The 288,358-nt window shown below is 38.8% G+C and overlaps 1 protein-coding gene across 1 annotated transcript; it reads left to right on the plus strand.

Annotated features, from left to right (window-relative positions):
* The first annotated feature begins 38,276 nt into the window (after nt 1-38,276).
* On the plus strand, nt 38,277-168,209 carry LOC149186257 (serine carboxypeptidase-like 51). Its single transcript, XM_089409278.1, has 17 exons — nt 38,277-38,355; nt 40,192-40,382; nt 40,846-41,027; nt 81,521-81,600; nt 81,754-81,839; nt 82,317-82,424; nt 82,663-82,681; nt 82,829-83,050; nt 99,873-99,916; nt 100,026-100,093; nt 100,289-100,394; nt 139,687-139,901; nt 164,961-165,030; nt 167,435-167,485; nt 167,594-167,646; nt 167,773-167,905; nt 168,061-168,209. The coding sequence occupies exons 1-17, from the start codon at nt 38,277-38,279 to the stop codon at nt 168,133-168,135; spliced, it is 1,782 nt and encodes a 593-aa protein (XP_089265404.1). The 3' UTR covers nt 168,136-168,209.
* Nucleotides 168,210-288,358: the final 120,149 nt, after the last annotated feature.

A 288,358-nucleotide genomic window follows, 5' to 3' on the forward strand; every position in this document is an offset into this window, starting at 1 on the left:
TTATAGAGATCATCACCAGTGATAGGATGATCGCCTTTTGTGGGCACATGTGACATTTTTGTTTTTTGTACTTATCATTTTTGCCGATCATAAGGTGTTTTTTCAACCTATGATCGAAGACGATGTATTTTTTGACACACTCCTATATATATATATATCACTCTTACCGGCTTATCTTGTAAATCATGTTATGGAATGGTTTTAAATTTACATGTATGATTATTGCAAATGTTTATTTAACATTCGAGAAGCAATTGCATCTGCTAATGTATTTAAAGACCTTGGAATATACTGATATTCAATGTAATCAAACTCACGTTCCAAGAGACGCACTCTAAAAAACAATCTTAATAACACTGGATTTCTAATGGCATACACTCTATTAAGTTGTAACACAACGAGTTCAGAATCCAACCTCACTATCAAACTCCGAATCCCAAATGAAATAGATTCAGACAATAATTCAATCACTGCACTGTACTCTGCAATGTTGTTTGTTGTTTGACCGAGGCTTACCCCATGCATAGAAACTAACTCGTAAGAGGGCGAATAGATAACCCAAGCTGCGGAAGAGATGTTCCGTGTATTACGACAAGCACCATCAGTGAATCCAATGTATGTTTGGAGAGGCATCGACATCTGCAATATCAAGAGTAAAACCAAGATAAGCAGGAATAATGACGAAAAAAAAAAAAACACTCTCTAAACTAAGCACACTTTTTACACTAAAACACACTAGCTAGAAAGAAAAAACTATCCTAACTAAAAATCTCCATACCCATTCTTTTAAGCATAGTACCTCTTCAAGTAAAAGCCATTTCTGGGTTTACCCAAAGAGTCCCCATCAAAGTCTACCAATTCATAGGCCCCTTTTGCTAGCTTTCGCTTAACAATATAGGGACCATGCCACATAGGAACGAATTTCCCAGTGCCTAATTTATCATTAGCTTGATCATACAATAACACTAGGTCTCCTTCCAAAAAATTTCGAGGGGTCACATTCCGATCATACTGAGCTTTCATACGTTTTGCGTGAGTCTCGATCGCCAATGCAGCATCACGTCGATTCTCATCTAATTGAGCTAAGTATAACAAACGCTTTTCTTCTTTGGAAGTAGCTGGAAGTAACTCGATGGCCATTTTCAGTGACGGGATTTCGCACTCAATGGGTAACACAGCTTCCAAACCATAGACTAGTTGGAAAGGAGTGAACCCTGTTGATGTTTTTACTGAAGTTCGGTACGCCCAAAGTGCTGAAAATAGCATGTTGTGCCAATTCGACCGATGAATCCCAATGATTCGTCGGATCATGATAACTAAAACTTTGTTGATGGACTCAACCAGACCATTTGCTTGTGGATAATAAGGAGTTGAACTATCGTGACATAAACCAAGCTGGCCTGTAAGTTTGGTCATCATAACATTTCGAAAATGACACCCATGATCAGTGATTATCGCTTGTGGGACACCAAACCTAGAAATTATATGATTGAACACGAAAATTGCAGCTGTCTTGCCGTCTGCCTCGAATGTAGGCATCGCCTCGGCCCACTTAGTAAAATAATCTACCGCAAGGATGATATACGCATGCCCCCGGCCGAGTGAGGGTTACATGTAATAAAATCGATACCCCATTTGGCAAAAGGACCAACGGCAATTATAGGGTGGAGAGGAGCAGGTGGAGCGCACATCTTACGATAAAAAATCTGGCAGTTGTGGCATTTTCGGACCGCCGTAATACAATCTTTAAATAAAGATGGCCAGAAGTAGCCAGCGCGCAATATCTTTTGGGCTGTGGCATACCCAGACATATGACCGCCACATGCTCCAGAGTGACAGTCATTTAGAACCCTTTCAGCCTCTTCGTGAGTTAAGCAACGTCGAAAAATGGAATCCGCCCCACGGCGATAAAGAGTATCTCCAATAATTTTGAATTGTTGGGACTGAAAGCGAATTTTCCGACGTTCCGACTTTGAAATTTCTGACCGAAAGGATTGGGTCTGGAGATAGACGATGATATCTCCATACCACGGATCTAAAGTGCTGATTAGAAACAAAGATTCGTTCGCAATGGGCTCCTCTGCCGCAGTTTCTGTGTCAGCACGCGGGAAGTCACACATTAATTCTGCAAAAACTAAAGATTTCTTAGACTTAGATTTCTCAAACTCCAAGTCGAACTTCTGCAGGATAACGATCCATTTAGAGTACTTGCCCCCTAGCAATTGTTTGGTCAAAATGTAGATCATAGGGTTGCAATCCAAAATTACCGTAGTTTTACGTAGTAAAATGTAGTGACGAAAACGTTGGACAGCTTGAATGGCTGCCAATGCCAATTTCTCCACATGTAAGTATTTTAGCTCAGTTGGATTTAATGTTCGACTAAGGTAATATATCACATGTTCCGTTCCGAATTCATCTTCCTGAACTAAGACCATTCCAATGATGGAATGGGAGGCGGCGAGATACAAAAAGTAATCCTGGTTGTAGTTTGGAGGATGCAACAACGGTGCATGGGTCAACGCGTGTTTGAGTGCATCAAAAGATTTCTGAGCTATCTCATCCCAAGAGAATTGAGTGTTCTTTTTCAACAACCGTGTAAAACCCTTTGTAACCTCGGCGTAGTTAGGAATGAATTGTCGTAAAAAGTTTGCTTTCCCCTGCAAACTTTGGAGTTGGCAAAGACTCGAAGGAGGAGGCAAATTGATGATAGCTTCGACCTTCGAGGGATCAACGCGAATGCCGGCTTTTGAAACTACAAATCCCAGCAATCGACCCGTTTCTATACAGAAGACACATTTGTGTGGGTTCAACTGAATACGATAATGCCTACACCTCATAAAGATTGCTCGTAAATGGACGAGGTGATCAGCTCGATGTAATGAATGAGCAGGCAAGTCATCGAGATAGGGTTGCACAATGTGATTGATGTCATGAAACGCATAAGACATCGCCCTCTGAAAAGTTGCTCCAGCATTCTTAAGCCCAAAAGGTAATTTGCAATAAGCAAATGTCCCCCATGGACAAATGAAAGCCGTTTTTGGTTGATCGGCAGGTAGAATGTTGATTTGATTGTATCCGGAAAAACCGTCCATAAAGGAAAATATTTCGCTGCCGGCACAATCATTAATGATTTGATCGATATAGGGAGTTGGGTAATTGTCCTTTGGAAAGGCTCGATTAATGTCCCTATAATCGATGCATATTCTTATTGTTCCCTGTTTTTTGTTAACCGGAACAATATTCGATACCCAATCCGTTAACGGGATCGGATAAATGAAACCTGCTTTCAACAGTTTCTCAACTTCTACTTTAATTGCAACAGCTTTTCGTAGGTGAATCTGACGCAAACGTTGCCGGACGAGTTTAGCGCCCGGGTAAGTCTTGATCTCATGAACAACAATCGCGGGATCAATTTCTGGCATTTCCTCATAGGACCAGGCAAACACGTCGCTGAATTCTTGAAATAGGACCTTATATAATTGAATTTCGTCATCTGTACACGAGGCGCCTATATGAATGTTCTCCAACAATTTCGGGCTTAACCGAAATGTCAATGGGAATAGTTCGAGAGATGTTTCCCAAATTTAACTTTGAATCAGGATGTTTCATTGGATTCTGAGGTTCCTTGACATATTCAGTCGTAAAGGTTGATGAGAAATCATTTTCAAAACGATAATCCTCAGGTAAAAACGAAGATCTGTGATGGAGATCTCCCCATGGTAAATCATCTACACATAGGATTTCACGAATTTGCTCATCAGAGTGAACAAGTTCAGAAAACGTAGTTAAATCCGAGGTTGATGTGAAAAGAGATTCCTCGCGGACCACATTCATTAAGACATTTTTCGGTTGAACACGGGTCGGCAAAAGACTGCACGGCTTCATAGGCAATTTCATATGGACTCAAAGGCATGGAATTACCAAATGAGTCTATTTCAGATTCAGAAGGAACAATCCAAGGATCGTCATAAAAAATAGTGTCTGATGTAATCATATGAATGGTTGCAAATGAAGATGATGCGTTGATTGGAAGAAAAGGAAAAGTTCCCAGTAAACCGGCATCTTTAACTAATCCTACTCCAACATCCTTATATGGGATAGTCGTTTTACCGACATGCTGAATACTCTCCGAAGAGGCTGGGTCGGATGAAAAGTAAGCCAGCTGATCTATTGTTACGATCTTTCCATTATGTGGAAACTTTATTACTCGGAAGACCGATGAAACGACCGCTGTCATAGCGTAAGACCAACTTCGACCCAATAGAAGGTTGTAATCTAGAGGGGCATCAACCACCTCCACATCTAGATTAATGATTTTTCCTTCAACCCCTATAGGCAAATCCTGTAGAATGCCAAAAGGATGAAACCCATGGCCATCAAAGGCCTTAAGAATTGTCGGGGATTGATTTAGTGAAGGAGAACCAAGCGATCTCCAACACTGTATCGACATAATACATGTTGAGGCTCCCTCATCAATTACAGTCCAATGAATAGGCCTGTTTTTGACTATCACTGGGATCTGGAAAGCCATTTGATGAGGCAACCGTGGTGTACTATTTTCTAGATCGAAAATTATTAGGTTCGGGTCCTTAACATCAACAGCTCCTATAGCTGACAAAAGTAATTTACGTTGTGCTGGGCATGATTGCAGCACTTCCAAAGCCGACATTGCCGAGGGTGAAACAGCTAAATCCTCAACAATGTTATAATTCTGGGCCGCTCTCGCACGTGGATTGAAAGCAGACTTTCGAAGTATACCCTTGGCGGGCGGTTTGATTACTAAGTCTGGGTTAGGTTTCTCGATCTGTAGTGGATCGGAACCGGGAGCTGAGGTTGATGGGTTAGAATGAGAAGATTCTGCTTCTTTGCCATCAACAGGACTCTTACTACCATAATCTTGCGATCGAGTCGCAATCCTTACATGGGACATCATCAATATGGGTTCTTCAGTGGCACTCGAGGAAGAACCTATCATCTTACTGTCTTGACTTGGAAATGGATCCTTCAAGACAACAGGAGTTTGGGAACCTTTGACGATCTTCGCAACCTCTGCTCGATGAGGGCAGTCTCTTGTAAAATGTTCTTCGTCACAAATGAGACATGGATAACGAGGTTTGCGCTTTTCATCATTGGATTCCACCTTTTCAGGTTTCTCCTTTGAACTTTTGTCCGTTTTATTCTTCTTCTTTCCTTTCTTCTTCCCACCGGATTTTGATTTAGCTGTAGATGACTCTACAACGTGAATATCGGCAGAAACTTCTGCAGAAGAATCTCCTGTCGGGGAATCAGGCAAGGTTATGATAGGAGAAGAATTCTTGGAAGACTTCTTCTTACTTTTAGTGTTAACCGTACCAATCATACCGTCAGCGGCATGAGATCCCGAAGGAGTTGCAGTGATTTGATTTGACTTGGGAAGATCGGGGATCTTTTCGTGTAACGTACCTGACTGAGTATAGACCAAGTCAAGGTACTGTGCTTGAGCAATCACTTGCTCCTCAGTAACAACTCCGGCTTTAGCAACATCTTCAATGATCCTTGGCAACAAATATTTTACAAACCACTCAACCAAGATTTGATCCGGAATAAATACCTTCACTAAACGTCGTCGACGTCTCCACTCATGAATATGATCTGAAATGTACGTGGATGTCGATTGTTTTAGCGAAGTTAACAATTCCGTGCCATTGTCATATCGGACTGGCAACTGGAAATGAGTTAAAAACGAGGTAGCTAACTGACTAAAATTATAAAAAGTGCCTCGCAGTAACTCAATGTACCACTTGGCCGCGAGACCAATTAGAGTGCGCTGGAAAAGTCTAAGACGGATCGAATCATCTGTGATGGAGTTAGATGCACACCAGAGGTGGTAAGTCATCACATGGTTCGACGGGTCCTCTCCAGATTTACCTTCGAAGTTGGGAATGTCACTGGGCAACTTATTCGGCATTGGCGGCCAAAACGGAAGATAATTAATCGGATTGTTCGTTAGGCGCGACAAGTCAGGTAAGTCCAAAGTTGCGATGAACGGTAACTGCCGATTAGGATCCCTAAAACTCTGGGTCATGAGACCAGCCCCAGGAGGAGGATATCCAGGATAACTAGGAATAGGAATCGCATTAGGGATTTTGTATCCTCCCAGAAAACCAGGATTAACCGGACCGTACTGGGGTTGTTGAGGTTGTTGATAGGTGTACCCAGGATACGGTTGATACTGATAAACTGGCTGCTGGACAGCAGGACCGAATTGGTACTATCCCTGGTACGGTTGATAGGTGAATTGTGGTTGACTTGTAACAACCGTACTTAAACCAGGTTGTCCTACAGGTATCTGAACCGTAGTTTGAATCGTGGATCCAGACGGTGGTAAAGATGTCTGAAGAGTAGATACAGGAACAGTAGAAACCGGAGCTGTCGATACTCCAGAAGTAGGTGGGGTAGATTGAATAGATGTTGCGGCAGTTGCAGCAGTCGTTTGAGATGGAGTACGAGGCGCAGAAGGCCCAGACTGAGAAACTACCGAAGGTACAGAAGTTTGAATGTTATCCTGGACTGGTTGCTGGGGTGAACCAGAAACTAAGGGTTGTCCAGTTTGAGATGACAACTGTACACTTGGCTGCAACACCTGTTGAGTTTGCGATGGATCCCACATTATGTTCATTCCGGGGTACTGACCCATAACAGGTTGAGAATATTGAGGACCATAACCAGGTTGAGGGTAGGATTGATAATTGAAAGGTACATTTCCCGTTCCTTGAACATAAGATTGACCTTGGGGTGGTTGGAAACCTTGATTCAAATACTGACCTTGGGGTAGATACCCCTGAGGCACGTACTGATACTGGGGTTGACCTTGAGGTATAAATTGATACTGGGGTTGACCTTGGGGTACATATTGAGTTTAGGGTTGACCTTGAGGAACGTATTGTACCGTCGGTACGCATTGTCCTTGAGGTTTCCCCCCACATGCAAATTGTGTACCTTGAGGTTGCCCCCCAGGCGTTAATTGAGGCTGCCCCCCAGGCGGTAACTGGCCACCTTGAGGTTGAGAAATGGGAATAGAACCTGACATCATAAGAATGTCTTCTACGCTCAACGGCTTTGCACCATTGTTTCCAGTGAATAACCCTTGTTCAATGGGTTGAGGAGATGCTCCCGAAAAAGTACCAGAAAGTGACTGATACCCAGAGGGAACAGAAGGACCGCCGTACAAAAAAGATTCAGGTGATTGAGTAAACATGGACGACTGACCTGACATATTTACAGGAGTATAAAAACCTCTAGGATGATAAGGAGCATGAGGTGGTGAAAAACTTAACACTGGGTTTTCCAAATAATTAGTCAAAGAAAGATACCAAGTAGTACTTCTAGGTGGACTGTAAAAAATTGATTCACGCTCCCTTAGATCAATAACAGGTTGATTTTCAGGGATAGGGATGCCTACTTCTTCTTCCGGCGCAAGTTCTTCAATAGCAATCAAACCAGAAGGAAGATTTTCAGTGATTACTCTTTCTACCCTAGGTGAATTAGGACCACTAGAAGTTGGAGAGACAAACCCCAATGTTGGAGTAACAGGTTCAGATATCTCAGGTTCTTCACCTATATCACTAGTAGATGAAAAACTACCAGCAAGTTCGGAAACCGAAATAGATTCAGGATTATAGCCTGTTACTAGAGTTTGGTAATCAGGATGTACAACCAACGAAGACTCTCCTTCTTCAGGTGACCCAAATTTACTGCCACTAGGAGTTATGAGGACTTTCAAGCCTTCAAAATGGCTTGGGACTTCTTCAGGAGGTTGGCCCCGAAGTCTACGGGACTTCCTCAGTAAATCAGCCACGGCTACAAACTCAGGAGACTGGCCCCGAAGTCTGCGGGACTGTCTTGGTAATTCAGCCACAGTTAAAAACTTTTAACTACTTCACACGCAAACAAAGTAAAATCTCAATGAAAACCACCTAAAGCCTCTAAAGAACCAAATAAATTTGAATCACACGCCTAAAGAATCTAGAGATCAAACACACACAAACAGTAACTTTCCGGACCGAAAACACTAGTTGGTGATGAAATCCAACGTCGCAGAATCCAGTACAGAAATGGCGGTTGGAAAAGTTACCCCGACAACCTGATTAATGAATAGACTGGACCAAGTTCCTCCACTTAACCGTCTCGAGTGAAGTGAACCCCCCAGAAAATCTAAGTGAGTCTAGCCGACGTTTGCTCCAGGTACAGTGGGATCTTCCCACCACTGTCACCTTAGGAAGAATCCTAAAGAATATGGTCACTAAGGCTACCAACTGAGACAAATACACCTGGGGGAAGAGTCTACGATCCGATACGCACGCAAGGGCAGAGTAGCAAGCTCAATCCCCTTGAAGGCTCCTTCACATAATCCAAGGTTTACCGACAAGTGACCCCAGGCTCCTCGACAATGGTTAATCTGAGGTTTACCGTTTTTAATACGTGAATATCTGGCGTCGTTCCCAATGAGGAAGGATTGATTCCCACACTGGTTCGGACACGATCTCGTGCTTCTCCTTTAAGAGGAGCTTTCCCAGAGCATAAATGCAACAATTGGATTTCTTCCTACCACAAGATACAGCTACTTGTTTGTTTTCACTGTCTTGGAGAGTTAATTACTCTCCTACTCCAAGACACTAGCATAAGCTAAGTTGGTGTATCAGAGCCCTAGAAATAAAATGTTACTAGGTGAATTTTACTTTAAGCGTTAATTTTAGTGGTTGTTGTTTAAGTCAAGAGGTGGCGGAGATGAAACTCGTGGTGTAAAGACTCGACTCGAAATCACTAAAAAGATGCACCTAAGATGATTTAAACAATCTTTTCTCTTCGATGAACTTCTAAACTAAGAAATAGTTTGAGAATGCAAATACTTTGTAAACACAAATCTTCCTCAATTAAACAAATTAAAAGAAGAGCTTTCCCTTTCCAAAGCACTCAAAAACGAGACAACTATCTATTTCACACAAATTTCCCTTTTCTTTTCAAAGCACTCAATCACTACAAAAACAAACTTTTCCAAAAGAGATTTTTTTTATATATTTTGTAAATAAAAAACTCAAAACTAATGAAAATGACTAACTTTGAGAGCTACAAACTATAAAAAACTACTTGAAGTCAAAGCCTACTAAAAGTCTTTTTGAGGATGTTTTACTTAGCTAAATGTGAGCTAAGGACTAATTTATGCAGAATCACAATTAGTCAAAAAACAACCAATCTTTCGTTTTCTTTTTTTAAAAATGAAAATTCCAAACTTTCAACTACAAGCTTTTCAAAATTTTGAAATGAGAAAACTCAAAGCGGATTCCTCAACAAGGGGAGATTTCATAAATGGTCAGACTCATAAGAAGATTGGTAGACACCAAGGTAATCTGAGGTCCCTACGGCTTCTAAGCTCAGAGCCACTACACAACCAAAAACGAAAAACAAACCCAACAAGCAAAATTCCTAGGAATTCCACCTAAAACCCTAATGCTAATGAAATCAAACCAAGGAAAGTTTTTGACAGGGAACAAGCAGGTCTGGGCAATGGCTAAAACCTACAAACAAATTCTAAACTGATAAAAAAGAGAAAAATTTAAAATTTTTCAAATTTTTGACAGGGTACGCAGGCAACCTGTTTACACAGGTGCGTCTACGCTCTGTGCACAAAGAAAAAGTGCGTACTAGTACGCACTGTGCTTAACTCAGAGGGTGCGTACCTCTCCCAAAATTATGAAAAATGAAAACTAACTCAGAATTAATTAAATTCAGCCAATCCCACAATCATCAAGTCAAAAACAGAAACAGAAAATACAGTTTCTCAGGTCAAAGTATAGACAAAGAAAACAATCAAGTCCCCAGTATGGTCGCCATTTTGTCGCACGGAATGAGTCGATCTTGCGGACAAGATAGACCTTCCTAGAATCTAAAGAAGACCTAATGACAAGCAAACCAACCAGACACTATCTTTCTCTAAATATGTTTCAATAAACAATTAGCAAACAAGTGTTTTTAGGGCCTACCTTTGGTCCAACGCAAGCTTGTGGATGCCCTCGCTCCTTTGATCCAAATGAGCTCCTTTTCGCGAATCTGCAAACACAAACAAGGCAAACACATTAAATAGCACCTGAAAAACCAATTGCATAAAACATATTTAACATGAAAGTCAAGGAGTCCATGAAACAAATAACATAAGATACTTGTTGAGAAAAATGAGTTTGATTGTATTAATTCAAAATAAGAAGAACCTTACAACCTTTGCCTTGACGCTGTACAAGCTCCTTTGAGGGTCCAACAAGATGTCTCCTCTACTTTGACAAGTTTCACTCACTCTCCAATGGAACCAAGAGGTATGTGATCTCTCCTCTCAAGCTCAACCAAAGAGTCTCAATTTCACCAACATTTACCCTCAAAATGTTCAGCTTCTAACCTCTCTAGTCCTCACCCCAATGCCTATATTTATAGTGCAATGGAGGGAAGTTACTAGGTCCTCCTTCAAAGGGATAAATCCCTCCTTCAAAGGGATAGCTCCTTTAGTCAAGGGATTAGCTCCTTCTCTTTTGGGATCATGAACCACCTCAGAGCGAACAATCCACGTCAAAATTCCTTCTAGAAAACTCTAGAATTAACCCAAAGTGAGTTTTTTAGGATAAAATTTGCGCCTTTTGACTTTCACAGGGGTCCACACCTACACCGTTAGGAACAGAGCGGGTAGGTACGCAGCTTTTATACACAGAAAGTGCGGGACCGCAGGTGACCATGAGAGAAAGTGCGGAACCAGAGTTACATTGATTTTTAATGTCTTTCTCCCACTTCTAAAGCTTGATTTGAAGAGCTGAGGTCTTAGACTTGCTTAGGAGGATAGTACAAGTGATGATAGACCCATACTGACTGTAAATAATCATGGTGACGATATTTTAGTGTAACAGATAGCTTTGCTTCCCAAAATGATTTCCAAGGATTTGATTCCTCTCTTGAAAATAAATAGAAATTACAGAACAATGAAAAGAAAAGGAAAATGGAAAGATGATGGAGGAAGTATCCCTCTATTGTTCTTGTGAAGGCCCCTGATCAGGCCATGTCTCTGTCATGATGTGCCTTTCCTATTGTTCGGCCGGTTCCTGTCGCTTTCGCCTTAACTGCCTGACTTCTCCACTCTCGGGAGTTGGTAGCGATCAACTGTATTTGCATGTCATAGAGCAGAAGCAGATTTTTTCTAGGCAGTCCTTTACATTTATGATTGAGTGGAGCTCCACGATGAGGCGTTAAGTCTTCCTGAGTCCACGTATAGATTTACCACTGCACCATGCCTTCATTCAATGTCTCATTTGCCGGCCCATCCACCTTCAAAACCTTGTACTATATAATTGGGGCGCTGCTGTATCAAAACTTTTATGCTAAGAGGCGTTACAGAACAACGAGTCTCGATCTCGTTTGACCCCTTTTTCTTTAACCCCTTTCTGCCTTTCTTCTCATATGACCAGAGGCTATGATTTGGGGCTCAACCTTTATATCGAAGCTCCTATCTCGGCATATCGCAATCGGGGTTTCTATTAAGGATTTTTACATTGGAGCAGCAACATGTTTGCGACCTCCAATTGCGATAGCCCTTTAGTGCTCAGCCATTGGTTCCTCGACCCTTTATGTGATCGCGGGCTAGCCCCCTATCGAAGCCCCTTTCTCGGCGGATCACAATCGGGGTTTTAACCTTGATGTAATAACACGCCTTGACCTACAAACACCGATTTGTGATCTCCGATGTGACGTCATCCTCTGCCATGTGTCACCTCATGAGTGGTGACATGTGTCACATGGATATGCCCTCTTTGGGCCCTTGAAAATTCCAGATCTACATGCCACACATTCTCCGTACTGCCACATCATGATGATGTCAGACGCCATGTGGATTTATCGGGACCAATAATATTTTATCATGTGGACCCCCAGGAGGAGAGATAAAAGGCTGCCTGCACTTGGTTTGCGTTGAATTTCTTTGTTAATCAAAATCAGTTGCTCCTGGTGCTTTAACACTATATCGGAACTTTTAATTTCACAACGTTTCAAATGTGGTCATGTCCAGAAGCGTCGATTGCTGATATTCCATGACCTCCGATATTGCGAGACTTTCGATTTGCAATCGCTGATATCTCTTGACTGTTGGGACCTCTAATATGCCATGTTGCCTGATCCTCTGATTTGCGATTTACGATATGCTCCTGTATGTTGGGCCTCTATCATTTGCGATCACCGATATGCAGGATCACTGAAACCCCTGATCTGCGATTTGTGATATACTCCGGATCTCCGATCTCCAATAATTTTTTATCGTTGATCGTTGGTTTTCTCTTCCCTCCCCTTCTGCTACTTTCAGAAAACTCTGATTGCAATTTGCGATGAGCCAGGACCTTCAATATGCTGGGACCTTATCCTTGGTCGTTTTCTCTTTGTTTTCTAGCTTTTAAAGGGAAACTTCCATCTGCTCTAACTTCTGATCCATAAGTCGATTTTTGGACTTCCACATACCGTTGGAAAGATTATTCAAAAAACTATTCAATGGAGAGGGTCTGATTTAGCTTTGAGAGCTTTTGTGGCTTGGAATATGGCTTCAAAATTCACTGCCATTTTGCACTTCGAGCAACTGAAAACACATTTAACAGAGTGATAACATTGGCTCCAAATGGGGGCAGTGCCTTGCTAGCAAGGTGTTGAGAACCCGCAGACCAGTAGCCTTCACCATTGGGCATGGAGTTAAAAATATAATGAACTTAAATAACCAGAAAATCTCCATCAAAATTTATTCGCGGAGAGTCCTTTCCTCATCAAACTGAAATGTAGAAAAATAAATTCTACCAACTAGAAAGTAAATGCTCAGCTAGTGAGCTTATTTATATACAACTCCTACCTACGTACAGGGCTCAATTCACCTAAGTGAGTTCAACCCTCCAATGGAGCCAGGCTAGCATTTGGGTGTTGGACCTAATGCCTCCATGTTGCTGAAATTTAAAAATTAAACTAAGCATGCACCATGAAAAATCTTCAAACAAAAAACTTGATGCATACTCCAAAAACAACCTTTGATGTTGACCAAAGAATGTGCTCATGTAATCAGCTACAGGGTCATAGGACCGACAAGAATAATTTGCAGCTGCCTTATTTCCATGAAAATTTTGTTGACTGATATCTTCTTGGTCAGGGCAGCCGCAAATATTGTTCAACTCCTCAGCCTTAGATTTTTCAAGAAAAGCTTGTTGCTGATCTTTTGCTACCCATTTGTCAATGGGCCAACCCTCTTGGAAATCTGCAATAGAATCTTCAGTTTCTGAACTGTAAGAGTCATAGACTAGAGGGCCTAATGAGAATTCCCGACAGGGACCTTTCTGCAATAAGTAATCATAGACACTGCTTGGTCCTTCAACTTCGGGCTCTTCTTGAAAAATTTGTTGTTGGGAGCCTTCTCCCCACTTGTTGGTAAACAACTCCCTTTGAACCTTTGTGGTCATCTCATCCTCCTCTAAATAATATGAATCATAAGTTGGAGGAGGTTCTTGAACTTGTTCTCCAGGCGAAGGTTGGGAATTGTGGCCTGGAGCCTCTTCTTTCTGTGCATCTTCCCATGACTGGGACTGTTGTAGTTCAATGTCGCTCGACTTCCCATCGAAGTCATACTCATCATAAGAAGGAGAATCATCAAATTCGGCTAAATAATATCTTTGAGGGTTTATTTGCAGCTTGATGATGTTTCCTTCTTTGCTTTCTTGACCACTGGGCAATGCTTCCTAATGTGAGTAGATATCTTCTTGGAATGGAGTCTCACAAACATCTTCAGCAGGGTCATTACCCTCAAGGATATTTTCAACATTAAAATGTGTGCAACAATCTTCAAACAGAGCATTTAGTGGATATAATATTTTGCAATAATGATGGAATGCCATATGAAAACATTTTAAGGAGGATATGCTGCCACGAGGTATTGTTCTATACCAAACTCTAAAATCTTCTTCTAAAGAGTACATGAACAATTTCATTTGTGCATCTTCAAAAATAATACCTTGTTGCTCCATGCATTCATAAAAGTCTTTGAGGTGCTGGTCAGGCCTTCTATCTGTGTTCCCACTGAATCTAGACAAATAGGTATTCCATTCATGAAATGAAGGGACATGATTGGGATAACCAACAATAGATTAAAAATCCTGTGGGGAAAATTGGCTGGCCAGGAATGCAGGAATGGCCATTTTGAAAACCCCCTAGGTGAGTGATCTCAGTTTCAAAGGAAGGGGAAGTTTTCGACTGCTTTAGCATTAGAGTATGAGGCTGCTTGAAAGCTAGGATGATCAAATGGAGATATGGACAGTGGATTCGCCAGGATGTTTACCATAAAACTGAAACAGTGGAGTCTCCAAGGTGATATATCTTTAACCCATGATTGCCTTGCCCACCTAACAGAGGGAATGTAAAAATTTGTCGTACCCAACGAAAAATATTCTAATTCGTTCCTCGGAAATGGCGCCAAAAAGATGTTGTCGCTTTTAATGGCACCTATAGCACAAGTGCTTCGGGAGACATAAAAATCTTCCTAGAGACGGCCTCTAGGTTGACTGTAGACGAGTGCCTAGGACATCATAGATAGAGTAGTGCATGGAAGATTATCAATGGGGGCTTTCGGTTGCACTCCAATTGTCACGAAGTTTTTAAAAAATATAATAAAGGGGGGCTTGGTTCAATTAGGCCTTGATGAAGGTAAAATCAAGAAAGACATGGATCCGAATGTTCAGGGGGTAAATTACGCCAACCTCAAAGAGAAATGCCTTGTTCTGGTGGCCAACACACAACAACGCACAACTTAATATTGGTGTTGTAGTAAAATGAAGGGGAGGAAAGAAAGGAGGGAATTTGATGCATAGGGATGTAAAAAAACATAATCATAAGCAATAATGTTCTTGCATAAATATGGAAGAGGGAGGAGGTGGAATGATGGAAACAGTGAAGAGCTAATGAAGGTTTCATGCCAGATAGATCATGGGTACCTTTATCGCCAAACAACATGAGTAAATCTGGGCTCACACGAGTACTGCAGGTTAATCAAATAACATAAGTAAATCTGTCTTGTACACAGGTACTGCAAGTTACAGACTAACATAAGTAACTCTATCATAAACATGGGGACTGTTCACTTATTTAACAGCCTAGATAAATCCATGAATCAGAGAGAAACCGACTGCTTCATTACATTATTTCAGAGAAAGAAAAACATACATGAAGTGATAAAAAAAAGAGGAAACATATTGCACATTGCTCTGATAGGAATCAACATAATAGTTTCATTAATCCTCGAGTCCCAATCCCCAGTCCATTACATTAAGCATGTATATCTCTCTAGTCCCTCATGAACAAGCCATTAGAACCAAAATTGAACCAAAGAATTTGGACCATTGCGGGTGCAAAATTCCTGAATTTGTATTAAGTGTTTCTCCCCCCTATTTATATAGAGAAGGGGGGGCTTTGAATCAACATTTATAAAATATCTCAACAAAGGGCTAGTTGTCCGATTGGCTAGCTTCCTCGGCATGCGATAGCTCTGTTGCCCAAAATTATTTCCAAGGATTTGATTCCTTTCTTGAAAATAAACAGAAATTACAGAATAATGAAAAGGAAAGGAAAATAGAAAGATGTTGGTGGAAGTATCCCTCTGTTGTTCCTGTGAAGGCCCTTGATCAGGCAACGTCTCTGTCATGATGTGTCTTTCCTGTTGCTCGTCTAGTTCCTGTCTATTTCGCCTTAACTGCTCGACTTCTCCACTCCCTTGAGTTGGTAGCGATCAACTGTATTTGCATGTCATAGAGCAGAAGCAGAGCTTGTTCGGGAAATCATTTACATTTATGACTGAGTGGAGCTCCATGCTGACGCGTTAAGTCTTCTTGAGTCCACATACATATTTACCACTACACCATGCCTTCATTCAATGTCTTAGCTTCTGATCCATCCACCTTCAAAACCTTGTACCATACTATCGGGGCATTGTTGTATCAAAACTTTTACGCTAAGAGGTATTACAGAACAATGAGTCCCGATCTACTTTGGCCCCCTTTGGTTTAGCCTCTTTCTGCCTTTCTTCTTATATGACCGGATGTTATGACCTAGGGCTCAACCTTTATGTCAAAGCTCCTTTCTCATTGGATCGCAATCAGGGTTTTTAGTCTGGACTTTTACATTGGAGCTGCAACATGTTTGCGACCTCCAATTGCGATATCCCTTTAGCGCTCAGCCCTTTATGTGATCGCGGGCCAACCCCCTATTGGAGCCCCTTTCTCAGTGGATCGCAATCGGGGTTTTAACTTTGATGTAATAACATGCCTCGACCTGCAAACCCAGATTTCCAATCTTTGATGTGAAGTCATCCTCTGCCATGTGTCACCTCCTAAGTGGTGACACATGTCACCTCCTGAGTGGTGACACGTGTTACCTAGATATGCCCTCTTTGGGCCCTTGAAAATTCCAGATCTGCGTACCACTTTTCCTCCATACTACGATATCGTGATGACATCAGACACCACGTGCCTTTGTCGGGCCCAATAGTATTCTGCCACGTGGCTCCCTCGGAGGAGAGAGAAAAGGCTTGCTTGCACTTGGTTTTGCATTGAATTTCTTTGTTAATCGAAATCAGCTCCTCCCTGCGCTTTAACACTATATCAGAACTTTTCATTTCGTAGCTTTTCAAACGCAGTCATTTCGGCGATATTCCATGGCCTACGATATTGCAGGACTTTCGATTTGCAATCGTCGATATCTATTGACTGTTGGGACCTCCGATATGTCATGTTTCCTGATCCTCCGATTTGCAATCTGCGATATGCTCCCGTACCTTGGGCCTCTGTCATTTGCGATCGCCGATATGCTGGATCGCTGGAGCCCTCGATCTGTGATTTGCGATATGCTCTTGGACCTCCTATCTCCGATAATCGTTGATCGCTGGTTTTCTTTTCCTTCCCCTGCTGTTGCTTTCAAAAAACTCTGATTGCTATTTGCGATGAGTCGAGACCTTCAATATGTCGGGACCTTACCTTTGATCGTTTTCTCTTTATTTTCTAGCTTTTAAAGGGAAACTTCAATCTGCTCTAACTTTTGATCTAAAAGACCATTTTTGGACTTCCACATAGCATTGGAAAGCATATTCGGAGCATTATCCAATGGAGAGGGTCTGATTTAGCTTTGAGAGTTTTTGTGGCTTGAAAGATGGATTCAAACTTCACTGCTCTTTTGCACTTCGGGCAACTAAAAAACACATTTAGTAGTGAGTGACAACACTAGGCTTGGGGATGAACTTGATCTTTGTATTAATCCTTTAGGGAAAAGGATATGTTGTTATCTTTAGAGGGGCTAAGGTGTCGTTAAAGCACAAGGATTGGAGGTCACTTATAGAAGTTGGGGTTAGGAGGGGCAGGTTGTATAAAGTGCATATGGACACACTAAAGGCACTAGTTAGCAATAGAATTCCAAGAGACCAAGGTCAGTTGTGGCATAGGATGATGGGCCATATTCATCATCGAGCAATGAGATTTCTTTGTGAGATAGTGACATGTATTCTGGAGGTGAACACAAAGCATGATGACATTTGCAGAGGATGTGTATTCGGGAAGTTTGTGAAAGCATATTTTCCAAGGAGTGAAAACAGATCCCACGGGATACTTGACTTTGTGCATTCAGATATATGTGGGATGATATCAACGAAATCTCTAGAGGGTGTGAGTATTTTTCAACTTCTATCCATGATTTCTCTAGAAAGACCTAGATCTATTTCTTGAAGACCAAGGTTGAGGTCTTCAATCACTTTTAGGAGTTTAAGGCTTTGGTGGAGAATGTGACATGAAAAAATATATGGACACTTTGGTTAGATAACAGACATGAGTACACTATCAAAGAATTCTAAGAGTTCTGTACTAGGGCAAGTGTCAAGAGAGAGTGGACGGTTCCTTACAACCCACAACAAAATGGGGTTGTTGAGAGAAAGAATAAGTATTTTTCGGAGGCAGAGAGAGCGATGTTGTATGACCAAGACCTCCCATACTATATATGGGAAGAGGCATGCAATACCCATTTATATTCTAAACAAGGTTCCACATAAAGCACCTAGAAATATGACACTCGAGGAGGCATTCACTGGGAAGAAGCTAGATGTCGATCATTTCAGGATATTTGGTTGCCTAACGTACTGCCACATTCTAGGAGAGACACATTGGAAATTAGATTAGACTACAGAGTGAGGTTACTTCGTTGGCTACAACGAAACCTCGAAGGCATACAAGATATTCATCTGAGGAGCCAAGAGGATTATAGTTAGGTGGGATTTCAATTTCGTGAAGGACAAGGTGTATAGAAAGTCCAAAGAATTGCCAACAATTGAAGATCAGAGTGAGCAGCCAGCAGAAGCTCCTAGAGTTGAGTAGTAGAATCAAGGACAGAAATAGAGCACGAGTACAATGACTAGTACAAGCACGAGTTCAGGTGCAAGTGGTCCTGAGGCTTTGCAGAACATGGAGCAGTAGATGCAACAGATCAGGGAGATACAACAAGAGGATATGGAGGTGGATATTTCTAACTCCACTATTGGCAAGAGGAACTGGGAGGTTTAGCGGGCACTCATGGGTATTCAATAGTTTGTGGGGACTCCTAGGATAGGCATGAGACAATAGAGACAACCAAAGCGATACACCGACTACATAGCATTGGTCAATCAGTTGGTGGATAGCAAGCCTTCCAGCTATCAAGTGGTCGCACAGGAGCAGGTGTGGCGAGATGTGACGATTGAGGAGTACTACTCAATCATGTAGAACAACGTATTGGAGGTTGTACTAATACTGATAGATAGGGCAGTGGTTGGATCACGTTGTATCTACAAGATCAAGCATAGTGCAGATGATAGCATCGAGAAATACAAATCTAGGTTCTTGACTAAGGGGTTTTCTTAGAAGGAGGGAATGGATTACGAGGAGACATTTTCTCCTATGGCCAAGTGTACTTCTATACGAGCCATGATCTCATTAGCAATGTTGAAAATAGCAACAAGAAATGCTAAATATAAAAGTGCTAAATTTAGTACTGCTATAAATAGCATTTCGGGATACCTTCCTATTTTAGTTAGTCCCTGAACTAAAATATAGAAGTAAAAATTCAAATTTGATCTTAGCAACTGTTTGTAAAATAATTAATTAATTCACCATGAGTTAATTAGTTGTAGAAAATCAAACATGAAGTCTATGTGGGGACATGCAACAGTTTCTCCATTGATTGAGGAATTTATCCATCAGTTAAAGAGATAAGGATGAGTTGTAACTAGTTGGCTCAGTTAGCTGAGCCAAGTCCAGTTAGATTAATTCAAACAGTTTGTTGAATTAATTGTGAGTTCAGTTAGTTAATGCATGCATGCATGTAACTGCTGCACTTCAGATAACTGAATATTCTCTCATAAATAACTCATGCATGTCAGTTCAGACAGAGACCCAATTGAGATCAGATGGAGGGATAGTGTACTATCAGTTGTAGGAATATTCCATTGTGAATATCTCTTGCAAGTAGAAGGAATTCTTTCCTTGAGGATTGCGCAGTTACTTCTTTAGTTTTATGAGTGTGATGAGGCCAATTCACACATGTGGAGTCACTGGACCCCAAGAAAAACTGCGCAAGGAAATAGGAGGCTTGGAGGGCCAAGGAAATGCATATCTTGTGTCTACTCAGTCTATGAGCTATATTGTTTGATTGCCGAGAGAGCAGGATAGCTTGAGAGCTGATTATTTTTGTAACTTGAACATATTTCCACTTGTATGATAATACAGAGATTGGTGTTTAGGCTGAGGCTTTCCCCGGGTTATTTCTTTTGTGTTATGTGTGATTGATTTCTCATTCTCAATTATATGTGTTCTCATTGATCTTGTTCAATTCAATTAAGCTTCCGCAAAGTTTGTTGTAGAAGTAGATCTTGTATTTTGCTTTAGTATATTGCATAATCTGCTGATCTACAGTGGGAATTTCTACATGGTATCAGAGCAAAGGTGATCAAAGTGAAGAACAGTATACAAGAAGGGAGAAGTTCGAAGTTTTAGGTTCTTGAATATAGAAATTGAGTTCTTATCACATCCCTATTTCACTAATGGTGTTCAATGGTTTAAGACTCGAATATGCTCTTGATGGTAGTTCGAATTATATAGCCTAGAAGGATCGCATGGTAGTAGTATTAGAGGATAACGGTCTAAAGGACTTCATTAGTGAAGAAGTCCCCAAGCCGACTGATGCTACTGAATTGGCAGAATGGAAGAAATGTGTGGCTAGAGCAAGGAGAATCCTTCTGGAGGGAGTTCAAGACCACATAGTCTCGAGTCTCCATAGGAAGGAGACACCGTTTTTGATGTGGAAAACATTAAAAGACCTATATCAGAATAGCAACGATCAAAGGAAGTTGGTGCTGAAAGACAAGCTTCTGAAAATCAAGTGTGAAAAGGGTGACACGATCTCTACATATTTGAACAAGCTCACCACTTGCAGGGATGAGCTTGGAAGTTTAGGGATCACGACCACTGATGATGACATGGTGAGTCTTGCACTCCTCGGTCTTCCTAAGAGCTAGCATAGCTACCAAGACTCGGTTAATGGAAGAGAAAAATTTCCAAATTGGGAACGACTTTGGTCAGATCTGATGCAAGAGGAGATAAGAAAAAGTACCAGAGTTGGATCCTCATCGAAGCAAGATGATGAAGAAAATCTAGCCTTAGCGAGTAAGGCAAGGAAAGGGAAAGGGAAGGCATCCCATCCCAAATCCGATTCTTCCCATGGCGGGAAGAAGTTTGACAAATCGAAAGTGCGATGCTTTCATTATCATGAAGTGGGCCATTATGCTACAAATTGTCCACAGAAGAAATCCAAGAAAGGATCCTTGAAGGGATCTGATGGTGAGGCACTGGCCTCACAATTTGAGTTGGATTTCTCTCTTATCGCATGCATGGTTTCATCCATGGTGGGATATGTGTGGTGCCTAGACAGTGGAGTTTCATTCCACATGTCAGGTGACAAGAATCTTTTCAGTACCTTGGAGGAGAAGGATCTCCAGATGCGGATCGAGATGGGCGATGATGGAAAGTACCGTGTTTCAGGTGAAGGTACGGTTGTGTTTCAGAGGGAGCATGGAGCTCCCCTCACCCTGACTGATGTAAAGTATGTACCAGGTTTGAAGAAGAATCTTATGTCTGTCATTATGCTAGAAGATAAAGGCTAAGATGTAGTCTTTAGTAAAGGAAAGGTATTCCTGAGGCATATTAGTACTGGATAGACAAAGCGAATTGGGATTAGAGTAAAGAATCTGTACAAGCTAGAGGTAGACAATTGTGCTGCATTGAGTTCCAAAGCTGAGATGGTGCAGAGCCAAGATGTTGGCGAGCTATGGCATAGAAGACTGGGCCACTTGCACCATGGAGCCCTGAAGATCATGCAACAAATTTCTACCGGATTACCCAGGGGAAAACTGGAGCAGACGAATACGTGCAAAGGTTGTACCTTCGGTAAGTATGCGAAATCTTCCTTTCCGGATCGGGACAGTAGAGCTGGAGAAATCCTGGAGCGAGTTCACTCAGATATTTGTGGACCATTCTCTACAGCTTCCACTGCTAAACAAAGGTACTATGTTATTTTTATTGATGATTTTTCTCGTAGATGCTAGATCTACTTTATGCAAAAGAAGGATCAAACCTTCTTGAAGTTTTGTGAGTTTAAAGCCTTGGCAGAGAGAATTTGGAAAGAAAATAAAAGCCTTGCATAGCGACAATGGTGGAGAGTATGTCTCCCAACAGTTTAAAGACTTCTGCGCTGCAGAAGGAATTAAACGGGAGTTGACGACACCCCATAACCCATGAAAACAGAAGGGGTGGCCTAAAGGAAGAACAGATTGATTGTGGGAGCAGCTCGAGTGATGTTGCATGACCAAAGCCTACCACTGCATTTGTGGGTTGAGGCATGCAATACAATAGTATACTTGCAGAATAGAAGCCCGCATCGTATACTGGGAATGAAGACACCTATGGAGGCCTTTTCTGGGAAGCGACTAGATGTGAGTCACTTCTGAATCTTTGGATCATCAGTTTACTGTCATGTGACCAAAGATGCTCGGAAGAAGCTGGATCCAACAACTGAGTTGGGAATACTTGTGGGGTACACGGATACACCCCACAACTATCGGGTGTACCTGCCTACCAGTCAGAGGACAGTGGTACACAGGGATCTGAAGTTCGATGAGCAGAAAGCCATGCGATTATCACTTGAGAGGGAGCTCAAGTTGCATGTAGAGGAGGAACTTTCAGTTCCTAAGGAGGAGGAGCCTCAGATTGATGTGGAGCAACCACATGTAGAGGATCTAGGAGTGGAGACATCCACTCATGCTGAGATTTCAACAGATGGGTGGAAACGCTCAAGGGAAGCTGACAGGTTGATGCTAGATGCTAGGGGAGTCTTAGCTTCTTTTCATGGGGTTCCCAAATTTTTTACCCTGAGGATCAGAGGCACAATGAAGGGGCAATGTGTCTCAATTTTGGTAGACGGTGGGGCGACCCACAATTTCATTGATGTGCAGATGGTTCAGAGGTGGGGTATCACTATAGAGGAGTTTGAGGGGTTTTCAATCCTACCATCACGGGCTCCCTGCCCACAAAAGGAGCATGACAGGAGCCCCCCACCACAATGAGAAACCCAAGGGCATGGGTAGTTAGATGAGAAGAACAGGAGAGACCTACAGAGGAGGAAGATATGCTTCACTTGTCGGGAGCCTTGAGCACTAGGCCATAGATGCACAGCGGGCAAGGCCCATTACATTGAGGTCTTCTCTAATAGCGACCGGGAGGATGATGTGGAATTGGAGATAGGCGGGGCTAAAAGTGAGACTCATGTAGAGAGGGGACCACCACCACCTGGGGGAGCACCTTTTGCACCCTCTAGGGGAGTCTTAGCTTCTTTGCATGGGGTTCCCAAATTTTTTACCCTAAGGATCAGAGGCACAATGAAGGGGCAATGTGTCTCAATTTTGGTAGACGGTGGGACGATCCACAATTTCATTGATGTGCAGATGGTTCAGAGGTGGGGTATCACTATAGAGGAGTTTGAGGGGTTTTCAGTCCTAGTGTCAGACCATGAAGTGTACCCGATATGTCCCCGCTTTGACAATGACCATGGGGAACTACTCAGTGACAGATCATTTCTTCATGATGGATGTACTAAACACCAATGTAGTGATGGGTTTCCAATGGCTCTACTCCCTTGGGCGAGTTACTATGGATTGGAGGAAGTTAGAGATGGAGTTCAACGGGACAAATGGAAATTTGGTTGTTCTTCAGGGTATGCATTCATATCCTTTACGAACAGTTTCAACACACAAGATGGAGGATGACTTGAGGCATGGGGACATAGCATGGTTGGTGGAGTTGAGGATTTTAGAGGCTTGGGGACAATCCAAGCCACCACACCCTAACATATAGGCCATCTTGGATAGGTACCCGGTAGTGTTTGGAGACATATCACCAGGGAAACCACTTGATAGAGGATTTGAGCATAGATTGAGCTAGAGTCGGGGGTACGGGTGATTATTACCACTCCTTATAAACATCCCAAGGCCTACAGGGATGAGATTGAGTGAGTCATTCAGAAGTTTCTAGAACTTGGTAACATTAATCCTAGCTCTAGCCCCTTCGCTTCATGAGTTGTTTTGGTGAAAAAGAAGGATGGGACGTTACACACGTGCATAGATTACTGAGCACTCAACAAGAAGAACCTGAAGAATCGGTACACCATTCCAAGCATTGATGACTTGATGGATGATCTAAAAGGAGCCAATTACTTCTCTAAGATGGACTTGCATTCTGGGTACCACCAGATCAAAGTGAGGGACCAGGACATCCCCAAGACGACCTTCAGATGGCAATATGGACATTTTGAGTTCATGGATATGCCCTTCGAGCTGACCAATGCACCTGCCACCTTCCAGTCCTGCATGAACCATGTGTTCTATGATAAGTTATGGAAGTTTGTATTGGTATTCTTCGATGACCTCCTGATTTACAGTAGGACCAGGGAGGAACACCTATAACACTTGGAGGTGGTGTTACACATTTTAGAGGAGAAACATTTCTACGCCAAACTATCCAAGTGCAAGTTTGGGTTGACAAAGATGCTCTATTTGGGGCATATTATTGGGGAGGTTGGAGTGAGGGTGCATGAGGAGAAGATCAAGGCCATTCGAGATTGGGCAGTGCCTTAGAATGCGAATGAGTTGAGGGGCTCCATGGGAATATGCACCTATGACAGGAAGTTCGTGATGGGCTTCTCATAGTTGGCATCTCCCCTAACAGATCTAACCAAGAAGGGGGTTGTTGCATGGGTAGATAGATAACAGTCAGCATTGGAGCGCCTCAAGGAGGTGATGAGAAGTTGTCCAATATTAGCACTCTCGGATTTCACTCAGCCCTTCACCTTGGATTTGTTGAAGAATCTAAGGCAATTAGGTGTAGTGTGATTCTTCTTAACTTGATAAAAATTTGTGAAGCACTTTTACAATTATCTTAGCTTTATATTCTTCATATTATTAGTGTGTGCGTTTCATCAAACTTCTACCAAAAACATAAAGACAAGAACACAGATGTTGGCTCTTTGCTAGGGCCAAAAACTCTCTCTCTTAGAGAGGAAAACCCTTTGGTAAGTTTCTCTTATTGAAGCTTCTTATGATCACTGCCAAACCCTCGACCCCTGACTAGGATGTCCTGCAAGCACAAGTCAAGTATTTCCTCTTTTTTGCACTATGTTCCCCGACACATGAACTTCCTTCTTTCGACACTTTTCTCCCCAACACTTTGTCCTTTTTCTTTACTACTTTGTCTAAAAATAGACCTCAACTATGTTAGCTTGTTGATGTGATATTCTTTTTCCTTCCTTCAATATGTTCTTCACTTAAGGAGACACCCTTCTCTTGATCCAACAGAACTCTTCTTGAATTCTAGGCGTATGACTGTACAACTACCCTTGTTTTTCCACATGTGATACATACCCTAGAGAATAGGGTTTCTTTCCTTCAATAGAGAGATAAGCTTCTCCACTTTACTTGGGAGGCCTTGTAGGCCTAGTTTCAAGCCCAAACAACACTAGTTCATGGACTTTTTGTCCCTGTTGTCATACTTGCAGACTTAACCACCTTTTATTCGCATGTGTGACTATTTCTAGCCCTACAAACAATCCTCTTCACTTCAATTTTCTCCTCCTTCCTTCGCTTCACTAGGAGACCTCTTCTTCGTCCTTCATTGCCCTTTCTCTTGCCTCTTTTCTTCACAGATTTCAGAGCTTCTTGGTTGACATTGTAATGGAGTGGACAACCTCCATAAGTAGACAATTGTCCCTCCTTTTAGGCTGACTTGAAGACTGTTTGCAGGCCGACTTGTTATGCTTACTTCGAATGGCTTCTTTGGTGGTGTCACATGCTTGGAGGAGACTCTTTAATGGTGCCTTTGATTTGGAGGAGACTTAACTTTGCTTGGAGGAGTGTTCTTTGACTTCTATACAAACATATACATGGTGCAACATGCCCTTAAGGTCTTCAACATTTTGTTTTGACAATTTGACTCACCTATAGCACTTTAACTTGTGCTAGACCTATTTCAATGAGTAAGAAACTCATTGACATATATTATCAAAATAATATTTATTTTCTTGAATAGATACAAATATCAAAAGTACATTTATGAAGACCAAACCTAGTTACATTTCCTTCAACACTCCCTCTTAACTAGGGAGGTATTCATACAACATTATAAGGTGTTTGGCTATTTGTAATCTTGAAGTATTCACATAAGAGAAACATGATTGGAAATCCATTTGTTATAGCATCATAATAACAAACATTGTTTCCACATCAAGGCCTTGAGTGGCAACTCTATCTCTCAATAGATCAGAGCACAATGTTGGTGAGACCAATGACTTATAGACACCTTATTCATTGTCTCTCAAGGTACATACCCACCCGGGTGTTCACTAAGTATGACCTTCTAGGAATATTCTTGTCTTGGGTTCCCAGCCCTCAAAGAATATCAGTCCTCTTGCCTATTCTTGTCTTGGATGCCCTACACATCCTCAAAGAGTATCGGATTCCACATGATTACCCAATCCTCCCATTCTTTCTTCCCAAGTGAAGACAAGAATGTTATGTCTATCACTTCCTCTCAATTGAGGAAGACATGCCCAAGTATCCTCTGACTAGGTACTTGTCCAAGTTCCTTTGTAATTGGGAACTTGTTATAACTCCCTCTTAGCTAGGGACTTGTAGATTCATCAAAAACTTCTTCTTTGTGGGTCCTTCAACTACTTGATCTTCTTCTTTCCTTCGATTTCATGAAGTCTTGGTTCGAACTTCCTTTTGGTAGGGCACCATCCATCGATCATTTTCCTTCCTGGTTTGTCATGTCATTGCTTCCTTTGTGGAAAGTGGTCTTCTTGTCATATATCATGATATCTTTTCATCTAGCTACTCCTTTGTCATCTTGTCCATGCTTCAGAATACTCTTCTCATGGATGCTTTGGTGAACTTGCTTGTTCTCATGCTTTGATCTAGTAGTTCTTCATGACTTCATCCTAATATTTCTTCAACATTAAATGGTACTTTTACTAGATTACTTATTCATCATGACATCTTCGTAGAGTAGAATCAGTGATATGCACCTTTCATATCTCCAAGGTCTTCATAGGTGTCAAGGGTCCTTTGATCTTTTTCTTCCTTTGTCAGAGTTGTTATGCCTTCTTTTGGGAGATATCTTCAAACTATCTTTGTCAGATAGTGATTCTTTGTGATCATGGTGTTCTTCACATGCTCGATGTCTTTCTTCATTTGCTTCTTCTTGGATAGATAGGTCGACCACCTCTTGCTCCTTGTGAGAGCACTTCTTCATTGCTTGCTTCTAGTACTAGTTAGCATTTCTTCCTTACTAGCTACTTGGTCAGCAATCTTATACTCCTTATGTGAGTATTTCCTTTTGTTGACCTTCATTGCATTGTAGTACATGCCTTCGAGCATGTCATTGGTGAAAGAGATTCTTTCATACTTGATCATGTCATAGAACTATTCCCATGACTCAATAATATACATATAATAACATGACTAAACTTTGATGCATACATACCTCATCTTGATTCTCCTTTGATCATCTTAGCTTCATTTGGTTGTCCTTGGTGTGGCCCTTCTTGCTTCATCTTAGCTTGCATGCATATCATCCTTTTCTTGAATCCCATGAATGGGATTCCCAATGAGACATTTTCCTTTGTCTATGAATCTTCTTTTCAAGATTCCATTATAGGATCTTTAAGACCCTTACTTTGCAAATGTTTCTTTCCTTTTGATGATGGAGGTCTTCTAAGATTCTTAATCATGATCAATTTTCTTTCATTGTGGATGAGGTCCTATTCTAGGTATGGTCCTTCTACATGAATATCTTGAGCTATATCTACCATGCTCCTATATTCTAGAAGATATTTCTAACCATGCATTTAGTTTTATTTATAAATGTTCCTTTTATTTCTACATGAATATCTTGAGCTATATCTACCATGCTCCTATATTCTAGAAGATATTTCTAACCATGCATTTAGTTTTATTTATAAATGTTCCTACTACATGAGTATTTCGAACTCTATGTACATCATGCTTCTAGAAGATGTTTCTAGCCATGCAATTTTATTTTATTCCTACATTCGCATATCCTACTCAAAACTTTGAAATAAGACACTAAGTAAAGAGTTTGATTTAGTCATAGTAGAGATCCGGAGGATCTTCCTTCTTTTGCTTCTTTTCTTCTTCTTTTATTTCTTGAGTCATATGAGCTTCTTCCCTTTTTTCTCTTATTGTTGTTTTCCTTCTTAAGTTTAGGACAATTCCTCTTGTAGTGTCCATATTCTTGACATCCATAACATTGGATTTTGGACATATCTTTGTTGTTTGTTCTTTGTGGACCAAATTTGCCAAATTTTACCTTTCTCTTGGCCATGGTATCAAATGCTCGCTCCTTTGATCCCACATCTTCCTTGGCTTTGAGTCTGGTTTCCTCTGTCTTGCATAAAGACCACATTTCACTTAGTGTGGTAGCTTCCTTCTTGGCATATATGCTTGATGTGAAGTTACCTCAGTCCTCTGGTGGAGCAATGAGTACTACAGTTGTCATTTCTTTGTCAGACATGACTTCCCCTAGCTCTTGAATTTGGTCCCTCATCTCATATATTTTCATGAAGTAGGGAGCTATTCCTTCCATTGTTATCTTCATCTTGTACAATTCATTCCTTAGAGATATCACATCTCCGACTGTGGATACTGAGAATGGCTTTACTAGCTTATCATAAATTTATTTTGATGTCTCAAATTTGGAGACATAAGGAATGAGAGAGTCCTTCATAGATTCTATTAAAATCCTTTGAGCTCTTGATCCAGGTCCGGGTGTGAAGAAGGACCTTTCCAAGACCTTTTACTTTCGTCATGTGTTAAAATTGCTTTTTAAAATAACATTAACGAATACATCTGCATGCGGAAAATAAGAGGAACATAACAATAATTAGCACATGAGAACAAAATTCGTTGATAACGGAGTTCGTCCACGAGGGACTACGTCTCCGGCCCCCGGTGTCAAGATGGTGTAGGCCGCTGCATTATGTGTTGTCAATAAAGATGATGTACACAGAGATGATGTCTCGATCATACAAGGAAGAATGCCCTCACACAGGAGTGGCTCTAAGAGATTTTCCATAGCTAGAATTCTCAATCAAAAGACTCCTATCAGTATGACACAAAAACAAGCATGGTGTGCATCCCGTCAACATGGCACAAAAGGGATGTCAAAGAAAAACCCATGCATGATGACAACAAGAGTATCCCAACAACATACAACAAGGGATCTCAAAGCATAACATAAAGACTTATGACACAAAGTACATCACATCGAAAGATTTTGCATCAAATCAAGCAAGGAATCATGACAACATGTAATAAACAAGATCCTTCAACAACATCAATCATGGATCTGTACAACATAATTTAGAAATAAGAAGTACATGAACACATCATATACCTCACCACCAAGGGCCATCTGAAGCAAAGGTTGTCAAAGTGCTGAAGCTTGTTGAAACATCGATCTCACATCATCGATCACAAGAAGAAGACTGTTCGCACATGAAGATGGACATCTGCACTGGCACTTAGAAAAGTGACTGAAAGAAGAAATGAGAGAAAGACAAATCTGAATACACCATCAGATTTGTGGCGTTGAGTAGTGTTGAAACGACTATCCAAAATCCAAATTCTGAGAATTTGAAAATTCAGAGCTCAAATAATCTTTTAGATTCCCTCGGGATTCCTCAAAGATTCTGTTTAAGGGATGAGCTGAAAATCCGCTGCTTAGATGTCAAATCTGATTTCACCATTAGGACCCTGTGAAAAACCATCAAAAACAAGTATAAACTCGACCATATTTTGACAAAGTGAAATTTTACCTCCTTGGGAAAATTTCATGGCTCATGGTTTTGCTCCCTGTTTTCCCTGAAATCATGGTTCTGCGTTCATTCTGGAAATTATTGGAAGATGCAACCTCTGATGAAGAAACGAACATCATCATTGTGTTTGTGGCAACAAGAGGTGTAAAAACCATATAAAACCTGTCAAATTCTGACACAGTGAAAATTTTGCCCTCCTGCAAAATTCATGGTCCCTGCATTAAATAATTATTACACTGCCTCGATTTGCGTGCCCGCTCCTGTCTCGAAATCCATGCAATCCTCCTCCTCCTGCTCTGAATAAAAGACTGAGTTTATATAATATCACTGGTGGAGTTACCAAAAAGTTGGTTTGGGTGGATTAGTAAAAGCATTAAAATAGTGTGGAGGAGTTTAGGAGGTCAAATCCTTCCCCTCCACAATTATCCTTTTACAATTTTATACCCAACCAATATACATAAATAATATATGTCATTTTAAAAACCCAACCAAAAAATGTTTTTTTGGGTAGTGGGCCCGCACCCATCCCCTCATACCATACGACATACGGATTAAATTCCATATTTTGCGGTGGTCAATGGTTAATATCTTCCACCATATACGTTGGGGTGTGGATTGGTTGGGTCCGTGCCCCAAGGGCCGGTCCACCCTCCACCAACATATGCGTTGGCTTTAGCTTTTGACTTTGGTTTTTCTTTTGTAATATATTTTATGCACCCAAATTTATAACATTATATTAATGTTTTGGTTATAAATATAATTTTTTGGATTTATGATTTTTATATAGTTATTTTAATAACTATAAAACAAGATTTTGTTATATAGTTATTTAACCAAAAAGGATTTTTGTTCTCTTGTGCAGGTTTAGAAGGCCACTGGAGGGATGCCAAGTGTCAATCTATCATGTGGGTCCCACGTGCTGACTAGGATGCCATGTGGTGCACTATGGGCCTCATTTTTCTACTACCATACCAATCTTTGAAGAGCTCTATCTTTTGCATATGAGCTCAGATTGACGAACCGTTCACGCCACCGCGATCAGGAAGACGAGCCCTCTTAACCGATGCCAACAACTTTTCCTTTCTACCATTTTGAATTTCGAGCCTTATCCATCCCCTTGGTGTCTTGAGATCCACCTGGATCAATCCTCCCCACTGAGGAGCTTTTGGTCCTCCAAAAGCATGAACAATAATCTGCATCTCTATCTGTACCCTGTCTGCATCACAAGTGTTCTGAAAAGGTCTTGCTTCCATCTCCTTCACCTTTGTTCTTCAGAGCCTTAAGCGACGAACCGACACCTGCTACTTCTGCAACCTATAGTACATTGCTTGCAAATGACATGCTTGAATGACATGACCAACCTAAAGACCCAAACGTCCCATACTCGCCACGAGTTTATAACACATACTCGGTGGTCAAGTTTACAACAAGATGGATGTAATACTCAAGATGTGACAACAAGGCTAACTCATCATGGTTGCTTCAAAAAGTGATGGAAAACACATCATCACTGCAACACATGATTTACATACATTAGGCCAAACACTATTGTTTCGACAAGTGATGGAGACATAACATCACTTTCAGAGTTTTAACATGAAATTCAAAATACGACTCAAAACATGACCAGACATCATTGTTGTTGACCCAGTGATGGAAACCACATCATCACTTTTACACTTTAAAATGCAACAAATGATTTATAAAAGAATGACCATGAAATGACAACATGTCTAGAAACCATTTTTCACTGATCAATGTGAATGGGTCACCTCCTTGAGGTGGTTTTGCTTGTCGAACAATTGTTCTTCCGATGTTTTGTCTTTAAGGCACTGCTCTAGATGGAGCCTCCAACAAGTGGCTCTTTGATGGCCATTTCTGTCGCAATGACTGCAATAGGTTTTCTTCCTCCATACCTGCTTAGCTTGTTTCTTTTCATGCTGTTGAGAGGGTCTTTCACGCCTCATGAGTGCTGCCATTATTTTCCAACACTTGGAAAAGGTATGGCTAGGTAAACCACAAAAAGTGCATGTTTTTCGATGCCTTTGTCTTCGTTCATTATTAACAACATGATCATAATCAAAATGAATATTCGAAGATCGAAAATAATTATACCTTCTTTTACTGTTTCTGATGTCAGCATGGCAATGAGAGCTTGCCTCAGCTCTCTCGCTGCAATGGGCACTGCCATGTGATGATGGGGACACTTTCCCATCATTCTCTTTCCTCGACGAAGTCTCGGACAATACTGACACCTTTGAGCAGTCTCCTTTAGAGTATTTCGATCCTGCAAATTGATGCTTATGCACAACCTCCAAAGGTTGAGTGATGCCTTGGTTATTAGCACTAAGTTATTTCTCCTCATGCCTTGTCTTTGTAAGGAGCCTCATATTTGTCCCTATAATCAGGATCTCCAAATCTCCAACAGACATCATACTATCAGAAGATGAAATCGAAAGGAAATCAACATCTTTTACCTTCTCTTTCGATTTGGAAAGAACTGATGAGGGCTTCTCATCATCCGTTGTTGGTGGTTCGCTAACAGTCTCAGCGCATTCCCCAACTTCTTTCTCGACATACCCAAGTCCTGCCTGACAGGGTAATTCCTTTACTTTGATGGGGTTGACAATGCCTTGGCCGTTAATGCCCATGCCTTTTCCTTCATATCCCATTCTCTTTAGCAGTTTGGACCCAATTCCTGTGGTATGATTTTCAAACTTAGCGAAATCATCATCAGGAGATATACATGAAGATGGAGAGCTACTTTTTACCTCACATGGGTCACGCTGCAGCTTTTCCAAGGCCTCGACCTTTGCTTGCAGCTGTAGTAGTAAACTTTATTTTTCCTCTTTCTCTTCATGTAGGTGCATCTTCAAATCATCGTTCTCCATTTGAAGATTATGTTTGTTTTGCTTCAGTTCTTCCATGGCCTTCTCTGTGGCTTGCAACTGACGTTGCAATCGCTCCTTTCCCTTTGTCTCTTTCTGTAGAGTTTCATACACGATTTCCACTCTCTTGGAAATGTTGACCATGGTCTTGTACATTGCTCTTTCATTTTCTGTCGCTACAGGTCCCATTGTTCACACTGCAATTCACATACACGTAAAGACCGCTCTGATACCACTTGATCCAGGTCTGGGTGTGAAGAAGGACCTTTCCAAGACCTTTTACTTTTGTGATGTGTTAAAATTACTTTTTAAAAGAAAATAACGAATACATCTACATGCGGAAAAGAAGAGGAACATAACAATCATCAGCACATGAGAACAAAAGTCGTTGATAACGGAGTTCGTCCAGGAGGGACTATGTTTCCGAACCCCGATGTCAAGATGGTGTAGGCAGCTGCATTATGTGTTGTCAATAAAGATGATCTACATAGAGATGATGTCTCGATCATACAAGGAATAATTCCCTCACGCAAGAGTGGCTCCAAGAGATGTTCCATAGCTAGAACTCTCAATCAAAAGACTCCTATCAGTGTGACACAAAAACAAGCATGGTGCGCATCCTACCAACATGGCACAAAAGGGATGTCAAAGCAAAACCCATGCATGACGACAACAAGAGTATCCCAACAACATACAACAAGGGATTTCAAAGCATAACATAAAGACTTATGACACAAAGTACATCACATAAAAAGATTCTGCATCAAATTAAGCAAGGAATCATGACAACATGTAATAAACAAGATCCTTCAACAACATCAATCATGGATCTGTACAGCATAATGCAAAAAGAAGAAGTACATGAACACATCATATACCTCACCACCAAGGGCCATCTGAAGCAAAGGCTATCAAAGTGTTGAAGCTTGCTGAAACATCGATCTTACATCATCGATCACAAGAAGAAGATTGTTCGCACATGAAGATGGACATCTGCACTGGCACTTAGAAAAGTGACTGAAAGAAGAAATGAGAGAGACAAATCTAAATACACAATCAGATTTGTGGCATTGAGTAGTGCTGAAACGACTATCTAAAATCCGAATTTTGAGAATTTGAAAATTCGGAGCTCAAAGAATCTTTTAGATTCCCTCAAGTTTCCTCAAAGATTTTGTTTTAGGGATGAGCTGAAAATCCGCTGCTCAAATGTCAAATTTGATTTCACCATTAGGATCCCTATGAAAAACTATGAAAAACAAGTATAAACTCGACCATATTCTGACAAAGTGAAATTTTACCTCCTTGGGAAAATTTCATGGCTCATGGTTCTGCGCCCTGTTTTTTCTCATGGTTCCACGTGCATTCTGGAAATGACTGGAAGACGCAGACCTCTGATGAAGAAATGAACAACACCATTGTGTTCGTGGCGATGAGAAGTGTAAAAACCATATAAAACTTGTCAAATTATGACACAGTGAAAATTTTGCCCTTCTGCAAATTCATGGTTCCTACATTAAAAAATTATTAAACTGCGTCGATTTGCATGCCCTCTTCTGTCTCGAAATCCGTGCAGTCCTCCTCCTCCTGCTTTAAGTAAAACACTAAGTTTATATAATATTCCTGGTGGAGTTACCAAAACCCTGATTTGTGTGGATTAGTAAAAACATTAAAATAGTGTGGAGGAGTTTAAGAAGTCAAATCCTTCCCCTCCACAATTATCCTTTTATAGTTTTACCCAACCAATATACATAAATAATATATGTCATTTTAAAAACCCAACCAAAAAATGTTTTGTTGCGTAGGGGGCGGCCCGCACCCATCCCCTCATACCATACGACATACGCATTAAATTCCATATTTTGCGGTGGTCAACGGTGATCTTTCACTGGTTCATCAGGAGTTGGCTACCAGAGAAATACGAAGAGACACAGAGAAAGAGCAAGCTCGTGACAGGAGCCCCTGCTAGAAATTGGTATCAGAGCCAGTAACGTCTGGTTCTAAAGGTTGGTACTCAGATCTATATTGTTTTAAGTAAGAATGGAGCCATTCAGAAAGTCTGTTTCATTTCGAGAGCTTGAAGAAGATGATTCCCATCCAGAAGAAAATCCTCTTAAAGAAATGTTTGAAAATAGTTCAAGTAGAACCTTAAACTCTGCTGAACTTACTTATGAGGAATTTCAGCCTTCTGCAAGATGGGCTTTACCAGATATAACACCCTCTGAAGTCTATATTGATTTAGCTCCTTTCCATTTAATTGTTGCATCTAGAATTAGCATTAAAGAGTCTGTTAGTCAAGTCCAAGAGAACTCTGAGAGTATTCAGACAATACCACTGCTAAATCCTCAGGCCTTACAAGCAGAAGCAAAAAGGTTAAAGACAAATTATCTGCATCTTGGATGCATTCGGGTTGGAATCAATCCTTTGGTCCATAAAGGATTAAAAACATTTGTGCTTGCTACTGTTAGAGATCTAACGCACAACAGATATACAGATTCTATAATCGGTGGGATTGTAGCCCCTTTGTCTGATGGCCCTGTATACTTTGATTGTTTCCCAAACTTTTCCATATATGTGTTTGATGAAACCATTAAAGATATCTTACAGCTGCAAATCCATACTACGGGTTTTGATATGAAGAGAAAGAGGAACAATATAGCCATCCAGACCAAAGCCTGTTTCAGACATACCGACACTTTATGGCCAGCAATCCGTCATACTCCCAGTCGAGATTCCAAATCAAGTGTGGTAGTCAAAACTGACCCAAAGAACCAAAATATTGAACATATATTGATAAAATGGGAAGATCTGCAATTCCCTGAACATTGGGTTGTAAATTACTCCAGGCCACAAATTCCCCGAAATATCACTTCTGCCAACATAACTGAAAATGCTTCCAATGCAGTCATATCCTTTCCTCGCAGGTCAACTATTGATCGGAGAAGAATCGACGCTGCTTGTAAAGCATCCAAATACTACAGAGATCCTTCCACTGTCGATACCGCCTGTTCATCATCATCCTTTTCTTCTTGTAAACATCCACAACTTTTAGAATTAGCTCAGCTTGTTAATTTTTCTTCTTTAGAAGTAAAATGTCCAGATTGTACAAATGTCGTAAATCTGCTGACCCTAGCCGAACAGAATGTTCATCTGCACCATAATCCTCGCACTGGTGTTGCTCCTCCATCCACTTCTATCAGCTCATGCCTGAATCCTAAATGTTCTGATATTCCTTTCCCACATGAGCCTGAGCCCGATTCAGATCATGTTCTCATGATCCATTCAATAGAAGAAGAAGACCCTAGGCTTACTCAAATGATTTGCTTAATGAGACCAGCAAAGCCAAGGTATGGGTTGGGGAAACTTGAGCAATCAGAACTGATTCCAGAATGCAGATTCAAATAGATTCCTTCTGACTTTAAAAAGCCTGTAGTCATGGAAATGCATAAGTTTTTTGCACTTATGGATGGATGCTTAAAATCACAAATCAGTTCTAAATGGATGAAAGAAATGTTGAATTGGGATTTGTATACAAATCCCCAAGCAGATGAATTTGACCAAGGATATACCCCAGATCAGAAAAGAAAGTTAGCAACAGACTGGAAACATTATATGGAAGTAAATAATGTTTGGATATCTTTCTACTCATGGAAAGATAAAATTGCTCCTATAAATGTTTTAACTGGTGCTACTTCTAGCAGTATGACTGATAAGCATGGATGGAATGCAATTGATGGATCCACAGTTGAAACCCCTACTACTTTTCCCCCATATAAAGGAATCATCTTGGGAGAAAAAACAAATGCAGCCAAAGCCATTCCCCTGGTTCAAAAAGATGATAATGCCTTAGGAATTGATGGTAGAATTCAAAAGGCTAGTGAACAGTTAAATTGGACCAATACTGCTCTAAAGGGTCTAGAAATGAATGTGGCTAAAGCAGAAGATGTAAAGAAGCAAGTAGATATTGTACAGTCTTCACTTAATAGTGTAAATTCTTGTTTGAATAATTTACAGTTTGACTCCAGCATGACTTGTTCTTACACCAAGGAATCATTGAATAAGATTGAAGAAATAGGAGAAAACTTAGTTGGACATATTGATGTAACTAAGACACTCCTTACTGGCTTAAATGAGAAATTTGAAAGGATGCAGGTCACAAAAGTTGAGAAGCCAGTTCCAAATTCTTTCTTGGTGAAAAGGAATATAAAGATTGAGAATCCAATAAGAAATGTACAGAAATTCCCTCTGTTGTTCCCCAAAGAAACCACCCCAAAGATTGATGAGTCTGAACACATCAGTATTGCTTCCTTATTTAGGGAACCAGAAACTGAAGAACAAAAGTCTCAGGAAACACAAATCCTCCCAATCTATGAGCCTCTTGAACATAGATTTTCCAGATATTCTGCTCCTGACATTGAAGGGAAGGGAAAATTGCCTGAAGCTCACACTTTCTTCCTTGATTCCCACAGAGAGTGGAACATAGAAAACATGAGCATTGGCCAAATTCGCCAGATGATTGATTTAATGTATACTGAATATAAACTCATGTGTCTTAGAGGAAAATCAGAGGTAGATGCTTGCAGAACCATCATCCAATGTTTTACAGGTACTCTTCTCAGATGGTGGGAAACTGAATCTTCTCCTAAACTTATTGAAACCATGGAAGCAGAAGTTCTCAAGGATGAAAAAGGAGATGTTATTCATAATCCTGATGGTACTGTAATAAGCAATATGATTGGTGCGCTAACATCAATGATTTTAGAACATTGGTGTGGATGTGAAACAGAAATTGCCAACAAACATGAGGTCATTTTGATGAACCTCAAATGTCATAAGATGTCTCAATTTGATGACTTCCATAGAGATTGGATGCAGCGAATCTATGAGGTGAAAGATTCCAAAAATCTGCTCTGGAAGCAGGTATATCTAGCTGCTCTACCCTCTAGATTTGTTGACTATATTAGATTGCAAGAAATTTTCCAGTTGCCTTTTGAGTCTTATACATGGGGAGAAATTTATTCCCTTATTACAAAGACACTGGTAAGTCTTTGTACCAGCTCGAAGGTAAAAAAGTCTTTGGAAAAACTGTCCAGACTACCAGATAGAAAGTCCATTTGCAGCAAATATGGACTGACAATAGATGACCCATTGGTCAAAAAGAGAAAGTCTAGGAAAAGGGCCAAAAGAGAATTCAAAGAGACTTTCTACAAAAATAGAAGGGATTATCCAAAAAATAAAAGGATGTATTCTAGAAGGGATAAAAGCCATAAAAAGAAGGTCCACTATAAATATATCCCAAAAACCCATTATTATACTCCTTCTGACATCCATTTGCATACATCCAAGCAAGAAAAATGGAACAAAATTACTTGCTGGTTGTGTGGCCAGACTGGGCATACAGCTTCAAGATGTCCCCAAGGGGAAGAATCAAAGCTTAATAAGGGAAAAAAGACAGCTGTTTATGCTCAAAAGGCTAAACAGGTTAAGAAAGAGCATTCAGGCCCAAGCTTTTGCCTGAGATGTAAATCAAAGACCCATGCCACAGAAAGGTGCCCAAATCTTATTATCAAAGACTCAGCCCAGCAGCACCAACTAGAGGAATCGTCTCTTGATTCTTTTAGCACTTCAGAAGAAGAATTTCAAGTTAATATGGGCCAGTATACTGATTCTGAATCATCTGAATGTTCTTGCTCTAATTCGGAAGAATGTGCATGTCATATATTTTATGAAGATGACTCTGAATTTTTGTACAGTTCCAGCGAAGAGGAAGAAAGAACAAAGCCCCCTAAAGAAAAAGTCCTAATGGCATCTGCTGAAGAAGAGGCAGAAATGAAGATTTTATCACATATTAGGACAATGGAAGATGGAGCCATGAAGAACCGCCTGATAGAAGCATTCACAGATCAGCTTAAATCAAAAGCTTCAAAAGAATCAGGTAAGAAACCTTTGTTTGTTGATGCATCCTATGAAAGGAACACTAAGTCCTTCCAAATGCACCACCAGAAACCAGGGAAAGTAAGATCCCTGACTTTGGGAGAAGTGAGTGGTGAAATTCACCAACTCAAAGCGGAGATTTCTGCAATCAAAGCTCAAATTGTAGAAATTAAGAAAGGCAAGGAGATCCAAGAAGAAAAAGAAGAAGAATCCTGGAACACAACAGCCCATAGCCAAGAAATTCAAGTTGCTGAAGGAAGGTCAGACCCAAATTTTGGTTTTCAAGATATGAGATTGTTTACCATCACATATCAACAACATCATGTCAAGGTAAAAATCTGTATCCAAGGCCAGATATTTTCCATGACTGCATTATTAGATTCTGGTGCAGATATTAATATTCTTAACATCAGAAATGTTCCAGCGAAATATTGGGTCTCTGCTGAAAGAGAAGTTGTAGGCCTAGGAAATAAGAAACTCAAATATGAAATTCCTAGAGCTTCACTATGTTTTGATACCCACTGTGTATACATGAAGTTTGCCATAGCAGACATCCCTGTTGATTGTATATTAGGGAATGTCTTTTTAGCTGCAGTAGAACCTCATGGCTCAGCCAGGTTGAAAGGAAGTAGAGCTGGTTATTTTATTTCTGTACCCACATCTAAAGGTAGAAGAAAAAGAATTGAGCTTCCTTATGTTTCAACTCCAAGAGTTTCTACAATGGTTCAAGCCATGCAGAAATTAGACAAAGCAGAATCTTTGCTATCAGATCTTAAAGATCTAAAAAGCACATTGAGAGTAGAAGAACAGCTGAAACTACCCCAAATCAAAAGAAGAATCCAAGAACTGAAAGAAAAATTGGAAGAAAAATGTTGTTCAGAAGAGCCAAATGCTTTTTGGCACAGAAAACAACATACCATTAAGTTGCCCTATAAAGAAGGATATACAGGAAAGCCCTGTAAAAGCAGAGCAATCCCTATGAGCCAAGAATACAGAGAACTATGCCAAAAAGAAATTCAGCAATTGCTCAACAGGGGATTGATCAGAGAATCCACTAGCCCCTGGAATTGCTATGGATTCTATGTAAACAAAAGAGCTGAACAAATTAGAGGTATCCCTAGACTTGTGATAAATTACAAGCCTCTAAATTCAGTTTTGGCCGATGATACTTATCCCATTCCACATAAAGGAGATTTGATCAGGAGAATTGCAGGAGCCAAAATATTTTCAAAATTTGATTTAAAAGCAGGATTTTGGCAAGTTGCCATTGATGAGGAAGATAAGTTCAAAACTGCTTTTAGTATTCCTGCAGGGCACTATGAATGGAATGTCATGCCATTTGGTCTTAAAAATGCTCCTTCAAAGTTTCAAAAGGTCATGGATGATATTTTTAAGCCATATTTTGATTGGCTACTTGTATATATTGATGATGTTTTAATTTTTTCCAAAAATATTGATGATCACTTCAAACATGTAAATATTTTCATGAAGTTGGTCAAGAAAAATGGGCTTGTGCTTAGCAAAAAGAAAATAGAAGTATTTCAGACTTCTATAAAGTTCTTAGGCCACCAGATTTCTAATGGACAAATCTCTCTGCAACAACATGCCATTGACTTTGCAGACAAATTTCCAGATGTCTTAAAAGACAAGACACAACTGCAAAGGTTCCTTGGCTGCCTAAATTATGTAAGCAGCTTTTATCAAGACTGTGCTAGTGACAAAAAAGTGCTCAATAAGCGGCTTGGCAAAAATCCCCCTCAATGGTCAAATTCCCATACCAGAGCAGTGCAAGAAATCAAAGCAAAAGTAAAGTCTTTGCCTATACTATATATAGCAGATGATGAGGCATTCAAGATAGTTGAATCCAACGCCAGTGACATAGGCTGGGGAGGGATTCTAAAACAAAAAGTTGACAAAGAAGAACAAGTAGTACAGTTTGCTTCAGGAGTATGGAACCCAGCAGAACATAATTACTCTGTTATTGAAAGAGAAGTGAAAGCTGCATGGAATTGCATCAGCAAGTTTGCAGTATATCTAATAAACAAACCTTTTCTTCTCAGAACAGATGCGTCAGCAATGAAGAAAGTCCTATCCAAGGACATCAAGAAACCAGAAGAAGCAAAGTTTGCCAGATGGCAGGCGCTCTTTGCAAATTTTGATTTTTCCATTGAGCACATCAAAGGAAAGGACAATTGTCTTCCTGACTTTCTCAGCAGGGAATACCTTGAACAAAACACAGCACATATCATGATGATTATTACTGAGTGGGACCAGCACCAAAAACAAGAGGTCTTGAGAACTATTCCAGATAATCAAGACTGGGATACATATAGAGACAACTGGAGACCCACATGGCAATTAAGGAACACAAAAGTCCTTGATGCCAACTTACAGCCTCACACTGATCTCCAGCACTATGTACCGGAAAGAAAAGTGTACCCAAAAGGTAGAAAATGGATCCATGATATGATGTATGACAAAGCAAAAGCAGATGCTGGAACCGCAAGGCGGGCCCTGGAAACGAATTTTCATGACATTGGAGGTATCTGGCACCATGGAGGCCGTGACACAGGAATCTATGAAAGCTATTATTGCATCTACCGAACCAGAGATTTGTGGATCAACCACCCTCAAGTCCAACCATGTGCTCGATGGCCCAGAAATGATCCCAAGGTAATGTTCCCCGACACAGTTTATGATTTTTCAGATTATAAAAAGCTGTGGTGGGACTTCATGAATGTGGATGACAGAGAAGAAACCCATTACACAAAGTTGAAATTCAGCACAATGGCAGCATCCCAGAAAAATCTACAATGTGAATGGTTTCAGAACTGGTGGACAGATTACGGTGTCAGCAGAACAGCCATGGACCCAGTATATCATGAAAGATACGAAAGAAAATACTGTCATAGATGCTTTGAGTACAACATTGGGGAATGTTTTCATCGCATATACAGCACAGTCAAAGAAATGACCGTTCAAGAGTGGGATCCTTTTCACATGACAAATTATTCCCTCCAGGAATATATGAGAGAGCACTTAGAATGGTATGTCTTAACCAAAGTCCAGCATCAAATCATACTGGGCAAACCCATGATAGTCCGGAGGATTTATACAAAGGCATGTGATGATCTACTTTATAAAAGAAACAGATTCCCTGATCTGACTGTATTTTGATCACGTACCAGTCACAAGGGCTTAATTGTGACCAGAGTTCCCGTGGGCTTTACTGTTTAAAAGCCTCCACAGTGTAAATATTCTCATCTAGTCTTTTCCCGTGGGCTTTTTGTACAAAAGTATCCACTGTGTAGATAGCCATAATGTCTGATTTGTTTTAAGTACATGAATCTACTTTACAGACTATATCTCATGCGTTACCCGAAAGCAATTATTCGGTCTGTTTTATGGACCCGAATATTTGTGCGGAAGTCGCTCTGATAAAGACTGAAAAGTAATGATTCTTTAAGCTTTAAGTCATTTCTGTCCGACCAACAGTAATGGTTGTCCCCCCTTCTCATCCTATATAAGAAGGGTAAGGTTCATTTGTTGGGCATCGACATTTTGAGAGTTTTTGTGTGTGTTTGAGTCGAGTGTTCTCCTGCTCTGCATCTGCGGACATCTAGTCTGATCTGCTTGCAACACGAGAAATCACTCAAAGTCCTTAGTTGGTTTGAGAAGCCTGCGTATCAGTGTGCTCGGCACTGATAAGAACCTAAAGTGGCCGAACCATTAGAAGAGTCAAATGTTTGGGTGTTAAGTCTGATTCTGAGACAGAGCCTATACCTCGCCAGAAGCCTCCGGTAGTAACTTGCTCAATTTTGAGCTGTGAAAAGTCCGGTAAATGCGAGATTAGTCTATCTCTGTATAGAATCCATTTCTATAAAAGCTCTGTGAGCATCCTGTAAGAATTTTTCTCCATTCTGAAATAAAATGAGTATGCCATTCTGTTATTGAGTACCTCTGTGCATTTATAAGTTCGCTGTGGTAGAAGTTTTCTCTGTGCTTTCATCCCAAGTTCGCAGGAAGTTCGCCAAAAGATCGAAGGGACACCAAGGCCATTTGAAGGCGTGGATGTCGTTGTTGAGGTCGTCAGAGTGTGAAAGATCCAAGTAGGTTCATCACTGGTTCATCAGGAGTTGGCTACCAGAGAAATACGAAGAGACACAGAGAAAGAGCAAGCTCGTGACAGGAGCCCCTGCTAGAAATTGGTATCAGAGCCAGTAACGTCTGGTTCTAAAGGTTGGTACTCAGATCTATATTGTTTTAAGTAAGAATGGAGCCATTCAGAAAGTCTGTTTCATTTTGCGGTGGTCAACGGTTAATATCTTCCACCATATACGTTGAGGTGTGGATTGGTTGGGTCCGTGCCCCAAGGGCCGGCCCACCATCCACCAACATAGCGTTGGTTTTACCTTTTGACTTTGTTATTATTTTTTAATATATTTTATGCACCTAAATTTATAACCATATATTAATGTTTTGATTATAAATATAATTTTTTGGATTTATGATTTTTATATAGTTATTGACGTTGGTTTTTTTTAATATATTTTATGCACCCAAATTTATAACCATATATTAATATTTTGGTTATAAATATAATTTTTTGGATTTATGATTTTTATATAGTTATTGACTTTGGTTTTTTCTTTTAATATATTTTATGCACCCAAATTTATAACCATATATTAATGTTTTGGTTATAAATATAATTTTTTGGATTTATGATTTTTATATAGTTATTGACTTTGGTTTTTTTTTAATATATTTTATGTACCCAAATTTATAACCATATATTAATGTTTTGGTTATAAATATAATTTTTTGGATTTATGATTTTTATATAGTTATTATAATAACTATAAAATAAGATTTTGTTATATAGTTATTTAACCAAAAAGGAATTTTGTTCTCTTGTGCAGGTTTAGAAGGCCATTGGAGGGATGCCAAGTGTCAAGCTGTCATGTGGGTCTTACGCACTGACTGGAATGCCATGTGGTGCACTGTGGGCCCCATCTTTCTCTTGCCATACCAATCTTTGAAGAGCTCTATCTTTTGCATACAAGCTCAGATTAACAAACCGTTCATGCCACTGCGATCAGGAAGACAAGCCCTCTTAACCGATGCCAACAACTTTTCCTTTCTGCCATTTTGAATTTCGAGCCTTATCCATCCCCTTGGTGTCTTGAGATCCACCAGTATCAGCTCTTGTCTCATCCTTTTTGTACTTGGCTAAGGCTTGGGTTTGTTCCTTAGTAGGGATAGTGATATTCCCTTTGACATGTTCTGGAAATTCATTCTCTCTGAGAAGTAAATCAATCCTCTTCTTCCATGCAAGAAATTTATTGGTACCTACCAATTTGTTGCTTTCCTTGCAAAAAGACATTGATGTATATTCAGAATGAGACATATACTTACTTGATAGATCTTTAGATGTAGTGGATTTGCTTTCTCCTTGAAGATTTGATGGCTTGCCTTCCTAGGATCTTGATGTTCTTCAAGTTGCCTTCTCCAAGTGGACTTGACTTGATGATGAGATTTGCTTGATGACTTGTAGATGATGTAGGTCCCTCTTTGATCTTCTCTTCTTTGTACTGCCTTTATGTAAGACTCTTCTTCTTGCTTTGTAGTCTTCCTTGATGAATCATAGATGGTATACCTTCTTGTACTCAAAGTGATTGAGACTTCTTGGCTTCATGCTTCAGCTTTGTAGATGTCCTTCCTTGATGAGTCACCTTATGAGTGTTCTTGAGATGCCATTTCCTTTATGTGTCACCCTAGCTATTATAGCATGTTGAAGAATTTAGGGAAATTAGGTGCAATGTGATTCTTCTTGACTTGATAAAGATTTGTGAAGCACTTTTACAATTATCTTAGCTTGATCTTCTTATTATTATTAGTGTGTGTGTTTCATCACACTGCTACCAAAAACATAAAGACAAGAACATAGATGTTGGCTCTCTGCTAGGACCAAAACCTCTCTTTCTTAGAGAGGAAAACCCTTCAGTAATTTTCTCTTATTAAAGCTTCTTATTGATCACTTCCAAACCCTAGACCCTTGAGTAGGATTTCCTCTAAGCACAAGTCAATTCTTTCCTCTTTTCTACACTATTTTCCCCGACACATGAACTTCCTCCTTGCGACACTTTTCTCTACAGGAGTTTGTCCTTTTCCTTCACTGCTTTGTCTAGAGATAGACCTCGGCTATGCTAACTTCTTGATGAGATATTTTTCTTCCTTCCTTCAAGACGTTCTTCACTTAAGAAGACACCCTTCTCTTGATCCAACGAATCTCTTCTTGAAGTCTAGGTGTATGACTATACAATTGCCCTAGTTTTCCCACGTGTGATACATACCCTAGAGAATTAGGGTTTCTTTCCTTTGTTAGAGAGATAGGCTTCTTCACTTTACTTGGGAGGACTTGTAGGCCTAGTTTCAAGCCCAAACAACACTATTTCATGGAATTTTTGTCCCTGTTTTCATACCCGTAGACTTGACCACCTTTTCTTCGCACATGTGACTTTTTCTATCCCTAGAAACAATCCTCTTCACTTTAGTTTTTCTCCTCCTTCCTTCACTGCACTAGGAGACCTCTTCTTCATCCTTCGTTACCCTTTCAGAGCTACTTGGTTAACGTTGTAATGGAGTGGACAACCTCTATAAGTAGAGGATTGCCCCTCCTTTTAGGCTGACCTGAATACTGTTTGCAGGCCAACTTGTTATGCTTACTTCAGATGGCTTCTTTGGTGGTGTCACATGCTTGGAAGAGACTCTTTGATGGTGCGTTTGATTTGGAGGAGACTTGACTTTGCTTGGAGGAGTAATCTTTGACTTCTATACAAGCATATACATGGTGCAACACACCCTTAAGGTCTTCAACATTTTCTTTTGACAATTTGACTCACCTATAACACTTTAACTTGTGCTAGACCTATTTCAATGAGCAAGAAACTCATTGACATATACTATAAAAATAATATTTATTTTCTTGAATAAATACAGATATCAAAATTAAAATTATGAAGACCAAACCTAGTTACATTTCCTTCAACAGGAGTGTAATGCACCAGGTGAGGGAGTTGGTGCAGTATTATCACAGGATCGCCATCCCATTGCTTTTGAGAGCCAGAAATTCCTTCCACATGAGAGGTCATATTCTATTTATGACAAGGAGATGTTGGCCATTATGCATGCATTGGCCAAATTCTAAGAGTATCTAGTGGGAAACATATTTAGAGTGAAGACTGACCACAATAGTCTTCACCATTTTATAGTGTAGCAGGGCCTCAATGATAGGTAGCAGAGGTGGTTCAGCAAGGTGCATGCCTACAATTTTGATATTGAGGATGTCAAGGGAAAACTCAATGTGGTAGAAGATGCATTATCCAGCAGGCTTGTGACACTTTCACTCATGAGCATCTGTCATGATTGGAAGGTACAACTGTTGGTGGAGTACTCCAAAGATTGGCGGGAGTGTGATACTTTGGAGGGTACACATGTTGATAGCGTTACAGGGTGACGGATGATATCATATACTACAAATGACACATATTCTTGGTGAAGGGTTCATAGTTTAGGGAGAGGATTCTCCATGCATCCCATGACTCTCCATTGTCGGGACACCGGGGGTTCTGGAAGAGGGTCAACAAATGATTAGAGGGATACCTACGAAACTATGTGACCAGACAACAGAGATCGTGGATCTGGTGGTTGCATTTGGGCAAGTATTGCTACAACACCACCCACCACATGTCCATTGGTATGTCACCTTTTTGCACTTTGTATGGTTATGATGCTTTGTCTTTTGCTGACCCTTTTTTTGGAGATAATCAGGCCCCAAAGGCCAAAGATTGGATCTAAGAGAGCCAAGAAGTCCTCAAGGCTCTCAAAGACAACCTGTTGACAACCCATAATGAGCAGAAAGTGTATGCAGGCAAGCACAAGATTGAGAGGTAGTTTGAGGAGGGGGACTTAGTCTTCCTACGGCTACAACCATATAGACATTCCACGCTAAAACAGAAGGGGGCCGAGAAGCTACAACCCCACTTTTATGGACCATATCAGGTGATTAAGAGAGTTGGAGAGGTGGCCTATGAGTTGGAGCTTCCACCAGGAAGCAAGATCCATAATGTCTTTCATGTCTCATGCCTCAAAAAGGTATTGGGATAGTAGGTGATAACAACTACAGAGTTAACTCCACTAGATGATGAGGGGCATCTTATTTTAGAGCCGGAGGCCATTTTGGAGACTAGAGAAAGGAAGTTGAGGAGCAGAACCATCAGGGAGTGTTTGGTACGCTGGAGAAATTTATCGAATGAGGACGCCACTTGGGAGGGTGAGCACATACTTCAACATCCAACATTCCATTTTCTTGGGGACACACAACATTTGGGAGGGAAGGACTGTAATGTCCCTTTTTAGAATAATTTCCATGAATTTACTTTCACAATTTTGGCAATTATGGGACCCACGAAATTTTGGGCCAAGACTTAGGAGATGGAGGCCGATTTTTTTTCTTTTCTTGTGTGAGATGTGGGGGCCACACCCACTTGAAGTACACATTCCTTAGATGGAAATTCAATTTGCTAAGGTAGGAGGTCGAAATTCTTGATGGAGGGGCCAACATGGGAAGGCAACTCAAAAAATTATAAATAGAAGGGGCCTAGTAGCTATTACAGTATTGTTCAATCTAATTTCTCTCTTGTTGCTCGAGTTTCTTAGTCGGATCACAATGTTCTTCCGTGCAAAGCTTTCCAAGGGGAGAGCTCACCCTTCTTTCGATGGACCACAAGTGCCACCTTAGGAAGGTAAAATCATTCCATTTTGGAGGAGGATTTGTGGAGCTTAGGGTGCATCGTACAACAATTCATTCAGCCAATTTTGAGCTCCTAGAGGACACAATAGGGGATATCGTACCACTTATTTCAGCGATCTTCCAGGTGGAATTTTCCATGAGAAATTTTTCTTAGCAAGTCCAGGGGAAGTCCAAGGTGGGTGAGGAGTTTTGGGGCCAGAGATTGTTGCATTAAGGCAAGACAAATTCTTCTTACCCAGGGCCAGTGTAGGAGCTAATTTCTAGGCGCATGTGGGAGGTTGAGCAGAGGAGTTTGGGAGCTGGGTTGTGCTAGGAGTTTGAGGAAATCATTTGAGGAGTAGAATTCAACATTTTTGCGGTGATTGGAGATATGCTTCAGTAAATTTCCAGGCATGTCGTATTTTCGAGCTAGTTGGAGGAGGATGTGGTATTTGGGGTCAATTTTCGGAGGTCAGAACTAGACCAAACCCTTTCTGGGTTTTGGTGGGTTTATTGAGAGGAGCCTGAGGCTAATTTTGCAAAATTTTCTGAGCACCGGAAGTGGGTCTTTCAACAATTATTTTCCAACAGACAGTGCAGTTCCTCTTGGGCAACGCAGGGCATTTTCGTGGCAACTCATTGTAGCATTTGGGCATTGTATTCTCCAACATGGGTCTTGTCTATCTTGCCATTGAGGCAAGCCTAGGTGCACTCCTTCCATAACCATTGTACTATTTCACCAAATATATAATAAAATGGCTTAGTTGGATGGTTTTTTTTTGTGATCACATGGGTGTTTACTTATATTTATGAATTTTGTGTATGTGTGTCAGCTATTGCTTTGTTTATCACTGTCTTTCCTAATTAGGAACATTAAATTTATGTACCAACAGATCCACAACAGTTGGCTACTTATAAAAAGAAGAATGACAAAACAAAGAGGATGATCCTTGATGGAGTCAAGGAGCATATTGTTCCACATATCGCAAAGAAAGGAAAAACGAAGGAGATGTTGGATGCCATTGTAAAACTGTACCAGTATCCTTTAGAAAACAAGAAGATGATTCTCAAAGAAAGGTTGAGGACCATCAAGAAATAGAAAGGAGAAGATGTGACTTCCTACCTCGCCAGAGTTTGACTTGTTAGAGATGAGTTAGCTACAGTTGGAGACAAACCTAGTGACGATGAGCTAGTGCATATAGCAATCAATGGGTTTTCAAAGGAATGGAGTATGTTCGTCCAAGTGATTTATGGGTGAGACAAAATTGTAGATTGGGATTTCCTGTGGAGTGAATTCACTTAGGAGGAGTTAAGGCTCAACTTGGTCAATCACACTAGTAACAATGGCAAGGCACCAAAGGTTGAGAGGAAGCAGGAGAATGTTTCCTTAACAGGGAAAGGAAAGGTGAAGAAGGGGTCTAGCAAGGGACTAAGCTCAAAAGGGGAGAAGAAGAAGAAGGACCTATCAAAGTTCAAGTACTATATTTGTCATGAATTCGACCACTATGTCAGTGATTTCCTATAGACGAAGAAGAAGTGAAAGAAGAAAGTAGCAACTTCAGCAGATGCAGATGAGCTCTCCAGCAAAATAGAATAAGAATTCACATTAATAGCTTGCCTTTCTAACTCGACTTCATAGGGTGTCTGGTATATAGACAGTGGAACGTCATACCACATGACAAGAGTTAGAGAGTACTTCTCTAGTTACAAGGGGAAGGACATCAAGCTCCAAATTTAGATGGGCAACAAGTGCAAGTGCAACCTAGTTGCAAGAGGGATAGTTCTATTTTAGAGGGAGAATGGAAAGAAAATACCTATCCATGAAATGTTGCATGTTATAGGTGTTGTCGCTTTTAATGGCACTCGTAGCACAAGTAATTTGATAGACATAGAAAGCTTCCTAGAGACAGCCTCTGGGTTGATTGTAGACCAGTGCCTAGGAAATCTTAGGTAGAAGAGTGCATGGAAGATTATCAATGGGGGCTTTCAATTGCACTCCAATTGTCACAAGTTTTTAAAAAAGATAATAAAAGGGGGGCTTGGTTCAATTAGGTCTTCATGAAGGTAAACTCAAGTCAAGACATGAATTCGAATGTTAAAGGGGTAAATCAGGCCAACCTCAAAGAGAAATTCCTTGTTCTGGAGGCCGACACACAACAACGCACAACTTAATATTGGTGTTGTAGTAAAGAGAAGAGGAGGAAAGAAAGGAGGGAATTCGATGCATAGGGTTGTAAACAAACGGAATCCTAAGGAACAATGTTCCAATAGAAACATGGAAGAGGGAGGAGGTGGAATGATGGAAACAGTGGAGCGCTAATGAAGGTTTCATGCTAGATAGATCATGGGTACCTTTATCGCCAAATAGCATGAGTAAATCTGGGCTCACACATGTACTGCAGGTTAATCGAATAACATGAGTAAATATATCTTGTACACAGGTATTGCACGTTACAGACTAACAAAAGTAACTCTGTTTTAAACACGGGGACTATTCACTTATTTAATAGCCTAGATAAATCCATGAATCAGAGGAAAATCGACTGCTTCATTACACTATTTTAGAGAACGAAAAACATACATGAAGTAATAAACAAAAGAGGAAACATACTGCATATTTATCTGATAGGAATCAACATAATAGTTTCATTAATTCTCAAGTACCAATCCCCATTCCATTACATTCAGCATGTATATCACTCTAGTCCTTCATGAACAAGCCATTAGAACCAAAATGGAACCAAATAATTTGGACCACTGCGGGTGCAGAATTCCGGAACCTGTATTAAGTGTTTCTCCCCCTTATTTATACAGAGAAGGGGGGGCTTTGAATCAAAATTTACAAAATATCTCAGCTAAGGGCCAACTGTCTGATTGACTAGCTTCCTCGGCCTGCGATAGCTTTGCTTCCCAAAATGATTTCCAAGGATTTGATTCCTTTCTTGAAAATAAATAGAAATTACAGAATAATGAAAAGAAAAGGAAAATGGAAAGATGATGGAGGAAGTATCCCTCTGTTGTTCTTGTGAAGGCCCCTGATCAGGCCATGTCTCTGTCATGATGTGCCTTTCCTATTGTTCGGTCGGTTCCTGTCGATTTCGCCTTAACTGCCTGACTTCTCCACTCTCGGGAGTTGGTAGCGATCAACTGTATTTGCATGTCATAGAGCAGAAGCAGAATTTTTCCAGGTAGTCCTTTACATTTATGATTGAGTGGAGCTCCACGCTGAGGCGTTAAGTCTTCCTGAGTCCACGTATCGATTTACCACTGCACCATGCCTTCATTCAATGTCTCATTTGCCGGCCCATCCACCTTCAAAACCTTGTACTATACTATCAGGGCACCGCTGTATCCAAACTTTTACGCTAAGAGGCATTACAGAACAACGAGTCTCGATCTCGTTTGGCCCCTTTTTGTTTAGCCCCTTTCTGCCTTTCTTCTCATATGACAAAAGGCTATGATTTGGGGCTCAACCTTTATATCGAAGCTCCTATCTCGGCATATCGCAATCGGGGTTTCTATTCAGTTTTTTTACATTGTAGCAGCAACATGTTTGCGACCTCCAATTGCGATAGCCCTTTAGTGCTTGGCCCTTGGTTCCTCGACCCTTTATGTGATCGCGGGCCAGCCCCCTATCGAAGCCCCTTTCTCGGCGGATCACAATCGGGGTTTTAACCTTGATGTAATAACACGCCTCGACCTGCAAACACCAATTTGTGATCTCCGATGTGATGTCATCCTCTGCCACGTGTCACCTCATGAGTGGTGACATGTGTCACGTGGATATGCCCTCTTTGGGCTCTTGAAAATTCCAGATATGCATGCCACACGTTCTCCATACTGCCACATCATGATGATGTCAGACGCCATGTGGATTTATCATGACCAATAATATTTTGTCATGTGGACCCCCGGGAGGAGAGATAAAAGGCTTGCCTGCACTTGGTTTGCATTGAATTTTTTTGTTAATCAAAATTAGTTGCTCCTGGTGCTTTAACACTATATCGGAACTTTTAATTTCACAACGTTTCAAACGCGGTCATGTCCAGAAGTGTCGATTGCCGATATTCCATGACCTCCGATATTGCGAGACTTCCTATTTGCAATCGCTGATATCTCTTGACTGTTAGGACCTCTGATATGCCATGTTGCTTGATCCTCCGATTTGCGATCTGCGATATGCTCCCGTACATTGGGCCTCTATCATTTGTGATCACTGATATGCAGGATCGCTGAAACCCCTGATCTGCGATTTGTGATATACTCTTGGATCTCCGATCTCCAATAATTTTTTATCGTTGATCGTTGGTTTTCTCTTCCCTCCCCTTCTGCTACTTTCAGAAAACTCTGATTGCAATTTGCGATGAGCCAGGACCTTCAATATGCTGGGACCTTATCCTTGGTCGTTTTCTCTTTGTTTTCTAGCTTTTAAAGGGAAACTTCGATCTGCTCTAACTTCTGATCCATAAGTCCATTTTTGGACTTCCACATACCGTTGGAAAGATTATTCAAAAAAATATCCAATGGAGAGGGTCTGATTTAGCTTTGAGAGCTTTTGTGGCTTGGGATATGGCTTCAAACTTCACTGCCATTTTGCACTTCGGGCAACTGAAAACAAATTTAACAGAGTGACAACATTGGCTCCAACTGGGGACAGTGCCTTGCTAGCAAGGTGTTGAGAACCTGCAGACCAGTAGCCTTCACCATTGGGCATGGAGTTAAAAATATAATGAACTTATATAACCAGAAAATCTCCATGAAACTTTATTCGCAGAGAGTCCTTTCCTCATCAAACTGAAATGTAGAAAAATAAATTCTACCAACTAGAAAGTAAATGCTCAGCTAGTGAGCTTATTTATATACAACTCCTACCTACGTACAGGGATCAATTCACCTAAGTGAGTTCAACCCTCCAATGGAGCCAGGCTAGCATTTGGGTGTTGGACCTAATGCCTCCCTGTTGCTGAAATTTAAAAATTAAACTAAGCATGCACCATGAAAAATCTTCAAACAAAAAACTTGATGCATACTCCAAAAACAACCTTTGATGTTGACCAAAGAATGTGCTCATGTAATTAGCTAGAGTGTCATAGGACCGATAAGAATAATTTGCAATTGCCTTATTTCCATGAAAATTTTGTTGACTGATATCTTCTTGGTCAGGGCAGCCGCAAATATTGTTCAACTCCTCAGCCTTAGATTTTTCAAGAAAAGCTTGTTTCTGATCTTTTGCTACCCATTTGTCAATGGGCCAACCCTCTTGGAAATCTGCAATAAATTCTTTATTTTGTGAATTGTAAGAGTCATAGACTGGAGGGTCTAATGAGAATTCCCGACAGGGACCTTTCTGCAATAAGTAATCATAAACACTGCTTGGTCCTTCAACTTCGGGCTCTTCTTGAAAAATTTGTTGTTGGGATCCTTCTCCCCACTTGTTGGTAAACAACTCCCTTTGAACCTCTGCGGTCATCTCATCCTCCTCTAAATAATATGAATCATAAGTTGGAGGAGGTTCTTGAACTTGTTCTCCAGGCGAAGGTTGGGAATTGTGGCCTGGAGCCTCTTCTTTTACGCATATTCCCATGACTGGGACTGTTGTAGTTCAACGTCGCTCGACATCCCATCGAAGTCATACTCATCATAAGAAGGAGAATCATCAAATTCGGCTGAATAATATATTTGAGGGTTTATTTGCAGCTTGATGATGTTTCCTTCTTTGCTTTCTTGACCACTAGGCAATGCTCCTAATGTGAGTAGATATCTTCTTGGATGGAGTCTCACAAACATCTTCATCGGGGTCATTACCCTTAAGGATATTTTCAGCATTAAAATGTGTGCAACAATCTTCAAACAGAGCATTTAGTGGATATAATGTTTTGCAATAATGATGGAATGACATATGAAAACATTTTAAGGCGGATATGCTGCCACGAGGCATTGTTCTATACCAAAATCTAAAATCTTCTTCTAAAGAGTACATGAACAATTTCATTTGAGCATCTTCAAAAATAATACCTTGTTGCTCCATGCATTCATAAAAGTCTTTGAGGTTCTGGTCAGGCCTTCTATCTGTGTTCCCACTGAATCTAGACAAATAGGTATTTCATTCATGAAATGAAGGGACATGATTGGGATAACCAACAATAGATTAAAAATCCAGTGGGGAAAACTGGTTGGCCAGGAATGCAGGAATGGCCATTTTGAAAACCCCCTAGGTGAGTGATCTTAGTTTCAAAGGCAGGGGAAGTTTTCGACTGCTTTAGCATCAGAGTATGAGGCTGCTTGAAAGCTAGGATGATAAAATGGAGATATGGACAGTGGATTCGCCAGGCTGTTTACCATAAAACTGAAACTGTGGAGTTGCGAAGGTGATATATCTTTAACCCACGATTGCCTTGCCCACCTAACAAAGGGAATGTAAAAATTTGTCATACCCAACGAAAAATATTCTAATTCATTCCCCGGAAACGGCGCCAGAAAGATGTTGTCACTTTTAATGGCACCTATAGCACAAGTGCTTCGGGGCTTTCGGTTGCACTCCAATTGTCACGAAGTTTTTAAAAAATATAATAAAGGGGGGCTTGGTTCAATTAGGCCTTGATGAAGGTAAAATCAAGCAAGACATGGATCCGAATGTTCAGGGGGTAAATTACGCCAACCTCAAAGAGAAATGCCTTGTTCTGGTGGCCAACACACAACAACACACAACTTAATATTGGTGTTGTAGTAAAATGAAAGGGAGGAAAGAAAGGAGGGAATTTGATGCATAGGGATGTAAAAAAACAGAATCATAAGCAATAATGTTCTTGCATAAATATGGAAGAGGGAGGAGGTGGAATGATGGAAATAGTGGAGAGCTAATGAAGATTTCATGCCAGATAGATCATGGATACCGTTATCGCCAAACAACATGAGTAAATCTGGGCTCACACAAGTACTGCAGGTTAATCGAATAACATAAGTAAATCTGTCTTGTACACAGGTGCTGCAAGTTACAGACTAACATAAGTAACTCTTTCATAAACACAGGGACTGTTCACTTATTTAACAGCCTAGATAAATCCATGAATCAGAGAGAAACTGACTGCTTCATTACATTATTTCAGAGAAAGAAAAACATACATGAAGTGATAAAAAAAAGAGGAAACATATTGCACATTTCTCTGATAGGAATCAACATAATAGTTTTATTAATCCTCGAGTCCCAATCCCCAGTCCATTACATTAAGCATGTATATCTCTCTAGTCCCTCATGAACAAGCCATTAGAACCAAAATTGAACCAAAGAATTTGGACCACTGCATGTGCAAAATTCCTGAATTTGTATTAAGTGTTTCTCCCCCCTATTTATATAGAGAAGGGGGGGCTTTGAATCAACATTTATAAAATATCTCAGCGAAGGGCTAGTTGTCCGATTGGCTAGCTTCCTCGGCCTGCGATAGCTATGCTGCCTAAAATTATTTCCAAGGATTTGATTCCTTTCTTAAAAATAAACAGAAATTACAGAATAATGAAAAGGAAAGGAAAACAGAAAGATGTTGGAGGAAGTATCCCTCTGTTGTTCCTGTGAAGGCCCTTGATCAGGCCACGTCTCTGTCATGATGTGTCTTTCCTGTTGCTCGTCTATTTCCTATCTCTTTCGCCTTAACTGCTCGACTTCTCCACTCTCTTGAGTTGGTAGCGATCAACTGTATTTGCATGTCATAGAGCAGAAGAAGAGTTTGTTCGGGCAGTCATTTACATTTATGATTGAGTGCAGCTCCACGCTGAGGCGTTAAGTCTTCCTGAGTCAAAACCTTGTACCATACTATCGGGGCATCGCTGTATCAAAACTTTTACGCTAAGAGGTATTACAGAACAATGAGTCCCGATCTACTTTGGCCCCCTTTGGTTTAGCCTCCTTTTTCCTTTCTTCTTATATGACCGGATGTTATGACCTAGGGCTCAACCTTTATGTCAAAGCTCCTTTCTCGTTGGATCGCAATCAGGGTTTTTAGTATGGACTTTTACATTGGAGCTGCAACATGTTTGCGACCTCCAATTGCGATATCCCTTTAGCGCTCAGCCCTTTATGTGATCGCGGGTCAACCCCCTATTGGAGCCCCTTTCTCGGCGGATTGCAATCGGGGTTTTAACTTTGATGTAATAACATGCCTCGACCTGCAAACCCCGATTTCCAATCTTCGATGTGAAGTCATCCTCTACCATGTGTCACCTCCTAAGTGGTGACACATGTCACCTCCTGAGTGGTGACACATGTCACCTCCTGAGTGGTGACACGTGTTACCCAGATATGCCCTCTTTGGGCCCTTGAAAATTCCAGATCTGCGTACCACTTTTCCTCCATACTACGACATCATGATGACATCAGACACCACGTGCCTTTGTCGGGACCAATAGTATTCTGCCACGTGGCCCCTGGGAGGAGAGAGAAAAGGCTTGCTTGCACTTGGTTTTGCATTGAATTTCTTTGTTAATCAAAATCGGCTCCTCCCAGCGCTTTAACACTATATCAAAACTTTTCATTTCGTAGCTTTTCAAACACAGTCATTTCCAGAAGCGTCAATCGTCGATATTCCATGACCTACGATATTGCAGGACTTTCGATTTGCAATCGTCGATATCTATTGACTGTTGGGACCTCTGATATGTCATATTGCCTGATCCTCCGATTTTCAATCTGCAATATGCTCCTGTACCTTGGGCCTCTGTCATTTGCGATCGCTGATATGCTGGATCGCTGGAGCCCCCGATCTGTGATTTGCAATATGCTCTCAGACCTCCGATCTCCGATAATCGTTGATCGCTAGTTTTCTTTTCCTTCCACTGCTGCTGCTTTCAAAAAACTCCGATTGCAATTTGCAATGAGTCGAGACCTTCAATATGTCGGGACCTTACCTTTGATCGTTTTCTCTTTATTTTCTAGCTTTTAAAGGGAAACTTCAATCTGCTCTAACTTTTGATCTAAAAGACCATTTTTGGACTTCCACATAGCATTAGAAAGCATATTCTGAGCATTATCCAATGGAGAGGGTCTGATTTAGCTTTGAGAGTTTTTGTGGCTTGAAAGATGGATTCAAACTTCACTGCTCTTTTGCACTTCAGGTAACCAAAAACACATTTAGTAGTGAGTGACAACACTAGGCTTGGGGATGAACTTGATATTTGTATTAATCCTTTAGGGAAAAGGATATGATGTTATCTTTAGAGGGGCTAAGGTGTTGTTAAAGCACAAGGATTGGAGGTCACTTATAGAAGTTGGGGTTAGGAGGGGCAGGTTGTACAAACTGCAGATGGACACTCTAAAGGCACTAGTTAGCAATAGAATTCCAAGAGACCAAGGTCAGTTGTGGCATAGGATGATGGGCCATATTCATCATGGAGCAATGAGATTTCTTTGTGAGATAGTGACATGTATTCTGGAGGTGAACACAAAGCATGATGACATTTGGAGAGGATGTGTATTCGGGAAGTTTGTGAAAGCATATTTTCCAAGGAGTGAAAACAGATCCCACAGGATACTTGACTTTGTGCATTCAGATATATGTGGGATGGTATCAACGAAATCTCTAGAGGGTGTGAGTATTTTTCAACTTCTATCCATGATTTCTCCAGAAATACCTAGATCTATTTCTTGAAGACCAAGGTTGAGGTCTTCAATCACTTTTAGGAGTTTAAGGCTTTGGTGGAGAATGCGACATGAAAAAATATATGGACACTTTGGTTAGATAACAGACATGAGTACACTATCAAAGAATTCTAAGAGTTTTGTACTAGGGCAAGTGTCAAGAGAGAGTGGACGGTTCCTTACAACCCACAACAAAATGGGGTTGTTGAGAGAAAGAATAAGTATATTTCGGAGGCAGAGAGAGCGATGTTGTATGACCAAGACCTCCCATACTATATACGGGAAGAGGCGTGCAATACCCATTTATATTCTAAACAAGGTTCCACATAGAGCACCTGGAAATGTGACACTCGAGGAGGCATTCACTGGGAAGAAGCTAGATGTCAGTCATTTCAGGATATTTGGTTGCCTAACGTACTGCCACATTCTAGGAGAGACACATGGGAAATTAGATTAGACTACAGAGTGAGGTTACTTCGTTGGCTACAACGAAACCTCGAAGGCATACAAGATATTCATCTGAGGAGCCAAGAGGATTACAGTTAGGTGGGATGTCAAGTTCATGGAGGACAAGGTGTATAGAAAGTCCAAAGAATTGCCAATAGTTGAAGATCAGAGTGAGCAGCTAGCAGAAGCTCCAGAGTTGAGTAGTAGAATCAAGGACAGAAACAGAGCACGAGTACGATGACTAGTACAAGCACGAGTTTAGGTGCAAGTGGTCCTGAGGCTTTGCAGAACATAGAGCAATAGATGCAACAGATCAGGGAGATACAACAGGAGGATATGGAGGTGGATATTTCTAACTCCACTATTGGCAAGAGGATCTGGGAGGTTTAGCGGGCACGCATGGGTATTCAATAGTTTGTGGGGACTCCTAGGATAGGCAGGAGACAATAGAGACAACCAAAGTGATACACCGACTACATAGCATTGGTCAATCAGTTGGTAGATAGCGAGCCTTCTAGCTATCAAGTGGTCGCACATGAGCAGGTGTGGTGAGATGTGATGATTGAGGAGTACTACTCAATCATGTAGAACAACGTATTGGAGGCTGTACTAATACTGATAGATAGGGCGGTGGTTGGATCACGTTGTATCTACAAGATCAAGCATAGTGCAGATGATAGCATCGAGAAATACAAATCTAGGTTCTTGACTAAGGGGTTTTCTTAGGAGGGAATGGATTACGAGGAGACATTTTCTCCTATGGCCAAGTGTACTTCTATACGAGCCATGATCTCATTAGCAATGTTGAAAATAGCAACAAGAAATGCTAAATATAAAAGTGCTAAATTTAGTACTGCTATAAATAGCATTTCGGGATACATTCCTATTTTAGTTAGTCCCTGAACTAAAATATAGAAGTAAAAATTCAAATTTGATCTTAGCAACTGTCTGTAAAATAATTAATTAATTCACCATGAGTTAATTAGTTGTAGAAAATCAAACATGAAGTCTATGTGGGGACATGTAACAATTTCTCCATTGATTGAGGAATTTATCCATCAGTTAGAGAGATAAGGATGAGTTGTAACTAGTTGGCTCAGTTAACTGAGCCAAGTCTAGTTAGATTAATTCAAACAGTTTGTTGAATTAATTGTGAGTTCAGTTAGTTAATGCATGCATGCATGTAACTGTTGCACTTCAGATAATTGAATATTCTCTCATAAATAACTCATGCATGTCAGTTCAGACAGAGACCCAGTTGAGATCAGATGGAGGGATAGTGTACTATCAGTTGCAGGAATATTCCATTGTGAATATCTCTTGCAAGCAGAAGGAATTCTTTCCTTGAGGATTGCACAGTTACTTCTTCAGTTTTATGAGTGCGATGAGGCCAATTCACACATGTGGCATCACTGGACCCCAAGAAAAACTGCGCAAGGAAATAGGAGACTTGGAGGGCCGAGGAAAGGCATATCTTGTGTCTACTCAGTCTGTGAGCTATATTGTTTGATTGCCAAGAGAGCACGATAGCTTGAGAGATGATTATTTTTGTAACTTGAACATATTTCCACTTGTATGATAATACAAAGATTGGGGTTTTAGGCTGAGGCTTTCCCCGGGTTATTTCTTTTGTGTTATGTGTGATTGATTTCTCATTCTCAGTTATATGTGTTCTCATTGATCTTGCTCAATTAAATTAAGCTTCTGCAAAGTTTGTTGTAGAAGTAGATCTTGTATTTTGCTTTAGTATATTGCATAATCTATTGATCTATAGTGGGAATTTCTACATGGTATCAGAGTAAAGGTGATCAAAGTGAAGAACAATATACAAGAAAGGAGAAGTTTGAAGTTTTAGGTTCCTGAATATAGAAATCGAGTTCTTATCACATCCCTATTTCACTAATGGTGTTCAACGGTTTAAGACTTGAATATGCTCTTGATGGCAGTTCAAATTATATAGCCTGGAAGGATCGCATGGTAGTAGTATTAGAGGATAACGGTCTAAAGGACTTCATTAGTCAAGAAGTCCCCAAGCCGACTGATGTTACTGAACTGGTAGAATGGAAGAAATGTGTGGCTAGAGCAAGGAGAATCCTTCTGGAGGGAGTTCAAGACCACATAGTCTCGAGTCTCCATGGGAAGGAGACACCGTTTTTGATGTGGAAAACATTAAAAAACCTATATCAGAATAGCAACAATCAGAGGAAGTTGGTGCTGAAAGACAAGCTTCTGAAAATCAAATGTGAAAAGGGTGACACGATCTCTACATATCTGAACAAGCTCACCACCTGCAGGGATGAGCTTGGAAGTGTAGGGATCACGACTGCTGATGATGACATGGTGAGTCTTGCATTCCTCGGTCTTCCTAAGAGCTAGCATAGCTACCAAGAGTCGGTTAATGGAAGAGAAAAATTTCCAAATTGGGAACGACTTTGGTCAGATCTGATGCAAGAGGAGATAAGAAAAAGTACCAGAGATGGATCCTCATCGAAGCAAGATGATGAAGAAAATCTAGCCTTAGTGAGTAAGGCGAGGAAAGGGAAAGGGAAGGCGTCCCATCCCAAATCCGGCTCTTCCCATGGCAGGAAGAAGTTTGACAAATCGAAAGTGCGATGCTTTCATTATCATGAAGTGGGCCATTATGCTACAAATTGTCCACAGAAGAAATCCAAGAAAGGATCCTCGAAGGGATCTGATGGTGAGGCACTGGCCTCACAATTTGAGTTGGATTTCTCTCTTATCGCATGCATGGTTTCATCCATGGTGGGATATGTATGGTACCTAGACAGTGGAGTTTCATTCCACATGTCAGGTGACAAGAATCTTTTTAGTACCTTGGAAGAGAAGGATCTCCAGATGCGGATCGAGATGGGCGATGATGGAAAGTACCATGTTTCAGGTGAAGGTACGATTGTGTTTCAGAGGGAGCATGGAGCTCCTCTCACCCTGACTGATGTAAAGTATGTACCAGGTCTGAAGAAGAATCTTATGTCTGTCATTATGCTAGAAGATAAAGGCTATGATGTAGTCTTTAGTAAAGGAAAGGTATTCCTGAGGCATATTGGTACTGGATAGACAAAGCGAATTGGGATTCGAGTAAAGAATCTCTACAAGCTAGAGGTAGACAACTGTGTTGCATTGAGTTCCAAAGCTGAGATGGTGCAGAGCCAAGATGTTGGCGAGCTATGGCATAGAAGACTGGGCCACTTGCACCATGGAGCCCTGAAGATCATGCAACAAATTTCTACCGGATTACCCAAGGGAAAACTGGAGTAGACGAATACGTGCAAAGGTTGTACCTTCGGTAAGTATACGAAATCTTCCTTTCCGGATCGAGACAGTAGAGCTGGAGCAATCCTGGAGCGAGTTCACTCAGATGTTTGTGGACCATTCTCTACAGCCTCCACCGCTAAACAAAGGTACTATGTTATTTTTATTGATGATTTTTCTCATAGATGTTGGATCTACTTTATGCAAAAGAAGGATCAAATCTTCTTGAGGTTTTGTGTGTTTAAATTCTTGGCAGAGAAAGAATTTGGAAAGAAAATAAAAGCCTTGCGTAGCAACCATGGTGGGGAGTATGTCTCCCAACAGTTTAAAGACTTCTGCGCTGCAGAAGGAATTAAACGGGAGTTGACGACACCCCATAACCCATGAAAACAGAAGGGGGTGTCCAAAAGGAAGAACAGATTGATTGTGGGAGCAGCTCGAGTGATGTTGCATGAACAAAGCCTACCACTGCATTTGTGGGTTGAGGCATGCAATACAACAGTATACTTGCAGAATAGAAGCCCGCATTGTATACTGGGAATGAAGACACTTGTGGAGGCCTTTTCTGGGAAGCGACCAGATGTGAGTGACTTCTGAATCTTTGGATCATCAGTGTACTGTCATGTGACCAAAGATGCCCGGAAGAAGCTGGATCCAACAACTGAGTTGGGAATACTTGTAATGACCCGTCTAAATTAAAGTTCTAAAACTTCATATTTAAAATAAATATGAATTAAACCTTATAAATTTAAAACTTTATAAAATATATGAATTAAACTTTATAAAGTTAAAACTTTATAAAATATATAGAATTAAACTTTATAATAAATATAAATTTAAAACTTTATAAAATATATAGAATTTAAACTTCATAAAAGTTAATTTTATAATAAAAATAGACCTAACCTTCATAATGAAAATAATAATTCAGACCTTATATAAAAGACGCATATATCGCATGGCTATGTAACAAATGCTTGTATACCATATAGCTGAGGTGAATAAATAGCAGTGAGTCGGAAAATGCATGTGGAGGCGTGGCGGAAGGAGGAAGAGCGGTGGCCGCAAGGGGAGGGCGGCCACCGCCAAGCCCGCAAATTATAAAACCGCAGGGCTGAGCCAGGCAGAGGGGGGGGAGATGGAACAGTGAAACCAGAGGAGGAATTCAGTGTGAGAGATTTGTTATTAGAAGAACTTGAATCCGTCTGAGGTTCTGGGCACGGGGGACAGTGGGCTTCTGTGAGAAGCTTGCTGGATTGAGCAGCCAGCCTCTGCTCAATCAGGCTGGGTGGAATTGGTCTCCTGGTAATTGGAGCTCAACATCAGCGGTATCGACAACTCCACGGGATCAGCTAGCAGTTCAGGGTATCGACAACTCCACGGGATCAGCTAGCAGTTCAGGTAAGTGCAAATTATATTTTCATGCTTCCTGTTTTCCAGTTTATGGGCATTACAATACTTGTGGGGTACACAGATACACCCCACAACTATCGGGTGTACCTGCCTACCAGTCAGAGGATAGTGGTACACAGGGATCTGAAGTTCGATGAGCAGAAAGCCATGCGATTATCACTTGAGAGGGAGCTCAAGTTGCATGCAGAGGAGGAACTTTCAGTTCCTAAGGAGGAGGAGCCTCAGATTGATGTGGAGCAGCCGCATGTAGAGGATCCGGGAGTGGAGACATCCACTCATGCTAAGACTTCCAGAGATGGGTGGAAACGCTCAAGGGAAGCTGACAGGTTGATGCTAGATGCGTGGGAGAATGTGGGACATCCATCTTCTCAGCGCAGACAGAGGAGGTCGCCTGAGCGGTACACTGGGTACATGGCCCTGGTTGGGGAGTGTGTGGATACCGAACCTTCTTCATTCAAGGAGGCAGTGCAACAACCAATCTGGGTTGATGCAATGGTAGAGGAGTACGACTGTACCATTCGGAACACTATGTGGGATGTTGTCCCAAGACCTCAGGGTAAGTCAGTGGTGAGTTCTTGATGGCTTTACAAGGTAAAGTAGGCAACTGATGGCAGTGTTGAGAAACATAAGGCAAGGTTTGTTGCTCGGGGTTTCTCACAGGTCGAGCGGATCAACTACGATGAGACTTTTGCTCCCGTAGCAAGGTACTCATAGATTAGATCATTGTTGGCACTATCAGCTCAGATGGGGTGGAAGATCCACCAGATGGATGTGAAGACTGCATTACTCAATGGGAAGATTGAGGAGGAGGTATACATTGAGCAGCCAGAAGGTTTCGAGACCTTCGATCGTGAGTTGCATGTGTGCAGACTCAAGAGGGCTTTGTGTGGGCTGAAGCAAGCACCCCATGCTTGGTACACCAGGATCGACAATTATTTCACTGGGTTGGGCTTCACCAAGAGTGAAGTTGATGCGAACCTTTACCACATCATGGTAGAAGGTAAACCATTGATCATCGTTCTTTATGTCGATGATTTGATTTGGACAGGTGATGATCAGCTGATACAGTCTTGCAAGGAGGACCTTGCAAGAGAGTTCGAAATGAAAGACATGGGTCTTATGCACTACTTTCTAGGCATGGAGGTGTGGTAGAAAGATGGTGAAGTATTTGTGTCTCAAGGCAAGTATGCCAATGAGATACTCAGGCGCTTTCACATGGAGAAGTACAAGCCCATGCAGACTCCTCTAGCTGGGAACTAGAGGAAGGAGGATGCTACTTCAGGTGAGGTAGTAGTTGCTATTGTTTATCAGTAGCTGGTGGGTTCACTTATGTATCTGGTGAACACACGACCCGACTTATGCTTTGTGATGAACCAACTGAGTCAAGCTATGGTTCAGCCTACCAAGCTATTTTGGAAGGCAGCGAAGCATGTGCTGAGATACCTCAGAGGCACATCTCAGTTCAGATTGTGGTACAGATGGACAGAGGGAGTGAAGCTTCAAGGCTTCACAGATGCGGATTGCATAGGGATTCCATCAGACCGGAAGAGAACTTCTGGAGGAATCTTCAACCTTGGTTCAGCTGCAGTTTCCTGGTATAACAGGAAACAGAGGTCAGTTGCACTTAGCTCAGCAGAGGCTGAATACATGGATGCTAGTCAGGCTGCATGTGAGGCCATTTGGATGTGGAAGATTCTAGTGGGATTGTTTGGTCAGAGGATGGATCCAACCGTGATCTACTATGATAATCAGAGTTGTATCAAACTCTCTGAGAATCCAGTTTTTCATGACAGGTCCAAGCACATTGATATCCAATATCACCATCTTCGAGACTGTGTGGTCAAGAGGATCATGTTGTTGCTGTATGTTTCGATCGAGGAATAGGATGCAGATATTTTGACTAAGGCATTGTCAAAATGCAAGTTCGAGTTCCACAGAGACAGGATTGGGGTTATTGATAATCCCTTTCTTGTTGAGAGGGAGTGTTGAAAATAGCAACAAGAAATGCTAAATATAGAAGTGCTAAATTTAGTACTGCTATAAATATCATTTTGGGATACCTTCCTATTTTAGTTAGTCCCTGAACTAAAATAGAGAAGTAAAAATTCGAATTTGATCTTAGCATCTATTTGTAAAATAATTAATTAATTCACCATGAGTTAATTAGTTGTAGAAAATCAAACATGAAGTCTATGTGGGGACATGCAACAGTTTCTCCATTGATTGAGGAATTTATCCATCAGTTAAAGAGATAAGGATGAGTTGTAATTAGTTGGCTCAGTTAACTGAGTCAAGTCCAGTTAGATTAATTCAAACAGTTTATTGAATTAATTGTGAGTTCAGTTAGTTAATGCATGCATGCATGTAACTGCTGCACTTCAGATAACTGAATATTCTCTCATAAATAACTCATGCATGTCAGTTCAGACAGAGACCCAGTTGAGATCAAATGGAGGGACAATGTACTATCAGTTGCAGGAATATTCCATTGTGAATATCTCTTGCATGCATAAGGAATTCTTTCCTTGAGGATTGCGCAATTACTTCTTCAGTTTTTGTGAGTGTGATGAGGCCAATTCACACATGTGGCATCACTAGACCCCAAGAAAAATTGCGCAAGGAAATAGGAGGCTTGGAGGGCTGAGGAAAGGCATATCTTGTGTCTACTCAGTGTGTGAGTTGTATTGTTTGATTGCAGAGAGAACAGGATAGCTTGAGAGCTGATTATTTTTGTAACTTGAACATATTTCCACTTGTATGATAATACAAATATTGGGGTTTTAGGCTGAGGCTTTCCCCAGGTTATTTCTTTTGTGTTATGTGTGATTGATTTCTCATTCTCAGTTATATGTGTTCTCATTGATCTTGCTCAATTCGATTAAGTTTCCGCAAAGTTTGTTGTAGAAGTAGATCTTGTATTTTGCTTTAGTATATTGCATAATCTGTTGATATATACAGTGGGAATTTCTACAAGCAACACATATCGGATGGTGGATCCATCAAATAGATGTCAAGATGGAGTTCCTGGATGGTGAATTGGAGTAGGAGGTGTAAATTGAACAATTAGAGGGCTTTGTGGCACACAATAGAGAGACACACGTTTGCATATTGAAGAGAACCTTGTACGGGCTCAAGCATGCTCCTAAGGTGTGGTATGAGTGCATCGATAGATACTTGCAGGGCACGGGATTTGTGAAGAGTGAGGTAGATTCAAACCTCTACTACTTGGTGGTTGGGGGAGATGTTCTCCTTCTTGTCCTATATGTGGATGACTTGTACTTAATAGGTTCACTGGGGCTCATCAAGGAATGCAAGGGGGATCTTGCAGCTGAGTTTGAGATGAAGGATTTGGGGCTCATGCACTATTTTCTAGGCATGGAAGTATGTCAAACTGATTCAGGTGGATCTTGTCAATTGAACTGTAATTGAGTCTAGGCATATTGCAAACCAAGATGGTTATGTCTAGTCATGTTTTAAGACTAGGATGGTCATGTCCAAGAAAATTCCAATGTAGATGGATAACAGTTGATCCTGAAAAGCATAAAAATGAAGTATCTCGGACCATCATCGTTATAGAGCTCGTTGAGAAGAATCCAACAGTGCAAACAACACGCAAAATGGAGTTCATATGAAGAAGATACGAGCAGTGAAAGTTTTTGGGGCTGAGTACAAAGGAGGTCAAAGTGAGTGCCAAAAAGGTAACGTGTCACTATACAGATGGGACACGTGGCAACTTATAGTGAAGACACGTCACATTTGTATGTTTACTTGGTAGATCCATACAAAGACATGTTAAACAATGATGTCAGCAAGGGTCGACATGGACCAGTTGGAAGACGACACATGGCATGATGACGCCAACAGGTGCCCATTTGGCAGGTGATGTAGCAGATGATGACATCAGAATGTCGATATGGCAATATGATTTATGACATCAACGAGGTGACATGGCAACATGAGAAGCCGACCCGTGTCACTTAGTTTTGTACTTTTGGGGTCAAGTTGGACTAGTCACATTTTGCCACATGGTAGCCTGTATGGTGTTGTGTCAATTGACGTGGCGTTGACATGACAGGTACCGCTGGTGGTATGAAAGATGATGGAGTAGTGATGTCAGCAAGTTGACTGGACTGGGTTGACCAATTAGCGAAGGACACGTGGCAATACGACAAGCATAGTTGGCAGTGACATCAGCAGGGTGACTGGGCTATACGGATGGCACGTGGACCAATCAACATTCGACATTTGGCTTTGACAGATGGTGACAAGTGGCAGCGTTTTCTTTGTTGTCTTCGGGCCAGTCTGGTGATGCCACGTGGCCTAATGAGAGGGCGATATGTCAAAATTTTGTTGGAGCTCCACAGGGGTCGAACTCTTGACCTGCTGCCTACGAGTTTTGCAACTTACCACCAAGCCACTGATGGTTCTTGTAAAACAGAGGGTGGAGACGTTATTTAAATTTTATTGCACCAATATTTGGGCGAAGGATATGACGGGAGCCTATCATATTTGGTGGCTCTACCATATCCATGAGATAACTGGTGAACCGGTTAAACATAACAATGGTGGTGGTGATATAACATGATTTGAGGCTGTAGTTATGTTAATCGTTGGCCAAATTAAATGCCATGGGATATGTTACCTCCAAAAATTACATTGCATGTGCATTGAACAGTGGCATGTGGCAAGGCGTGGCATGGCTAGGCCGGCCCAACTGCCATACCACATCGATCCAAAATGGCCTACGGGCCATATATTTAATGTAATTCATTGTTTATGTGTGGTGTGGGTTGGAGGGTATGTTGACTCCGCCACTAAATCATTTTTTAAATTTTTATCCAATATATCATATAACACTACCCACGAAATATCACAACGAACAACACCAAATGTGGATCAAACCCAAGACCTGGGGCTATATAAGCCAAGCACCCAACCATTGGGCTATAGATCATTTTTGTTGAATTGTTTGCATAGTGAAGCCTTTTGTACTGCGGAAAAAGGGTATTTTTGGCTTTTTAACGCCAAATGGAAGCCTTTTTTTAGCACTTCAAGAGCCTAGATAAGGGTTTTGAGGCATTCCGGACGCAGTGGTAGCATTAGTTCCTTATTTAGCGTAGCTTGTTTTTCAGTATATTCTCAGTGTGGTTTTGAGAAAGACGATGACAACACTTCTTTTGGAAGCAGTGAAATTTATGCTTTTGATCTCAGAATGAGTACGAGGACCTGTTGCCACGTTCAATGAGAGAGTCCTTTTTGTTTTGCCGTCATATTTTCTTTGTAAAAAGGAGTCAAATTGTGAGTGAGAGTTATATGAATGAGAACATTTCTTGAAGGGAAATAGTGCCACTCTAGCATTAGATTTACTATATGAGACAAAGGATTTTATGCACTCATTTTGAAGCCGAGATCAATAAAGCAGCCTAGCCATTGGAGTAGGCCTCAGAGACGTGGCCTAAGAGGGGTGAAATCCATTATCACAGGGTTGTTTGTTTTCATTTTTTTCATTTTGAGTTTCAGATATTTTTGTTTCATCTTTAAGTTCTTTTGGAACTTAATTATGCACATTTGAAGACCCAAATTTTATACTTGCAAAATATCTAGCGATGAATCAATCCATTTTCATATCAAATTTTGGTATCAGAGCCTGCATTGCTAAAGTATTGCAGGAGCTGGAAGACTTTAACCAGCAGTATCGATAAGAGAATGTTGAATTGCGACGAATGGTACGGGCATTGCAAGAAGATAAACAGAGATTGCAAGCAAGGATCCAAGCCATGTAGGAAATTCGAAATAGGGGAAGTCCCTCAGACATAAGTCCATCGATTGTTGAAGATAATGAAGTTTACCCATTTCATCAGTAGTCGAATGAAGAAATTTCTTATCCATCTGCTAATCCGAAAGAAGATCAATCAATGGAAGAAGCAATTGGAACTTTTTCCTCACCATCTGAGGATCTCTCTTATGTACCAACATCCCAGAAGATTGATTCAAGAATGGAGAAAGAAGATGCTTCAAGTGATCATGAGTTTGGAGCATTCAAAAAACATACCAAAGGAATTGGTATTAAGTTAATGAGAAAAATGGGGTATCAACAAGGTCAAGGCCTCGGAAAGCATGTCCAAGGTAGACTTTAGCCAATATCAGTCCAGGAGAGACCCCAATATGAAGGATTGGGATTTGATCAACCAATGCGCAAATATTGTGGAAAGAAAGGTCACACAATAGATTGTTGCTGGTCATTGCATCCTAAACAAATTTTAAAGAAGATGCAATATCGTAAAGGCAAGCAGACAAGACATTCTAGCAGTGACTCGAAAGGTGAATCATCTTCTTATCAACATTTGGTCATGGAGGTCATAAATATGACATATCCATGCACTTTCTACGGAAGTAATACCCATTGTGTAGTTGAATATTGGAAGCAGAAAATCTATAGTAAAAAGGTCCATGCAACAAGGAGTATTTCACGAAAGGGTGATGCAACATTGTGAGTGAAGAAAAGTACAGGCAAGGCTTTAGTGCAGTAAGTACCGTTGGAGAAAGACTCAACACAGTCAAGACGAAGCTCGGGGAGATCAAGCAAGAAGACAACCATGATAGAATCAGGACAGAGAGTTTGTTCATAGTGTAAACTGAAAGGACATTCAAAGATTACATGTCTGATGTCACCATGAGAATTGACAATAGAAAAATCGGGATGGGAGGAAGCAAAAAAATTTGAGAAGGAAGATTGTAAGTCTTCATCAGCCAAAGACGAATTGCTTTCTTGGAATTGGGCAAATTTCATGCCTTATGTCTGATTGTCATCAAGTCTATAATAAAGTGATTTGTCAGATGGAAATCACATCAGTAAGTCTAGTTGAGTTTGTAATAGAGTCTAGATTGTTAAAGTATCTAGTGATTGAAGTAATAAGTCTGTTGATGTAATAAAATTTTGGCGGAACAATTTTTTGTTTTAGTAGAGAGGCACGATTCAGGTGAATCTTGTCAATTGAACTGCAATTGAGTCTAGTCATATTGTAAACCAAGATGGTTATGTCTAGTCACGTTTTAAGACCAAGAAGGTCATGTCAAGGAAAATTCCAACGCTAAATGGATAACAATTGACCCCAAAAAGAATAAAAATGAAGTATCTCATATCGTCATGTAACCAGCATCAAGTTGTAGAGCTCGTTGAGATGAATCAAATGACGAAATGACGTGCAAAATAGACTCTATATGAAGAAGATATGAGTCGTCAAAGTTTTTGGGACCAAGTGAAAAGGAGGTCAAAGTGGGTCCCACAAAGGTGACGTGACACTATACGGACGAGACACATGGCAGCTTTTGGTGAAGATACATGAAAGTCATACGATGAATTGGCAGATCCGTACAATGACGTGTCAGACGATGATGTCAGCAAGGGCCGATGTGGAGCAGTTAGAAGAAAACACGTGGCATGATGGCATCAACAAGTGCCCATTTGGTAGGTGATGTGGCAGATGATGAATTCAACATGTCGATATGGCAATATGATTGATGACATCAGTGAGGTGATGTGGCATCATAAGAGGCTGACACGTGTCACTCAGTTTTGGACTTTTGGCATCGAGTTGGACCAATCACATTTTTACATTTGGCAGTATTTACAGTGATGTGGCAATTCATATGATGCTTTGTCAGTTGATGTGGCAGGTACAACTAGTGGTACGATGGATGACAGAGCAGTGACGTCAACAACTTGATTGGACCAGGTTGACTAATCAACGAAGGACACGTGGTAGTACGACAGACACAGTTGGCATTGATGTTAGCAGGGTGACTGGGTTGTATGAATGCTATGAGGACCAATCGACATCCAACATTTGTTTGATTGGACCAGGTTGACTAATCAACGAAGGACACATGGTAGTATGACAGACACAGTTGGCATTGATGTCAGCAGGGTGACTGGGTTGTATGAATGACATGTGGACCAATCGACATCCAACATTTGGCTTTCACAGATGGTGACAAGTGGAAACTTTTTATTAGTTATCTTCGGTCCAATCTAGTGATGCCATGTGGTCCAACCAATGGGCAACACGTGGCTCAATTTGTATTTGCCATGCGACCTTGTTTATTCGTTCAAAATGTTGTTAGAGCTCTGCGGGGGTCAAACTCATGACCTATCACCTATGAGTTCTACGGCTTACCACTAAGCCACCGATGGTTCTTGTAAAGCTAAGGGTAAAGGCACTATTTAAAGTTTATTGCACGAATATTTGTGGGAAGGATATGACGGAGCCCACCATATCTGGTGGCTCTGCCATATCACAAGGTAATTAGCGAAGCAGTTAAACATAGCGGTGGTGGTGGCGATATAAGATGGTTTATGGCCACAATTATGTTAACCGTTGGAAAAATTAAATTCCACAAGATATGTTACCTCCGCCAACAATTATGTTGCATGTGTGTTGAACGGTGGCGTGTGGCAAGGTGTGGCACCACTGGGCCGACCGATCTGCGATACCATATTGATCCAAAACGGCCTACATGCCATATATTTAATGTAATTCGTTGTTTATGTGCGGTGTGGTGTGGCGGGTCCATTGACTCCGCCATCAAATATTTTTTTTTAATTTTATCTAATATACCGTATCACACTGCCCACGAAATATCATAATGAACAACATCAAATGTGGATCGAACCCCAAACTTAGGGCTATATAAGCCAAGCGCCCAACCATTGGGCTACAAAGAATTTTTGTTGAATGGTTTGCATAGTCAAGCCTTTTGTATTACAGACATGGTATTTTTGGCTTTTTGAGGCCAAATGGAAGCTTTTTGAGCACTTCAAGAGACAAGGTTTTTGAGGGATTCCGGATGTAGTGGAAGAATCAGTGCTTTCATTGGAGCAACCTATTTTTTAGTCTATTCTTAGTTTGGTTTTGAGAAATACAATGACGACACTTCTTTTGGAAGCAGTCAAATTTATGCTTTTGATCTCGGAATGAGTACAAGGACTTATTGCCACATTCAATGAGATAGTCCTTTTTGTTTTGGCGCCTTATTTTCTTTGTAAAAAGGAGTCAAATTATGAGAGAGATTTCTCCGAAGGAGAATGTTTCTTGAAGTGAAATAATTCCACTCCAACATAAGATTTACTCTATGAGACAAAATTTTATGTACTCATTTTGTAGCCGAGTTTAACAAAGCGGCCTAGCCATTGGAGCAAGGCCCGAAGACGTAGCCCAAAAGAGGTGAACTTCGTTATCACATGGTTGTTTCTTTTCATTTTTGTCATTTTGAGTTTCAAATATTTTTGTTTCATGTTTAAGTTCTTTTGAAACTTAATTATGCGCATTTGAAGACCCAAATTTTATACTTACAAAATATCTAGCAACAAATCGATCCATTTTCAGATCACAAATGGATGGCGATATTTTCCTTGGTCAAGGGAAATACTGCATTGAGATCCTGAGGAGATTCTACATGGAGGATTGCAAAGCCATGTCTACTCCCATGATCACCAATTGGAGGAAAATAAATGCATCCAGAGAGAAGGATGTGGACCCCACCTTGTACAGATAGTTGATAGGATCTCTCATGTATCTAGTCAAAACCAGGCCAGACATATCCTATGCAGTAAACTCTCTCAGTCAGTTCACGATGGAGCCAAAGGGGTGCATTAAACGATGACAAAACATGTGTTGAGGTATTTGCGTTGCACAGTCGACTATGGGATCATATATGCTCAAGGTGATGGTGTCATATTGGTAGGCTATACTAATGCAAAATGCACTGGAAACATAGTGGATTGGAAAAGCACTTCAAGGTGTTGCTTCGACATCAGATTAGGAGTTGTTTCTTGGTATACCATGAAACAGAATTTTGTGGCACTTAGTTTTGTAGAGACAGAGTACATAACAATGAGCATGGATACATGCGAGACCATATGACTTCGTAAGTTGCTAGTAGCCTTGTTTGTTCAGAGGATAGAGACGACAATGATACACTGCAACAATCAGAGTTGCATCAGATTGTTAGAGAATCTGGTGTTTCACAATAGATCCAAGCATATGGACATCAGATACCACTTCATCAGGGATTGTGTTCAAGGCAATATCGTCCAACTATATATACCTACAGATGAGAAGGTAGTAGATATATTGACGAAGGCTGTAGGGAAGGCGAGCTTCATCTTCTTTAGAGACAAGTTGGTTATGCAGAACACCTTCCTCGCTAAGAGGGAGTGTTAGTTTGTGTAGCTCAAACGGGTGTTCTAATCTCAGATTGTATTTATGAGGCTAAGAAAGACATTTTCTCCAATACCCAAAAAAAGTTTCGCAAGAAAAATCCTTGATTAGATTTAATTAATTAGTTAGTTAATTTTTCTAAGTTTAACTTAGGGAAATAGCTTAATTAATCAGTATTAATTGGGGTAAATAAGTTTTCCTCTAGAGGCTTCCACATAAGTCACTTAACGGGGTCAAGATGATCTTATCCATCGATTGAGACAAAGAAGATCATGGTTGTCGATTGGTCAACGAGAGATTATAAGAGGAAATTGATGGGCACTTGGAGAACACATCGAGACATAAAGTTGCAGTGATAGAAAGGGTGAAAATTCAATGCAGGGACATCAGAAGAGAGAGATCAACAGTGGTTGGAGACGAGATTACCAGAGAGACTCTTCACATTGATTTCCAAGGAGAGTTGGCGATTTGTTTTTCTATAGAGGGAGGTTGATTTTCTAGTGGTGCAAGTTTCTCCGGGAAGGGTTGTGAGTTACCCTAGAAAGTAGTGTGAATTTCTCAGAGAGGGAGAAATTATGGATCAAGGAAAAATTGCAGAAGGGATTGATTTTCCAGCTAAAGACATATTTTCCAGTGGAGGCCGAGTTGATTTTTCCAGCTAGTGTGAGTTGCTAGGAGGGTCGAGTTTATATGTCAGGTCGCACTTGTGAGCCAGATCGAGCTCTAGAGGGAGGTCAAATTTGATTTGGAGGGACGAATTGCTTCCAGGAGGTCAAGGTGACTTGTAGAAGTGATCAAAATAATTTTCCAGAGGTTTTCTAAATTACGACAAAGGATTTTGTAATTTTGTCCCTCACAAATTCGTTGAAGATTAATAAAATAACTCATTTGTAGAACTAGTTTCCCCACATTGGGGTTTTTCCAAGGACATTCGTCCAAAAATATTAGTGTCCATCATTTGTGTGTGTGTGCATAATTTTCTCAGTTGTTGTAGTTAATTATTTTTCTGTGAAATTGCAGTAGTGTTTTATTTAGTATTTGCTGCAAGTATTTTGCATAAGGCAAAAAATCTATATAGATAGGAGAATAATAACCTGTAACTTCAATAGAATTAAAATTTCACACTTGCATGCCCACTTTGGAGGTTTTTGTGAACAAGTTTGAAGATTGCATGGAGAAGAAATGTGATTGAAGGGCCTTTGGAAGTTGGACACTATAGAAATAGTCCCCTTATACCCATTCTTTTATGGACCAACCTAGGTCCATCTTAACATCTTTCAAGCGCCAAGAGAGATCAAATCTCTAGAGGTGCAAACCTCTTTTCTAAGTGCAAAACTTGAAGAAAGGTTTGCACCTCGAGAGATTTGATCCCTCGCGGAGGTTGATAGATCCAGAATTAAGATGGATCTAGGCTTGTTTAATTATTAATTTTATTTTTTCCATTTAATTTTTATTTCTATGTAATTTTGTTAAGTCAAAATGTTTTAATTAATATTTTATTATATATATATATATATATATTATGTAATTTGATTGGGTCAAAATATTTAGATAACATAATATAACAGGACATTACAACATCTCTTCCATACTGGGATGGAGAGTGTCTCTGCCCAAAAAATGTAATAAAATTAAATTAAAAAAAAATGCATATTTACAAAATATTTTGATTGTAAAATGAGAGGTGGCTTTTCACCATGTGGTATTGATGAGCCATGGTATGGTATGATTAATAGCATCCATGGTAAAGTGGGGTGAATATCCATGGTTAAAAATCTTGTTATATTGTAAGTATTATTTTGATTGTGAAATAAGAGATGGTTTTTGGGCATGTGGTATTGATGAGCCATCATATTGGCCCATGGTATGGTATGGTTAATAATATCCATGGTAAAGTGGGGGTGAATATCCATGGTTAAAAATATTGTTATATTTTAAGTATTAAGTTTTTATGTGCTTATTAATGAAATTTAAATATGGTTACAAAATTATTATTTTAATTCATATGGTAAAATGGATCTTAATTTATAGCTACTATTTATATCTGATATATTTTAATGTGATAGAGGTGTAGATATATCTCAAAAGTAATTATAATTTTTTTATTTTTAGATTTAATTGAAAGAATGTTATAAAATTAAATTCAAATAAACTATTTATAAAATATTTTGATTGCGAAATGAGAGATGGTTTATGGGCATATTTTATTAATGAGTCATGGTATTGTAACAAAGTCTCTTTACAAATTAATAATATCTATGGCAAACATATCGTTATATTGTAAGTTTATTGTAAGTATTAAAGTTTTTCCAAAGAAAAAAATCGAACTTTTTATTACCAGGATAAAAAGTTACAAGTATATGCCGCAGCATTCATTTTGCTCTATAATTTGGAGATCATAGAGCTCGCTGGAAGAGGAAACTAAGCCTCGTCCAGCTAGACATGTAGGGAAAACCACTGAACAGATACACGGCCTCCTCCTATGAGGAATGCTCGGACCAGTGCCCGTCCAGTTGGAGTGCTTAAAAAATAAATTAAACAAGAAATATGAGGAAAGACCGCAGCGATTACAAGAAGGAGAATTGAGCGAAATCATGACTTTCTCCCCTTTTTCTTCTCAACTTTTTGCCATTCTCCTTGGGATGGAATTATGGGAACAAGTTGAAGAGGATTATCTTCGTCGGGTCGAGGATTTTCCTTGTCTGAATCAGAGACTTATGGAGAGTGCTGCCTTCCATTGATTTCTAATGAATTTGTGTTCTTTCCCGATTGTGATTCCATAGGTTCTTGTGGGGCTGTCCTCTGAGTTTATGTTTGGTTTCTTTCATCCTGGACTGGTTCTTCCTCCTCATTATCTTCCTCCTCGTCTGATTCTGTATAAGAGAATTTCCATCCTTTTTGATGGTTACCTGTTTTCTTCTTCCTGCGGCTATTCTATTTGTATTCTGGACATGCATTTTGCAAATGTCCAGTTTGCTGACATATTCTGCACCTGAAAGCTGTATTTTCATAATCTAATGACTACAACCAGCTACAGTCTTTATATTTCAGTTTAATGTTTCCAGGTAATCCTTTAGTGAGGTCTACTTCCACACATATGCGTGCAAAAGTAAATATTTTTTCTTCAATTCTTTGTGTGTTCATTTTGATAAATTTGCCTATAGAGTTGCCTATACATGCAAGTATATTTTGGTCCCAGAAATGGATGGGAAGATTATGAAGGCATACCCATATAGGCATCCGAGATACAACATAAGTGTCGTCAAAATCCAGGAACCATGGAGTAGTAAAGAGGCTCGAAGAGCCCCAAAACCACGGTCCTTGCTGAAGCACAAACTCTTTGATTTCTGGCGACTAAAATTTTAATATGAAAAATTCTTTTTAACAGAGGTGGATCTCACAGTCCAAAGACCAATTTGTGAATATCCAATGAAACAGATCCAAGGGTTTGGGCCAAAACCCGTTAAATCAGCAAATGATGGCTTGCTTTTCATAGCTGTCACATACCTTCTCTGCTTCTGCTATATCGATTGTTAGTTCTGGTATTTGCTGTAGTTGTTCCAATATGTATGGACTTGGTTATGTTCCGGCCTACTTTGGGACTGTCGTAGGAGCTTTCCCACTTTGTAAAATATGCTTGTAGGACGTTCCTTCACTTCTATATTGCTAGTGCTGAGCTAGGTTGTGATTCGATTTGGATCCACTGCCTCCTTTTGTTGTTTTGCTGGTTGCTGCACCCCCTCGCAGTCTCATATTGAGAATGATAGTCGATCCTGGCTTGATGTTGTAATCCTTCAAGGTTCTATGATCCTGTAGCGATCTGCCCCTTGTTACTAGATTTTGCTCGCCTACCGGATAGCTAATCTGGTTAGCTATGTTATTTTTCAGATCTATTGCCCTATATGTGTCATGCGTCCAAATCAAGATTGTATTTCCCATGGGCGTTCTAACAAGGATTTGAAATCGATTGGGTTCTGTCCCGTCAGGGAGGTCTGTGTTGAATGCCAGGGTGGATCTCATCACAGCTACCCATCTATGCTTGTTGTTATATGCGCAGTAGCCCGGGTTGTGGGAACTTAACGCATCCCTGTTCCAGCAGCATTCCCCACCCTGAAGATCCAGGACCTTTGGATCTTGGCATCTCTTTCGATTATTGGCCAGATTGATTAGATCCAGGCCGGATCTGCAATGTTTGAGCCTGTCCATTGTAGGAGAGAGCAGATCTGCACCATGCAGCCCCCCTTCGTTGACTTCAACAACAGATCCAATGAGAAGGCCTGCAGGTCCAAACCCTGCCGCGTCCAGGGTTCCCTTCCTTCTTTCCCCCTTGCCGTTGCTTCGTGCAACCAGCTTCTCTACGCGTTTCTGGGAGTGTCTCGTCCTGGCCCCTTTTGCAGTTGGCATATGCGCTGCGTTATCATTGATTTTCCCCTGATTTGGTACCCCCCTTCCACCGTGGCCGAGATATACCGCAGATATTGCCTCATGCGAGATCGAGGTATTGTCCTGTGCATCGTGGTTCTGTTCCTGCTTCCCTGAGATGACCTTCTCGACTTCTTACAGGTTGTGGCGGAGGGTTGCAGGGGTGGCCATGGGAGCAGCGTCTCGATTCCTCTTTTTTATGACTATCAACTTCAACATTTAACGTTATGAAAACAAAGTTACATATTTTAAATCCAACTGTAAATGATAAGAGAGCTAAACTTCTCTGAAGATTCACACGCTGAACTTTACTCTTAAGTATTAAAGTTTTGATGTGCTTATTAATTAAATTTAAATATGGTTCCAGAATCATTATTTTATTTTATAAGGTAAAATGGAAACTTATTATTGCTAGTTATAAGTTATATATTTTAATGTTATATATATATATATATATTATGATTTTATTTTATCTAAAAAATTAATCATAATTGTATTAATAAAAACAAAATTACAATGCAACAAATTAAATTTTATTATTTTTATTACTTTTACCTTTTTACGGACACTACATATCCCCCATACTGGGCTCTATATTAATTCCATATTACTTTTAACCAACATGCAAATGTTTACCAATCCTTTATGTATTATAAATTGGATGTATTAATATAAATTAAAATATTAAGCCGACATGTGAAAATGTTTACAAACTTTCTTACATTACACTTGCATATCACTAATATACTAGGTTGTTGTAGAGCGCCTGTTGGCTCAATAAGAGTCACTTTTGTGACTTATTCCCCTAATTTTGGTACATGTGGCATAAATGCCCTTAACTTGTATTATATTAGATTATTTAATTGTTGAAGAGGGCCTCTTGCCCCTCCTTAAGCTAGAGTGGGCTATTTTAGTCTGGGAAATTCAGTTTTATTTAAAAGGAAGTCGAGCACGTCCTTACAGAGGTGCACTTTGTCTAATTTTTTCATGGTGGGATTTGGAGGAGAAATCTCTTAACAAGTATGAAATTTGTGAAAGTTTCTCTTGATTCTTTAGTTTTGCTATGGAGGAATAAGTAGAGTGATCTTTTGGAGGATTTGGTTGATATGGATGGTTCTCTTTGTTGATGTATTTTGGTATGATGAGAAGGCTTTGTTGATGTGGATAGACTTCTTTTCATGGATGATTATTGATGAACTTTGATGATATGAACTATTAAATGTGAGTTATCTTCTTTCAATATTGTCCTTTGTTGATGGAAAAAGGTTATCAATATTCACCATAGTTTTTCTAGTATTTTTATATCTTTATTCACCTTAGGCAAGATTTTCATCAAGTTCTTTTGAGATGACCTTGGTTAAGTCACTCCTTCATTTGTCTTTGAAAATTGCAAGCAACCTAGCCTAAGCCTCTAGGGTCCACTGATTAGTCTTCCCAAGTCCTTGAAGCTAAATTTGCTCCAAGCCTCTTTGAACCTCTCATCAACTCTTTTTTAGATGACCTTGGTTAAGTTTTCTCCCTTATCCCATCTTTGAAGATTGAAGGATGCTAGAGTTGGAGGTCTAAGGGACATGTTTGTCTCCCTTGGTTCCTTGGACCAACATCCATCTCCATTTATCTCTAATTGTATTGCACCTTAACTCCATATACCTCCCACAAAAATATAAGGCCATTCTAAGACATTGATCTTCTATCCTCCATCACCCTTTTTTCTTGTAAAATCATATAAACCATATTGTTAGGGTTTTACTCTCTTGGTGATTCCTAGGTTGCATGAGTTTGGGGATCTTTTCCTTTGAATTCAAGCCTTGATATTACCCTAAATCCCTAGCAACCATATCCACCCTAAACCCTAGTTATCATATCTATTAGTTGGTGGAAGTGCAAGTAAAATCCTTAGGGGGCTCTTAACTTCACTTGATTGTGCCATTTAATTCCTAATGTCTACTAGGAAGAATCCCCCCTTGAGTTGGAGGATAGTTAGACAAAAGGGAGAAGAGGGTTGGTGAGGTGAAAACGACCCCCTTTGAGGTGTAACGGAGCTCACACTTGAAATTTTGGACTTTATCTTGGGAAGTGCAAGAATTTGGTGTAACAAACCCCTATACTTAAAGTGTCATGGGTGTTTTGATTTTAAGTGTTGTGGATTCAGAGGTTACACAATGTGTGGTCAGTGCATGTGATTTATTAGCTCTAGGTTTTTGCCTACCTAGTAATTTATCAGGGCCTTCTTATCGAGGCTCAACTATTGATCATGGCCTTCTTACTAAGGATCAACTATATAAAAGTGGCCTATTTTCCATCAGTTGAAAACAATGAAGCATTATTTATGGGATAGTACATTTGTTGAGGCCAGTAGGGATAATGTTCGCTTAAAACATGGGACTATTCTTTAGGTAAGATTGCATGGGTATGTAATTTTGTTTGGTGACTCCAAATCCTTACTCGACATTTCAATTAATGGCATTTGACACTATTTATGAATTACATATGCATTTTTCCTTTGGAAAATTCGATGCAAACATGTTTTTTTGAAAATACAATTAATTCTTTGTTTTGATTTGTCACATGTGAAGAAAGGATGTACATATAGACTTCTAGAATAAGCATTTTTACTTATCAAAAATTCCAAATGGTTAGTCTTGTTTATATACTTACTCTATATATATATATATATATAACTCACTTTAAAGAAAAAGGAAATAAATATTATTGAATATATATATATATATTGTATAATAAATATTTGAAAGAAATAAAAAAATGATATTATATTTTAAATATTTTTAAAATAATAATATAATATTAATATTGTAAAAATATAAATGACAATAAATTAAAAAGAAGAGAATGGATGGATTAAACTTTATTTCTATTATCAATGAAATGTATAAAGTGATAATAGGAATGTAATAAAAACAATTTAAAAAAAGGGAGATGATAAAAAGAATATTATTAAGTTTGGAAAAATAAAATTTTATGATAAAAATTAATAAATTAAGAAAGGAAGGAAAATATTTAAAAATATCAAAAATATTAAAACTGAGTTTTGTGTTAACTCTGTATTAGTTTCTTTTAAAAAAAAACTATATTGAGAATTCAATTTTTGTTATTTTTTATTATTATTTAAATTTATTTATTTGTAAGATGGGTGGTTGAGGTTTTATTATAAGTTGTTTAATAACTTTCATTTCTATTAGTTACTAATTTTTTGTTTTAGTTTAATTTCATTTTTATTTAACTTATTTTTCTTTCTTTTCTTTTTTTCTCTTATTTCCATTTTCCTCAATTTAAAATGACTTATTACTATATTAAAAACATATTTTGATAAATCTATATATATATATATATATATATATATATATAAAATAAAGCATACATATATGGATATAAGTGTATATATATTAATATAAATAATATTAATTAATCATATTTCTTAATTTTTTGTGATAGCATTTAACAATAAAATATTTTATTGGTTGTTTTATTTTTGTGATGAACTATTTATGTTTTTATCATTTTTTAATTTAATTAAGCTATATTTACATTAACGAAGGTACTAGTTATTATGTAACCTTTATTTTTATAATTAACCTAATTAAATTTATTTTTATGTTATATTTTTTAAAATAATTAAAATTAAAAAAATCTATAATCATATCTAAAATCAAAATCTTTAAATTATTTTTCAATTTATAAAATTTCTTAACAACCAAATTATAGGAAAAAAATATTTTAAAAAAATAATAATAACATAACTACCGAATAAAAAATAACTAAATTAATAAATAATTATAATTATAATTATTATATTGAAATTGAAACTCTCATATAATTAGAAAAATATATATTGATGAAAAAATAGAATAACAAATAACTAATGTTTTGCTTATACTTCATAATCCAAAATTTCACACATCTCAAATGCCTTGCAATGTTGTATTTAATCTAAAGCCTTGAGATATTTGCACTTCAACAATGGCATGAAAATCAAGGATCTCGATAATTTTTAACGTTCACTGAGTTAGTGTGAAACTCAAAGATTTGTGATTGGCGTTGATTCACTTGATCGTGACAATCTCCTGCACATGAAGATTGGACTATTTATGACCCACTGTAATCGAACACAGAATTACACTTGATTGACAGTATTGTTTGCATAGGTGGATGACTTCAAGAGTTACAATACCAAAGAGGAGTTGGATATTAATATCATCTGTTAAATGACAGTTAACTGTAACATAAGTGGTATAAGTGGGACTATTTGTAAATCGATTTCAAATACCAAAACTCTAAAGGTCCGAGGTCCGATTCAGTAATTAACAACCTCAAAATTGGCCAAAGTGTGAATTAGTAATTAACAACATCAAAACTCAAAGTCTAAGTTAGTAATTAACAACATGAAAACTCCATAGATCCAAGTTAATAATTAACAACCTCAAAACTCCAGGGATCCAACCTCACTGATAGTTTTTATATCAATATAAATAATAAAAAAATTTACTGATGTAGTTTTTTGTTTTTTTTTCTAAAATTCATATTTGTTCCCATGTGATGGATTATGGATATCCTTTGAATCCGAATCTGTCTATCACTAGAGCCCCGCACTCGATCTACTCCCAGTAACTTCATAAATAGAAATCAACCGGATTTCTAGACACATAATTATGGCAAAATCACGTATGTTCATGGATTTTGCCTTTAAAGACGCTCTACAAGTCATATACAGCAAACACAACGACAGCTAACCTCATTGTTTGGTTACAGAACAGTGAGTCATATAGTCGGAATTGATATATAAAATGGTGGACTGCATGAGGCTCGGTACGAAATGAATTTTTGATTCAGAAAGATTAAAAAGGGAATCTGTGAACAACTTCAAAGACCATCAGTAATATAAGGCATAATCAGACATGGTTGGCTGGAATAGAACTGCATGGTTTTTTGTCATAGTTGTGTTGTTTTCCATCAGATATTCAGCCTTTGCAAAAGATAGCAGAAGTGGAACATCAGATGGATCCGAAGAATGGGGTTATATTGAAGTCAGGCCAAGTAAATACATATATTAATTATTTCCTGTATTGTCAATGATGTGATGACAGAATATATTTTCTCTTTTTGTTTTTTCTAATAATAAGATCATTTATGAGAAGTTTGGCCCAAAACTGAAATTTTGTTTCAAATTGTTACGTATATATTCTGCAGAGGCCCACATTTTTTGGTGGCTTTACCGCAGTCCAGGACGTAGAACAGATTCATGGCCCCTTATTCTATGGTTGCAGGGCGGACCGGTAATGTTATTATGAGATCTCTATGTTTGTTTGCTTGCTTTTTGATGTCCTCTAAGATGCTCTTGGTCTATAAGGCCTCTTCTCTTAGAATTTGCAAGTAAACTTAATAAGAATGTTGTTTTCTGGTCATCACTGCATAAAAGATATTTCACTTAGTGAACTCTTCACTGATTATCAGATCACAAGGCAGTAGAATCAAAGCAATGTTGCTGTCTCTGATTAATAAGGATGTTTTTTTAACGATCTCTTTTTTGTATGTGAACATCTCAGTTGTGAAATTTCCTAGTTGATTCTGGTTTTTGTGGGAGAAATATCTTAGAGAGAAATAAGATTGCAAATGTCTTTTGTATTTATTTCTAATGGATTCATTTGCTATTATCTATATTCTAAATATCAGTATAAAAGTAGAGAACCATGTCTTGTGAATAAGCTCTGCACTCGTCTAGATTCTAAAATGAAGATTTGTACGTTTTGCAGGGGGCTTCAGGTGTTGGTATTGGAAATTTTGAGGAAATTGGACCACTGGACACAGACTTGAGACCTCGGAATTCAACTTGGTTGCAGAAAGCACATCTCTTATTTGTGGTAATTTTATACATTTCATAATTGGTCATGCAGTAGGAAAACCATGGAGCCTAAATGAGTAGCGTAGAATTGGAGAGAAGGCTCTTCGTATGCGTGACAGCATTTTATTTTCCATTAGCCTAAATAATCTAATGATTGTCAATTTGGGCATTGTATATTTAAACCTTCAGCTACTGAAAACTCATTCCCCTCTGCTGCTGTGATTTTTGCATACAATGATAAATACAATGGTGTGCAGGACAGCCCTGTTGGTACAGGTATTAGAAGCTTGCTCAATGGTTTAATTCACCTTCCAATTTCAAAAGCAATTGAGAAAACTACATAAATATAAGAATGAAATACAAGCATTGGAACTATGTGATTCATTTAATCTTGATGGTCAATTGCTACCTCCTTTTCTGCAGGTTTTAGCTATGTAGAAAATCGCAGATTGGCAGTTACATCAGACGGAGAAGCAGCAAAAGACTTGTTAACTTTTCTGAAAAGATTTTTGGAGACAAATAGGGATGTACAAAACAACCCTCTTTTCATTGTTGGTGAATCATATGGCGGAAAGCACGCAACCATTCTAGGACTTTATTTGAGCAAGGCAATCTCTTCCGGTTCTATTAAACTTAATTTTGGAGGTACATCTATATCCATATCCATTTTTTTAATGATAATAATAACAACAATTTAATCTAATTTTAAGGTAACTGTCTAGCTAGATGTCAAATAATTTTTTTAACCAAAAATTAGGTGGAGCTTAATACTTACAATCCATTAGCAGTAACTTGTGACTTGGAAAGGGGCCAAGACATCGTACAGAGTGGGAATGCCTACCCCTCGAGCCATATTGCATTGGGTTTATGTTAATTTATCAACATGTACAGATTCTACCCACATTTGGTTTTGAATCTGTGACCTTTCTTACGAGGAGCACATGCTCTTGAGTCTTAACCATTAGGCCCACTCAAGCTGTACAAGCTAGATGCCAAATATCGATGCATAAGATCACCATTGTTTGTGGAAAATAAACCCTTCCGTGCAGGTATTTTACTACTTGGTTTATAGAGATGTACATACCTTGTCCCCTCCAGATTTGAACATATAACCTTCAAGGATGAAACACATACACATCCCCTCCAGATTTGAAACTATAACCTCCAAGGATGAAACACGTGCTCCTTATAAAGATGAGGATCAAAGGAAGAACACTGCCACAATAATCCCTTCTGCCAATATGTGATCTGTAGATAAAAATTATTAACCAGTCGTTTTTTTCTCAATGTTCATTGCTTCTATCAACTGTATGAGTACATTTGAAAATCATCTATTTGTTTAATCTTTCATTCAGTATTCGTAGGCATATTTTAGTTAAAAATTACTCGGTCTATCTTATGTGAAACAACTCCTCTTCCTCTGTCGCTAAGCAGAATACCAAATTCTGACCAACATCAGTACTCATTTTTTCCTAGACAATCCATAATTAGCAGGTGTTTTCTTTATACAGATTACATCCACATACTACAATCTTCAAAAACTATTGGAATTATGGCTTATTTTACTTTATGTCTTAGACTTCATATTGCATTAAGGCTGCGTGTGTGTAGCTTCAAAATACAAATGTAATCTGCTAGCTGAATCTTATTTATTGCATGTTTGTTCACCAACCTTAAGCACATTACGGGAACAAGTAATGGATAAAGTTGCTTGGACCAATTTTATCTCTCTTCATTCTCAGTAGGTGATGTGATGCACCAGCAGCTGTGAGGTTCCTTGCCTTCTTCTGAGGATGAACTTGCTTCCTCTGCAAGCTTCAATATTTTGCAACACAGATTTATTCACTATGTCAAGAAGTAGATTCATAGAACCAGCAAAATTATAGCAATCGAAGGCAGAGGCAACAGAAAAATCTAATATTCTATGAGATATTAGATACTGATTCATAATTCTAAGGAAAACTACAAAAATAAACCCCAGTAATTGTCAACACACTCCATACTCTTCCCTTATTAATATTATACATCCTTCAACATATCATGGAACTATTTTTTATGCCAAAAGAATAACTCTCAATCCCTTTAAATAAGAACCTAATCCATACATCATTATGGATATCCTTAACTGTAACATATTATCATCATTACCTAAACTTTCCTTACATCTTTTATATATATATAGATATACCAAAAACATATCCTTAATAATAGCTAAACTTCACGCACTTGCATCAAGTAGTGGAAATCCTATAACCTAAGCTTATCCAATTGCCTTACTGGAAAATATTCAGTTTTGGTTACATTGTTGTGATTGACTTTGGCTATCCAATTGCCTTGCTGGAACATATTCAGTTTCGGTTAAATTGTTGTGATTAACTTAGGCTTGGCCTTTAGAAGACAAGGATGTCCGGATGTTCATTTGCACCAGCCTAGCTTCCCTACTATTTCTATTCAGCTTCATTGAAGTTGTTGACAGTTTATATTGTTTTATCATTTACATTAAATTTATAATATGTTAACGCCAATGGCAATTTCTTAAATGGGACCAAATGAGATTCTTAGGTAACGAAAAATATTTACTTAGGAGTAGGTTCAAAAGTGTCCATTCTTACAAGCCCTTAAAACATTTACGTAAAGGATTTTCGTGCGTAGATCAGAAACTGAAGCATTGTGCTATTTGCAGTCCAGTGTTTCATTAATTACTTTTCCACACAACCGTTTCATGTTCACTTGTCTTTGATTATTGCTTGTTGGTTACAAATCCTTTAAATCTATTGTAGATATCCCTTTGCTTTTTCTCAACCGTTCTTATCAAATTTAAACCAAGGCATCCTATCTCACTCTATCTATCTTCATATTTATCTATAATTATATATAGATGCTCTTATGATCCATATTATTATGGGCAGGTCAGAAGTGCTCAATGGATTCGAGTCAAACAGTTAATCAGTTAATGTGCTAATCTTCTATGTGGTTAATTACTCGCAATGATTGACTTCAAAGAGAACAATCTATATAACTAAGCATCCATACACACATACTGAAAACTCCATGAAATACACAAAACATTTCAACAAGAGAACCCTCTTAGGGGAAAAATCCAGATCTTATTTATGGGTTGCAGGACATATGGCAACATTTACAATTTTATCACCCTTCCTATGAGCCTATCATCTATCTCTATCATTGATTGCATGCAAAGAACCAAAAACTCCAATTTGACTGAACTATTTGCTTAATTCTCCACGCAATCTAGCACACTCTTCCCTATTAGGGACTAACTTGTCTAATGCTAGCATATACCCATTTTGTACCTTTGTGTCTGTATGTGGTTTTCTCTTAACCCCACCCCCCAGTGCAAGTTTGATCAACCATGATGGAGAGTAGTATTTTGGCGTAAGGACATATGCCAAGGCATGGAGTGGAACATCAAGATTATCCCACCTTTTGACCACATGTTTGTGAATATGATCATACAAGACGAGATCTTTCGATTGAACAATATCTTTGATTTTCCCTAGCATGATATCCATTTTCTCATACACCTCCCCAATCACCGATGCATTTGTATTTTCAAAACAAATCATGTTATAAATGGGCTTGATGAACTGCAAAACATTATTCACACTTGCCCAAAACTGACCATCAAGAATGGTGGCCTCGACCTCTTGAAAATCTTCCCTGTCAGATGCGGTTGCAACCTTGTCGTTTAATACCTACCATGGTTCACTTGATACCATGCCAGCCAATGACTCTCTTACCTTCAAAAGGTGTCTGCAAGTGAGGTAATAAATAGCAAATCTAGTCTTTCCAATCTTCAATAGCTCCAACTTTGAGTGACTGCAGAAAAGGCCATGGGCATTGCTATGATTGGTAATAAATCTTATCATTTACTTGCCTTTCTTGTACAATGAACCAATCCATTTGTATTAAGGTTCCTTTATCTTAATAATGTCATGCATTGAAAGGTTCATTGTGTGAACCAACCACCCAGACCACAATATGTTGGGGTATTTATCCTTAATGATTGCTCCCGTTGTCTTACAATTAGAAGCATTATCAGTATTGACTTGGATGACATTGTATGGCCAAATACTTTCAATTGTTTGAATTAATGGTTCTACAATGTTGATGTTGGTCTTGAACTTATCTAAGTAGTCATGAGATGAAAGGAAAACTACACCAACAACAAACACACCAAGAAAACTTATCAATGGCTTGCCTTTTACATTTGTCCAACCATCAAATACAATGGATACACCATGTTTATTCCCAGCATTTATGAATTTACCCAAAGAATTTTTTATTTTAGCTTTTTCCTTATCAAGTCCCACGGCTCTAGCTTTGTCATACCCAGGGCTCTTGTATCCTTTAGGGTCATCATTGATGGCAGAAACCATTTCATGCCAATAAGGTGAGCGAAGAACATTGAATGGTATACCACATGAAAGGAGAAACCGGAAAATTTTTGCATCCATGTCATCCCTACAACGTTGATCAAGCAATTCTAATATTTTTCTATGCCATAAAGGGATGTTTGTGCTTGTGACTGCGAATCCACTACCATGGGTGGATGTTGATGGAGTTCTTGTTCTATGTGTGCTACTGGTGTCATGTTCACCCTTTGATCTTTTTTATTTGTATTGTGGTTCCTCCTTTTCCCTTGTATATTTGGCTCTTTGTTGTGTTGGCACATTTGCACAAGTTTTGATTCCTAATTGCTTATTTCCATCCCATGGCAGTTTTCCACATAGATGCCTTTTGAGATGGGTATATGAACATGTTTAAGTAGATTTACAATGAGGGCATACAAATTTAGTGGTTCCACCCCCTTTCCCTCCTCCAAGCCTTGTAACATATTTCCACGAGGGTTTATGGTCTACCCTTTTATTCTTTCCATCATCTTCACTCCCATTATCCTCCTCCTCCTCTTCCTCTTGGTACTCCTCCTCCTCTTCTCCAGGGTATCCTAATCCACCATTACCCACTTCTTCACCATCTTCATCACTTCTTTTGTTTCCCAACACCGTCATCATAGCAAAAAACTGGAACCAACAAGATAAGGCTAAGCCATATACCCATCATGTTTGTTGAAGCTTGAGATTATTCCCTACAATACAATGAGGGAGGGAATGGGAAAGAGTAGGAGAAGAGAATAAGAACATCTAGATTCTAGATTTATTCAACATATGAGAAACAAAAATGTTACATGGAAAAAAAAATGGGATTAGACCCTACCTCTTTGGCTCTCCAATGGTGGTGGCAGCCTTGAATCTCCCAAACTCTCACAAATGTTGAAAAGTAGCGAGTGAAGGTCTTCTTGACTTGTGCCTTAGTCAAGAAGGACCTCGAGTTGATCTTCTTTAACATGCATGTGTCCCTAAAAATTAGGATAAGTTCCTAAAAATCAAGATGAGTTCATGAAGCAGTTTGACTTATGCGCTGGAGTGGAAGGCTTAGTTTGTTGTCTTCTAGTGCGACTTATAATTGGGAAAAAAACAAGTGAAAAGTCTCAAGTTCTAAATTTAGACTAGATGAGTTACATGAGTTAGTTAATTCATCAATCACACGTTCCATTTCTAGAAATAAAACTTGCCATATTTAACCTATTCGATTTGCTTATAAGGAGGACGAAGGCACTCACTGTATCATTATTATTGAGCACGAGTTTGTGTGAGATCGAACTTGTGAGAAGAAGAGCGTATTCAAGAGAAGCTTGTGCAAAGATTGGTAGTGGACATTTTCCTTGGGATTTGCACTAGAATTAAGGGATTAATTCCTAAATAATAGGAGCAGCTTATGTGCAAGGATTTAGGAGGAAATCAAGGAGCAGGATTAGGGTTCTTGCAAGTGTTTCAAGTTTAGGACAAGCAGAGAGAGAACAATATTTTTTTTTTATTGGAACAGTTGTATTGTAAGATATCTATTGCTCAAATTTCTATCAATAAAATTCTCAAACAAACAGAGGGTTTTCCTAGTTGAGTTCCCTATAAAAATATTGTGTTTTCTATTGTGTGACTGTGTTTATTTCTGTTATGATTTCATGCAACTAAAGTAGAGAAAATTTTCATTCAAGCAGAGAAAAATTTTCATGGAATTTCTACATGGTATTAGAGCAGTGAACAAAATAAATACTAGCACTAAGGAGATCAGTTTTGTTGGAGAAAAAAGATTCGAATTGTGAAGAGTAGTTTCTTGGACAGGGAGAATGGTGTACCAAGGACTGAGAGTTGATCATTGATTAGAGAGGGGGCATCAAGATTCATCTCTTGGAAAGGGAGGATCACAATAGTGTTGGAAGATAATGGGGTGGGAGAATTTATCCAGCAGGCAATAACACCACCTCAAGATCCCCAACAATTTTCCCAAAATAATAAGAATGACATCAAGGCAAGGAGGATTATTCTAGAAGGGGTCAAAGGTCATATAGTTTCCCACATCCATGAGAAGAAGACAACATATGAGATGTTCCAAGCCATCTTAAAATTATATCAGAGTACCAACGATGTCAGGAAGCTTTCTCTTAAGGAGAAGCTAAGGAGTACCCAGATGAAACAAGGAGAGCTCATCGCCACATATCTTATGAAGTTCACTTCGGTTTGAGATGAGATAGGTCGCGTGGGTGTCACTGTATCTGATCATGACCTTGTGAATTTTGCCTTACTTGGACTTCAGAAGTCTTGGCAAGGCTTCCAGGATGTTGTAAGTGGGAGAGAGAACTTTCCTAGTTGGGAGAGGTTATGGATTGACTGCATACGAGAAGAGATTTGAAGAGGAACCAGAGAAGGGAGATCAGTTAAGACAGATGATGAGGAGAATTTTTCTCTTGCTGGTAAAGCCAAGGGTAAGAAAGGAAAAGGGAAGGGGCGAGTCTAGTCAGAAGGGCGACAAGAAGGATCTGAGCAAGTTCAAGTGCTTCAATTGCCATGAGTTTGGGCACTATGCTACTTAGTGTACAAAGAAAAATAAGGGATTTGGTAAGGATCTTGTTGTTGCATTAATTGAGGTAGATGGGTTTGCTTCTCAGTTTGAGAAAGACTTCTCATTGGGAGCTTATTTCCATATGACCAGGAACAAGGAGTATTTTAGCCAACTAGAGGAGAAGGACATGCAAGTTCATATCGAGCTTGGAGTTAATGGAAAGTATGAAACCAAGGGAGTTGGTACTGTTAGCTTTGAGAGGGAGTCTAGGAACTCTCTCCATCTCAGAGATGTTCTCTATGTTCTAGGGTTGAAGAAGAACCTGGTTTTAGTAGCAACCCTTGAGGATAAGGGATATGATGTCATCTTCAGCAGAGGTAAGGCGTACCTCAAGCACCTAGCTTCTGGATCAATGAAGCAAATAGGTGTGAGGATGAGGAACCTGTACAAGTTGCAGGTTGACACTTGCGTAGCCTTGAGCAGCAAGGCAAGTGATGAACATAGTAGAGATATTGGAGAACTTTGGCACATGTGCATGGGACACTTGCATCATGGGGCGCTAAAGATTCTTCAACAGATATCCACAGGATTACCAACATGCAATTTTGACAAGAATGGAGTGTGCAACCGATGTTTGCCAAGACTTCTTTTCAAGGTCGAGACAACAGAGCCAAAGGTATTTTGGAGTTAGTGCATTTAGATGTGTGTGGACCCTTCTCTTCTTCATCTCTTATGAGACACATGTATTATGTTACTTTCATTGATGATTATTCTCGTAAAACTTGGATATTCTTTATGAAGAAGAAAGATGAGGTTTTAACCAAGTTCTTGGAGTTTAAGGCCTTGGTAGAAAACCAGACAGGGAAGAAGATCAAGTAAGTGAGAAGTGACAATGGGGGAGAATATGTCTCCAATGCCTTCAAGGAGTTGTGTGCGAAAGGGGGCATTATGAGGGAGTTGATTGCTCTCCATAACCCTTGTAGGGTGACTTAATTGTATGTTAAATCCCTGTCATTTAATTTGTCAACCCGGGGGTTTTGTAAACTTAGAAGCAAACCAAAATATATGGGACCTCAGATGAGACTGTTGTAGGAGGTTTGTTTAGAATGGAAATAAAGAATGGAAATGCATATTACAACTAGAATCAAAGAAAATTGAATTAAACTTATCTATGAACAACTATAAGAAGAAAATATAAAATAACTGGAAAGCAAGTAAACTATGATAATTTAGAAAGCAAGTAGTTTAATGACAATCTAGGAAATGAAATCACACTTGCATGAAAGTAAAAACACACTTGCAGGAAAGGAAATAACAAAAATAAAACTATGTTACAGTTGTATGCAGATTGTGGTTGATGGGGATCCTTCCATTCCTCAATGAGCACACATGAACAACTACCACCTCTTAAGAATCACACAACACTCATAACTCATAATTGAAAGAAAATGATATTATTCATGCTGAATGATAAATCTAATGCTAATGAATAACTAACAACTGTTAGCTTCCTTTGAAGGATGCTCCTCCTATTTATACATGAATTAGGGATATCTACTCAATAAATGTAGATCCCTTAAATATCTACTAGATCCATACTTGTCTCAACTTATCCCTAAATACTAGATACAAATCCCATGACTCATAAAGATCTCCATGATATTTCTCCTTGGAATATGGTCCACCTCTTGAGTTGAAATTCGAATTTGATCTTGGGAGGCCACATAACAATGCCTTGGAAGCTTCCAAATGACCTACACATGTCACCAAACTCATTCCACCTTTAGGTATAAGCAAATACATGTTATTTTTCTAACTTTTAATCATAAATTCACTTTAAATACTTGAAATTAATAACTTTGGAAAATACAAATATGAACCCATATGGTAATGGAAATGTAAGGTTATGTGATGACAAGGTGATGAAATGAGGCAATAAAATGAGAATGGAGGTGAATGTGTATGACATTTTGAAGATATTTTGGAGGCCCAACATACCCCCCAACTGGAGTTATTGCATGTCCTCATGCAATCTATTGCATTGATTTACTTTAATCATGATTTGATCTTTTGAATTGTCTTGCTTTTATATGAACTTTGGCTGATGTTAATTCTTCTTTCAACTTTGCATAATCATTTGATAACTTTGTTCCTTTTGCAAAGTGTCCTTTTGAAAAATGTTTGATTGCAACATATTACTTTGGTTGGTTCTTGTGTGGCAACCAACTTTTATTAGTATTGGTTCTCATGTAACAATACTTGTGTTATTTTTGTGTTGCATCAAAAGACTTTGAAAAAATTTAATCAGCCATTCATTCTATGATCATCATTTGCAAAACATGTAACGTTTTGAATCATAATGCAATAGTAGTTGTTTGGAAAAGTATGTTGGTTAGGATGACATGTGTATAAAGGACATATATGACATATGAAAGGTGATAATGGAATATGAATGTGATATATATCGCGAAATGTGAATATGAGGTATGAACATGAATTCCCCCTCCAACTAGAGATATGACAATGTGAAAAAGGAAGTGAGGAACTTTCCAAAGTTACAATTTTTAGCATTTTAAGGAATTGCATGACTAAAAATTAGAAAACCACATACCTTCACTTACCCTCAATGTACATGAGTTGTGGATGCTGAAGAGTGTGGCTGCTGATGCTGTCGGATCATGGAGTATGTAAACAAAGGAATTTGGATCTACTTCTATGTTCTCTTTGTTGATGACAAGGTTTGAATCTTTATTGTTGTTATGACAAATTGATCTGCTGCAAACTGCTGAAATGATGTAGTCTTCAATCGTTACAAAACCGATAGTACAATTCTAGTCATGCGAATAAATGTGTCGATGTCGAGCATGAAGAGAAGTCATTGGATTACCGACCATTGATGAATGTCGTTAACCAATGCGAGGCAAATCACCATTAATGTCAATGAGTGCCAAGGTACCTAAGTACATCTTGTGAAGGGCGAATAGATGAGCTGATGTCGAGCCACTTGCAAGATCCAACAATTAAGGGACATTGGTGTATTCCCATGATTGCCGGCGAGAGAGCCTATCATTAACACATACAAGCCTCAAGGTTCTACTAAGGACTCTAGCCTTGAACCTAGATAATGTGTTGATGTCGATAGGCCAAGACTTGTTAGAAGGGAGGCCTTAAGGAATCCTCCATCATCTAACGCGAGCATGAAACAATGATTTTGAAGGACTATGAATGAAAAAGTTTTGCAGTGGATCAAGGTTTATTTGAAAAATGGAAAGAAAATGTAATGAATCAGCTTTGTAGAGGAGCTAAATGTTTTATTGTTGGGTTACAGGTTAGTGAAAGAGAGGCAGGAAAGTATAATGACTGTGAAGGAAAATGAATAGTGGATCAAGGTTTTATTTGAAAACATGAAAAGGAAAATGGAATGAAAATTTATTGGTTGAAGAAGTGGGCATGCAATGAAGGTTTAATTTACTGAAAAAGGAGGAATGCAATGGTGAGACTAGCATCTGAAAGCTTTCAAGTGATGAATCTGATCTGACATCATGTGCTCATGCATTGATGTTTCATCTTTGTTGCTGCTTTGATCATTTTCTTGTGAAAGAAATGTGGTCTCTGAGAGGCTTTTCAATGATGTGATGGATATGATGAAATTCTCCCCCTTGGCTTACCCAAAAGCATGTCCTCATGCTTGAAGTCTGATCTTTGATGTTGCTCTGAGGATGTATTTATGAAATGTGGTCTTTAAAAGACACTGTTTGCTTGTGGTCATCTGTTTATCTTCCTGGAACCTGCAAAAACTTAGTACTTTTTCTGCAATGAAATGTAAGTTTATCATAAGAGAGAGGTGATCAATCTCTCTATTTATGACATTTACACAAAAAAACTGAGAATTGATACTAATAGAACAAATCCACGAAGGAAAACCAAAAGAATTTTTACCTGTCTCGAAATTAGTGCCTCAAGTTACCTATTGTGTCTTTTCAGCAATTTCTTCATTCTTTACTGTTTCAAACTCTGATGATAGCTTTCTCATTGTGTAGATCTCGTCGAGATATTTCCAACGATGCTTGAATTGTCAAAATCCGATGTCGTATGAGAAAGTTAGGTTGATTTGAAATTTGGGTGAAACAATGAAAATTGTCATGGTATTTTTCAGTGACAGGATTGTTATTCAGCTGCAGAATTGCGCAGTTTCTGTAGCTAAAATCAAATTTATTAAATCAAGTGCTCTCATAGTTCCTCTTCCTGCATGATACTTGAAAATATAAGCATTAGTTCACACAATTGTAAATATCAAAACTCATTTAAACCAGCAAGTTGCGTTCCAGGATTTTCGACAATAATTTTAACTAATCCAACCATTTTGCTGAAAGATTAGTGTATGGCTGTCAAAATGTTGAATGAAAAACTAAGTTTCTCCACTTGATTTGAACTCTTCATTCACCTCTTTCAAACTCAAGACATTACCATTATGCCAAAGGTTTCAAATGTGTTGTGAGTGGCGAAGTTAATTTATCCAAAAGTTAATCAACAAATGGACTGTGAGATCTTCGTCTTTCTTCGAATCGATAAACACGTTGCAAACACGTGTTGCTTATTGTAAACCATACGCAATGTTTTATTTCAACTTGAAATCGTTTTCTTCACTTGAAAAACGGATCTTCCCAACAGATTTTGATTTGCATAAAAAATGTTTGGAATTTTTTCACATTACATGTTTTTGTTTGCAGGTAAGTGCTGAAGCACGATCAACAAAAATGAGATTTGATACCCATATCCATGGTGGATCTACCTCCTATAGATTAGGGAGATTGGATTCTTGGTGGATTGTTTGCAGGAGAAAGCTGAATTTTCTCCTTCCATCATGGCCGCAACTGTCTCTGCATTTAATTGAAAACGTTCTTCTCACGCAACCTCGCAAATAAGGCTCCAAAGAACCCCGAAAATATCTCAAATGGTTACGAATTTGAGAAAATTGCTCTTGTCTAACATAATTCACCCCGTTCTGAGAAAAACCCATGTTTTATTTTTCTGATATTCGTTTTCATTCGGTCACAAAATGCATTTTAAAAATGATGGTTTAGAGATGTTACACATCTACAAGAGATACTATATTCAAGGTACATCCGTCAAAAGGTGGTGGCATGTGGCAGATAGGTGAATGAGGTAGGGAATGAGAAGGGACATCTTGGGTCACATTCTGAGGTACGAGGGTAGCTAATAAGGGTAGCTCACACTTGGGTTTATAAGGTGTAGGAGGGAGCAATCGTGGTACATGAGGTGCCATGACCTTGATTTTTCCACCCTTCTTTATATGTCTTTGCCTTTTTATGATTTTCTTTGATTAACTGCTCGGGGCTCAAGGGGTTCGAGCATGATCTATAAGATATAGCAATGAATTCCCCTCTTTAAGGTGGGACGGTTCATTGCCCACCAGGGGTTGGGACAATCATGGGTTCCTATATGATGAAGAAGGCTCATAGAACCTGATGGAACTAGGTGGATGGACATGATGATGGGGTAGAGTTCATGTATTGGCTATTTCCCACGTGCTAAACATTTTTTGTCCCAACCATCTTTTGCATTTTATGGTGCTTTCCTGTTGAATGTGGCCATATATGCTTTTAACTTTATTTTTAGCTGCATCAACCTTTGGGCTTCATTCCAGGCCATGACCCAAGGTGTGGGCAAGGGGAGGGAGCAAGCTGACCGTATGTGGACCCAATGGAGGAATGTGGACATAGGCAGGAAAAATGATGGATGGGGTAATAATGAGTGGAAAGAGGGTAATATAAGCGGATAAGGGAGCGGGACCACACAACCAAAATCAGGGTTTCCCGTGAAATACCATCCTTGAAACCAAATGGTTAGTAAAAGAGATCCCACGGGACTAGAATCCAAGGTTAATTCCTAAAAGGGGTCTAGGGGACAGAAGCACAGACCTAGCCCATTCTTTCCGCCGAATCCCCCCATTAATCCATGCCCAGAAGTGTCCATGATAAGAAAACTACAATACTCAATTTCAAAATGACAAGGCATACCTTTAGATTCGGGAGGCCCACCTTCAAACATACGATCATGGCAGATGGGCGAGGGACCACATGGCTAGCTCAGGCGGCAGAGAAAATGACACAATGAGCTAGCTGATGGCTACAAGGGGCTGTTGGTTGCCAGGTAAGGACCATCTTGGAGAAAAAATTTCTCCTAGGGATATTACCCATAAAATCGTGGATAACAAACCCAATGGTCACATGTGGACACAGATGGGAAAAGAGATGAATGGGACTAAAATAATTGGAAGGGAGTGATGTATATGGTGTTGGGAAGTAGGACCACGCAACCAAAACTGGGATTTCCCAAGTGGTGCCAACCATAAAGCTAATGGTCAATAAAGGAGATCCCATGGGACTAGGATACAAGGCTAACCACATATCGGGCAATGGGGACAAGGGTACAGACCTACCCACTCTTTCCGTCGAATCCCCCCACCAATACATGACCAAAAGTGCCCATGACATGTAAGAAAAATTACTCATCTATACCAATGAAAAGCCATAACTTAGGGGTCAGGAGGCCCACCTTCAAACATACAATCATAACAAGTGGGTGAGGGACCACATGGTTGGCTCAGGCAGTGGAGATAATGGCATATCGAACTATCTGGTGGCTGCAAGGGGTTGTTGGTTGTCGACTGAGGACCATCTAGGAGAAAAAAAATCTCTTATATATACTACCCACAGGTGGTGGGTAACATCTGGCTCCAACTGGGACATGATCTCTCGAACAGGTGCATGAAGCTACTTGAATGAGAGGTCATGAGAACACCAACAATCTCTTGGTACCATAGACCTATTATCTGCACATATCAAAGACCAAACACTCGGGGAAACATGTGTTTGTGGTGTCTTATGATCACCATGCTTAGTATTAGGCCATAAAAATCGACAAGAAAGTAAAATGAAAATTTAATCTAAATGAAACTAATCTATCATGAAAATATCATATGATGTTAGTTCTAATGAGAAAATGAACATGTGATGCACCCTACCCTAACATGCATATAATACAATGTCAAGTGTCAAGGAAAGGGGTGATACGACTCAACTTGACCAGTTGTGACCAAAGTTCATCATTAAGTTTGGCAATATGGTAGTAATCTTCCCCGAATTTCTCGTGAATCTTGAAGGGTATTGGATTTCTATCTACCAAGACCACATCCCCAACTTTGTATTCATTTTGGGCTTCCACTTTTTGTTTGCTTTGTGATTTGGTTGCTTGAGAATATGGACTTCTTGTGAAGGGAGAATGGGAGAAGGCTTCTCAATCTCATGTGTCTTGTCATATGGAATTGGCCCTAGCTTGACCACATGAGTAGGGTAGGCAAGTTCTCTATAAAGTATTTTTAGGGCTAATTGTTGCCTGCATTTACAGCTTAAATTGTGGAATTTTGTCTCTATATAGCATCTCTCATTGTATGGGCCATGTAATTTTGAATGAAATTTCCTAGGGATAATTCTATCAATGAATTCATCTTGATAAGCCATCACCTTTTGCAAGTCGAAGTATAAAGTTGTAAGGTTGCTTCCCCTTGCCCTAGAAGATAAGTGAAGTAGTCTTAAGACCTCCTGACCAAGAAACAAGGTCCTCATTCATATTTATCCTAGAATCCATTCTCCCAAGACTAAGGCACTGATCTACCAAGAGGTGGTCACTTAAAAATCAACTCTTTTTCACCTTCTTCTAGGTCTAGCCAAGTTGGGTCACCTAAGGCATCACTTTCCCGACAAAGTAGCCCTCCAAAAAGTTTGATCTCCTAGCCTCTCCTGTGTTGGTGTGTACTCAAGGCCTCCTACAATTTTGAAGCCATTATGATAGTGGAGTTGTGAGATAACCCAAGTCCTAGCTTTGAGATCAAACTTCGCCATGGCATCCCCAAGGCTAGTGCCTCATAAGATCAATTTGACACCTTTAAGTGAAAACTCTTGCTTTGATCCTTTCCCCCTCCTTGTCTGGGTTAAGAATATCATTGGTTGCTAAATTCTTGCCCCTTAACCTAGGTTGGGTCCACTTAGCCCCGTGTGGTTCCACACCTTTGAAAAGCCAAATATTCAAGTACCATTCGGGAAGTCAAGTTCAATAAGGATTTTAGGATTGTGAAACTCCTTCATAAGGCATATTCCTGTACAGTGTAAACCTAACCCTCAAGTCGTCACCTCCTTCTCCTAGAAATCTTCGTACCTTGCTTAATAAGAAATAAAGCTCTATTCTTAAAACCCCTTCTAGGAAAAGGATTATAAGGGTCACTTCATATCCATTGGTTGACTCATCCTTCACAAGTGACCTTCTATATACCGAGTCTCCTCCCATTGGTGAAAGTCCGTAAAAAGTAGGGAGTCTTAGCTGAGGTGAAAGAGGGCTAAGCCTACATCATTTCCCTTTGATCTAGCAATTTGTTTTAGGAATCCCTCTTATGCCCCATGCTAGTTTGAGCGGTACTTAGGCTAGGGGCTTCTGGAGGGGCTTTATGGGGTTTGTAGGAGTTTGCTTTCCATATTCTATCATTAGGATCAATTTCACATAACTTGTTTTTCATTCCGTTGCATTTGGATAATCCCATAAAATGGAGTTATTATTGTGCCTAACTCAATTAGTTACACTTAAGGTGGCATTCCGGGAGGAATAGTTGATGGAACCCCTTAGTGTAATAGCTCGTTTGAGTTGAGATACAAGATGGGATGGTGAGAAGTCACTTTCAGTAGCCTGAGGAGGAATAGGGCCGATTTACCATTTTCCCGAATTAAAAAGGTGTTTTAATTAAAAAAAAAGGAGGGAAAAAGTACTAAGTGATTAAAATAATAATAAAATAAAGGCTTCTAGAGAGGTCCATGAGATCTATAAAAGAGTAGAAGGAGACCATTTGGAAACATCTTAGAGTTGAGCTTCTTTTTTGTGTAGAGGTTTGGAGAACCAAGGGTTCCCAACTTCAGTAGTAGCCCCAAGATAGAAACCCTTGGGTGATTCAGTGAGAGTGGGTGAGTACCCATCTCTCCCCTTGGTGAATTCATCCAGAATTCACAGGAGAGCTTAGCAGTTGCATTTCAGTTCAGTTTTGGAGGGCTAGTGCAGCATTGGAGCAGATTCTTGAGGCCAACTTTTCCATCTCAGCTATATTAGTTGTATCAGCATGTAAACCCCAGTTTATCTATTATAATAAAGTAGAGATTATTTCTATTCATCGTATTATTGAATTGCAGTGTTCTGTTTGTTATATTTTACATGGCAATGTTTTGTTAAATGAATGGAAATTTTTATGTGGAGAATTAACCTATTTTGAGATTTAGCCAAATACTTTGTTTTGGATATTACATTTTCATCTCATTTACTTGGGTTATTTATACATCAAGTATATTTGGAAATTACATTTCTGCATTACAAATCAGATTTGCAAGTTACATATCGAGTCCTCATTTTATATATTTGAAATAGGTTTGAGAAGTTGTTTTTACCACTTGTCCAAATCTAGAAATTACCTTCAAAATATCATAACCAGATTTAATTTACAAATTCAAATGTGCATGGAATATCTTGTCAATTGGATCTAATTGATGTAAACATTAATTTCTTAATGCTGAAATTTACTTGTATGAAGCATCAGATCACCATATCTTCTAAAGTGTTAGATCCTTTTTCACATTGCAAGGTTACATCTTTATTTTGGTTTAATTCATTAGTCATATTTCTAAATATAAATCTGTGTACCATATTCATCATAAATCAGATTTACATCCCAAGTCTAAGGCTCTCATTGTTATATATTCTATACTTAATTTATGCAATCACTCACATCTTGGGATACCTCCTTTGGCCTTAAGAGAGACGGGCAACACTGAAAGAAGAATTGGTTACTATTGAGTATCATGGCTAGTGGTTTAGCTGTCCTACATCTAAACATTCCAGGGAAGAGGGAGATCTTGCAAGATTTCCCAAAAAAATGCAAATTTGTTTCGATCTTTACCAATTAAGCTCCTCTTATGTTTACCAATTAAGCTCCTCTTATGTTTGAGGACAAAGGCATCTCAAAGAGAAAAACATGTAATATACCTATCACTATATACTAATGTGATCCTAATTAACAATTATTAAATGTTTTATGTATACGTAGGATTGTGTCCTTACCAATAACATAAATATACTGTGTTGTTTATCATCGATTCATCACTCATCTATCCATGATTATCATTTACCCAATTGGATATTTTCTATGCTTTTGTATTCGGTGGCTCCATTTTAATAAACATCACATTCTTTCTATATTTTTCTCTTATGGTCCTGTATCGCTATCATCAAACAGGTTCATGTCTAATGTGAAAGTAATGTGCACATAAAATACCATGTTAAATTTTTTCTGTTCCTTCAAAATTTCGGCATACAATGGACCCCCAAAAGAAAAACCTTTAACCATTGTTTTAATTTTAAAAAAGATTTCAAATGCTTTTTGTGCACTATTAACATTGACACAATTATTCTCTTTTCATCTTGCGTACAGGAGTTGCTTTGGGTGATAGTTGGATTTCGCCTATTGATTACGTGGTGAGTTATTGGTGCTGATGCTTACACCTTACAAATAAGGAACGGTAAAGTTATAGATGAACTTCAATGTACGAGGGTACTTGTCTAATTAAACTTCTGTGACAAACAGCTTTCATGGGGACCTCTCCTCAAGGATGTTTCACGACTGGATGCTGCTGATGAGAAAAATGCCACCAGGTTCATTGTTTTGTATCAATATTTTTCCACTGCTTGCAACTAGTAAGAATTTAGCTGGATATTTAACTCATTTTCCACTCTATTTGAGACAAGGCTCACTGCGTTATCTTGTTCATCTTGCTCAAATTTTGTTGATTTCTAATAGAGATTCATAATTTCTTCTATTAATGTCCAAATGAAAATTTTTTCAACCAGAGTTGCTTTAAAAATACAAGACCAATTAGCAAGAGCAGATTATGAGCGAGCAACAGAAACTTGGGCTGAATTGGAGGACTTAATTGGAGATGCTAGTAATAATGTGGTATGTGTGCCCTTCACACGCCCTAAGAATGGTATGAGAAGAAATATGCACATCTAAGATTCCATGAACTAGCATATGATGTCTAAGATGCTAAAATAAGAAATGTGAACGTTAGATAAGAAGAAGTTTATTGTCTATTTCCATTGGTTTTTGGGTAACAAAGTGAAAATAGTTTTTATGAACCTTAGAATTTGTTTGCAAAAATGTTCAAGTGTGAATAATTAAACTTAAATCAAGCTTAAATAATATTAATGAAACTGCAATTAAAAGAAATATAAGAAATAGAGAAGAAAAGGAAACAAGAATGACAACCAAGTGATAACAGTTCGTCCAATGTGGACTTTGTCTCTGGGTCCCACCTCCAAGGGAGTGGCATCTTTTATTAAGCTCCTAAAAATTGCAATTACATCAGCATAAAGCCTCCCAAAAAATGCAAAAATGGTTTCAAAATACCACTTAAAGCTCCCTTTTGCTGCTCCAAAATTCAAAACAAATCTCTTGAGTAACCAAAACTTACAAGTTTAAAACTATTTCAAAAGGCCTTGAATTAAAAGCATTTACATAGCCAAACAACAACATGTTGGTGTTAATAATTTGTTATATAACACATTGTGGATCTCTAGCCCCTGGGTTGATGCTGCAGGGGTTGTTGATCCAATCTTTACATATCATATGTGATTAAAAGAAATGTGTGCCACAACCCAATAACACTTCATCACAGTGCTCAATGGTTAACTCGTTACAATTAATGGGGTAGGTCACACAATCAAGCCCACTGACCTTCCAATTTTAACCCTAGCTTAACCACATTATTTTATAACATTTATTTTCCACTGGCTTTTTCAACATCCCACCATGGCCCATTGGTGGTGTGTGGTTCCATGTTGTCGGTTTGTTGTTGGGAGTTTCAGGGTCAACCACATAGGCTTCCAATTTTGGCACATGGTTGTATAGCAAAATATTTGGCATATGTTTGTATAATTGAATTCTCGGCCATTTGTTGATTACAAAATCTTGGGGCCAATAGACCCAAGGTCGAACCTACGGGTCTACACCCATTTTGGCATACCCTTCATAACTAACTCTCTAAATATTAACTTTTTAAATTTTGGCTAACCATCCAACGATCGTCTTTTTGGTTTATTGGTGAAAATGTTGAACTTGTTACCAAGAGGTCAGAGGTTCGATCCACTTGTTCGCACTGTGTCAACTTTTTCCTTGGAAGGTTCTTGGCCAATTAGGGGCTACCACATGACGGCCTCTGATTGGTCCACCTCATGCCCAATCACCTACTCGATCAACAACACACTCACCTTCCATGTGTCAACTACATCAATGCTATCTTGGATGCCACGTCAACACCAACTCGAATCATGTGTCAGCTCCACATCATTTTCCCTTGCCATGTGTCACATGTTGGTGCTACCACATCATCGTTGTACTACCACATTTCCACTACCCAAACTGCCACATCAATGTGTGAACCTACTATAATGACCCAAATATAAATTTAGCAGGAAATTAATTTAGAAAATTTAGCCATCAATTCCATAAACAATTTACACAAATTAAACCAAAAAAAACTACAACAAAATATGGAAATAGAATCTACAACTAAAGAATGGACAATATAAATATGCAAAAGAATTCATCCTTATTTTATTAATATGCAGCAGATATTACATGCTAGTACAATAATATGGAAATGGATGAAGGGATGGCTCCCCGAGAAATCTGCAACAAACTATATCAGGCCTCCAAAACAATTGAACTGTTGAATACAATGTGTGAATTCTGAATGAATTCACCAAGGAGAGAGATGGGTTCTCACCCACTCTTGCTGAATCACTTGAGGGTTTTCGTCCTAGGGCTACTGCTGAAGCTGGGAACTCCTGGTTCTCCAAACCTCTCAACAAGAAAAGTACTCAACTCCAAGGATGTCCCAAATGATCTCCTCCTCCTTTTACAGATCCATAGATAGATCTCCAAGCCTCTAGAAGCATCTTATTTTATTATTTTATTATTATTCTAGACACTCCCTCTTGACTCCATCTAATTGACTTTTTAATCTAATTTACACAAGTCACTTTTAGCCTTTTTCCCCAATTAATCATTTTCCCCTTTTCATTTTAAATTAATTAAATGACTAATTAAAGTCACATTTAATCTGGGAAAATGGTAAATCACCCACCATACTCTCTCTGGCTACTAAAAGTGACTCCTCAACATCCCATCCTGTAGATCTTCTCGTTCCGGTTCCAACGGGCTATTACGCTGAGGTGTTCCATCAAATATTCCACCCAGAATGCCACCTCAAGCGTAATTAATTAAGCCAGGCCCAATAATAACCCCGTTTTTTTTAAGTTGTCAAAATGCTACAGAATGAAAAGCAAGTTTTGCGGATGATGGAATATGCCAGGAGAATGCCATTGGATCCCATAAAAACTCCCCCGAAACCCTTGATGACATAATCTTGCTCCCCTGACTTGGCCATCCCATGCCCTGGAAATCCACCCTAGTTGTACTATCGAGGAAAATAGAAATGGGGACATGACAAATCCTCCCACCCCAAGATTGTTTGCCCTCAAGCAATCCATATTTAGTAGAATAGCCACCCTGGCCAATCATCACCCATGTCCCATGGATCTGACTGTGCTCTGTCTCTGCTATAGATGTTACTCCATTAGTAGAATACCAACTCATCACCTCTCTCCAGTCCAACTCCTCGCATAAAACAAGGTCAATCCCACTATGCTAATGTTCGGCTAGTGCTACTAGAATACAGATGCACTGTCGGTCCACATCCCACTACCCACTAAAACATGCAGTAACCCTCGCATCTAAGGGCTCTTGTTGTATTGTGCCCCTGAATAAGAATGATATTACATCAATAGGATACCAACTCATGATCTCCCGCCAATCTAAAGCATGGACACCTGTATAAGGAACAAATCTACTATGTTGATGATGGACCACACTCAACTCATGCTACTATGCTCGATTAGTCAACAAGATCTTTCAATCGACCATAGTTACAAATTCAACACTCCCTCTTAACTAGGGAGGTATTCATAATCATTGTCATAGATGTTCTCAAATTGACCAAATTTCTCTAAAGAAAAGGTTATCCATTATTACTAGCATCATCATCTATCATCAACATCCACTAGCAGCCATATCTGGGGCAGTATCAAACCCATGGCAATGTCATCAGCATATCAGGACTCACTCCTCCATAGTGATTGGTCCTCGAATCCCATGGTCACCGCCTAGGCCAAAATGTTGAGACCCTCAACTAGAAAGCACTCTTACCCTTCTTAGTGAGAACTCTGGGCCAATACCTCATGTGAAGAATCAGTGACCCGATTCCTACTCCAACAAACTGATGATATTTCTCCTATTTGTTAAATTCCTTTAAACAAATTACTTGCAATTTTCTACAGCAAATATCGAAATACATACACTGCAGCCTACACAAAATAAATACTGTGGAAACTAAATACTGCACTGGATAGAAATAAACACACACATTTACACTATTGTTTTTGGACAATGTCCCCGAAAAAACCCAGCTTGGGAAAACCAGTGCAACAGTTGAGGGTTTTATTATTATGTAGTTGTTTATGAGTACAAATCGTTAGATGCCCAAACTGGCAATCTGATACAGAGAATAAACTGACAAAGGGTTAGTGAGAAAAATCTCACACTGTTTCTGGAGGTCCGACACTGATCAGGCTCTCGAAGGCTAGCGCCATGCTGCCTCTGTGCATCCTCGACATCAACCTATGCAGATCTGCATCACAATCTTTGGGCTCTGTGTCACCTCCTCCTCTTATCTCTTGTTGTCTGGAAATTCGACCATCTGGCCCTCCGGTCTCACACCCTAGCTATTGGCACTATATCTCGACTCTCCTAGCTGAATTTCGAACTCCCTCTGAAGCTTTGCGTTGCCCTCTGAATCTTTTTATGCCTTCTCCACCTTGTACTCTTCGCATTTGGAAAACTCTCCTCCAGACTACTATCCCTGCCCCTCACTGCAAGAAGATCACTCGATCTCACTCCGGCAACTCAATGCTGCTACTCTTGAGAAATTCGATCTCTTGATCTCTCTCACTCTATGTGTTCTCCAAGTGCCCATCAAGCTCCTTCTTATAATCTCTCGTTTGAGCACCAACGGATAAGATTAAAACATAATCAACAGCTAAGGTTAATTGAAAGTTGATCCTCGTCTTCTTCTAGAAGATTCGCACCAGATTTAATTAATACCCATTAATTAACTAGATTTCCTAAGTTTAGACTTAGGGAACAATTTAAAAAAGTTAATTATTTTAATTAAATCATCTCTAGGTGGAATTTCCCAAATGATTTCGGGGTATTGGAGAATGCATGTGTCTTGGCCTCTCTACAAAATCTTGAGGCTAGAGCACAAATGATGCTACATAAATCAACACTCCCTCTTAGCGAGGAATGTGCTCTAGTGTTGCAACCTACTGAAGCATCACTCTATCTCTCCACCATCTCCTATTGCGTTGTTGATGTCTGGCTGTTGCTGCCCACCAACCACTGTGCAACTTAGATTGTTGCATCCGTTTTGCTGCTAGCTCTGCTAAACTGCTACCAACACTACATCTACACTGCAATCTTCTCCATATGCTTCGATTGCAACTGCAACAATTGCAACAAAAAAGCATCAAAAATACTGAACCAACTATGGTCAATATGATGAATCCGTCATCCAAGTTCTGATTGTTGCTAGCCTCTGCGCTGTCACTGAAGCCTCTACGTTGTTGTTGACTCTACACTGTGCCAATTGCACTGCTGAAAACTCCGCTATGCACTGCTTAGTCTCTGACCTGCTACTAGCTACTGCATCTGTCACTCTTGAACCTGACTACACCAACTGCCACTGATCCATCCTACTACTGCATGTCTTGGGCTCCCATAGCAAGGTATTGATTCATGAGGTGGATCTCCTCAAGAATCCTTCCCATCTTGTAGCTCTCTGGGGCTACAACTCCAGATCACCCCACCTCACCCCTGGAGGTAACTCGACAATCATGGTAAACTCTTCCTCCAATCTAGAGGACAGCCTGTCGATCTAAGCTGATGCAGCTTGTTGATCATGCTTCTCCTATTTTTCCTTCTTTTTGAGAGGATATTGAGTGTTGTAGTAGCCCAGCTCACCACACCTGAAGCACTTGATCTTCGAAATGTCCTCCTTTCTTCTGTGTTGCTCCTGCTACCCATTTGATGTGAGGGCCACGTCCTCCTCTTCCTTCACTCCCTTTGTCCCACTGTTGCTACTCCCTTTGTCCCACTGCTGCTAACAGATCATGCCTCATCTCCTCTTGCTATAGATCAACCCACACACATTCCCAATCTGGCAGTTTTTCTTTGCCTAGGATGCTTTGGACGAAAATTTGCCAATCTTCAGAAACGTTGTTAAGTGCTAATCATACAAACTCTGTAGGCTAGGGCGTTGATCCTACTGAAGCCAGTTGATCCTGGACATCCTGAAGTATAGTAAGGAAGGGGTCTACACACTCCCCTTTTTGCATTCTTGTGCATCTCAGCTTCTCCTCCAAGTACATCTTCCGTTGCTCAGAAGATCCTTCGTATAGCGTAGCCAATGTTTGCCACATATGTTGGGCAGTATCTTTGCCAGCGATGTGAGATACTACATGATCTCGAACTCCATCGAGAATGAATCTCTTAGCTCTCACCATCTCTTTCTTGTACTTCTTGAGTGGATCTGCATCGGTGGGTACAGTTACCACGCTATCGACATAAGTTTTGAGATCATGCTCATCTAGAAGGCAGGAAATCCTGGCCTTCCAAATCACATAGTTAGAGGGTTCATCCAACCGATCTTGATCTCCCAACCCAGCTGATGTCATTTCTCCTGGAAAAAAAAGTCGAACTGCTTCCTCTTCTCCTCTGCGCAGCTGCTGCCCAACGATTCGTACTCCCTTCTGGAGTGAGAAATCCCGCACACAACTATTGTTGCTCTGCTAGGGAAATCTGAACTTCTTGGCTAGAAGTTCTATGAGAAAGGAATTCCCTTAGTATTTGTTCTCCTCTCCTTTTGACACTATTCTACTAGCAACTACTGCAAAATAACTCCGTCCCAGTTGAAGATCTGCTCTGCAAGGAAAATATGTTGCTCCCTTCTGCCTTTGGAAAGCTTTGATCTGGAAATCGAATTTCTCTGTCGAATCACTCAAAAAAATCGATCTTTCCTCAAAACTCGACCTCCTTGGCCCAAGGACTGCTCTACCTCTGGGGTTTCGAAGTTCGAACTACTGCCAAGGCAGGAATTCAAACCTCATTCTTCCTTTCTGCGCTGAGCTCTTATGCTTACGATCTGTGCTTTGATACCATGTGAAGAATCGATGACCCGATTCCTACTGCAGCAAACTGATGATATTTCTCCTATTTGTTAAATTTCATTAAACAAATTACTTACATTTTTCTACAGCAAATATCGAAATACATACACTGTAGCCTACACAAAATAAATACTGCATTGGAGAGAAATAAACACACACACATTTACACAATTGTTTTTGGACAATGTCCCGAGAAAAACCCAACTTGGGAAAACTGGTGCAGCAGCTGAGGGTTTTATTATTATGTAGTAGTTTTTGAGTACAAATCATTAGATGCCCAAACTGGAAATCTAATACAGAGAATAAATTGGCAAAGAGTTAGTGAGAAAAATCTCACACTATTTCTGGAGATCTGACACTGATCAGGCTCTGGAAGGTTGAATGCTAGCCCCACGCTGCCTCTACGCATCCTCTACGTCACCTACGTAGATCTGCATCACAACCTCTGGGCTCTACATCGCCTCCTCCTCTAATCTCCTACTGTCTAGAAATTCGACCCTCTGGCCCTCCAGTCTCACACCCCGGCTACTGGCACTAGATCTTGACTCTCCTAACTGAATTCCGAACTCCCTCTGAAGCTCTGCGCTGCTTCTGCGTGGCCTATCTAAATCTCTCTATGCGTTATCCGCATCTGGAAAACTCTCCTCCAGACTACTATCCCTGCCCCTCACTGCAAGAAGATCACTCGATCTCACTTCGGCAACTCAACGTTGCCACTCTTGAGAAATTCGATCTCCTGATCTCTCTCACTCGATGTGTTCTCCAAGTGCCCATCAAGCTCCTTCTTATAATATCTCGTTGGAGTACGAACGGCCAAGATTAAAACATAATCAATGACTAAGATTAACTAGGAGTTGATCCTCGTCTTCTTCTAAAAGATTCACACCAAATTTAATTAATACCCTTTAATTAACCAAATTTCCTAAGTTTAGACTTAGGGAACCATTTATAAAAGTTAATTATTTTAATGAAATCATCTCTATGTGGAATTTTCCCAAACGATTTCTAGGTATTGGAGAATGCATGTGTCTTAGCCTCTCTGCAAAATCTCGAGGGTAGAGCACAATTGATGCTACAGAAATCAACACCTCACTCAACCCCTTCCTGGTTGGTGATCAAGTCTAGATGTTGAATCGGACCTCACTCCACCCTACCCGGTGCATGATCAAAGTCTAGTACCTCACTCAACCTTTCCGATGTGTGATCAGGGTCTGGATGCTGAAGGACCTCACTCCACCATGTTTGGTGTGTGATCAGGGTCCAGGACCTCACTCCACCATTTGTAGTGTGTAATCAGGGTCCTCCTCCAACAGACACTCACTCAACACTTCTTGCTAAGCCCTTTGAGTCTCTTGGATCCATTCTCCCCTTTGGGAGAATGTCCATTCGTGCTGCAAACATATCAGCACTCCCTCTCAACGAGAGGAGTGATCTCCACGAGCCCCAGTTCGTCTTTGAAGTACACGAACTTGTCCCTAGGCAGCGACTTTGTCAGAACATCAACTGTCTTCTCATCGACAGAGATGTACTTGAGCCTTATTGCTCTCCTCTGCACCATGTCACAGATGTAGTGGTACTTGATCTCAATATGCTTCGACCTGTCATGGAACACGAGATTCTCTAAAAGCTTCACACAACTTTGATTATCACAGTGTATCATCGTTGGTTCTAACTCTTGGACGAATAATCCTGCAAAACCTTTCGAAGCCATACTGCTTCGGTACAAGCCTCATTGGCCGCGATGTATTCTGCTTCAGTAGTGCTGAGTGCAATCGACCTCTGCTTCTACTTATCCACGATATCATAGCGGATCCTGTTATCATCCCAAGAAACTCACCTAGGTTGTATATCAGTGATGCTCGGGAACATTACAAACTCAAAAAAATGTTGGATAAATGGTGGATGAATGGAACAGATGTTGCATATTCAAGCCAGATAACCACTTCTACTATGCTTAACCCCAAGACATGGGTGAACACCCCCAGACTACAAGGCTTTTAACCACCAACTACTCACAGTTTAGACAAATGTGATGATTGAGAAGACTGACTACACCAGTAAATACACAGGACCCTGTGATAGCCAGCTGTAACCAGTAAGGAGGTCTGTAAATCTATTATCTAATACACAGACAGGATGACAACTCTCTGGTATTAAATCAACAGAAACCTGCAAGCAAATTCAATGATACATGCTAAATTCTAACACAGAGGTGGGATGACAACCCCTCTGATGCTAAATATTCACAGCACATGAATTGATGCAGAACAGGCACAGTCTGGAACACAGAAGAAGTGAAAAGTGAGCAAATGACAACAAAAGAAGCTTCTATTAGTTGGAAATGAAGACCAGAAACTGCAGGTCTCACAGTAGTTACAGTGTCCAGAAGTTGAAGCATACAACACAATAACACTCATCTAACATTCATCAACCTATTACATCGTGTTTCTGGGTATATATAGAACTTGTTTACAAAATATCTCTGCTAAGCTATGCATGGAGGTGTCTTAATGGATCGCCAACCACATTTACACACAGATATGGGCCTCTGATGCATTCTGACTGTTTTAATTAACAAATTTTACATTCTCAGGTACTTTGGTGTACTCCTGAACAGTTGAAATATTATCTTCATAATTTTCAATAACTACTATTGTCATTGAACTGCTCGAGGATCATTCTCCTCGTCCTTGGCCGTATTGTCTTTGAATGTGGCAGCTGAAATATTAATTGCACAGTGTATTAAACATGGGTTCTTTTCTCCTTCGGGCACGCAAGACTGAACAGAATACAAAAATTGCATTGAAAACGTCGGGCTGCGATGGAAGGCACAAAGGCAATATCAGCCATCGGATGAATAAAAACAACAGAGGAGATGGCGCGGGAAGAGCTACCAGGAGGCAAGGCGAAAGAGAGCTGTGAGCCGTTGGATCATAAAAATCGACAACAGAGATTTGATCTGAGAGGCTATCCAGAGCGAACAGGATCAGTTGAACGAGGGCCGTTGGATTACGAGCGATAGATCCAATGGCTGACGGAAGCGGAAGGCGCACGACAAATAACGGGCGGGGAGCCATACCGGAAAGGCAGTAAGCGGTTTCCCCACACTGCTTTACGGGAAAGGTGGTTTCCGTATGCAATGATGCAACGCAATCGTGGAGAGACACGTGGCCGGTGGGAAACCGCTTCCCCGCGGGCTAAAGAACGACCTGGTTGGCGGAGCGGAGAAAGCGTATATTGTCGGATCAACGGACGGAGGATTGGACGGTGGAGAATAAAAGCACGGGTTTATCGTTGACATGATGGGTCATATGACAGGTAAGGGGAGGGCCCGGTTATGGATTATTTTATATGTGCGGTGTTATAAGGGTTAAAACTATAATGCCAGGGTAAACGAATAATAAGTTTTTATATGGATTTAATAGAAATAAAACAAAAATGCCCTAAACCTGTGAGAAATAGATTAAAGCAAGGCTTTTGTAATGTTTACAACAAAATGTGCGGGCACTTTTAGGAAAAAGGTTTAAAGGGGTTTAAACGAATTTTGTGAAGAGATTAAGGGGTAATGAAGGATAAAACGGAGGATGAAGGGGAAGAAGAAATCCACTGCTGCGAACCTCTTGAAAGCATAACCAACACTGCCAAACCTGATTTTAACCCTTAAACACTGAATCTGTAGCAGAGCTAACACTGGCTCCTTCTGGGGATAAGATCCTCCCTGCGAGGTCTCAAGAACCTGCAGACCACTGCCTTTCCAACTGCAGACAAATTAATCAAAATTCCTAGTGTTCCATTGGGCATGGAGTCTACTGCATCTGCACTAAACTGATAAAAACAAACTATTTACAACCTTTAAATCCGAAGACCTTAAGCAACATAAACTTTCAAAAACCACCCATTCACTAGGCCATCAAAAACTGCTTCACCTCCCATACTTTTCAGTATGAAGGCGTTCTTCCCTTGAACCTGTGAAATGACGAAAGGCCTTGTCCAGAAAGCATCAAATTTCCCATGATTGCCTTTCTTTTCCTTCAGTGCATCCCATTTGAGAACCAAGTCTCCAATCTGAAAATTATTTCTTTTTTCCCTCTTGTCAAAGGCTTACTTGATTCTCTTCTGATGTGCTGTAGCCTTTTCCACCAGTTGTTCTCTAATCTGATGTAACTCTATCAAATCAGTGATTCTTCCGGTCAAGTCTTCTTTTTCATTCAGCTCTTCTTGAAGGAATTTTGCCACAGGGAGAGTTAGGGGAATTGGAAATACAGCCTCAATGCCATATACCAGCTTGAAAGGAGAACTGCCTGTGGATTTTTTAATGGTCGCTCTATCAACCCACAGTGCATACTTGAGCTTTGAATCTCAATTCTTTTTATTGTCCTCTAACAGTTTTTTAATTATCCTGATCAGACTTTTATTAGAGGATTCTGCTAGACCATTTCCCTGTGGATAATATGAGGTGGAATGAACAAGTTTAATGCCCATTGAATCACACATTTCCACCAACTCCCTGGCCCTGAACACTGCTGCATTATCTGTGATTAATTTATGTGGACAACCAAATCTGCTGAAGATATTCTCTGTCAAAAACTTCATGACCACATTATGATCAGCCTTCCTTGTAGGGACTGCTTCAATCCACTTTGTGAAATAATCAGTGGCTACTAATATCCACCTATGTTGGCCACTGGAATGTGGATTGATTTCTCCAATAAAATCTAAGCCCCACTACTGAAAAGGTCCTTTTGCAGTTATTGTTTTTAGGGGCAAGAATTTCAGCTGCTGTTTTCCTTCAAATCTTTGGCACCTGTCACAAGATTTAACAAAAACAAATACATCAGAAAATAAAGTGGGCCAATAGTACCCAGATCTGAGAATTTTATGGGCTGTAGTTTTCCAACAATGGTGCCCTCCACACATGTTGTTGTGAAAATGTTGCATCACTTCTATTGATTGTTCTTTGTCCAGACACCTTAAAAATATTCCAGATGGATCCCTCCAGTAGAGCAGATTTTCCATAATGCAATACTTTGCTGCTCTAAGTTTTAAAGTTTTGGTTTGACTTGTACTTAAGCCTGAAGGGATTTCTAGCTTCAACAAGAAATTAATTATTACAGAATACCAATTACATGAAGCTAGATTCTCGGCCACTGACTGTTTTCTCACTGTTTCAGCTGCGTTTTTCTCTTCTTCTACTTGACCATTTTCTGCAATTGTGCATAGGAAGTCAACATCTAGAGACCTGCAATTTTCTTCAGCCAATAGCTTGGCAAGCCCCTGACCTCTGACCAGCTTTGTAGGCTTCAGCTCTATATTAAACTCTATCATTTTTGCAATCCATTTAGCCCTTCTTCCATCAGCATTAGGTTGTGTTAAAACATCTTTTATTGCAGCAGAGGGAACATATGCAATTATTTTTTAATGCAAAATGTAAACTCTAAAAGCCTTTAAGGATTTAATAAGAGCATATGCCTTTTTTTCCAAAATGTCATACCTCAGTTCAACATCCCGCAAGTTCTTGCTGAAAAATGCTACTGGATGTTCTGAACCTTCTTGATCTTGCTGCAACAAAACCACTGCAATGGTGTCTTCAGAGGCAAATGAGAAAATATGGAACTCCTTGTCGTAATCAGGACTTATTAATGTGGGAGCCTCCATAATAGCCTTTTTGATGGAATCAAATAATTTTCTTGTTGCATCAGTCCATTTAACCTCTGATCCTTTCTTCAACATGGAGGTCACATGCTTAAACAACTCGGCAAAATTTGGAATAAACCTCCTGACAAAATTAATCTTGCCCAAAAAGGATTGAACATCTTTCTTTGATCTAGGGACAGTCAAAGTCTGTATTGCTTTGGCTCTTTTTGGGTCAATCTGAACACCTACAACAGACACATGTCCTAACAACTTGCCTTCATGTAAAGCAAATTGTGATTTTTTGGGATTGACTGATATTCCAAACCTCATGCACTTTAGAAATACTTTTTTCAAATGCTGCAAATGATTTTGATGGCTGTTAGAATAAACTGTTATATCATCAAGGTAGATAAGCACAAATTTGTCCTTCTCTCCCACAAATGCTATATCCATAGCTCTCTGAAAGGTGGCTCTAGCATTCATCAATCCAAAAGGCATTTTGGCATACATAAAAGTGCCCCAAGGAGTGGTGAACGCAATCTTTTCTTGATCATCTGGGTGCATAGCAATCTGATTAAAGCCTGAAAATCTATCCAAAAATGACATCACTTTAGCTCCTGAGACTTTTTGCAGCAAATGCTCCATCTTGGGCAGAGGATAATTGTTTTTCTTGGAGCATTTGTTCAAATTTCGAAAATCAACACACAATCTGATTTCTCCACTCTTCTTCCTCACCACCACCAAATTAGCCACCCACTTTGAATATCTGAGAGGAACAATGATTTTGGCAGCTAGCAACTTTTTAATTTCTTTTTCAATTAGTGGAAGAAGCATAGGATTTATTGGTCTCAGCTTCTCTTTGAAAGGAACAGTGTCTTTTTCCAGAGGGATTTTGTGCTGAATTATATTCTTATCATAAGTTTTCAGGTCACTGTACTCCCAGACAAACACATCAGCAAATTGCCTCATTAAATTGTAGTATTCTGCACTTTGATCAGCAGACAAATGAGTGGACAAATTCACATACTTAGGCTGACCTGGACTTCCTATATCATGCTTACAGACTGTAGATTGGTCTTCTTTTTGGGCAGCCTTGTAAGGCACATCATTTTGGTCAAACAGTCTCTCAAGAGGAATTAGGCCTTTAGGAATATGATTACTAGGACGCTGAACTATGTTGTTTTTCCCAATTTTATTTCTAAGCTGGGACTGGGGTTTCTCTAACAAGGCATCATTTTCTTGGTCAATTTGCATCTCTGAAAATTCATCAATGATTTGAAGGAACCTATTCAACTCATCATCATCTTCAAAGACTTTCCAATGGTGGACATTGTCAGGCAAGGACGGTCTGTACTTCATTTGCACTTCATACACTAGTCTGGGAGGCATAGGAGGAATGAATAGACTAGTAGACACAGCAAGGGAATCAGCAAGCTAATTTTGGGCTCTAGGAATGTATAAAATATAGAAAAAATCAAAAGAGTCTCTGATTCTCCATACCTCATCTGTGTATGCTTTAAGCCTTGGGTGCTTTGTTTGAAATGTTTTATTTACTTGTTGTATAATTAAATCAACATCTCCAAACACCTTTAGATTCTTGATTCCTCTGTCCTTTGCCGAACGAAGGCCCAACAATAGTGCTTCATATTCTGCTATATTGTTAGTCACTTGAAAAAACAGCTTAAAAGACAGTTGAATGCTTTCTTTCTCTGGAGACACTAGCACCACCCTTGCTCCTGCAGTCTCCCTGGAACATGCTCCATCAAAGTACATCTCCCACACCTGACTTCCTTGCTCTTCTTCGGCCTGAACTATTGGTTTCCTGATCTGCATTGCGGCTTTTTGAGATTCTCCTATTTGGAGAATACATGCTCCAAAATCAGTGTCCACTACATATATAGGATGATTTGTACGATTCTTCTCATCACTAATGATGTATGCCAACTGTGCTTCTCTGTACAATCTCCTGCTTTCTCCTCTAAACACTGGGATAGTTGCATAAGATAGATCATTCTGTAATGTTCCACCTAATTTCTTTATCCAGCCTCTGGACAACAACATACCAAACTTGGGAGGCACATCTGCTACCACAATATCCATCATCATACTCTTCATGGGCAGCTGAGTTAAGGTAATGGCCAGATCTTTAATCAATCCAAGACATTTCACCTTCCTTGAATCAAAAGAAAATAAATCATGATAGGGTATAGTGATATCAAGGCCCAACTCCTCCATTACAGCTTTAGGCATTAGATTGTTTCTGGCTCCTGTGTCTAGCAGGCAGTTGTGGAGGATTTTATCATGAATGGTCAATGAGACATAAAAAGATGGAGAATTATTATCAGCAAGTTCAATCATAGGGCTGAGCACAATGGCAGGCTTGTCATCTTGCAAATTGACAGAGTCAGTGGAGGTTTGTTTGGTTTCTAGCTCAAGGGCTTCAAGGATAGGCTTCCTAAATACTTCACTCTTCACCAACTCAACCAGAGGGACAAATATTTTCAATTTCTGAACTTCTGACTCAAAGCTGAAAGGAGAAGATGATTTATCAGAACTGTTTACCTCTTGAACTAGAGCTTTGAGGATGATTGGATCAGCTGCTGGTCTTCTCTTCTTGATATTTTGTGGTTCTCTTTGGACAGCAACTCTTTGGGCAGGATTTTCCTTGGAATTTTTTGCATTAGACCTCAGATTATATCTCTGTTGGTCACCAGTTTGTAGAACAACTCCTCTGTCCCATTCTTGACTATTTTGTTCTTGCAGCAATGATTCTTCATATTCAGCCAATGTCAAAAATGCAACACTGCCTTTATCTTCCATGCAGTGAATTGCATCCTCATCTTCTTCAAAATGTTCTTCCTCCATGACTACATTTTGGAAAGGGGCTTTAACTTTCTGATCTTCTTTTGTTTCTTCACCCCTTTGCATTATTTGTAGCTGCTCATTTGCTCTTCTAAAAGGATTCTGATTTCTTGGAGCAAATGGGTTTTGTTGCCTTGTTTTCCTTCAATTCTGTTCAACCTTTAGCTTAGAAATTTCAGCAGCCAATGGCTCAATCATTTTAGTCATTTTATCTAATTTAGGCTCTGAAGATGATGCATAAGAAGTAGAAGCCTGACTTCTTTGTCTTCTCCTGTCAGCTTGACTTTTTAGCTTCTCTGCAACCATGATATTAGACTCTACTTCTAGGGCTGCATCCTGCATGTCTGCCAGTGTAGCACATCTTCTTTCTCTCAACAACATGCATAAATCCGAATCAAAAGCATTGGCATAAGTGAGTTTGGTAGAGGTGGGGGTAGGCTTTACCTCAGTTGGTATCTTACTATACATTCGATTAAATCTTTTATTAAAATTAGGTATTGATTCACCATTTTCCCTCTTCAGATTACCAAACTCAGTATGGTAATACAACAAGTCTTTTTTATCTCCCCATTGCTTCAAAAATGCATCATCTAATGCTTCATATCTATTATTGATCTCTGGGGTAATTCTCTAAACCACTTCCTAGCCTCTCCATCAAGGCTCTAGACAAAAACTCTCATCCACACATCATTTTCACTTATATCTAAATTATCAGCATAACTGTAAAAAGATTCAAGGTGTTCTTTTGATGTTATTCCCTATGTGCCAGTAAATTTAGGCATATATTTCTGATATTCTCCCACGGGCATAGGATTCAATGGAACATGCAACATCAATGGTCCATATCTGGCAGCTACAATTCTTTCTATCCTCATAGGTGCTTGCTGTCTTGCCATGGTTGGCATATTTGGAAGAATATTAGCAGATTGATTGATAGGGAGTAATATGATGGATGGCAGAGATAAAGGGATGCAATGGACTGAATGGGAAGCTTTCTTTGGACTGAGATTCAAAGGGGAACTAACTGTACAAGGGGCTGAACTAATCTCTGAAGGTTTTTCCTTGTTAACAGGGCTGATTTCTAAATCTTCAAACTGTAAATCTTCAACAATAACTTTATCTTTCAGAGATGAATGAGGCTTCTTAGGCTTACCTGATCCTGATGCCCCTTTCTGTGAAGCTTTCTTCGAATTAGCAATCCTATGAGGTTCAGGCACTAGTTCAGCTGTTGATTTCTAAGGATTTCTTCGAGTGTGTCTCACAAACTAAGCCAGAACTTCAATGTGGAGTCGCCAAAAGATGGTCTTCCTCCAATGGAGTCGCCAGACAGATGATTACAACCAGAAACTGTGTTCAAACCTTATCTGTCATCAAAGCTTGAAGCTGTGTCATTCTCCCAGGGAAGCTGAGCTTCGATTCTCCTCTCCCCGGCAACGGTGCCAATTAATGTTATCACCCCAAGAAACTCACCTAGGTTGTATATCAGTGATGCTTGAGAACATTACAAACTCAACAAAATGTTAGATAAATGGTGGATGAATGGAACAGATGCTGCATATTCAAGCCAGATAACCACTTCTACTATGCTTAACCCCAGACATGGGTGAACACCCCCAAACTACAAGGCTTTTAACCACCAACTATTCACAATTTAGACAAATGTGATGATGGAGAAGACTGACTACACCAGCAGATACACAGGACCCTGTGATGGCCAACTGTAACTAGTAAGGAGGTCTGTAAATCTATTATCTAATACAAAGACAGGATGACAGCTCTCTGGTATTAAATCAACAGAAACCTGCAAGCAAATTCAATGATACATGCTAAATTCTAACACAGAGGTGGGATGATAGCCCCTCTGATGCTAAACATTCACAGCACATGAATTGATGCAGAACAGGCACAACCTGGAACATAGAAGAAGTGAAAAGTGAGCAAATGACAACAAAAGAAGCTTCTATTAGTTGGAGATGAAGACCAAAAGCTGCAGGTCTCACAGTAGTTACAGTCTCCAAAAGTTGAAGCTTACAACACAATAACACTCATCTAACATTCATCAACCTATTATATCACGTTTCTGGGTATATATAGAACTTGTTTACAAAATATCTCTGCTAAGCTATGCATGGAGGTGTCTTAATGGATCACCAACCACATTTACACACAGATATGCGCCTCTGATGCATTCTGACTATTTTAATTAACAAATTTGACATTCTCAAGTACTTTGGTGTACTCTTGAACAGTTGAAATATTATCTTCATAATTTTCAATAATTGCTACTGTCATTGAACTGCTCGAGGATCATTCTCCTTGTCCTTGGCCGTATTGTCTTTGAATGTGGCAGCTGAAATATTAATTGCACAATGTATTAAACATGGGTTCTTTTCTCCTTTGGGCACGCATGACTGCTCAGAATACAAAAATTGCATTGAAAACGTTGGGCTGCGATGGAAGGCACAAAGGAAATATCAGCCATCGGATGAATAAAAACAACGGAGGAGATGGCGCGGGAAGAGCTACCGGGAGGCAAGGCGGAAGAGAGTTGTGAGCTGTCGGATCATAAAAATCGACGGTAGAGATTTGATTTGAGAGGCTATCGGGAGCGAATAGGATCAGTTGAACGAGGGCCATTGGATTGCTAGCGGCAGATCCAATGGCTGACGAAATCGAAAGGCGCACGACAAATAACGGGCGGGGAGCCATACCGGAAAGGCGGTAAGCGGTTTCCCTGCACCGCTTTACGGGAAAGGTGGTTTCCGTATGCAACGATGCGACGCAATCGTGGAGAGACACATGGCTGATGGGAAACCGCTTCCCCGCGGGCTAAAGGACAAGCTGGTTGGTGGAGCGAGGAAAGTGTATACTGTCGGATCAACAGGAGGAGGATTGGACGGTGGAGAATAAAAGCACGGGTTTATCGTTGACATGACGGGTGATATGACAGGGAAGGGGAGGGCCCGGTTATGGATTATTTTATATGTGCGGTGTTATAAGGGTTAAAACTATAATGTCGGGGTAAACGAATAATAATTTTTTATATGGATTTAATAGAAATAAAACAAAAATGCCCTAAACCCGTGAGAAATAGATTAAAGCAAGGCTTTTGTAATGTTTACAACAAAATGTGCGGGCACTTTTAGGAAAAAGGTTTAAAGGGGTTTAAACGGATTTTGTGAAGAGATTAAGGGGTAATGAAGGAGAAAACGGAGGATGAAAGGGAAGAAGAAATCCACTGCTGCGAACCTCTTGAAAGCATAACCAGCACTGCCAAACCTGCTTTAATCCTTAAACACTAAATCTGTAGCAGAGCTAACAGATCCCAAATTGAAGCATACTCCCAAAGTAATCTTCTTATCTTCAGCGCTTCCTACCCATTTAGCGTCTATATATCTCTGAAGTTGTACATCCTTGTTTGCAACATAACTCAAGCCATAGTTCATTGTGCCACACAAATATCTCAAGATATGCTTTTTTGCAATCTAATGCTCATGTCTTGGTTCTACCTAGAACTCGCTTAAGGTGTTCATAGCAAATCAAATGTCCGACAGGGTGTTAACCAAATACATCAACATACCAATAAGTCGTTGGTACATAGATGAATCTAACAATCTGGATTCAGGGCCTCTTAACTTCTTCAAGTTAGTCACCATAGGGGGAGCCATGGATTTAATCCATCATATTGAATCTCTTAAGGATCTCTATCACATACTTTCCTTGACCGAGGAAGACTTCGCAAGGTTTCTGCCATACATCTAATCCTAGTAATAGTGCATCAACCCAAGATCCTTCATGTTGAATTCAGAAGCCTGCTACTTCTTGCGCTAAATGATAAGAGGCTTCTTGCAAAAACAAATCGTCAACATATAATAATATGATCACATGTGCATTCTTTACAACCTTAAAGTAAAGGTTTGGATCAAATTCACTCTTGGAAAATCCCAATCTCATCAGATAGTTGTCAATACGAGCATACAAAGCTCTTGGAACTTGCTTGAGTCCATACAAGGCCTTCTTCAACCTGCAAACATAAGACTCCTTCTCATATACCTCAAATCCTTGAGGTTGCTCTATGTACACCTGTTCCTCAATTACTCCATTGAGGAAATCAGTCTTTACATCCATCTAGTGTAGTTCTTGTTACCACTCAAATTAATAGGGGACCTAAGGGGGATCCCTAAAGGGAAAATGCTAGGCCAAGGGCAACAAATGGAGACTTAGCCCACTGTCACCCAGTTAAGGATCCCTTTTATTTACGGAGTTTCACCAATGGGAGGAGACTCGGTATATTATGGAGTCACAAATGAAGGATAAGTCAATGAAATGATGTGGAGTGACCCAAACAATCCCTTTCCCGGAAGAGTTATAAGGGTAAGGCTTGATTGCTTCCTAAGCAAAGTACAATGTCTTCTAGGGAAAGGAAAGGAGGATTCAAGGGTTAAGTTTATGGGATATGACTTATGAAGGAACTTCCCAAACCCTAAAATACTTATTGTAATTGGTATCCCAGATGGTTCTTGAAGAATTTTCTTTTCAAAGGAATGGGACCACACAGGACCAAGTGGACCCGGTCTAGGATAGTGGGAATAAGTATAGTAACCAATGACATTCTTACCCTAGACAAGGTGGGTAAAGGATCAAAGAAAGAATTTCCAGTTAAAGGTGTTGAACTGATCCAATAAGGTACTAGCCTTGGAGATGCTAGGGCAAAGTTTGATCTCAGAGCTAGGGCTTGGCTTTTCTCACAACTTCACGGTCGGAATGTTCTCAAATTTGGTGGAGGCCTTGAGGAAACACCAGTGCAGGAGGGCTAGGAGATCAAACGTTTTTGAGGGCTAGTTCATTGGGAAAATGATGCCCTAGGTGACCCAACTTGGCTAGACCTAGGAAAAGGTGAAAGAAGTTGGTTTAAGGTGACCACCTTTTGGTAGATCAGTGCCTTAGTCTTGGGAGAATGGAGTCTATGATGAATATGAGTGAGGACCTTTGGTTCTTGGTCAAGGAGGCCTTAAGACTACTTCGCTAGCCTTTTAGGTCAAAGAGAAGCAATCTTGCAGCTTTTATACTTTGATGTGCAAAAGGTGATGGCTTATCAAGATAAATTCATTGACTGAATTATCCCTAGGAGATTTCATTCACATTACATGGCCCATACATTAAGAGATGTTATAATAGAGACACAATTCCACAATTTAAGCAGTAATGCATGCAACAATTAGCCCTAAAAATAGCGAAAATCCCAGTCCAATGTATATGACAAAGTAAAACAAGTATAACATTAAAAACATGTACTTACATGTAATAGAGTATATCCAACCATCAACAATTTGACAATACAGAAGCTCCAAGACAAGATAAACCAAATCCACACATCAAAATTCATCCATAAAGATCCAATTCATCCTCTATGAAAAAGTGCGACATTTTCACAAGAGAAAAAAGATCCAATCCAAAGTGATGATGAGCAAATGAGCTCATCTCACTTATATTTATACACAAATTAGTAGTTCGAATTAGCCTCCATGGCCTACATGCGCCCCAAAAATAAAATAATGTTCTAATAATTTAACTTTTGGTGACAAACCCACCAAGCTAGCTAAAAACATAAGCCTCTCAAGAGGTCAAATAATAATCTATGCATGTCGTAGGGCCCTCTAAGAGGCCTAATGAGGTCCATGGGTGCCACAATGAAGAGTAGGACCCTCAAAAGCAGTGGACAAGGGGTTTGCCCCTTGTAATAACCCGTGGTGCTCCAAATGACATGTGGAGGCACACAAGTGTCCTCATGGGTCTCCAAACAAATCGAAGATGCTTGTAGATCGCCTGCAAGGGCTAGGATGATGGTGTGGGTGATGCCACATCATCGTGCAAGTCCTAAATCATCTGCCAAGTGTATGGTGCAAATCTAGGGCCAGATGGGCATGATGGATCAGTTGCATCTTCCTCGTCCACTAACTGAACCACGAGCAATCTCTGAATGGATGTCGGAATCCATGGAGTGTTGTCTACTATTTTGGAGGCCCATGGCTCTCAATGTACACCCTACATGTGCCAATGTAGCCCTCTAGAGGATTAGGACCCCGTATAGGGAGACCAAACCGAAAATGGAGACTGTCTGCAATCTTGCATAAGATACAATGCATCCCCTAGCCTTCCAGTAGAAAAAGTCATTAGAGAAATCAAGTAAATGAGCTTATGAATTCACGAACCACAGGTGGGGACTTCATAATGGCCTGCCATTCCATAGTGGGCTTCGGGATATGCCAATGTCTCCTAAACTCCAAATGGGGTTAACCCAATGCTACTTGGGAGCGGGAGCGGGAGTGAAAACGGGAGCGGGAGCGACCATTTTCAGAAGCTCCCGGTTTGGGAGCGATTTTTAAAAAATATATATATATTTTATATTTTTTAATTTTTGATACATATATGTCAACAAAAACATGTAGAATGATGAATTAGACATAAAAAACATAGATTGATCATTGAACCATATCACCTCAATCATCTAGAAATTATAATCGTCATCAACCATGTCCACAAGTTAGTAAAATACATATTACAACTGCAACATATTGAGTCTTATAAATCATGATTCATCAAATTCAATCTTAAAGTTTCAACTTCAAGCTTTCAGAATTGAAAATTCAATAACATTTATCATCATTGATCACCAAAGTTGTACTTGTAAGCTAAGTTTAACCATTACAAGAAGTAATATCGAAGATATTTCTAAGTCCTAACTTCTAACTGTTAACATGATATGAAATGTTAAAAATTTATAAAATGAAACATGAATAATGAGATGAAATGAAACAACTTTAGTCTTTCACAAAGCATCATATTCATAATTCACAATCATTACCAATGAGTTATAATTGCCAAGGCCCAAATTCAAACTTCAAACTTCAAATTTTCATTGTCACAGTGATATAATGTTTACAAAAAATATCATTATGATATGAAAGAGTCAAGAGTCAAGAGTCAAGGACTCAAAACTCAACAGTTATGAAAACTAAAGTCTAATAGAAACTAAAAAAGACAAGTAAACTGTAAATCTACATGTGGCCCTTGCCACGAGAGTCTCCAGGAGTATAAGCGGGTCGTGGTGGTCTTCTAGGAGTCTCCTGCACAGATCGACGACCAGAACTAGAACCTCCACGCGAGGGTGTAGATGGAGGTGGCGACAACAAAGGAACAAGACTCGGACCTCGAGCACTGCTACTGGATGGTGGAGGTGGAGGTGGAGGTGGCATGGCTGCTGCTTCATTTTCATCCCTTACAAGTTCCTCTTCTAGTTCTTCAATATGTACAATGCCATCCTCCAAATTGTCATCCTCTGGGTGATTGTCCCAAATTTTATATGTGGGATCCTCATTAGCCCGATCACAGTAATGACTCAACAACCTCAAGTTGTAGTGCACATAAACCAAGCTTTCTGCTCAATTTTCATTGAGTCTGTTTCAAGGCGAAGGTTGGAGTGCACATAAACAAGATCCTCTGTTTTCTGTGAGCCCAACCTATTGCGCTTCACAGAATGAATAAAACCATAAGTGCTCCAATTCCTTTCTGTTGATGAAGAGCTTGCCACTTGTGAAAGAATACGAATGGCAAGGTTTTGCAAATGTACACCATTTGCTCCATGACAAATCCACCACCTAACTAGATTCATGGTGCTTCTCTCCTCCAAAGCTGATATATCTGCATAATCATCTATTCCTGCAGCAAAACTGGCAAATTCCTCCTTTACCTCCCTATGTAGATGAGAAGGAAACATTCTCATAAGGGCTTTTTTCACCCCAATAGCCACCTCTCTATCCTTATGGGGTGCCTTCCTCTTCCCATTGCTTTTAGCAATAAGCTCCTCATCATAAAATTTGGGGTTCAAAGCATGTGCTAAAGTGTGCAATGGAGTATTGAAATTGTTCCACCTATCAACAATGATTTTCTTGATCAAACTAGCAAAATGATCATCAACAAACAAAAGTTGTGGAGACTCCTGCGAAATGATTTCCATAGTTTTCTCAACCATGGAATCCATGCCATCATATACCTCTCCCAAGAAAGGTTGGTCAGTGTCAGCACTCCGGAGAAGTTCAAATGCAGGGGTTGTGAACTTTAGCAAGAAATCTACCTTGCTCCACCAATCCTCATCAAGGCACAATCTATGCACCATAGATCCCCGCTCTGAATCTGCTTGTCTCCACTCAATCCAAATTTGACTCACCACCATAAAAACTAATGCATGCTTAACCTCAACAAGGCGGCGCAACATCACGAAGTTTGAGGCATATCTTGTCTCAGCAACTTTTAACAACTCCAATTTGGAGTACTCTCGAAATATGGCCTGAGACTGGTGGTGGTTGGTGATGAATTTGATAATCTCCCTTGCTTCCCCTGTGAGTTCCTTTATCCAGGAAACTTTGTTTTCGATCTCCTCTAAGATCAGATTCAGATTATGGACAATGCATGGTGTCCAAAAGATGTGGTCATACCTCCCCTCAATAATTAAACTTGCAGCTTTGCAAACCGGTGCATTATCCGTGATAACTTGCACCACCTTGTTAGGCCCTATTTGTTCAATAGCTTTTATAATAACATCAGCAATGTACTGTGCATCTTTCACCTCTCCTGAGCAGTCTTCTGCCTTGATAAACATTGCTCCTTTGGGGGAAGTGGCAATGATATTTATCAATGGTCTGCGCCTTATATCTGTCCAACCATCTGAGACTATGGTAACCCCAGAGCTACTCCAAGAAGAACGAATTAGAGCTAAAATGTCCTCAACAAGGTCCTTCTCATTTTTGAGAAGCTGGGTTCTGACTTTCTCATAGTTGGGCCCCTTGTACCCTTGAGGAGCTTTGTTAACTGCCCTTATCATATCTTGCCAGTAAGGAGAGTGAACAACACTGAATGGGATACCACATGCATAAATGCACCTAGCCACTCTAGAATCAGTTTCTTCTCTTGCTTGCACATTCACCAATATAGCAATTCTGCTATCCTGAACTGAAGGGGATGCCCCTGGGCCTCTGGTATTTTTGGGTGCTGGTTGTTCATGTTGTTGAGTGTGACCAACTCTCCTCTTTCTTGCTTCAGCTACAATCCTTGGCTCAATGTTAGATGGAGCTTGAGTAAGGTCATCATGCCTTCTCTTAGTACCATCCGCCTCATCTTGCTCTCTTTGATATGCCCTCCTTGCCAACGGATCTGATGTTTTTGTGCAACCTAAAATCCCCTGTCCTCCTCCATGCAATAGATGTGCCTTCACTCTTGGGTAGGAGCCCTTGTACGTATTATTGCAAAGATTGCATCGCCATTCCCATGAGCCACCACCTCCACGTCTTTGAAGCTTCTTCACATGCCTCTAAAGAGGATAATATTCAGCCCTTGGGTTGGCCCTAGGGCTTGAACTTGCAGCTGCACTTTGGCTAGAAGCCATTGCTGCAAAAATAAATTAAAAAAACAAATCTGTAAATAAAAAAGGTAAATAATAAAAACGTTTTTCATATTTTTGGCTGTATAAACCCTAGAAAAATTGAAGAAATAGTAAGAAAAAACTAAGAAATGAATGTGGCTTACCCAAATTAATTTTCTGTGGCTGAAACTACCCTAAAATGCTAGAAAAGAGGAGAAATATGGCTGTAGCTGAGCCAAATCTGTTGCAAAAATAAATTTAAAATACAAATCTATAAATAAAAAACATTTTTCATATTTTTGGCTGCATAAACCCTAGAAAAATTGAAGAAATAGTAAGAAAAAACTAACAAAATGAATGTGGCTTACCCAAATTAATTTTCTGTGGCTGAAACTACCCTGAAATGCCAGAAAAGAGAAGAGAAATATGACTGTAGCTGAGCCAAATCTACAGCTATTGAAATCTCCTGCTGAAATCTCTTTCTCTTGCTGCTGAAATCTACTTTGCTCACTGCTCAAAACACCCTAGCTGAAACATCTGCCAGTCTCCAAGAGAAATGACTTGCTGAATAGTGTGATGAGAGAATGAGACAAACTTCTCTTTTATAAGTTTAGAATAGGCTTCTAGAATTTACTGGAAACCTAAAAAAAAATTAAAAACAAATTAAAAAAAAATTAAAAAAAACACATTACAACTGGGAAACGTGGCTTGTACGGCCGGGAAACGCGTTTCCAGTCGTACTGCCACGTTTCTGTTTCGTGAAACGTGGCAGTACGGCCAGAAAAGCGTTTCCTGGTTGTACCAAATGCGTTTCCGCATTTCGTACCGGTTTCCAGCCGGAAACTGGCCCCCCCCTCCCACGTTTCCTGCAACATAGACTCCAAATAACTGAAGATTCACTCATCAGAAACTCATGCATGTATGTTCTGAGAAAGACCCAGTTGAGGTAAATGTTAAGGACAATGTACTATCAATTGGATATTTTTTCCTATAAAGGAAACTCATCCATGCAGTCAAGGTAAGGTTCCTTGAGGATTGCGCAGTTCTTACAGGGTGTAGGATCAATGTGAGTGATCAGTCTTCCACTTGGTAATAGGAGGATCACCCAAGAGAAACTACGTGAGGAAATAGGAGCTTGGAGGGCAGATGAGAACGCTTGTGAGAAGATTTGATTGCCTGTGAGCATTCAGGAGGATTGTATTGAGAGCTAGTTAGCTGTGAGAGCTAAGGCTTTGGATCATTCTGATGTATTTCCACCTTGTATGATAATACAGTTAGTGGGGTTTTTAACTAAGGCTTTCCCCTGAGTATTTTCTGTGTTTCATGTGTATTGATTATTCTTCTTATGGTTATGTGTGTTCAGCTCTAATTCAACTCTATCTTTAAGCTTCCGCAAGTTTGATAGTAGAAGTAGATTATAGTATTTTGCTTTGGTATATTGCATTATCGAGATAATTTATAGTCAGATTTTATACATAGATCTCAGAGGTAGATTTGTAGAGAATTTTCAGGAAATTCTACAATAACTTCTTCTCTGTCATGCTTGAAAGATTCCCATGCTCTCTGGTCATGTGTCTTGATTCTCCACTATCTACTAGCCACATGTCATCATCATCTGCAAAGGAACCTATCAAAGCAAAATAGTAGAAAAAATCTTTTTCACCTTTGGGCTTCTTTGGCTTTTCATCTTCTTCAACTTCTGTTGTGGAAGCATGTTGTTTCCCTTTTCTTTTCTTGTTAGCCATATTAGGACAATCTCTCTTGAAATGTCCATATTATTGACAACCATAGCATTGTATCTTTGATAAGTCTTTCTTCTTCTTAGAGGAAGAAGATCCCTTCTTATGTTGAGGTCCAAACTTCTTCTTTCCCTTATTCTTGAAGCAAGTTGCAAGGGCTTGAACTTCTTCATCTTGACGATCTCTAGTCATCAATCTTGCTTCTTCTTGAGCACATGATGTCCATAATTGCTCAAATGAAGGAGCTTCTTTCCAACTACTTATGTCTGCTGCAAATGCATCCCATGATCTAGGGAGACCATTCACTGTTGTAGTCACAAGTTCTTGTTCGGAGATAGTTTCCCCAATGGTTGAAGTTTGATCTCTTATTTGTGAAATCCTCACGAAGTATGAAGCCATAGGGTCATCATTATATATTCTCGTATTTCGGCGCTCATTCTTCAAACTCATGGACTGACCAACGTTCTTGATATTGTAGAGACTTATTAGGGCATCATACATCTTCTTGGAGGTATCGTGGTTTGAAATGTAGGGAATGAGATGATCTCTAATGGAATGCATTATTAGACTCATGGCGGTGACATCATCCTCCTTGAACTTCTCTTTTCCAATTGCATCAGTTGGTTCAGTAGTCTTTCTAGTCACAATATCCAACACTTTGTTTTTTGCAAAAATAAGATCTATTTTAGCTTTCCAAGCTCTGAAATTTGATGCTCCCTCTAGCTTGTTTTCGGATTTCATGGAGGAAGCCATAAGTACCAATGTACAAGGACTTTAATAAAATGCTCTCTCTAGGGTTTCTGCAAAAATGATCTCAAAGTACCTTCCTCTCCTCACCAAGGATTTGATACCATGTTTGATTTTTCTAGTGAAATTAGGGTTAGCACAATATTTCTAGAATTCCAATAATTACTTTTGATGTAGATCTTCTTTTAACTTGTTCCAATATATCATTCAACAATTATACTTTAGAAATTCAACAATAAAGAATAGTAGAACAATAGAGATCACAATGCACAAAAGAGAGACAAGATTTACCCTGGGAAAACCCACTACGGGGAAAAACCCAACAACTTTTTCAATAGAGAAATTCTTCTTGTTCAATAAGAGACACACCTAGACCTATGGTCAAACCTGGTCTTCTCCTCTAAGTCAAGCCACCCAAGCTGATCCTACACTTTTCTCTTGATCCTGCACTTCCAGAATTTCGGCCCTCCTGCAATAGCCAGTTGCCCAAAATTTGACCCTGCAGGAGTTACCTCGGCAACCTAGAAAATTTCAGCCCCCTGCAAGAGTTTCCCAAAAAACTGTGAATCAGAGAGAGAGAGAGAGAGAGATTCCTTCACGCGTGCGAGTTTCTAGAGAGAGAGAGAACTTGGCCTTCTTCTTCACCCTTCTTTGTCCATTTTGTCCTTCTCTCACTTACTCAAAAACTGTCTTGAGAGAAGAATGCGAATTGCCCAAATGAGGAGCTCAAGTTGCCTTTATATAGTAGTTTGTCTAGGGTGAATGGACGTGTCTCTTGGCCAAGGCCAACTTGCCTTGGAGGGAAGTTGACTTGCCACTTTTGGAGCCAAAATTTTCATTTAAAAAATTCAAATTTACATCTTTTAAAAGTCGAAATGGGACTTTGACTCAAAATAAATTTTCTTTTGACTCAAGAATTTATAAATATTCTTTACAATGATAAATACAATTACATCAAATGACCACAAGTACATTATGAAGACCTACCATACTTATAAATTCAAAAATAAACCCACCAAGTAGCTCATAAAGTGATGAAAAAGCCATCCATAAGTGAGGCGAAATGATGAAGTCGTGATGTAGAAGGGTCATTGGAAGGCGGAGTTGAGTCCTCAAGGTGCCATAGTGAGGGAGAGGGCTCCATGAATGATGGATGAAGGGTTGGCCCCTTAGTCTCCAAGTAGATAATCATGTGGTGCTCCAATGTGGCTCTGAGGCACAAGTACTAGACTCATGGGTCTCCTAATGAAAAAAAGTCCGTAGACTGCTCCAAATGATGGCACTGAAGATGGTGTTTTCCCTCCCATGTCTCAAGGATGAGACAAACCTCCTCTACGCCTCAGATCAACTTCCAAACCCTATATATACTGCTAAGCCGGTTGGGGGCAATGATGGTCCAAGTGCATCATCTCACTAATGATGTGGGGCATCGAACAAGCTACTGAATGTACTGAGGTTTCCCATGAGATAATGCTATGTCACATGATGGAAAACCATGGCTCTCAACACATCCCCTACAAATATGAATATGATCCTTTGGTGGGCTTGGGCCCTAGTTAAGTTTCCCAACCCATGATGAAACCACCTGCCAATCCTATATAAGATCCAATGCATCTCCTCACCTTCAAGTACAATAATTCATTAGTGCATCTAAGTGGACCAAGCTTGTTAATCAAGGGCACAAATGAGACTTCATAATGGGTTTCTCTTCTAAATTTTGTGCTTTGAGCATGTAATGGTGTTACCTCCCTAGGTAGGAGTGGCTAATAAACAACCCTATTGGATGTTCCTAACCCCTTAAAGGAAATCATGTCCAGGGTACATCCTTTAAGTGATAGGGGTCAAGTGGATAATGATGAGGTGGACAGGGACACAAGGGTCTTAAAGCCAAATGTCATAGGTTCAAGGATGGTAATGATGAGGGATGTCCACATATTTGGGTGTATAGATATAGGAGGGAGTAATCATGGTACATGAGTTACCCCGACCTTTGTTTTTCCACCCTTATTCATTTTCCTTTTTTTATTTTCTTGAATTTTCTTTTATTATACTGCTCAGGGCTCTTGGTGATGACAGATGTTGTGTATGACACAAGTAGTGTATACCCCATTAAAGTGGGGCAATTCATCCTCCACCAGGGGTTGGGACATGCATGGGTTCCATAATGATGCAGGGGGTGTAGGAATTTACAGGGTCAGTTCCTCAGATAGAAGACCAAAGGACACCGCTCACAAACAGATCACAGATCAATACACCAGTATTCTTGACGTGGTTAAAACCCTCAAAGAAGGAAACAGTCCACGGCCTGAGCCAACGCGGCCACTTCAGGTAATTTATTAATAAAAGAAAGAAAATTTACATAAGCTTCTCTCATGAACGGTCACTCTACAAATAACCCTCCATGCTCTTTAAATAGAGATCATGGACCAATTGGGTGTTAAGCCACAGATCAAGTGTCGGTAATACCAAGGAGGGAATGAATCGTTAGATCACTTCATGTCTAGAACATATCGTGACCGTCGGATTGTAAGTTACAAATGTACATAGTAAAGAAACACACTTTACCTAACTCTACACTAGACCAAGTTATACTTAACTATTTCCTATGTGTCAGAATATCCTAACATCCCCCCTTAAGAACAACTTGGGATAGGATTGAAGGATGTACAAATATGACAAAATAGGAGAAGGAAGGAGGCATTAGAGCATATCCCCCTTTAGTGACGACTTCCTAAACTCCAACCATAAATCGAAGTTTAGTAAACTTCACCTCTGTGAGAGCCTTTGTAAAGATGTTTGCAACTTGATCATCGGTTGAACAATAATGCACTTCAAGAACATGGTCATGAATAAGATTTCTGATGAAATGCATGTGTAGTTCAATGTGTTTGTTGCGCTGAAGTTGGACTGGATCTTTGCATATTTGAATGGCACTTTGATTATCACACCAAAGTGTAGTCAGATGTTACTGCTAAAAACCAAACTCTAACAGGATCTGACGAAGCCACATGGCTTCCTTACTAGCTTCTATGACACCACGATACTTTGCTTCTGCTGAAGAAAGAGAAATGGAACTTTGTTTCTTGCAAGCCCATGTAATAGGTCCAGAACCAAGAGTGAAGACATACCCTACAGTAGACTTTCGATCATCAGGGTCACCAGCCCAATGGGAATCAATGAAACCAACCAATAGAGGAGATGCTTCTGCAATGTAATGAATCCCAAACTGAACTATACCTCGAACATAACGAAGTATTCTTTTAGCTGCTTTCCAATGACTTTCATGTGGGTTTTGCGTAAACCGAGCAATAAGGCCAACAACAAAGGAAATGTTAGGACGAGTATGGGTCAGATACAAAATTTTTCCTACAAGCTGACGGTATAAGTTAGCATCAACTTCAAGGGAAGTACAAGTGACTGAAAGTTTGGCTCTAGACTGAAAGGGAGAAGAGGCTAGCTTACAGTCTTCCATGTGAAAGTGGCGTAGAAGATCACAGGCATACTTGGACTGGGAAAGGGAAATACCTTCCTTGGATTGCAAGACTTGAAGACCAAGAAAATAATGCAAGTGTCCTGAGTCTGTCATTTCAAACTTCTTTTTAAGGCTAGACTTCACATGGTTTATAAGGTTGAAATCAATACCAGTAAGGATAAGATCATCAACATAAAGAACAAGAATGATAAGACAGTATTGTCAGAATGACACCTAGAAAAGCTAGTATCTAAAAGAAAGCTATCCATTTTCGCATACCAAGCCCAAGGGACTTGCTTGAGACCATAAAGGGATTTCTTAAGCCGACATACAACACTGGAGTCTATTTGTATAAAGCCAGTAGGTTGTTCCATATAGATTTCTTCATGCAAGTTCCCATGTAAGAAGGAAATTTAACATCCATCTGATGGACTTCCCATTTGAAAGAGGCAACAAGGGAAAGAACAAGGCGGATAGAGTTCATTTTGGCAACAGGGGAGAAGGTTTCAGTATAGTCAATGCCTTCAACTTGTGAAAAACCCTTAGAAACATGACAAGCTTTATGTTTATCAACTTTTCCATCTGGCCCATACTTGGTCCAGTAAACCCATTTGCATTTAACAGGTTTTCGTCCCTTTGGAAGAGGAACAAGATCCCATGTATCATTTGCCAATAATGAATGATATTCTTCATTCATAGTTGCGTCCCAATCTGAATGGCCTGAAGCTTTTGCAAAGATATTAGGATCATAATTCGTTGAACCATGAGCCAGTAAAGAAGAGGCTCTATCGAATTGAGAACGTGCACGTCGTTGATCTGTAGGATCACCTGCAAGAGCACCCACTGCATCCCGAGTAGCATGGACCCATTTTGGAAGCTGAGGAGCTGAAGGAGGATCCTGAGAAGGTGGGAGAGGATTGTCATTCTCGCTGTCATCATCTGAAGAAGAAATATTTTCAGAAGTAGAAGGGAGAGAGGTGGCACATCCACCAAACTAGGATCATAGGCCAATATATTTTTAGCAAACTTTACATCTCTTCTAATGATAACATTTTTGGACTTAAGTGGAATAAGTCTATATCCTTTGACATCTTCAGAATATCCAACAAAAATACATTTTTCACTCTTAGGTTCTAAAGCTTTATGTTTCTCATCTGGAATATGGGCCCATGCTTCACTTGCAAAAACACGAAAGTGACTTACATCTGGTTTAATTGAGCTCCATGCTTCTTCTGGAGTGATATTCTTTAAAACCTTAATAGGAGTGCGATTTACTATGTAATTTGCACAATTAATTGCTTCTGCCCAAAAATTAAGACTAAGTCCTTTAGATTGAAGCATACAATTAGCCATTTGCTTTAAGGTACGATTCTTCCTTTCAGCTACACCAATTTGTTGTGGAGTATAGGGAACAATATGTTGCATTTGGATTCCATTCTCAGTGCAAAAATTGATGAATTTGTTGTTAACATATTCTCTGCCATTATCAGAGCTTAGCTTAATAATTTGATGTCCAGATTGTTTTTCAACAAAGGCCTTAAAGGCCAAGAACATGTTAAATACTTCACTCTTGAGTTTTAAGAAGTATACCCAAGTGCGTCTGGAGAAATCATCAATGAAAATTAAGAAATACTTGTAGCCAGAGAATGAAACAACTGGAAGTGGACCACATAAATCACTATGCACACGTTGTAAAGGGGCTGAGGCGTGCCAAGAGGCACGTTTTTCAAAACTATCCCGATGATGTTTTTCGAGTACACATCCAAAACAAACACCATCTCTGCAAGATACCATAGGAAGATCTGTCACCATATTTTTTTTACATAGATTTTGAAGGGAGCGATAGTTTAAGTGACCAAATCAGTCATGCCAAAGTTTGCTCACTTCATCATTATGAGCAACAAATACCAAGGGAAGAGTTGATGACCCAAAGTTGTTAAACTTATACAACCTTGTAGAATCATCAACAATGCCAGTAGTTAAAATCTGTTTAGGATCTCTTAGGTCCTTAATTACAACATCGTGAGGTGAAAATTCAATGGTTTTACCTTCCCCTGAATGAGTTATCTGATATACAAATAGAAGGTTGCAGGATAAGGTTGGAACACATAATACATCATTAAATTGACCATTGTCTAGATGAACAGTTCCAGTCCCTACAACACTAAAAGATCTATCATCACCAACATATATATTTTTGGTGTTACAATCATTTAAAGAAGAAAACATGGCTTTGTTTTTTGCCTTGTGATAAGAAGCTCTAGAATCAATGAGCCACTCATGAGAATGAGAAGAAAAAGACACATTTAGTGCATAACTAGACCAAGATGCTTGACAACCACATGCAGAAAGTGATATTCCTGAAGATGAAGTTGAAGTTGAAGAGTGCTCCAAATGGATGTTATGCTTCTTCATTGCTGCTTCCAAGGCTTCCATCTTCTTAAAGAATTTGGATTCTAAGTGGCCATCTCGATTACAAAAGTGGCAATGTCTGTCAGTCTTCTTCCCTTTGTTTTTATTTGTCTTATCATTTTGTTGAAACAATTTTTCATTTTGAGACTGAAATTGCTTAGGACCCTTGTTTGGTTTAGGACCATTCTTTTTAGGATATTGCTTCTTAGGATTCTTTGAATTTGGTTGTTGTTGGGCGGTTAAGGCTTTCTTAAAAGAGTTTCCAAGATTAAGAAGACTAAGATGCAAGAGTTTTTCATGTTCTCTTATTAAAGAACAACAAAATGCATCAAAAGAGGGGGACTTGTAGTCTTATCCTTGAGAAATAAATGCTTCTTTAGTAGAATGGAAGGTGGAAACAAACACAGAGTAGGCTGGTCCCAACTTAGTAAGAATGGAATAGATAAGGCTACCATCTTCTTTCTTAACCTTAACACCTTCCAAGAGAAGTCTAAGGGTCTTGAACTTGGACAAAAAATCTTCAATGGAAGAAAAATTATTTGGGTCCAACGTAAGCAACTCATTTTTGAGTTGATGGGCTCTAATTTCATTTTTAATTCCAAAAACTTTAGTGAGTTGTTTCATTGCTTCATTAGGGGTATCAAGTTCTACGATATGGAATCTAAGGTCTGGAGAAATAAACATCCCTATCAACCCACGTGCTTGATCTTGCCTATTTTCCCATTTGGCTGCCTTATCTTCATCTTTAGGTTTAGTTTCTTGGCTTGAGGCTATTCTGTAAAAATCTTTACTTCTAAGTAAATCCACAATGTAGGATCACCATTGGAAGTAGTTGGTGCTGTCAAGAATAAATTGGCATGGACTTTCCATTTAACAGAAACTGAAGTTGTAGATGCTAAAACTAAATGTTCCAATGGAAAGATCTCGAAAAATTACGTTGATTAAAAAAAAACGGCTCTGAAAATGGCTTCCAATTGAAGAAGTTATGGCTTTTTGAAGAAAAGTTGTTGAAGATGCCGACGACGTGCGTGAATATGTGGAAGTGAATGATAATGTTATATCTAAAAAAAATCTCTCCGCTTTCCAAACTTAATCTAATTAGCTCACTTTAAAAAAATATTCTATGTGACCCACTTTTATAAATAAGTGAAAGTCACTTTTACAATGATACTTTATGAGCTACTCACTAAATTGTAACTTAAATAAAAGATAAAAAGACTTTAGAATTATAAGTGACTCACTTTTTATAATGGGTGAGAACATTTTTACATAAAGTAACTTTAAAACATAAGTTGCATGTGCTTTTTGAAAAAGTAACTCAACAAAAAGAAAGACTTGAACCCAAAACCTCTATTCTTATAAAGCAACTTTGGACCAAGTGAGCTAGTTTAAAAGGTTTGTAATTTTTGGAAAAGAGAAAGAGGGATATTTTTTTTTATTTTTTTTAGTCATTGAAGCTTTGGGGTGTGTGCTTACTTGAAAAAGCTTTTTTTGCCTACAAAACATACAAAACAAAAAACCACACAACCCAACACGGACATGCAAAAAAAAAACCAAACCTTACGGTTTGAAGTTAGCTTTCACCGAAAACTAAATATTTTCCTCAATGTTTCTGATTTTCCGAGATCACACTAAGGTGCGGCGGAAAAGAACATACTCATGAGAAAAATCCTTTCTTTATGTTTCTGATTTGCCCAGATCACACAGTTACAAGGCAAATAGCATACGTAGAAATGAAAGGTATAGATCCAGTAATAAAAAATAGAGAGCTAAATAAACCGAAATAAACAGAGAGATGAGTAACTAGAACTGCAAAAAAAATTGTATACCTCCAGATCTTAAAAATGACGTAGCTGGGCTACCTGAAACCTTTTCGCGTGAAACGAAAGGAGTTCCTCACTGGAACAGATGTTGCTAACACAATAGGGCAATCCTCTTGGCTCGAAACTAGTCAGAAAGAGTAGATCTAGGAAACAACAATCGGATGCAGTTGTACTGGCTTCGGATTTGGATCACCAATGGATGCGGCCCTCAAATAGCTCTGATACCATATAGGAATTTACAGGGCAAGTTCCTCAGATAGAAGACCAAAGGACACCGCTCACAAATAGATCACAAATCAATACACCATTATTCTTGACGTGGTTAAAACCCTCAAAGAGGGAAACATCCCACGGCCTGAGCCAACTTTGCCACTTCATGCAATCTATTAATAAAAGAAAGAAAATTTACATAAGCTTCTCTCATGAATGGTCACCCTACAAATGACCCTCCATGCTCTTTAAATAGAGATCATGAACCAATCGGGTGTTAAGCCATGGATCAAGTGTCAGTAATACCGAGGAGAGAATGAACCTTTGGATCACTTCATGTCTAGAACATATCGTGACCGTCAGATTGTAAGTTACAAATGTACATAGTAAAGAAACACACTTTACCTAACTCTACACTAGACCAAGTTATACTTGACTATTTCCTATGCGTCGAATATCCTAACAGGGGGCACTCAAGGGGGGCCTAGGAACCAGGGTCATGGCCATAATGACAAAGGGTAAAGCTCATGTTTGGCTTTTGCCCACACGTTATTTTTATTGTCCCGACCATCTTTTGCATTTTGTGGTATTATTTCTTTTTGTATGTTGTCATGATATGCTTTTAATCTTCTTTTTTTTCTCTGCATCAACCTCCAGGGCAACGTTCTAGCCCTGACTCAGACATGTGGACAAGGGATGGGGTGTACTAGAGCATTGTGGACCCAGTGGACATGTGGAACCAAAGAGGGAAGATGATTAAATAGGGTATGTAATGTGCAAAGGGGAATGAAAAATATGAAACACGAAAACGAAACAACGCTATCAAAATTAGGGTTTCCCAAGTAGTGCCCATCCTGAAGCTATAAGCCAGTAGCAGAGATCCCACGAGACTATGGTTGAGGATTAACCCCCATTTAAGGTTAGGGAACAAGACTACAATCGAAACCCCTTCTCCTTCCAAGTCACCCCATAATCCATAACCCAAACGTGCCCAAGGAAAAACAAGTATAAGCACCTGTTTGCACAGTGAAAGGCATACCTTTAGGATCAAACGACCCACCTTCAACCATACAATCTCAAGAGATGAGCAAGGGGACATATGACTAACTCAGGGAGTGGAGATCATCTAGCACAATATTGACTACATTGGTGGTTGTCGAGGGTTATTAGCGGCCGGTTGAATACAAATCTAGGAGAAAAAAATCTCCTATGGGATCACCCACAAGTGGTGGTTAACAAAAACTAATTAAAATTGAGAAGAATGAGACATGGGAACTTGTTCCAAGACCTAAGAAAAAAAATGTGATTGGTACAAAATGGGTCTTCAGAAACAAACTAAATGAGGATGGAAATGTGACCAGAAACAAAGCAAGGCTAGTGTGCAAAGGATATGCCCAAGTTGAAGGGATAGACTTTCAAGAAACTTCTCCTCCAATAGCCAAATGGAAGCAATCAGAATATTATTGGCATATGCATGTTCCAAAATAATCAAAGTGTATCAAATGGATGTAAAATCAGTCTTTGTTAATGGGGAGCTAGAAGAAGAAGTCTACATAGAACAACCAAAAGGATTCATATTATCAAAAGATGAAGACTATGTTTGCAGATTGAAGAAAGCCATGTATGAATTTAAGCAAACCCCTAGACTCACGATTGGACAAATATTTGCAACAAAAAGGATTCATAAAGAGAAATGCAGACAATAATCTCTACATAAAGGAGGATCAAGACAATATGATCATCATTGAAGTATACATTGATGACATCATCTTTGAACTGATGATCATAGATAAAATCAAAACTTTACAAAGATATGTTGAATGAATTTGAAATATATTTGCTTGGGGAGTTGAATTTTTTTTTTGGGACTCCTGATATCTCAACTAGATGGAGCCATTTTCATCTCTCAAACCAAGTACATCAATGAAATGTTGAAAAAGTTCAAAATGGAAGACGACAAACATGTGAGCTCTCCTATGGTCACCAGATGCAAGTTGAGCAAGGAAGATAAATCCAATGAAGTAGATCAAAGACTCTATAGATCAATGATTGGTGGCCTACTTTATGTGACAACTTCAAGAATAGGTGTAATGCAAGCAGTTTGATAGGTTGCAAGATTTCAAGTAGCACCAAACAAAACCCATGTTCTAGCAGTGAAAAGGATCTTCAAATATCTCAAAGAGGCAACAAAATTTGGGTTGTGGTATCCGAAAGGAAAGGAATTGACCCTGGTAGCTTACATAAATGTAGATTGGGCAAGAAGTATAGAGGAAATAATATGCACAAGTGGAGTATCCTTCTACTTGGGAGATTGTTTAGAATCCTAGTTGAGCAAGAAGCATTCTTCAGTATCATTGTCTACAATAGAAGGAGAATATATTGTAGCTGCAACATGTTGTACTCAGGCCCTTTTGGATGAATCAAATCTTGCAAGACATACAAGTAAAATTTGATGAGCATATTTTGATATTTTGTGATAACACCAGTGCAATAAGCATCTCCAAAGATCCAATGATGCATTCCAAGACCAAGCATATTCCTATCAAGTTTCACTTTCTAAGGGAGAAAGTCACATAAAAGAATATCAAAAGCTAGAGTATGTTCAACGAAGGAACAAATTGCAGACATCTTCGCCAAACCACTTCCCAAAGAAACATTTGAGTATCTCAGACAGAAACTATGTCTAATTTCACTCCAAATTGATTTGCACAATCTTCAGCAAAGAAAGACAAGGGGAGAGACAATTCCAGGGGGAGTTACCCTTTTCCATTGATGCCAAAGGGAGATAAAAAGATTAAGGAGCACAAAGACATGGGGAGCATGATCATATGGGGAGTATGATGGTTTCCATGAATCACAAAGGGTGAGATTGTTGAAAGAAGTTGTCATTGATGTCAAAGGCTATCCAAATGAAGGAGAAAGTTACATATTCAAATAGCACATTGAGAAATATTGTTTTTGTATTTTTGATGCCCCATTTGGATACCCTATCTTTGAATGCATTTTAACTCCATTTACCTTGCTCAAATTGAAGCTTAACATATATGAGTGGAAAGCTTATTCTGAGACATTTCCAGTGGTATATGGCGGTCCCTCTAACTACTCACGGTTGAGGAGAAATGATTTTTCAAAAATTCACTACACATTTTGCCAGTTGCACAAGGTAGTCCAACTGGTGGACAGATCGGCCTAGTGTAGACCCCGAATGCACTATAAATAGGCACGAGAAGGAGCATTTCAAGTCATTTGCTCAAGTATATTCGGATCTATTCAAACGAGTGAAGAAAATAAGGAATTCTAAAGTTCATACCTTGTGAAACAGAAGTGAGGTTGAGCTGATTTGGAGAGACTTTGTGGGAATGATTTATGGCATATTATGAAGGGTTTTGGGCTTTATTTTGGAAAGTATTTTTGGCTTATTTTGGAAGGATTTTTGGCACACTTTTTGAAGGTTTTTGTCCTGGTTGTTGAGGGCGAGTTCTCTTGATAAGAAGGCCTAGTTCAAGGATCATTTGTTGAGGGAAGTTATGTTGCTAAGAAGTTCGTGTTTTGGAAACCTAGTTCTCGTGTGAAGGACATAGGAGCAGCTACTGGGAAGGCATAATTTCTTTGACTAATATTGACTCTTGTACAAGCTTTGGTGTTGATAAAGCAAGGAGTTGGTGCTTCCTTTCAGTTGGTGTTGATAAACCAAGAAGTTGGTCCTGATAAATTTGAATGCACTCTTTGTATATATTAAGAAAAGCATTACGTGGTTTTCTCCCGCTTTGGGCTTCCATGTAAAAATATCTATACTTTGTATATTTATGTGTTTTTCTTTATATATGTGGATGCATTACAAGTTTTTTAAGTTAAAAATTGTTAATATTGATTCCCCCCGCCCATATCAGTATTGTTGAATATTCCAACATTGTCGTGTGGGGAGAGAATAGTTTAGCAGATACTAGATATCTTTTTATTTTTTTGTTTACACATAGTCTCTAGAACTTAGTACTATGTCTTTATTATGGCCTATTTTGTAAACATTATATGACAATTTAAGTTTGAACTTTGAACTTACCTTTAAAATGTTGACTGTGACTTACAACTCTTTGGCAATGAATATGATGCTTTATTTCATTTCGTGGTTGATGTTATCTTTTACCATTTGTTGATGAAAATTTTCATGTGTTTAAACTTTAAAGTTGATAATTGATTATCTGATAACAATGTTATAAGCTATAAATTATAATTTCTAGATGGTTGATGTTATATGTGTACTAAATGATTAATGCTTCAATGATCATCATTAACCCAAAGGTTAAATCTATATTTCATGTTTTCTGCAACTGATTCGGCATATATATATAGGGTCAATTAGATTTGTTTTAAATAGAGACTGTGTTATAAATAGTGCAGTCTAAATACTTTGGTCTGTGTGTGTTGTATTGTGTGCTTGCAATTCTATTCCCATAGCATACATGAATACAATGTATTATTTTTAACATGATAGAGGTACGTGCATGCTGAAAATGTTTTGCTTATGCCAACAAATTTCTATTCATAAGTACATATTATGACAGTCGATTCTTTTGTGTTTCTGACAGGACTTTTACAATTTCCTCATTGACTCAGCAGCTGATAGCGAATCTGCAGTAACAGTCAGTTTGGAAAATATAAATAGTGAGTCTCCTAGACGTTACTCGCGATACTTGTCCGCCAAGAAGAACTCCGGAGGATCAAAATCACAGCCGTTTGACTTTGGAGCATTCATGAATGGTGTGATCCGTCAAAAACTGAAGATTATCCCAAAGAGTGTACAGTAAGATTCTTAATCTCGCCTTATTTATTATTTACATGTTTTGTGGATATGATTATGCAAATGAGATCTTAACATCTTAAACTCCACCCATACAAAATTATCACTTTTGGGACAATATATACGAAAGTACGTGTGTCTTGATATTGCTTAGCAATATCAATTTCTATAAGGAACAGCTCTCTGCATTTCAAGGTCCTCCGAACACAGTTCAGAAAAACTTCAAATTTCATTCATGTTTATTTCTGAAAGGATCAACATTCTAATAATTCGATTAGTAAAATTTATCTCTTGAGGGATAGGTATATTTTGATAAATTGCTCTGATTTTAGCATAGTTGCAGAGTTTTATGGAAAAAAATAAAGAAAAAATATACAGAATATAAAACCTACAACTAGCAATCAGCCTAAGACTATGGCCAACTCCATTCCAATTGATTTCCATCTAGGATGTCATATAATTTTGTTCAGATGTCTATTTTAAATATCTTTAAAAGCTAAATCAACTTTAATTTCTCTCAATTTCTACAAACTAAGATAACGAACATCTACTAGCATACTGTTATTTACAGAATGTAGGTTTTAACCATGTACAAAAATCACCTGCAAGCAAATTCTTAAAATAGAACAATATACAATGGTGAGAACATAAAACAAATATAAACAAAGATTTTCCCCTGAATCCCAAAATCGGGACTATCAGATTGATTTTTCATTATATTCCTTTAAATGTTACAATACATGTATATACATGTCGAAGCATTCATAAACCCCAACCTACTAACCTTCAATTAGAACATAGTTGTAGTTCCCTTGACCAGATCTACAAAATACCATAGGCAAAAAACCATGTCCAAAACCATACGCAAAACCCATGCACAAAGCAATGGGTAGCTCCACCCACCGTCTTTGCGTTCGCCCCCCATCCTTGGGTCCACCCAACTATTATTGTGTTCGCATAAGAATAAAATTCTTGGGGCATTGCCTCGAACCCCGTGCAGGGGGGAGGTATGACAGGGGGTTTGTCGCCCCCGCTACGCCTAGCACAACGCACAGCACGTGGGCCTAGTCGTGAAAAGAATATAACACACACCCAACATTCTCCCACTTGTTGTTTTCTTTCCACACAGGGGGTCACAAGAGAGCTTAGTCATTGGTCCAACCTTGCAACGCCCATTGTTTCTCTACACCAAGAAAACTTCTCAGTGCTCACAGACTTCGTCAATGCATCTGCAACATTCTTCAAAGTGTCCACCTTTACCAGCAACACCTTTTTGTCCTCAACCATATCCCTCACAAAGTGATATTGAACATCAATGTGCTTTGTCTTTGAATGATAAGCAAGGTTCTTTGCCAAGAAAATTGCACTTTGGTTGTCACAGTCTATCCTTATAGCTCGTTCTACCAACCCCATAATTAAACACAATCTCTACAAGCAAACTGCTTCCTTACTTGCATGAGTGGCTAGAATGTATTCTGTCTCTATAGTTGAAAGTGTCACTACAGACTGTCTCTTGCTCATCCAACTGACTGCTCCTCCAAATAGGTTAAACACGTACCACTTGTAGATCTTCTCTGATCCAGATCTCCAGCCCAGTCTGACAAAGCCATGAATGTCCAAAACTCTGTCCAATCTTAATCTTCCTTGGTAGCACAAACCATAATCACTAGTGGCATGCAAAAACCTGAAAACCCGCTTCACTGTTGTCCAATGCTCCTTCTCCTCCCCTGGTTTTGACATAAGCCTACTCAATACTCCCACTGCATATGTAATGTTTGGTCTAGTACAGACCATTGCATGCATCAGGCTACCAACTACACTCGCATATGGAACACAGGACATGTCCTCTTCCTTTTCTTGTGTCTTGGGACATTATTCAACAAATAACTTTACACCTACAAGAATAGGAACGTTCATCGGTTTACTATCCTACATATTAAACCTCTACAATATTGTCTCGACATACTTCCTTTGGTTTAACCAAGGCTTCTTTTATTTCCGATCTTGTTTAATTTCCATGTCCAAAATATAGTTTGCAGTACCAAAATCCTTCTTATCGAATTTGGAGGACAATTGGGTCTTCAAATCCTGAATAATTTCTTTATTATTTCCAATCAACGACATATCATCCACATACAAGACCAAATAAATAACACGGTCACCAATTAATTTAAAATACACACAGTGATCCACTTTGCTCCTTCTGAAGCCAAGTCCCCATATATATGTATCAATTTCTGATACCACATCCTTGGTGACTATTTTAACCCATATAGAGACATTTTTAACCTACATACAAATTCTTTCTTACCCTTCACCGCAAAGGCTTCAGGTTGCTTCCTATAGATCTCTTCTTCCAGATCCCCGTGACGAAATATTGTCTTCACATCCATCTGTTCTAACTCAAAATCAAATGCAACAACAATAGATAAAAGTGATCTAATAGAAACTAACTTGGCAACAGGAGAAAAGATATCACCAAATCAATTCCTGGCACCTGAAAAGAACCTTTTTCTACCAACCGAGCTTTGTATTTCTCCACCTTGCCTTTTGAATTCAGTTTCTTCTTAAACACCCACTTGTTGTCAATGGGTTTCCTTCCAGCCGATAACTCCAATAGATCCCAAGCCTCATTTTTGTCCAAAGATACCATTTCATCAACCATGGCCTCTTTTTAGAGTTTTCTATCCTCTAAATCCACTGCCTCCCTGACAGTTCTGGGATCATCATCAATAATAGATAAAGCAAAATTTGAACAGAAAGCAGATAGACTATACCTCCTAGTTGCCTTCTCTCTCGAACTGATTTTCTCAAAACTGGAGTTAGTGGCTCTTCCTCTTCTGATTCTTGTTCTACTGTAGAGTTGGATTCTTCCTCCTTTAATTCAACTCTATCTTTTTAAGTTCCTTTGGTAGGACTTCGTGTTTAACAACATCTTTCACCTCTCTAAACACCACATCTTGGTTGTACACAACCTTCTTTGTTTTTGGGTTCCAAAGCTTATAACCTTTTAAACCATCCTTATACCCAATAAAGATACACCTTTTAGATTTACTATCCAACTTAGTTCTTTTCTCCTTTGGAACATGTACATATGCATCATATCCAAATACTCTCAGATGTGAAAGAGAGGGTTTCTTACCAGTCCATACCTTGTGGAGTCTTATCCTCCAACGCTAATGAAGGTGATCTGTTAAACAGCTAACATGCAGTATCCACTGCCTCTGCCCAAAATTCATGCCCTAATCCAACGCCACTGACCATGCTTTTTACCTTTTCCATCAACGTCTGTTCATTCTTTCAGCAACACCATTTTGTTAAGGTGTATATGGAGTAGCCTTTTGCCATGCTATACTACACTTCTTATAGAGCTCTTCAAATTCCTTCTTGCAAAACTCTCCACCATGATATGTCCTCAACACCTTAATCTTCTTCTTTGTCTTATTTTTCACTAGAACTTTAAATTCTTTAAACTTGTTAAAGACTTTAGATTTCTTCATAAGGAAATATATCCATGTATTCCTCGAGAAATCATTCATAAATGAGACATAGTACAAAGACTTACCTAGTGATAGAACCGACACAGGTCCAAACACATCATTGTGCACAAGCTATAATATCATCCGATTTTGGTTTCCATATACACAATGTTCATAGAAATCAAAATCCAGAAAGAAATTAGACATACCTTCTATCATACCATTACTATGCAGTATTCGAAAGCCCTTCTCTCCAATATGCCCAAGCCTTTGATGCCATAACATGGTCTTTTCTCCAGAGACCATTGGATTTTTTGCCCCACTTTCAGGAACCATAGAACTGTTGCACCCATCAATAACAGTGCTGTTGAAATTTGGTACCGGAGGACAGGTGGTTCCCTTAGGCTTTGATCTTTGGCCTAGGGAAAAGTGTCCAAAAAAATTTAATTTTTCTCCAAAAGTGACTTTATAATTTTATAAAGTTAAATCTAATTTAAAAGTGACTTTAAGTGATAAAGTTACTAAGTCTAATTTTAAAGTAAATGAAAAATTAGAAAGGAAAAGTGACTTTGGAAATAAATGACTAAGTGGGTCTTTATTAAAGTGGGGTGAATTAAAAAATAGAAAGTGAGATTTAAATGAGCATTTAATCTCAACCATTGATCTAAATCTATTTCAGCCATTGGATTTAGAGATCACCCAAAAGTCACTTGGATCACCAAAAAGTCACTTGGAGTTATATTAAAGGAGGAACAGGTCATTCATTCTTTCATGAGAAGATTAGAAGAAGGAGAGCAAGAGAGCAAGAGAGATTTCTGAGCAGGGAGGAGAAGGAGACAGCAGCTTGGCACACATTCCAAGGCAGCAGTTGAGCAGATTTGTACAGCTGATTCAGCGCATAGTGAAAGGCAGATTTTTGCACAAAAATCGAGGAGCAGTTTGCTGATTTTTCTGCACACAAAATGGAGGCCATATAGCATTTATTGCTGTCCTGTTTGCTGTAATTTCCAGATTGCTGTGAGGCACGGGAAAGGAGATAAGTTGTAAATTTGCTTGCTGATTTTTGCTGAATAATTCTCACTGTAAAAAGGCAATTTTCAGAAATAAAGAAGAGCTCTCAAACTGGTTTTCCCCAAGAGTTGTAGGGGGTTTTTCCAGGGTCAAGTTGACCAAAAATATCAGTGTTTTAATGTGTTTTAATCACTGTTTTTTATTGCTGATTTTTAATTTTGCAATTTTCAGCATTTTGAAAAATTTCCAGAATTTGTGTTTTCAGCAATATTTTTTTTTCCAGTCTGTTAAATGTATGGTTATGGGAATGGGCATTTAACTACATGGGAGAAATAAGGAGAAACTGAAAACCGGGGTGGGAAAACAGAGATTTTTACATGGTATCAGAGCTTGAGTGCTGAAGAGCAGTTTGGGACAGCAAAAGGAAAAATTACAGTTGCTGATTTTTCACTCATAAAATTCCAGCAAGCTGATTTTTTCATAAACAACAGTTTTATCTTTACTACAGCAGTGCTATTTTTCAGTTTTAGGACAGCAGGATGTCATTGAGATTGAGGGTGGAGGATAGGTTGGATGGGCATATAAATTACAGCGTTTGGAAGGAGAAAATGCAGAGTATCTTTGAGGAGGCAGAAGTCTGGGATATCATGGTGCATACCGCACAGAACCCTATTGTTGTGCCCACTGATGTTACTCAATTGGCTGAGTATAAAAAGAAGAACAATAAGGGTAAGAGACTGATTCTAGACGGAATCAAAGACCATTGCATTCCTCATGTGAGAGGAAAGAGCAATGCCCATGAGATGTGGACAGCATTGTCCAATCTCTACCAGAGTACCAATGAGAACCGGAAGATGGTCCTGAAGGAGAAGCTGAAGAACATTAAGATGGGTAATGATAGTGCAGCTGAATATCTCACAAAGATTACCAATGTGAGAGATGAGTTGGCAGCGATTGGAGAGGCCATTCCACCCACTGAGTTGGTGCGGATTGCAGTGAATGGCTTCCCCCGTTCATAGTTGAACTTTGCTGATGGGGTTTGTGCATGTGAGACCCTTCCCACATGGGAGAGGTTTTGGGATGATTGCATTCAGACAGAGATCAGGAAAGGTCAGCTTGGGGCAGTCAAGCCAGTTGAGCAGGATGAGGATGTAGCACTGGTGGCAGGAGGCAAGAAAGGCAAAGGGAAGAAGCAGGCTTCCACAAGCGGTGGTGGGGGCAAAGGCAAAGGTAAAGGTAAACAAGGGAACACACAGAAAGACTATTCCAAGGTGAAGTGTTGGAATTGTCAAAAGATGGGACACTATGCAGTTGTGTGTCCGGAGAAGAAGAAGAAGAAGGGGAAGAACCAGGATGTGGCAGCTTCAGCAGAGATTGAGGACTTTGCTGGTCGTTTTGACCGAGAGTTTGCGTTCACTACTTGTGAGTCCTCTAGTGCAGGATCACCTGTCACACAGGTTCAGAGGGAGCATGCTTTTCCCTCGATTAGCGGAGCATCTTCAGGTATCTGGTATGTGGATAGTGGGGCTTCACGTCATATGACAGGAGTCCGTGAGTACTTCTCAGAGCTTTTAGAGAGTGGCATTGATATTGAGGTAGTACTCGGTGATGACAGAGTTGTTAGAGCAGTCGGGGTGGGGACAGTGACATTTCAGAGGGAGTCCAAACCTCCCTTGAAGGTGTCAGAGGTTCTTTATGTGCTAGGGATGAGGAAGAACCTCATATCCATCTCAGCTTTGGAGGACAGAGGATATGAGGTACTGTTCAGGGGAGGACAAGTGTTGATGTATCCCAGGGGCACTCCAGCTGATTCAGCTAGAGTGATAGGTGTACGCCATGCAAAGGTGTACAAGTTTGCATTCCAACCCCTTTTGGCATTGAGCAGTAGTTCCGACAGCAGAGCTAGCAGTTCTGAGCTGTGTGAGATTTGGCACTGCAGGATGGGACATATGTATCATGGAGCCTTGAGGACATTGCGGGAGATCACTACAGGTGTGCCAGATTTCAGTACTGATCACTTTGATACTTGCAGAGGTTGTGCGATGGGCAAGTTTGCCAAATCCCCTTTTCCCAGCAGTGACAGCAGAGCGACGGGGATACTTGATTTGATTCATTCCGATGTGAGCGGTCGGATGTCTCATGTTTCCTTGAGTGGATATGAGTACTATGTGTTATTCATTGATGATCACTCCAGGAGGACCTGGATTTATTTTTTGAAGACCAAGAGTGAGGTATTCAAGCGGTTTCAGGAGTTCAGAGCTCTTATGGAGACTCAGACAGGTCGAAAGATCAAGTCCTTGAGGTCGGACAATGGAGGAGAGTACACCCTTGGAGAGTTTGTTGACTATTGTGCGGAGGCAGGCATTAGGAGGGAGTTCACTATTCCTTACAACCCCCAGCAGAATGGGGTTGCGGAGAGGAAGAACAGATCCATCATAGGGGCTGCCAAAGCCATGATACATGATCAGGGGTTGCCATTGTTCTTGTGGGCAGAGACCTGCAACACAGCTGTTTACTTGCAGAACAGGAGTCCGCATCGTGCCTTGGGGCACATGACTCCGGAGGAGGCTTTCTCTGGGAAGAAGCCTGATCTTGGTCATCTTCATATCTTTGGATGCATTGCATACTCCTATATACCCAAGGAGAAGAGGACCAAACTAGAGCCCACCGCAGAGAAGGGTATCTTTGTGGGCTACAGTGAGACCTCAAAGGCCTTTCGGATTTACATTCCTGCACAGAGGAGAGTTGTTGTCAGACGGGATGTGAAGTTCGAGGAGGACAGGGCCTTTAGGAGGTCACGGGAGTTAGAGTATCTGGATCAGCCAGACCCTCAGCAGCAGTTGAGTCAGTCGCAGGGATCCAGTGGGCAGGGATCAGAAGGATCAGGAGGTACATCTATGAGGATGTCAGGTCCGTTAGTGAGCAGTGGCTCATCGAGCCAGAGGGGTGGTGCTCCGGGCAGCATGCAGAGCAGTTCACATAGCAGTTCACTAGGGAGTCCACTGATGGACAGTTCACACGGTACCTCAGCTTCTACAGGTTCAGGTGCAGGCAGGAGGACAACAGACAGACAGTCAGGAGTTCAGGCTACTGATGATGATGAGGAGGAGGAGTTTCATTCTCCGGTGGGAGAAGTGCGCTCAGGGAAGAGGAAGCCCAAGTGGCTTCAGGACACCTTGAGAGATGCCACATCTGTTGCTGAGCCGAAGAGGCCAGTCAGAGAGAGTAGACCACCTGAGAGGTTTTGTAGCTATATGGCGATGGTTACCAGCATCCTTGACTCTGAGCCTTCTAGCTATGAGGAGGCAGCTAGCCAGCAAGTCTGGAGAGAGGCCATGCAGGAGGAGTATTCTTCTATCATGAAGAATGATGTTTGGGAGGTGGTGCCGAGGCCTGAGGGCAAATCCGTGGTTACTTCCAGATGGCTTTACAAGGTAAAGCATGCTGCAGATGGCAGCATTGAGAAATTCAAAGCGAGGTTTGTGGCTAGAGGGTTCTCCCAGGTAGAGGGAGTTGATTATGAGGAGACCTTCGCTCCCGTGGCTCGATATACTTCGATCCACTCCATTATATCGATAGCAGCAGAGATGGGTTGGAAGATCCACCAGATGGATGTGAAGACCGCATTTCTCAATGGCTTCATACAGGAGGAGGTGTACATTGAGCAGCCACAGGGCTTTGAGGTGCATGGGAAGGAGTCCCATGTGTGCAGACTGAAGAAGGCCCTTTATGGCCTGAAGCAAGCTCCCAGAGCTTGGTACTCCAGGATAGATACATATTTGCAGGGGATGGGTTTCACAAAGAGTGAGGCAGATCCGAACCTTTACTTTATTGTGATTGGTGAGGAGCCTCTCATTCTGGTGCTGTATGTGGATGACTTGATCATTACAGGTGCAGAGAGACTCATAGAGCACTGCAAGAGAGATCTTGCGGCGGAGTTTGAGATGAAGGACATCGGTTTGATGCATTACTTTTTTGGTTTGGAGGTGTGGCAGGAGGAGGGGCATTTCTTCCTGGGGCAGGGGAAGTATATTGTGGACATCCTTAGCAGATTCCACATGGAGGATTGTAGACCCATGTCGACACCGATGATCACCAACTGGAAGAAGCTTCATGCTTCGGATTCCGAGTTGGTGGATCCCACATTGTACAGGCAGCTGATTGGTTCCTTGATGTATTTGGTCAACACTAGACCAGATATCTGTTTTGCAGTCAACACGATGAGTCAGTTTATGTGTGAGCCTAGGAAGGTTCACTGGGTGGCTGCAAAACACATTTTGCGGTACTTGCAGGGGACAGTGGATTATGGTCTGGACTACAGGCAGGGAGATGGAGTGAGATTGGCAGGGTACACTGATTCTGATTGGGCAGGTTGTGCTTCTGATAGGAAGAGCACTTCAGGGTGTTGTTTTGGGTTGGGTTCACAGTAGTGTCATGGTTCAGCCGAAAGCAGCAGTCAGTAGCACTGAGTTCAGCGGAAGCAGAGTATATGGCAACCAGTCTAGCTAGTTGTGAGGCTATCTGGCTTCGCAAGATGTTGTTTGGCTTATTTGGTCAGCCGTTGAGACCTTCAGTGATTTACTGTGATAATCAGAGTTGCATTAAACTCACGGAGAATCCAGTATTTCATGACAGGTCAAAGCATATCGGGATCAGATATCATTTCATCAGAGACTATGTTCAGAAGGGAGCTGTGAAGCTTGAGTATATTTCCACTGATGAGCAGGTTGTAGATATCCTTACCAAAGCCTTACCACGGGGCAAGCATGTCTACTTCAGGGACAAGATGGGTGTGGTGAGGAACACCTTCCTCGGTAAGAGGGAGTGTTGAAATTTGGTACCGGAGGACAGGTGGTTCCCTTAGGCTTTGATCTTTGGCCTAGGGAAAAGTGTCCAAAAGAAATTTAATTTTTCTCCTAAAGTGACTTTATAATTTTATAAAGTTAAATCTAATTTAAAAGTGACTTTAAGTGATAAAGTTACTAAGTCTAATTTTAAAGTAAATGAAAAATTAGAAAGGAAAAGTGACTTTGGAAATAAATGACTAAGTGGGTCTTTATTAAAGTGGGGTGAATTAAAAAATAGAAAGTGAGATTTAAATGAGCATTTAATCTCAACCAATGATCTAAATCTATTTCAGCCATTGGATTTAGAGATCACCCAAAAGTCACTTGGATCACCCAAAAGTCACTTGGAGTTATATTAAAGGAGGAAAAGGTCATTCATTCTTTCATGAGCAGATTGGGAGAAGGAGAGCAAGAGAGCAAGAGAGATTTCTGAGCAGGGAGGAGAAGGAGACAGCAGCTTGGCACACATTCCAAGGCAGCAGTTGAGCAGATTTGTACAGCTGATTCAGCACATAGTGAAAGGCAGATTTTTGCACAAAAATCGAGGAGCAGTTTGCTGATTTTTCTGCACACAAAACGGAGGTCGTACAACATTTATTGTTGTCCTGTTTGTTGAAATTTCCAGATTGCTGTGAGGCACGGGAAAGGAGATAAGTTGTAAATTTGCTTGCTGATTTTTGCTGAATAATTCTCACTGTAAAAAGGCAATTTTCAGAAATAAAGAAGAGCTCTCAAACTGGTTTTCCCCAAGAGTTGTAGGAGGTTTTTCCAGGGTCAAGTTGACCAAAAATATCAGTGTTTTAATGTGTTTTAATGGCTGTTTTTGATTGCTGATTTTTAATTCTGCAATTTCCAGCATTCTGAAAAATTTCCAGAATTTGTGTTTTCAGCAATATTTTTTTTTCAGTCCTTTAAATGTATGGTTATGGGAATGGGCATTTAACTACATGGGAGAAATAAGGAGAAACTGAAAACCGGGGTGGGAAAACAAAGATTTTTACAAGTGCTACCCGGAATCTATTGATATGTACATGGTCAACATTTGGTTCTACTTGGGGACATGTTGTTTCGTTGAAGGAATGTGAAAATCCAAAATCCTATATCCAGGAAAACAAAGTAACATTCGGTAGATATCCAATCTAAAGCAAAATCATCATATACATATCAAATATGAAATCATATGTTGGAATAGAGGTCATATTCTAACAATGAAACATATATCATAAAACATAAATGTGGAACTAAAATTTACCTACTGACAGAAATAAAATTGTCTAATGACGGAAATAAAAAATATCTAAGAGTGTAGCATTAGAGATACAATAAGATGCCTGTGGCATCAGATGTCATCCCTATGGCTCAATACAAAGAAGTTGCATGCTAACAAGTGGATCCATTGGCTGCTTGTCTGATGTCCCTTGTTGAATCCTGATTGTTTTGGGTTAATGGAGGTTCTCAGTGTTGTACTGTAAAGTCTCATCAAATCCCTTCCTCTTTCCCTTTTTGTTTGTGAGACGAGATGAATTGGAATCTTGGATAGGTTGAAACAACTCTGTTACAACTGCATTGTATTTTGTAGAATGTCCTTGAGTTTCACTTTCTTCATTGTCAGGCCTTCTTGGATTCCCAACATGATGCCTTCTCTCAAATTCCCTGTATAATCTGACCATACCACCCTCGACAACTGGAATTGTGACATAGGATAGATCTAATTGGATGCATCCTCGAAGATCAGTTGCAAACATTCTTGATAGAAGCATCCCCAATACATCTAGCAAGTCAATAACAACGATATCCATAGTGATAATCTTGTATGGAAAATTTGCTAAGAAGCCCTGCAAGTCCTTAAATCACACCAAGAACTTCAATTTTTTTTGAATCCATGAAACAAATACTATGATAAGGCCTGGATATCCTCAACTTCAACTGATCCATAACCTTCTTAGTAATGACATCGGTCAAAGCTTTGGAATCTAATATACAGTTGTGCAGCAGACGATCATTTACCATCAAAGTCAAGAAAAAGGGTTGATGATCTTCGTTTGTCATATAAAAATTGAGATCCTTTAACTTGATTTCTTTTGTAACAACCCCAATTTAAAAGATACAATTAAATACATCAATTTATATGATTAATAATCAACACCCAACTACTCAACTATTTAACAAAGAATTTTAAAAAAATATGAGCAGAAAAAACTTACCTGTAGTGATTATATTCCTTACATTTGTTTTTGGAGTTGAATGCTCTTTGAATTTTGATAACCACAATAAAGATTTTGGGAACGACTCTCCACCCAACCATAGGCTCAGTTGCACATAATCTTTCTACAGCTGGCCACCCCCAAGCCCTCAATCAACTTACCACTGTTAGGGAATCCTTTGTCTCGCAACACTTTTCTCCTAAGAAAATGGATGAAGGAATGGATGAATCTCATCCTCCTCATCGTCCATTAAATGGACCAAAAAAAGGAAAGGGATCCAGATGCACACATTCCATGTGTCAACATGCAACTTTTATTATTTTATGTTTTACTTAATTTAATATTTCTCTTAATTTAACTCTTTTTTATTTTATTCCTTTTACTTTTTGTTAACTTCACTTATTCTTAGTATTTTTATAGTTTACTTTCATATATAGTTATTTAGAACTCTAGTTTATTATTTATTATTTTATTTATTTATTATTATTATATTCTCTTAATTATCTATTATTATCTTTTCTTTATTATTTACTATTTATTTATTATTATTATCTTTTATTTATTGTTTATTATTAATTTACTTATATTTTAATATTATATTATTTTATTTATTTTTATTATTATTAGGGCCATTACATCTTTATCCATGCGATGATCCTCAATCTTATCTTATTGAGATATGCTTATGGCCTTCAAAAATGCATCTCTTTGAGAAGGAATCTTTAGGAGTTCTAATACCCACCTCCCATCGGCCCTATCATCCATGTGATTCTGTCCACGTTCACTTTGGCATTTGCTGCATGAGTTATCATATAGGTTGGCATATTTATATTGATTTGATGATGTGTTGGCTGCATTGGCTTTATGATTACACTTAGTATTAGTTTTGTACCATATGCATGTTAGGGTAGGATGCATTGCATACTGATTTTCGCATTAGAACTAATGTCATATGATATTTCTCATGATAGATTAGATGCATTTAGAAACTGCTTTTGAATTTTTACTTCTCTGAGTCGATTTTATGGGTCTAATCCAAGCGTGTGCACTCATTAGACACCGCGAAAACATGTTGCCCCGTGTTTTTTATATGTGCAAATAACAGGTCTATGGTATCCAAGAGATTGCTGGAGTTCTCATGACCTCTCGTTCAAGTAGCTTCGTCCACTTTTCTAAGAGATCACGTCCCAGTTGGAGCTAGAGGTTACCCACCATTATGTGGGTGATATCCCTAGGAGAAAAAATTTCTCCGAGATGGTCCTCAATCGGCAGCAAATAGCCCCTTATAGCCACCAACTAGCTTGTTGTGCCATTTCTCCGTCACCTGAGCTAGCCATATGGTCCCTCACCCATTTGTCATGATCATATGTTTGAAGGTGGACCTCATGAACCTAAAGGTATGCCTTATCATTTGGTAATTGAGTATTGTAGTTTGCTTATCTTGGATACTTCTAGGCATGGATTAATGGGGGGATTCGGCGAAAAGAGTGGGCTAGGTCAATGCTCTTATCTTCTAGACACCCTTATGATGTTAACCTTAGAATTTCGTACTGTGGGATCTCTTCTACTGACCTTTGGGCTTTAGGCATGGTACTTCATGGGAAACCCTAATTTTGGGTGCGTGGTCCTGCTCCCTCATCCACACATATCAATCCCCTTCTGCTCATTGTAACTCCATACATCATTTCTCCCACCTAGGTCCACATTCTCCCATTGGATCCACATAAGGTTAGCTTTCCCCCTCCCCTTGCCCGCGCATTAGGTCAGGCCGGGAATGATGCCCCAGAGGTTGATGTAGCTGAAAAGAAAAGTAAAAGCATTATTGACCACATTCAACAGGAAAATGTAACACAAAATGCAAAAGATGGTCAAGCAAACACATTTATCACGTGTGCAAAAGCCAATACACGAGCTCTACCCCATTATCATGGCCATCACCCTGGTTCCTATAGGCCCTAAATGAGCCTCCTTTATCATTCAAGAACCCATGATTGTCCCAACCCCTGGTGGGCAATGAACCACCCTACCTTAAAGGGGGTATCCACTGCTATACCTTACACATCATGCTCTTATCCCTTGAGCCCCAAGTAGTTAATCAAAGAAAAATCATAAAAGGAAAAAGGCATATAAAGAAGGGTGGAAAAATCAAGGTCGAGGCACCTCATGTACCATGATTTCTCCCTCCTATACATTATATACCCAAGTGTGGGCTTCCCTTTTACTAGCTACCCTTGTACCCCAACATGTGGCCCAAGGCTGCCCCTTTCACTCCCTACTCCATTCATCTCTTTATCACATGCCACCACCCTTTAAAGGATGTAACTTGGACATTCTATCCCCTTTAAAGGTTGAAACCACCTAATAGGGTACCTAGTTAACCCCATTTGGAGCATGGAGACATTAGCACATGCCAAAGCCCACTATGGAAGGGCATGTCATTATGAAGTGCCCACCTGTTTTCCATGGTTTGTAAGCTCTTTAACTCAATTTCCTTAAATGACTTGTTGTATTGGAAGGCTAGGGGACACTTTGGATCCTATGCAGGATTGCAGATGGTCTCCATTTTGGGTTTGGTCTCCCTATACGAGGTCCTACCCCTCTAGAGGGCTACATTGGCAAATGTAGGGTGTGTGTAGAGAGCCATGGGCCTCCACAGCAGTAGAAAACACTCCATGGATCCCCAAATAAGTTCAAAGATTGCGTGAGATTCACCTATTGGACGAGGAAGATGCACCTGGTTCACCATGTCCAATCGGCCCGACAGTTGTACCATGCACTTGGCAGATGACCTGGGACTTGTATGTTGATGTGGCATCACTTACACCATCATCTAATCCCTTATAGATGGTATATAGGCATCTTCGATCTACTTGGAGACCCATGAGGTTACTTGTGTGCCCTCACACCCATTGGGAACACCACAGGTTTATTATTGGAGAACAAGGGGCTAACCTCTTGTCCACTACTTTTAGGAGTCTTCTTTCTCATCATGGCACCTATGGACTTCATTAGGTCTCATAGGAGGCCCAATGAAATGTATTATTGATCATTCGACCTCGTGAGAGGCTTATTATTTTTTTTATGAGCTAGTTTGGTGGGACTGTCACCAAAAGTTAGTTATTGTGCACATTATTTATTTTAGGGGCTAATGTAGGCCTAATTAACTAAATCAAACTCATTAGAAATGTATAAATACAAGTGATTCGAGTTCATTTTAGCATCATCAATTGGATTTGGAAATAGTATCTCTTTAGGGATTTTCGTTATCCTTCTTGGAGGACGAATATTTGGAGCATGGAATTAATTTTGATGTTTGGATAATTTTCATATGTCTTGGAGCTTCTTGATGGCAAGTTTTTGGATGGTTGGACATATTCTTATACATGTAAGTACATTTTAATGTTATTCTTTCTTTCTGATTTTGTCACATACATTGTCTCTGGGATTTCGCTATACTAGGGCTTATTTATTGCATCTCTTATGGGAAGTTGGGGAAATTTTGTTTCTAGATAGTGAATGATTCATGTATGGTCCATGTATAATGAATGAATGTTCCTAGGGATGTTTCATTACTGAAATTTATCTTAACAAGCCATCTACCTTGCAAAACGAAGTATAAAGTCCTTGAAGCTGCTTTTGTTGTTGCCCTAGTGCCAAGCGAAATTGTCTTTGAGGCTTTCTTGACCTAGAAAATTCAAAGGTACATGGCCATAATTCTACCCGACTCCAATATCCCCAAAGGATTAGGCATTGGTCCACCCAAAGGTGATCAAGTTAAATCTATTTTCCTTCTCCCCTTTCCACTTCTCTAGTTTTAGTCCTCTAAGTCACCTAGGGCATCAATTATCTCATGATCTAACCATCCAAATACTTCGATTTTTCGTCGACAACTGCATTGCTGTGTCCACAAAAAGCCCTCCAAATTTCATGAGATTTCGACAATGGGATCTTGAGATATCGCAAGCCCTAGCTAGGAGACCAATTCTTGCCCTTGGTTTCCCTTAGGCTAGAAACCTCACTAGGATCCTTGCATTGCCTTTCATGGAAAATTCATTCTTTAATCCCTTTCCCCTCCCTAATTAGGTCAAACATATCATTGGTTGTTAAATCTTATCCCCTTGACCGAACCTTGGGTCCACTTGGTCTCGTGTTGTCCCTTGCACTATGAAGGTTAATTCTTCAAAGATTGCCTAGAACCCAAGTTTTCGCAAGAATTCTAGGACTTAGGGATCTCCTTTATAAGACACATACTCAAAACCTAACCGTAGAAATTTTCCCCAAGCCCTTCCTAGAGAGCCTTCCATATTGTCTTCCAAGACAAGCAAGCCACATATTTGAGCCTCTTGTGAATAGGCTTCCAGGATCACCCCTCACCCTATCATTAGTCCATCCATTTCATGATCATTATAAGGTCTCCTCCCATTGGTGAAAATCCATGAAGAGTAAGGAGACTTAGCCGAGGTGACAGTGGGCTATCACTCCATTGTTGCCCTTAGCCTAGTAGTAACATTTCAAGGATTCCCTTTTAGGACCCCTGCTAGTTTGAGCGTTAACAATGTGTACCCCTTCCTTCGAGCAATTTCTAAGATTTGTTCCTTAGACGACTTCTCTCCATATATTTGCGTAATAGGGTCCTTTTCATCACTGAAATTATTGATGGTGAAAGATGAAGGATTCATTTCCATACAACAATCTTCTTCTGTAGACAAGGGGACCTCTTGACTAATTGTATTAATTTGTTCACTTGTTCCTTCATCAAGGATCCATCTGGAAAAAGAACAAGAGATTTATTTGTGAAAACTCTCACATGGTCTGCAGAATGGCACAGGCTGATCAACTACGTTGGTGGAATCGAGCGGATTAGGAGGCCTTTGCTCATTTGAAGGATTCTTCTTTGGCCATGCATTATTATTACCCCTGTTATTATTATTTCTAGGTTGAATATTTTGAGCTTGGGATCTTTCCATTTGAATTAGCCTAGCTTGCATGGCATTCATTTCTCTAGCATGTTCAATTTTCATATCTTTAATCAATTGAGTTAATTCCTTGATAGGATCATGGTCAACTTCCTTGACTTCTTTAGCCTTAGCCTTAGTTGGACCTCTTTCAAAACCAGGAATTTCAGACTTCCCAGATGCTTTTTTATCCTTTTCCAACTCCTCAGCTAAAGTTTGAGTAGCTTTTAAATCATTTGGTTTAGCACGCCTTAGCTCATAAGAAGTATCAACCATGAATGCATCTAGATAATACTCTAGCAAAGATTTATCAGTTGGTTTATAATCTTGATGCATCTCCTTGACAATGCCATTAAATTTCTTATTAAATTCATCAATGATCTCATTCTCATTTTTCTTTATGTTGTTGATGGTTCTAAGCAAATACCTCCCTTCCTTTTTATCTCCATACTTATCTTTGAAGGCATTGATAATGGCTTGTAAAGAATCAAAGGAGTTGTTAGGCCTATCCAAATACCATTCCATTGCATCTTCTTCTAGAGAAAGAACAAACAACTTCATTTTAATATCCTCATGATTGTAGGCAGCTCTGGAAGTATGCTTCACCAAGAAGGTTGTGAATGCTCTGAGATGTGCTTTAGCACTTATTGCATTATTCACCTGAAAAGTAGGAATCTTATCCAAACCAGATTCTGGGAGATCACGAGGCTGACCTTGAATGTTGCCAAATTTGCAAGGAGTGAATAGGTCTTGTTGTCGCCCAAACTATATAGGCCAGATGCAACAACGCTCAAGGCGGGGGCTGTCACTCTGATCCACGCCATGTCTATTCTAGTTGTCTCCCTACAACAAACCATGGGGGGTAGTCCCTATGAAATGTGCAGATGGGAGACCCGTTGGCAGCCAACAAGTCTGGGAGACACAACTAAATGACCTAGCAACTTGGTTGAAATAGCAAGTTAAGGGATTTGATTAGATTATTATGGAAGACCGGTGCCTTTGAAATGGAGTCAACTACTTGCTTAAGAAAGATTATTTACCAAGTCACCTGATGAACAATTTTTGCTTTAAGGGTGCTTCACTATCCTAAATGAGATGCAAACCCTATAACCTATGTGAGATGTTGAATCTTGGTTTATTTTAAGTTATATGCCTATTCTAGGTGTATCTTTCCTCTTAATTGTTTTGAAGCTAGTCTCTAGAGTAGGTTGTGAGAGAGAAGCTAAGGGGAAGTAAGCTAAGGCTTGATTAACTATCCCTCCCCTTAGGATCTAACCACCCGATGCCTCTGGCACTACAGATTCTGTGGCTCTAACGACTACAAGGTCACTGTTTTAACCACTAAAGCGGTGCTAAACTCCTCAAGCTATATGAGAAAAGTGGGTCTATCTCTCTATCAACCAAGCTTATGCTTGGAGGTTAATTAATTAATGCAAGGGATTAATCCTAAAATGCAAATGCAAGATATGAGTGCTCTTAAGGTGAGATTACTTGTTATGAAACCAGCTCAAGAAAAGATAGATCAATGCCTTAGAATTCAGCCTCTTCGAGGGGGAACCTCCTTTACATTACATAAATGAACAATCAGAGCCGACATAACAATAATAATGTAAGGGCACAATAATAACAATAGTGGGCTTCTATGTGGCACAATAACAACAATATGGGGAATACATGGGTACATCAATATAATAAGTGGGTTGTACTAATAACAATAAGGGGTTACACTAGTATTATAGGGGCCTAACATGCCCCTCTCCTTCAAAAAGCGTTGTCCTCAACGCTTGAGTAGTTCTTGATGCTTCTATATAAAATTCTTGTCCTCCCATGTGGAATCTTTAGCGGGTAAGTTCTTCCACTTGATGAGATACTCTGAAATTGATCGATTTCGTAGCTGGCGGGTTCTTGTTTCTGTGACTGCTTCAAGTTCCAATATGATTTTTCCTTCCTCTTCAATTTCTGGCAATATTGTTTGAATTGGGATCTTTTGCAACTTTTGAATAAGTGGCCACACTTCCTCGTCCTTCTTCCATTCATCCCTTGCTTCGTCTATCCAATCTGGTTGGATAATAGAAATAGCACAAAACAATGCTTCCACAGCCTCATCCTTGAAGAGTCTTCCCATTCGGTAAGGTCGCCAATTTTTAAGTGCATGTAGTATTTTCAACATTTCCTTCTCATAATTAGCTTGCTTGAGATGTAGCAATAAAAATACCCAATCACCTACATCAAAACATTTTTCACTATGATGTTGATCTACCTGTTGTTTCATTTGATTTTGCACTGAAGTGGTGTTATCCTTTAAAAGTTGGATAACTTGTTGTTGATGCTCGATGTGATCTTTCTCTGCTTGAACCTTTTTCTTCTTGATATATCCTTCTATCTCTAGAGTTTGAGGAGTGGTAATTTCTTCCAATCCTTTACAAGATATGGTCGGATTCATTTCTTGATGCTCGATGTGATCTTTCACTTCTTGAACATTTTTCTTCTTGATATGTCCTTCTATCTTGATAGCTTGAGGAGTGGTAATTTCAACCAATGAATTACAAGATATGGTTGGATTCACAAAGAGAATCCATTGCTATTAATGCAAAGAGTTTTTTGTTTTCCTATATATGATGTTATGGTTTCATATATTTCAATACCATGTTGATTTATTGAATAAAGTGATTAGATGATGCTACATAGATTTTGTGGATCATTGGCTTGTGTTATCTGACTATGCAGGTTCTAATTATAGCGATGAAATTTAGGATTGTACCATTCAAGCCAAAATAGGAATAAAGCATACGAAAAATTTCTTATAGGCTTCATCCCATTATCTATTTACTTTAAGGAAAACATTAGTCCCTTTGTCTTTCTGTTGTTTTAGGTCAGTCCACCAAGCCTAGGAAGATACGTCTATCCGCAGTTGTAGATTCCTCATAACAAATTGGCGACCATATCGGGGAACGATGTATTCCCTTGGTGGTTTCTTTGTCCATCATGCTTGTCTTATCCCTTCTCCAGATCTTTATTGTCTTATTTAGTCAAGAACGGGCCTAGGAAGACCTTTCATTGAGTCTCAATTGCAATCCTTGTGTCAGAACTTTGCATCCCTAGACCAATGCACCCTCTAGTCTTGTGACAGAGCGTTGCACCCCAATTGAGCCTTCTTTGTGCCTATGTTGCATAGAATTGGTGCCTCCTTTGCACCTACATTGGCCCCTGTTCATGCACAAGTTTGCTTTTGTCTTGCTTTTCTCTATGATCAACCTTGTTCTAGCTGCTCTTCATTTCTCTTCTTTCTTTCTTTCTTTCTTGCTTGAGTCTTTGAGTGTCTTGTGGACCCTCTGAAGCCTCCATTTCGGGTTGCTTTCGTTTTTAGTGCCTTTGGTAAGGATTTGTTTAAATTTCCTTTGTTCTTATCATTAGGTCGCTTGCAAACTGGTTTTGTTTGATCATTGAGTGCTTAGATGAATTGGAGTTCTAGTCATCGTTCAGAAAAGCTTGTTTGAATCAGTGATTAGACTTTGCATCTTAGTTTTCTTCATTTTTGAAAATTAAGTGGCTTGAAAAGAAAAATATGTGTATTGGCATTTAGGGTTTTGTGTGTGCATCAAAATTGGAACAGTTGTATTTAAAAGGGAATTGTACTTTGGACATTGTTTGTTGCATATTGCCATGCTGCATACTCTTTGTTTCTTCCCTTAGATAGGTTTTCATTGAATGAGAAAGATTCCATTTCCTCATGCTAGTTTGCATTTTAGGATATTCAGGTGACATTCGCGGTGAGCCCCAAAACTGAAACTTAATTGAAGATAAACATTAAAATTTACTGAATCAACCTAAGGAGCATTTGTAACATTAACGCAAACATTTAGAGGTATAGGCTAGAGACATGTTCTGGCGTCGTTAAACGTAGGAGTTGTCGTTGTTTGCCAGCGTTGTATTCTGGGGTGAAATCTTGTTCCATGTACGTGAGTGTATAAGATCATTCTCCATGTATATTTTGGTATATTGGACAGCGCTCCACGCATGTAAAGTATATGGGAACGCTCTCATCGAATGTTTGCGCATTAGACAAAACTACTACGAACTGCATTTCCATGTAACGTCGAGTATTTATTGGAAATCCCCTATGGGTTGTTATCCTTGCCATAGGTAACTGAGTCAGCTGCCTTGTGCATCGTGATACACCGAACACAACATTTGGGGAGATTGCTTGCACGTACGTTAAGTCCTTGGTTTTCCAAGGTGTATATTGCAGTTCACGGTTGCTTGGTAATCCTTTATGCCTAGATTACCCTATTTTTTATTTATTTTGTGTTAATTTCTAAAATTTGTTATCCAACATGGAAGAACAAAATCCCCCACTTCGTCATTTGCGTAGAATGCAAAATAAGCCTCCTCTTCCACTAGAGGCTACTCCTGGCCGTTGTCAGAAGCATAAGAAGACGCAAACTACCGAATCGGGAAATTCGGGAACTACTTCTAGTCCTCCTCCTAAATCTGATCAACCAGAATCATCTTTCCCTTTGAGTATTGAGCCCAAGATCACCTCTACTCTTGCTGGTGAATTTGACATAATCAAAACAGAAGTCCCTGAAACTTTATTGCCTGAGGTTATTGAACCTGACTTTCTTGAGTCAGAAACTTTATTTCCTAAGGTTGTTGAACCTAAGGAACCTCAATCATCTTCACTACACCTACAATTGAATAGCAGGTTGGCCCTTATGTTAGTGGGCAAGGTTATCTTCAATAGCCTAACTCTCCTTATGTTGGGTGCCCTCCATCTGGGTTGCAATTGCCTCAATCATCCCTCCTCCTATGGTAGGGGGGAAACCTGTTGTTGGTATACCTCGAATTGGTAATCAGCCTTATTATAATCCTCCTTATCCTGGGATGGTTATCAGTGTTTGGCAACTTACTTTGCTCATCCAACCTGGTTCGTTTTGGGACCGCTTGTTGAATCCTTAACCTATGTCATCTTCATCTCAAATTCCTACCCATCCTCAATAAGCTCAAATACATATGAGTCAACCTTTACAAGTTGTGTTTCCATCTCAACCTATTCTGTTGGTATCTGGTACCCCTTAGGTTCCACTTACCCAACCTTTACAAGGTACCTTACAGTCTCAACCACTTGGGCAAGGTACTCCTCAAATTCTAGTAGGATAGACTATGTATAGCATGGCACAACCCCAATCAAACCCACCTTATGTCGGGATGATGCAAAATCCCGTGGGGCAACAATATAGACCTTATCAGGGTGTTCCTCAAGTGCCTTTTCAAGGCCAACATATCCAAACCCAGCCATTCTAGCCTTTACAGGGTTATCCTGGAGTTGGTCAACAAGGTTACGCGTATGTTGGTTACCAGAATCCTCCTTATTCTGGTGCCCAGGTTCCTCTTTATCAGAACCCTCCTTATCCGGGAACACAAGTACCTGTTGCTCAAGCTATTCCTTCTTATCCAGGCTATCCTCCACCGGATTTTAACTGGAAGTTACCTTTTGTGGTGACTCTTGAATTGCTAGACTTGACTCGGCTCACCAATGATCCCATCGCTCATTCGCCTTGGTGGCCGATAATTCCTACCAAATTTCCTTCTGATATCCCAAAATTCAATGGGAATCCTGGAGAAGACCTGTCAACCCATGTCATGACGTATCATTTGTGGTGTTCTTCAAACTCCCTTAATGATGATTCCATATGATTACGTCTTTTCCAATGTATTACAAGTACTGCAGCCAAATTGTACATTGAGATACCTACAATTTCGTTTCATGATTTCAGTTCCTTAGCTACCACCTTCCTCACACATTTCCAGTTGCCCATTCAGTATGAAACTAGAATGGAACTTTTGACCAACTTTAAACAAACTAAAGTCTAAAACCACTCGCATCTCATATTACATTCATGGGTGGCGGCGTCGTCGGTTGGTTAAAACCTATGTTCCCGATCAATTTTTAGCGGAATTTTTCATTAAATCCTTGTTGCCATCTATCACAGAGGATGTAGCTAAAGGCGGGGTCATGACTAAAGAGCAAGTGATTGCTCGTGCTCAATATTTGGACCTCATCTATACCCAATCTGGCACGCTCTATGAAAAGATACCAAATGCTCTGAGACCTTCAAATGTTGTTCCTTCAACTCCTGGTAAAGAATCTCATGCTGCTGATGGCATCATTGGTTCTACCAATTCACAGACAGTGAGTAAACCATTTGGTGCTGCTCTCACTACTTCTACCCAAAACTCTTCATCCAATCCTCCTATGACTTCTTCTTCTGAGATAAATGTCATTTCATCTTATAAAGGAAAATCTCAACAACAACCAAGAAGCAAGAAGAAAGGAAAAGGTAAAAAGAAGAAAGATTCTTCACTGCGGGATAAACAAACAAATCAATCCTCTGATGAGAAACAAAAGCCTCGCTACCCATGCTTGATTTGCAACGAGGAGCACTTTACTTGTGATTGTCCTCACCGCACGAAAGTGAACCAGTTTATGAAATCCTCCACTTCTACCGCTGTGTTAACTGATCTATTTCCCAATCAAGAGACTCACATGGTTGCTCGGCACCCTTCTTCCTCTAACACGGTTTTAATGCTTTCCTCTACAAAGCCTAAATCTGATGTTATGGTGGCTACTCGGAATAAGGACTATGGTATTGTGAATCCTCCAAACAGTCAGGCTATTGATCAACCTACCAATTCGGCATCACCTCCATCTGATCCTTTTCCGCCCACGATTCCTACGGAATTAACTATTAAGCCTACGAAGGGCATTATTCATAAATCTGCTTTCAATCCCTCGTGTCAGGGCTACTAAAAATTATAACGTAGTTGAAGACTTGACTTAGTCTCCATTAGCTATGTCGAACCTTGAGGTGTTGCAAAATTGTCCCACCCAAAAAAATGCTTTGTTTTCGGCTATCGAATGTGTGGATTCTTCGGATCACAACTTAGTTGTTTTCAATCATGAAAATTGTACCCCTCGTGCCTTCCAGCTCAACTGGCTTTTATCATCCAGGTTGTCGTCTGCGGTAAGAACATTCATCGTTCCATTGTGGACGAGGGAGCCTTGACCTGTATCATGTCTACGTCTTGCTAGAAAGCGATTGGTTCTCCTCAACTGAATCATTCACCTACCACATTGAAATATTTTGATGGGAAAACGTACAAACCTTGTGGTATTCTGAACTCACAAGTTGAATTAGGGGGCAAAACTGTATCCATAGAAGTGGAAGTTATTGACGGACCTCTTAATTATAGTCTTCTATTGGGTCTGGATTTACGCCATGGCCACGGTCATTTCGACTTATTTTTGTATGATCGCCTTTCCTCATAAGGGCGAGATTGTGGCCATCAACCAACTCACCTTCTTTGCTTCTGATTTTCATGTTACTAGAAGTGTCCCCCTTGTAGGGGAAACTCTAATTATAATCATTTATTTTCTTTTATAAAAATGATAAATAGTTATAAAATTTATTATTTTATAAAAATTGTAAATGGTTATAAAATTTAGTTAATTTTTTATACCAAAGCAAATGATTATTTCAACCCTCTTCTAATCATTTAATATTTAACAAATTCATATTATTACATAAACTTAAACCCTAAAATAATTATTTTATTTTTTATTTTTTTAATTTTCTAATAAAATTCTATTTAGAACATTCCTTATATTAAGTAGAATGTATTTAAAATCTGAAAATTCAGATAATCATAAACTAACCAGCGTATGTTGTGATTATACACTTATATGATAGCACCAAAAGAATCACCTACAAGTTCCTGAAAATCAAATGCCTATTTTCCATGATAAACTACTATATAACATATGTGATAATATCCAGACAAAGTAATGTACAAAGCTAGTAATATATGTAATAAAAAATGCGAATATGAAAAAAATAAAAGATGATAACAAACTGTCCTTATGGACAGAGTAATGTACAAAGCTAGTAATATATGTAATAAAAAATGCAAATATGAAGAAAATAAAAGATGATAACATACTATCCTTATTTCTTGTGGATGCATCTTTCCCTTTACGAACTTTTGCAGAATTTTCTTTTCTCTCCCTGTTTCCATGGTGAAAGAAATCTTCAAAAATAATTTAATATGTGCCCCAAAGAAAAAGCAACAAAATTGATAAATTTTTGGTTTTGCTCCGTCTAGCTATCCAATGTTCATCTGATTGCTTTAAAAATACATCATGAAAAGCTGGGTGTAGAATCTAAAGCTGTGCACTTGCAGGTAGATGCATAAATAGGTAAGAGGAATGCTATTTTTATATAATAATGATGGTATAGGGATGAAGTCTTTGAAAGGATGACCATCACAACGCTTTCAGTAATATAATTATCAAGTTTTACCCACAACAAAAAGAAAAAAGGAAAACTCCATCCACAAGTTAGTTTTCTTTCAACTAATTTGAGGGATTTATAACTACTTTTTAGTTTTCTTTCAACTAATTGAAGGGGTTTATAACTACTTATATGTCTTGCTCACCTTGTGAAGTTAATAGCGTACTCTAACTTTTCCTTTATGCTAACATCGATTATCATTTTGTATCTGCCAGATGGGATGGTCAAGGAGATATCGTTTTTACAAAGCTGCAAAATGACTTCATGAAGGATACAATATATCAGGTTATTCCACTACTCTCAAGCTAAAATTAAATTAAAAGCACTATCGCTCATGTAGTTTAAATACACTCGAACACTCGAATTCTCATGCAAAGGGAATTCATATAAGCAAGATCTTTTGGTTGTGAAAATTCTATCACTGCAACATCTGATTTACTTTCAATAAGTTATTTATGAAATTCCTAAACATTAAAATAGATTATGTTGCAGATATTACACCATAATACAGAAACAAACACATGCACAAGAATCAACACATCAAGACAGATATTTTGGACAATAGTCCCCGGAAAAAGTCAATGTGGGAAAACCGGTGCAGCAAGGGAGGTTTTTATTCTTCAGTACAACCGGGTGTCAAATTGGCTTACCCAACAAAGAGAAAGATTCTCCAGCGCTTCTCCCGGTCCCAGCGTCAGCCTAACTGACCTCTGCATAGCTCCCAAACACTCTGCATTGGCCCCTGCTTGTCTGCGTCAACCCTGGGCCTCTCTGTGTCACCCACGTAGGCCCTCTAGTGACTACGCAGTCTCCTACTGCCTCAGCGTCTGCCTGAAAGGCCCTGCGTCTGCCTCTCTTGCCTCTGCGCTGGTCTTCTGTTGCTGATCCTAACTCTCTGCTCCATACTTGCTGCCTCCTGCTGCTCTCCAGACCACTAGTTCAAATTTCTCAGCTAACCCCGCTCCAGAAATCGAACTCACTGGTCTCCCTTAGTGTGTTCTCCAACTTACCCTCAAGCCTCTTCTTATACTTTTCTTGTTGATCCATCAACGGTCGAGATTAAGTCCCTACTCAACGGCTAAGATCAGATCTGGCTTGATCCATGACTTTTGGATCATTCTAACTCAGTTTTATATTAATTCACATTAATATTTTATTTTCCCTAAATTTAGACTTAGGGACTCCATTAAAAATATTAATTATTTTAACATCTTCCAAACTAGTTAAATTCTGCCCAAACTATTTCTGGATCTTGGAGATCTCACGTGCTTTAGCCTCTCCACCAATTTTCGTGGGTAGAGCACATCTGATGCTACCCAAATCAACACTGGTGACTCTGCTTTAGTTCTAACTTAGTTGTTAACAATGTTGGGAGTTATGTGGTGAGCATTTGAGGGAACTTGACAACTTAATGGTTATAAAAGTTGGCAACAACCCACCAATTTCATCCAAATCAAGCCCAACTTTTTCATCCGCCGCATTTTTTCGTGATATAAAATGCATTTACTTTATCTCATAGTTACCATATGTATACAAACATACAAATTTATATTTAAAAATCAAAATAAAAATAATATCTAAAACATTGTTTTGTTAGTGTATATGTGTTTTATAAGATTAGATTATGGTATAGGAAATCATGATCTATGGGCATCTAAGTTAATCATTTGGAAATTGTATTTAGCTTGAGTTAATTGGATAGTCATATAAAAGGATGCTCTTAAATTTGACAAATACAATAGGCTCAGTATAATTCTTTGAATCTGGTAACAAAATTTTTAACCATTCATGGTTTTTTATTATTTAAAATGAGTTTTTGAATGGGTAAATGGATTTAGTGCCCTGAAAAAACTGTGTAACATTTGGATTATATAGATCTTTATTTTATAACTCAAACTTGTGATTCCAATAAATCTCTATTGGATTTTGAACAAAATTACCTAGAAAATATACCCAAGGTAAAAACAAAACTAAAAAAATACATAATACAATAATATCATATATTATTCTAGCTAGAGTATGCCCTAAAACTGCTTCTGCACATAAGGAAATAGGTTATCCACCTAATACCCAGAGGGCATCTGGGAGGAGTAGAAGCCTGCCCCCTTACAGACCACCAACAGGTAATTCCAAGTGTCGCAGTTTTTTTTCCTGAATAACTGTGATGAGTCAGCCTACATTATGGATAGCAGCCAATAATAACTATCCCCATTACCAGTTTATCAACTAAATCATGAAAGGAAGATTTTTTCACTGTTTAAAAAAAAACAATATAATATATTATTAAATATAACTGAATACTGTCAAAATATGGTCGGTCAACGTATATTGACCATATTTTCTCTGTGTATATCTATTATCCATATATGGGTTGTATATTCATGTTTTAGAGAAAGATATGATCAAGTATAGTAACTATTGCACATATTATCAGAAATAGCTCAGGACTTGCTCGTGGCCTCATCCTTTGGAAAATATGGTGACGAGTGTAACTATCGTATGTGTTCCCAAAAATAGCTCGGGACTTGCTCATGGCATCATCTCTTTTAACCTGTCATTCGAGTAGGGCAGACCACTTTGCTTTTTCGAACTAATGATAATATAAATATTTTGAAGTACATTTTGAATTTCCAATATCCCAATCTGCAAAACACTAAATTGCGTGATTTCGACTGACTGTCTACTGTAGGTGAATGCGCTCTTATCTCGGGGTGTAAGTGTAACCATTTACAATGGCCAGGTAACATAATGCCCTTCAGGTTGACAATTCAATTGATGTTTTATCTTAGTATTCCATGGGATTGATTTGAAACAAATCATTTAATTAATTTGGTAAACCCCATTACAGGTGGATTTGATCTGTGCAACTAAAGGAACAGAAGCCTGGGTTCAAAAGTTGAAGTATGCAGCAAAACCTGAAGTATCTGAATGTTTGATTGAAGAAGTCATCAAAATAAATCAAACTCTTAGTCACGCAGAAAATGCTAAGTTCAATGTGAAACAAGTACTTACTGTAATAAGTTTCAGGTGGAGAGGATTGAGAAAATTCAACGCCAGAAAACGCACTCCACTCTATTGCGGCAGCGGAGACATAACAAAGGGATTTGTGAAGAAGTACAAGAATCTGCAATTCTTCTGGATCCTCGGGGCAGGCCACTTTGTAAGTAATTTCATATCCATTCCGTTAAATTAATTAATTTAAGAGAAGGTTGAAGTGACATACGATGATAGGTATGTTAAATTCCGAGTTTAAGGGCATTGATGATGCGTATGTTAAATTCAAATTTCATGGACGTTGGGTAAAATGTTTTGCAGGTACCTGTAGATCAGCCGTGCGTAACTTTGAAAATGCTTGATGTGATCACCAAGAAGACAACTTCCCACAAATAGGAAATCCACCATACAGCTCCTCAATAATGTATTTCAATACGTGTTATTGACAACCACCCGCAAACGAAAATTCAACATCGGCAACAAATAATTGGAGTACAGCTCCTTCACATTTTTTTTCCCGACAGAAAAAATCATCATAGATTTATATTAAGATAATAATATGTAATCATCGTACATTTATATTAAGATGACTTAAAATCAACATTATGAATTTCAATGTAATCAATTACCTAATGAAATCTCGTTATTAATCAGTTAATCATTTGATTTTGATTTTAAGTCATCTTGTATTCAATTTCAATGTAATTGATTAACTAATAAAATCTCTCTGTTATTAATTAGTTTATTATTTTTTGGAGATTTCAAGATTGTTAATTTGATTTCTTTTGTATTTGTATTGGGTGTGTATGAGACTCTTTTGTTTGTAAGACAAGGGACTCACACCCATCCTTAAATTCATCATCAACAACAAATAAGAGGAGTATAACTCCTCAACATTATGAATTTCAATGTAATTGATTAGCTAATGAAATCTCTTTATTATTAATCAATTCATCATTTGATTTCGATTTTAAGTGATCTTATATTGAATTTCAATGTAATTGATTAACTAATAAAATATCTTTGTTATTAATCAATCCATTATTTGATGGAGATTTCAAGTGATTGTTAATTGTCTTTCTTTTGTATTTGTATTGGGTGTGTATGAGACCCTTTTGTTTGTGGGACAAGGGACCCACCTCAGCCCTCTCCACATCGACAACAAATAAGAGGAGTACAACTCCTCAACATTATGAATTTCAATGTAATTGATTAGCTAATGAAATCTCTACGACAACAAATAAGAGGAGTACAACTCCTCAACATTATGAATTTCAATGTAATTGATTAGCTAATGAAATCTCTACGTTATTAATCAGTTCATCATTTGATTTTGATTTTAAGTGATAAGTGATTGTTAATTGGGTTTCTTTTGTATTTGTATTGGGTGTGTTATTAATCAGTTCGTTATTTGATGGAGATTTCAAGTGATTGTTAATTGGGTTTCTTTTGTATTTGTATTGGGTGTGTATGAGACGCTTTTGTTTGTGGGACAAGGGACCCACCTCAGCCCTCTCCACACAACAATTTGACTACTAAGTCTACAAAGGTATACATACTCTACCCCTCTAGTTTTGAACCTATGACCCCTTTGGAGGAAACACATGCTCTTAACCATTAGGCCCACTCAAACTCTATAATATAATATCAAAGTATAATAAAATAATTGTTATTTTTTTATTTAAATATATATATATATATATACAAAAAATTAATTTACAATATAAATATATGTGCTATTTTGAACATCAAGAACATAGAAGTTCAATATTTTAATAACCTTCAAATTTCCCTACTTAAATTCATTTATTATATAAAATAAATTCAAATTATAACAAACATTAAATATTTTTGGATAAGAACTAAATTCGTATTATTAGTGTATGAAAAATTATATTAAAATGATGGATGATAGCATGTATGAGGATTTATGTTAAAATGATTGATGATAGTATGTGATGAAATTTGATATCTAACTTAAGGTGTTGCTATTAGGTAGAAAATAATTGTATTGTAACATTATCATTTGAACCCTAGGAAGGTGGTTACTAGGTTGACACGACTCTTAATGCGCAGTTATGAGATTGGGGTACCAAGTGTAATTCTAAATTGCTAATACTAGTTGTCACTCCATCAAAGTAATTCTAAATTGCTAATACTAGTTGTCACTCCATCAAAGCCATGGGAAATTCTTTAGTTGTTGCAACATTATAACCTTGAAATTTATTGAAAAACTCCATCTAACCTTATTCTTAAAGTATTGTGATTGTCTTTGGGCTAAACATATGACTCTCTAATCTTTCTAGTTCAAACCTTCCATTGAAGTTTTTTTTTCAAACCCTAGTATGGTTTTCATTGTAATTTTCCTAAGGATATTTGAATGGTTTTTAACTACTTAATTTGATAGAATTTAAAACTGTGCATATAATCTCCTTGAAGAGTTGAATAAGGGTTTGGTAACCAAAGTTGTTTTTATACTTGAGGTGAACAAAATAAAAATTCTAGTGGAATGAAAATGTTTCTTAGTTTCTTGGAAACATGCTTGGATGCTTGAGAAACCCTAGTGCTCATATCTTTGAAGAATTCTAAAAATTCCTTGTAGCTTTGTATTATAACTTTGGCACTTCACAACAAAAACGACGGGTGGGGGTGGAAGAGCAAAAGAGCGGAAGACCAGGGTTGAGTGATTTCTGCGCGGGATTTTCTCCATGGACGGAGGTAGAGGAGGGAGCTCCACTCCCTCCTACAAAGAGGCAGTGGTTAACAAGGGCAAGATACCTCTAGAATCAGGCAGAGGCAACACGATGGTAGGAGGAAAAAATAGGGAAGAGGAAACAGAAAGCAACAAGGAGAAGGAGAATGATGGCACAAAAGACAAGGAGGAAAATGACAAATACAGGGAACAAAAGAAAGGAAACAAAAGGGACCGTGCAATCCCAAAGCTGAAATCACTCCCAGAGTAATCTTAAGTAACCTAGAGCTGTAGACCCACAGGGAGCACATGCAGACTTATGCGATCATATGCAAATTCATGGGACTATGGCCCACCGAAAAGGCTTTACAAACATGGATCAAATACCACTGGAAGCCTAAAGGAAGCATTGATCTTCATCTAGGATCCAAGGGTTTTTTCACTGTGGTGTTCGCAAGCATTGAGGACAAAGACAGAGTGTTTGAAGGTGGGCCCTACTTCTATGTAGCAGCAGGGCTCTATATGCGACCGTGGATGATGAACTTCGTGCCGGAGCAGGAAACCTTTACCTCAGTCCCGGTTTGGGTAAGACTCTATTCGCTACCTCTGGATTATTGGCAAATTGAATCACTAACAGCCATAGGCAATAAATTAGGGAGGTATGTCAAAACTTTTGAAGCCACAAGAAGGGGAAAATATACATCCTTCGATAGGATTTGTGTAGAGATGGACCTATCTGGAGCACTTCTCAACGAGGTCATATTGGAGGTTTATGATGAGGAATGGGTGCAGACGGTTGACTACGAGCATATTCCATTTAGATGTCGAAAATGTCATGAACACGAGCACCTTCTTTGAGACTGCCCTCTCAGTAAGGTAGAGAACAAAAGCAAACCTAACACAATGAAAGAAACAGATGGTTTTCACAAAGTAGCTCACAAAAGTAAAAACAGAAAAAAAGGACCAAAACAACACCAAAGTGGAGACAAAAAAGTGAGGCCGAATCAGTTCCATGTTCTCAAAGAAGAGGAAGATACAGCAGTTGAAAATCAAGTAATGAAGGATGGATATGATAAGCAGGAGAAGGAAGAAGAACAGGTTCAGGAACAGGTAAAGGAAAAACAGAAAGGGATCATGATGAGTGAAGCAGAGATGGATATGGATCAAGAAATGACCCAGAGCGAGATGGAAATGGAAGACAATGAGTTACAAGAGATTCTTGACAGGGAAAACCTAGATCTGGAAGGGTTCTTGAGTAAGGGAGCAACGGGTGGGGTAGAATCTCTACCACAAGAAGAATGCAATCGAATAAAGCAGTTATTCTTATGGAAAACTCAGGCAAAGGGCTTGGTAGAAGATAACAACATTGAAAGACAGGGCAACCATGGAATGAAAGCAGTAAAATCAACTCCAGGATTAGCTCCAAGAAACCCGGGGAAAAAAGGGGCAAAAAAAAGCAGAACGAGCTATTAATGGAATGTGGAAAGCTCATGATAGACTCAGGTAAGATGAAAGATCTAACCAGTTACTCCTTTACCAATCTGTAATTATGAAGTTTACAACTTGGAACATCAGAGGTCTAGGAAGCAAAAGAAAACAGAGAATGCTGAATAATAGAATAAAACAGGTAGCTCCAGATATAATTTTTGTCCAAGAAACGAAATGCTCTGTTCAAAAGATAAGACAAATCCACAGTAAGTGGCTTAGCAAATATGAGTTTATAGAAGTCAAAGCAGAAAATACAGCAGGGGGTATCCTCATCCTCTGGAATCCCCAAAAAATAGGTATTATTGATGCGGAGGCATCAAGAAATTATTTATCAGTTGTTATACAGCCTGTAGGAGACAGGGACACTTATCTTGTAACGAATGTTTATGGCCCTCAAAGGTTAGATGACAAAATCAAGTTTATTGATTCCTTAGTGGACCTTCGAAACAGATTTGCAGGGCTACCGTGGGTTATAGGAGGAGATTTCAACATGATTAGATCTCTCTCGGAGAAAAAAGGGGGTACAAGAGCACTAAACAAAGATTCCTCAGCTTTCCAATGTTTTTCTGAAAACATGAAGCTGGTGGACATTGAGACTAACAATGGTCTTTGCACATGGAATAACAAAAGAGGAGGGGATTCCCAGGTAGCTTCCAAGCTAGACAGATTCATGATCTCTGAAGAGCTCATGCTTCTAGACAAGGAAATAATAGCAGATATTCTTCCTTTTGGAGGCTCAGATCACTGGCCGATTCAAATGGAGATCAAGGGCATTGGCACCCCAAGAAACAAACCGTTCAAGTTTGAAAACATATGGCTTTCACACCCGGATTTCATCAGCAACATTGGTAAATGGTGGGTTGAAGACCTGCAGATTCAGGGATCATCTATATTCCTGCTACATAAAAGATTAAAACACATCAAGAAGAAGCTAAAGGAATGGAACCAGAAGGAATTTGGCAATATTTTCACAAGTAAAAAAATTGTGGAAAACAAAATCCTAGAGCTCAATCAAGCTTTGATCAAGAATGGCTTTGATAAAGACAAAAATGATCAAGCAGAGAAATATCACCAAGAATGGGAAATGTTGTGTAAACAAGAAGAAATTTTTTGGAAACAAAAATCTAGGGTTCTATGGTTAAAAGAAGGAGAATGAAATACTAAATTTTTCCACAAATCTACCATCGCCAACAGAACTCACAACAGAATCTCTTCGATCAAGGACGAGAATGGCCAAATTCATCAATCCCATGAGGAGATAGATGCAGTGTTAGTAAAGCATTTTCGGGACATGGCCAAGGAAAACTTTTCAGGAAGAGAACCTTTCATTAAGAACTTAATTAAACACATACCTAAACTGGTATCCAGAGAGGATAATTGTAATCTCAACAGACCTGTAACTGAAAAGGAGATCAATGAGATCCTCAAGGAAATGAAAAATGGCAAGGCACCAAGTCTAGATGGATTTAATGTGGATTTATTCAAATCCTGCTGGAATATTGTTAAAAGGGATATTGTAGAGATAGTAGAAGACTCCAGGCGGAACAAGACCATTTTGAAAGCTCTCAATACCTCCTTTATTGCCCTTATTCCAAAACAGGATAATGCTCAAACACCAGAGAAATATAGGCCCATCGCCTTATGCAATGTTGTCTACAAGATAATTTCCAAGGTTGTGGCTAATAGACTCAAACCCCTGTTGCCCACGCTTATCTCTGGGGAACAAACAGGGTACGTAGAAGGAAGACAAATTCTGGACAACATAATTCAAGCTCACGAGGTGGTTCACTCATTAACATGCAACAAGAGAGCGGGCATGATCATGCAACTGGACATAGCCAAAGCATATGACAAAGTGAATTGGATATACATCAAAAAAGTGCTCACAGCATTTGGTTTTGATCATAATTGGGTCAGATGGGTCATGGCACTTGTAACGTCATCCAGCTTTTCAATTTTAGTGAATGGCTCTCCTTTTGAACTTTTTCTCCCTTCCAGGGGTCTCAGACAGGGTGATCCGCTCTCTCCTTTTCTCTTCATCCTCATGATGGAAGGGCTGGGGCGGTCCATCAAGCATGCAAGAGTAATGGGAAGAATTCAAGGACTCCAACTTTTGGAGAATGGGCAAGTTCTGACTCATCAACAGTTTGTCGATGATACCATGTTACAGGGAATCCCCACAGTTAAAGAAGCACTTGCTTACAAACAAATTTTGAATGACTTCACGAAGGCTACAGGTATGGAAGTAAGCCTTTCCAAATCAAAAGTATTTGGGAGTTCCTCTTACAGCTAAACCCTGACACAAGAGTATCTGGGATACAGTAGCAACTAAAATGCAAGACAAGGTCAGGAAATGGACAAACAGATCTTTAAATTTAGCTGGTAGACTGGTTCTTACTAAAGTAGTTCTCCAAGCTATCCCAATCTTTATGCTGTCAGCCCTCCCAGCGCCAATAGGAGTCTTACAGCAATTTTGGAATATTCAACGAGATTTTCTTTGGGGCAAAGAGGAAACAAGGAAAAAATGGGTTTTAGTCTCATGGGAAAAGATCTGTAAACCCAAGAACCAAGGAGGCCTAGGTTTGGAAAATCCAGAGATTCTCAACAAGGCTCTAGGAGCCAAACTTTGGTGGAGGTGGGTTAAGGATCCTAAAGCTCAATGGGCAAGCATCTGGAAGGAAAAATATGCCAATTCCTGGCTGGCTTCTGATATCATATGTATGAAAGTACAGTGAAAGGCTCCCCCATATGGAACAAGGCCTGGGAGAACAGAGAAGTGGTTCAAAAAAATAGTTTTTGGGAAATTAAAGAGGGAGATCTGGCACTTTTCTGGGAGGATAAATGGCAACAAGAACCTATTTTACTAAAGGAGGAATTTTTAGGTCTCAAACAAGAGACTGACAATCAAGGATTAGTAAAGGTGAAAGACTTTTGGGAGAATCCACATAATGTAGGAAAGTGGAGAATTTGGAAAAAAATAGAGGGCAGAGAGGATAGGACCCTCAACAGTAAAGCAAAGTCCCTTAAGAGATTGCTGGATCAGAGAATAATTTTAGTAATGGAAGGGCAGGACCAACTGAGATGGGGTAACAACAAAGAGGGCAACTTTAATATCAAGGAAGCTAAAGGTTTTCTCCTTGATCTGGAACCCCAAGCTCCAAATAATACTTGGCAGAAGCTTTGGAGGCACAAAGGCTGGATGAAAATCAAACTCTTCATGTGGTTAGTTCACCACAGAAAAATTTTAACCTAGGACAACCTTAAAAAAAGGGGCATGCTGGGACCCTCTAGATGTCGTCTTTGTGGGACCCAAGAGGAGACTATTGAGCATCTTCTCAATAGCTGTATTTTCGCCGACAGGATATGGAATTTTTTTACCAACATCTTCAAACAGTCTGATAGAGACAAAGAAAGTATTGCTAACACTCTAAGCAATTGGAGGAATAATTTTTCGGATAATGAAGTTCTCAATTCATCCTAGGATCTCTTGCTGAGTTTCATTATATGGAATGTGTGGAAAGAAAGGAACAAAATAATATGCAAAGAGGTAAAGACTGACTCACTTAGCCTGGTGGAGCTGATCATAAAACAACTTAAGGAGACAGTTGGCACCACAGTTAGGAATCTCCCCAAAAATCCTCCCTAAGTAGAAGAGTTAAGAATCCTCCAATTGTTAGACATGCAGGGGTTTATTCCTCAAGGTCTAGACATGAAAGCAAGCATGAGAGATAGGGTGGAGGAATTTTGGCATCCTCCCCTTAAAGGTTTTTTAAAGTACAACATTGATGGAGCTTCCAAAGGCAACCTGGGGGAAGCAGGCTTCAGGGGAGTTCTAAGGGATGATACAGGTAGCATAATCTCCCTCTTCCATGGACACTTAGGAAAAGCCACTAACAACATGGCAGAACTAATGGCTTTGGAACAATGTTTAGAATTTTTGATATAGAACGATTGCCAAAATGTTATAATAGAAGCGGATTCAGAGTTAGTCATAAATGCAGCCAAGAGAATCAATAATGGAACAGGGCCGGAAAAGGTCACAAAGCACTGGAGGTTAACTCGGGTTCTACAGAGAATTCAAGTACATCTATAGGAACTTCGTACTCTCAGATTTATTCATGTGAGGAGAAAGGCCAACAAATTGGCAGACATTCTAGCCAACCAAGGTGTCAGCTGCAAGGACAGCGCAATTTTAAGGAGGTGGAACACAATGGCGCAGAGCAACCTGAAAAAACTCTGTCATAACCAGGCGGAGGAGGACAAAGAAGAGTATAGAACCAAAATGATAGATTCCAACTAGCATTGGACAGTGGTCAGAGGGCTTCGCAAGGGTGGACAAAAAGGTACACGATGGAAGGTAAGCCAAGGTTAGTGGTTCAGTTGACCACAATCAGGAATATGCTCAGTGACGGGTGACAGAGTTTCCCTGACCGAAGAAAGCAGCAACCAAAACTTCCGCATCACTCAATTTTTTCAGTGGCTGAAGTCAAAACCACCACTGGAGTGGTATCAAAGCGATCGCACTGCTTTCATGATTAAAGTGGTTTCCATTTTTTGGCAGCGATGCCATAGAAAGCTTGACACGTGGTGGAGGGCCCGGTCCAAAAACCACTCTCCCCGCTCCCTAAAGGTCGACGACTTTGGGCGCGCGATTTTCGGCTCAGCCGTCCGATGGAACAAGGTAAATCAACGCTCAGGATCGAACGAGTAGTTTTGTGGGGCCCGTGGGTTAATCTGCTTACCTATCCTTGGTGCGAGAGATAGCTAGGCCGTTAGATCAAAGAAAAGATCGAACGGCAGCGTTTGAAAGTTGGGAAGGGTTTTGTATATGTGGTTTCACAAGGGGAGGGCTCTTAGCACCTGAGCTGCCTGATGTTTTTTCGTGGATTGGATGCAAAAAGGGTTGGGAGGGTAATTTTGTAAAACGGAGGGTTAGCCTTTAGATTTACACTTGTCTTTGGCTTGTGACCATTAGAGTGAAGAAGTTTGTTCATATTGTAAATTTTATTTGATATAATGATAAGAAGGCATGTCTCTTGCTTTAGCAAAAAAAACTTTGGCACTTCACAACTCTAAAATTTCTTAATGAAAAATTCTGAAAAAACTTAATTGTGGTTTTGTTCCTTTATTTTGCTCCTTAATTGGAGCCAAATTACAACTCATATGCTTGGCTTGTGACTATCATATTTACTTAGGATTTCATGCTTTCCATAATGTTACTACTATAGAATCCAACTTAATTATGTTGCCTGAATTCTAGCTAAATTTGTTTGCATGCAACGTTTAGGTTGAGATTGCCTATGGAGTTGATGAAAATAGAAGAGTATTAACATAATCGAGTCAAATAGAGAAGAATTTGGAAATGCAACATTCTTTTGTTTTCATGGGAATTTGGATGAGATCTCTACGAGTCAAATAAATGTTATTTGAACTCCCTTTTGATGATCACTCTTTGGCTAACACAATCGCTTTGAATTGGAGACAGGCATTTGTGTGTGGAGACAAAATTTGTGTGCAAAGTATGGTTGTAGCTTTTAAAATAGAGTAATAATGCACAAAAAATTATCTCCTTCAATTTTATCAATTACAAAAGGTCTAAACTAGAGATTGTTGAACTTTCCATGTTTCCTAACATCTTCATTTCGTTTGTCTCATCTTAATTCCTAATATTTGGGGAGGAAAGTTAACTCTCTAGCTTGTTTATCAAATAAATTGTTAATATTTTCCTAATGTTTAGTAATTTTATCATAGATTTGCTCTCTTTCCTGTTGGATATGGATTATCTAATTTATTCTTCACTTCTTGTCATTTGGTTCTTCGTTTATTTCTTGTAACAATTTCATAACCTTAGATCCTAAGTGCAATGAAATAACGTCATCAATACCATATACCAACTAGAAAGGGGATGTACCTATAGACATTTTCTTATTGATTCTATCTTCCCATACAACATACTTGAGAGCGACATGTCAATCATGCTTTTTTGAATATAAATTTTTCTTGATATTTTTATTTGTAGATTCTGCTAGTCCATTCCCTTGCGGGTAATAGGCTTTAGAATGTCCTAAGTTGATATTGTAATTATCAACAAAAAATTCAAAAGTTGCGGAACAAAATGGTTTAGTGTTTTTAACGATAATTTTTCTGGGCCAACCAAAACGAGAAAGAATATTTTCTTTTAAAAAATTCATGATAATCTTATCAATAATTTTCAAAGTAACAACTTCCACCCATTTAGTAAACTAGTTAGTAGCTGTCAAAATCTAGTGATGTTGACCATTTTAATTGGTTTAAATTCCAAATCATATTCCTGAATTTTTGTTATCAATCTATCTCTTCGTCCCTCAGCGTCATGTTGAATCAATATGTCTTTTACAGCAGGGCTTGACAAGTACACAATAGATTTTGTTTGTAGAATGTAGGCCCCAAAAGCCTCTAAAGCTTTAACCAGGTTGTAAGCCTGATTTTTTATTATATTGTATGTAACTTCAATTTCTTACAACTCTTTACTAAAAAAGGCTATTGTTTATTCAAAACCTTGTTGATATTTTTGTAACAGAATAGTGACTATAGTATGCTCGGACACGAAAGGGAAAATAATGAAGTCCTTTGTGTAGTCAGGACTCATAAGAACAGGGGCCTCCGTTAAGGTTCGTTTGATATGAGAAAAAAAAAATACTTAGCAGTATCGGTCCACTAAATCTCCTTTCCCTTCTTTCAAAATTTCGACAAAGTTAGGGATAAAGCAATGTAAAAAAATTATCCTTCCCAAGAAGGATTTGATCTCCTTTTTGGTTTGGAGAAGGGGTATATTTTCAATTTCCTAGACTCCCAGGATCAATATGAACTCCTTTTTGAGAGACAATATGACTAAGTAATTTTCCCTCAGTCATTGCAAACAATGACTTATGGGTATTTAATGATAAGCAAAACCTACAACATTTATGGAATACTACTTCAAGATGTTCTAAGTGTTGGGAATCAGACTATGAAAAAATAGTAATGTCATCTAGATATATTACAATGAAACAATATTTTTCTTTCGTGAAAGCGATATCCATAGCCCTCTGGAAGGTGGCTATGACATTCATTAATCTGAAAAGCATCTTCTCATACATAAATGTCCTCGATGGAGTTGTAAATGCTATCTTATACTATCATCTTTATGGACAACAATCTGATTATAACCAGAAAATTCGTCAATCATGGAAATCCAATGACCTCCCACTACCTTTTGAAGAATGTAGTCCATTTTTGGTAGAGGGTAATTATATTTTAAGGAGACTCTATTTTAAGTTCTAAAAATCTACACAAAGTTTGATTCCTTTTCTTTCTATCTGGTACTAGATTAGCTACCCAGTCAAAGTACCTTAAAGGTACTATTATTTTTGTGTCAATTTTTTTTTTGACTTCTTTTGGCTTGTCTAAGTTTCTTCCTAAAGGATTTATCCAAAGGGTTTAACCCCTTCCTTTAAAGGTATCTTGTGTTCTGTAATTTGCTTATCATAAGTTTTCAAATCTTCATAACTCCAACCAAATACATTGGTGTACTTCTTGAAAAAAGCCATATTGGCTTTTAATTTCCTCATAACCAAATTGGATAGATTGATAAGCTTGGCGTTCCCTTGCACACCCACATCAATTTGTTCAACTTCTCTATTTAAAGGTTTCAACATGGGAGAGGTTGTTTTCGTCTTTCAGATAAAAAATATTTTTAAGGGCAATTTTAATTGGACTATCTTATGTTTTCCAATTCTTCCTTTAAACTTCGAAGAATGATTGTTTTCTAAGTTATCATCATTGTCACCTTCTATGCATAAATCAAAGAATTCCCCCATCATTTCAACGAACTTTTTAATCATCTTTGAAAACCTGCCAATATTTCACATGTCAGGGATAGAAGGACAATATAGGATTTCAATTTCATATTTTAGTTTTGTTTGATTTGGAGGAACAAAATTCGCAGTCATGATGACCAATGTGTCGGATAATTAATTTTTCTCTCTTGGCATAGTTATAAAATCCATGGCGGAGAAGAAATTTTCCATCAGGTCCCAAACCTGATTCTGGTAATCTTTTGTAACACCCTCCTCCCACACTTACCCAAGCTAATCGGTCCACCAGGGTAAATATGTGACAAAGAGTTACTATGATATGATTAAACTCCCCAAGTATAGTTAAGGAAGTGGAATCGACAAACCAAAACCAAATTGACCTTCTTTAGGAGCTATAGGACCCCCAGGGGCTAACCAACCACTCTAGGTACACAATCCCTGAATTAACTTGCTTTCTAACTGAACTAAACCCCCAATCTCTCCCATGATAAGCCCTCCATGCGTCTATAACCCTCTAGTCGCTCCCACAATAAGGCCTCCATGTGACTGCAGAATTTTCTATCCAGTTATGTGCCAACGACTGCGAGATCTAAGCCACTTTTTAAAGGCTAAGACCCAAGCCTCTACCTAGAACTCAATGAAACAATCAAGAATGATAAATAACATAGAGACAAAGTCTTTAAATGAAAAATTCATCAAGAACTTAACCTGACCCAACCTAACCATGCCAGGAATTTTTTCATCAAACACATCATGAAGATGTAATCTACAGGTCAATTTACACATTTTAACATAGGGGTCTCATACTTATCTGAGAATCATCAACAAGGTATGATGCCCTCTCACAATAGTTGCATAATCATCTATTAGGTCATACATTCATTAACATTTCATTACTAACCAAAACATTATGAGAGACATAACTCGATTATGTCATAAAACCATGCTTATAACTAGCATATAACCAGAATCTTAATAATGATAGAACAACCATCAAAGCCACATAATAACAAATACCCTTACTCATGAAATACAAGGAAAAGAGCTCTTATTAACATATGCAAAAGCCAACCATGTCACGGACTTCCATGTACGACCCAACCATAAATTGGGTTGAACCAAATCTTTCTTTTAGTCAATAACCCTCATGCCATATTCCAAGTATGAATGTGGGATATCCTGGAATAAACCAAGAAAACCAAACCAGGGCTTCAGTGGCAAAACCACCTCAACCCTCAACCAGTGATTGCACCTCACGGTCAGACATCACTAACCATCACCAAATCGGTCTCTATCCAAGTTGTCCAGGGCTCCAAAGCATTTTTTCCAACCAAGGCTTCCAGGACTAGTAACTCAACCCACAACCACCACCGGGCTCTAGAGAGTTTTTCCAACCAAGAATTCTAGGACTAGTAACTCAACCCACTAAGGGCTCTAGAGTGTTTGTCAAACCAAGGCTTCCAGGACTAGTAACTCAACCCAAGTTGTTACAGGGCTTCCAAAGCGTTTGTCCAACCAAGGCTCCAGGAACGAGTAACTCAACCCACAACCATAAGGAACATGAGCACCAACCAAAAAAAAAAAAAAAAAAAAAAAAAAAAAAAAACTAAAACTCACAACACCATGGCTATCCAGGAAATGGAAAGGCTAGGCAAAACCACTGTCAATCCAGGCAATCCTCCATGCTAATGACAACTCATAACCAAGAAACCATATGGATGTACCACGCATTTCAAACTAGCAAGGAAACCATACATGTAACTTGATACATGCAAAGCTATCCAACAATAGTTGTTGGTCTCCCTATCCTCTTGCGCTTTCCTACTCTTTCTTTTCCTTCTTGCTCCAAATCCAAGGTATGCCACAATGCTCCAAGAGTGCTCCAAGAAAACTCTAAGTGTGCAAGAGTATGAGAGAGAGAGAGAGAATAGAATAGAGAGCTCCACCATAGAACTGTCAAAAGCTAAACTGACAAAAAGCAATGAACTAGTCCTCATAGCCTTTTATCATTGAGGCCTCTATTTTCTTCAATTTTCTCTACTTTCCTTCAATTTCCTCCTCACGTGCAACCTACGACCCTTCACCTCCTAATTTCCATTATTTTCATAGATAAAATGGATCTTTGTCTTTGCCTTTTCCTTTTCCAATTTCCTTATCCATAAATAAATTGAAGTGACACCCGCTAGGATGCTTTTCCCAACATTCAACTTGGAATACGTGTCCCATGACTTGGTTTTATTTTGTCTTTATTAACTTTATTACATGGATTTTTAACCAGGGTTTTTAAAACTTTGAGCCTCAGGTGTTTCATATGACGCTTATTTGTAACTTGTTTAATTACGAGTTTAGAGTCACCAAATATCAAAAGGTTTTGAATGTTCAATTTTCAGGCAACTTTGAGCCCCAAGGCCAAGGCTTTATACTCAACCACATTGTTGGTAGTTTCAAAATTTAGTTTAAAATGAAAGGTAACATTCTCCTTGTTGGGGGAGATGAAAACCACTCATGCACCATATCTGCTTCGAGAGGAGGCGTCATACAAAAACATCTTCCAAACTAAATTTACATTTTGTACAATTTATTTCGGTTTTTATTTTTTATTTACAAGGTCTCTTTTTTCATATGTTATTGTAAATAGAAAATTTCCTAAATTATTGTTGAAAGCATAAACAAGGAAGGTATTTGGATTGTTCTCAAAACTCATAGTATAAGCTAATTGTGACTCCTTATACAATCGTCTTGTGCCACCCCCAGAAACAAGTATAGTTGTATAGGACAAGTCAAGCTGGAGTGAACCTCCTAGCTTGGCTCCCCAAGACCTAGATAAAAGAATCACATACTTGGGTGGAATTTCCACCACTACCACGTCCATAACTACACTCTTGACTGACACTTGTGCTAGTATCACCACAAAATATTTGATCATACCAAGGCATTTAACTCAATGAGAATTGAAAGATTATAGATCTTTATACTCTTATGTGATATCTAAGCCTAAGGTGTCCATAATTTCTTTTGGAATAAGGTTATGAGATGCTCCGGAATCTAGCATACAATTATGCAGGGGGAAGTCACGAATTTTCAAACTAATATAGAAGGGAGGTATTAAGCTATCTTCATTTTCGATATGAGGACCAAGAGTAATTTTAGGAACATTAACTTGTATATTAATAACATCGGATGCCAATACCTCATCTAATTGATCTATAGTTTTCTAGATAAATTTATTAACTTCCTGTTTGTATGTCAATATTTTTTACAATTTCTTTCAAAGGTACATTCATTTTTACTTTATTTAATTCCTTATGTAAATTGAAACTTTGAGGGTTTTGGTGGACATTGTCTTCCTGCTCAGAATCTTGGTGTTTTTCTTTGTTATCTTCTATTCTCTCTTTCAGAGCAGGTTGTTTGTTTTGGGTCTCTTTACGATTAGGGGTCTCTACTCTTCTATTTACATGTCGAGGACTCAAATCATATTTATGCTACATTTGGGCCTCTAAGTGCTCAACGAAGCGTTGAAGTTGTGGGGCCTAAAACCTTTGTTCAATAAGATGGATGGGTTCTTGATCATGCATGGGATAGTATTGGTCTTGATATTGATCAAGACAATTTATCTCGTGGTACTCCTCCTCACGAGAATCATGAGCTGAGTAGCTATGTCATCATCATATTCCTCTAGTATATTTGTGTTGTTTTGTAAAGGATGTTGAATATGGGGTTCCTCCCGTTGACCTCTTTGTAAAATCTGGTGGTTGAAAGGTCTACGATAAGGACCTTGATTTCTAGATGGAGCATTTGGGTTCCTATTCGGTAAATTGCTATTATTCAGTTGAAAAAATTTCTGGGGAGGTTGGTTCTTAGGTACTAGGCTAGAAGCCCTATACCCTACTTCAAGACGTTGAAGTTTATTTGACAACAATTAAATCAACTTGGCCATTTATTTAATCTTTTTTTCTTGCAAATCTTTCATACCCGAGATTTCAGGAGTAGAATCAATAAATGTATTTTTACCCTCGGTTTTGCTTTCCTTAACCCCATTCTTTCCAATAGTTATAAGATTACCCTCATAGGCACAAGCTTTACTTTGGGCATCTAATAATGTTGTGGGCTCCCTTTCTCTCAACATAAACAAGAGATTGAAATCAAGGGCTGCAAAGTATGCTACCAATGCAGTATTATCTATTGGTTTTATGTCATCAGGTAGTTGATTATAACATTTATTAAATCTCTTATTAAATTTGTTTACTGACTCGGTAGGATTAAGCTTTAAGGCACCAAACTCAATTAACCATAACTTATTAATTTTTTTGACCATCCTTTGTTTTAGAAACAATTCAACTAATATTTCCATGATATTAACCGAATTTTGTGGTAAAGCTTGAAACCATTTCCAAGCATCGTCATTTAGTCTATACACAAAAAGCCTCATACAAATATCGTCATAGTCAACTCCGAGGTTTTCACAGTAGTCCTGGTTTTTGACTACGTGTTCATCAGTTGTGTTTTCCCCTTTCTTATCAAATCTAAGTAAATTTGTATCATATTTCTCAGGAATATCATGTAATCAAGTAGGCAAGTTTACAGGTCGATACTGAACATTAACCCAAGCATTCATGTTTGGGGGAGGAGGAGGAACTAACGGTTGTTGAGATGTGTAAGAGGTTGATGAGGAACCAATATGAGTTCCTATTAAATGTATGATGGTTGATGACCCCGTAGGAGGTGTCGATGGTTGAAATCTTTGGTGAGAGTTAGGGTTAAGAGAAAGAGGATAAATAAGTGTTTGTTTGAAGGTTTCGATTATCTTCTTTTGTTTGCAATGGCTACTAGAGCATCCATATCCTCTAGAGGTAAATGAGATAATTCAAATTGTGATCTTCTAATTCATTTTTTGGGATCCAATTTTAGGAGTCACCAAATAAAGAAAAAAACTATCTAATAATAAAGCATGAATAAACAAAAGTCACATAAGGCATAGTTGTCTCAAGAAGTTAGTTCTATTACAAATTTGCCTCTTCACAACGTTTGGATGGTAAAGGAACTTTAGCTTCTCGGTTTGTCATGTCATTGAATGTTGTGTGGGTTTGGTTGTGCTATTTTGTCTTCACCGACCAGGACTTCCCAATTTCTTTATAACTTGTTAGGAGTATGGGAAACTTGCAAGGACAATTTGTAAAACCCGTTCATAATACTTTGTTGATCATAAAACCCAAATAAAATATGCGGTTAAATAGGGTTACCATTTGTCATGAGTAAAGCACAAAAGAACGTTCTTCAACAATGACACCAAAAGAATTTTGGTTCCTAAATTTTTCTGGTGACTTAGGAACAAGTTAAAAATACATTCATTGATGATACAAATCCTCCTACTTCAGCTTAAAAGGGTTGGCCTCCCTTTACCTTAAGAGGCATTCTGAGTTACTATTCATAAAATATATCTAAATAAGTATATATATATATATATATATATATATATATATATAGCCAGATTAATGATATCGTAATAAGAGGTGCAAAGTGGTAAAGCTTACAAGTGGAAGAAACTCATACATTACACATAATCGTTGACTACAAATTAGAACCTTAATTATGCAATAAAGAAACAACATATCACTAAATTAAGAAAGAAGATGATAATATAATTCTAAATAAGAAATTGAAAAGATAAGCTAAGTATACTTATATCATTTACTAGTGACTTATCATAATGAAAAGTATGAAAAGCATAATGTAAGGTATTATCACTTCTCACTCACTTAACCACAAGACAAGCATTAGGTTTTGATTACATACTAATAATTTAGTATCAACAGACAAACGAATCTCTTATAGGCTACAACAAAGCAATATTGATCAGGTCAAAATATTACTTGTTAACATATTTAAGGCATAATTATATCAAACAAAAAGGAGGAAATTAAATAAGAACACATAAAATAGACAAAACATATAATTGATATAATTATATATCCACATGAATCAGTGAAACAGAATAACGACGTGAGGAATTAAAATCCTATTAGCAATAAGTCATGGAAACATCTCAATTCATTTTACTCTTTATAATATATATACCTAAGAGGAAACGAAAAAAAGTAAAGTAGAGTGGTATAAATAATTGATCAGGTCAACTATGTAAATCAGAATATGATCACACTAAAAATGAAATAGAAGGATGCACATAAGTAAAGGGAAATAGGTTGAAGAAGTCAATACAAATGCTCTAAGTTAAGGTAAGTGAGCCTATGGAAGGTAAATAGTAAAGGTTATAATTCTTTCTCGGGGGGACGAGCTGAACTGAACCCGGTCACCCAGATACAATTTCTGAATGAAGACAGACCACATTGCTAGGATATGCTTCCCTTTCATTTTAGTACCTCTTATCACCACCAACTACCTCTTCTATTTACCCACGGATATTGACTGCCTGCCTCACTTATCCTACTTTGTAATGCCCCCCAAACTTATAGCATTGGATGATCGGATGGAAGGGCTTCACATAGAGCATTAATAGAGATGTTATATTCAAAATTACATAAAGAAGAACATAAAAGCATCATAACCGTGTAGTAAGTGCATTCAAACTATTTTTAAAAATTAAGTTTCTCCTCATAAAGAAATCGACCCTCTCATATGAGAAACGAGGTCATTATATACATAATTTAGATAACTATTGTTTGGTCAATTTAGTGTGTCCTAAATTGCTATTTAAAATGTCAATCCGAGAGTCGTAAACTACTGAAGTGAAGTGCACTATATATGCAAGATAACCGATTTCTTAGTTCTTTGTCGTTTTTGAGTTTTTGGTTTGTTTTTGGGTTTATCTTCTATTGATTCCCTAATGTGAAATGGCAGAATTGAAAGTCAAGTATGGATGGCAATGGTGATTTCTACAATGATTTTCCAAACTTTAAAGTTCTCAAAAAGGCTGCAAAACTTGCTGTGATGAAATCAATTCCCAAAAGAAAATAAAAATGTACCTAGACGGTGAACTAGTGACAATGAAGCCCAGTATCCTTACTGCTGTATAAAAAGAAAATAAAAATTGAACTCAAAGAAATCCAAAGACTGTAAGCAAAGCAAACTAAATCACACTACTTCAACTCATATTCTGACCCCTCACCTTTCGACTCGCTCTGGCTATAGGAGGTAATCATAAACAAATTGAGTAATCTGATATCTAAATTGCAGGAAATGAAATTGCATAAAATGAAACTAAGATTAAACTACTCATTCATACTTCAATCCCTGAAAATGACATAAGTAATCTAATCAGTAACTTGCAGAAAAGTAAACTAAATCATACTACATCAACTAATATTCTAATTCCTCACTATTTGAGTCACTTGGCTATAGGAAGGTAATCATAAACAAATGGAGTAATATGATATCTAAATTGCATAAAAGTAAATGAGAAAAGCAGAACTGAAAGAAATGACAATGCTGGAATTAAAACTCAGAAAATAAATCAGCAGAAAGGACAAGATGATTTCATGTCATTAGTCATTAAAACTATGTAAATTGCCCGGGCTGCCTACAAGAACCTGAAAGAAAAACACTGATCAGCTAACAATCATGAGAAAGCATAAAAAAAATATGGACAGCGGTTAACATGAATAATATACAAGCAAACGATTATGAAAGAAATGACATAATGAAAGCAAGTAAGAAACTATACAATAGATACAGAGCCTTGGTGTATAGGGGCCCTCTGCAACCTCGGCCAATCAATACTCAGTCACAAATTGAACTTAAGAACGTTGTCTTCTCATATATTAAAGTGCAGTCAAAACATAAATATAGAGCATGGCACAGTGGGCTCGTAAAAACAATCAAGATTACATGTAAAAAGCTAACTATCAAGCATATGATAACGCGTTATTTATAACTGAGGATGCTATAACTGATTCCTAAATTCTGCGCTGCCAAACAGACACGTAAATATCCACGTCCTGAGATCTAGCAGTATGGTAGTCGTGAAAAATAAATCTATGGAGTGGTGGCTGTTCGATTTGGTTCACGAATTGATCCACAGGTGTTAGCACACCTCCGGAGATTGAGGAACTTGCCACACAAAACTTCACGTGGTAAAAACAGAGCCGTGCCACCGCAAAACTCTTGGTTTGACCACTCCTTTGATCGTCCTTGACCATGGCTGTTTGTGAGTGATTCGGCTGAACCAAGGGGACACGCTCCATGTACATGTCATTTGCAGCTTGCCCATGTGGCCGGATTCTCCAGTGGACACCTGTAACATAGTCTTCAACAAAATGGCTGCAGAAACTTGAGCTGGCTGCGGAAAGTAACAAGTTTCCGTAGCTGATTGAACAAAAATCTAAATCAAACAGCAGTCACAAGACATAGTTAGGAAACCATTTTATAAGCTCTTTTTAAACTAATATGCAATGATTTGACAACTTGGTGGGTCAAGTAAATGGAAAAGAAGGCTGAAAAGGTGTATAGGGAAGATGCAAGTTTGGGACTCAACATACCCCACTGTGAAGGTGTTGCATGTCCTCATGCAACTAAAATTTTAGTCATTCCCCTTTAATCCATATGTTCTGAAGCCTCTGCTAGGACATCCAGTCCTCTTCTCTTCTTTCTTGGTGCTACCACCATCTTGGGTTTCCTTATCAGACATCTGAATTTGAGATTGATTAATTCTCTGCTCAACTTTCTGCACTTTTTTTTTAGTTTCTTATTCTTCTTTTGCCATAGTCCCAAATGAAGCATAGTATTATCATGAATAATTTTATCCACTTTGCTCTGCTCCTTAAGTGCTTCATTTTCCTACTTAATACGCCTGTTTAGAACCTCTAATTCAAACACTTCTTGCTTTAAGGATTGGACTTGTGCATCTTGTGTCATGTGGGGCAGAGTGGTACTCGGGCCTGCAGCTGTCTTTTCTAAAGATTCGAGGTAGTCATACACCTCCTGTTGACTTGGATCTATTTCGGGTGTTTTTCTTGGACTGACTTCAAAGTCTTGTGGAGGAGGAGGACTGCTTTCTAGCGTTGGCCGAGAAGGGCTTTCATCAACATGTGGAGGACTAGTTTCAATACTTGGCTGAAGACGAGGTGGACTACGGCCAGCTGGAGGTTTCTCGGGTGTTTCCCCACCCAAGTCAATGAAGTGGGGCTGTTTTACTTGTGTTTTACTCCCCCTTCCTCTGAGCCTGTTGCTTCTTCTTAAATACGGTGGACTAGTACTCCCTTCTTCTATGCTCTGTTTTCCTTTTTCCTTTTTCTTTGCTGTAGCAGTCTGTTTTTGAAGATGCACTAGTCTCTCAGACAATATTTGATAGTCTTCCTCTATAGATGGCTCAGGTGATTGGTAGACTTCTTCTATGTTTCTTTTGCCTTTCAATTTTCTCTATTTCTTGTCCTTATTTATGTTCTCCTTTTCTTTTTGACAAACTTCTTGACTTTTGGTAATAGGAGAGTCTTGGACTATGGCACTCTTTTCTTTTCTCCTACTCCTTCTCAGTGTCTTTGGTGTACTACTTTCAGGTGCCTCAGATGGCTCTTGAAAGTAATTTCTTACTAAGAATTGTTCCCAGGTATCTTTGTTTTTCTTCAGTTGGTTTTCAATGAGAATCCTTACAAGTCCATGATGATATAGATGAGGTTCTATATTTCCTATGCGCTTTTGGACTGTGGTACTCATCTTTTTCAAACTCAGCAGTAAGAAATAAGGCAAATTAAGAGTTTGACTCTCTAAGAAGTTCATCAACAACCTAGCATGGTACATGTACATTGAACCAAAGCGTCCTTCGCAAGTGATAAACTTTTGGATAATTAACAGTAGGCTGACCCATTCTTCTTTCAATGCATGAACAGGAACTCCTTTTGTAAACACAGTAACGTCCATACCTGGGTTACGTAGCATAATTCTCGATGCCTGTTCGTCCACACTTTTGTTTTTAAACCATCGCTCACCTTCTTGGGGCAAGTCTGTGGCAGCTGCTACTGTTGCTTCAGTGACCGTGAGATTTAAGTCTCCAATTTCCACCATCTGGCCGTCGAAAGACCGTGCAAAGGCTTTCGTTACCTCCTTGTTATGGCCCTTAAATTTCTAGATGAAGCGTAACCATTTTTCTTTCTTCAGCAAATCTTTTGCTTGAGGGTAACCTTCTAAATATTTAGGTCCTTCCGGTTCTGCCCTTAGTAATCATCCCATCCTTTCCTCTGTTTTGAAATTCAACTAAGAATTCAATTGCGTGTGAGGGTTTAGCAAAGGTAAGGTGGCTCGGTTGCAGGATTTATGGCAAGAACACAGTGGCTACAATTGGAGGATAACAAGTAATGGGAATGTTCCGGAACTGCAAGCGGAAACAGAGGATGAGCAGCTGAGGTGAGTTCACAAAATGAAGTGCAGATGTATGTGAAGAAGATGGTCTTAACAGAATGGTAAGGAAATGGAGAGGAGTTGGGATTTTGAATTGAACGGCTGCGTACGAAATGTTACACGTTTAATGAATGGCTGCGGAAAATGCGGTGGAGAGAAGCCGTAGTGAAATAGGTCACATCTCATGATTACAAGTGGTGTATGAAAGTGCAGTCGACTATGAGTTTAAACCCGAAAATCAATCATGAAACCGTTAAGGAATAAATGCATCGTGTGCGGAATAATGTCGTGGGATGGTAACGGGTAATGGAGTTATCTTGATAATCATTGCACATAGTAGAGCTTTTATGGTTTGACAACTATGCAAAATTGTGCCTTCAATTGCTATTTGAAAGAAATTTTGCTCATACCTTTGGGAACCTTGTCATTTGTTGTCCATTAGCTTTTAACCAACTGCTCTTTATTGATGTCTGGAGATGCTCCATGTCTTCATAGCATATGCTCAGTCACACCTGCATTTCAATGATTATTTCACTAACATTTTGAATGTGAATTTGAAAAACAGAGTGGTGGCTGCTGAAACTGCTTCTGGCTACGGAAACTGCTTCCAGCTGCGGAAACTGACACAGCACCCACTTGGATGAACAAAGATATTTAGATAATAACTAACTGAGTGAAAATGGTCCTGAAAGAGACATTTATTGATGAAATGGAATGGAATGAATGAAATGGAGTGAGATGAAGCAGAGTGAAGTGAAATGAAAATGAAATGGAGATGGAGTGGAATGGCAAATGAAGTGGAGTGACGATGAAAAAGGAGAGAATAATTTTTTTTTTTGGAAAATATAGAGTGTCAAGTGTCCCTGATTTTCACTCTATATTTTCTGTATAAGACCGCCAATCAGTGATTGGTTTTCAGGCTTACACAATTTTATTTATTTATTTATTTATTTTTTTAACTGAAAGAAACAAAGGATATGCTGGTGGGGAAGAAGGATTCTTCTTCACCAGCCTTATTGCAGAATTCTCTTGAAATATTTTGACAAATTCTTCTTTTGAGAGTGGCTTATGATAAATTTTCAATCTGTGGCCATTCACAATAACAGGAGTTTGAAATTCATCAATGGTCTTGATTCTTACCACTCCATTGCTAAAGACTTTGTCAATCTCATATGGCCCAAGCCAATGGGTCTGAAATTTACCTTTGAAGTCTTTAAACTTGGAATCAAACAGTAGTGCCCAATCTCCCTCTTGAAACTTTTTCTCTTTGATGTATCTGTCATGCCACTTAGCTCTTTGATGTTGAACTAGATCAGTTATTAAAATTGCTTCTTGTCTGATCTCATCTAGCTCATTCAGCTGCTCCATTCTGTGCTTTTGGACTTCTGATAAATTCATCCCCAACTGAACTGCCATCTTGAAAGTCTTGACTTGAAACTCAATGGGGAGCAGGACTTCTTTCCCATAAACGAGTTCATAGGGAGAATGTCCTGTTGTATTCCTCCATGTAGTTCTGTAGGCCCACAAGGCTTCAGGAAGCCTTTCTGCCCAATCTCTTCTGTGTAGATGAACAGTTTTGGTGATGATGTTCTCAATAACTTTGTTTGTAGACTCCACTTGGCCATTTGCTTGCGGATGGTAAGGAGTAGATTTTATGTGCTTGATTTTGTATTCTTCCATCAGCTTCTCCATCAAGTTAGATGTAAATTGACTTCCCTGATCTGTCACAATTTCTCTTGGGACACCAAAACGAGTAAAAATATCCTCATAAAGAAAATTAACAACTGAATTTTCAGTAGCAGAAAGTAATGCTTTGGCTTCTACCCATTTAGTGACATAATCAGTGCATACCAATATATACTTCTTCTGTTTAGATGGTGGATTAATGGGTCCAATGAAATCTAAAGCCCATTTTTCAAAGGGTTCGATGAGTACCTGTGGTTGTAATGGCATTTCATTTGAAAGAGTCGGTTTCCCTACTCTTTGGCAGCTGTCACACCTTCTGACATATTGTTTTGTATCTTTGAAGAGGGAAGGCCAATAATATACTAAAGAAAGGATTTTATAGGCCATCCTTTTGTCAGCAAAGTGTCCACCGCATGGTTCATCATGACATGCCTTGAGGATGTCAAGCATTTCATTTTCCCGAACACATCTTCTGATCACACAATCTAGCCCTGTTTTAAACAATTCGTTAGAAATCCATGAATAATTTGAACTCTCCTAAATAATTCTTCTTTTTTCACTAGGAAACAAATGTGGAGGTAGCTTCCCTGTAACCAAATAGTTAGCAATATCTGCATACCAAGGAATCTTAGTAGTTACTGCAAATAAATATTCATCTGGAAACTTATCCTCTACAAGAGAATCTTCATTAGTATTTTGGATCCTAGACAAGAAATCAACTACTGTATTTTGTTTCCCTGGTCTATCCAATACAGTAATATTGAATTATTGTAAAAGTAAGAGCCATCTTGTAACTCTGCCATTAGTAACAGGTTTGTTCATTAGATATCTAATTGCAGAATGATCAGTATGGACAAAAGTTTCATAGCCTGTTATATAATGTCTAAATTTATTGATTGCATGAACAACAGCTAAGAACTCTTTTTTAGTCACAGTATAGTTCAACTCAGTGGGAGTCAAATTTTTACTGGTGTAGTAAATGGCATAAGGAACTAAATCCTTTTGACCCAACACAGCTCCTAGAGCTGTATCTGAAGCATCTGTAGAAATATGGAAAGGAAGTTTCCAATTTGGCCCTCTCAAAATGGGTGCTTCAGATATTCTTGTTTTCAAATTTTCAAATGCAGATTGACAATCAGGATCCCATTTGAATTCGCAGTCTTTTGTAAGTAATTTGAAGAGTGTAGATGCTATTTTGGTGAAGTTTTCTATAAATCTTCTATAGTATCCAGTAAATCCCAAAAAACTTCTAACATATTTTTGACAATTTGGAATAGGCAACTTGGAGATGACTTCAACTTTTGATCTATCAACTTTAATCCCATCCCCTGAAATATGATGTCCTAAAACAATACCTTCAGTAAACATCATAAAGCATTTTTCATGACTCAACGAAAGGTTTGTTTCTTTACACCTTATAAGGGCTTTTTCCAGATTCTCTAATGCCTCTTCAAATGAATCACCATAAACTGTAAAGTCATCCATATAAACCTCTACAATCATGGATTAGATCAGAAAAGATTCCTAGGACTGCCCTTTGAAATGTTGCGGGTACATTAAATAACCCAAAAGGAAGTACTCAGTAAGCAAAAGTTCCCCATGGACAGGTAAATGTGGTCTTATCTTGATCTTCAGGTGCTACCTGAATCTGATTATAGCCACTAAAACCATCAAAAAATGAAAAGTACTGTTTGCCTGCTAAAGTATCTAATACATGATCGATAAAGGGTAAAGGAAAGTGATCCTTCAAAGTTGCTTTGTTCAATTTCCTGTAATCAATGCATACTCTCCATTTACCATTCTTTTTAGGTACTATAACCAAATGAGAAACCCATCGGCTATCTGAAATTGGATAAATGAAGTTTACATTAAGTAGTTTTTGGAGCTCTTCTTTCACTATCTCCCTAAGGTTTGGATTCATCCTTCTCTGAGGTTGTCTGATTGGTCTACTATTTTCCTCAATGTAGATGTGATGAATGCAAGTGTTAGGGTCAATACCTCTCATATCAGTATACTCCCATGCAAATGCAGTAGAATGTTTTTGCAAGATTTTGGTTAGCTCTCCCTGTTGTGATTTTTCCAAGTTTTTGTTGATATTCAATGTTTTACCTGGAAAGATCTCAATGGCGGAACTACCAAACTCTTCCATAGAGTAAAGAGACATTTGTCTAGATGACAGATACTCAATGTTAGAATCTAACTGAAATTGTGTGTGGTCATATTCTGAAGATGTTTCAAAGTTTTCTAATGTGTTCAGAATTTGACTATCTTCACTGATTTCAGAAATGGTAAAGACAGGTTGTATAGTATCCTCATCATCAACCCATTCATTATCTCCTACTTCTGTAATTGCTTTTGCTGGAGGATACAGATTGAATTTCTTTGTCGAATTACCATCAGAAATATACATATCCCCAGATCTACAACTGATAAAAGCATCAGCTGTGGCTAGCCAAGGTCTTCCTAAAATAAGAGGGTGTCCTCCTAGATTACTCTTGGGAGTTAAAATCATGAAATCTACTGGATATTCCCAAGAATCTAAGGAGACGGAAATGTCTTCTAATACACCATCTGGTTTGATAATCGATCGATCTGCAAGTTGCAGTAAAGTAGGTGTAAAAAGAAGATTAGGAAGTTTTAGCTGTTCCATAGTCTGTCTACTCATAATGTTGATAGCAGCCCCTAAATCAATCAAAGTATTTGGAATTTCTACCCCATTGATATGTGTTTTGACAATTGGACTACCGGGATCTACATACTTCTGCATAGTAATTTTTCCCATCATGATATCAGCAATTTTTCCTACCAGGTGGATTCTTCTTGTATCTCTTGGTTTCCTTCCTGGTCTTTTAAGACTCAACTCCTTTATTGTTTTTGCTAGAATGGGAATCTCTCTAATGGCTTGTAACAAGGGAATCTTGATACAGAAATTCTTCAATTCATCTAGAAAATCATAGTCAGGCAACAAGATTTGTTTTTCCACCCCTTTGTCAATTTGTAATCTTTTAGGAAAAGGAGGTGTAGATGAAGATGCAGGTTGCTCAAATATAGGAGTTGTGGGGGTTGACTCTTTTTCTTTTTCTTTTTGAGTGCTTGGGTTTTGAAGAGGTGCTTCAAAACCTTTATTGGCTTCAAGAGAATCTTCCTCAGAAATGCTTTGCTTTTGAGCATCTATAGAAGGCTTGTCTAAAACTCTACCAGATCTGAGTTGTACATCATTAAGAGGAACAATCATATAGGTAGGAAATTGTTGTCCTTCTACCATGTAAGCATTTTAAGGGTTTTTATTGTTGGGGTTCGGTAATGGCTGGGAAGGTAGTTGATTTGTCTTCTGTTGGAATGGAAGTAAGAGTTGAGAATTTGGATTCTGTTGAGAAGGTTGTTGTTGTTGTGGAAATGGCAATTATAGTTGTGGATTTTGATTTGGAAGTTGTGGAGCTTGTTGATTTTGAAAAGATGGAGGATATTGATAAAATTGAGCAAATCTCCCATAAGGATTTTGCATACCTTGTACCCATGATTGAAAAGGATTTTGAGGTTGGGACCAAGGTTGTTGCCAAGGATTTCAATTTGGTGGGGGTTGAAAGTTCATAGAGTTGTTAAACCCTTGATTTTGTTTCCCCTGCCAAGGTCTCCTCGCAACAAAACAGAGAGACTCAATTGAATTTGGATCTTCTTGAAAGACAGCTTTGAGCCCAGGAATTGAAGGACAATCCTTGGTCTCATGGTTTTCTGAACAAATCACACATGTTTCTACAACTTTTGCATCTAAGGGACATTCCCTTAGAGCATGTTTCTTCCTACATTTTGGACAAAAGATGGCCAAAGCTTCGGCTTCTACTTTCTGCTTGTTTTGTATCTTAAGGGTGTCTAGTTGCTCACTAAGACTCCCTAAAATATCAGTTTTGAATTCATCAAGCATGTTGCCAATCTCAGCCCTACTTACTGATCCAGTTGCAGATTTGTTTGCTCTAATGAGAGAAGGATCTCTAGGCCCTTTTCCAGTTTTAGATTTTCCCCTTGAGAGATGGACACATAGCTCTGCTATATCATGAAGTGGAAGTTTAGATATATCTCCTTTTCCCATCGTGTTCAAAATATCTATCCATTCATCTCTAATGGCTTTTAATAGAAGGGCTTTCAAGGTTTCCTCATCTAAGTTATTCATTTTTGCTCTTTTCAGGTTGTATTGAAATCTTTCAAGTAAATCCTCCAAGTTTTCATCTTCTCTTTGCACCATTTTGAATACCTCATCCTTGTGATTGGTGGGCATACAATAGTCCAGGTATCTATCCAAAAATGTTTGTTTCATATCATTCCAAGTCCTAATGGATTGAGTGACTAATCCCATGAACCATTTCAAAGCAGCTCCCTTCAATGTTGAAGGAAACAATTTGAGTTTTTGAGAGTCTTCCAGATAATCATAAGTTCGACACACGACTTCAAACTCAAATAGAAATGTTTCAGGATCCTCATTTCGTAACCCATGAAAGTTTGGGAGGACAAATGGTGAGATGTTTTTCATTGTTGCTCGAGAATCCTCATCAACTATAGGAAATCCGAATGAGTTATCTCCATCCCTATTTCCCCCATTGTTACCTTTAGCTCCTCCATTATTTCCTCCTCCTCCTCTACCTCTACCTCTACCAAATCCGTTTACTACTTCCCCTGCCATGATAGTTTCCTCAGAGACTTCAGAGTCCTCTGATTCCTCTACTATTGGCGAGCGAGGAATTTCTCCCTCTTCTTCTTCAGGTGATTCTACTTCATCAATTACAATGTGTTTTCCTGTAGAAGTAGAGAAAGGGTCTCTTCCTAATTCAGATTCGGTGGATAGTGTGGGAGAGTCTCCTAATTCAACTATTGCCTCTTGAATTCCAGGAATCCTAAGGCTAGGAGTGTAAGTTGGAGATTATGGAGGTGTTTCTTGTCTATTCCTTGAAGTAGATGGAGTTGTAAGAATTGAACTCTTGGCCCTAGCTAAAAGCCTTCCCCTAGAATCTCTTGCTCTATGCATGTCATTTTTATTTTTCTTCAAGTCGGGCTAATAATTCTCTTTCTGATCTTCCAGGTCACTCTAGGTGCAAGAAGAGAGCATACTCAAGAAATTATTAAACCAATAACTCTCTTTTCTGATCCTCCAGATCACACTAGGTGCAAGAGGAGAGCATACTTTGAGAAGTTATCAATTTTTACCTTCCTTGAAATTTTCTTGTTTTTTTTTTTTAAGAAATTGGCTACCTAGTTTCACTTCCCCGGCAATGGCGCCAAAATGTTTGGTCAATTTAGTGTGTCCTAAATTGCTATTTAAAATGTCAATCCGAGAGTCGTAAACTGCTGAAGTGAAGTGCATTGTATATGCAAGATAACCGATTTCTTAGTTCTTTGTCGTTTTTGAGTTTTTGGTTTGTTTTTGGGTTTATCTTCTGTTGATTCCCTAATGTGAAATGGCAGAATTGAAAGTCAAGTATGGATGGCAATGGTGATTTCTACAATGATTTTCCAAACTTTAAAGTTCTCAAAAAGGCTGCAAAACTTGCTGTGATGAAATCAATTCCCAAAAGAAAATAAAAATGTACCAAGATGGTGAACTAGTGACAATGAAGCTCAGTATCCTTACTGTTGTATAAAAAGAAAATAAAAACTAAACTCAAAGCAATTCAAAGACTGTAAGTAAAGCAAACTAAATCACACTACTTCAACTCATATTTTGACCCCTCACCTTTTGACTCACTCTGGCTATAGGAGGTAATCATAAACAAATTGAGTAATCTGATATCTAAATTGCAGGAAATGAAATTGCATAATGAAACTAAGATTAAACTACTCATTCATACTTCAACCCCTGAAAATGACATAAGTAATCTAATCACTAACTTGCAGAAAAGTAAACTAAATCATACTACATCAACTAATATTCTGATTCCTCACTATTTGAGTCGCTTGGCTATAGGAAGGTAATCATAAGCAAATGGAGTAATATGATATCTAAATTGCATAAAATTAAATGAGAAAAGCAGAACTGAAAGAAATGACAATGATGGAATTAAAACTCAGAAAATAAATCAGCAGAAAGGACAAGATGATTTCATATCATTAGTCATTAAAACTATGTAAATTGCCAGGGCTACCTACAAGAACCTGAAAGAAAAAAACTGATCAGCTAACAATCATGAGAAAGCATAAAAGAAAATATGGACAGTGGTTAACATGAATAATATACAAGCAAACGATTATGAAAGAAGTGACATAATGAAAGCAAGTAAGAAACTATACAGTAGATACAGAGCCTTGGTGTACAGGGGCCCTCTGCAACCTCAGCCAATCAATACTCAGTCACAAATTGAACTTAAGAACGTTGTCTTCTCATATATTAAAGTGCAGTCAAAACATAAAGATAGAGCACGGCACAGTGGGCTCGTAAAAACAGTCAAGATTACATGTAAAAAGCTAACTATCAAGCGTATGATAACGCGTTATTTATAACTGAGGATGCTATAACTGATTCCTAAATTCTGCGCTGCCAAACAGACACATAAATATCCACGTCCTGAGATCTAGCAGTATGGTAGCCATGACAAATAAATCTATGGAGTGGTGGCTGTTTGATTTGGTTCACGGATTGATCCACAGGTGTTAGCACACCTCCGGAGATTGAGGAACTTGCCACGCAAAACTTCACATGGTAAAAATAGAGCCGTGCCACATCAAAACTCTTGGTTTGACCACTCCTTTGACCGTCCTTGACCATGGTTGTTTGTGAGTGGTTCGGCTGAACCAAGGGGACACGCTCCATGTACATGTCATTTGCAGCTTGCCCATGTGGCCGGATTCTCCAGTAGACACCTGTAACATAGTCTTCAACAAAATGGCTGCGGAAACTTGAGCTGGCTGCGTGACAAGTTTCCGCAGCTGATTGAACAAAAATCTAAATCAAATAGCAGTCACAAGACATAGTTAGGAAACCATTTTATAAGCTCTTTTTAAACTAATATGCAATGATTTGATAGCTTGGTGGGTCAAGTAAATGGAAAAGAAGGCTGAAAAGGTGTATAGGGAAGATGCAAGTTTGGGACTCAACAACTATCATAAAATCAGTCTTCATAACTGGCAAATTAATAAGTAAAATAAAATAAAACTAAGATTGATTCCAAGAAGCATTCTTTCCCTTCACGAGATTTTTAGCAACTTTTGTCTTTTTCTTCGGGATTTTAGTAGGTATTGGAATCTTCAAAATTGCCACCTTATTTTTCTTTGGATTAGGAAAGAAGGTTACAACTTCAATATCTGAATCCTCAATATGCTCAGCAGTTGACTGCATAGTTGGAATTGGTGTGATGGCCTTTAGAGTAGAGGCGGGAATAATGGGTCGCTCGAATCCCTTTTTAAAACTTTATGTATTTATGCCAATCAAGACTTGATACCCATGGCATGTTATTGATCTTCATCCAAGTAAGGATGAGTTCTGATCTAATTTGGTACCTGGTAGTTAGTAATTGTTTTATCATCTTATCTAGGAGTGTTAGGATATTGAATTCCTTGAGAAAAGAATCAACTATTACCTGATTTGAGATAATTCTTCCTCATTGTATGAGAAATATCTAGAGTCTTGTTTTACCCTTTTTAATGCTTCTTGGATCCCCTCTTCTATAATCACTCAGCGTGTATTGGTCCAAAATGAAGGGATACCAAATCTTTATATGTAGCTCCATTCAACTCTAAATTTATCTATAATTCCCATAGTATTAGAGATCTGATCATTAGCTTCCTAAATCATCTTTTTACTGTATTTGATTGCCATAAGGGCTATGATACAATCATCCCTGCTAGAGAAATTGAGTGCTTCTACCTCTTGATAAGTTAGAGAGTTAAAATTATCTATGATCAAATCAACATCCTTTAGTCTCTCTTCAATTTTTGGATATATTTTCTTAATGTTTATATTCAAATTTAAAATTATTGTTTTTTCACATATGGCCTTAATTGATAGATTTTCTCATCAATCATGTTCCAAACTATGTCTTTAACTTCAATTAAGGTTTCCTTTCCCAATGTAGCCTCTTTCAAACACTTATGTAGGGACTGGATTTCTTGTTCCATATTCACCGAGATATCTTGCATTGCTTCAATAAGTTTATCTTTCTATTTCATCTTATCGTTCCATCCTCTTTCTAATTCTTCTCTTTTTAGCTTCTTCTCCTTTAATTCTCTTTCTAGTTCACTAACCTTGGCTTCAAACAATTTTACTTTATCAGTGTCCAACTTTCCTAATAATTCTACTTTCAAAGCTATATTAAAAGTATTTTTATACTTTTCTATCTAATCCAAGTATTCCTTTTATTTCTCATTTTCTTCCTTAACCAACTGGTCCAGTTTGTCCTTAAATTATTTGCATTGGGCTCCTTTCATGTTTAATAACTTTTCCATTTATTGTAGCCTTTTGTTTTCTTCTCTCTACTGAAAAGGTTACACCATATTAGTTAGATTATAATTTGGATTCTTCATGCTCAACCTTAAACTTTTGATTTCTTTATCTTTATCTTACAGGAGTTTTTTGGTTACTAAACCATCTTTTTGCATGCCTAATTGTTTGATTATTCTATCCTTAAGGTATCTCGTTAACCCTAGTCTTAACTACAACCCTAACATGGTTGAGTTGTGCTTGGAATTTAGTAATAATAGTTTGATATTGTTTATTATTAGGTGTATCTTCCAATAATCTCTTGGTTACTACTTCACTCGTTTGTATGTGTCAATCGACTGTATTAGTATCATTTATTGTAGACTAGTTGATGTTGACGAAAGTGGCTCTGGAACCAAGTAGTTGTGCATTTGCATCTATTCTCGACGATAGGACAGTTAAATTAAACATATGGATATCAAACCAATCTTTGATAAGAACCTTGTTCCTGAATATGAAGTTATTTCCTTCATCATAATATTGTTTGTGGCTTCAATTTCTCCAGATACTAACATTAGCTCCTTACTTCTATCCTTTATAAATTTTCAGTGATTGTGTTATTGTCGACTGAGACATCTTGCTTTCTAGATTCCTTTGGTTTGGTTTGTCCTAACGTATCTTCCAACTACTTCAAAAATCCATCATTGGCCCTTTGGAACATTGTTTCTTCTTCATCATCATCGTTGGTATCCTTTACTACATTTTTTGAAAACTATAGTTCATTAGAGCTGATTTCCCCTACCTTCCTCTTTAGATGATTATCTTAAGGTGATCACTTAAAATACTCGTTACTTCCTAAAATATTTTCCCCTCTACACGAACTGTTGAAGACACACTCTGTTTCACAAGATCCCCTTTAACAGAAGTTGGCTCAGCCATGACCACTTGAGATACTTGCATTTCAACTAGATTTATATCACTCTGAGAAGAGTTGTCATGTCGCCAATTGATCCGAATTGGATCCTAAAGAACTCTCTAAGTTTTCGTAACTCTGTAAAATTCATGCCAAAGTTTCAAATTCTTACAAAGGTTGAGCTTATCAGAAATATCCTCGAACAGTTGTAATTTGTGAGTAGCACCGAGCAAAGAGGCCCTCAGTCAAGCGCGTAGATCGTTGGCCCATGGTAATGTGCGCTACCACAAAACAACAAAACGGGAAGTCTTTTTGAGAAACAGGGGAGGTTTCTGATATGTGATTAGCGACAAGTCACTAATTGCATATCGTCGGGCAAACCCCGTAGAGAAGAAGAAGCCCCGAGTGACCCAGACCAAAAAAGTCAAAAACCATATGGAATTCGCCGATTTCGTCAGAGGCAGGTCCCACACGAAAATCGGCAGGATATTGGAAGGGATTCGAGTGGTAAGTGGTTTCAAACGAGTCCCGCCCGATGCCACACACTGGGTGCCATGCGTTCGGCGGAAGAGAGAGAAAATCACTCACATTGGACGGGTAAACGTCATGCAACTTACCCACCCGATATGGACGGAGACCATAGGATCTGGAGGCTCCAGATCGAAGGCAGATATGCAATCTGACGGATGACCGGATTCAATGGGGTAAACAGGCCGAGTTGTATAACAGCTTGAAGTCCGGCATGAACGATGAGTTGGCAGAGGAATCATGTTCATGGGCAATCTGGGAGTTAAACAAAAATAACGACCATTCAAACATTTTCAAGAGAACTGACACTCAGTTCGTTATGAAATAGGTGGCCACCTCCCTGTAAAGTATTACACAGTGATGATGACACAGAACAGAGGAATTCAAACGGATAGAGGTAGGAGAACCAAAGCGCCGGGAAGCAGAAACGAACAGTCAGAAAGCAGATTGGCTGCCACGAACTGAGGGAGAAGAAAAAGGAGGAAGAGTTAGTCAAGGCAGAAAGCCAAGAGCAGAGAACAGAGCCGAGCTGACCTGAAGGCAGCATCGAGCCAGACAGAGCCAAAGAGATTCAGAGAGTCTGTGTACTCTAGGGAAGGCTTGAGAGTTTCAAGCAAACTCCTCGGTAAATATATGTCATGTATTGAGTCTCAGATTGGGCTCATACTACTGTGACCAGTAGAGGTCGAGTTTCAGTAAGGAGAGTCTGTATACTCCAGAAACTTGGGGGATCTAAGTCCAATCCTATTGATTTATATCTGTTGAGTGAGACTCAAATTGAGCTCACTGTTGTAAAAACTCTACTTTGAAAACATAATAGAGAGGCCACCACTGAAGGCTGGACCAGGAGACGTAGCCCAGGAGTATTGTGTGAACTCCTTATTAAACTTGTCATGTTTACATGTTTGCCTGTTATATTTTCTCTAATTGCTTCAGTGTCTATGTATTTCGCAATCTTATCGATCCGTTGCATAAAGTAACATAGGCACATCTATGCACATGAGTCTATAATACCTTATATTCTTTGTCCTAGATAAATTCCAAATCAAGTGGTATCAGAGCATTAGGTTACTAAGGTTAGACAAGCTTGTGCTGGATTTTATTGTTGAATGCTAACTAGATCAAAGCTTAAATTAGGAGAAAGAGAGTTGGTTGAAACTAACCTTGAACTTGGAAGAGTCTATCCTAAGAGGAAAATGTCAGAAGAAAGTCCCTTGGAATTAGATCCTCAGTTCATGGATAGTTTCATGACCATGAGAGCCATGGTAGAGGAAATGTATAAGAATTTAAGAAAGGTAGAGAGGAAGATGCATCAAACTCAAAATGAGATAAAGGAGCAAAAGAATCTGTCCTCCATGACCACTCTAAAGGCAAAGTGTTATAGACATTTTTGTGCCTTACAGCTATAAGCATGAAATGTCCATAATTCAAGGGATCCAAAGTCCCTAAAGATGTTGTTACGGCTCCTAAAGCAACAAGGTCAACCAATGACAGCTTCTCCCAGAAGTTCTCCACCAAAAACCACTCAAAAACAGTCAATTCAGGATCAATTCAGAGGCTCCACTAGCTGCCTGCGTTGAAATGCAGAAGTTGCACTAGCTAGGTGCACTGCAATGCAGGTAGAAGCACTACCAGGGTGCGCTGAGCGGGAAATGACAAATGGCAAGCTCATTCAACGAGGTGGAAAGACCCTGGAAGCTTCCAGAATCTTCTCCAATGACACTTGCCTCAATGAATTCGACTAGTGATGAGTAAGAGGTTCTCAACCTCCAAGTGGAAGCAAGAACTGACAAAGAGAAGCCACAAGTCAAAACATGAGCTGACTCATCCTCTCTGCTCACATCTATATATGGATCTCTCACCCAGAGGTTCAAGAGGCTGGAATTTTGTACTTTGCAGAGAATTGTTGTTGGTTTGAGATTGAGATTAGTACATTGGGTGATTTATGCTTTGTTGGAGGAGAGGAAGGGTTTCCTTTGCTGGGAGGTAGATGCTGGATCGGGCCTCACTTGGTTGTATCTCCTCTTGGACTTTATTACTCTATCAATAAACTATCTGAGTTTCTCCTATATGTTGTATACCAATGATGTTTTGTTATGCTTACATGTTTAGCTTAATCTGATCTTGAGCTTTTTATGAATGTATATATGTATCTTCTTGTAGTTTCTCTCTCTTGTGATCTTGCAGGAATTCGGTGAAGCTGGGCCGGTGAAGGAGCAAGGAGCTAGGAGCTACTGAAGAGAGGAGTGATTGGATCGACAAACTAGCAGAAGACACCGGTTAGTTACATCCTTCTTCCTCATTTACATCTCATAAAGAAGAATACTCAATTAGTTTACTTCATTTGTTGCTAAGGCACTATCACCTCTTAGAGTGGGATAGGGGCATTCCGAATTGGATACTTTTCCCAACAACAAATTGGCAACTCCGCTGGGGATCGTATCTTGTTGGTTTATTTGTGTTTCTATTCTTGTTCTTCTCATAAACTCAGGAGTGCCGAATCGAAATGCATTTGCCATTTTCAAATGCAAAGTAGAGATCTGCCACTCTAGTCCACTCACTGGGCCTGTTTTTATGATCTGAACAAACTGATCCACAAGTGCTCTAACAACCCTTTGTGATAGATCTTAGTCCTCCTATAAATCATCCTCCTAATTGTACCTAATTGATAGCTTTGATCCGGCCAAAAACTGTAGATTTAACTGCAAACCGTAACCCAGAACCCAGAAACAACTCTCGTTTCTGCTTCAGCGCAGACTCTGTGAAGAGGTTTTGCATTTCAACGCAGGTCCCGTGAAGGCTACCTGCGCTGAATGTCAAATCCTCTGTGCTGAGGTTGCGTTGATCAGTCTTTGCCTTGTGTAGCTGTGGTTCCCTGCTTCCTTTTGCTCAGTTTTATCTCTGTTTTTGCAGCCTGTTATCAGTCAGTGTACCTATCTGAAACCCCTTTTCTTTGCCTCAATTCCACCTCAGTTGTATAAAGAAACTGTATTTGTTCTTTGTGTATTTGTTACATCATTTGCAGTTTCCCATTACAAAAGTAAACTAGTCATACTGTCGCCCTTAGATCTAGACCTGTCGTAAGTGTCGTTTTGATCTTAGGAATGAGTTCGTTTGCTGTTCACAGTTGATTGAGCTTTTACTTTTGTCATTTGGTTTGAATTTATGCATTTCTAGTGTCAAAACAAGTAAATCATAAAGTGTCGTAATCATCTTTTTGATTTTGAAAAAGGAACTTGTTTATGTTTTCACTTGAAATCGAATTCAAATTTGTACAACAGCTTTCTTTTTAGGCATCAATATTAAGAAAGCGAAAAGAAATACATGCATTTGTGCATTTGCATTTTGATAGTTTGCATGGTTTGATTTAGGGAAAAGTGCATTACAGTGTGCTCTATGCTCTTTGAGAAAAGTTTGTGTCTTCCTTTTCCCTTTGTAGCTAGGATTTTCATTGTTGAAAAGATATAAAAGCTTGCTTATCATCTTTAGACTGCATTTAGGAATTGTATCATACATCTCGTGGTGATCCAAAAAGGAAAACTTCTAAGAAAGATCAACCTAAAATAAATTGAATGAACTTAACAACGCTTTGTAACTTAACGCACAACATAGAGGTCTAGGCTAGAGACGTGTTCCGGCGTCGTAAAGCCTGGTGACTGTCGATCTCGCTGATGGTGGGTGATTCCTCCTGAGGGACGATAGCGCCAGTACGGATTGTGGTCCCACGTACCGTCGAGTATATATTGGGAGACCCCTATAGGCATAAAACCTTTATCCTTAGGAAGCCGTGTCGGCCGCCCTACTGATCGCAATGCACTGAACACAGCATTCAGGAAGATTGACCGCCCGTACCTTAAAAAGTATTCTGCGGTTTTGCGAAAAGTTTGGCACACCCTCTACCTAGAACTCCAGAGCAGTTCCTTTTGGCCTTTTTCAGACTCTATAACGAAAAAAGTCCATCCGAGCATTTGTCACTTCGGGCTCGTTAAAACATCGAAGGAGACTAGAGTCATCTTTAGCTTTTTCTCGACTCTTTAAAACTGAAAAAGCAAGTTGTGTCTAAAGCGTCGTTAAAATTTATTTTAAACGGAACAATCACCCCTTTTTCCTGCGTTGATCTTTAGGTTGAGAAAATGGAGCCCACCAACCAAGGAATTCCCCTTGGTGGAAATCCTAGTCCCTTCTCCTCTTGGGGAGATGTTGGTGCGCCCCATATGGCCACATTGTCGCTTCCAGGACTGAAAATTGGCTTGCCGGTCTAGCTCTTCTCAACCAATGTCGTTCAGAACACCACTATTCCTGAACAGTCGAATCAACAGTTAGACCAGTCCAGAGTTGCCCACCAGCCTTCTACTTCCTCTAATTCTTCCTCTCCTCCTTCCTCTTCGCTTGACGGAACTGATAAAACAAAAAACTGAGTTCCTAAGGAGAAGAAGGAAAAGAAGAAGAAAGAGAAGAAGAAGAAGGAGCCAAAAGCGACTAGGGGCAAACAAGTGTCGTCTGACAAAAATCCACACACAGCACTGACTAGGCCTAAATCGCCATGTGTCATATGCAAGGGAGACCACTTCCACAGAGATTGTCCCTGCATCCCTCGGATACTAAGGGACTGGTCTCCCCGTTTGCACAATCCGGTGGCATCAACCTCTGATAGCCATGTTGAACGCTTACCGTCAACTAGCGAAAGTGAAGTCCTTGGACAAAAAGGGAGAGCTAGATCTCCCTGTAAACTGTGCGAAGGCAACCACGCCATCCACCGTTGTCCCTTCTTAGACGAAGCGAAAAGAGTTTTGGATGATCGTCCGGTTTCACCGTTACTACTTCCTCCTGGATATAAAAAACTCTTGCCGAGTCCTTCGTTAGTTGAAAATCCAGCTGGCCCACTCAAGTGGTCAACTGAAGCGCCGGTCATTGAAGATGAACCAGCTGAACCCATACCCGACGAAAGTCAAAAGGTCGAGACGGCAATTGACCCGGTCTTGCCTTCAGAGGATTTATCTTCGAATGATACAGTCACTGAAGAGGATAAAGATGACACCATCCAAATTCTCTTCATCAGCACAGACTCCGACGAACACGGGGGCACTCCCCCCATTCCTTTATCGCAGGAAGGAAGTTCGTCAGAGCGATACCCGGCCGTTTACTCGGTCCCACCACCAAGCAACCTGGTTGTCTCCTTCGACTGGAACCAACTAGGCAGACCCCGTTTGCCGGCAAGCATACCATTCAGAATTATCGTCCAAATATACAGAATGGTCATGGCTGGCACCGTCATTGATGAGGGGGCATCTGTGAGTATCCTTTCCTCTATTGCTTGGAAAGCGCTTGGTTCGCCAGCGCTTCTGCCTGAAATGAGAAATCTGACAGGCTTTGATAAAGGAACCAGTCGACCTTTAGGGATCCTCCCCAATGTGCCTATCACATTGAAAGGGAAGACCGTTCAAATGAACGTGATGGTCGTTCAAGGACCCTTGGATTATAACCTACTCCTTGGACGATACTATATATATTGCATGGGAGCCATCGTCTCCTCACTCTTTAGAGTAATGTGTTTTCCGCACGAAGGAAGAGTGGTCAAGCTCGTGGACCAGCTTTCATTTCCCGGATCACACATCGCAAATAGTCATATACCTTCCCTAAATGGTCTCTTCACGCAAGAAATGTCTCAACCCACGGTCCGTCCTCCCGATGAGCGCGAGTGATTCAGAGGGATATGACTGGAACCCAGGGGGCATGCGTCCTGGTCTGCTTCGGCAAGAAAACTTCGAGTATAGAGTAGGTTTCCGCGGAAGAATATGACTAGTCTGTACCCCGTCCGTCTTGGAAGAAGGGTTATTCTAGAATAAGATTCTTTTGTCAAAGTTATGTGTTTGGCGCTCGTTGTCACTCACCTTTGTCTATCTTGGTAGACGTCGTTGAAGAAATGTTTTGTTTGAAAGATTAACAAAACAATCTTTGGTAACCTGAAAGGGGTAGGCCTCTCCCGGTTAAACAAATGTTTTTCCTGCAAATTGAGGGGTAACCTTGAAACTCTACTTTATACCTGGGGGCATGCAAACCTTTTGGAGTGCAAGCAAGGGGTGGCTATTTATTTTTTAAATTTTTAGGTCCTCCCTTTAAACCTGTAGGTCTAACCCTTTAAACTCCTAGGATTAGTCGTTTCCGAACTTGCATAACAAAAGGATGCGGGGCATAGCTTTGTAAGGCGCAAGCTCCATAAAAAATGGCATCTTACATGAGACATTCTTATCATATGACTGGATAATCGAGCAGTTTTAGCGCATAGTTCATGCTCGTTAAAAAATAAACATAAGACCGAGCAGTGTTTTTCCGCGTTTAAGCTCGTTAAAAAATGAACTACCCTCCGGTAAATAACCACCGTGAATGTAACATTATCAGCCATTAAAGCCTTGGTCGTGTTTGCACCGTCACCTCTACTTTTCATTTGGCCGATCATTCACCTCCATATTGATTGTTTACCCATTTTGAGGAACAGCTGCGAAGAGTGATTTCACTAGCCATCCTTGTGACACTGCCATGATTGGAAAATTCCAACCCTTACCTGGAATCAGCTGCTAACCCGTTTTATCACTCGTTCCTCAAAAGACGAGTCTTCTTTAAGCTCTTTTCATCTGACTCGTAAAATATGAAAAGATTGCCGAGTTTTGGCCTTCCAGCTCGTTAAAGCGACCGGAAGTGCTATCCCTCCTCTAGATTTTAATCTTTTTGGACCTGAGGGATTATTGCACAAAAAGATCGAGCGCTTGTTTTGTTCGGCTCGTAAAAACTATCGAAAACTCATCCCTTCTGTATTGTTTTATACTTTTTCGGACTTAAGGGATTAGATGACGAAAAATGACTTTCGGAGTTAACTTTACGTACCTTTTCAAACTCTCTAAAAATGAAAAGGACCGAGTTATCTTTGTCGTTAGACTCGTTAAAAACATTAAATAGCGACAAACTTGTCTTTAGACGAGAACGAGTTTCACTATCGCTAGGCTCGTTAAAACATAGCGATGGGTTTGCCCGAAGGGCAAATTATAGAACAAGCATATGTTATCCTCCTCAAGCTTGACAAAAATAAAGAGGTACTGGTCAGCAATGACTGGGGAAAAATTGGGAAGAAACTCAAAGAACTTTATTGGTAGCTAGTCGCTCTTGAACATGACACTTCCGCTCGGTGCCTGAGTCGGGTTGGGTTGTTTCATTCACCGGTCACATCACCATGGTCTCGCCATACCATCCAGCTTTGGGGTAAATGCTACCAATCCATCACACAAGTGTCGCCGATATGTTCAAGAGAAGTCATCCAGAGAAGTCAACCGTGTCCCATCCACTACCATACATTATCCTTCATTCCTTCATGACCGCCACCCTGAACCATATATCATCAGATCGTTTTCACCTCCATGAAAATCATTTGCTCCGTTCTGTGTCACTGATGTGGGATACATTAAGGCCCTCCTTTGATGGATCGCTTCTTGTCGACATCAGCTCATTATCCAAGAAGTTGATCTAGGAACAACCCCTTCAGTACTTTGAAGCTTGCATGCCTCAATGGCAAGTTTCTCACTTCCGGCGACAGGTATACATCAATGACCTTCGACCGAAAGATTTTGCGTGGTGTTCGACGCCAAGTCCTTTATTCACACCATGTCAATTGTACTACAGTACCTTGAGGGTCATTATCATTATCGGTGATTCCTCTCGCGCTTGTTAACGGTTTACATCATTGACCGGTAATCAAGCGATGTCTTTCCATGTTTGACTTCAGAACATTTCTCACATGGATCGACTTGTACTTAGAGTGAAGATCGGACGAGATTGAAGACCCCGGATCTAGTTTCATCCATCCGGGCTGCGATATATATTCAGGAAAAATAAAGAGATTGACATGTACAGCATTGCAGCAGATAATCATCCTACCAAAAGGATGATGATTTCATCAAAATCATCAGTCTACCATTAGACGATTGTCTGTTCTATGTACAGAAAAATGAATTTATAAAGCTGAGCATGGGAATGCCTGCCTCAGCTAGATCATGAAAGCAGTATGAAAAATAATGTATTGTATTGTATCTTATTACAGGTCTCCTCCCAGCATTGGAAGAACTTCGGACCCTCCTAATAAAGCATTTCACCCGATAAACGGCCTCATACTTTAGGGGGCAACTGTTATAGACATTTTTGTGCTTTACAGCTATAAGCATGAAATGTCCATAATTCAAGGGATCCAAAGTCCCTAAAGATGTTGTTACAACTCCTAAAGCAACAAGGTCAACCAATGACAGCTTCTCCCAGAAGTTCTCCACCAAAAACCACTCAAAAACAGTCAATTCAGGATCAATTCAGAGGCTCCACTAGCTGCCTGCGTTGAAATGCAGAAGTTGCACTGGCTAGGTGCACTGCAACGCAGGTAGAAGCAATACCAGGGTGCACTGAGCGGGAAATGACAAATGGCAAGCTCATTCAACGAGGTGGAAAGACCCTAGAAGCTTCCAGAATCTTCTCCAATGACACTTGCCTCAATGAATTCGACTAGTGATGAGTAAGAGGTTCTCAACCTCCAAGTGGAAGCAAGAACTGACAGAGAGAAGCCACAAGTCAAAACATGAGCTGACTCATCCTCTCTGCTCACATCTATATATGGATCTCTCACCCAGAGGTTCAGGAGGCTGGAATTTTGTACTTTGCAGAGAATTGTTGTTGGTTTGAGATTGAGATTAGTACATTGGGTTATTTATGCTTTGTTGGAGGAGAGGAAGGGTTTCCTTTGCTGGGAGGTAGATGCTGGATCGGGCCTCACTTGGTTGTATCTCCTCTTGGACTTTATTACTCTATCAATAAACTATTTGAGTTTCTCCTACATGTTGTATACCAATGATGTTTTGTTATGCTTACATGTTTAGCTTAATCTGATCTTGAGCTTTTTATGAATGTATATCTGTATCTTCTTGTAGTTTCTCTCTCTTGTGATCTTGCAGGAATTCGGTGAAGCTGGGCCGGTGAAGGAGCAAGGAGCTGGGAGCTACTGAAGAGAGGAGTGATTGGATCAACAAACTAGCGGAAGACACCGGTTAGTTACATCCTTCTTCCTCATTTACATCTCATAAAGAAGAATACTCAATTAGTTTACTTCGTTTGTTGCTAAGGCACTATCACCTCTTAGAGTGGGATAGGGGCATTCCGAATTGGATACTTTTCCCAACAACACAAAGGGAAAGAAGAAAAACTTCCCACACCTCCTAGTAGCCCTGAAAACAAAAAGAAGACATCCTTGATTAAATTAGATGTTAAATTTGATTTACCAATATATGATGGAGAGTTGAATGTAGAGAAGCTGGATAATTGGATTAGAAAGATTGATGTTTATTGCAGAGTGCAGAGCATTGATTTAGACAGTAGTAAGATTCAGCTGGCCAGCCTACGCCTTGGAGGCATTGCCTTGGTATGGTGGGAAGGTAGGACACAAGCTGACATGAAGAAGCATGGTAAAATTCTTTCTGTGTAGAGTGAATTTGTTTTTGCAATTAAAAAAACAGTTCTATCCACTAGCTTATATGCAGCAAGCCATGATGAGTTCGCAAACTCTTTGAAAATTAAAAGGGAAAAGTGTACAAAGTGACACCCAATAATTTAGGAAAAGAGCTTTGATTCTAGGAATTTCTTTAGACTCACTTGAAACTTTGCTGAAGTATATAGGTGGTCTACATAGCTACTTAAGGCACACTATTCTCATGTTTAATCCCACTAGCATAGATGAGGTATCTGTTCAAGCTACACATCTATAGGCTAGAGGCAAGAATGTGAACCCAGAAATTGGGGGATCATCAAAACCCACTGCAAGCAAGAATAAGGAGAAAATAAAACAGAAATGGAAAGAGAGGAAGACCAATACTATACAAAAGACCAAATCTTCACGCACCCACTGTAAGAAGGATGGGCATGATGATGAACACTCCTGGATTCTGCATCCGGAGTTGAAACCCAAGAAGTACGATGGCAAGAAGAAGAAGACTGTTGCAGATATTCAAAAAGATTTGGGGTCAGATTCAGGAGATGAAACAACAATTGCAACCACAAGTATAAAAGGTAAAAATTATGAAGCATGTACTAGTAATTCTGCACAATCTACTGACAATGAAGAAAATGAGAGGAAAAGACATGAACATTTTCATATTCGAGTTGTTTCTAAGCATCAAAAGATTTATACTTTGGTTGATAGTGGCTCACAAGTAAATTTAATTTCTGAAGCAATTGTAAAGAAGTTGGGATTACTAACCATACCTCACAAAAAGCCATATCCATTAGGTTGGTTATGTGATAAAGCACAGCTACAAGTGACAAGACAATGTAAACTTAGGTTTTCTTTTGGGTCAGCATTTGTAGATGAGGTTGAGTTAGATATTGTCCCCTTAGATATATGTGGAACTGTTTTAGGAAGTCCTTACTTGTATGATATAAAAGCTATTTTCTATAGAGCTGAAAACAAGTAACAACTCGTTAAAGATGGAATCGAATATATTTTAAGATCTCATAAACTCAAGAATAATTATACTCTCATAAACTCAGGGCAGATGAAAAGAATTGTAAATTCATGCAAACAATTTTTACTGATGGTTGTAAAGGAAAAGAAACGTGATAAAACCAATGTATTTGATGGTTGTAATGCTAAACAACAAGCTAATTTAGAAAAAGTTGTTTCAGAATATGGTATGTTATTTCAAGAACCTAAAGTTCTGCCACCCAAAAAGGAAATAGTACATGATATTAATTTTCAGCAAGATGCTCCATTGCCTAACATCAAAATGTACAGGTTGTCCGCTTTAGAGAATGCAGAAATCAAGAAGCAGGTACAGGAGCTGCTCGAGAAAGGGTTCGTAAGACCTAGCACATCGCCTTGTGGGTCTCCAATTGTCTTGATGAGAAAGAAAGATGGTTCATGGAGAATGTGCATTGATTTACCGAGCACTGAATTAGATAACAATAAAAAATTGTTATCCCCTTCCTCACATTGATGATCTATTAGATCAATTGAAAGAAGTTGTTTATTTTTCCAAGTTGGACTTGCATAGTGGCTATCATCAGGTCAAAGTTGCAGAGAAAGATGCATGGAAGACTGCTTTCAAAACAAAGTAGGGATTGTATGAGTGGTTGGTTATGCCTTTTGGCTTAACTAATGCTCCTGCTACTTTCATGAGAATAATGAATGATGTACTTAGACCTTTTATTGATGATTTTGTCATTGTATATTTGGATGACATTCTTATATTTAGTAAGACATGGGAAGAACATTTAAAGCATGTCAAGCAAACTCTAGATGTTTTGAAAAAAGAGAATCTTTATGTTAAGCTCTCAAAATGTGAATTTGGCAAAACATCTTTGAATTATTTGGGTCATATTGTAGGGGTGGTGAATTGAAGATAGATCCCTCTAAGGTCACAGTCACTGTAGACTGGCCTAAACCCAAATCTGCTACTGAAGTTAGAAGCTTCCTAGGGACAGCACAATATTGGAGAAAGTTTATTTCTAACTTTTCCTTGATTTCATCTCCCTTACATGCTTTAACAGGATTGAACAAGGTGTTTCAGTGGGGAGGCAAACAACAGAAAGCCTTTGACACTTTAAAAGAAAAGATTAGTACAGCACCAGTACTAGCACTACCCGATCTTCAAAGGCCATTCGAGATTGAAATTGATGCCAGTGACTATGCCATGGGAGCAGTGTTGATGCAGCACGATAAACCCATATGTCATCATTCTGAGACATTTATGTTTGCAGTAGTTAACTATCCCACATATGATAAAGAATTGTATGCATTAGTATAGTGTGTGAAAAAGTGGAAACATTATTTAATGGGCAAAGAGATATTTATACATATTGATCACCAACCACTTCAATATTTGCACTCACAAACTAAGTTGCAGCAATCAAGACACTATAGGTGGATGGGTTTTCTACAACAGTTTCATCTTGTCATCAGATATAAAAAGGGATACACAATAAATTTGCAGATATATTGTCCAGACCAATCATAAATGCATCCAATATACTTAAGCATAATTTAGTATTGCATGAAAGCTACATTGAACAGTACGCTCAAGATATAGATTTTAAAGATGTATATGCAACTTTAAATCATGGCAAACAAGTAGAAGAATTGAATTATCATGTTAAGGACCAACTCTTGTATCATTTAGGAAAGTTATGCATTCCTCAAACAGAAAGAGTAAAGATAATTCGAGAAGCACACACTTCTCTAATATCAAGTCACTTTGGTATAAGTAAAACAATTGCACAACTGCAAAGATTTTGTTATTGGCCAAAAATGAATGAGACAGTTTCTAGATATATAAGAGGGTGTACCATGTGTGCTAAAAGCAAGCCCAGCAATAGAAAACTAGGCTCGTACACTCCATTACCAGTTCCTTCTCATCCCTGGGAAAGTGTTTCTATGGACTTCATTGGGGGACTGCCTAAATCTAGAAAAGGTCATGACTGTTTATATGTTGTTGTGGATAGCTTCAGCAAAATGTGTATTTTAATACCTTGTAACAAACAGATTACAGCTGAACAATCTGCAAAATTGTTCTTTCAGCATGTATGGGTTCATTTTGGATTACCCACTTCCATTATATCTGATCGAGATACCCGATTTTTTGGGAAATTTTGGTCAAGTTTGTGGGAATTGATGGACACCAGACTAAAGAAGAGCACAACTTTTCATCTGCAAACAGATGGCCAAACAGAAGTGGTCAATAGGACAGTGATCCAGTTGCTCAGAGGCTATTGTAGCAAGCATCCCAAGCTTTGGGATGAACATTTATGTTATGTGCAGCATGCTTACAACCGAGCTAAACATTCTTCTACACAAAGATCTCCTTTTGAGACATGTTTTGGTTTCACACCCAGGTCTCCCTTGGATTTTGTCTTTGGTAAAGGCATCATGGTTGATGAACACAGTGATGTGGACAAGGCAACCAAGTTCATTGAACAAATCCAAGAGATTCACCAGGCAGTATAGGAACAGCTGGAAAAGAGCCAAGCCAAGTACAAGGCAAGGCATGATAAGCATCGGATTGAGCATAGTTTCCAAGTTGGTGACCAAGTCTGGCTATATATCAGCAAAGACAGAATGCAAGGTGAAGGTAAGAATTTGAAGCCAATAAGGTATGGACCTTTCAAGATACTTGAGAAAATTGGTGAGAATGCTTTTGGCCTTGATTTACCAGCTTACATGCACATCTACTCAGTGTTAGAAAATTATATGTTACAGAGCAATGGAACACATAAAATATTGCAAAAATATAAACAAAGAAAACACATAAAACAATAGAGATACAGATATACGTGGTTCACCCAGTTTGGGCTACATCCACGGAGAAACAGCCAATCCTTCTTTTATTATATTATCCAACAAACTGAAGAGATAAAACCTACAGCAGATCCGTTGTAACACCCTCTTTGCTCTCAATCTCCTCTCTCTTCCTCACTCAGAATACATATATCCATAGACACAATACAATTTCCTCATATATAGTGATGGGTTGCCTTCTAGGGAAAAAAACCCTAAATTAAACATAACTTCTACCGTCAGATCATCCGCCTAATGAACGGCCCAGATTGACTAGAAATTACTAGAATTTTACAAGGAAATTTTACATCTATTTTTAGCTTCGGGGGCGCTGGCCCCCGCACCCCCGCGTGGAGGGGTGCACAGTCTTCCTAGGGTATACATCCAGCTGAAACCTTTGAATACAGAAGATAATCAAGCTCCACACCCAACAATCTCCCACTTGGAGACTAATTATAGCAACTCCACCACTGCTTCACTTGCTAAACAATGACTCCACTTTGGACCTAGTTGTTTCTCATCTTCTTCATCATACTTGAAGACCAATTGAAACTGAGCAAATTCTCAGTTTCTCCCTGCTTACAACTTTTGTTAGCATATCTCCAGGATTCTAGCTAGTGTGTATCTTTTCCAGCTTCAACTGTCCATCTTCCAATGCTGACCGTATGAAATGGTACTTGAGCTGTATATGTTTAGTCTTGGAATGAAATGCAGAGTACTTTGCAAGATGTATGGAACTCTGGCTGTCACTATATAACCTGCCCAACTCCTGCTTCTTATCCAATTCATCCAGAAACCTTTGTAACCAAATCATTTCTTTACTAGCCTCTGTAGCAGCAACATACTCTGCTTCTGTTGTTGAAAGTGCAACAACACTTTGGATTTTTGAAACCCAACTGACAGTTGTTCGACCTACAGTAAATACATATCCTGTAGTGCTCCTCCTGTTATCTCTGTCACTTGCCATATCTACATCAACATATCCTTGTAGAGAAATTTTTGAACCACCAAAGCATAATGCCTGATTTGTGGTACCTCTCAAATACCCGAGAATCCACTTCACCGCCATCCAATGTTCTTTTCCTGGATTGTTCATGTACCTGCTTACAACTTCCACTGCATGTGCAATATCAGGCCTTGTGCAGACCATTGCATACATTAAGCTTCCAACTGCTGATGCATATGGAAATTTAGACATATAATCCATGTCTTCTTGGGTCTTTCGGCACATTTCCTTACTAAGTTTGAAATGGCTAGCAAAAGGTGTACTAACTGGTTTTGCATTGTGCATATTAAATCTTTTCAACACCTTTTGTATGTACTCATTCTGAGACAATGTTAATTTATGATTTTTCCTGTCTCTAGTTATTCTCATACCAAGGATTTGTTTTGCAGCTCCCAAATCCTTCATTGCAAATGAATTTGCCAATTTTCTTTTGAGCACATTTATTTCCTGCATGTTAGACCCTACAACAAGCATGTCATCTACATACAATAACAATATAATATAGCTGCCATCATTTTACTTTTTCGGATAAACACAATGATCAGAGTGACATCTAGTATAACCTTGTTCAGACATAAACTTGTCAAATTTTAGATACCACTACCTTGGAGCCTGTTTTAAGCCATACAAGCTCTTCTTCAACCTGCACACTAGTTTCTCCTTCCCTTTTACCTCATATCCTTGTGGCTGATGCATATATATCTCTTCCTCCAAATCCTCATGGAGAAAGGTTGTCTTTACATCTAACTGCTCAAGATGCAAATATTCAACTGCTACTACACTTAAAGTAGTTCTGATTGAAGTCATTTTAACAACAGGAGAAAATATCTCATCAAAATCAATACCCTTCTTCTGTGCAAACCCCTTCACTACAAGTCTAGCTTTGTACCTCTGTTTTCCTTCATCTTCTTCCTTCAGCCTGTAAACCCATTTATTCTGCAATGTTGTTTTACCTGCAGGTAACCTGACTAAGTCCCAAGTCTGGTTATGTGCTAAGGATTCCATCTCTTCTTTCATGGCTTGCTCCCACTTCTTCCTGGTTACTACCTGCACTGCTTCTTCATAATATTCTGGTTCACCAGAATCAATCAAAAATACATAATATAATGAAGGAGAGTATCGTTCAGGGGGTCTACTTATCCTAGTAGATCTTCTAACACCACTTTCAGGTGTTTGAAGTGCTTGTTGCTGTTTTGGTTGTTGTTCTAGCTGTTGATCATTATGATTTTCAGGCACCGTCACTTTTCCTATGATATCGTTAAGCACTGTGTATTCTTTGTTTTCTTTTTCTTGTTTCTTTTCCTGCAACTGATTCTTATACAAGACCTTTTCATTGAATATTATATCTCTGCTCCTAATGATTTTGTGATTTTCATAATCATATAAGCGATAACCAAAATCATTAACACCATATCCAATAAAGGTACATTTCTTTGATTTTGCCTCAAGCTTTGTTCTGTTTTCTTTGTTAATGTGGACAAAAGCTTCACAACCAAAAGTCTTTAAAAATGAGTAGTTTACCTTTTTACCTATCCATGCCTCCTCTGGAATACCACCATCCAAGGAACTTGAAGGCCCTCTGTTTATTAGATAAACAACAGTATCTACAGCATCTACCCAAAATTGTAAAGGCAATCCTGCATGCAATCTCATGCACCTTGCACGCTCCATGATTGTCCTGTTCATCCTTTCTGACACACCATTTTCTTGTGGTGTTCCTGGAACTGTCTTCTCTCTGCAAATTCCATTCTCTGAACAGTACCTATCAAACTATTTGCTGCAATATTCACCTCCATTATCTGATCTGAGACACTTCAACCTTTTCCCTGTCTCATTTTCAACCAAAGCTTTCCATTTCTTGAAAGTATCTAATACATCAGATTTATTTCGAATACAATAAATCCAGGCTTTTCTGGTTGCATCATCAATAAAAGTAACATAATAACGAGAGCCACCAAGAGATGATACCTGAGCAGGTCCCCACACATCTGTATGCACAAGCTCTAATTTTTCGCTCTTCTTTTCTTTCCCAACTCTAAGGAATCTGACTTTCTTCTGTTTTCCATAAACACAATTCTCAAAGAATTTTAAATCAACATGCTTCAAACCTGGCAACAAATTTCTTGAGTGAAGAATCTGCATCCCTTTCTCACTCATGTGCCCGAGCCTATGATGCCACAATGCCGTATCTTCTCCTGTAGAGGTTAAAGCATTAACAAAATTAGAAATACCATTGCATAAATACAATGTACCAACCTTTTCTCCTTTCGCTATTACCAGGGATCCTTTAGTGACCTTCCAGGTTTTATCTGTGAAAGTACTTACGCAACCTTCACCTCCCAACTGCCCTGTTGAAATCAGATTTTTCTTTAGATCTAGAACATGCCTTACATTCCTCAATAGCCACTGATTTCCATTTTGCTGTTTTATGAAAACTGTACCCATTCCAACGATTTTACAGGGTTTATCATCACCCAATCGAACTTGTCCAAAATCTCCTTGAACATAATCATGAAAATTTTTCTTATCAGGTGTGGCATGGAATGAGGCCCCTGAATCTACCACCCAGGCATCAATAATATTTTCTAATGAAAGAATCAAAGCATCTTGCAACACATCACCTATTACATTTGCTTCATGATTAGCTTCTTGTTGCGCGTCTCCTTCTTTTCCCTTCCGAGACTTGCAATCTTTCTTCAGGTGTCCTTTCTTCCCACATTTCTAGCACACTATCCCCGATCTGGACTTGGATCTACCTTTTCTTGACTTACTATGATATCTTGGGCTCTTTCCTCTTTCCATTTTTCTTCCCCTATCTCTGTAGTCAAAGCATTACCTGATGTCTCACTGGAGCTTTTCCGTTGCATTTCCTCGCTAAGGATTGCACTGACAACATCATCAAACTTTAAAGTACTAGATCCAGAGACAGAGTTACTAGTGGCCATAACTAAACCATTCCAACTTTCTGGCAATGAGCACAAAAATAACAGAGCCCTAACTTCATCATCAAAATTTACCCCTACAGAACTTAACTGACTTGTAACTGTATTAAAATCATTTAAATGGTCTGCAACAGATCCACCTTCTGACATCTTCATATTAAATAAACGCTTCATAAGAAATAACTTATTTGAGGCCGAGGGTTTTTCATATAGTTTGGCCAATGCTGACATTAAACCTTGTGTTATCGTTTCCTTTGAAATATTAAATGCTACCGACGCCGCTAGGCACAGCCGTATTGTTCCAAGTGCCTTTCTGTCGAGAATATCCTATTCTGTGTCTGTCATACTCGTCAACTTCTTTGTCTTTCCACTCAATGGTAGGTACAAATCTCTCTGATACATATAATATTCCATCTGCATCTTCCACAGCTGGTAGTTTTGGCAGTTGAATTTTTCGACTCTAAACCTACCATCTTCCGCCATTGCTCCCACTCGAACCAAGAACCCTTCTCTCCTGTGAGTTTATCAGCCAAATAGACCTTCGGCTCTGATACCAGTTGTTAGAAAATTATATATTACAGAGCAATGGAACACATAAAATATTGCAGAAATATAAACACAGAAAACGCATACAACAAGAAAGACATAGATATACGTGGTTCACCCAGTTTGGGCTACATCCATGGAGAAACAACCAGTCCTTCTTTTATTATATTATCCAGCAAACTGAAGAGATACAACCTACAGCAGATCCGCTATAACACCCTCTTCGCTCTCAATCTCCTCTCTCTTCCTCACTCAAAATACAGATATCCATAGACACAATACAATTTCCTCATATATAGTGAGGGGTTGCTTTCTAGGGCAAAAAACCCTAAATTAAACATAACTTCTACCGTCAGATCATCTGCCTAATGAACGGCCCAGATTGACTAGAAATTACTAGACTTTTACAAGGCAATTTTACATCTATTTTTAGCTTCGGGGGTGCTACCCCCGAATCCCCGCCAGGGGACCGCTAGCCCCCGGACCCCCTAGCCGAGGGGGATTTACCCCCCCGCACCCCCCCACATGGAGGAGTGTACAGTCTTCCTGGGGTATACATCCGGCTGAAACCTTTGAATATAGAAGATAATTAGGCTCCACACCCAACACTCAGTTGTTAATGTAGACAGCTTGAGACTATTTGAACCTTCATTGATTGAAGATCCTGAAGAGCAGAGTCAATTGCCTTCTATTGATGATCTGTTACCTGAATATCTCAATGAGTTGCAAGAAGATACAGTTATGGGCAGGAAGATGAGAACTACGCACAGGGGGGATGTTGAGTACATGAGGATTGGACTCAAAGGTTCAAAACCAAGCAGTGTGAAATGTATAGAAATTGGGCAAGCGAGGAATGTGTACCCTCACTTGATTGATGCTTAAAAACCAACTTTTAGTGGTCCAAAAGATTTTCAGTGGGAAGGTCGTGATCTGAATTGGACCCTAAAGAACTCTCTAAGTTTTCGTAACTCTGTAAAATTCATGCCAAAGTTTCAAAGTCTTACAAAGGTCGAGCTTATCAGAAATATCCTCGAACAGTTGTAATTTGTGAGCAGCGTCGAGCAACGAGGACCCTCGGTCAAGCGCACAGACCGTTGGCCCATGGTAACGTGCGCTGCCACGAAACAGCAAAACGGGAAGCCTTTTTGAGAAACGGGGGAGGTTTCTGATGTTTTCATATCATAGGGTAAACCCCTCAGGGAAGAAGAAGCCCCGAGCAACCCAGACCCGAAAAGTCAAAAACCGTACGGAATTCGTCGATTTCGTCAGAGGCGGGTCCCACACGAAAACCAACAGGATATCAGAAGGGCTTCAAGTGGTAAGCGGTTTCAACCGAGTCCCGCCCGATGCCACACACTGGGTGCCACACGTCCGGCGAAAGAGAGAGAAAACCGCTCACATCGAACGGGTAAACGTCATGCAACTTACCCGCCCGATATGGATAGAGACCGTAGGATCTGGAGGCTCCAGATAGACAGCAGATATGCAATCCTATGGATAAGCAGATTCAACGGGGTAAACAGGCTGAGTTGTATAACAATTTGACGTCCGGCATGAACGATGAGTTGGCAGAGGAATCATGTTCGCAGGCAATCTGGGAGTTAAACGGAAATATCGACTGTTCAAACATTTTCAAGAGAACTGACACTCAGTTCGTTATGAAATAGGTGGCCACCTCCCTGTAAAGCATTACATAGTGATGATGATGCAAAACAGAGGAATTCAAACGGACAGAGGCAGGAGAACCAGAGTGCCGAGAAGCAGAAACGAACAGTTAGAAAGCAGATTGGCTTTAAAGCCACGAAGTGCCGAGCTGACCTGAAGGCAACATCGAGCCAGATAGAGCCAGAGAGAGTCAGAGAGTCTGTGTACTCCAGGGAAGGCTTGAGAGTTTCAAGCAAACTCCTTGGTAAATATCTGTCATGTATTGAGTCTCAGATTGGGCTCATACTACTGTGACCAATAGAGGTTGAGTTTCAGTAAGGAGAGTCTGTGTACTCCAGAGACTTGGGGGATCCAAGTCTAGTCCTACTGATTTATATCTGTTGAGTGAGACTCAAATTGAGCTCACTGTTGTAAAAACTCTGCTTTGAAAACATAATAGAGAGGCCACCACTGAAGGTTGGACCAGGAGACGTAGCCCAGGAGTATTGGGTGAACTCCTTATTAAACTTGTCGTGTTTACATGTTTGCTTGTTATGTTTTCTCTAACTGCTTCAATGTCTATGTATTTCGCAATCTTATCGATCCGTTGCATAAAGTAACATAGGCACATCCATGCACATGAGTCTGTAAACCCTTTAATTCTTTGTCCGGGATAAATTCCAGATCACCAATAAATAATTTTGCTAAGGAGAATTCTCAATTTTGCAATTTGGTGATTAATAAACATTTTGGCATATAAACTTAGGAAAAGTGGATTATGGAGGCACAATCTAATTTTGAAGAGAAAAGAAGGCTAAACTGAGGAGAAAAGAAAAATTAAAGTGGTAATGGGTTGTGGGGGGCACTAAAAAAAAAGGGAAATCAAACCCCCCTTGGTAAAATCTAACCACAAGGAAAGAGATGAGAAGGAAGATCAAATTAGTGGAGCCCACAAGGAAGAGTGGGGACCAACAATTATAAAAGGGAGTGAAGGGCCTCATTTTGACATCTTTTGGCATTTCATTTTCATAACTTGAGAGTTTGCTTGAGCTACTTAGCCAAGTCAACCAATGTTGTTTAGCACAAGGAATTTCCAAGCGAGAATTTCATATCTTCTTTAATGAACTTTACTTGTCACACTAGAAAGGGATTTCAAAGTAAAATCTATCATTTGGAGGACCAATTTGTAGAGATAATTCAACTAGTCTGAATTCTAGGAGGACGCAGTAGACGAATTCGTGGAGCTTGGGAGAGCCAGAATTTTGTGGTTTTGGGCTAGATAATTTGCAGATAAATTTCCTCGTGGAGGATGAGTTTTTCCTTGGAGGTTTTCTCGGCTGAGAACACTGCTATTTGAAGGGTTGAATTTTCCTCTGTAGGGCCTACATAGGGGTTTTCCAAGCATAAACAACGTAGTGGTTTGGAGTGGACATTTTGTGCGGGATTTGGGTTGGAATTCCACACTTATTTCCAAAGGAATTTGCAGAGGAATTTGTAGTAGCTTGAAGGACAAAATTAGAGCCATTTTGCAATAGATATTTTTGGCTAGATGCAAAACCCAGTAGCTAGGAACTTTGCACAAATTTGGGCATTCCAAGTCAACTAGAATTAGCCCAAACAATTTATGGGTTTTGTTGATTGGGGTGCGAGGAACCTCTCTCTTATTTTTCATAATTTTTGGAGTAGATTTTAGGGTTCATACCATAGTTTTCCTCCAGCAGCAACTGAAAATTTATGAGCAGTGCATCTTGACATATTAGGCCATTGTCAGTTGGATATTTTACTTAGATCCTCACCTAGGTATTACATGCTTGCAGTAGAAAGCCTAGGTTCTATAATTTAAACTCCATTGTACTCAATTCCATTTTGAAATTCAATAAAATGGCTTTGATTTATGGTTGTTAACGTATGGTTCACTTATTTACACTTGCTTGTGTAAATTTGTGCTTGAATGTGTGGATTTTCCTTGTTGAAGTTTAGTGCATGTATTGATATTCATTGTATTTCCTAGTTAGGAACATTATAGTGGTATCATAACATGTTCTTGGACAGTATGGGAGAAAGGTTATAGGTGATGCCACCCAGATACCGAGGTCTAGTCTTCCAAAGACGCAAGGACAGGGGTAGAGGAAGAGGATGTGGACAAGGAGAAGAACTTGAATATTTCTCTGATACAGAGCTTGACAACACCAAAGAATGCATGGAGGGCCATGAAGGAAATGGAGGGAACGAGCATCCAAGGTAAGGAGGTCAAAACCAGGTTATGAAGGAGTGTTCAGGGTAAATCGAAAAATGTTGAGTTAAGGCCAGTTGATGATGGATATGATGCAGCAAGTGATGGGAATGCAAGTGCAAAACCAACTAGAGCATGACCATAATCGAGATAGGGTTTCTAGAGCAGGAGGTGGGAGTCGTCAGACAAATGAACATACATTTCAGCACTCGCATACTCCCATGCATGGCTAGGCTAGTTGTCCCATTATGCCACAATTTATGGATGATAAGGAGAGAGAGAGAGAGAGAGAGAGAAGAAACCAACTCCTGTTGCATATTTTGTTCACTCTGTGGAGATGGGGATTGATAAGTATGAGGGGCTAGACCCCAGGATTCAATGTGTCATGTATTTTGAAGAGTTTATACATGTCAAGAAGATATGTAAGACTGGAGCTAGAACATCTTATAGAGTAGGATAGTCAAATCAGGAGGTGCAGGAGGTGGTTGGGAATGTCACACTTCCATAATTTGATGGGTCAACCAAGAGCTCAGCTAGAGCATGGGTCCAGAAGCTTAACACTTATCTCCATTTGAACCCCATGCGAGAGACTGATGCTATATGATTTTCCACCCTACATTTGGAGGGAGATGTGCATGAGTGGTGGTACGATGGCTTGATCACTCTTGGACCCACACACCACTTCATATAGTGATTTCACCAAGAGATTGATTGAGAGGTTTGACAAGAAGAACCTAGAGTTGCACTTCAGAGAGTTGGAACATCTGAGAGATTGGTAGCCCTGAGGCCTACACCTTGGAGTTCCAGTGATTGGTTGTGATGGTTATAGACATTTCGGAGACTCACTTGATCATGTTGTTTATTGAGGGGCTAGATGATCCCCTACGTGGATGGGTGAGGGCCTATAGGCCCACGATATTGTTAGATGCCATCTCTAGTGTCAGAGACATGATTGATGCCTTGCCAAAGACCAAGGCCCCTAAACCCTCTAGACACATTTCACCCCAAGGGGGTAGAGATATTAGACAAATACATAGGGAGGTTGGGCATGGAAAGCTTGATAATGAGACTAGGAGGGACCTTAGGAGGAGGAATATGTGTTTTAAGTGTTAGGAGTTGTGGGCACCAAGGAACAAGTGCACAAAGAGAAAGGACCATTACATCGAGGTGTATTCAGATAGTGAGTCTGAGGATGAGATGGAGTAGGAGGTTAAAGTAGGAGATGGAGGACCCTAGTCCATGGGAAGTGGACCACCACCACCACCATAGGGAGGAGGACCAATTTTTCCTACTGGAGGGGTTATTGCTTCACTTTGGGGAGTTTCAAAGTATCTGACACTACGGATCAGGGGCATAGTAAAGGGATAATGTGTTTCAGTGCTAGCAGACAGTGGGGCCACCCACAATTTCATTGATGCTTAGTTGGTAGAGCGAAGAGGCATACACACGAAGACATTTGAGGGATTTTCAGTGCTTGTACCAAGAGATCGGACCATGCAATGCACGAGATATTTCCCTAGCTTAACCCTGACCATGGGGAATTATTTGGTGACAGATAATTTATTTGTAGTTGATGTGCCAGACACCAATTTGGTGATGGGATTCAAGTGGTTGTGTTCTTTAGGGAATGTCACCACTATTTGGAATAAGTTAGAGATGGATTTCATGGGGTTGGATGAGAAACTAGTAGTATTAAGGGGCATGCATTCATACCCTCCGTAGATAATGTCAACCCATAGGATGGAGACTTATTTGAGACATGGGGACATAGCATGGGTAGTTGAGTTGCGTATTTCAAAGATGGGGAAATAACAAGAGCCACATCCAAATATCTTGGCACTACTAGAGAAGCATCAGGTACTGTTCGGGGACATTCCCTCGACTATCCACCAGATAGAGGGTTTGATCATACTATAGAGTTGGAGGAGAGTGTGCATGCAGTCATCACTACTCCATACAAACATCCCAAGGCATACAGGGATGAGATCGATAGGTCCATATAGGATTTGTTTTCCTTGGGACACATCAAACCTAGTTCTAGTCCCTTTCTTCTTCAATTATACTTGTAAAGAAGAAGGATGGGACATTATGCATTTGCATCGATTATAGGTCCTTAAACAAGAAGACACTGAAGAATAGGTACTCGATCCCACGCATCGATGAGTTGATGACGAGCTTAGAGGAGCTAAATACTTCTCTAAGATAGACTTGCATTTGGGATGCCATCAGATTCAGGTGAGAAAACGGGATATCCCAAAGAATGCATTTTGATGCCACTATGGGCATTTTCAGTTCTTGGTGATGCCCTTCAGGCTAACTAATGCACCAACTACTTTTTAGTCTTGCATGAACCATGTGTTTCACAAGTAGTTGTGCAGGTTTGTCCTTGTGTTCTTCGATGATATTCTGATATACACCAAGACGTGGGAGGAGCATTTGCAACACTTTAAGGAGGTCCTGCGCATCTTGGAGGAGCAACAGTTCTATTCCAATATGTTTAAGTGTGAATATGGGTTGACAAAGATGTTGTATTTTGGACATGTGATTTGGGGGGATTGAGTTAGGGTCCATCAGGAGAAGATCGAGGCCATTTTGGATTGGCCTAAACCCAAGAATGTGATGGAGTTGCGGGGCTTCCTTGGTATATGTACTTACTACATGTCGTTTGTGAAGGGATTTTCTTAGTTGGAAACACCCCTCACAGACTTGAAGAAGAAGGGATAATTTTAGTGGACAGACGTGGCACAAAAGGCTTTTGAATGTCTCAAGAGGGTGATAAGAAATTATCCAGTTTTGGCCTTACCTAATTTTTCACGACCATCTTTGTTGGAGTGGGATGCATCTAGAGAGGGTGTTGGGGAGATTTTGATGTAGGGAGGTCACCCAATCGCATTTGAGAGCCAGAAGTTACAACCTCATGAGAGATCATATTCCATATTTAATATTTATGTGATTATTATCTTGTTCCAATTGATTTTCCGGATCCATCACATTCATGTTGATTTAGGGATCAACATTTTGAACCCATAACTATGGTTCATCAAGCTAACAGTCACAAAAATCTTAAATATGATATTATATTCCATTTATGATAAGGAGATGTTGGCCATAATGCATGCATTGGCTAAATTCCTGCAATATTTGGTGGGTAACAAGTTCAAGGTGAAGATTGATCACAACAGTATTCGATTCTTTTTGAAGCAGAGAGAGCTTCAGGAGAGGCAACAAAAATGGGTTAGAAAGATCCAAGACTACGAATTTGAGATAGAGTATGTCAAGGCAAGTAGAATATAGTAGTTTATGCTTTATCATGGAGGCCCATGACACTCTCTTTGATGGCCATTGCTCAGGATTGGAAGGCACAATTATTGGTTGAGTACTCCAAGGATCGACATTCATGTGAGATCTTGGATGGTACTGCAGGGGATAACAGGTACAGAGTGATGGATGCGTGATTTATTACAAGGACATAATCTATTTGGTGTCAGGCTCATGGTTTCGAAAGAAGATCCTGCAAGCAACTCATGATTCACCATTAGCTAGGAATCAAGGGTTCTACAAAACCTACCAGGTCATCAGGGAGAATTTTACTTGGAGAGGTCTCAAGGAGGATGTTCTGAGGCATGCTCACGAGTATGATGCTTGCTAGAGGAACAAGGGATATCAGACACCTCCAACCAACCTACTTCAGCCCCTTTCGATTCTAGAGAGGAAGTGGGAGAGCATCTCTATGGACTTTATCACCAAAATTACAGTTGTGCAAGGATGTGATTGTATATATGTGGTGGTGGACAGGTTGACCAAGTGTTGAGCTAATTTATTAATACAAATTAACACAAGTATTTAATTATCAATCCAGGTTTGTAAAACTTGGAGGCAAGTCCACAGTGTGGATATCAGATGTAGCCAAGCTTAGAAGATAAAATTTGAAGATTTAAGGAAGTACATATTACAAATATAAACCTATTTTAGCAATTTCTAATTCATTTATGTAATATGTGAGGGATGAGGCTTCTAACTTAGGAGAACCAGGTTGTCCTTCCCTACAATACTACTTTCATGAAGATAAATCCAAATCACTAATTAACAATGGTTTATGATGCAGAAGATGTAAAAGAAGAGGCTTCTAACTAAAGAGGACCAAATTGTCCTTCCTCGCAATTCTACTATATCATAATCACCATTGCTTCAAACCAGAAATGCAGAAATAACTTCAAATAAGAAAAGGAGAATGAAATCCAGTTTTAGTTCAAGATCAAATAGAAGGGGAATTTAACTTAAATTCATGTGTGTCCCTTCATATGTAGATTAGAATTAAACCAATATTCATTTAGAAATCATCACACATCTAAATACATTTGAAACAATAACTCATTTATGAAAACTATGAAAATTTAACCAAGAAGTGCACTTAGCTTGGTGGGGGGGCCCTCCACCCTTGCCTTCCACACTTGAAGAAATCTCAGCTACAGAAACTTCAGTAAATCAATCAAGCATGAATAAAAAATTGAAATGAAACAGGTTCTTCAATTATCTTTCAGTCTTCAAAGAGTCTCAAAATCAAATTACATAAATTCTACATAAATTCTCCATTCCATAAGCCTTCAAAGTTTTGGCTTAAATAGAAGATCATGAAACAAACTGATCTAAAGTATCTCTAACAACTATATCTATCCATATCCACCTATCCAAGTCAAATCCATCCAATCTATCACTAAAAATATGGAAAATCCCATGAAATCATAAAACTGCCCTATTTCCTAGGGATTTTCTAGATGACTAGTCATGTTTGACCAGCCTTGACCGGGCCTGATTTAGCTTGTTTTGACCGAACCAATTGGAATTAGTTCAGTCCTAGTTCCCAAGCTTTCCATTCATGTATCTAGCTCGAGCCCAAGTGTCCTGTAAATATGTCATCCACAGCCATTACGGAAATTTTTGATTCTGTCCAAAAATACTCTTAAAACCCAGTTTTTGCAAAAATATCTAAAAATTGAAAAACATAATTTATTTGCTTGAATATGCATAATAAGGTCAAAATAAGGTGTATATGGATGGTATATGGTGGAAAATGATGGAAATTAGGTGGATTTTAATAAGCAAAATTTGATCAAAAACGAGGGCCAACACCAAGTTTTCCCATTTATTTTCCATTCCATCCAGATCCTTAACCTCATAGATAGTCGAGCTCTTTTTCAGGGAGGTATTTAGGTTACATGGTATTCCCAAGGCCATCATCAATGATCGAGACAATAGATTTATGGATTCTTTCTAACATGATTTATTCAAATGGGTGGACACTAAGCTCACTCCTAGCATTAGCTACCACCCCTAGACGGATGGGCAGACCAGGATTGTGAACAAATGGTCAGAGGGGTATTTGCAGAACTATGTGATTGGGTAACAATGCGCATGGGTGAAGTGGCTTCACTTAGGACAGTACTGCTACAACACTACTCACCATATGTCCATCGATATGTCACCTTTCCATTCCCTTTATGGTTATGATGCATTATCGTTTGTTGACATGATTTTTGGAGACATTCGAGTCCCTAGGAAAAGGATTGGATATGGGAGAACAAGGAGATCCTAAGGGATCTCAAAGACAACTTGCATACAATGCAAAACCAGAATAAGATGTATGCATATAGGCACGGTGTGGAGAGGAAATTTTAGGTTGGAGACTTGGTTTTATTTTGTCTCCAACCGTACATGCAGTCTACACTGAAGCAAAAGGGAGTTGAAAAGCTCAAATCATGATTTTATGGGTCATACAGGGTGATCCGATGAGTTGGAGAGGTGGCCTATTGGTGGCCTAATTGGAACAATAAGTTACAGTTGTCGTAGAGTTGGCACCCTTGGATGATGAGGGACACTTGATTTTGATACCTAAAGCCATCTTACATGAGAGGGAGAGGAGGCTCAAGAACATGACTATCAAATAATATCTTGTCATGTGGAAGGACCTACCAGAGGAGGATGCCACTTAGGAAGGAGAGAAAATTCTACAACATCCAACATTGTAGTTGCTTGAGGACAAGCAACTGCTGGGAGGGGAGGAATGTCATATTCCCAATAAATATTTTTTCTAAGGGGAATTCTCATTTTTAAAATTTTGGAAATTAATATATATTTTGGCATATAAACTTAGGAAAAGTGGGTTGTGGAGATACAATTTAATTTTGAAGAGAAAGGAAGGCTAAACTTCTAAGAAAAGAAAAAATAAAGTGGTAATGGGCTGTGGGGGCCACTCAAAAAAAAAAAAGGGAAATCGAACCAACCCTTAGGAAAATCGAACCACAGGAAAGCGATGAGAAGGAAGGTCAAACTAGTGGAGCCCATAAGGAAGAGGGGGACTAGCAATTATAAAAGGGAGAGAAGGGCCTCATTTTGACATCATTTTGCATTTCATTTTCAGAATTTGAGGGTTTGCTTGAGTTGTTTAGCAAAGTCAACTAGTGCTATTTAGCACAAGGAATTTCCAAGTGGGAATTCCACCTCTTCTTCAGTGAACTTCGAGTGTCATTTTAGAAGAGGATTTGGGACTAGAATATGGCATTTGGAAGGCTAATTGGCAGTGATCATTCAGCTAGTGCAAATTCCAAGACGACATAGTAGAGGAATTCGTGGAGCTTGGGAGAGTGGGCATTTGGTGGTTTTTGGGCTAGAGAATTTGCAGAGAAATTTCCTTGTGGGGGACAAGTTTTTCCTTGAAGGTTTTCCGGTTTGAGAACATTGTTATTTGGAGGGCTGAATTTTCCTCTCTAGGGGTTGCGTAGGGGATTTCTTTTCATATAGAACGAATAGGTTTAGAGTGGAGATTTTGTACTGGATTTGGGTTTGAATTCCACACTTATTTCCGAAGGAATTTGCAAATGAATTTCTAACAACTTGAGGGAGGAAATCAGAGCCATTTTGAAGTAGATATTTTTGGTTGGATGTAGAACCTAATAGATGGGAATTTCACACAAATTTGGGCATTTTGGATCAGCTAGAATTAGCCCAAACTATTTCTGGATTTTATTGATAGGGTGTGAGGAGCCTCCCTCTAATTTTTCAGAATTTTTGGAGCAGTTTTGAGGGTTCATTCCATAGTTTACCTCCAGCAGTAGCAACATAAATTTATACGCAATGTGTTTGGATATATTAGGCCATTTTCAGTTGGAGGTTTTACTCAAATCTTCACCTGTGTATTGCATGCTTGCAGTGGCAAGCCCCGTTCTATCATTTAAACTCCATTGTACTCAGTTCCAGTTTGAAATTCAATAAAATGGTTTAGATTTATGGTTTCTAATATATGGTTCACTAATTTATACTTGCTTGTGTAAATTTGTGCTTGCATGTGGGGATTTTTCTTCCTGAATAGTGCATGTATTGATATTCACTATACTTCCTAGTTAGGAACATTACAAGAACAATCAATGATAAATAGTCTTTCAAGATCAGGTATTGGATCATGAACATATGTAGGCAGACCAACTGACTTTCTTGCATTAGAATTAATTTGAAAAGATCATAATGCCAAGATATATCTTTATCAAGACCTAAAGCTAACAATTATTTTCTATGATTTCCAAAGCAGTTTTATGTCTAATCAATAATTGACCTATAACAAAAGATGTCACAACCAACACTTTTTCATTCTTTGAGACAAAATGAAACTCATTAAGATGTATTTGTTTCCTAGCAAGTTCCAAAGCAAAAATCCGGGGAGAGATAAATTTAGGCAAATGATATGGTTTTACTTCAAAGCCATAGGCTTAGATGACAGAGTAATTAGGTAGGAGAAACCACTATCTAATACTACTTTCCTTTGTTAAATATAAAATTCTTCCGGATTCCTTTGACATCCTATTAGGAACCCTCTGCAACATTTTGACATGTAAATAAAAGGAGAAACGATCTATTATTTTGTATAGCTACCAAGGATTCTTCTTGGCTATAATATCTACGACCAACAACATATCTCCTTTTCTCTTCCTCTCCCATCTTTATTTGTCTCTATTTATTTGACACTAATGAAATATTTAGGGTAATTAAATAAAACTAAAAGCACCAAATATGTACAATATCTGATAATCTGGAAACTTTGAGTTGTAGTCAAGTCCACATAGATGCTTTTGGCTAAATATCCTGGAAAATTTATAATGATCTCATTAGAATTCCTCGGTATTTCTCTCATGAAGACAAACATTGACTCATCCATCTTTGAATCATTTGAATATCCCTAAATAATAGTTAGGAAGGAGGGTAAAGTTTGATATAAGGGTTTAAGAGAACTAGTTGAGATAGGCAAGACAACTTCAGAGACGTCACTGGGGTTTTTAAGTAGACTCTGTAAGAATTTTATTTTTTTCTCATCAACCTATATAAGGAATACCTCATTCAACTCTATATCAGAGAAAACCTTACCAGAAGTAGGTAAATTCAAAATTTTAGCTAATGATTCTTGAGAAACTTCAAGAAAGATCTTACTATTCACAGGACATATGATGTTTTATGGCTCATGATTTGAATTATTTACAAGCAACATAATAGAATCTGGGTCAAAATGCACATAAGTGAGATTTTCCTGCAAGAGTCATATCTTTATCAGACATTCATCTGTGATATGCTTACTACTAGTCTCTAAAACTTCTCTTAATGTATAAATATCGATGTTAACTACTTAGGTATCGACAAGGGTCAGGACGTTGAGAAGGACATCTTCTACAGAATTTTGGGTCATCTTATCCTTAAGAGCTCAAAAATATGAGCTAAAAACAATGTCAAAGTGCATGAATTAAATTATAGGTACTTACTAGGGTTCCGAGAGTTGTTCAACTTCGTGACATGAGGTTCAAAGGTGCCAAGAATAACCATAACCAGAGTTCAATGGAGGTAAGAAATAAAAATTACAATATTTCTCGTGTTTAAAACCAAATTAAACTACAGGTGTTGTGTTTTTATTGCTAAGTACACCACCCTTTCTGTCATTATTTTAGGTTTAAATGTGATGGGACTAAGCATTTAATGCAACTGCGTGACCACTACAAGGTGAATTGTACAGAGTATTAAGTGGAAGGATGACTCTTAAAGAAGGTGCTAGAATTCAACCTATTTGATAAGTTTATTTCAAAGGTACATGTATTAAAAATTTTAAGACTTTGAAATAACTATAAGTGAAGGAAAACCCCAAGGGTTAGCTTAGTTGGTCGAGTTCCTATTGCTAGGTACCTCGTCAGTTGGGAGGTCATGGGGTCAAATCTCCTCGACGCCCTTGGGGTTAGGCCTTGCTTGTTTGGAAGACGGGTTGATATGCCTGGATTTTTACCATGGATATAGCGGCCACCCAGTGTTTGTGAACCACCCTTAAAAAAAACTATAAGTGAAGGAACAATGTAGCTACAGCAAAGGTCGAAATCAATCTTAGGTTCGGATATGTTTCTACCTCATATTTTGCCTTAGATTAGTCTATAAATTAGCCTCAGATTAGTCTTAGTATCATATTTGTGTTGGTTTCAATCTGCCTCAAGTATGCTTGAAATAACACAGAAAATACTCTTAAGATCAACCTTAATATGACTTATTTATGTCCCCAGAATGTCCGAAAAATCTCATAACTTGGATTTGCAAGAAGAGGGACTATAGACAAATTGTTGCTGCCTTAGAAAAGGTGTAACAAAACGATTTTGATCTACCTCATAAAATAAGCCACGAATAGCTTTGCTTTGCCTTAATATATACCTCATATATGGCTTTTAAGGTACCTCAGAAGAAAAGCCAAACTAGGCCTCAAGCAAGCTAATAAAATTGCCAAAGAAAGGCTGAAAATGAGCCTTGAACTTGCCCTAAACAGGCCCAAAATCTACCTCATGTACAAGTCCGAAATGGGCCTCATGCATCCCGAATTGGGCTTCAGGTGCGGGGCCCAATTAGGGCCTTAATCAAACTTGGACAAGGGCCTCAGAACTTAGATTATCCCAGAGCTAGAACTACCTTTAATTCACCTTTAGATCAATCATTAAAAGCAAACACAGTTACCGATCAAACGCGAAAATGACCTAGTACTCGTTTTTTTGAGGTAGCAAAAAATCACCCGATTTTGAAAAGTGGTGATGCAGAATACACCTTTTTTTTAGCATATTTTTGGCACTTTAAATTTTTTAATGTATCGAGTATGAACATGTTTTTTAGATGTTAGTGATTTTCATGCCAATTTTAAAAAGTGTTGATGTAGCATCAACCCCTTTTTTTAGAGGGTTGATTTTTGACACTCTAAATTTTCTAATGCCTTCTTCTTCTCGTAAGATTTTTTTTAAGTGTATTTATGTATTTGTGCATTTTCATTTTTCTTTTCAATTTTTTTTGTAATGAAATCTTAATTTTTTCGCGTAGTTAAAAAAAAAATACAAAAAAAGGGTCAATATTTTAAAGTTAGTATTTTCTATATGTTTATGTAATGTTAATTAATATTTCAATGGACATCAAATAATTGTCACTAAAAAACAATAATTTTAAACATTTGACCAAAAAAAACACATTTTCAATATAAATATAATGAAAAAAATACACATTTTCAGACTTTTTGTAAAAAATGACATGTCAAATAAACGATTTTTATGGGAAAATCCTAACAAAAAAACTTTAAAAAATAACATTTTTAATGAATTTTATGTTAAAAAATAATAATAATCACAGTTTTTTTACAACAAAAAAATGATTCACATAAAAATTAAAGTGAAAATCAAATAATATAAATATTGAACATATAACAACAATAATCAAATGCCCATTCTTCTCATAAAATCTCAAAGTCAAAACATTACAAGTAAAACTAATGAAGATCTCTCAAAATTGAGCTTTATTTGCAATCATAACTTAAATGTCATCAACAATATCATATAATCCATGTTCATTGTCTTCTTCACCTTTATTATTTTCTTCTTCCACAATATTTACTGCTTTAGTTTTCTCATTTTCCTCTTCTAATGGATCTTTCATGTGTGCAAATCTCCCAAAGTGTCCTTTTCGAATCATTCCATAAAATGGTGGTTGAGGTTCCTTTGCCTTTTTTGCTACGCGTGATTCATTAAAATCTCATTTCCTCAAACCAACTTCTTGCATTGCATCTGGAAGATATTGAAGAGCATTAATTCTTTGTTGCATAAAATTGCATTGTAGTGGGTCTCTTTCAATTGCAATGCAATTTCTTCCTTTTTGTAGGCAACATGCTAGTGGTGTACCTAATCATCAAGCTCAAGAACAATAAGTAAGTAAATTAGTATAAACACATAAAAACAAAACAAAACAAAAAATATTAAAATTCAATTTTATATAACAAAACTTACCTGAACCTGAAAATAAATCCAAAACCCAATCTCCTTCATTTGAACATAAATCTATAAGATAGTTAATCAATGTTTGTGGTTTTTGATAAATGTTAACTATCTCTCCTTTTGCATCTTTATCCTCATATGTTAACTTTTTTATGATATCATCATGAACCAATACTTGGCTATGACTCTTTCCATCTACTTGGTTCAGAAGAATGAACTTATAGCTATCATCTTTTGCCCAGCATTCAACATGGATGAACTCATAATCACTTGTAATTGGTTGATCTCTGGAAGAAATAAGATTTGAATTTTGCCTGTAACACGACATAGTAAAAGTTCAATCCACTTGTACATTAAAAAAAATTACATTAATCAAACATACAATTTCAATGTCTTACCATGTAAGCTGCATGCTTGGGTTTGATTTTCCTTTGAAACCTATTAATAACATTGCAAATTGTGTGTCTGAATGAAATGTCACAAATCTCCAAAGTGGTGATGTTGTGACTTCTTGAAATCCCGTAACCACTTTATTAAAAGCTTGATAAGTGTAAGGCTCACTATCATATCCAATGTCTAGGAAATTGAAACCATGAGGAATGTCTGCAATAAATAGGGCATATTCCCTTTTAGGTATGTGTTTTACAATGTCTTCACAGTCACCTTGTATTATTTGATATTGGATAGTGTCCAGCCTATTCCAAATGAAATGAGTAAGAGTAGGATCAATTTCAACATTCCTAAGACGCTTCTTTCTTAATCTTTCCAACTTAATTTTTTCTATGAAGCTTTTGAAAGTATTTGGTACTCCATACGCATCCTTCTTCAACATCTTTAATGAAATAAACAAATATAAGTATAAGTAATAAAATAAAATAAAAAATTATATAAATAAAATGAATGTAAAAATCAACATACATTTCTGAATGCAAGATAAAAAAATTTAAGTTTTGCTGTAGAACTTCATTCTGGGTAGTTGAGTACAACATCATTCCAACTCTCTTAATTCAACATTTTAACCATATGTCATTGTATTTTCATATAAATCTTATGACTGAATAAATAAAGTAAAAATTGTTAATATAGTAATATATATAACAAATAATACCAATAACAATATGTTATATTTAAAAGAAAATTATAATCCAAGAAAAAGTAAAAAAATTCAACAAACGTACTTTTGAAATTCTGAGTACATTTCCTCCAATGGCAATTCATCTGACCTCACACAACATAATATTGATTTGACTAGTTTGTCATCCTTCACTCCTTACAATGTTCTACAAAGTGTGATAGTCATATCATCTGGAAGTTGCTTTATTTCAAAACTTGTCTTACTTTTGGTACATATTATGGGTTTAGACTTTTTAACCTTCTAATTTTTTATGGCAATATTCTCCCACATGTCGAAAATGTCATGAATCAATTCCCATATCTCCCATGTTCTAAATGCCAACTGGAAAATGTTATCTATGCATCTAAATAGTTCTGAATTTACTTTGCCACCTTTTGATTTGATTTTATCCTCAATTTGATAACCTGTTTCCATACAACATTCCTTTTGAAAGCTTAAACTGACCTTTGTCTTATCCCCACCACATTGTTCTAAATGGCAACAGGAAAATGTAATCTATGCATCTGAATAGTTCTTAATTTACTTTGCCACCTTTTGATTTGATTCTATCTTCAATTTGGTAATCTGTTTCCATACAACATTCATTTCAAAAGCTTAAATTGGCCTTTGTCTTATCCCCACCACATTTTTCTACAAATTCATTATGAATAAATGTGACTCTTTGGATGAAATTTATAGACATTCTATACTCATTATTTGCATTATGATCGCATGCCAATAACTTTGCCCCTATTTATGTTAAACCAACATAAATGATGCATTTCACTGTTTCAAAAAGATAGTTTCCAGGATATTCCTCGATCAATTGTATTTTGTCCCCTGTTGAATGGTTCCTCCAATTGCATAATATCTGTAGTCAAAACATTTTGTTCTATCAAAAGCCTCCTTATTGGGAACTTGATTTGGACCAAGAAGAACCACATAATCTACCACGTGCATATGGATTGTACCTGAACAATGTTTTCAAATTATGGACATGTAGGTGATGTGTCTTTCTAATTTGATATTGAGATTGTCCTTCATCTGACCTATAGAATTAGGTGACATTAAACTCAAATGTTTTGCCACCATTAATTAATTTATTCTTCCTCAAGTGATTCTGAATGGAATTTTGTTTTATTTTCATAATGCAATCCTCTAAATCAACACCTGGTGATATGATTTCTTTGTTGCCTTTAGAACTTTCACTTTTTCTTCACTATTGCTTATGATTTTCACAGATTCACCAGTTTTTTATTTCTTCTTCTTCCTAGTTAACATATCTTCTTCTACGAATAAAAATAAATAGGAGATTACTAGCTGCTAGCCGCCGCTCTACATCTACTCCTCTGCGATTGAGGCCGTTGCCTCTGCCCTGTGGCTGCTTCGGAAGGCTTTGCTCTTCTCCTGTGGGCTGGGTTTTCCATTACCTGAGCTGTTCCTGCGCGGCGCCTAGTTTGGGAATCACGGTGCATTGTGTCGGCGCGACGCTTTGAGTCGGCCGTCCAGTGTTTCATTTGACTATGTGCGGCACTTTCCTGCGTGGCGCTCTGGCCAGTCTGCGCGACGCATCGGCCCTCTGCTCTTTTCTTGGCTTTACAGGGGCTCTATCACTTCTGTGTTGGCTAGAAGGACCATGTTTTGATCGCTGGGATTTGTGTGTGCTCGTTTCGATCGAGCTAAGGCGTCGCTGCATCAATGGAGCCACCCCCACCGCCTCCCCTTTCTGATGCTGATGCCTTTCTCAAACTTTTGGATTCTCTTCCAAAGAAGAAAGCGACCGAGGCTGCGAAGTTTGTGAAACGTTTGGATGACATCCCTGAGATTTCGCTCCCTCCTAAGGGTCTGATTCAGGTCGCCCTTTCTTTGGCTGAGTGTGCTTTGGTTGGACAGTTCACTAGACTCTGGCCCTCGCCCAAAACCACGGAGAGCTAGGTCACAAGGAACTGGGCGCCACTGATTAAAAGCAGAGTCACTTCATATTTTCTAGGGAAGGGATTCTTTCTATTTGAATTCTCTAAAAAGGGTGATAAGGATCTTATATTTCGTAACGGTCCCTATTTCATGGACCCTCAGGGGTTGTATCTCAATAAGTGGACGCCCGATTTTGACCCAGCAGTTGACGTCCCCACAGCCGTCCCTGTGTGGGTTAGGCTACCCAACCTGCCAGTGCATTGGAGAATTGGGAGTCCCTTAAGCACATCAGAAACACCTTGGGCAAATTCATTAATCGAGCAAATAGTAAAGACCAATATGACTGTGCTAGAATCTGTGTTGAAGTTGACCTTGAGGTCAGTTTGCATGAGGCAATAAAGATCAGGGTTGGAAGTTGGACTCATGTTCAAAAGCTGGACTATGAGCAGCGTCCGTTCAAGTGTCGAAAATGCCATGTCTATGGCCATTTTGCTAGAGGTTGTCCAAAGAATAGTGAAGTGGAGAAAGGTAAGGAGGAAGGATGGACTCAGATCAAAAGGACCAAAACTGCCCACAAAGCCCCTAGAACAAGTAATATAAATGGCAAAGGTCCCCAGGCAGGCTCTGGGTTACAAACACCTTTCATGGAAGAACAAGGAAACAAATTTACACAGTTAAGCTCAGCAATAGAAGACACCCAAGAAATAGAGATGCAGAAAGAAGGATCGCCCCACAAAGAGCCCCCCTCGGGACCAAAGCAAGTCGAAAGTAATGCAGACAGATCGAAAGAGATACCCACAGAAGAGGCTGAGGAAGTGCAAGGTTCGGAGGACTCAGAAGAAGAAGGTGAAATAGGGGATTCGCAAACCTCGGCTAGAAGATCATTGAGAGGCCGAAAATCTGCCCGTGAAAAAAGAGAGCAGGAGACTTATAAAGACAAACTCCAAGGAAGCCAACCAACCCTCGAGAAACTCTTGGCAAAAACACCGAAGACGACCAGAAATCAGTCCCAGAGCTCTAAAGGAGCTCTCCATTCAAAAAGCAAGTGATGAAGATTGTCTCCTGGAATTGTAGGGGTATGGGGAGCAGAATAAAAGAAGAAGCCATCAAAAGCCTGATAAGATCTGAATCTCCTGATATACTCCTCATCCAGGAGACTAAAATGGAGGACAAGGCCTTCCTCCATATCGACAAAAAATTATGGAAGAGAAGTGAAGGGCAAGTTGTTTCAGCTCGTGGTGCCTCAGGAGGCCTGGGCACCCTTTGGAACGCAAACAAATTCTCAAGGATCAAAGAGGTCACCAACACCCATTGGTTGTTCTCTAAGCTGCAACACGTTGATTCAGATGAGACCCTCTGTCTCTTCAACGTGTATGTTCCAGTCAGCATAGGAGAGAAAAATATCTACTGGGATTCCATTAGAAGTTTGGCAGATTCTGAAGATTTAGCGAACATCATCATTGCAGGGGACCTAAATCTCACCTTATCTTTGGCTGAAAAGAGTGGAGGAATCATGGTAAGGGATCCGGCGCGAGAATGGGTTGAAGATCTGCTTCAGGATTGGGACATGATCGATATTAAACCTTCGTCGAGCAAGTACACTTGGTCCAATAAAAGACTCGGTCCGGGACATATTGCTGCAAGGTTAGATAGGTTTCTTGTTCAAAGTGCTTTTCTTCTTCTTGGTTTAGATTCTAGAATGCATATTCTCCCTTGTAGTGTCTCTGATCACAAACCCATCAAACTTGATCTTCTGGCCCATATGGATCAAGGTCCTATCCCTTTTAAATTTAGTCCCCTTTGGATCAAGGAACAATCCTTTATGCAACTAGTAAAAGATAGTTGGAAGCAATTAGTCAACGGCTATGCCTTCTTTGTTTGGGAGGAAAAACTCAGGAGAGTGAAAGCTGCAATGAAAACTTGGGTAAAATCCCTTCCTAACCCAGTAGTGGAAAGGAAAAAGATTCAAGAATGTCTCAAGATTCATCATCTGAAATCGGAAAATGAAGAGATCACAAAAGAAAGTCTAGACAAGGAGGCTGAACTTCAGCAAAAGCTACTCAAGGCAAGCTTGGCCGAGGAAGAGTTTGGAGGATTAAATCCCGTAGGCTTTGGCTTAAGGCAGGAGATAAGAACTCATCCTTCTTTCACAAACAAGCCTCAGCTCGGAAAAGTTTCAATTCCATCTCAGAAATCAAGGAAGAGAACATCAAACATATAGATATACAAAGCATAAAAAACGCTGCTTTCCTTCACTTCAAAAATTTGTACAGCGAAGAAGAGGGACTGGGGCATATTTCAACTTTAGTGAATGAGGTGCCCTCTCTGATTTCTGCCAGAAAGAATCAGTTTTTGGAAGCAGAAGTCACTAATAATGAAATAAAAACCGCCCTCTTTGCAATGGAGCCAGATAAGGCCCCGGGCCCAGATGGCTTTACTGCCAGATTCTTGCAGAATTGTTGGCAGATTGTGGAAAAAGATTTATGCAGAATGGTCTGGAAATCACAAGCTTGTCAGAAAATTGGGGGAAGCACCAATTCGGCTTTCTTGGCCCTTATTCCTAAGGAAAAAGGCGCCAATTCCTTCACCAGATTTCGTCCTATCTCCCTTTGCAATATAGGCTACAAGCTGATAACAAAAGTGATTGCAAACAGACTGAAAACCATTCTTCCAGACATTATTCCTGAGAATCAGGGAGGTTTTATTCAGGGAAGACAGATTGTGGACAATTTTATCCTGGTCCAAGAGGCGATCCATTCAAGCTTGACCCGGAAAGAGAAAGGAATGGTTATCAAGTTAGATCTTGAAAGCACCTTTGACAGGGTGAGACATAGATTTATGTTGGATGTCCTGCACAAATTTGGTTTTGGCCTCAAATTTATCAATTGGATCAAGGCTTGTATTAGTGAGCCCTGGATTGCCCCTTTGGTGAATGGGAGGGCTACTGATTTCTTCAAAACCTCTAGAGGGCTGAGGCAAGGGTGACCTCTCTCCCCCTCGCTCTTTGTCCTCCAAGCTTCTTTTCTCAGCTTCCTTTTGAATAAAAAGTAGACTGATCAAGAAATAATGGGATTGAACATCGCAAGAGGTGTCAAAAACATAAACCATGTGCTATTCACGAATGACTCTCTCTTGTTGGGTGCAGCCTCCTTGCCCTCGGCTAAAAGATTTAAAGATTTGGTGGATGTCTATTGTGAAGACTTAGGAAGCAGCCTCAATAAAGGAAAATGTCATATCTACTGCTGGAACTCTACTGCCAGATCACTCCAAGCCATCTCCAGCTGTTTCGGTTTCGTAGCCTCCTCTTCATGGTCATCCTTCAAGTATTTGGGGCTCCCTATTTTCCAAAAAATTGCTCTCAGCAAAGACTGGCTGCCTCTGTTGGAAAAATTTAAGTCCAAAATCCACTCCTGGGGCTTCAATTGGCTCAATCTAGCTGGCAAGACAATGCTTATAAAAGTTGTCTTGAATAGCCTTCCCATTTATCAGTCTGTAGTTATGATGGCTCCTATTGGCACCATGAGGAAAATGGAGGATTAAATAAGGAATTTCTTTTGGAAAGGTGGCAAAGAAAATGAGAAGAAAAACCCTCTATTAAGCTGGGATATAATCTCCTTGCCCAGAATGGAAGGTGGTTTGAACTTCAAGAATATTAGTAAGAAAAATATCGCATTGGGTGCAAAACTGTTATGGAGGATAATTGCCCCAAATCCGGGTTGGGCTCAGCTAGCGTTGTGGAAAAAATATTTCCGTGGGCAGAGAACACGCTGTCTGGACAATCCCATTACAACCTCCGGAACGATGATCCACAAACTGTGCGCAAAAGCTTCCTCCTTAATTAATCTCCATGCGCACTGGATCCCTGGAAATGGCAAGCGCATTAAAATCTTGGATGACCGTATTATGGGTTGTGATCCCCTAGCTGATGATCGCTCCCTGGTTTTGTTGAAAGAATGGATGGACAGAGCTAGTTTTAAAACTCTGTGGGACATATCTCATTGGGAGAATGGTGATTGGCAGAGTTGTGAAAAGTTAGAGGTGCCTAAGAACCTTTCCAAAGATTACGCAATCTTTCTATCCCTCTTAAAAGCAAAGCCCCTTTGAACAACAGAAAATCAGACACTAGGGGATGGGGTCCGATCCCTGGGCATTACACAGTTTTGCAGGGTTACAGGCAGATCACTTTGCATCCTCATGTACCTCCTGACCCGAAGCCCTGGCAGGGGATCTGGTCTCAGACCTCGATACCTAAAATCGACTCACTATGTTGGCTTCTATGCCATCAGAGAATTTTGACCGACGATAGGCTTCGGAAAAGAGGCTATATGGGGCCCTCTCGTTGCTCGCTATGTGGGGAAGACGAAGAAATTGCCTCCCATCTGATGCTCTACTATAATTTTGCTGCAGAAATTTGGAAAGAGGCCTTAGGCCCATGGAGCATCGTCTTTGCCCCCCTTAATCACTGCTCAGACCTGTTCTCAATCTGGAAGCTAACGTACCCTGGTGGCACTCCTCAGAATGCTCACATCAAAGAAGCCTGGCTCGCCCTTCCCAAATTAATCTGCTGGCAAATATGGCTGGAAAGAAATCAAAGGATATTCAGAGACAAGAAGAGTGATCCCAAGATAGTCTAGGTAAAAATTAAAAGCCAGCTAAAAGACTGTTTGGGAGATCAGCTTGACGGGGCAGATCTTAGTGAACAAGACGCTGAATGGGGCGCTACTCTTGATCTCCACTTCATTGATATAGTCAGGCATCCCTCTCCTCTAAAACACTGGCAAATTCGCCTTAAGGCTGCAAAATTCTTTGAGTTTTGCACCAAGAAGGCAAGAAATGCTCTCTTTTTTGACGGGGCAGCAAAAGGCAATCCTGGTATTTCCGGAGCAGGTGGAGTAGTCAAAAGTGCAGAGGGCAGAACTGAATTTAGATACGCCTGGGGAGTGGGCTTCAATACCAGCATTCAAGCTGAAGCTCTGGCTCTTCTCCAGGGGCTCAAGCAGCTCATTTTTCTGGGTATCAAAGATGCAATAGTATTTGGTGATTCCTAGTCTATTATAAAGGCCATTGTGGACAATTCTTCACCTTCAGATTTAAGGTTATCAAGATTGATGAGCAGAATTAGATCCCTGTTAAAATCCTTTCAGAGTTTGGAATTCCTTCATGTAAAGAGAGATAACAACAAAGACGCTGATGCCGAAGCCAATAAAGCGGTTCTCCTCCCCCTCGGAGTCCTTCTAAGAGACGGAGACGAAGGCTAGGATCCCATCCCATAACTGTCTGATTAAAATGTTTTACTGTCTTTTATTGGAGCAGTTTGTTTGTATCTGCAAATTAGGGAAGATAGAGAAGATTGCTCGTATTATAGTTTGCAAAATTCGCAGGCTCATTAGCGGGGAAGCCATTTGGTTCCTGGCTGAGGAGAAATCTGAGCACTGCCTATCTCTTTGTAACCTGAATTGAGGCATTTCTGCCAAGAGTCAATATATCATACTAACCGTTTCTGTAAAAAAAAACATATCTTCTTCTACATAAATAATCTCATCATCATCAAGTGGAAGAGCGACATCCATGGACATTTTTCTTTTCGGTGTTTTCTTCTTCTTCTTCTTTTCAACAACAATTTTAACCTCCTCCTCACTAATGGAAACATATTTTTGAGCTTCAGCTTCAGCTACAACTGCCACATCTTCAAAAGAAACATGTTTACCTTTGTTAGATTGACCCACCGTGTGGATTCTTTGTTGACCCCCTATATGTACCATTGTAATTTCATGGATTGTTGATCTTTGCTTCATTCTCTTTTCTTGCTCTGATCCTATATGGAAACTGTTGATCACATTCATAATGTTTGGATCTACATAATAAATACCCTCCAACATCATTGAAAGACTCTCAGAAAAATCCTATCAAAGAAAATACAATATGTCAATGATCAATCATTTATAAAAAATTTAATGATCCTTACAATAATACATAACACATAAATATAAATAAGCATACTTACAATGTTATTTGAAATGTTGGATGAGATTTCTTCACACAATGGTGTAGATTCTTCATCTATGTCATACTTGTTCTTTGAGAGATGATATCTGACCTTTTAATGTGACTTGGGCAATTTTGCAAGAACATAAACAATGTTTGAATTTAGCACCAAACATATGTCTCGTACTCTGCCTATCACCTCATATGATTCACCCATGTAAATCATACCATAGTATAGATAGAGATGTGTACTATTATTAGATTCAACATCTTTAACATGTCATGTAAAATTTGTTTTATTTATTTCTCGTGAATTCATTCATTCAAAAATAATCTTTGGTGTACTTGATGGGTCAGCTGGTCGAATTTTACGATGTTTTTCAGTTTGGATATGTTTGGTAGTCTTCAAAGCGTGTCCACCTACAACTTTAGATGATGGAATTGTTGTCTTTGTTCCAAACATATTCATAAAAACCTTCCTTGATGCCATCTTCCTAAAAAACAAACATATATATATATATATATATATATATATATATATATATATATATATATATATATATATATATATATATATATATATATATATGTCAATAAAAAAACTATATATTACTTTAAAAAAGATTGACACTACAATTGTTATTTAAATATAAAAATAAGTTAAATTATATGTAATTTTTAAAAATTGTTATAAAATTTATACATAGAAATTTATAAAAAATTATTATATACAAATTTTGATGATGATGATGATGATGATGATGGTTAACGTCCGCTGAGACCAAATAATGGTCTATCGGACCTAAAGAAACAAATTATCTATTTTGATTTAAGATTTTATTCCTATGCTCAAAAAGCTTGGAGAGAAGCCTCCCGAGCTCACTATAATTTTGACATTGTATAAGGCTAGGAAGGTCAGTATTGTAACAAAGATTGTGAAACTGAGATCTAATGTGGTTATATGCGGGGCACTCTAAGAGGAAGTGGTTTTCATCCTCGATGTTCCTATTCTTACATATATGGCAGATCCTTTCCATCCATGGCGTTTTAGGAACTGCCCAACGACCTGTTTCACTATGGAGCTCATGAGAATTCGTTCTAATCTTTGCTATATCAATTTTCTTCTTTGAGCTAGTTAAAATAGAGAGATACTTTTGATCTTCTAGGGTGGGGTTGATGACCTTCTTATAATAACTTAATTTTCTTTTAGCCGCTAAGTCTTTCTCACACCACATTTTTTCTTTGAACTTAGAAGTAACAATATCTTTAATGTTATTTATGTTTTGCAATGCATCATTTTCGTTGATCTCCCAATAGTTTAACCAGGCCCTTGTGTCTTTATGCTACCCTCGATTGAGCCTTAGGTGGTTTTGGCTAGAATTTAAAGCTAGCTTAGGAAGTCTATGATCGTTTATGTTACTGATTTTGTGCTTGTACAACAGAAACCTAAGCATAGCTAGGCTCTCAATAGGGGAAAGACCTGCTTCTATAAGGAGAATAGGATAGGGTGTATTACTTTTAATTTTCAGGTTATAAGTTATAAAACGCTTCTGGATTTGCTCAATCTTTCTCCATGATTCTCTGGAGATGCTGCAACCCCAAACCTCACAGCCATATAAGATAACAGGAGTGACTAAAGTTTCAAAGAGGAACTTCTTTTTAAAATAATTTATATCGACATTTTTATAAAAAATATTATTATACATTAAATTTTAAATTATTAAAATCAACCAATTATATATATATATATATGTTTATGTTAAATGATATATATACGTAGAAAGTTAAAAATTAAAAACATTATATAAAAAACTAATATTTAAAATTTTATATATAGAAAATATTTTAATATTTTTAAATTATATAAAAAAATTATAATTAAAACTATTTTTTTTTAAATCGCCCTTGGTTGCTGGACGGGCGGAGGGGGCTGCCCGGGCCCAGGGCAGTGGCCAAGGGCTATTTTTTTAAATTTTCTTCTTATAATATTTAATAATAATAAACAAATTAATTTTAAAAAATTAATTAAAAAACAAATAATGAATAAATTTATATTAAAAAAAAAATTAAATTAAAAATTTGAATATTTTCAAAAAGAAATATTTTAACTTTAAAAAAAAAAATCAATTAAAAAAAAAACGAAATAACAATAAGAATAAAAATAAAAAAATTAAACTTTATTAATAAAGTGTAATAAATATAATTTTAATTAAAAATAAAAAATAAAAAAATTACAATATATATATATATATATATTTTAATTGAACAATTTCTTTTTGCAATATTTTTAATGCTCCCTAAATGAAATTAAAAAAAAGAAAAGAAAGTAATACCCATTTTTCATTTTAAAAGCCTAAAAATTAAAAAAATTCTTAATTTTTCTTTTAAAAATCCTACAAATTTGACTTTCTTTTTCTTCTTCTTTTTTCTTTTATATATATATATAAAGGCTTTTTTATGTGGTTTTTCCCATAAAAACACAAAAATTCCCCAAATTCATCTGTAAATAGTCAAAATAGAAAGAAAACTAACCTTTAAAATGTGGAAAACTCTCGTTGAATGTGCTATATATTACAATGCAGCTCCTTCGCAAAATCGCTCCAAACTTTTTAACAAAACGCAGAAGACTTTATGTGATGTGATGAATAGAAACAATGAATTTTATTTTATACCGATGATTGTGGGATTGATTTAGCATTTCTTGAATGTGGGATTAAACTTAAAATTAAAAAATTAAAAATTATAGTTAATATCATAGCTTTAGGTTAGTTTTCATTTATTTTGTGATAAAAACAAAATATTAATTATAAAAATTAATTTAGTTACAAAGTCAATGTTAAATAATCTCAATAGAAAAATTATTTTGAGTTTTTGCCAATATTTTGAATAAAAACTAGGGTGAAATGTTTTTAAACCAAAAGTTTAGTAATATGTTTTCAAGTAAATTATAGATGAAAATTTTGGAGGGAAATATTTAAAAACAAAATTTTTGGAGGGAAAATTTTCAGCAAAATTTTTTGGGGGCAAACTTTGGAGGGAAAATTTTTGGTGAAAAAATTTGGGGGGAAAACTTTAGAGGGAAATTCTCAATCTCTAAGCTATAAATTGTCATTGGGAGAGAGTGCATTTGTATCATTCGACATCTTCTGGTTGAAGGTCATGGATTCTTCTGATAGTGAAGTTTTTCTTTCTTTAGCATCGACATCTTCGTCATGCAACAACTCTATTCATTTTGATGAATGTAATAGGAATTCTTTCACTATGAATAGAGAGACAAATTTTCCACTTGGTCTTAATCCTAAGGATGATGAGAGCAACATTGATGAAGGGCAACAAAAAGAATTTCCTGTGAATAGAGAGTCAATTTTTCCACTTCCTCCTAATCCTAAGGATTATGAGAGCACCACTGATGAAGGGGGGGATGAAGAATTTCTAGAGTCAAAGTTTCCACATAGTCCTAATCCTAAGGATTATGAGAGAAGCACTGATGAAGGGGGGGATGAAGAATTTCCAGAGTCAAAGTTTCCACTTCCTCCTAATCATAAGGATTATGAGAGCACCACTGATGAAGGGGGGGATGAAGAATTTGCAAAGTCAAAGTTTCCACATAGTCCTAATCCTAAGGATTATGAGAGCACCACTGATGAAGGGGGGATAAAGAATTTGTAGAGTCAAAGTTTCCACTTCCTCCTAATCCTAAGGATTATGAGAGCACCATTGATGAAGGGGGGGATGAAGAATTTGCAAAGTCAAAGTTTCCACATAGTCCTAATCCTAAGGATTATGAGAGAACCACTGATGAAGGGGGGATGAAGAATTTGCAGAGTCAAAGTTTCCACATAGTCCTAATCCTAAGGATTATGAGAGCAACATTGATGAAGGGGGGGATGAAGAATTTGCAGAGTCAAAGTTTCCACATATTCCTAATCCTAAGGATTATGAGAGCACCATTGATGAAGGAGGGGATGAAGAATTTGCAGAGTCAAAGTTTCCACATATTATGAGAGCACCACTAATGAAGGGGAGGGTGAGGATGAACAATTTCCAGTAAATAGAAATCCAAAGTTTCCACTTAGTCCTAATCCTAAGTATTATGAGAGCACCACTGGCGCAGGGGAGGATGAAGAATTTCCATTAAATAGAAATTAAAAGTTTCCACTTATTCCTAATCCCAAGGATTATGAGACCACCACTGATGAAGGGGAGGATGAAGAATTTCGTGCAATTGATAATTTGACTATGAATAGAGAGTCATAGTTTCCACTTATTCATAATCCTAAGGATTACATGGGCACCAGTGTTGAAGGGAAAGATGAAGAGTTTCTTGCAAATGATAATTTTAGAGGCACAAATGTGAATAATGCATTTTCTCTAAGTAAGTGTTTCAAAGGTAGTCGTAGTGACAATAAATTGAATCATCCAAGGGAGGTTTTCAAAAGCAGGGATGAAGATGGTGAAGAATTTCGTCTAGGTCAGGATTTTAAAAGCGCAGATGTTGGTAGTGAAGAATTTCCTTCAAGTGAGGATGGTAATGAATATTTTCCAAGCATTGATGTTGATGAATTTTCTAACTATGTTCGTCAGTATAATATTCCTCTTACTGATGATGAAAATGCTTCTGCAGATAATAATGAAATGAGGGAGACGTTGCAAGCAAATATTGTATCTAGGAGTAGGAGTAGGCCTTTTCATATCAATCCAAAATATTCCAGTTATACAAGGATTAAGACATAATATCTCACAAGTAGAAGTTATATCGGTGATCTGATTTCAAGTGAATGTTGTCAAAAGGATTGCTTGAAACATATGGATTTCAAGTTTGCTTTGGAGCAAAGGAAGAAATATTTGTCAATGAATAAAAGCATGCAAAATTCATTTTTAGTGGGTTGCATGCAATCTACACTGGCAGGTTATGATTATCATATTGGGAATGTATTGATCTGTAGAAAGGCTTTCAAAATGTTGCATTAAGTTGGTAATTTTCGTTTGTGAAGAATCTAAGAAAGACTAGAAAAAGACTCTACATATTATTTAGAAGTACGTTATAAAAGAGAGGTTGGACCATCAACAATTACTGCAATTTCATGGATGAAAGACTTATTTTCAAAGGATGGAGAGTGTATGCCAAATAAAGACACAATACATATTCCAGATAATTTCTAAAGACGAGAAATCTACAACTTATATAGAGAATATGCAAAAGGTGTTGAAGGAGACGGTAATTTTATTACATATTCATATTTTACAAGGATATGGAGGAACGAATTCAACAATGTTCATATTCCTAAGAAGACAGGGATGGGGATTTACAGTACATGTGCTTCTCTTAAATAAAAAAGAGATAAATTTCAAGGGGCAGAAAGAGGTATGCATTCATAACATTATTTTTAAAAATTGGATAGCTATCAACTATGAAAATATATTTATTAATATATTTCTTTTATTTTATGTGCAGATTCCATTGTCAAAGCACTTCAAGAGCATCACAATCAGCAAACAAGTGAAAGACAAAAAATGTATAGACATAGAAAAAAGTGTTATGATAATCCAAATAAATATTTGGGTTTGATCATTGATGTTATGGACCAAAATAAAACACTTCTACCACATTTTGTCCGCACACCAAAAAAATTATAGGAAGAAAATTTTATATAGTTTCACTTGGTTGATTGTATGGTCTTTAATGGGAAGATGTTGCCAACGGTTTACTTCACAGCTCCAAATATTCATAATGACTCAAATCTTACCATAACTATAATCCATGATGTGCTTTCTCATTGGTCTGGTATTCTTCCTGAAGTTTTGTATCTGCAATTGGACAACACAAGCCATGAAAATAAAAATCAAGTCCTTTTTGGATATCTAAACATGATTGTTCAATTGGGAAATTTTAAAGAGGTAAAGTTTGGTTTCCTTCTTGTTGGGCACACTCATGACCATATTGATCAGATGTTTAGTCGTTTTTCAGTAACATTGAGGAGGAAGAATGTTGGGAGCCTGCCATCATTAATTGAATGTATTAAGAAATCATACATTCCAGAGCCTGTTTTTCATGTGCTAGAAGAAATTATTGACATGCGAAAATTTATTCTGGGATCGCATGGTGAGGAGAAATGAATTGAACAACTTAATGACATTAGCTTCCAGCATCAATTTTGTATCAAAAAAATTGATGGCAAACACTTATATGGGGCAAGAAGTATTCAATTGTTGCAAAATGGGGGCCGTCATCAGGTTTAGCATTTTTGAAGTTCATTCCAGATCATCCAATATTTGCATCAAAGATAATATTATTACAATTAGTTGATCAACTCAATAATGCACAAAGGCATAAGAGAGAGATAAATTATTCTAAATGTCTAGAAGAAATAAAAATATGTATTAGAGATACATATGACTACTTTGATGTTGTTGATTCAACTTGGTGGGAGTCTTTTTTCAATGATCAAAGTGATATCATCTCAATATCAAGAAATGAATATACACTTTTGAAGACTCCATTTATTTGGCCTCAAAATATGCGAAATGAGCAGGAGGAAAGACACATTGTTGAACAACAACAATCTCAAGGCATTGTTAATTCTCAACAGGAAGAGGAAAGAGAAATCTATATTGGTTCTAGAAGATTGCGTGCGCAACATGAGGCCATGGAAGACCTTTACAGGGGTTCTGTGCAGGATGTTAAGGAGGGTTGCATGATAGCAGTATTAGCAGATGGAGATCCACTTGGCTATCCATTTTGGGTTGCGAAGGTTATAAAAGTCATTAAAGAAAATGAAGATATTACAGTTGTTGAGGTACATTGGTATGCCACAAATACCCACCCATTCAATGGTGTGTACAAGCCAGAGATGGTAGTTGATAAACAAATTCGCAGAAAGAGAAAAAGAAAGGGTACAAATATAAATCGTCGCCGCACAGACCTATTAAAATTGGAGGATGTTGACATACTTGTCTATGACTTCAATTTAACAAAGAGAGGAACTCTTCGCTTCAAGACCATAGATATTTTGAAGAAGTTGCTACCAAAAGGAACAATGTTGAGATGGGAGTCTGTCGATCCTAGTCGTAGATCTAGAAGACTTTTAAATCCTGAAATGGTGGGCATGCATGTTGACTTAGATGGGGCTCTAGTTGATGAAAGAGAAGAATATGGGTCATCTTCATCTGCATCCAGTCATTCATTTGAAGATGTAGATTCTGATGGTGTGCCAGATCCTATGGATGATTTTGAATAAATATCTAAGACATTTTATGTAAATGATGTTTGCATGGTAACTTGAAATAAATATTTTGACTTCCATATGATCTTACATGAAGTTATGAGTCATTTCTATGTTTGTTGGATTTAAATTTTTAATTAAAAGAAATTCATGTCTTTAGAGATGTTTGGATGGTAACTTGAAATAAATATTTTGACTTCCATATGATCTTACATGAAGTTATGGGTCATTTCTATGTTTTTTTTATTATATGTTTTAACGTATGTGATATTCAATCTACGAAAGTTGATATTTTGATTAAAAGTAAATAAATATTAGGAATTAATGTTGATTTTTTAAATTATACAGTGATATTATGTATTGTTATCATTTAGTATAAGATAGTTTTATAATTGTTGAAATTTTAATGCCTCATTAAAAAGAACACTTTGTTTTGATGGTTTATTTTTAGGTTTTTGTTGGAATAAGATAAGTTGTCTTAGGCTAAAATTTGAAAAGAGCTATAGTTTTAGCCTATGAAATAAAAATTACTCTTGGAATGATGAATCTTTCATTTACTTGTCCATTTTTAAAAATTGTTTTAGTCATGTAATTTGTCCATAATTTCATGGTTGAAATGTGTTAAAAACTGAAGGTTTTTAATTACAAGGTTGAAAATTTGTCAAAATCTTAAGGTTTTTCTGAATTATGATTTTTTTTATCTTTAAAGCTATGGTTGAAAACAATTACAATTTCAAGGTTTTTTAGAGTCAAGGTATTTTATCTTTAGGAACATGGATGGAAATTGTTGGAATTATCAGGATTCGAGACATGATATTTTATCTTTAACATCATGTCCAAGAATTGTTGGAATTTTACAGTTTTTCAAAGTCCGGATATTTTATCTTTAACTCCATTGCTAAAAAATGTCAAAATTGTAACCCTTTTTTTTTTGTTATTCCAGAATCAACACTTATTTTTTTAAGGGTGTTTTTTCATCCATTTTGCAAAACAAAAATGGTTTTTACTTCCATTTAAAAAAAAAGTTGAAAATTTACCCTTAAAAAACATCGTTCTGGCATAAACAATTTTCATTTTTGGGTTGTTTTTTCATGTTTTTTTTGGGGTTTTTGGGCTAGAGTAACCATTTTGAGGTAATAGTTCTCGTTTGATCAGTAACTATGTTACCAATGGGAGAGGTTTGTTGCTTCGATAAAAAATCATCATTCTACGGCGGAAGAGGCTGCGAAGTCTGAAAATGGCGATTGTTAGGGTTTGCTCGTGCAGAGATCTGTTTGCTGCCGCATCGTTTCCCAAGCCCGCCACAGGGGCCGAAGGCGATCCACGGTTTGGGGTGACGGTGAACACTGCTGCAAGGGTTTCATTAGTGAAAACACATACAGAGAAATGGCCTTTCTCATGCAGACAAAGGCCTCAAATACACCCAGGTCAGAGCGGCTACGCATCTGTGGGGTTTTCTATCACAAGAAATCACGCGATCCTGGATTGGGAACGAGATACAAGTTTTCAACGAGACCACGAGGCGAGGGCATCAACGGAAGCCCACCATTCTGTGTGGATATACGAGGAAGGTTTCTTCGTGCAGAAGATCGAGGTCCTAAATTGCGAATTTGAACAAAGCAGCTTTCGTGCCGCAAGGCGTTTAGAGGCCAGGTCTCGCCAAACCCAGAACGCACGGAGAAACGGCAGGGGGGACTGCATGATGCAGATCTGCTCCCTCTTTCAATGCATGGGCCCAAACATTGCAGATCCGGCCTGGATCTACATGATCTAGCCTATATCCGAGTACAGCCAGATTCCAGGCAGCAGATCGAAGGCACCAACCATAGATCGAGCAGAGTTTTTGCAGATCTAGACATGCACAAGGAAAAACGATCAAAAACGGGGTCAGATCTGGAAGATTGTTTACAGCCAGAGCAGGTAACAACTGCTTGTTTTCAGATTCTGATTAAATCCCCTCAGGGGAAAACTCGTTTAATGTGGGTTCATGCAGGAAGCACCACCTTGCAGCTGAAACAGCAAATATGGGCAGAGATGGGATACCCAGTTCAGATCCAACATCTGGTCAGTGGTAGGCGGTCCCTCCAGGACTGTAGAACGATGAAAAGCTATGAGATTGGTCCAGGATCAATCATTACTTTAAACTTTAGATTGAGAGGAGGGGCTCTGCCTCAGGGACAGCCAAGCTCCTCAGGGGGAGACAAAGGAAAAAATACAGCATCCCAGCACCAACCCAAGGGAGGCTTATCCTACAAAAACATTTTACAGGGCAGCAGAGATACAGGGTCTCCAGATCAAGGCGGACATATACCCAGACCATACATAGTAGATCAGTTAGGGCAAACCCCAGCCCTAAACTTAGATTCTACAGGGCTTGATGATTTCGTTAAGTCCTATGAAACGCAAGCCCTAATCTGCCGTTTCAACAGTTTTTGGCCTAAACCTTTGGATCTATTCCATTGGATCTTCACCAGCTGGACCATGGAATGTGATATACATCTATGTTCAAAGGGGGTTTTTATAGTAAGATTTGCATCCAAGGAAGTCAGAGATACAGTCCTCAGTGATGGGCCTTGGTTTTGGGGAACATCGGGGTTGTTTATGACCCCATGGTTTCCAGATTTTGATCCAAACAAAATGACTGTATCCAAAGTGCCGGTCTGGGTCAGACTATACAATCTTCCTCTTCACTTTTGGAATGAACGAGTTTTGGAAGGCATTGGGAACAGCATAGGGAAATATATCAAAACAGATCTGGAAAGGATTGATGAAAGGATCTACACTTACGCACGTATTTGTGTGGAAGTAGATTTAAGAAAAGGGCTGCCGGACAATATAAGGCTGATCTACAAACAACAAAATTGGTTGCAAGTACTAGATTATGAAAACACTGCTTTCAGATGTAGGCTCTGTAGGCAGACAGGACACTTGCAAAGCACATGTCCAGAAGCCAAGAAAGTAAACAGTAAAAAGAAGCAGAAAGGGAAGCAGAGGAAAGGATGGCAATTTTCACCACCAGATTCAGAGGACGAAGAATCAGAAGCAGAGGAGGAAGAGGCTCCCGCAGAGGAGACCGAGGTCTCTCAAGAAATGGAGAATCAGAAGGGAACCACATCAGACAACAAGGATTCACAGATTCACTTAAACCAAGTAGAGAAGGCAAGCGAGGGTATGATTATGGGAGGGATCAAAAGGCATCACCACTCAGATACTTCAGACTCAGATAAGGAAACAGCCTCACAGAAAGCAGAAACACAGCTGGTCATAGCTTCGATTGAGCCCACTCAAGGAGAGTGGCGCAAGGTCGAAAAGAAAAAGGGGAGAAAAACCTGAAGGGTGAGTCCTTTACTCACAACCGGTTTGCAGTTTTTCTCCTCCTCATCCTCACTACTCCTTTCTCTTTCTCTTTCTCTAATACAGTTACTTTGTAACGTTGCATGGGGTGCGAGAGCACTGGAGCCCAAAGGGCATTTTTCTGTAATGCTTCAATGCATCTGCTAGTGTAACTCTTTATTTTTTTAATAAAAAGTTACCGTTTTTTTTCCTTGGAAAAAAAAACTATACCATTTTTTTTCCTTGGAAAAAAAAACTATGTTACCAATGGACAATGCCTCAAAAAAGGAAAAAACACCTCAATGAATAACCATAGATGATGAACCAAAACAAAGATAAATTTAACCTTGATCATTTCTCTTCATGACCCCTTCGCTCCTACTTTTGAGTCTTTTTTGGCTTCAAAAATTATCTTTCCTCAAATGCTATGGGTTGATGCTTAAAATGTCGACAAATAGGGAATATTTATATTGATTGAAGAGGCTTGTTATCGGGTAGAATTGGTCCCATATGTATCTTGTAGTTTAGGTCGGCCAAACTTCATATGGTCACATTCAAAAATCAATTTCTCCTCAACCGTGAGGAGTTAGAAGGAAAGTCATAGCTTGTTGGAAAGGTCTCAACATGCACTACAAGATGCAATCCATTCTTGTGTTTGTTTTGATCCAATCCACCAAAATCTTGATTTACTTCCAAGGCTACTTATGGCACTTTGACATCAATGACAACTTTCTTCCAACATCTTGGAGCAAATCCTTGATTAGTTTTGGAGTCTATGTTGGAGCTAGTTTTTTAGAAACATTGAAGTCTACTTTGAAGCAGTTTATCAGGTTGGTTCCTAGAGAGGATTGGTGTCCTCATTCATTTTTTTATAGGTTGGTGCTTGGGCTTGTTCAAGACGATTGATGTCCTCATTACCAAGTTGGTGCCTTGGTTTGTGAAAAGGATTGGTGTCCTTAGTTGATAGGTTGGATCCCGGATTTGTAAAGGAGGATTGGTGTCCTCATTATTATATTTTAAGCTAAAATTATTCATGTATTTTTTTTTGTTTTTTAATTCTTCTTTCCTGGCTTTACTTGTGCTTCTCAGTTGTAAAATAATTTTATATAGCAAAAATTTAATAAATGAATGAAATGTTGATCCAACCCCCCCACCCACTCTTAGTATTTCTAACAAGTATTTCAAAAGTATTTCTATGGGTCAAAGATTTGATAAGATGTTAACAATATATCAGATCATGTAGTGCATGTGTCATTGCTAAACCAACCATCAAGAAGTAGGGGTTGTAAACTCCTCTACCTACCCCAAACAAGTCCCACGAGTCAACCTCCATGGATTACATGTTAGATTTTCCATCCACCAAGCATGGTAATGATTGTTCTTTTGTGGTTGTTGACCAGTTTTCTAAGATGGCCATTTGGCACCATGCAAGAAGAGTATCATAACTAAATCTACTACTAAACTCTTCTTTGAGCATGTTTGGGTTCATTTTGGACTACCTCAGACCATTATTTCAGATAGGGACAATAGGTTCCTTAACACTTTTTGGTCCAACTTATGGTCTATCACGAATACCAAGTTGACCAAATTGATTGCCTTTCATTCCCAATAAGATGGACAAACATAAGTGGTCAATATGATGATTATGCAGATCTTACGCACGTACAATTCCAAGCATCCACGTATGTGGGATGAAATCCTTCCATATGTTCAACATAGATATAACAGAGTACTCCATGATTCTATTAGCCATAGTAATATTTAGGTCTTATAAGGGTTCCAACATCTTCATCGATATAATCTTCCCATGTTGAGTTTGGGTTGAGGCAAATGGGGTAGCAAAATTTGTTGAACGGATCCAACACCTACAAGAACAGGTCCATGATATCCTATAAAAATCCAATGCCAAGTACAAGCAACGATATGACTAGCACAAGGTAAGGATTAAGTTGGTTATAAGGTGTGGTTACATTTACAGAAAGGGCACCTCACAAGCCCCCTTAAGAAGCTCACACCACTCTAATATGGGCCTTACACAATCATAAAGGTTATGGCTAGAAATGATTTTGAATTGGGTATTCTTCCTTTCTTTGGATTACACCTAATATTTGATGTGGAGCTACTTCGACCATATTTTCCACCTTTGTTGGACACCTTTTGGGAATCTCAGCAATTGTCCCCCATAGAAATCAATCTTTATTACATTGAACATGCTATAGTTGATCATATCATGGACACTAAGACAAAGGATACCTACCAGCACCACATACAACTCTACCGGGTTGTCGAAGCTGAGTAGATTCTTCACCAAGGTTAGTGGCTCACCAGGGGCCAAACTTAGTAGAATTTTCCCCATCTAATGAGGAAAATTGATTTAATGGAGACCATTGCTTCTTAATGGGGTAGGACTGATCTAGGAAGACATCGATGGCCACCCACCTCTTCCATTGTCTCAACAATTCTCTATCTTCTTGGTAGTTTTCTATGATTTTTGGGTCCCAAACTTCTAGGACAATTTTAAGGCCCTAAACGATGTTTTTAAGAAATCAGGGGGTTATGAATTTCCAAGGAATTTTATGGCCTTGGTCAAAATATGTATTCCTTATATAGCTATTTCCAACGAGCTATTGTGTGCCCCAAATGGATATTGTATAAAAATGTTGTACCTCTAGGAAGTTGATGTACCAAATAATCACCTAGGGTGTTGTAAACCTCATCCCGCTCTCCACCTAAACCTAAAAACCTTTCCAATAATTCACCTTTAGCCAAAGTCTCCCTTCCTTACATTTAGGGGGTTTTCGATCATATATCTAGGATCCTTTCTAAAAGGAACATCAAAACCTTGTCCAAACCCTAGAAAACCCTCAATCAACTCTTCAAATTTGCCAAAGACAAGAATGACCATAAACTTGGTCCTATATTCTATGAGATCCCTTGTTGATCCTATGGAATGCATTACATAGGATAAACTAGAAGATCATTCAAACAATGCCTTAAAGAACATATGGTTGACAACTATCATAACCGAATCGCTAAATCCACCATCGCTATACACTCCCACAATACCAATTTTTTTATATGTTTTGATAAAACCAAAATCTTGGCTTCTACCCCCTTCCACTGAAATTGTGTCATCATGGAAGCCCAGAAATAAAAAAGTACCCTAACAATTTTAATTAGGAAGATGGATATCAGCTGAGTCATTCTTGGAAACCCACTATCCATTAAACCTTATTCCCATAACATTGATGCAAGTCCTAACCATTTTTAGTACCCAAGCACCTTCACCATTCACTTGTTCTTCTTTGGTACCTTGTCCCCCCCCCTTTCCATCCTTTCTCTACCTTAATTGTCCCCTTCACTCGAGCCTTCTCTTATCTTTTTCTTCCTATCTAATTTCTTCCTCCTATTTCATTTCTTAATATATTCTAATCAAATCCAATCTTTTATGTTCCCCTTAACCTCTTCTCTTTCTTCATCATTATTATTCATTCTTTATCTATTGGTAACTTTATACTTATTTAATACTATTTTAATAATCTCATTTTAATTCTATTTTAATACTGCTTTAATTCTACATTTTTATACTATTAATCTAAATTTTAATTCTAATATTATTTAATAATTTAATATTCAATACTATTTAATATAAATATTTAATTCTAACCCCAATTTTAATATTAAAATCAATTTAACCAAAAAATATTATTTTTATTAATTTGACATTACATTTCATTTATTCCTCTTATCTCTTTCTTATTTTCATTTATTGTAATTTTAACCTTAACCCTTCCCTATCTCTCAAATTATTTACATTATATTAATAATTAATAGTCAAGAATAATAAATTAATAATTTATAGTTATTTAATAATTATTAATAATAAAATAATAATTTATATTTATTAATGACCATGAAATAATAGAAAAGAGAGAGAGAGAGAGCGGAAGCGAAAAGAATGGCTAGGGTTTCTGAGAATGCCTTCCGTGCTGACGCCGCTCTCCAGACCAGTGAACTAGGCATCAATGGAGAATATGATCCCCCAGCGGCAGCTCAACCCCCATAATGGCTTCGGACAACCTCTCCCTACCTGAAATGAGGCGATTCCTACAGAACGAGACAAGGGCTTTTTGATATGGGTAGCCAGATGGTAGATCGGCCCCGCACAAGCAAGATGTGGTAGCCTGTAAACGTTTTTGCTTTGTCTTCTATCGACTTGCCATCACTAAGTCAAAAGGCAAAGGAGAATCCTCTTGGATGGTTTGGGCAACATAGGATAATGTCTGGGACATTCGTCTAGGCATTTTTTCCTCAGATCTATCACTCCTATGCCTCACGGAGCACCTTCTTGTTTATGATAAGGCAAAAACCCTGTGTATAACTCATAACAGGGAGTCAGATCGGTTGCCCAACCAAAAACAGGACCTCTCTGTCGCTATGATCCACATAGTCACAGCACTGGGGTGGACAGATCCATATCCGGGAGGCCTCCCAGAACTCGCAGGTGGGTATCTGACATAGGGAGATGCCAGGTACACTGGCCCAGATCTGCTGAAGCAAGAACCAGACATAGCACTAATATGCTCAGATCCATCAGATCTAGACACACTGGCAACAGATCGAGCCCTTCCTCAGACAGATTCATCTACTACTGAGGCAGACTTGATACAAATCTTCATTAAAATGCTGGAAGGCAGGCATATATGCTGGAGGATCTGGAAGGGGAGGCGGATCCAAGACTTAAGGCATGAAATACAGACTCACCTCGGTATACCAGCAAGCATGCAAAATCTGATCTATTCAGGACACAACCTCCAGGATAATCACACACTTCAGGATTATGGTATAGTCTCAGACTCGAATATCATAATCAATCTGTGTCTGCGGGGTGGATGCTCCAGAACCAGCTCAAAGAGCACAGGTTCTTTTAAGGATGCAGTCAAAGGAAAGGAAAAAGCTCAAACCAAACCAGCATCATTGCCCGAACTACCAGGGCCCTACATCGTGGAACAAAAATTGCCGACTCTTGTCCTCATAGTCTCAATGCCTGAGGTAAATGATTTATACTCAGATTTTTACACCAAAGTAATCATATGTAGATTTAATGGCTTTTGGCCTAAATATGATGTTTTGCACCAATGGATATTTGCTGCATGGTCACCAAATTGTGAAATACACTTATGCTCCAAGGGGTTTTTTATAGTCAGATTCACCACAGTACAAGAAAAGGAACGTATCCTCAATAAGGGACCATGGTTCTGGGGTAATGCAAGACTCTTCATTACCCCTTGGTTACCAAAATTCGACGCCAATACAATGGTGGTATCAAAAATGCTAGTTTGGGTTAGGTTGCACAACCTTCCATTACACTTCTGGCATCATAATGTATTAACAGCTATAGGGAACTCCCTGGGAAAGTTCCTAACAATTGATGCAGACAGACTCACAAGGGGCATATTTACTTTTGCCAGAATATGCATCGAAGTAGATCTTAGCCAGGGACTACCAGACTGTATTACATTGATTTTCAATAATACACAGTGGACTCAAACATTAGATTACGAAAATACAACTTTTCGATGTCGTGGATGTCTACAAACAGGCCACCTCCACAGTGCCTGTCCACAAGCTAAAAAAGACCCTAAATGGAACAAGAAGCAACACAAAAATCCAAAAGGTTGGCAATATACAGACCCCTTGGAAGAAGAAGCAGAAAAAGTAGAATCAACAGAAAATAAAGCAGAAATGGATGAACAAAAGGTCCAGAACAGCATTCAAAAGGAAGAGAAAGATCCCACCAATGACTGCAACTTGAGGCCCAACAACCCTTTGCAGCAACAAGAGTCCCAAATAATAGGAATGGAAGTAAGTGGCAGCAAATGAACTCATGGATCAGATGGATCTGATTCTGACAAAGATCCCATAAATCCAAATGAATATCAACTATCCATTGTAACATCCACTCCCAACACTGATGGTTGGCGAAAAGTGGAAAAGAAGAAAGGTAGAAAAGAATAGGATTAGTTGTAATTTTTATAGTTTTTTATGTGTATTCTGTGAAAACAGGATCATATGCATATGCTTTTTAGCATCTACAACATGTAATTTTGTCTTATGAATAAAATTACGATTTTTCCAAGGGGAATTTTTTTATAGTTATTAATAATAGATCAATAATTTATAGTTATTAATAAAAGTTAAATCATCAACGTTCACTACCTTTTTACCCTCCTTAATGGTCATATTATTTCTCTACCCCTTATTTATTCTTGGGCTAGTACTCTTCGCTTCATCAATTTGAGCTTTTTGTCTATAAAGATGAGTGAAGCGTTCACCCGAAACGTTAGACACCTCAATGAGATCACACAGTGTTCTAGAAGTTTTCATCATCATGTTGTAAACCTTTCGACATTTCATCTTCTAGGGTTAGGTTTTTGGAACTCTAGGGTTCTTTATTTATATTAAAAGTTCATTCTTTCAACCTCTTGTAATAGATTTTTCAAATGCACGTAGTTGTTGTCTCTCTCTTCTCAGAGATAGCTACCAGCATTTTAGCCAATTTGTGTTCTGCATTATTTGCAAATTCATTTATTAATAGTAGTTGGGTTTTCACAATATTATTGTTTTTTCTGTTATAATTCTCTATGTGTGCTTCATTTATTTCCCACCTTTCATTTCATTCCTTATACAACGTAGATCATTTCATTGATGGCAACCCTTAGTCAATTTTGCAACAATACTCTAGTGCTCTCTCTACTACAACTCTCCTTTTGTCTGCAATTCTTCCTTTGTCTATAACTTCTCCCCATTTGACATCAATGGTAAAAGGTTGCTCCCCTTAGGATTTTGCTTTCCTTTACTTACGGGATGAGGGGGCTATCATTCCTAGATTCTACCTAAGATATTCAAATGTTTATCTAGGAATGGGTTTTGTAAAAAATATCCGCAACATGTCCCTTAGTGGCAATGTATTCCATATTGACACTTTTCTCAACTACCTTTTCTCGTAAGAAGTGGTACTTGATGGGAATATGCTTCACCTTTGAGTGCATAAAAAGATTCCTTGAAATGTTAATTACACTTGTATTGTCGCAGATGATTGAGATTGGTTGATCATATTCTACATTGATATCCTTTAGTGTTTCTTTCATGCAGAGAACTTGTGTGCAACATGTTGTTGCTACAATATATTCAAATTTTGGTGTGGATAGTGAGATTAAAATTTGGTTCTTTCTTAACCATGATACTTGACAATTTCCTAAAAAGAATGCTCCTCCACTTGTACTTTTCTTGAAATTATCACTTTCTGACCAATTTGCATCTGTATATGTTTTTTTCCGATGGAAAAACCATAATTTTCATTAAGTTATAGAAAATTACATGCTGAAGATGTTGTTAGCATATGATGTATTCGTGGTTTAAGACACTATTTGTACTATGTCTGTCTCAAAAATGTGTCAATCCCATCTAAGGGAGACTGCTGTGAATAATTACATATGAAAAGTTTTGTAATATATAGACATAGTAAATGTTATAATCCAAATAATTACATCAAAATTGTACAAAAAATGCTGAGAAATTAGGTCCCAAAGTCTTGTCAATATAGCTCATCCATGAATGGTTTGTGGTAGTAACTGTAAGTGTCTAGGTCCCGTTGTTCTCTGATCAACCAGACCCCCCTTGGCTGGTGCAAGGCTTTTTTGGAAAGCAGGTTAGAAACTTTGTTGCGCTCCCTGTATAAGTGATGACAAGATATAGTGTCAAAGTGTGATTGCAATCTCAATGCATCATTCAATATATGATGAAGTGTGTGTTTATGACAAATATATTGTTGATTAAATCATTTAATAATGATCTGTGAGTCACCAAAGATCTACAATTGACTACATCCTTTAACAAGTGCAAAGTATAATAAATGACGAAGGGATATAAGTTCTGCAAAATTATTCGTCTTGCCCCCCAAACCCTTCTAAATCTTGAAGAAATAGAAGTGTGTGATATGCAGGAGTATGCCTCCTCCACAACCATGTTGTTGCGCTGATCCATCAAAATAAGCCCATGGGGTATCGTAGTCTATGATTTCAGCAGAGATGTTGTGTGTAGGTGGTTCACGGTCTTCCTCCGGTAAGCTGTGAAATGTTGAGATGAGTAGAGCTATGGAATATGCCCATTGAGGAGCAGTGTCTGTGAATATAATCTTATTCCTCTGTAGCCATATTCACCAACATATCATTACAGGTAGATTCTGACTCATGTGAGTATGAGGATTTGACCACCAACGGTGCCATGCCGCCCGAATCTCCGGACCCTACCAAAAGTTCTGAATCTGTAGCTGAGCAGTAACCTCCGACCAGATGGAGGTAGTGTTAGGGTAGTGTAGGAATAGGTGATCAATGGTTTCCATTTCATGTTTGCACAATACGCACCAAGATATTCCATGAAAGGTACGTTTTTGTAGATTGTCTATTGTAGAGACCTTATTCTGGAGGATACACCACATAAAGAGTTTTGCCCGGGGAGTTGCCTTCAACTTCCATAGTACAGTCCACCACTAGTCCATAACAAAAGGTCCATGATCTACAAAGATATGGAGGTATCTAAATTTTGGGGAGTATTTCCCATTTAGTGAGAAAGACCAGTTTAGTTCATCATCCCCATCAGATACCCGAACATGTGACTTACTTCTTGAATACCACAAACCAAAGTCCAATGTGCCCTTTAGATATCTTATTATTGTTTTTTTCTAGTTGCATGTGTCTCCTTTGGTGTATATTGAAATCTTGCAAATAACCTTATTGCATGCATGATGTCTAGCCTTGATGTTGTCACATATAATAGGTTTCCAATCATTGACCTGTGTAGTGTTTTATTTGTTTACATGGATTCATCATATTTGCTCAAGTCACATCTTGTGATCATGTGTGTACTGACAGGTGCATAATCATCTATTCTAAATTTCTTCAACGTCTCCTTGATGTATTTGGTCTAAGAAATGAATATGCATTTGTTGGATTAAGAAGTTTTGCAAACCTAGAAATAATGACAATTCTCTAAACATAGACATCTCAAATTCTTTTTGCATTTCTTTTGAAAACTTTTGGCTCATTTAGTTAGCATTAATTCCAAAAATTATATCATCCACATAAACCAAAACAATTAACAAATTTCCATTTTATTTTTTCATGTAAATATTGTTGTCTATAACTCCTCTTTTGAAACCTTTTTGTTGTAGGTATTTGTCAAGTCTTGAATACCAATCTCTGGGAGATTGTTTTAGTCCATAGAGTGATTTCTTCATTATGCATACATGATCTTTATTTTATGACAATTGAAATATTTATGGTTGTTCAATATACTTCTTCTTCTATACTTCCATTTAGAAAGGTCGAATTGACATCCACTTGATAGAATTTAAAATTTCTTGAAACATGCATATTCCAATAATATTTAGATCGCTCCTTATCTTGCAACTAGAGAAAATATTTCTTCAAATTCAATACCCTCAACTTGAGCATACCCTTTACAAACCAATATTGCTTCATTTCTTACTACTTGTCCAACTTCATTCAACTTTTTTTTGAATACCCATTTGGTGCCAAGACATTTTTTTCTTTTGGTTTGGGCACAAGTTCCCATGTCTCATTCTTCTTAATACAATTCAATTATTCTTCCATAGCATTAACCCAATGCTTATATTCACTAAATTGTCTAAAGTTCTTTGGCTCTATTTTTAATAGCAAATAAAAGTTTACTTGTTTCGGTGTACTTTATTCTACCTTGTGTAGTTTTTTGATGTAACATTTGTAGGCCTTGATTCCAAATGTATAGCCACGAAATGTGCCTACATATTTTCTGGAGTCTAACTTCCCTAAATTATATTCATTTATCTTTATATATCACTTGATCCCAAATACTTTGAAGTATTTCATTGTAATTGGTCTACCTTTCCATAATTCATAAAGTGATTTGTTGTTCTTCACTCTTATTTGTGCTCTATTGAAAAAGTAGATTGTTATGTTGGTTGTTTGTCTCCAAAAGGTGTTTGGTAGTTTGGCTTCATTCAACATTGTTATACTATTTTCCTATATAATTTTGTGCTTCCTTTCTACAACTCCATTTCTCTATGGAGTCCTTGTTGCCCAAAAATGTCTCTTGATTCCATGATTCTCATAGAATTCATTAGATTCATTACAGTTAAACTCATCTCCTTTGCTTGATCGTGAGCACTTGATTCTTAAATCAATCTCATTTTCATCTAGGGCTTTGAAAGCTTTAAACTTCTCAAATGCTCCAATTTTTTCTTAAATAAATATAATCCATGTCGCTCCTATGTAATCATGAATTAGCAACAAAAAATAACTCTCACCTTTTAAAGATTGTTTTATTTCTATCCCATATAGGTCTGCATGTACAAGTTCCAATGGCTTTGATGTTGAGTACTCCTTTGTTTTGAACTAACTCATGTCTGCTTCTCGTGTTAACATGGCTTACAAATAATGTCTATAGGTTTTGAGATCCTTGGCATATCTCTTACTACTTGTGTCTTTGCCGAGTTTTTCTAGATTGTCAAATTTTATATGGCCCATCCTTCTATGCCATAATTAGGTTTCACGTACTTGTCCCATACAATATTTTTCTCCTTTGAATTCATCGAGGACATATACATTGCTTGGGGTTATGTTTACATTTCCACTAATCTTCCTAAACATGTTCTTATCTCACATCCTTTATAATGAAATGTGCGGTTATAACATTGATCACACATTTGACTGACACTTAGAGAATTGTGTTTTAACCCTTCAACATACAAGACATTTCGTGTTTTAGTCTTTCAATCATCAAAGACTAATCATAACTTTCCAACTATCTTTATAGAAACATTATCCCCAAAGGTAACTTGCCTCCTTTTTCTTCCTTTAGAGTGAGAAATTTGTTCTGATACCCTATCATCTATTTTGAACATCCACTATTAGTGTACCATTGGCTTCCTTTGTTATGAGCATACAGTGAAATTCCACATTCTTTCTTTTTTTGTTCTAAAAATAGATGTAAAATTGCCTTGTAAAATATTGTAATTTTGTAGTCAATCTGAATCGTTCATTAGGCGGATGATATGATGGTAGAATTTATGTTTAATTTAGGGTTTTTTTTCCCTAGAAGGCAACCCCTCGATATATATGAAGGAATTGTATTGCGGCTATGTATATGTGTATTCTAAGCGAGAAAGAGAGAGGAGATTGCATGAGAGTAAAGAGGAAATTACAACGGATTTTTTGTAGGTTGTATCTCTTCATTTTGCTAGATAATATAAAGGAAGGACTGGTAGTTTCTTCATGGACATAGCCCAAATTGGGTGAACCACATATATCTATGTCTCTCTTGTTTTATGTGTTTTCTATGTTTATGTTTCTGTAATATTTTATGTGTTCCATTGCTTTGTAATATATAATTTTCTAACAGAGTTGTGAAAGGCCTTCTTGGTGAACAACTATTATGAACTCATTCTTCTTGTTCTTGTGAGAAGAATCAGGTTTCTACTAGTCCTAATTTCATTTCCTATTGTTTCTTTCATTGTTGATGGATCTTTTTAAATATTAGCATATATTTTAGGCTTCATTTATGATGCCTATGCAAACTTAATGCTTGCATCTCCCTCGGGAGTCTTTTGTTTCTTGTCGTAGCCAAGACTTGTCTTAATGAATGGTGACTTTTGGAAATTGAGAAAATTATCTAAGATTTTAGCACTATTTTCAAACTTTAAGCTTGTATTCAACTGATCAGTTGTTTTCTCTAGTTCCTTTCTTAAGTAATGATTTTAGCTTCTAGATTCTTGCAATGTTCTTCCTTTTCTTTTAGTTGGCTTCTCACTGATTCTTCTATCATTTTTGCTTGTTCTACTTTAGTCTTTAGGATGATATTTTTTATTTTTTTTTCTATTTCATCAATATCACGATCCTTCTTTTCATATTTCTGCAATTTCTCCTTACACTTTTTATTCTTTCCCCCAAGCTTGTCTATTTCTTCCAAGGCACTCTTGAGTTCTGCTTCAAGATTCACTACCCCATCAATGTCTTCTTCTTTTGAATCTCAATTTTCTTTCTAATTGTCTTCATTTTTTTTATCAGTATAATTTGTATCCATGGCTATGAAGAGTCATTCCTCTTTGGAAATATCCAAAAAATATCCATCACTTTCTTAAGACGAGCTATTGTCCTCTCTAGAGTAAAAATATTTGTTTAAGTATATTTTCCTATGTGTCTATAAAGTTTGTTTTTATTGTTATATTCTTAATCATCATCATTGTCTTCTCTTTTTGCATATGGACATTTAGGAACAAAACGTCCTACTCTACCACAATTAAAACATTTGAAGGGTAGCTTCCCTTTGTATTTGTCATATCCTTTTTTCAGATTTCTCATAAATTTTGCTCCTTTTGTATCTGATTCATGGCTGGAACAATCACAATATTTTTGTCCTTTAGTCTTCTTTGAGGCTTTGAAAGTTGCTTCCTTTTGTGCTAGATTTTATTTTTCTATCTTCATTTCTTATGTAGTGATAATCCCATGTAACCCATCCATTTTCAATTTCTCTAGATCCTTCACTTCTTTAATGGCATAGACCATATCATCAAATATTAAGAGGAGTGACCTTAACACCTTTTGAAAAATCATTGGTTCTTCAACCTTCTTACCAAGTCCTTTTACGATGTTGATAATTTCATCCACACGAAGGAAATAAGATACAACATTTTTTCTATCTTTCATTTTCAAACTTTGGAACTGTCTTCTATGAGTTTGGAGCTTTATCTTCTTCAACTTGTCATTACCTTCATAGATGCTTTGAAGTTTGTCCTAAATTTGTTTTTCCAATTCAAAATGCATCACATTCAAAAAATTTGATTCTCATAGACCAAGTAAGATGCATTTATTGCTTTTTCATTATGTTCACTAGCCTTCTTCCTAGCCATATCTATTGGAGGAGTTTTGGGGGTCGTATAACCAATCACAAGTGATTTAAAAATATCAATCCCAAGAGCCATTTAATAATTCAACATCCTTATACTCCATAGTGAATAGTTTGTTGCATCAAACAATGGGGCTCTATTTGTACAGACACCTTATTTACTGGCCATGTATACTCCTGAAATATAGCTTCCAACAATTAGATTGTTTTCGAAAGAAACTACTCTGACGCCAATTGTTGAACACACATACTGAGAAGTGGCGATGAATGAACATAAGACAATTTTTACTTATTTAAAACATTTATGAACCATAATAAAACAATAACATATAAGATCTATTAGCTATAGAACATGGAATAGAAGATTTATGTGGAAACCCTTCCAGATGAAAACCTCAATTTTTTTTTAATTCTTTGTATGCACCAACCTACTAGAGACATCAATCCCCATCGCTACAAATATTTATAGGCACCAACCAACTAGAGAAACCAATCCTCATGTTGATGTTTTATAGCAGCGGAAGGTATTCCCTTCCAGACAATAATGTATAATATATATTATATTATGTACAACATATCTATATATATATATATATATATATATATATATATATATATATATATATATATATATATATTAAAAGAACGTGTCTTATTGAAAAGACATGTCTATTAATGAAATTACACCTCCACTATGAATGTATATCGGGGCTTTCAATTGTAATCAATATCTCATATATCTTATATCAATCTAATAATGTTTACTTAATCATAAAAAGGAAATTAAGGTTGAGAATTTTTCAAGTGTGTAATAATTGATCATAAGGCAATATTTACCAAGGTCTCAAAATAAGAAAGAATTTCAACATGGTATTAGAGCTAGGTTAAGATCCCATGGTATTTTCCAAAACAACTTCGTAAAAAAAATAATTTGTTACCGCAAAAAAAAAAAAAAAAAAAAACAAAACAAAAACAAAACAAAACAAAAAAAAAAAAAAAAAAAAAAAAAAAAAAAAACAAAAAACAAAAACAAAAAAAAAAAAACAAAAACAAAAAACAAAAAACAAAAAACAAAAAAAAAAAAAAAAAAAACAAAAACAAAAAAAAAAAAAAAAAACAAAACAAAACAAAACAAAAACAAAAACAAAAAAACAAAAACAAAAACAAAAACAAACAAACAAACAAACAAACAAAAACAAACAAACAAAACAAACAAACCATTGTCTTTCTTAAAGTGAAGTGTATGTTAAGACAAACACTACTCCAGAGTTGGAAATAAGTCAATTTAATTTTCCATTTACAAGATGATGTATATCGGGGCTTTCAATTGTAATCAATATCTTATATATCTTATATCAATCTAATAATGTTTACTTAATCATAAAAAGGAAATTAAGGTTGAGAATTTTTCAAGTGTTTAATAATTGATCATAAGGCAATAATTACCAAGGTCTCAAAATAAGAAAGAATTTCAACATGGTATTAGAGCTAGGTTAAGAGTCCATGGTATTTTCCAAAACCACTTCGTAAAAAAAATAATTTGTTACCGAACAAAAAAAAACAAAACAAAACAAAACAAAAACAAACAAACAAACAACAAAAAACCATTGTCTTTCTTAAAGTGAAATGTATGTTAAGACAAACACTACTCCAAGGTTGGAAATAAGTTAATTTAATTTTCCATTTACAAGATTATGTCCAATCAAAAAAAAAAAAAAAAACCATTGTCTTTCTTAAAGTGAATTGTATGTTAAGACAAACACTACTCCATAGTTGGAAATAAGTTAATTTAATTTTCCATTTACAAGATGATGTCCAATCTTAGAGTAGAAGATAGGCTAGATGGAGCAGACAATTTCAAATCATGGAAGCATATAATACTTCTCATCCTAGAAGAGAATGAGCTCTTGGATTATGTCAAGAAATACCTCCTAGAACTACAAGAGGAAAAATCCAAGGAAAACCATAAGAAGAATATGGCTGGATCTTGTCAAATTCAATCAAAGACCACTTAATTCCTCATGTATTAGAATTGAAGGCACCAAAGGAAATGTTTGATGCCTTATCAAAATTATATGAAAGAAAGAATACAAAGAGGAAGCTAACTCTAAAGAATGAACTTTGAAATGTAATAATGAACAAATTAGATTCAATTTCTACCTACTTCATGGGCATTTCTCAAATCAAGGATCAACTAGCAATTATTGGAGGTTCAATGGGATGTAGAGCTTGTGACTACAAATCTAAATGGTTTTCATGTTGAGTATTTTGTCATTGATGTCAAAGAGAGTACATGTGTAGGATGTTGTCATTGATTTCCTTAGTATGTTAGTTGTCATGTATGAGATGTTGTGATCAAACTCTAGCTCTAGGGTTTGTATTCCATATATGGTGTTCATACCCAGCACTTGTTGGAGGATTTGAAGATGTGGGACATCAAATTTGTCTTGGAGACCATTACCAGTGGTTTCTACTCATCATGCCAATTACGTTGATATGTGGAGCACTTCATGGGCCCTCGCGATTTGAGAAATATCCTTGTTTGAAGATCAAGCCCCCAACATGTGGGAAAAAACCCCAAAGGCTGAAGATGGGTACCTTAATATTTGCTAATTCTATAATGAAGAATATTTAATTAATAAAATCTAAGTTGGATGGAAATCCAAAAATTCAAATAAAAGATTTGGTTGAAAACAAATTACAATGAACGTTGGAGGGGTTTTGGCTCCAAGAAATTTGAGTTTCAAATTCAAATTTCCCTCCTAAAACTTGAAGTTGGCTATTCTCAAATAATGTCTTATCAAACTATATAAACACACCTTTTCTCTCCCTCAAATGTATAAACTAAATGCACAAGTGTGAGCTCTGAAATATTTGAGTATTGCAGATCAGACATGAGGTTGTTGGAAGGGTTTTTGAAATTTGTTCTTGACAAGTGGTTTGGATTATGGTTTCCTTAGATAATGGTTTCATCCTTGTAGGACTAGCGAAGGAGAAATTCTATGGGATTTGTTGTTTTTGTGTGTGCTTTTCTTGTAAGTGATCTGAAGTAATTTCTCCACCTGTAATCCTCAACCTTCTACTAGGAAGATCTCTTCAATGCATCAAGTTTTAAAAGAGCTAGCTCTGGTTCGTTGATCATATTTAGTGATCTAGGTTAGTTTGGACCTTGCATAATACACTTCTCTAAATTCTGGAACATATCTAGTTGTCCTCAAAAAATTCTTCATTATCTTGGGCCAAGAATTTTGTTGGGATTATTTTTCAAACAATTTGTTGGATCCTTGTATTTGTAAGGCCTGTGAAGTTTAATTAAATTTTGTACTTCTGTGGCATATTTATGGATTCAAAATCTCTAAAATATATTGAAGCTTTGTTGGCCATTTCTAGTAGTCTATGCAATCTAGTCTATGCTTTGTATTTCACTTTCGTTCGTTAATATCTAGGGAAAAATCATGAAGCAAGACATGAGGAACAAGGCTAAAAGTTGTTCGCTTGATTTTGACCTTGATTTGGAAACTTGCTAGAATAATGAAAGTGAAAACCACTTAATATTTCCTTGACAACATGCATGTGGCCGTCTCTTGATCTAACTTCACTAGGAAACTAAAGCAACTTTGGACACTTATGGCTTTCAATTATCATGCAAAAAATTTGGATGTTGGAAGTGATTGCGACCTTGTCAAGATTGTAAAATGTCCTCCAGAAGTTGTTCCATCGCACCTGAAACACTAGTATGATAAGGTTGAATAAGGGTTCGATCACTAAAGGTTTCTCACTTGATGACAAATCTGTGCCTTGAACAAGAACAATACATGTGCTTTGATCTCTAAAACTTGGGTCGAAGTTTCAAAGAAGGTTTATAATGTTGTTATGAGAATTTTTTTGGTACAATCCTTAAGGTGGCCTTTAATGAGGTATTTTAAGAGAGCATATCAATCTACTTGAGCAAACTTGTGACATGTGGTTATGTGCCCTATTTTTTGTGTTTATCACAATGATAAAAGATAGTTGTGCTACAATGATATTGTATGGATGTGAGTAACTTTGTTGTATAGCGTAAGAACTCAGTATACTTGTGAACCATAAAGTTGCAACCTAATATAATATCATGGCAAAAGATTGACTATGTCCTGTATAATCTCTAGCACCAATATGCAACAGTCTTGGTTGGTTGGTGTTTTGTTTTAATAGAGTTGGCTTCGCTTATTTCAGTAAGGGTGTATCCAAGGCTATAGAGAATATAAACATTGTAGCTCCCCTTACACACCAAAATGAACCCTAAAACATTCAACCTAGTTTGAAGAAGACTTATAATGATATTGATATGTGACAATGATAGCATAGACTCTTGTTGTATGGCAATGAGTTGTATGATATAAAGGTATGGCTGTAATAATTGAACAATATATGGTAGTGAACTTGGTGGTGACACTCTAAAGTGATGATAGTGATATTGTGATAATATATTTATAATAGTAATATTGTTGTGACAATGCATCTATGGCAGTGATTTACTTGACAGTGATAGTGGCTTGGACATTGATATACTTGATAGTGACAATTACTTTGAGATGTTTAACATATGGAAACATGACAATGATACACTCGACATCACAATGACCTTGTTGCATGATAGTAACCTTATTGAATGACGGTGAAGTGAATTTTGATATAGCAATGACCTTTATGTATTGATGTATGGCTGTGTCTTTATTTCATAGTGTGATGCTTGGAAGTGACACTATGACAATGTGATGTACGACAATGTTCCTCACGCCCCTTAAGAGTATAGTGTTGAGGTTGAATAGATGAGTTAATGTGCAACAATTTTGAGTTAAAGTGGCAGGAGTAGCAGCAATGGAAATAGTGGACAATTATAGCAATGGAAGTAGTAGTCGCAGTGGCAGAGATAGACAGTTGGAGCAGTGGCAGTTGTAGACAGTTGGGGCAATGGAATAGAAGTAACAACAACAACAAGAGTGACAGTGCAAAGAAACAACAATTGAAGTGGTAGATTATAGTTGGGTCATTGTCCCTAGTATGGGAGCCCAAACTCATTCAGGGATCATTTTCTTCCTTTCATCCTTGTTGGTAAAACCCTTGGGGAATCTTGTATTTCCTTTAAGTTCAACTAGTAAATTTGTATGTAAACCATACATAAACAAATCTTGTTGAGTAAAATCTCCTGTGTACTGATCTTTATGACGTGATCCTGTTTCTTGTCTATTTTTTTGATTTGAATGTTTAAAGTGATAAACTAACCAATTACGAAAAAGAAGGCAAACATTGATTCAGCTCCCTCTTAGTATTTCCAACAATTGGTATCAGAGCATGTCCTTCTTTGAATTATAACTGCATGAAGGCATATCCGTAGCATTCAAAGTTGATTGGTGGAGACTATAGTTGAAGATAAGATGGTTGTTGATCCTAAAGAAGATGTTAATTCCCTCAAAGAAAAACCTCAAAAGGTGCAATAGGATAGGTATTTGAACAAATTTATGTATAATAAGTTTATTTCAGAACACGAACAACTAAAGAAGGAGAATATCATGAAGAATTATGATAATTTGGAGATGGTCCATAGTTGAAATCAACCAGCGTCAAGATAAAATTAAGAAACAACAAATGCCAAAAAAGGATCGTGAACTTGATGAAGCAAAGAAGGAAGTGGATCACCTCAAAAGCATGTTGTAAGAGGCAAATGATCTGGAAAGAACCTTGACAAGATACCTATGAGGAAAAGATAAATACAAATAAATGCAACAACTAGGATAAAGAACATAGTAATCAAATCACCTCCTTGGAGAGAGAACTTGAAGAAGAAAAAAGGATTGAGGAAGTCTTAAGAAGTCAGATGAAGTAGAAGGAGGAGGATTTTACAAAATATGAACAAGAAATTGTCACCTTGAGAGCAGAAGTAGACAAGTTGAATCAAATATTGAGAAGTTCACAAGTCTCGGATGACATTCTCAACTACCAAATATCACCACTTATCAAGAGAGGTATTGGGTATGTTGGTGAGTCTTCATGTTGCAAGGATGAAAGCTCTAAAGATGAAGCGAAATCACATGACAAAGAAGAAAAGAAGTCTCATGAAGAGACCCCTCATGCCAAAGATGAAGGGGAGCCACATGTCAAACAAGAAAAATAGCCTCGTGAAAGGAAGCCTCATGCCAAAATTGGAGAGAAGCCCAAAGTAAAAATTTTGTACAAATCAACCAAAACCGAAAGTTGGAATACCAATGCCTCAAGAAGTGAAGATGATCCATTCAAGACGACAAATCAAAGAATAACATTTAAAAGTGGAGAACAACAAAGCCTTGGATATTCTCAAAGGTGAGACACATTTAGGAGATCATCACTATATACTCTAAGATATGCAAGCATATTTCATGGTTATAGTTACGCATGTTCTGACTATGGACATAGAGTTGGAGATTGCAAGGGATATGGCAGGAATAACGATAGAGGGATTTATCAAAACCTTATAGGCATTTTTACTGAAAGACAAGATAAAGTTCCATATGCCTATGACGATGGAAGCTACAACACCTTTACTTTTTTGTTCATACCAGATGTTGAGTGCTACCTATGTCACAACTTTGGCCATTTTGCATGAGGTTATAGAAGTAACTTGATGTGGACCTCACAGAACTAGGAAGGAAAGACACTCACCAAGCAGGAAGACAATACCACTAGGGTTTGGCAGAGAAAACAAGTTTCACAATAAATTATTGCACAATTGGAAGATCGGAAATATGACGATAAGGGGAGCTATATCATAAGATCAGATGATGCCTCAAGAGTGTTAATTTTTCTGATTGTTCTATGTCATATCAATTACTTTAGCCCAATTTACTTCTTCATTAGAAATGCATCCAATTATTAGAAATTTACCCAATCAGTAACTATAACTAAAGATAGAATAATATATGCAATGACAAAGAAGACAACAACACAACCATACCAGACAGTAGATTGGTCCAAAAATCAAGGAAAAACCCCACAAGGGGGAAACCCTTCCAAATATTCTTCTTTAATAGATTGCCATAAAATATTTTTAACGGAGATTAGAATGAACCCAATACATATATTTGCAACAGACTTTTACAAAACAGATCTACAAAACAACAGAGAGAAACCTAGACCTACTATATCACTGAAGCCAACCATCAAACCCAAGGTCAAAACCCTAGATGCTCTCAATAAAACTGATTGCGTGCATTTGAAACTCTCTGGACGCTCTCTTAGACATTGTGTGAGGGCGTCTTTGATTGCTTAGATGCTCTTAGGAAGACTTTGTGCGTGCATCCGGGATGAAACCCATCCAAATATGCTCCAAACCCTCGAAAACTCTCTTTCAGTTACTCTGTGTGTGTGTCTGGGACTGCTTGGATTCTCTCAGGACCACTCTATGTGAGTGTCCGGGGACATAAACCTTCAAATCTACTTCTGAAACCCTACAAGCTCCCTTAAGCTTTTGTGCCAACATCAAGGGGTCTTTGGACGTTGTCTTAACCACTGTGTGACAACATCTAGGGACTAAAATGCCTAGTTCTATGAAAGCATCCAGGAATCAGAAAACCCTAGATCAATGCAGGCTTCACTCCTGTGATTTTAGACCCTTGCGCAAAATCCTATCGACAAACCTGTGCGAACCAAGACAAAAGAGAGGAATAGAAGATGGCTTAGTCAATGTGATGAAATGAGCTTGAGGTCGCTTCTATTTATAGGCGTTCCTGAGGGTCCACTTGGGGTTGAGGCCGACCTAACCAATTTCACATTTGCTTAGGGCCAACCCATTCCATAATACATGTATGAATAAAATAATTCAAAAATCAACTTTCACTTGACCAAATAACGTGATATTTAGGTCAATTTTGGTCCTCTTGAAAAGAGGAATTTAATGCAAGCATCATCTCGGTCATCGGATCTATCCAAGGTTGAATTTGACCCTAATTGCAAAAATTAACACTCCCTCTCAACTAGGAAGAATTCCACCTGCCAATATCTGTCGATTGATTATCACATCATCCTGTAATGTTGTCGTCATGCTTTGGTTGTCTCTGCTCAACTCTATCTGCTGAAAATTTCTTGGATCAATCGGGGAGTAATAGCTTCCACCCATAGTAAGCAATAGGATAACTTGTGATATAGGGGAGCACATATTTTACCTTAAAATCTCATCGGGGAGCTCATTCTCAACCCAGAACACCAAAAGGGGAGAAACTCTCAACCCAATTCTATTTCCTACCGATCTTCCCAACAATGACCCTCAATAGTCATGTGGTAGAACACCTGCATCATAATCAACTTGGGTTGTACACCCCAAGTACACTCTCAACTCATTGGCCAAACGAGGAGAGATATTCCTGACAAGCCCTACTTGTGGGTATGATGCTAACTGGGGTATACTCTGCAAAGACTAGACAAAGGAGAAACATTCTCCGAACTTATGAAGATAAGGGAGCGATATCTTCAACCCTATGGGTAACAGATAAGGGAGTGCCCTATTGTCTAGATATCCCTCAACCCCAAGAGTGCTCTATCTCAATTCCTCACCCTGGGAGCTCAAATAGGTTAGGAAGAATTGGCTTAGTATCCTCGATCAACGTTGCCCCTTACCGAGAGGGGCCACATCCATTAGTCTAAGCTACTCTCTAAAGACCAAGAGCTTTCCTTTCGGTAATGCCTTGGTGAGAATATCTGCAATTTGTTCATCTATCGATATGTGATGGATTTTGACAACTCCTCTCTGCACCATGTCTCAAATAAAGTGATATTGAATCTCAATGTGCTCGGAATTTTCATGGAACACAATATTATCTGCCAAACGGATTCCACTCTTGTTGTCACAATATATCACTGTAATGTTTAGGACCTACTCAAATAGCTCTCCAAAGAGCTTCCTTAACCAAAATACTTCACAGATGGCCATGCTAGTGGCAATGTATTCTGCTTCGGCGGTGCTCAATGCTACAAACTTTTGTTTCCTGCTCATCCACGATATCATGGCATATCTAAGGCTAAAACAGTATCCCGATGTACTATTTCTATCGATAACATTTCTTGCCCAGTCAACATCAATGTATCCATGAAGTTGAACATCTCCAACATAATATCTCAGGCCAAGTGTGATTGACCCATGCAACTATCTCAATACGTGATTGGAAACTATCCAATGTGCGTGGAGGGGCTCGGTCATGAATTGAATCAATGTGTTTACTGCATATCATATATTTGGACGAGTTTTCATAAGTAACATCAAAGTCCCAATCAGTTGTCTATACTCGGATGGATTCGCCAAATCAGTCTTGCAACTTCTCCACATAACTTCTTGAAGTTCATTTCCATCAGTGTAGCCATGGATTTGCATTCATTAATTCCAAATCTTTCCAGCAGCTTCACAACGTATTTTCCTTGTGAAATAAAAATATCATCAGGCCTTTGCCACACCTCAAGGCCTAGAAAGTAGTGCATGAGACCAATTTCCTTCATCTCAAATTCAGAGGCTAACTACCTCTCACAATCAATCATCAGAGGCTCACTACCTGTCAAGAATAGATCGTCAACATATAAAACCAAAATCAATGGCATAACTTGGACTGCCTTGATATAGAGGTTGGGATGAACATCGGTTCTTGTAAATTCCAACTTCATTAAGTAACTATCAATGCATGCATACGAAGCTCGAGGAGATTGCTTCAATCCATACAATGCCTTCTTCAACCTGCAAACATGTGTTCTTCTATCTTCCACTTCAAATATATGTGGTTGTTCAACATATTCTTCTTCCTGTAACATGCCATGCAGGAAAGCAGTCTTTACGTCCATTTGATGAAGAGTCCATCCTTGACTAGTAGCAAGGGAAACTATCAAATGGATGGTTGTATATCGAGCCATGGGAGAAAATATGTCATCATAATCTTCTCCCTCTTTCTAAGAGAATCCTTGAGCTACAAATATTGCTTTGTATTTCTCAATGTTGCCATAAATTCCATGTTTGATCTTGAATAACCACTTTGAAGTCACAACAGATTTCCCATTCGGTCTTGGTACAACATCCCATACATCATTTTTCATAATCAATTCATATTCCTTGGCCACAACATCCTTCCAAACTTGTTCTTTTCTACTTCTTCAAATGAGGATGGTTTGGACATAATCATAGTGCTCATGGCTACAACGTATCCCTAGTATCTGCATGGTTGCTTCCTTTCTCTAAATGATCTATGAATGGGAACATTTCTTTCAGCATTCTATAGAGTATCGCAGAGCCAAAGTGGTCTTTTCTTAGTAGGAGGATCATTTGGAGGAGGATCTAATGGATCCATAGGCTCCATAGGATCATCAGCCATATCAGACTCGGGCACAGAAGGGCCATCTAGAATATCCAAGTCAGCATTCTCTTCCTTGGGAGGAGGAGGAGGCGGAGGAAGATCTCTTGCTTTTCCAAGAACTACATCTTCATCGAATGTTACGCCCCTTCTAATTTCAGCCTTCCTCTGACTATGAATATATATTCTATATGCTTTAGAATTTTCACAATAACCCACAAACATACCTTTTCTTCTTGTAGCTTCCAATTTGTTCCTTTTATCCTTCGACATGTGAAAATATACGGGGCATCCAAATACACGAAGATGGCTAATATCAGGTTTGACACCTGTGAATATTTCTTCAGGGATCTTGTTTTCTAATGCTTGATGAGGCACCCTGTTTTGAACATATACAACAACAGATGTGGCTTCTGCCCAAAGGAACTTTGGCACCTTTTGATCATGGAGCATGGCACAGGCAACTTATACTATAGACCTGTTCTTCCATTCAACTAAACCATTATGTTCAAGAGTATATGGCACAATTTTTTCCTGCTTGATCCCTTCTTTCTTGCAAAATGCTATGAATTCATTTGACATGTATTCCCCTCTATTGCCAGACCTGAAGACTTTGATTCTCTTTCCTGTTTGATTTTTGATCAAGGCGTTGAATTCCTTTAATATTTCAAAGGATTAATATTTGTGCTTAAGGTAGTATATCCATGTCTTTCTTGAGAAGTCGTCAATAAATGTGATGTAGTAGAGATGACCACCAATGGAATGTATAGGCATCATACCACATATATCGGAATGGATAAGATGGAGGATGTCATTTGTCTTATTCTAACTAGAGGGGAATTGTCCCCTCGTTTTCGTTCCGCTCGCGCAACCGAGACAAAATCCATCATGATGAGATTGAACATTGGGGATACCTGAGACCAATTTATTCAACTTCAAAAGTGCGTCATAATGTAAATGATCCAACATTTCCATAACTTGATCAGATGATTAGTATTATGAACTAATTCTAGAAGTGTCCTTCGAGTGACTCTATAGATTCCTTCAAGTCTTTATCCTAATGTGAATGCATCTTTCATAGGTGAATCAATAGGCCAGGTCAAAATGTTTCCTTTGATGAAGACAACCCTCATCCCTTTATCTTCCAATGTGGATATAGGTACCAAATTTTTCATTAATTCTGGTACATACATAACATGATGTAGCAGAACTGATTCCCCAAAATTCAACAGAAATTTGATGGACCCAAAGCCTTTCACGAGATGAGTGGAGTTTCCTCCAAGAAAGATCTTCAACTTATTCTCCCTCTCTACTAGATTAGAGAGGACTTCCTTGTATCCAGAGAAATGATGAGTGGCCACACTATCAACCAACCAATTATCCCACAAATCTGGTGGAGAATAACTAGTAAGGACAAAATAAGAATATATTCAGATTTATTTACAACACTACTTTCATAACTGGGAGCCCTTGACTTCTTTTCAGGAGGATGATCTTCTTCATGACCATTTGAGGAATCTCTTCTTATTCTTCAATATCTTCTATCGTGGTTATTCCTTTGATTGCATTTTCTTCTTTTGTTATTGTTGTTTCTTCTGGTGTTATAATGTGGCATTTTTCTCTTCTCGGGACAGTCTTGTGCATAATGACCTTTCTTGTGGAAATTGTAGCATTCACTATGAGATAAAGATATGTTCCTTCTTTTTATGTTTTTAGAAGGAGGCTTCCTTGATGGACCTCATTTTTCCTTCTTCCTTTTGTCATGAGTGATATATGTAGCAGGCTCTCCCAACCCTAAACATCCAAAAACCTAACCCTAGAAGATGAAACGCCAAACTGTGGGCCCCGTTTGGGTAAATTGGTACATCAATTTCCTGGGGTCGTAACTTTGGCATACGATCTCCATTTGATGCGTACAATATCTCGTTAGAAAGATCTATCCGATAACTACAACTTTGGGAAGAGAAACATCGGTCTGCTGACCCATGTTGCTCCCAATTTTCCAAAAAACGTTGTTTAGGGCCTCAAAACGGCTCCGGAAGTTCATGACCCGAAAAATTGCTAGAAAAAGTAAACTGTGCTATAATTAAGGAAACTGAAAAGCTGAAAGAAACCATGGTGGGGGTCCAAGTGGACTTATTGGGTGGCCACCACTATCCACCTGGATCATTCCTCCCCCCTTAGGAAGCAATGGTCCCCATTGCATTCAGTTCCTCCATGAGATGAGGAAACTTCTGCTAAATTTGGTCCCTGTTGAGCCACTTGCCCTGGTGAAGGAGTTGGCCTGCTTTGACAACTCAATACAGTTGGATGTTCTGCTAGTGAGTGTGCTTGATTTGTGTGTCCATGATCTGATCAGTTGCAGCTTGTTCCATGCAATCTGGATTTAACTCTGTGGGTGTGAGCTGTTTTGCAATGTCGGATGTGTCTAGTAATGGCGAAAAGTATGGCCGAAGGTGGTCCACATTGAACACTGGGTGCAGACCAAGGAATGGGGGAATGCTGAGCTCAAATGCATTGTCTCCCACAACCTTGGTAATGTTGTAAGGACCATATTGGAGTGGTCTGAGTTTTCGATAGGCTCTGGTAAGGCGTTCCTTTTGCAAATGCAACCAGACTTTGTCGCCCACCTGAAACTTGTGTGGCACCCGATGTTGATCATGTCGCTGCTTGTACTTGGCATTTGATTTCTCCAGAATGTCATGGACTTACTGGCGAATATGTTGTATGTGCTTAATGAAGTTGTTTGCCTTATATGTTTCGGACTGGACATGAGCCGAACCTGCGTGAATAGCTACAAATGGCATGGTCACATCAATGGGACATAGTGGCTGGAATCCCAAGCCCACCCGAAAAGGGTTGTGGCTAGTCGAGTTGTGGAGAGCCTAGTTGTAGCTGTGCTGAACATAGGGGAGGCTCTCGTCCCATGTGCGTGGATGATTTGAGTTGTACATGCGTAGAATGTGTACAATCATCCTGTTGACAACCTCTGTCTGGCCATCAGTTTGAGGATGGAAGGCTATGGACTTAGTGAGTTTGGTGTCCAGCATCGACCAGAGACTGGACCAAAATGTACTGAGGAACCTGTTGTCCCGATCTGAGATGATAGACTGTGGGATCCCAAAGTGTACCCACACTCGTTCAAAGAAGAGTTTAGCAGTGGCTTCTACCGTGATATTCTTCTTGCAGGCCGCCAGAATGGCCAACTTCGAGAACCTGTCGACGACCACAAAAACATAGTCATTTCCGTGCATAGTGAAAGGAAGGCCTCACATGTAATCCATGGAGATGGATTCCCAAGGTCGACTATGGCTAGGCAGCGGGGTATAGAGGCCTTGCTTCTTGACTGTCAGTTTGGCAATGGCACAGACAGTGCAAGATCTGATGTACTTCCTGACATCCTATCGAAGATTCGGCCAATAGAAATACTTCTGCAATACTACCACCATTTTCTTGACCCCGAAATTCCCAGTAGCCCGACTGTAGTGCGCTTCCCAAATCATCTTGGCACACTTGCTTGAAGGAACACAAAGGTGACCCAGGTGGCATAACAGGGCATCCTGGAGGTGAAAATCTAGAACATGCCGACCCTCCAAGAGTGTCTGGTATGTGTGGCCGAATTCTGGGTCACTTTTGTAGAGAAGTGGCCAATCAACAGTCTCGTGCCCACAAGAGTTGAGCACGGTGTTAAGTGACATGATCGGTGGTCAACTGAGGCAATCTGCAACATTATTGGTGCTTCCCTTATTATACTTGATATTCAAATGGAACTGTTGCAGATATGTGGACCACTTCTGTTGGTGATCATTCTGCAATTTCCCTTGGGTCTGTATGAACTAGAGGGGTCGATGGTCTGTGTGGATGACCGTTTCCTTCCCCAAAATGTAATGTTTCCATTGTCGGTAAGTCTGCATAATGGAATACATCTCTTTGTCATAAGTGGGATACTTCCAGACTATGTCTAAAAGTGTTTCACTGTGATATGCCACTAGATGCCCGTGTTGAGTAAGGACTACCCCAATAGCATAGTCAGAGGCATCTGTCTCGACCTCAAATGGTTGTTGCAAGTCTGGCAATGCGAGCATTGGTACCAAGCAGAGGTGATCTTTCAACTTTCTAAATGCCTTCTATTGAGATTTAGACCAAAAGAATTTTGCTTTCGCTCCTCCCTTGGTGACTTGACTCAAGGGCCAAGTCATATGAGAAAATCCCAACACGAACCTGCGGTAGAAGTTGGCAAGACCTAGAAAGCTGTGGAGCTCCATTGTGGTGGTTGGAGAGGGCTAATCCCGAATGACTTGGATCTTGGCTGGATCCACATGCACCCCCTGTTCATCAATAATGTATCCCAGATACTGAACCTGGGTCATGCCAAAAGTGTATTTCTCCCAATTGGCACAAAACTTGTGTTGGCGCAGTGTTTGGAAAACCTATCGGATGTGGTGGAGGTGCTCTTCTCAACTCTGGCTGAAGATCAGGATCTCATCCAAGTATACCACTACAAATGAGTTGGTGAATGGCCTCAAGATGTCATCCATTAGCCTCATGAAGGTTATAGGAGCATTCATCAATCCAAAAGGCATAACCAACCATTCAAAAAGGCCCTCCTTGGCTTTGAAGGCAGTCTTCCACACATCGGAGGGTTCGATTGGTACCTAGTGATATCCTGACTTCAAATCGATATTGCTAAAATATTTTCCCCCTTCAGTTGGTCCAAGAGGTCATCAATCCGTGGGATCAGGTACCTATTATGGATAGTGATCTTGTTCAGTGCCCAATAGTCAATATAGAGTCTCCAAATCCCATCCTTCTTCTGTACCAACACGATCAGACTCCCATAGGGCGATGAACTCGAATGGATGTGACCTTTCTGTAGCAGCTCCTGAATCTGCCTCTTGCTTTGATCGTTCTCTAGAAAGGAGCACCGATAGATTGGTCCATTGGGCAGCGACGCACCTAGGGTCAGATCAATGGAGTGCTTGACCTGACAATGCAGAGGAACCCTTGCGTGGGAGGTGAAGATATCCTCGTACTCCTCCACAACCTTGTCCATCTGTAGTTGTCGTGCGGAGTGGCCCTGTCTGGAGGTCGTGGCCACCATCTTCTTCTTTTCTTGAGGGCGTATCATCAGGAAAACAAATTTCCCGGTTTTGGAAATGAGCTTACAACATTATTTTGCAGTAACTAAAGAGATGGCGGTAGGCAGTGCTACCTCTGGTATCCTGTACAACTTATTTCCCAAAGTAATAATAATAGCACGGGGCCTTAATTCATACACAACATGTCACTTCCACAAGTATGGTTGTCCTAATAATACATCACAAACTTCAAGGGGAGCAATGTCACACAATAGCTCATCTATGAAGGGCTTGATGTTGTATGGAAGGCGACACTGCTGGCTCACGCGAAGATCTCGTCCTTGGTGAAGCCACCCGATGGTGTACGGTTGTGGATGTGCTGTGGTCAGTAAGCCCAACCGCTTCACGACCTATGCCTAAATGAGGTTCTTTTGGCTACCACTGTCGACAATGAACTGCAGTGGGGATCCCTTTACCCACATCTAGGAGTGGAAGAGACGCTCCTCCTCCTCTGGATCTTCGGGTTCCTCTTTCTAGATCTTCGTGGTGGCAACGGTGGCGTTGGGCTCCGCATCGATAATTTGCTTCCCTTTGTCATTCCCCTTGTCGGGTTCTGACTCAGAGTTGGAACATGCATCTGATTCTGAAACCTTTAGCTCAGCCACAATTGACTGCTTGGCTCGACACTCACTTGTGTTGTGAGTAGAGCTCTTATGGAACTCACACCATTTTCTTGTGTCCTTTTTCGGCTTCGCGGTGCTATTATTTGCTTGCAGCTTTGGTGGGTTTTCTTAGGCCACCCCGCCTTGGTTTTGTCCTTTGTTCTGCAGTTTGGGGCACCTTTCCCTTGCTTCAGATTCGCAGATCCAAAGTCTCGCTTCTTCTGTTTAAACTTTTACTCGACCTTGATGGCATATCAGTATGTTCTGCCGAGCGAGGAGATATTCAGGAATTCTATTTCTTCCTGGATGTACTTGTGTAGGCATCCATAGTATTTGAGTATCAAATGCTGCTCTGAATCCTTGATACCTAACTTTGTGCGAAAGGTATTTAAAATATTGGTAAACTTCGGCACGTCTTGGTCCCTTCCCTGCCGCAACGTGGTCCACTTTGTGTATTGATCCTCATAGCTTCTGACAGGGTAGTACTGCTCCTTGATGGCATCCTGGAATGAATTCCAGGTGGGTGCGGCTAAAAATAGTGAACCGGTATTTTCATCCTTCTGATCGCAGTAGGTTTCCCACCAGTCCTTGACGTGGGGGGCTGCTTTGAGAAGAGTGAAAATAATATTTTCCCGACTGGAAAAATCATGAACAGAAAAATAACCCTCTAGCAGATTTAACCATTTATCGACGCCAACTGCATCTATCTAACCCTCGAATATGGGGATTTCAAAATTAACTTGTACCTTAAACGGTGTGGCATTTCCAGAGTCATTGTGGGAAGCCGATGCGTCGCCCCTGGGTAGTCGCTGTAGGATCTGGGAAAAGTTGTCCATCATCGCGTTCCTTTTTCACTCGAGGGATTCTTCGAGCAATATTTTGATAGGATCTCCTACCCCCTCATCTTTCTTTTCATCCACCATGGGAGGTCGCCAGGTTTTGCGAGGCTGGTCTTGCAAAAGTTCAACCAGTTCAAGCCCTAACTCCTTATATCCCGACCTCGTTGGGGACATGCAAAGAAAAACAGAGAAAAAGCAAACCCCTCTGATACCACTGATCCAGATTTAAATAGGAACACAACACATTACAGAGATAACCATAAACACGGAGATGCAGCGGAGATAATACTTCATTTCATTAATGTAAAATATTGAGATATGCTTACAAACAGAAAATGGAAAAAACAGCTAGGGCAACGATAGCTTATCTCTGAGAAGAGATGTGGTGGCTAAATGCCTTTGAATTGTGTTACAATGAGGCTCGAAGGCCTATTTATTGTTGAGAAACAATGGAAAACCCTAAACATCCAAAAACCTAACCCTAGAAGATGAAACGCCAAACTGTGGGCCTCGTTTGGGTAAATTGGTACATTAATTTCCTGGGGTCATAACTTTGGCATACGATCTCTGTTTGACGCGTACAATATCTTGTTAGAAAGATCTATCTGAGAACTACAACTTTGGAAAGAGTAACATTGGTCCACGGCCCCATGCTGCTCCTAGTTTTCCCAAAAAATGTCGTTTAGGGCCTCAAAACGGCTCCGGAAGTTCAGGACCCGAAAAACTACGAAAAAAAGTAAACTATGCTATAATTAAGGAAACTGAAAAGCTGAAAGAAACCATGGGGGGGTCCAAGTGGACTTGGTGGGTGGCCACCACTATCCACCTGGATCAATCAACCTCTATTATTCTTCAGTAAGCTTCCCAACAATTTCATCAAATGATGGAAGGACAATGTTGTTGTTGATTTTAGTAATGAAGGTTTCCCAAATAGGAGGGAGACCTCTAAGAGTCACAACTACTAGTTCCTTGTGAGGCACATTTTCTCCAACTCTCTCCATTTGATCTCTAAGGTGAGATAGGATTGAACAAATTATCCTTTGTTCATCTTAGTTTCCTTGAGTTGATGGTTCAAGGTGTTGATCTCATTCAAGTTTTTAATTTCATACATGTTGGCTATCTTGTCATACATGTCTTTAGACTTTCCTAAATTCCCAACATATGCAAGTAAATGATCTTGTAAACCATCAACTATATTTTACTTTGCTTTGGACTCACCTTTCTTGTACCTATTCTTGAGAGAAGCAGAAGCATTTTCTGGAGGCGTAGGTATCCTTCCTTTAATGTATTCTGGCACATCATTGTTGTCAGCTACGATCTCCAATCTGACTTTCCATGCAGCAAAGTTTGATGCATCACTCAACTTTTCATGCTCCTTGAAGGTAGAGGAAGACATTTTGACCTTGACTAGACAATCTCCTTTCTGACAATGAGGGCTTCAATGTTTGTCTTCTTTTGGGCTTGTCCTTCACCTCACCTCTAATACCATGTTAATTTTTCTGATTGTTCTATGTCGTATTAATTACTTTAGCCCAATTTACTTCTTCATTAACAATGCATCCAATTATTAACAATGTAACCAATCATTAATTGTAATTGAAGATAGAACACTATATATAATGACAAAGAAGACAACAAAACAACCATAAGAGATAGCATATTGGTCCAAGACCAAGGAAAAACCCCACAAGGGGGAAAACCTTTCAAATCTTCTTCTTTAATAGATCGTCATAAAAAAATTTCAGCAAAGAGTACAATGAGCCCAATACATATATTTGTAGTGGAGATTTACAAAACAGATCTACAAATCTATAGATCTACAGAACAACAAAGAGAAACCTAGATCTACCAGATCACTGAAGCCAACTAAAGATAACTTTCAAACCTAAGGTCAAAACCCTAGACGCTCTTAGCAAAACTGGCTGTGTGCATCTGAAACTCTCTCGATGCTCTCTCAGACACTATGAGAGGGCATTTTTTACTTCTCGGATGCTCTCAGGAAGAATCTATGCATGCGTCTAAGGTCAAACCCATCCATATTTGCTCCAAACCCTTAGACACTCTCTTCCAGTTACTATGTGTGCGTCCAGGACTACTTGGATGCTCTCAAGACCACTCTGTGCGAGCGTCCGGGGACTGACACCTTCAGATCTCCTTCTAAAACCCTAAACGCTCCCTTAAGCTTATGTGCTAGCATCTAGGGGTATCTGGACATTGTCTTGACGACTGTGTGCCAACATCCAGGGACTAAAATGCCCAGTTTTCTGCCAACTTCTAGGAATTAGAAAACCCTAGATCAGTGCGAGCTTCACCCCTGTGATTTTAGACCCTTTCATGAACTCCTGTCGACATACCTGTGCAAACCAAGACAAAGGAGAGGAATATAAGATAGCTTGATCAATGTGATGAAATGAGCTTGAGGTCACTTCTGTTTATAGGATTTCTGGAGGGTCCACTTGGGGTGAGGCTGACCTAACCAATTTCACATGTGCTTAGGGCCGATCCATTCCATAATACATGTATGAATAAAATAATTCAAAAATCAACTTTTGCTTGACCAAATAGGGTGATCTTTAGGTTGATTTTGGTCCTTTCAAAAAGAGGAATTTATTACAAGAATATTCTTGATCATCTGAGTTGTCCAAGGTGGGATTTGACCCTAGTTGAAAAAATTAACAAGGAGAGCATATTGTTAGGGGGAGCCTATGTAATGGAAGAGATGATGCAACAAGAAATCACATTATCGGGGGGAACCTATAGAGATGACACAACATGTAAGTATATCGTTAGGTGGATCCATATTACATGGAGATATCATTGGGGACGCATCAACCACCTTTTTCCATTGATGTCAAAGGGGGAGAGAGTCTTGGAAATGATCGAAGAGAAGGAGCATGAAGTTAATATGAGGCTATGCAACACACCATATGATGATTGGTGTGTTGAAATCAGTGTCAAAGGGGGAGATTGTTGAGTATGTTTCCATTAATGTCAAAGCAGATACAAGTGCAGGATGTCATCATTGATGTCCTCGGTATGTTGGCAGTCATGGATGAGATGATGTTGTGATGAAACCCTAGCTCTAGGGTTTGGATTCCTTGAACGATTTTCATACCCCGCACTTGTTGGAGATTTTGAAGATGTAGGACATCAAATTTATCTTGGAGACCCTTGCCAATGGATTCTACTCATCATGTTGATTCTGTGATATGTGAAGAACTTGGTGGGCCCTCATGATTTGAGAAATATACTTGTTTGAATATCAATCCCCCAAATTATGGGAAACAACCCCAAGGGCTGAAGATGTGCGAACGATGGTTCTCAATGTCGTGCATGTTGTGCATAAATACATAATTTCTCTTAACTAGACCTTATTGTAGAAAATCCTGTAGATTCACAAGCTTGTGCAATTTACTAAAGCATAGAACAAGAATCTACTTCTACTATCAACCAGCGGAAGCCAATAAATTGATGAAAACAATAATAGTAAGAGGAAGACAAATCAATGGAACATAACACAATAAATATATGGGGAAAGCCACAACTCAAAACCCCACTATCTGTATTGCATTAATCAGAAATCCAATATGATAATACAATGCTTGTTCTCACAAGAATAATCCCGACACCCAGTAAAATCAATCTCCAACTCGCAAGCAAACTCTTTGCCAACACTTAGCCAATTCTTCTACTCTCCAAGTCCCTATTTCCTTGCGCAATCCCTATGGATGATTAGCCCATCTTAAAGGGAAATCAGTGCATCCAAAATTGTGCAATCCCTTCTAGGTTCACTTCCTGATTGCATGCACCCTCTGTACAACTCAGAAAATTCTACATCAAATAGTACATTGTCCCTGCACTCTAGTCTCAACTGGGTCTTTCTCAGAATCAACATGCATGAGTTTATGATGAGGGAGTATTCAGTTAACTGGAGTAGCACTAGTTAATGCATTAGCGCACCAACTAAATGTTAACTCACTATTAGTTCTCAAACAATTTGGAACTAATTTAATTGGACTTAACTCAGTAAATTGATTTAACTAATTACAACTCATACTTAACTCATCCTAGACCCTATAATATAGGGAGAACATATACATGACTTCAGAAAGACTTCCAACTCGAAATTCCTAAGCTAAGTAAGTCAAATCACTCTAGTTAACTATTACAAGTTGCTATGAGAATAGAATTCGATTTTAATTCTCAGTTTAATTCAAGGACAAATTAAACTGGAA

The sequence above is a fragment of the Pinus tabuliformis genome, chromosome 3_1, assembly GCF_031772625.1.
Source record: "Pinus tabuliformis cultivar Carrire ecotype Pingquan chromosome 3_1, CPIR1, whole genome shotgun sequence".
In the NCBI taxonomy this organism is placed as follows: Eukaryota; Viridiplantae; Streptophyta; class Pinopsida; order Pinales; family Pinaceae; genus Pinus; species Pinus tabuliformis.

What these genes read in the sequence shown, in the direction of transcription:
- LOC149186257 (XM_089409278.1), top strand. Translation starts at nt 38,277, where the DNA reads ATGGAAGATGGAGCCATGAAGAACCGCCTGATAGAAGCATTCACAGAT. An exon ending in AAAAGCTTCAAAAGAATCAG is followed by an intron (nt 38,356 to 40,191) that starts GTAAGAAACCTT and finishes TATATATAGCAG; the next exon opens with ATGATGAGGCATTCAAGATA. An exon ending in GATGAGAAAAATGCCACCAG is followed by an intron (nt 100,094 to 100,288) that starts GTTCATTGTTTT and finishes TTTTTCAACCAG; the next exon opens with AGTTGCTTTAAAAATACAAG.